Raw genomic sequence first — 246,025 nt, 5'->3', positions numbered from 1 at the left:
TTTAACAAATGCTGTCATTTTGTCAGTAAAAGAAAAAAAAAAAGGGGGAAAAATACAGCTTTTGCATTTATTATTTGAAAGGAGATTGTTACCTGTGCTGATACTTTTTCCTGATTTCACACTATATAAGGGCCAGGTTTGCACTACATTCCATGGAGAATGCTTTGTCAGGACACAGGTTTCTGTATTGTATTGGTTTCATTGTTCTAAAGTGTGTAATGTATGTGGGATAGACCATGAGACTGCATTAATAGCATCTTCTGCTGAAGTGGTTGATGTGTGAGTGGGGCACTCACCCCAAAGCTCACTGGCCATTTTTCACTGGACCTTCTGAAAAATCAGAGCTCTTTAGAGGGTTTTAAGTCCCTCAGAAATCACCTGTGACTTCTGAAAATCTCTAAAACATTAGGGACTTTCTTGACTAATGAGATTTCCTCCAATGTTCACTCCAAGTAGGGCTGGACAGTCTGCACCAGCAGATTTTGTTCCCTGTCACTGCTGTGCCATACCAAGAATATGTCCCCCCCAAGAAAAGTGTGTGTGCTTCTTTCCCTGAACTGGATTTTCCTTTGGCTTTCAGGCAGTGGGTGGGATAGTGGGGTAGGGAGGACACACCAGAGGGGACTTACTCATGCAGGACTGGATGTGAACACCTTCAGCAAGAGCAGCTTCCCAAGCAGCATTTGTGAGGCTGCAGCATCAAGCCCTCTTCTTAAGGTAGAAGCTGTTTCTGAGTACTGCAAACTGCTCAGTCTTTTCCCCTGGTCTCCTGTCAGCCTTGGTTTGAGTCAAGTGGCTGCTGTATCACAGATTTAGGACAACTCAAGCACTACCTGGCTTCAGCAGCTTTCCATGCAAAAAACTCAGTGCAGAGTTCATTCTAGCATGTTTCACTGTGTGCATCTTTATCCTGTCCATGGTCAGAAATTGCCAGCCACTTCTGATGCTCCTAAATTCTCACTGCATTTTGGCAGCTGCTTTGGCCATGCAGCAAGTCCCAAGAATCCATGGTGATGAGATCTCACTGACTTACCTACTCCCATCACACCATCCTTCTTAGGGCTGTTGGCACCTCTCACTGCTACAGAGGCATTTGATCTGTTATGAATTCTTCAAGGGGTACCTCTATCCTCTTGCATATTACTTTTTCCATAATTTATGGCAGCTCTCAAGCAGGTAGCTGTGCTAAGGGGAGTCAGGAGACTGTGCTTTTCAATTATTTAAACACTTTAATTAATAAAGAGCCCTGGGGCTTGAGCCCGCAAATCCTGCTCTCAAAAGTGCTTTACAAAGCTTTCACAAACAATACAAGAGTGATGGAATTGGGTCTGTCCTTTTGAAACGTGGTTAATTTTCAACCTGCTGAACATGTTGTATGTACATTTCCCTGTACAAACCCTGTGTTACAGGTACATCTTTCAGTACCCCAGCCTCTTTTTGCATGGGGTTTCTTTCAGCTTCCCATTAGTTTTAATGTATTTGTTTTCTTGCCGATGATGATCGCATAAAAGGCATGGGCTATAGTGAGAGCTTTGTGAGAGAGGAAAAGCAATTTCCATCTTAACCTGTGCACTTAATATGACCAGCAGCAAATGTTTTAGTCTTCTGCATAAATTATAACCTCACTGTCAGACCTTTAAATGACAGTATTTGTGAATGCCTGGGTAATCTGTCCTGCTGCTGGTTGTGGAGGCATGAGGAATGGGCAGAAGGGTTGGAGGGTGTCTGCAGCTGTCTGTGGAGTTGATGTGCTCCAGGACTGCCAAAAGGCTGGTGGGACTGGGGGAGGATGAAAGACTTCAATTTGCTCTCCCCTTCTGCAAGAAATGTGAGGAGAGTTGGGTGGGGGTGAACGGTGGGATGTTCCTATTTATATCAAGTCAGCAAACGCTTGGCCATGGCACATCTTGCTACCATGCACATGGTGGTTTTTAAGACGTTTCTGTAATTATTCCTCCTAATCTCTGTTTGGACTTACCTTTTAAAAATACACCTGGGCTGATGGAAAGAGTATCCACTTCGACTTCCCATCGAACACTTGTGCCTGCAGGTGTTTTATTTGCCTGGTACAAATAGATGTTGCCGCACACAGGTACTACAGTATCAAGAGTGCCAAGCAGCCTGGAAACCATATAGTCAGATGGAGAGGATGGATGGGTAAACTGATGTAACTGAGGAACCAGTCTGCAGCCCTTTGTCAAATACCCTTGAAAAGTTTTATCAAAGCAGCCGGTTAATTATGTGACTACTACTGTTGTTTCCTGATTACCATGAACCTTCCTCTGATACTGGACTTCAACATCACAACCCATTGAAACCTTCACATTCCTTTCTTCCTTTGCTTTCAGTCACAGTTTGGTTTTTTTTCAATCAAGTCTCTGCTGGGAACCAAAAACCCAGCTCTGCCTCCTACCCTGCCTCAACCTCTTTGCAGCTGTGGATGGGCCACACAAAGCCTAGGGTGACCTATTGCGCCTCTCTATCCCTTTCTGCACAGCAGGAGGAGCAGTGCTTTCCAAATCCTGGCTGCACAGGTGAAATCTTCAAGCCACAAGTAGCACTTTCATCCCATCATTCACAAAAAACAGGAAAACAGAACATTTTATGGGAAAAGCACCCTTTTTCATAAAGGTTTGCCTGTGCTATGGAAGCTGACAGTACTTGAATGCGGTAGTTCTGTGTGGCACTGGGGCCAGGAAGGTGTGGAGGACCCCACTGATGACTTTCACCCTAATTACGGAAAAGCTGCTTGAAGGCAGCCCCAGGGTGGGGTGAGCTCCAGGCTTGAGCTGTATCTTACTCAGGCAGTTGTTGCCTGTTGCTGAGCTATCCTCCAGCTGTCACACAGCAACAGAAGTGTGTGATTTCTTTCCTCTCAGAATGACTCGCTTCCTCCCTGCTGTTCTGCCACCCCGCATGGTTTCTGTTTAAATCACAAAACTGAGCTTCTATTTCAAGCTTTGTTAATAATGGCAGCCTCACCTGAATGGGCCTGGTAGCAGGAGGTGCTGACCTGGATGGGTGTGTGCCCAGCATGTGATGCAGGGCTGGAGTGTGGTACCATGCACGCCTAGAACGGGAGCAACAAGCATCCTCCATCGCTGCAGACTTCCTCCCCCCACCAAGCCTTCAAGGTGCGAGCTGAATAGAAAATTCGTTCTCTCCCATTTATACACACATATACATATAAAAATACATATATAAAAATTAAATCTTGAGACAAAAAGTTCTCAAGTGCAATTGCTGTGAGAAACTAGAAAGCTACATGTGGGAACTGAGCAATATTCCTGGTGTTCTGGCATTCTGCTTTAGTGTCTATTAATAATCCCCCGGAGTGAGTCATATGGAGATGCATTTATTCACTGAGTCGGAGAGAGCTGCTGCCCAAAATAGCAGCTATGTAATTTTTTATGATGCTGTAATGCCAGTGTGGTGAAGATTGACATCATTTAACAGAGATGCTCTCTGCTTGGCAATCAGATAACCCGTGTCAAGCCTGAAGATAAACGTGGACAGCCACGTGCTCAGTTACATAAAAGCCGTGAGAGCCAGCCCGTGTTAGAAATGCTTTTTTGGCCTTTCCTGCACAACTTGTGCCTTTTTTAATTTTTCCTTATACCTGTCTAAGCCGCCTTTGCTAAGGATCTTAAACCGGAGTGTGAGGAGCATTTGGCCAGAGGAGGGAGGGGAAAGCAGCTTTTGCTGTGAAGGGAGGATCACGCACATCCTTAATGATCACATTTACTCTACTACCAACCTGCTGCCCACACGGAGAAGAGGTACGCAGAGAGAGATCCTCAAATGCATCAAATTCAGTACAGCCAGCTCTGCATTGCTCATTCATTTCTTCTCACCCATGTCGCCACTTCATCGGCTCCGCTTTTTCCTGCGCAACCCTCGGATCACCCCCTCAGCCGGGGCTTATGCCCCAAACTCAGGGAGTCCTTCCCAGCACAGTGATCACAGCCTACAACACCATGAGGGTGATGACAGCACCCAGCAAAGGGTGTGAAGACAGAGAAACACTCGGGCAGGTTTTGTGGTGGTTTTTGTTACGGATGAAACCGGGGTTTCTGTATTTGTTCCCATTCTCTGCCCTGCACTGCTGCCATCAGGTCTGTCCTGGTGTCACAGCCAGCAGGGTGCCTGAGCCCTCCCACTGGTGCTCCACAAAAGCCGTGCAGGTACCACCAAGTACTGCACATATTGTTTTTAACAATTTTGTCTTAAATGCCTCTGCCAAGGGAGCGATCCTGGTGCCAGGCCAACCTGCTGCACCCTCCACCAAAGGATTAATAAAGATGAACTCACCCGTGCTGGGGCTTAATATAGCTTTGAGCGAACCTTCCCAGGCAAATAGTGGTTTCTAGGGACCATTTCAGTTGGAAACATATATCAACAATACCTTTTTATGTAGCACTTCCGAAGAAAATGGGATCCATTTGCTGCCACCAGCAGCTTTGCACTGACACAAATGATGGGATGAGCATCTGCTGAGGCTGAATTTTTGTCACAGCTGCTGAAGATCCAGCTTTGGGTGACCTAACTAGAAAGTGGAAATGTGAAATGATGGTCACAGACCATCAATACAACCATTGGTATAAGGTAATTACCAAGGCAGTTTTTATCAGAGATGTGACATACCAATGCCTTACTTACCCTTCAACGCATCTGTGCGAATGTCCCTGAGGAGTGTGAATGTTTGGAATGTGTCCAGACTGGAAAATAAATAATTAAATATTCCTGATTCCTTGTTATAAAAGAAATATAAAGAGAAGTAGGGATGGGGGCACACACCAGCTACTGATTCTGCAAAATACTTTTGCTTTTTCAGAGGCCATCTGCAATGGGATGGTGGCTTCCTGGTTTCATTCAAACAGCATTTGGGCATCAGGGCCAGCAAGGTCATGGAGAACATGAAACAATAAAGCCAGATCCTGCAAGGACTGTGGAAGGGTATTGCTAAGAGAAAACACCAATTCCTTTAAGAGTTTTTATCTTCCCCTATATATTTATATATGTGTGTGTGTGTATGTATATAAAGTAATGCTGTTTACTGAGAGTTTGCTCAAAAATCTCTCCAGTTAGTCCAGCAGAGACAAGAGAGAGACAACGTTGCTGCTCTTCATGGCTCTGCTTCAACCTCCCAAGGCCCTCTTCACCATCCACAAGGATCCAGCAGCCAGAAGGGCAACAGGTTAAACTGGGCTCTGATTTCCTGTGGTGCCTGCCCCAGAGGACCTCATTAAGGTTGCTAATGCAGACAGACAGGGAGTACCGGTATGACTACTAAAGGTCTTGCTAACAACAAAGGCAAACACGGCTGGTTGGGCAATTCAGAAATTAGCATCAGTTTAGCAGAGCCTGACCAGAATATTTACATTTTATTAAATCTTTACAATCAGCAATTATAATCAAGTACACAATTATGTACACAGATTATATACATTTTAGCCCAGACTTTTACATCACAGTACATAGTTGCCCTTAGAAATATTGTATACACTTATCACCAGACAGTGAAACCCAACAATAGTGTTACAGCACCCGTTATTAGACATCTTTCATAAGAAAATATAGGGCTGTAAATTGGGCTGGCTAAAAAAAGAAAAAAAAATCTTATAAAATCTGAACATACAATATTTCATTCACAGAATGGTTTTGTTTTTTTCTATGTTCTGACTGATGCCTTTTGCATAAGATGTCCTGTTTTTAACCCCTCAACATGCACTTAGCCATGCCTATGACTGTGCCTTCAGCTACTCTGGCAGGAGGAGGAGAACCAAAGCTGGGCTCATTTTGAAACTTCATTAAGAAACAATACATGTAAACAATTAAGAAGATTCACTAAGATTAAATTAATTGGCTGATCCGAGTTACATGTCATGGAATAAGTGCTAGTTCCAGCTGTGATTCCTGAATTCTTCAGTGTTCAATACCATACAAATAAATGTACAAAACTATCCAAAGAAAGAGGAGATTACTGATTAATAATGTACAACCAATATTCCACATGAAGGGAGCAGGCTTCTAAAAATCTGGGAAGAACATTTGCTCCCCTCTCTAAAAGGTTTTTATTTTTTGATGAATACATTCTTTTCACTTTTTAAGATGACTGACAGAAAACTGAATTATTTCCCAAATGATATGAAAAGGTTGAACTAAAACCCATTTCATAGTTTATCACAAACTATGAACTTCAAATAACCTGAATAAAACTACCCCCACTCCTCCCCAGTTTACTCCTCTCTCCCCAACAGTCAACCATACCCAATTCACTTCTGTAAACAAAGCTATGGCTCTCATGATGGTTTCAAAAGTAAAGTAGGAAAACTGAAACAGTAAAAAAAAAACAACAACCCAACCCAAAAGGAAGGAGGCAACAGTTATTTGAGGTAGGCCACCACCAAAATGATGCTTCAAATCCAAACAGAGCTCTGGGATTGTTCAAAATCCCATAAAATGAGAGCTGTTGTCTGCTGCTTTAGCAATAGATGTAGAAAAAGCAGTTAAATCAAAATGAGCTGGTGATGGCAAGGAAAGTTAATCTTTTAATAAAAATTTACATCTACACCTAAATTTTCTGCAAGTAAAAAAGAAAGAAAACCTTTATTTGCTATATTGACAGTCTTAACAGAATGACCACAGGGCCTTTATAGCTATAAAAATAATTCTATTTCCACCAAAAGAGCTAACAAGTATGAAGATGTAGTCTATGTTGAAGAGCACGGGAACAAAAATGCTCCTTTTGTGGCACTGCACACTGACAGATCAAAGGAATTACCAGTGAAAACATCTGATCTGCACCTGATGGTTTTGAGCCTGCAGCTGACTGCACTTGGCCACGTCACTTTGAGCCTGGGTGCTACTGGGGAGCACAGCACCACTGGGGCTCGAAGTAACAAAGGACACTTAAAAAGGCTCCCATGATCAAGTGCCTGACGTAAAGAAACACACGTAACAAAAAAACTTATACAAAAAAAATTCTCAACTGAAAAACCACAGCTGCTTCAAGCCCTCAGTCCAAACCTCCATACAGTTATTTGTGCAAAGGAATTATAACTACATTTAAAAGCTAATTTATTTCAAAGGACACTTATTCACTATTCTGCTACTGCTTCATTTCCTCCTCAAAATTACCTCCTATTCTAGTGATTTAATGTTATCGTTCAGCTTATGGATAATATTCCGACTGACTGTCATGCTCTCAAAAGGTGCCTGTGCATTTTGATACTCTTGAAAGCAACTGACGTTAAGTATACATGTATACAACATTTGCCTGGGATCTCTCCATTCACACTGTACAGGAGTATACATAAATACATACAGTATGGCTGTACTAATTAACAGTTGCATATTCAGCACGCATAATTTCACCAGCTAAATGAAAGGTGCAATTCAGAATGGGGATTTTTTTTTATTCCATGTAACAATTAATATAAACCTTTGTTTTTAGCCTGGTGCAGCATATAGGCAGTGTTAATTCATTCTTTAATATAAAACAACTCTTTGAAACACAATTCACTAAAAGCAGTTTATATAAATCAAGTTAATTAGGTTTTGGCAGTTTCTTTGGACACAGTCAAAACATCTCTCAGTTGTTTAAACATCCCCCTTTTTAATTAAATAATGTTTTTCATAACAGGGATAGCAAACTAGGACTCACACTTACCTGTAATAAACCCCCAAAACCCAGAGTAATACACCAGTCTTCCTTGCAGTTCACACCACTATACTTTGAACTATGGACCCAACAGCCAAAACTGTTGCCTTTCATTACTGGTACTGGCCTCATTGCCTGAAGTATCACAAGTATAGAAGTTGCATATAAAAACACTGACAACAAAGTCAAGCTGTAAGAAGTCAAGCTTGTAGAAAAAGGAAGATTATGTTATAGCTGATCTAGTTCTGTTTAGTGTCCTTTCAGAGGATACTGCCAGTTTAAATTCCGTATCTCAGGGTAGATTGAGTTTTTCCAACCTGGGAGGCCAAAGGAAGTGCGTGTAACTCATCATCTGTCTTGTCCACTTTACCTTAACCTCAAACTTTAACAAAGCACTGGGAACACCTTTATCTGGTACACATCAAGGCTGTCTTAAGTTTCCCTGATGAAACCTGCTTACAAAGGATACCCTACCCTACCTTTGGGTTATACAGTTTCTTTAGTTGAAAGCAGAGCAGAAGGGAAAACTCAGATGTTGTGATAGTCGTTCAAAGTAATGGAAGGGGTGATGAGAAACACTACCATGTCCACTACCAGTGGACACTAACTACCAGTATGATATGTCAGGACAAAAATCAAACTGCTTCTAGCTGTGTCCTAAAGATACAACAATTGGAAACAATTTGACTTGTTGCTATCAATGAAGGCTTTCAACTCAGTGGAGATCAGTGAAACTGCACCTTCACTCCAACCAGAACAGTGGCTGAACTACTGCTTTCATGTGCAATCACCAATAACCGTTACATAGTATGTTAATCCCACTGCGTTCAACTTCTGCTTTCCAGAGACCAAGGGAGTGTGACGTCTCGGAGCCTGGAACACAGAAGTCGGGCTAATTCCCTGAATGAGCCTCCTGGGTTACAGCACCATACAGTGGAGCCAGACAAACGTTTCAATTGCACGTTCCCATTTTTAAACAGGAAAAAATTAAAACAAAGAGTGTGTGCTGGATTTCTATAGTATTTTCCAGGTGAAACCTGGTTGTTTGTCACAATACTGAATATGTTTTCTAGTTCTCAGATACCAGGGCCTCACTTCTAGCCAAAGAGTTCTCCATCTGTTTACTAACAAATAAGTTATTATTACAAGTCATAGCTCATCCTTTTCCATCATTTCAAATGCTTCTATATCTTCATTCCAGTCTGCTAATATGGATTCCATAGGCTGAACTTTATTATCCCAGTTAACTTTGGAATTTGACTCTGTTTCCGTCTTCTGTTCCTGAGGCTGGTTATCTCCCTGTGTACATGTTGGCTCTGGAGCACTAGCCTCATCAGGTTCAGGGACATGGGAATCCTGATTTGAAATGGAAACGCTGTCACTGTCTGCATTAGCAGGAGCTAAAGAATCAGGGTCAATAACATCAAATCTTTCTTCTTCTTCAGGCTCCTCACTGACTTCACCAACATCCTGAAATGCTGAAGCACCTTCTTCTGAATTCTGTTTATGTGAATCGTTTTCAGATAATTTCTGGTCCATATTCTCCATTTCCAAGTCTTTGAGATGGGAAGAGAAAAAAAAGAAATGTTGGGGGGCGGAGGGAAGAATAGGAAGGCAGATTTTAGTATGTATTTTAAAAGCAAGGTCATTTCCCTTGGCCTTATTTCCTCAAGGAAGTGCAGACTTACCACTGATACAGAAATTTAACATTATTAAAGAACACATTTTACAGGGGGAGGAGAGGGAAGACATTTAAACACATTTTAAATGAGGGCAAACAATACAGTGAGACCAGTTTTGGTTCCTCAGACTTGAATAGTGACTTCCGGGTAAGTGCTAGTTACCATCATTCAGTCTTAAGTAAATACCCACTACATGCACTGAACACCAATTTTAAACCACCCCCAGATCCAACAGGCTCTCTCACATCTAAGCAAGCAGGAGTTAGACAGTGTTTCATGAGTTTACTGAACTGTGAACTAGAGAGCCCCAAAGCCGAATCCTCCCTCATCACATACCCACTAATACGAAGTAACAAACGTATCTCAAGTACCTATTTAGCTTTACAACAGCCATCCAATTTAACCATGCAGATTTCTCTGGAGTTTGAAGCTTATACCTAGTGTACAGGACACTAACATTTCAAGACTTCTAGGGAGTTTAACAGCATACACCACTTTTAACATGGGATACTTACTGCTATCAATAATGTAGTTTGGAATCATTTTACCTTTAAAGATTGTTGCTGGGATACCAAACGGAAGCACAAGGAGGGAGAGGAAGAAGCAGATATGAATTACAAATTCTCAGATGCAGAGCTATCTTTTGTATTTAGTATTTTGTTAGCACAGCTTAACCATAGTTATCAAGAGGAGGAATTTGTAAGCAGCTATGAAGAAACATCACTAGCTTTCAGCATATCACCTCTTCAAATGTGCAGAAAATAAACACTCCCATTAGTTTACTAGAGATACTTGTTCTTACATGCTGTGCTTGGACAAAGCAGCACTACAAGGAAGGCTTACAGAAGGAAAACCTAGAATTTTCTGCCATATGCAAACATTTTAATTAGGAATATATTAGCTTGTCATTTTCTTGTACAAGAAAAACTGCAGAACATCTGAAGTCAGTAGCCTTATTTCTCACGATAACCACTTCTCCTTAGTTAGACAAAATAGTTTTAACAGTTGCCTCTTTCCTTGTGAGTACCAAGAATGTCACTGGGGAGCTTGATAAGAGAGAGGCATTTACAATGTAGGGCACTAAAACCACTTATGCTATTCCTGATACTACTTCAAAGCAGATTGTGGCAAAAAGGGTTCAAAAGATATCAAAAAGGCTGTATTTGCTCATTAGTCAAACTGACATTTAATTTATGAACAGCATTTCTGGATGTTAACGTTAACTTGATGGGGCAGTGGATAATGACATATCTCAGATAATGGCTTTCTTATGAAAAAACTTATACCAATGTCATCAGAAAACTACAGCTATCAAATAACATGTCTGTACCTTTGAGTAGCAGTAGAAATCACTACTGTACATTTCACACTGTGCCATGATAGAGATGGAAGCTTACCTCTGTCTTTTGCTTTATCAGAAAGGAGCACCTCCACAGCCTCATACTCTCGGATAGCATCCAGAATAATGTTTCCTTCCTTGTTGAAGAGGAAGAGCATGGGAATTGTGATATCATCTGTATTCTTTCCATCACCAGCCATTTGAAAGAGAGGAGCTGTATCACTACTGCTTCCTTCATTGTCATCTAGCCAGATGCCCACAAAAGGAAAAGCAAGCAAACCTCCTGTTAGATGAACAAACTACAACTCTGAACTTCAGCACTTTCAAGCAGCTTTCTACTGGCCAGTCAGTTAAGAGGATCCCAAGCATAAAATAATACATTGGTTGTAAAATGCAAAAAGCCAGCTTGTGTACTTGTTTTCCTTAACATCTTTCATTTGTATCTCAAGACTTCCTCAGCAGTTAGTAGACAGCACTATTTCAACACCCAGTGATCCTTACAGTAATAACTTTTCATCAGCAAAAGCAGTGACAATTACCCTTCCCAATTTGTTTCACTAGGCTTTTTGTGCAAAAACCAGACAAAGCCAAAAACATTTCTTCATCTTCTGAAAGCATGATTTCTGTGCTGGAGTATGGCATCTCAAAGAGTTTAACAGCTCCTTGTCAGCTTTCCAGTAACTTCAAACCTGTAAAATACAGATTACATCTGCACAAATTAAGGACTCAAAGTTTTATTTACCAATAACAATGCCTCCTATTGCTCCAGCTTTCTGAATGTTTCGTGCCTTTTCAGCAAACATACACTGGCCTCTTTGCATCAGAGCAATTTTCTCTTTCACTGCCTCAGGATTAGTGATCTCTGAGCATCCATTATATGGCTTAATGGTTGCAACAAATCCTCTTGTCTGTTTGGAAAAACAAAAGCAAAGAGAGGGTAAGAACACTAGGTTCAGGCTTGCAAAAGATCTCTAAACATTTACTTTTTTTCAATTAATCTTATGCATTTCGTGTTGTCTTCTGTCAGTGCAGGCAACCTTTACCATGAAGGTGGAGTTCTAAGAAGCAAAGAATGACTGAGTGAAAGCCTAACTCTCATACTCAGTGTATTTTGTCTACACCTGTGAACTGCTGCCTCTGGAAAATTTTCTTCTGTGAACTACTAGTCTGGAGCTGCATCATGCCCAGCCAAAGTCACCAGGTTCTCTTACAGTTTCCAGTAGGGACCATTGTCTCTGTAATATTTTCTTCTTCTATCTAGATACAGCCTTTTACAAAAGCTTGCATAAAACCAGCCTAATCTAAAAGGGTTTCTGCAAATTCATGGCTGACATGGTAGGAAAACCTTCCCTTAAATTAACATCTCTTAAAATATGCACTGCAGATTATATATTTTTTTTCAAAGAAATCATACTGTGTATGTGTATTAAATCCTAAATCATGACCAATGACTCAGGAACAGAGCACCAGCCACAGACTGATAAGCCACTCATCTAAGACTGTCGCTGCTGTCATTCTGTCATTCCTGTGCCCTGTCATTTTAACTGCTAATTAATTGGTCACCCTCCAGCTGGCCAGCCTGAAATAGTAACAGTACTGTAAAATTTAGCCTTATGAAATAAGGAAAGTAATATTAAGCTAGAAACAGGCATGCACATTTTACATACCCCTGCTTTGTGCTTGGATAAGTCCATCCCAAATTGTGCTGGTCCTGCAGTCAAGACCACCCGACCAAAGAATGGATGGGAAACAATTTGAACAGCACGAGGAGGTAGCTGTTGCTCTTTCTGCTGCTGACTGGAGAGTTCAATCATTTCCTGCATGAACCGTAAGCCATCTTCAGCATCAAGTGAACTTGCTGCCTGAGTAGTAAAAAAGAGAAAAAAAAACAAAACAAAAAAACCCCAGTTTCTTCTTAAATATTCAAGAAACTTTGAGGGCAAATTGGAATTATGTTTGCTTGGACAAGTGCTAAGAAGATTTTAAAATACAGAGTGAAAGCTCACTGGCCCTTGCTCATTATTTCAAATACAGAAGTTAACCTTTTACTGTGTTCACCACCCAGAAGACTAAAACCATACAAACGTATAGACCTCCTAAACAAATGGAAGCATCCCACACTGAAAGCTAGTGCATTCAGGTAAGATGCTGTTAGGTACATCACTTTGACATGAACAGCCCCCATCTAATGTAATGGAAGATTAGTTAAAAGTGTTGCTGAGGCAAAATATTAACAAGCATCAACCTGTCAAATACAGTTGCATATCCAGCTCATGAGCCTTCTTCCACAGTCTGGATGCCCCTCCTGAACCTATAAGTGCCAGAAATCATTGCTAGTAGGATTTTACAGAAAGTGTTCAAAAACAGTACTGTCGGGCCTTACTTGCACTGCATGCTGTACTAATTGTACTCTTCCATCTTTAAGATGAATCAAACTGACTCCCATCTTCTTCAGTATCTCCAAGTGTTCAGGATTACTGGCCATGAAATCTCGGGCTCTCAATGGTGGTTTTGGTCCACTTCCCAAACTCTCTTCCCTGCCAAAAGATATTAGAGGTCAAATCTTTAAAAAGCAGATTATTCTTGAAACCTAACTTTCACATTATTCCTACCACAAGATTAGAATTCCTTGGAACAACACTGAATAACTATCTTTTTTAAAAGTTGTTGATTCTATCAATAATTTTGTAGTGCAAAAAAGCACATGCAGTGTTGATAAAACTACCAAATTTCTAAATAGCCTGCATTACTAAGACTGAGTAAACCCAGTTTTCATTGTAGAGTTGCTAGTCAGTTTTACTTAAGAAGTATAAATATCAAAGAGCTGGTTAGATAGATAAACCTTCCTCAGCTATAACAGACTGTCCTAAATTCTTTGAAACAGATGAAATTATGAGTGGTAATACAATTTGCTCACTACAAGGAAGAGCTTCAGAACTGTTCAAGAGTCTATAGAGATTAATTTACAAATCAGAAATACATACTTCCTGTAATACGTGTTCTACAACTACCACTTGCAGTATATGGCTCATTAAGCTCCTTTTACTTGAAAGACTTGCTAATTCCTGCTCAAAATTAACTAAATCTTGATGATGCTGCCAGAGAAAACGTAACTGATTTTTGCTACAGCTAGGCTATCCATTCTGAAAGGACTACAAACTTGAGCAGAGCAAGCTCCAGTACAGCTCAATTTTCTCTGTTCATGCTTAACAGACCCTGTTCCACTTACTCCTACGCTACCAAAAATCAGAAAATATTCATCTTACGCTCTGGAAATACCCCTAGGACAGCTCTTATCCACCACATTTTTCAAAGGTTCACGAATACTTTGAGCAAACATAGGGTCATTTGGGAAAAGAATCTGGGTGTTTGGACAGGTCCAGTCAAAGTTGCTGTCATCCAGCTCTGTGTATTCTGTAGTCTGAAATGAAAAATACAGATCACCTATTAAAACTGCTGCTTACATTTTTATACAAATTAAAATCAACAGCCAGACCTACCCTTAAGTAATCTGTCTGCTCAGGACATACAGCAACTGAATGCAATAAATGTTCTACAACCACACAGATTCCAGGAATGAAAAATACATCACTCTATTGTGTCACACATTGCACTAATAAAGGGTAACCAGTGCACTATAATCCCTTTCTAGAGATACAGAAATATAACACCCATTCTAATCTGCAACTTACCAAACTTGTATCCACAATTTCTAGAATTTTCCTGCAGAAACAGCTAATCCTCTACTAGCAAACAGTATTTCCAAAGCCCACTCCTGACATGAAAGGAAGGAAACTATGAAAGGAAGTAGTTATAATTACATTTGAAGCCACCTTTATCAGACTGGATCAGCTTCAGGCCTTAGGTCATTCTTGCTTCGTATTACTAAGAATGTCACATGTTTTCATGTGAACAAAAGATTCTCCTCCTCAGGAGCCATACTGACTTGGTAGTCTGAATGGACAAGGTTGAATCTATATATAATTCAAACAATCTATTTTCAGAAAAGATAACAGAGCTAGCATTTGCACAGATCACTGTTTTGTAACATGTAAAACCATGTGGAACATGTACAGTGACTCGGAGCCATATTTAACCTCTTCTTAGTTTTGCAAATAACTGATTGGATAACTGGCAAGTTAAATTTCTCACCTGTAAAAGTTAACATAGTATTTATCCATTGAAAAAAACGCACCTCACTGTTTGCAACGCATGAGCTAATTAAAAATCAAGTATTTAAAGGCTCCCTTAAACACAAGGCCTAAAAGGCTATTAGTTTACAGGAACAAACACTTTAAAGTACCTATGCTTTTAGTGTGACAAAGGGTAGTCACATCACTTAAGAAAGAAGGTCTTGCAAGCACAACTGTAAACATCAGCATAGTAAGACGTAACATTTCCTGTTTATGAGCACAAATACAAACAGGATGTTGGGTTGATACTACAACTATGTCACAGTTTGGTTTAACAGCACTGTGTTTATATGAAAAATAATTTACACATTTCATTTTTTATCATTTTTCCCCATCAGATAAATTCCATAAAAGATTAACACACTCATCTTCACAGCCTTTAAGTCATTTAATGCATCTTGTTGACACTCTCTTTTCAATGGATCTGACTTATATTCTGAACATTAACAGCTTTGACCTAAAAGAGCTTAAGAAAACTGCATCTGAACAATTTACATGGACCTTTTGGAGCAAGTCCAGAGGAGGCCATGATGATGTTCAGAGAGCTGTGCACCTCTCCTACAAAGACAGGCTGAGAGAGTTGGGGTTGTTCAGCCTGAAGAAGTGAACACTCCAGGGAGACCTTATACCAGCCTTCCAGTACCTAGAGGGGCTGACAAGAAAGCTGGAGAGGGACTACTTACAAAGGCATGTACTGACAGGACAAGGGAAAATGGCTTTAGATTATACTGGAAATGGATTTAGATGAGGTATTAAGAAAAAAATCTTTATTCTGAGGGTGCTGAGACCCTAGAAAACAAGTTGCCCTGAAAAGATGTGGATGCCCCATCCCTGGAAGTGTGTAAGGCCAGGCTGCATGAGGCTTTGAGCAATCTGGTCTAGTGGAAGGTGTCCCCATCTGTGTTAGGAGGGTGGAACTAGCTGATTTTTAAGGCCCCTTCCAACCCAAACCATTCTATGATCCCATGAATTTACTCTACCCTCTTTATTGGCCATCCATTGGCATTTGCATCAGCTGTGGGAATCCTGTCTGCCTGAAAAGTATAAACTTTTCATGTTAGCAACAGAAGTTATATAAAATGCTCCTTCAGACCCTTCAGAGGACTTCTTGCATAGTTCAAAAAAGTCTCCATTTCCAAAACCAAAAGACAAAAGATGATAAATGCTCAAAGAAAGAACATTTCAGTGAGGGTGCAAGATCTCCATCATCAAGGAACATCAAAAAGCCAACCCCATGACCCATTAAATGTATTACCAATGTTGGACACTAAGTGCAAGTAATTAAAAATTGTTCACTGCCTAATGCTAGAGCCTGTAAAACAGATTGCGCCCTGCTTGGTTAAGATTTCTCTGGGACTCATGGCTTGACATACAGCATGAGCATGTCCTCTGATCCAGGTATTACTGCAAGACTCTCAGTAAAGGGTAAAAATAAAAGTACACTAACATAAAGAAATTTATGTCCCTGATACCCTAGGCACCTCTCTCTTTGCTTTCTCATTATTTCTTTTGCTTGCCAGAAGTATTACTGCCTTAAAAATAAATAGTGTCACCTCATTGAACACACAAAAACCCCAAGTATTTACGATGCTTCAGAGGACACCTGTATTACTACAGGTTATTTCGGAAGGTTAAGTAATTTGTAAACTAATAAATACCCTCAGATATACACAATAGATGCCTACTACATGGATTAAACTAATTAAATATTCCAAAGCTGCAGCTGTCTAACTTTGTAGTGGGCTCAAAAAAACTTTCAAAACTTGCCAAAGACTGATGTAGTAAAATAAAGGACAAAAGTTTAGGCACAGTGTTACAAATGTTTTAGAGGAAAAAAAAAAAGCAGATAAAAACATCGTAGTGCATTCTTTTCAAATCCACACAGAGACAGGGAATGATTTTCTTTTTAAATACTGCTAATATTCCACAGCATTTTTTCTCAAGATTCAGTTGTGTGGAGCCCAGTCATAGAAACGTCATTCATATCGATGTGACTGGCACTGTTAATATGATGAAATTGTTCACATTAAATGAAGAGTTACAATTAATGTATTTCTTCAAACTAGGTTTTTTTCTGATTTTTCTTCCATTTCCTCTCATAAAAAAAGGAACTGCTTCAAAGCACTACTAAAACTGATTAACCTATTACTTACTGTATTTTTTTTAGCAATGGTTTGATTTGTAGTAGAAAGCCAAAGTGGTAATAGATGAGCTTCTGTAGTGAAGATATAATCTTCAATGTCGAAAATCATGTCTTCCTTATCAGCAAACAGCAGGTAAAGATATTTAAACATCTCGGCCAGAAAGAAAGAATCCATTCTATGGAAAAAAGTGGATGTCCTTTAGGAAGATGCCCTTTTTTCTACAACATCACCAAAACAAATACTCATATTGCTCCACCTCTGAAGACTTCGTGATTATTATTGTTGAACTTCATTCCATTAGCATTCCTTTCACTTGGAAGAAACCACGTTTGTAGGGAAATGATCCAGCATAATCATTAGAAAGCAGCATTACTGAAAAATAAAAACCTCTATATTTGTAGTATCTTTTCGGAAAGTAATTAATCAATTGCTCCAAGACAAATTAAGCATTATTAAACTAAAAATGTTCTTATGTAACAAACTAAAACTACTGAAATAGTCTACAGACTATGACAAATGCATAATTTAAATGCATAACCGAACTGAAGACAGACAGCTACTCCAAAGTCAATTAATTTTATTATATGAACAGAGTAATAAGATTTTCTTTAATCTTTTTCTATGAAAAAAATTGTGAAAACTTTTACCTATCTTCATGACTTCCTGTACGAACATCCTTCATTGCAGCAAACCCACAAGGTACTCTTGCATACTTGTTCAAGTTTTCAATGAGCGTTTTTCCTACTTCTAGATAGTAAGGGTCCCCAGTAGCCTAGAAAAGAAAAAGCAACAAAAAATCAATCCCAAACATACAGGTGCCCTTAGACTTACTTTACAATCAGCAGCAATCATTTTCCTAATGCTAGTTTATTGTTTCTGTACCTTCTCAGACACCAGTAAAGTTTAATTTATTAATATTAGTCACAAGAGAGACTTCTGAGACATTGAGAGACATTACTTTCTATGGATATGCAGATATGCACATGGAAACACAGAAACACAAAGACATTTAGGCACTGCTCTTCTCTGCAAGGTTCAAATGGCTTTAGCTCTTACTCTCCAGTATCTCTTTAGGAAAGATGTGCAACACTTACATTTCTTTTAAAATATGGGCCTTTGTCACTAAACAGTTTTCTTCTAATTCTAGGCATATCAAACAAAATTCCTAGACCAATTTTTTATAACCAATACTTTAATCTTCTTTATATACAAACTGGCACCAGTAGATAAAATAAGCTGGAGATACACTACTTATTCTATACTGAAATAAAACCTCAACAGAATTCTAGCTGCTAGATAAAGTGACAAAAACTCAGATGAATGAAAATTATCTTACCTTATACAGGAAATAAGTGCTTTCAGCAAATTCAGGCCTTAAAGGATGCTGAGCCCAGTGAACCCTAAAGTCTGTTGTGAACGCCTGAAGAAGAAAAAGAACAAAAATTAAAACAAGAATAAAAACCAAACACAGGTTTATTTTGAATCCTACTTACTACAATAGTTAAAGTACACAACAGTGGAGGACTGAAGGCCCAACATCTGTCTCAGGAGGCTACAAGAACATTTGTCCAGTTAGTACATTTGAGTCCAAAACCTAAACCAGTGCTCTAGTCCACTTAGTATGAGTGAGATTTAAGCTTGTGTTAGTGCAGGACTGTGGACACCACCTAGCTTCTTAATAAGTATCCAGCAAATGGAGTTCTGGCAAGAAGTAACAGATGAGAACTTGTGGTCCAGACACAGAAGGCAGCACGCAGGCTTCAATCACTCCTGTCAGCACAAATACACAACTGCTGCAATTCAACTAAAGTAGTCTGTTTACGGGCCATTACAAAGAGACCACTCAAGCTTTCACAAATACCATTTTTGAAAACATACCTACCACCTGACACTTCCACTGTATTAAACTGTCATTTCAGACTGACAGATGGTGAGCAGCCGCTTCTAACATAAGAAATACCACAGACTAAAAGTCAGGCACCTAAATTTTCCTAGTCTACGTACTAACATGCACTACCAGTTGGTTCATTCTAGGGCTTAAACTAAGTCTTTGCTAAAGGAGATGGCATAACTGATATTTCAAAGTTCCCTTCCTAAGTACAAAGCACTGAAAAACCAACCCAAAAGAGTCCTGAGAAGCCAAATCATACCATTTTAAAAGCTTGGTCTCAATATCAACATTAGGTGAATGTGATGTTAATTAAATGTTCCCTAACAGAAAAAAGCTTACATTAGGGAAAGTCAAAATTAAAACTGGAGTCAGAAGTGCTCTTGTATATTCTGGATCATCACAGAGTAAAGACACACACTTCAGCAGGTAAACAAGCTTTTCTGTGCAGAATTATCTTGCTCAAACACTGCACTTGCAGTACCTACAGGTAAGTTGGTGCACCTACTTACAATATGCAAATTTTCAGAATGTTCTCTCAGAACAATTCAGTCTTTAGTTTCCCTCCTTGGTATGAACATGGCTGTGATCTTTAGCATTAATGCTATTACATTACTAAGCAGCTGCTACTACATTCGCTTGTAGGTTTTGCATACTGAAATGAGTCAAGGTCAATTTTGAAAGGCTTAAGCAATTATTAACAGCAGCAGCTTCCTATGATTCTGTTAATTATAGCATAACTGAAGGAAAAATATTTCATATCCAAAACACAGCTGTCACATGTGCAGAACTGTAGCTCACATGAGAATGCTGTGCAAATGAGGCCTTTGGTTTTAGTAACAGGTATACCTACTATTTTTTTTAATGGCTATCTGAGACTGCTCAAATTGAGGTAAGAATCAGTTTACACAATCAAAAAATTACTACTTTACCTCCGGGAGAAAGTTATGCTTCTTTATAACCTGATACAGCATCTCATGGGTTTCAATAGCAGGTCTAATATCACCCTTCAACACCTAAAATTAAATAATAAAATTAACACTAATTCACCATGCATAGGGGTAATATTCAAAGTTAGGCACACTGAATGTGTTCATGTAAAGCTACAGACCAATTTCTACATTTCCAGCAGATACACTGAAAGGGGGTAATATTTAGAGTATATAAGCCATAGATATTCCTTTAGAGCTTTTTAAGCAACACCAGTGACCTTATTAAGACTACTGCCTATGTAGAAAAAGGATCTCTATCATTTACAGAGATGGAAATGTGACTTTGTCTTAAATGGCACACAAACTAGAAAATCTGTCACTAGACTACTAAAAAGGCAGCTTAAGTTCAATGTTTCTAATGACTGGTGGTGAAGGAAGTAAATCATACAGACATACTTTTCCTGATTCTCAACATGGCCAGAATACAAATTAACTTGCATCATAACACTGAAGTTACAGGAAGAGTCAGTACAGGAATCCTCTTTCAGTATTTCTGAAAGTCAAATTACTAAGCTTGACTTGTCAATTAAATATCCAATCTGTTTAATCATTTACTTGTTATTAATATCATCTGTGCCTGGGTTTTAAACATTACCTGCAATCCAGGGAAGAAAGCTAGCAAAGAATCCATCCAGGTCCTAGCATTTAGCATTGGTTTATGAATATGGACATCAAGAAGAAGAGGTGGTTGGCTAATGTATCTCATTATGGCATTGTAGTGCTGACAAACATCAGAAAAATCATGAATTTGCGTAATCAATACATTTTACAAAACAGATACAGATTACCAGACTATGAAATTTTATTTCAAAGGAAGGACCAACACTACACTGCCGATCACTACTGCATTTGGCAATGCACACTAATTTCTAGTTTTGAAAACTAAAAATGTGTAGTAAATACTGAAAAGCTCCACAGTATTATACATGCAATAGACATTACATTTTCCAGGTAGTACGCATACACAAAAGTATATTCAGTAGCCATACAATAAGCAAGTAACTATCATAGTTAAGGTACATTAGTTCTGGCTTAATTTTTACACACAAGCTAAACAAAGCTGAAATTGCTTTCTTTGGACAACAGAATTCTAAAGCAAATGTATCTCAGAAGGAGGGGAAAAGGAAATATAGAAAACGAAAGCAGCTGGACTTGATGGCTCAGAACTTTAAACCCCACTAGCTTACTTGTCAACTTACTAAATTCCAATCCTACTACACCCCAAGACAACTGTCTTTCCCGTTTTCTGAAGCACAAGAAGGTACAATCATGAACACAGGAGCTGAATCAATAGGAAACAGTTATGAGACACAATGGGAAAAAAAAAAGTGGCTGCAGGTTAGGAATATGAAACTATCACTGCAGTAGGTCTTTAGCTGAATTATTCAAATTTTAACACTGCTTATGATAGAAAATTATTCTAGATAAAATCATATTATACAAAATGTTTTTATTGGATATTACTATTTTCAAAAGAAAGAATGCTTTAATGAAAGAATAATGATGCTGACAAAGTTGCTTAGTAATCTTACAAATCTAGTAATATAGGTGTGCTTTTCAGCTTGTATACTGGGCCTTAGGATCTGCAGTTCAATGCAAGATTCAGGTTTTTATTTTCAGCTTTTTTTCCTTGCTCCAGGACAGAAAGAATTTGCACTGTGGCTTGTAACAAGTGGTCTTTACATTGTTTTACAGAAATACTGCTTCTCCTGTTCTGGAAACATGGAAAAAGACCCAGAAGATTCCAATTTTCATTGGATGGGGTTAAAATAGCAGTTCAGGTGACAATCCACCCAATATTAGCAAGAACTCGTAGTAATAAGAATTGGCAATAGACACATCAGAAGTCATAGAAGTTCTGTTAAAAGATCTCTTTATGAGCTTCTCCAGACTAACAGCTGACTGACAATAGAACTAGTCTTAGATTTTTATTACAGAAGGCACAAACCTGAGCAAGGTGTTAACTTACCGTGTTAAATCTTTCCAGGAAACTGTCATCTCCCAGCAAGACATAGGCTTTTAATAAATATTCATAATATGAATCTATTCCTGCTCCAACTCCACTATCTAGAAACAGCAGAAAATTAAAAGGTGGTTTTGCTTTAAATAGTTATATGGATATTTTCCCTTGGTTTCATTTTTACTTTAAAGGCTCTTTCAGCAAAAAGAAAAGCCTCCTATCACTAGAATTAAGGCACAGATGGATGCAGAGACACAATACTGTGTATCTATGATAAAGGCTTTACAATATCAGTGCACATAATATGAAGAGACATGCACTGAAGCCAGTTGTTTCACTTTCCTCATATGAAAATATTTCTACTGGCTGCCATAGACAACCACAGTCCAATTTATACTTTTCCTATGTATTCATTGTACAATCTCTGAAAATTTATCCCAAGGCATTTCCCTCTCAGTATTAAAATGAATCAGAGAACACTTCCTTTGTGATGAATAAAACTAGTTTTGCTGCCAAAACATCCTCCCAGAGCAAAATCAGGCTCTACTGTAGCAAGTTTCTCCAGTACTTATGTTATTTAAGTCCAGTTCCCTATCCCATTATTTTTAAATAGTCTAGATAAACCTGCCTGGGGCAGGAAGGTGTCAAGATTGTTTTCTTGCCCAAAACCATTTGTGGTCACTGATTCCAAGTCAGAATATCACACACCTTTGCGGACCCAGTCTCCAGTATGAATATTAATTGTAACGCCCACTAAATTGCTGCTGCGCTGCCTCTTTTCCCAAATAAAATCAAGTGCTTTCCGGGCATACTCCTGCAACAGCAAAAAAATGCTAATTAAAGGAAATTAGAGAAACACAGATCCTAAAGACTGTTCTTCTTTTGTCTATTGAAATTAAGATGCTGGGAGTAATAAAATGTTTCATAGCTAACAATTCTGTAACTCAGTATTACACTTAGATACCATAATGTTCAGTCCACATTTTAAACAGTTACTCAGTTGCTGATTAGAAAGAATTGTGTTGACTACTCAACTATTTACCTAAGCCCATACACTGTATCACCAAGTAAAACATCCTTCTGCAGGGGTTAGTACACAAGTTACATGCATTCCTTATATATACAAAATTAACTTCAAGGTGATAACCTATGCAACAAAAATGGCTTTAAATCACAAAGCACATTCATAGGATTTTAGCTGACAAGTTCTACCAAAACACGTAATACAGACCCAGCTATTCTTCCACTGGGTTCCACAATATAAAGTAAAATACCAGGCACATAATGAAGGGGTTTGGTGGCTTTTTTTCTTTTGGTATCGTACCAACAAAACCATACCTGCAAGCATTTTTATTTATCTTTCTGCTGACAATATACCCTTAGGGGGGTTTTGCACAAGTTCACTGGGACTATATAAGTGTGGGGTTTATTTTTATTTTTTTTTTAAGCTGCATATCAAGGACCAAATATCTCACTTTTCTTGTTACTAGTCCTGGTGTCTTTACACAAAAGCTATGCAAGCATTATCCTTTAGTTACTCTTCAGCATATTTATCTTGTTTACTTCTACATTACTGTAACTACTTTCAAACAAAATTATTTCCTGTCGTTTTTTATTCTGTAAAATCAGATTAACACTTCAGGAAAAAATCCCCAACACATGACAAATATGAACACACACAAACCTTTCGGGCAGAACACCTAAGATATGCACCCATTTCATGAACTCAAAACTGTTTGTCCAAAATTAAGGAAATGTAACAGAACACTAATGAACCTAATCCAAAAAAATAAATTAGCATGGAAAGCAAACCTCAAATATAGATGTTCCTGTGAATCGGCTTAAAGCTGCAAACTCAAGGATCAAGGTACCTGCACAAGCTGTACAGGTATCAGTTTCTGTTCCTGTTCGTGCTTCTGGATGTCTTACACCAAATTTTAAGTTAACCTAGAAAAAAGCAGATATCATCATCTTTACTGTTATTAGCTGAAAGAATTTATACTTCTATGATAGGTTTGTAGAGCAACTATGTAACTTTTTCCAAAGGCAAGAAAAAAAAGATCACAAAGCCCCCTTCAGTTTTGCTCTGCTTTACCACATACTATCAACTCAAACATGCACATAAGGTTATCCAAAAGTACCCAAAACACTCAACCCTCCAAAACAAGGACTGACCTAAATACCTGTTGCCTGGTTCACTCACAATTTGAGTAAAAGAATATCACCCTAAAAATCTAATTCTAGCTATTTATTTACCAGCAAACCAGGAACTCAGAACATCACAAGTGCTCAAAATTAAGCTTTGTAAATATCTTGCTAATCCTGGCTCCAGAGAATACCTGCAAGATGGGCCTGCTTTTGTTGAGGGCACAACGTAACTTTTGCATTCTGAAGAGGGCCCTCTCAGCAGAAGACTGGCAAAGCCTGAACATTCTGAATTAGCCATTTTCACTAGAAAGGTGATGATTTACTAAGCCTAAATTTTTAATTTCTGGAAAAGTTTCCATCAAAGCTACATCTCACAAAATCAATGGATGATACACATGGGAAGTAGTTTTCTGTCATTCAGTTTGCACCATGCTCTTGTTTGAATATGAAAGTTTTTACATTGAATATTTGTAGATCACAGCTAACTTTGCCCTCTTAAAAATGTGGATGTAGATTACGAAGATTTATCAGTTTTGTGATAAATTCAGAAGCAAATGCTTGCTAGTTCAACATCTTAGTGAATGGTATGTACCAAACCAAAAATTACTCTCCTCAGCTTCTGGGTGATGCCTACAGTAGTAGGGAGCAGGAAATCAGCAGTGATTAGACAAGGTTTCTGCTGTTACTATTTACACAAAACAATGTATATTAGAATTTTCAGAGGTGGAAATGTAGGTATTCAGAGCCCAAATCTGCATTTTAAAGTACTAGGTAGCATGTATTGCAAAAGAGCACTTTATCAGCTTTTATTTTCTGTATAATGGCTAAATATATACGTGATTTTAGAAACAGGGATAAAAGCAAAACAACAAAAATTTTGCTTACACAAGTAATCCTGAATTGCAGAAACCAAACAACTTACTCTTGGATAAGGGAGACCACTAGTGGTATTAAAAGCAGGTAAAAGCTTGTAGCCTAGTTCCTTTGCCATGTGCAGAAGTTCACCGTTGTACCACTGCATATATTCACCTTTTTCCTTCAGCATAATGGCCACAGAATGTCCACCTAGGAGTCCCCTAAACACAAGAAAAATTATCCACAATCTCAAAAGGCATATTCATCTGAACAGCAATGCAAAACTTCCCACAATTAGATGTCCATGTACATTACTGTGCTATATTCACATAGCCCTAGTTTTCAGAAATGCTGAGCAGATACAACTCCCAATTACAATCAAGGTTAGCTGTCAGTATATCAGAAGCAATTCTGTATCATTTAGGACTCAGTCCTAAACTGCAGAGGAATCACTATTTCCACTGACAGTCAAGAACAACCAGCACCTCTGAAACTACACATAATAGATTAAAACTAACCTGCTCTGATCCTGCATTGAGTTGGAAGTTGGACTAGAGACCTCCAGATGTCACTTCCAACCTGAAATAAGCTATTATACCAAGTATGGAAATGTTCTATCTGTTAAATCAAGTAGTGAACAGCATAATTTGTAAGACTGTTTCCATTAAACAAAAAACAATGCTACCAAAGCACACTATTTATTTAATTATTTATTTAAATTAAAAAAAAAAAAAAAAAAAAAAAAAAAACCCCTACCTGCAGGAGCTAGATGGGGGTCAACTTCACTGCATTAATTCCTGCCTAGCATTTTAAAACCTTTCTTAGGGCAGGTGTCAAGATATGCTAACTGACAAAGGCACAACTGTTTTAAATAAGGGGAAAAAAGAACAGAACCATAGAATCAGAATCATAGAACAGTCTTGGCTGGAAGGGACCTTAAAGATCTTTTAATTCAATGCCCTGCCATAAGCATGGACACCTTTCACTAGCCCAGGCTGCCCACAGTTCATCTAGCCTAGCCTGGAACACTTCAAGGGATTCACAATTTCTCTGGGCAACCTGTGCCAGTCTCTCACCACCCTCACTGTAAATAATTTCTTCTTTATATCTAATCTAAATACATACAGAAAGTTATGCATTAAGGACATGCAGCTGAAAAACACATTTTTAAGAGTTTTGAAAACAGAACTTACTCACCCAAGGACTCTTATGTTGGTTTCAAAGACAGATACTACTATGTCATTATCTAAATTAACATCCTTTATTACTTTTTTTACAGCCTCTTCAAACTCTTTGGTTTTATTTAACACCTGGAATAGAAATACAAGCAGGTGTTTAGGTTCAAACATAGTTAATACAATCAGGTATAGAATAACTAGTGCAATGAATTAAAAAAGAAAGCATTTAACATGGCTTAGACCAATATCCTGGTCCTGCAGGGGCATACTCTGATATAGTGCAACAGACATTGGTAGTATTGTTTTTCTCATGAGATGCATGAAAGAGCATGTACACAAGCTGTACACAAAGAATGAAGTCACTGAGAATGTACCTACCCAGGGATTTATTTGTTTGCTCCTTCCCTACTCTCTCACCATGACTGTAGTGCAACAGGACCCAGTGGCCTGCAGCTACGCTAGCAGAGTGGCCAAAGGCTGGCCTGCTCTGATGCCTCCAGTTTCATAGAAGCCTCCTATCCAAGCAGCCACATGCTAAGTTCAGTGAACTGTCCTAGCAATCCTCCTCGCAACAGTTTTCTCCTTGTGCCTGAAGAACAGATCCGTACTTCCTACATATCTCGTTTCACACCTTTTTATTCAACCAATCTTTAAGAATCTTTGTTATCCAATCTGTTATCATAAATGCCTTTAAATTCTACAACTGTTAATCCTGCTTTAAGACAAGAAAACAATAAATGAACCACAATAATCCATCTGAATATCTGTTCGAGACAGGGAGGTCCAGACTCCACATTTTCAACATTTGTGGTCCTGATTCAAAAGAGCCAGTGGTCACCTCACAGCACATCATACATAGGGAACAGCCATCAGAGAGAGACCACTATATGATTCACATAAATCAAATCACCGCAATAAGGATTTTCAAAGCAGATTTACATGTAGATGTGAATGGCCAGAAATTCCTAATTTCCAAACTCTATCTTATGATGACAAAATATGTCAAAGGGATTGAAGTCTAACAAAAAGTAGTTTATTAATGATTGGAATCTTTTAATAAGAGATGAAACAAGAAGTTTGGCAACATTTCCTAGCCAACATATCCAAGGTTGCCTTTTTTAAATGTATATTTAAGCACGCACAAATTCATCCATGAAATGTATATATACAATCCAAAACCACAAATAATTCAGAAGGTATAAAGAGGTGTTCACCTGTAAATTAGCATGTTGCTTAAGACTATAATGGGAAGCAAACCCACATAATTTAGGTTAAAGCCCAAGAAAAAGAAAGATAAGGAAGCATCAGTGTAATGTGAAGGAACTGGTGTAGTTTTCTTTTTTGCAAGAAACTCCAAACACCACCATCACAGCACTTGGAAGTTCTTACAATCAATAGCCACTTCAAACAGATAGACAGGGATCAAAAGTGAAGAAAAATTTGTATTTTTAATGTATAATTTAACAAAATAGAAATCTAAAGGTAAGTCTGAGCATCAGAAGACAATCTTCTTGTTTTATTAATAGATTAAACTTACCACAAGAGTGTCCAAGGTATCAATTAAGGTCAGTGAAAATCTATGGAACAAAATTTAAAACAGATTTACTATTGACCTGTATGTGTATAAATTAAAACTGTTTTTCACAGTAAACAATACTATGGGAGAAACTGAATTCTTACAGACCACTAGCTACAAAAAATTTAGTTGTACACAACGTATTTAATATCAAAACACCTACTAAGTTTCTCCCTTTGTTAGTGACCAGAATAGGAGCTGACTGAAACAAACTATGATTTATAAAGATACCTTTATTTACTGTAAAGCTTTCAAATTTCTCATAAGCAAATTAATTATTTGTAGTTTCCAGTGGAATCCAAGAAACCCAGTAGAAAGGTCCAAAGTCTTTTTCAAACCTCTTTTTAATGAAAAAAAAAAATAAATGTTGCCTTATTAAGTGTAATGGTAAAAATATTTAGAAAGATTAGAAAGATCAAAAATCTAAGAAATCTAAAAAAAACTAAATCCCTCCAGAAACTGTTCCAGTTAGCTACTTCAGAAAAAGCTGCAGTTTGGTACAATCAAACTCAGTGTTAAACTTAGTGGTGGAAGACTAAAGAAAATGCTGTTCTTTTGTTATAAAACTTCCTCCATGGGAAAGCAAGGGGCAAGCTTAAAATAAGTAACTACTTCTTCCATAAAAAGAGGACATCAAGTCAGATCCATACTATTTGAAACAGTAATATCACAACGAGGCTTGCCCTGTTCACAGATTCTTCTCTAGGGCTCTTGTAGTGCATACAAGCTGAGTGGACCTTTAGCTGAACCTGATAAAATTGCTCCTATGTTAAGGAGCACACATAATGCATAGAATAGAATTTACAGAATAAGATAGTACTAAAATTGAAAACTTTGGAAATAGTTACAACTGCCTACTGAAGAACAAGCACCAAGAATTTAAGAAAGTGCTAATGTTTGAGACCCTGTAGGCAACATCTGTCTATGCACAGAATGTAATTTGTGGTCATAGATTATAATTATTTTTTTTTAATTGTGAAGATATAATGACATTCCATGAGTATTGTTCTGCAACAGAAAGAGATTAACTAGTGGCTGTGTGCAGTAGGGGAGATCATGCATTGCACAGCTAGAGAAAGCTGATATAACTCCCTAGCCCTCCTGGGAAACATAACTGACCTATCTTGCAGTGTCATTTTATGACTGCAAAGGCTTGTAGAGAACAGGACTGATGAGCCAGCTGGATAGAAAAAGGATTATATAAGAAATCTGATAAATAATAATTCAGCTAATTATCAAAACAGGAAAAAAACTATGTATACAGAAAAATAGTACATACTTATACTATTTAATGCATCTAAATGGATAAAACGTACTTTCACTCAAATGACAGCATGTTACTATGTAAAAAAAAAAAAGTCCCTCATCAGCTATATCTTTCAAAACCTCCAAGGCAGCAGGATTGCATGGGTATTTCTAGAATAAGGTACTTTTGTATATAATAAAAAAAAAGAACAAAATTACATGCTCAATGTCATATGGTGAATTTGAAATAGTATTTAAGACAAGGACTTCATCTTTGATTAATGCTATTCAGCTTAGGGACACCATGCAATGATACCAATAAAAAAAAGAGCATTAGCTATTTGTTATTGAAGTACTGCTCTATAAACATAAAACTGCAAACAAAACAGACAACAAAGGAATCAATCACAAACACTTAGACCAAATTAATTTTGTCTTTTGATTGTTCAATTGAACATGGTGAAAACCAGTCCTTAAACCTACATTTTGCTGTCCAAAGAATCAGTACTTCGTACTATAAGCTATCTTAACAGAAAAAAATATTAAGAATTTCCACATCTGAAATAATGTTTTATATTTTGGCAAAGGCCTCAGGCTACCAAACACATAACAATCATTTGATTAATTCTGTTTTCAGAGAGCTTTCTACTAAAAATAAAAGGCATTTTAAATATCACTTATAAGGATAACAGTTTTCTGTTCTGTGTAGCTCATAATTAACCCTTACAACCTCTATTGATGAGTCAAATTTACTAATATCATAAATGTCAGCTCACATATGGAAGGTTTTGCTACAGAAAATAATGTTTTTAATCATTCTCTAAGTATCTTTTGATCTCATTCACTGTCAATTCTCTTTTTCTGACTAAGGTATAATTTCACATCAGTTAATATCATGGGGCAAAACAACAAAAGTAAGTATTTTTTACACATGTAAATTTTTGGGTATGTCAACTGAACAAATAAATCTTACGGGCTGCAAATTGTACTTAGATTTCTAAATGTTTACATGAGACTAACCATTGCAAACACTTACTTTCCCAAAGCATCATCCACATCCCCTCGACTTGGTTCCTGACCCCGTACTCGTCCACGACAAGTTAAAGGCATGAGCTCATCAGCTGGATACGCATGCTCCTGTAGGGAAGCAAAACAGAATAAGTTAAAACTGTTACAGCCATTTCAGCAACTCTTCAGAGCCTGTTAAAAGGAAGCCAAATTATGCCATCCTTCAAAAAAACTCAATGACAATTACAGAACCTTTGAGGTGGGAGGGGCCTCTGATGTTTATCTTGCCCAACCCCTCTACTCAAGCAAGGCCACACAGACCCAGTTGCCCAGTACTATGTCCAGACAACTTTTGATTATCTCTAATGAAAGAAACTCCACAACCTCTTCAGGCATCCTGTGCCAGTATTCTGTCACATTCACAGTAAAAAAAGTGTTTCCTAATGTTCAGTGAAACCTTTCATGTTTCAGTTTGTGCCCATTGCCTCTGGTCCTGTTATTGGGCACCTCTGAGAAAAGCCTGGCTCCAACTTCTTTACACCCTTCCTTCAGGTATGTATCTACATTCATAAGATCCTCCTGAGCTTTCTCTGTGCCAGGCTGAACAGTCCCATCTCTCAGCCTTTCCCCACAGGAAAGATGCTCCATCATCTTTATGGCCCTTCATTGGACTCTGTACAGTACATCTCTCTTGCAGTGGGGAGGCCAGAACTGAACACAAGACTCCAGGTGTGGCATCACCAGTGCCAAGTAGAGGGGAAGGATCAACTCCCTCAACCTGCTGGCATTGTTTTGCCTAATGCAGCCCAGAATACCTTTAGTTGCCTTTGCCACAGAGCGTGTTGCTGGCCCATGGTCAACTTGGAGTCCAGCAGGACCCCCACATCTTTTTCTGCTGAGATGCTTTCCAGATGGGTGGCTGGAAATTATTAAACTGTGAACAGAACAACAGGACCTCTTTCTATCTAACCTCTCAGAGAAGTTGGGAACAACTAATGCACATCCAACAAAAAAAGCCCAACAGAACAATTAACTTATATAGTTAATTGTGTGTTTTCTGCAACAAGGTATGTATAACACTTTCTATTATGTAGTTTAGGCAGAAGTTATCATCTCAGAGATGAATTTAAAACCTAAAACTAATGCAGGCATTATCAAGTGGTTGGTATTTCATGGAGACAACAGTGGGAATTAGACTTTAAAGTGACTTTGGAAATATTTCCAAATTAATGTGACTCAGGGCCACAACCAGTGATGGATAAGAAAACTCACAAATTAAAATAAAAATTTGTCAAATCACTACACAAGGCATAACAAAAGACAACATTCACCCAAAAAAAAAAGCTTATCAAAATTGAGACTTTTACAAATAAACGTTTTTAAAGGGAGAGACATTGCTATTTTTTAAACAATGGTTACTTTCCATATTTCTAGAAAAAGGACTCTGCAAATCATCCTGTATTGTAATATTATTTCTCATCAGTCAGTCAGAAACAGGAGTGGTACCACTGCCCAAGTTTTGCAGGTCTAAGCTACTACCAAAACAGGATAACAAACTAGAAATGGATCTGAAATACATCATTGTGTAATACCAGAGGTTTACTGAAAAATTTATCTTTATTAATATAAGTGGCCTCTGAAAATCTAAAAGATATCTAATTTCAACAAACATCCATGAAATTGCCACACCATTATAAGCCAAAGACAAGCGATTTGGGATGGAGATGGAGCTTCTCTCTTTTGATTACATCAGGAAACCAGCTACTGTAATGTGCCATGCTACTTTACTTTTAGTGGAGAACTAACACGTGGCAAGATAAAAAAGTTCAACTACTGAATGTCTTTACTTACAGTTTCAGTGCAAAGTCTTCCCAAATATATGCTAAAAACAAAATATATGCTAAAAAATAAATCTATATTCAAACATGAAACAGAGAGGAAAAGGAGGAACAATCTATAAACAGCTCTTACAGCAATTTCTTTTGAAAATTAAGCTTTGTTTCCCTGTTTAACACCCTCTCAAGAGTTTTAGCCTTTGCATGACTCTCTTCTCAAGTTTAACTACAAAAGCCAGAATCTAGATAATTTTAATATGGCTCAGATGTTTCTGAGTACCTGTGCAACATATTCAGAAAAACAGATTTAAGCAGTACAAACAAAAGCAATGTCAAAATTAAGACCTGTGGATTAAATTACGGAGAAAAAAGTGATAAAAATTCTGGAAAAAATGCCTTTTAGTCTTACAAAATCATAAGGAACCAGAAACATTTTGAAAAATAGAAGTTCACTTATTCTCTCTCTAGAACAGGAAAGCTACTGCGTCAAGTGATTTCCCAACTTTAAACTTTTCCCCTTTCAAGTAAACTCAAAGGAAGGCAGCAAGACATAGAACATGATATAAATGTTTCAATAAACACACATCTGGAAAATACTATAAAATAGAGCTCAACAAACTCTGGAATTTCTACACATTCTGACCAACAGATGATCCTATTGCCTAATGTTGGGACTGTAAAGTCAGGGTAGAACAGTACTTGATTAATGAAAAAAGATGCATTGCTAATAGTGCTATAAACCAAAAAATACCTTCTGGTCTCAAGTGACTGACATTTTCACATATTATTTCTGACAGTCAAGAAGAATTCTGATTCTTACAGATGTTGCTGAAGGAATGGAAAAAAATAAAAAACAACCCACCACCAAAAAAGTAGCAGCTTTTTACTCAAAGCTCCAGTTAACAACTGAAAATAAGACAAAGGAATTTCCCCCTTGCATGCAAACATGAATTTTCAGACTTCTAAATACACAAGTCTAAAACACATAATAACAGAAACAGAAAATCAAAATTCTTCAGGTGGCTGTTTCAGAAGCAGCTGCAAAAGTACTTCATTTTCCTCCTGTCAGAATCAAGACCGATACACTAATCTTATTTTCAGCTTTAAACAAACAAATAATATTTCTCTGTTTGTTTAGTGCCCCAGCATATGTGGCAAGCAAATATCCTTTTGGCTTCAAAGTTTCCAGCATAGCTGAGGTAATTTTTCTCTTTCATCCAGAATTTTCTTGCTTCAGGTGTAGCAAGACACCTACCAGTTTCAAGTTCAACACACAATGTTCAGTAGAAGCACAGGTCCTTTCTACCAAGATATTTTATCCAATTCTGCCAAATATGTAACAGTTTTTCCTTCAGAATGCCATGGGAAACACAAGTAAAGTCTTTCTCATTGAACCAGGTCCCAAGTAACTAGTTACAAATCAGCACAAAAAAGGTTGACATTTGTTAAACTGCTAAGGTGTCAAAAGCAAGAACTAATATCAAAAAGAATAACTACACTCTCTTCAAAAATACGCTTACATGGCTTTTTATCCATTCTAGAGTACTATAACTCTCCCATACTATATAAGCTTGTAACTCACAAGCTTTTTAAAGTATTAAACCATAATACAGAAACCAGGATTTGTAGCAAGATACTGTCAAGACACAGCAGTTTGTCCTGCAGGGACTGGTGGCACCTAAAAAGAAAGAGGTTTCTGCAACAGCCGCAAAAAAATGTACAAAACATTTGTTAATGGAAATTCAGTAAGAACCCATCTTTTATATTTATCTTATTCACATTCACAGTTTCTCCTCAGAAGTGTGTTACGTATAGTATATTTGAAAGTAATTTCAAATTGACTTGAGGAAAGCCAGTCCACTCTAACTCTTTAAACACATCTAAACCAAGCTAATGTATTTCAAGGTTGATCAGAGTGCAGAATGGCTCATGCATACAGAACACAAAGATACCTGCACAGAAAATCACAACTCAAAAGAAACCATAGTGAGCACAGTTCACTCATATGACAGTCACATACTCAGAAAAGGCTATTTTGTGTAGATATGAAGCCAGATTCCCTCTTGTTCTACAAACAGTATTTATTTGCAACAGAGCTACCAAACTGCATCTACCGTACCTTACCGCAAAAGGGATATTGTACATATTTTTTTAACCTACAAAGTAAGATCAGTTTCTGTTCTCCAGAATCTGACTAGAGACAGCTCTTCCTGAGCTTTCTTTTCCTAGTATTTTTAGGAGCCTGGAATTTCAAAACAAATATTTTACCAAAATTAAAACTGTTCATAGCCTGATGTGAAATACACTGTTTTGAGAAAGATCAGGAACAGATTAACCCTAGCTACCATTCTAAAAGCCTTCATAACCTCCTTGAAACTGTTCTTCCTGAAAGGAAGATTTATTAATTTATTTTAAAAGGTGCTCTTACTAATTTAGCTTTGTTTCTACCCCTACCTCCATGCTATTTCTCTAGAACATCTGGGCTGTATCAAAAGGAGTGTGACTAGCCAGTCAAAGGAGGTGACTCTGCTCCTCTATTCTGCTCTCATGAGACCCCACTTGCAGTATTGTGTGCAGTTCTGGTGTCCTCAACATAAAAAGGACATGGAACTGTTGGAACAAGTCCAGAGGAGGGCCAAGAAGATAACCGGGGGCTGGAGCACCTACCGTATGAAGACAGGCTGAGAAAGTTGGGGCTGTTCAGCCTGGAGAAGAAAAGGCTGCATGGAGACCTCAGAGCAGCCTTCCAGTATCTGAACGGGGGGTTATAAGGGTGCTGATGAGGGATTTTTCATCAGGGACTGTAGCAATAGGATAAGGGGTAATGGGTTTAAACTTAAACAGGGAAAGTTTAGATTGGATATAAGGAAGAAGTTCTTTACTGTGAGGGTGGTGAGGTACTGGAATGGGTTTCCCAGGGAAGTTAATGCTCCATCCCTGGCAGTGTTCAAGACCAGGTTGGACAGAGCCTTGGGTGACATGGTCTAGCATGAGGTGTCCCTGCCCATGGCAGAGGAGTTGGAACTAGATGAACTTAAGGTCCTCTCCAACCCTAACCATTTTATGATTCTATGACCCTGTAGGTTGCTTTCTCTCCCAGGTCAACAATAATAACTCTGAAAAAATTAAACCAACAAGTATTTTACTTACCATATAATTGCTATATGCATGATCAAACATTTCAAGCACTTGGTTTCTAAAAAAAGACACAAGGAAAAGCATTAGTGATCTGCCTCATAATGGCCTTTAACTCACCATCTTAGAACAGCAAGATATATTACAGTTTAATATCTGAGTAACAGGTACTCTACTAATGTACTCTACTCAAGTAATTGAGACATAGAGTAATTTTTCCTAATTTGGCTACTTTTGCTCACTGTAGAAAGAAAAGACTATTTCTTCACCTAACATGAAAGTAAGTACTTGGGGATCTCTTTCATTATTCTGTGCTTCCCCTTAAAATATCTGTAGATGTCACCCACACATTAAAGCTAGATATGGGACACATTTCATCCTCAGCAAAAACCAACAAACAGAATTATGTTCTGCTTATAATCACCAATACTAAAACTTACTGACACAGCATAAATTCCTGTCTGTGATTCAGAAAAGGACCATAAGTTATGAGGTACACCTCTTCCTTGCATTAGAAGTCTTGGCAGGCAAATACCAAAGAAAAACCTTGAAGATACATTTATTTTACATGTTTGAAAAGCTGTCAATGTGAGAAACACTACTATATAAAAAAGCACTGGGTTGTTTTTTTTTTGAGACAGCACTCCTTCCAATTGCTCCTGTTTTACTGAGAAGCCCTGCAAGGCAAAAAAGTATGCTAATTTCTAAGCTGCCAATAGCATAATTCACAATCTCTGCTGACAAGATTGAACATAAAAGAGACAAGAACACTACAATTATATTCTAAATACCTGATTTAGTTCAGTGACTTGGAAATTTAAGTAGTTTTAACTCATCAAATGCTTTATTAAGTCATCAAAAGAGCGAAGTATAAAGCTTTTTTCAGGTACTTCACAGCCTATATCCAGTCTACAGTTCTGGTGTGCATTTCAGCAGACAAAACCCCAGCATCTGGCACACAGGTGCCACATCCAGATGAACTAAGCATACAATGCTCTTCAGTGATGCAGCACACAGAAGGCTTCTTAAAACTTCTATTTCTGTACACACAATTTACACCTATAGGGCATTTTCTGTAATAATTTCTGTGACTGTCATTAAATAAATACACAGATAACCTGCCGTTATTTAGAAACGACTGTGGCAAGACATTACTTGCATATGCCTGGGCATGAGATGATGCAGTGACTGCAAATTATGAACACAAAAATTTTAGAACCAACTGGTGAACGAAACTCAAACATACAAAACATTGTACACACAAAGTACCCTGAGAATCCAAGACGGAAAACCTCAGTAACTGTAAACATTATCAAAGTTAAATATCAGCTTATATCTAGTGATTAAAAACCATGAAAGTATCCAGAGTGCTTCTCCAGCAGACTTTTTGCACCATTATTCCATGCAACTGATCAGTAGATGGGAGGAGGAGGATGATGAAACTGCCCCACTAATATTGTAAAATCGTGATATGCTTGACTACATATTTGTCTAAAAAGCCCTACTCGATGCAGTGCAATGCATTGCCACTTATACTGTAGTCTTCATCTTTCAACTAAAAACTATACTAGAAGAGAATCTGTACAAGCACACGGGACCAAAGTAGTCTATCTTATAGTCAATCTTACATAGCAACTAGGCAAGAACACATGTAAACATTTACCTTTTTTATGACTCCCAAACATTCACTTGCATAGCCATATTTAGACCAACTGACAACGGATTTAGATTTACCTTTGATCACTTTTACCCATCATTACACGCAACCACGGCAGCTCTCAAGCCTGTGGCAGAAGGGTCTGACCCCACACACAGCAGAGGCAATAAGGGGCTGCCTGCCCCAAATAGCCGTGATGACCTGACCCTAAAGACTAGCCCGGCTCTGACATACACACCTCAGACACTGACGGGAGACAGAAACCCCCTGTCTGATAGAGTCCTCAGTGCGGGTAAAGAAGGACCAGAGAAGCATTACCTGGCGAAGGATACAGCCGCACCCATCGAGCGCACCCCCCGGAGACAGAGTAGATCCCCCTACCGCAACACGGCGACAGCTCCTGGCCCCGCCGGCCTTTGCCCCAGCCTATCTGGCAGCCCCGAGAACGATGCGGCGCCGCCGCCGTTCCTCAACCCCTGCTCCCAGCCCAGCCCGCCGCGGCGGCGCTCACCCCAACCGGCGCTTCTCCTCCTTGCTCATGGCCCCGGCGCCCGGGGCGGCCGCCAGAACGGAGGAGGCAGAAAGCAGGCCAAGGGCCAGGAGCTTCCACGGTCTCCTCCAGCGGGGCCCTCGGTCGTCGTCTCCTCCGCCGCCGCCGCCCTGGCAGCCCGCAGCTCCGCTCATGGCCGCGGCCGCCTGCCCGGTGCCGCTAGGCCCAGCTCCGGCCCATCTCGCCCGCTGCCCGCCCCTCGCGGCACGACAGCCACAGCTCCCAGCGCCGACGCGCAGGCGGAAGGGACCGGCCCTCCACTTTCCTGTGGCGTAGCCAAGGAAACCGCCTCACTCTGCCACTTCCTGGTCCCCCGGCACGCACCACCCCGCCCCGCCAATAGGAACGGGAACAGGAACACCGCAGAGCGGGAGGGCGCGCGAGCCACGTGACGGTAGCGACACGCCGGGCGAGAGGGCGACGTGGACAAATGGAGGGGCTGGAAAGGCGGGGGCAATGCTGGACTGCAATTCCCAGTATGCACCGGGGCGGCCTCAGGGGGGACTGCGCGCAGAGCGGGCAGACAAGAGGAGCGCCCGGGCCAGTCCGGCGCCGAGGGCTCAGCCGGGCCACGGGGAGCCGGGCCACGGGGAGCCCGGCCGGGGAGTGCGGTGTAACCGGCCTCCTTCCCTCGGCCCCCGGCAACCGCCCTCTAGAGAAATTATCACACACACAAAAACCAACCTCCCAGCGATGGAAGGGAAGAGCTTCGTTTATTTTCATGATAAGCGTTTTTACACGGTTCTAAGCAAGATACAACGTGTTTCATATCCTGTCATTTAAAACTGGCAATCCCATGAAATAAAACAGCAGTAACACTCCCCCCGGCCATTCCCTTCAAGGCACCCCAGTGTTCCTAACTCTCAACCTTCCAGGCAGTGAAAGGTGATTTTATGTTCCAAGTTTACAAGTGCAGTAGTTCATTATGAGTAAGTGTAGGAAATTCCAAGAACGTGACAAAAATTACTGAATGGGTGGATTATTGTACTTTCGATCAGTGGTCCAACATAACCTTGTGGATTGCTAACCCCTAAATCACTGTCATCTCCACCCGTATTTAAAGACAGGAAAAATGCTATTCTGTCCATTTGCAAGCATCCAAATGTACAGAAATGTCCACAAAGTCAAAGGTTCAGCCCCCCAGCCATGAGGAACTTCAATTTAAATTGCAAAACAAGGTAATGTACAGACTGAATCTTCCCTCTTCCTTCCCACCCTACTTAAGAAAAACAAATAATGCTGAGCACCTGTATTCAGCAACTTAATTCTTCCATATTACAGGAAAATATTACCCAGATCTAAATCTGCCATAGAAACAACTGAAAAATTACTATGATGGGAATGCTTTTACTAAATATTTTCTGTATAGATGTATCTTAATTTGTATTAGCTCTAAACAGCTCTTGGAGACTGCAGCCTTTTTTTGCAGTCAATGTCTTGCTAGTCCTCCTTCATACAACATCATATGAAAAACAGTCATGTCGCCTGATTTATCATGGCTGAGAGAGACTGCTGCTGCTTAACTGTAAAACACGGTATAAATTTGAAGTCTCTTAGCATTCAGTACAAATTAGAAATAGCTAATGATTTGTAAAAACAAAGTGCCTTACAGCGAGATAATTAATGATTTGTTAAAAAAGGGCTGACAGTGGTTTGCGTGTTTACAAATTAGTATTTTTGCATTAAATACAAGGAGGAAATGAGTCAAAGTACTTTTGCAAGGAAAAATTCTGTGACCTTAATGTTTCTATACCTCAGTATGACTTCTAGAACAAACAGCAGTTGCATTTATTTTACAATAGTGACATTGCAGTTGATCCAGTTACTCAATAATGTTCCTTGCTTGTGCAGTAATATTTGCCTGTTCCTCTAGTGTCAATTCAATGTTAGTATTATAGCATGTTTTGATAGCATTAAATAATAGACTTTGCACAGTTTGTTGAAGCTAAATGCCAACAAGTATTATGCTCTCAGGAATTTATTATTTTTTCCCATGTCTTTATGGGTGTAAATCCTGCACTCCATACTGCATTTATCATTAATCATTAATCTTTGGTGTCCTGTACTGTATTATATTTATTCAGAAACAGTCTGAAACACCAGGCAAAAATTTTAAGGTGCTTTAAACTGATCTCTGAAGTGAGGCCTTGAAATCTAAAGCCTATTTTACTAAAATACTGGTTTTCATTTCCAAGCTTTTATGTGCTGTAAATATACAGATAATGCATATAAGCAACTCTGTGCATAGGTCTGATATGGATGATAATATGCCACCTATGAAAGCAATAGGTCTCTTTTCAATAACTGCTTTTGAAATGTGATTCTGCCCTCCGAAGTCTAAGCACATGTGAGTAACCTTTGGCTGCTCTTTGCTTAACATCTGTGTTAGAAATTCTATGCAATTATTATGATATTTTACAATTATTGACATTTATTATATAATTTTTGCACCTCAAAAGACCTACAGAACTGGGTAACTCAGTAAGAATGGGATTGGCAGAATTATTAATATTCTGTATTAGACAGCCATAAATGAATATATTTTATGGTGGTAAGTAAACCAGAAAGATGCTGCCTAATAGTTATAGTTGTAAACATTCTCATTTTCCCTTCCATAAAATTAAACAAAATAAAGTAGCCATAAAGTGCTCTGGAAGGCTAAATAACCCAGAAGTACACAGCGGGACTGAGAAACCTGCTCCCATATTTTCCCCATTTTAAATACAGCAATTAAAAAAAAAAGAACACTTGCTTAATTATTTTAAAGTTTTGGTGGATATTAAAGTAATCAGTTTGCAGAGTTTGTGTAGACTGTGGATTTTGATCAACTTTCTAAATTAATTATTTGGTTCTGTTTAACTACTAAAGGTTTTATTTATTTCCCATATACTGTATGTAAATACTAAAAGCATCCTTGAATAGCAATGTATGTACCAACCACCCAAGAATCATAGCAGTACTTGTCAAATCCATGTACTTAAAAACCATGAGCCACTCCCCTGCTAAAAAACTAAGAACAGTTAAGTTGTTAAAATAACTTTATCATTGGGGGTCAGTTGCTTTTGAACCATTCAGTGGTCATATTTTCAGACTTTTTCTATAACCATAAAAGGTAGCAAACTTTGAATGAAAGATTCCAACAGCAACCTCATTTTAAACAGTGAGGTCTTTAACTGAAAAGAAACCTATCACACAGGAAGGGTTCTATGCTAAAACTGCAAGAGCTGGTAAAACCACAACAAAAGCCCATTTCGTCTAGCTCTGACCCAAAGTAGTCACAATTAAACAGGGATTACTGGAGTAAATAAGTCCTGCAGGGATAGGTTGAAAAACACTTCTTACTCCTCATAGTTTTGCTGTGCATAACTATCTTCTCTGGGCTCTTCTGTGAAAATATCTTTTACTTCTGTGCTTTTTCGTTCCATGTGTGAAGATGATTCATGTCCTGGCTTCCATTCACCTTCACCAGCCTCTGTATCTTCTATGACCTCTATGGCACTAACCTCACCCTGCTCTAGCACCAAAGAAACTGGGGTATCTAGTAGTCCTGTTCTTGCGTTTTCTGTATCCAAAATGGGCACTTGTGTTATGTCTGCATTTACAGCAGGATTATGAAAAAAGCTTTCAGTCTCCACCGCAGTGGCATGGCTATTCCCTACTCCTCCCTCCTCCCCATCTAATCTTTTGTCTTTAGACACATTTTCAGTGTGTTCCTCTGGCTGCAATCTATCACTTTTGCAGCTTCCCAGACCTGTGTACCAAACACTTTGTCTGATCTCTACCTGTGCTTTTGTCCCCTGAGGCATATCTGAGCTTTCCACCAGCCATTCTGCTTGTGCCATATTGCAGGCCCCCTTGGACACATCCTTTAAATTCGTACCATCTGTCCCCAAACTAGATGAAGATGGTCGGTCCTCCTTGAACTCTGCACATTCTGCTGCATCTTTATTCATCATCATCTGGCTCACTTGAATTTCTGCTGCAGCCATTTTGCTCAACTCATTATTCCCTTTATTGTGCTCCTGCAACTTTAAAATCTCACCTTCACAAATCTCCTTTATGTTCTCAGTTGGAGTATCTGCTGGTATCTCAACTGTAACCATAAGCAAACTCCTTATCTCGTTCACATCATCAAGGGATGTAATACTCTTTTCTTCTGACTTGCCTTCTTTTTCAGGATTATCCCAAGGCCCTCCTTTCCCTGCATTTTTATCCTGGGAAATAACCCTTGTCTCAGTGCTAGCTTCTTGGCCATTGCTTTCTTTTTTACTATCCTCCTCAAATCCCATTCCTACTGCATTTTCACTCTGAGTTAGTTTTTCTGTAATTTCTCTTTCTACCTTGATTTGCTCTTCAGCATCCCCTAAAATATTTGCTTCTGCTACATTATCATGTGGGGAAGTCATCTTTATCTCAGAAACTTTTTCACGTGCTTTGCTTTCTTTTTCTGTGGCACCAACAAACACAACATCCATTGCCATTTGACTCTCAGAAGTTACCTTTTCTTCTACTGCTCCTTCATGTACCTTAAGTTCTTTTTTAGGGCTGGCTCCAAGACCTTTTACTTGAGTTTCAGTTCCAGAAGCTACTTTTTCCTCCACAGCTTCTGGTTGTGTCTTAAGCTCTTTCTCAGTGTTTACTACACACTCTGCTTTCAGTGTATCTTCATTCTCCAAAGTGCTTTTTTTCTCTACAACTTCTTGTTTTGTAAGGGTAGCTGAAAGGGACTCCTGGGTTTGGCCAATGTCTATATGGAACACTACTTCACTTTTGCTTGCCTGATCACTAGCTGTTTTAACAGGAGCGACTGCCTCTTTGTCTGATGACTTTCTACCATCATGATCCTTCTCCCAAGAAATCCTTCCTGTCACAATGAGCGTTTCATCACTTTGAGTTTCAGTGTCTGACATCTCAGCTTGGGTAGTGGAAGGCTTCTTCGCGGGAGTGGTTTGTGCTGATCCTGAAGGGGTCTTCAGGTCTGTTAAGCTGGACACGCTTTCGCAGGGCAAATTCAAGTTATCTTCAAAGAGGTTGTGCTTCTTCATAATGGCAGCTTCTTTTATCACTAGATAAAACAGAAAGACCAAACTGTTTTGAAAAGACTGACAGAGGTACATTGAAGAAGGTACGGTGTTTTCCCAAGTTTCTAATTTTGTACATTTTGATACTGCAGAAAAGAGTTTTCATTTTCAACTTGCTTTTAGTTTACATTTCTTTTGGGGTGGGGGAGGGCAGGGATTTTATCTGTTTTGAATAATAGAACTTCAATATTGACCTAAGCATTGCTGTAATAGAAAACTACCAGAGGAACTCGCAGTGCACAAAGATAATGTTTCAATGCATACGTATATTACAAGAATGTATGAATAGAAGTATGTTCTTTACTTTTATTATTACACTCATATTTTTAAACAGGAGTGCCAAAGAGGATCTGTTAAAATTTACTGTGCAATACACATGCTTGTCTTTTATCTAGGGTATAGAAAGACAGGCAGATCCAGAGAGATACAAGTATTTTATGTATCTATACATGCCATCAAAAATAATTTAGTTTTCTGACACAAAAGCAGAGAGATCTGCAGGGAACACTGCACTGGCATCACTGATGTGCTGGAAACTGCATCCTGGAGTACATTTCGTTTGAGGAAATTAATTTTTGCTGCTATTAGATATCACCAAGTCGTTGCAAGTAAGATCATAATTTCACTCCTTGGCCCAGGAAATTAAGATGAAATGAAGTTGGTATAATTATATTTTGTTAGAAATAGGCTTGTGCCAAGCTATCACTTTGAATTTCCCAGGTTTAGTGAAGTTGCCACATAATTCAGATTTTAGGGCTTGCCACACATTTTTAGCAAGCTAAATAAAAACACTGTAGCATCATAACCAAGGATCTTCAGGAAAGTGGGACCTGGGACTGAAACAGCCAGGTTAGGACTCTGCGAAGTTCTGAGGCAAGAGCTCACATGGAGATGTTGTTACTGTCACCTCAATAAAGTTCTCACCTTTCAGGGTTTCTTCAAGCAGTGTCTGATATAAAATCTCTTCATACACATTTTCTACTTGAATCATGCTAGTGTAATCAGCAAAAATGAACTGCTCGTATTTCTGCAGCTCCTATGCAGACAGAGAAGAAAGGAACAGATATATAAAAATATGAGATTCTGAAAGTCCTGCTTCAACACAGCACCTTGGAGATGCCTTTTAGCAGGTCTTGCAATGCTCCTTGATGACTCTTGAGATGATCTATTCAAACTATGACTAAATGAACTATGTATGTTCACAATTTATTATGCATTTATCAAGCAGTATTCTTGCACAATACTTACATTTAAAAGCAGTATAGATCGACACCATCAGCACTATAATAAACAATTCTGAAATAAATAGCTAGTGAGGAAATGCCTCACTGTTTGCCCAAGGAGGCAAACCCACTGTGAGCATGTGAGATACACAGTTTGGCTTTGTTTTTCTAATAGGTGTGTAACATTTTAGCTAACTGATTTATACGCAATAGCCTTTCTAGACAATAACTGAGTCATTATCACTAAACAGCTGTTGGTTGTCTATACGTGACCTCTGCCTGCTTCTAGAAAAAGTGCTTACATGAAAACATCTGGAGGTTTTCAAGTAAGAGGACAAGACCTGACTGGGCATGTCAACTGTTCCACATATTTACTTCTAGAGCTGGCTGCTCATTTCTGCAGAGGCATAAACACAATTGTCAGAAAAGAAACAGAAAGGGCTTGTGGGAAGTTTGCATTGCCACTGCTTCTTTCATCCTGTATGACAGAGACATGATGTGAAACTCCACCCTCTCTACATATATTCAAGGTGATGTAATGCTTGCCCTTGTGTGAAGGCACTGCTGAAACTCTACAAGAGACTATTATTTTTGGGATAGCAAAGAAAGTAGAGTGACATAGAGGAAAGAGTGATTTTAAACACATTTTTGAAAGTTGTAAGTTTTAATAATCCCTACTTACAGTCTCACAAGCATAACTTGGGAAAAAACTTGGTTTTAAAACTCAAACAGCAAGAGCAGCACAGCCTGTGGGAACTGATGAACATCAAGGGAAACAAAAGGGCAGAGAGGCTGGGGTGGCTTAGGGCAGTCATTTTTCAGCAGGTACAGTGGAAATGCAAGAGGATATGCATGGGCTTCAAGAAAGGCACAGACTGTTTGAGTCAAGGTGAACAGCATTCCAGCATGCTTCTGATGCAGCCATACTGTTAACATCTCCACGAAACTCTGGTAGCCACATTTGCTGAGTACTAACCTACCCATATGATTAAGGAGAACAGAGATAATCTCTGTATGTTTGTTTCCCGATTGTTGACACAATTACTTCAATTTAAAATCACTGACAACAAGTGCAAGGCCTGTCTGCTCCTGCTGCCCAAGCAGGCTTTGAAGGAGGTTGAGAGCAGAGGCTCTGTATGGTCACAGGTGTGCCTCTGAGAGCTCTGCTGAAGAGGGAAGTGCCCTCTCCCACAGACTGCATTTTTGCCTGCAGCAGGGCTGCTGAACACAAGGACAAGTTCATAAACCACAATCATAACTGTCAAGAGGAGTCCAGTTTGAGGGGACTGAAAACCTCTAGGGAAGAAATGAAATAGGGATAGGCAAAAGTCTGCAACTATCTCTGAGAAAGCAAGCTGTACATAGAGCTTCCCTGTTTCCTGAAATCTTCCTTACATTCAGTATGTACCCAGTCCACGAACTGGCAAATCTAAGTGCCTGTACCAGCTGGCAGCCAATATGCACAACTGGCCAAAAGAAAACAACCTTATAGAATTGAGGATTTACTGACAAGGTGTTAATCCTTCTCTGCCTTTTATAATTGTTTTTTATATTCACAGAAACCTACTGGTTTGCACATTGAAGCCAGTGTCTTCTGCATTGTGGGCAAAGTAATCTGTACCAGTGCTTCTTGAAATATCTTCTTCCGGATAGTGCTGCTGTCATAATCGTATTGCTGTCAAAACAAATAAAAAGAGAAACAAGCCCAAACATATCTGCAGTTATTAATCACTCATATGAGGAACTGGTTCTTGTTATCCTGTAACGGGTAATGGGTGAATTCCAAAGGACAACATATCATGGGTGCACTTAGGGGTTTGAATTCCTATGCAGGTTATTCCAGCTTTTAAAAAGTACTCTAAAATCTAGTTTTCTTGGATTTCTTTCCCTTCTAGAAACAGCCTTCCAATTCTTCTCTCCAGGTATTTCATCACTGTCTCTTCTGAAAGTAGCAAATTCTAGGGGCAGGCTAATTATAAAGCTACAAAAAATTATTTACCCAGATTCACAGCATCATATCCATCTGATTTAATTGCAATGAAAGGCATCGCATATGTAAATACTTTCACAAGTGTATGTCCAGAACTAGGTTTTACCCCCAAATGCTAAATGCCACCAAATAAGTATTTCCAGCTGGATGGTAAGAGATATTATCTTTCAAATACTGAGATAAATTAATATAAAATACATTCTCAGTTTCTGAAAAGGCATTTACCTTCAGTACTCTCAGCTTGACTTTCTCAATGGTGGTGGCAACTTTTGCTGAGTCTGCCTGGCGACTTGGAGAGAACAGCTGCTCAAAAGTATAAACTGCATTTTCCATCAGCTAAAAACAATAATAAGTAAAAAAACCCAACAACTGTTAAAGACCAGTAACATAAAATTGTACTTTTAAGAAGGCGAAACAGAGAAAGAATAGCAGGCCTAAAATAAAAATTTCTATTACTTTAAATTATTGTGGAAGGGGAAGAAAAAACATACACAGAAATCTTGCAATAAAGAAAATTTAGCCTTGGTATCATTATTAAGCTATCATAGCTTTCCTGTAGATTTAATCTCATGTCACCCTCTAAACTGACAGTCACAAAGACAAAAACTAGAATCAACCATCTATATATATAAAGGCAATTGACAAAACTCATTATCCCTAATGAGATGACTGCCACTGACTCCTATCAGATTCTAATGGTCTTAATCATAAATACTGAAGATTTTTTTTAAAGGTAACTAATCAGTACTTTTCCTTGTGAAACCAATCATTATCATTAAAAATTGCAAAGTGAAGTAATTTCTCACGGAATTATGTTAGGTAGGTCGGCATTTCTCTTATTTTCAGGTTGCTCAGAGATTCGTTAAAAACATTAATCCACTATTCTGTAAAGTTATTTCAGAAAAACAGTTCTGCAAGTGTTAACTATTTCTATTTAATAAGGTTTTGCCTTTTTTTAGCAAAGTGTTTTCATTTAAATTTTAATATATTCTGATTAAAGAAGTACAGGAATAACCACAGGGAGGCTGTCCATACAGCCGGCTATTCCTTTGCATCACATGAGGCCATCCCAGTCAATATACATAGCCATATATAATATAGGACTTCTTGTAGTCTGTAAATTAATATGTACATACTTAGGGATAAGACATGCTTTTAATTCCTCCTTGGCTAGTAAATCTTTGTGAATGAAAACACACAGTGACAAACGTTGAAGACCAGTTTTTATAACTGACTTTTACAGATAATGTAGGATTGGACTATACAGGCTGCATAATGCAGAAGGTGGAGATGTATTCAATTTGTGTGTGCACTGCAAAACCTTGGATGCAAGAAAAAGACAGGATCAGGTTAAGTCTGAGGCTAATTAAAAGATTAACTACTCATTTCTTATCTCAATTTTTATTTGAAGCAAATGATAAATTGGTGTAATTCTGGTGAAGTCACTAAAGCTGCATTATTTATGCCAGTTGAGCACTGTGCTCCGAAATTTCTGAAACCTGGCCACTAGAGGATGCCAAGCTCCCAAGACAAGGAATCCTGCTCCCGCCTCCACCCGAGCCAAAAGCTTCTTTGACTACACGAGCATAGACGTGTCTGACCTTACTCGTTAATAAAATAAATGTCCGTGACTACAAAGTGAAACTACTTGCTATTTTTCTGAGAAAAATACTAGCCTTCTAAAAAGAGAAGCATTAACAGTATTTTTAGATACAAGTTTTTTAAGGAGAGGAGCATTAACAACATTTGTAGAACAACTTGTTCTTTAATTTAATTTATTTATTGTGAATTTTTATTCATGTTCTGCTCAAAAAAAAGCACCACATGGACTGTATGGGATCTATTTTTTGTCTGCTTCTATATCCTGACTCATAACCTTCATTTACTGAAAGACATTCTATTTGGCTGCATTTTGGACTGGTCCCCTTGAAAGGTTCAGACATGAAATCAGAACTTTATTTCTAAATAATTCTTTGGCTGCTGATCATGGCTGTACTTAAAAGATCTGCTTTTAGGAAAACCCTATCCTAGCACTGTGCTAGAGACTTCCTTTCCATATTCACAACTCCCATTATATAGAACTGGACCAGCTCCTTTTCATAAGATTACCAACTAGACTATTTAGTTTCTCAACTGCATATTAAAATCACAAGATTCAACTTAGAGGTAGAAGGCCAAATCTGTCTTGTGATCTGGCCATCGAAGTAAGCCTACTAGCCAGCTCTTACTAGATTTCTGGCCAGGCATCCAGAAGAAACAAATGCAAAGCAAAATTATAGCCTGTACTACAGGCTACACTAGATGGTGAATACACACTAGATGGTGAAAAGAGGAGTTAATTTTCTATCTGAAATTATGTAGACATTTCAACCATTCCAATGAGAAGTGAAGTTTGTTTAAAGCACCAAAAGGTAGCTATATCCTGAGATGTCACCTGTGTCCAAGTAATTGCCAGTTTCTATTATTAATTGCCTGACTTTATATTAATGAGAAAATAGACTACCAGAAAGAGATGTTCCATTTTGTTAAAATACATTTAAGACCCTTCCTGAATCCTTGAGAATGGAAATCAGGTAGATTTTAGCACTCCATTGGATACGAGCACAACTCTTTTGGGGACTGAGAATTCAGACCATAAAAGATCAGGGAAGAGATGATCCATCCAAAACTTTTGTGCCTTGCTGAAAGACACATGCATCCTCACAAATGTAAATGTCAGACATCTTCTAGCTGTGATTTTCTTAGGTTTTGTTATAAGTACTTTGATCAACAGGCATTCTGGAACTCTTGCACAGCTTTTTATCAAGGTTACTTTGAAGCACGTTAGAAGAGCAAACCTAACCTGTTCTCCCAGGAGGAAAAACTGGATGTTACAGTACCTCTTGCATAAAGTTCTGTGTCCTCTGAATCACAAAATCAATGTGATAGACCTTGAAGCGACTCTTGAGGTCTTGAAGGAGCTCCTGGAGGAGATTCACTTTCAGATAGCAGGGCTCCATTTTCACAGAGTTGAACGGCAGGTTCGTAAGCTGATCCATGTTCTGCATTCCAGTGGAGGAAGAACAGGTTTCAAGAGAAAGACACCAGAGGTGAATTTTTAATAGAGAATTTAACAGTGGCCCTAAACCAAATTCTGATATCTGCACTCCAGTTGCACAAACACAAGACTTCCTAAACAAAAAACCCAAGAGCTAACATACTACCACCTGGGACAGCAAACACTGCTGTCAATCAAATTCTAGCTAGAAGGCCCTTGTGCTAATATAAAAGGCTCCAGCTATATTGTTTTGTCTTACCTCCTTTAGCTTTGTGATATCATTTGTCTTCTGGAAGTCCTGGATGATTTCATTAACTTCTTTATCAAAAAGTGAGCGGACTTCAGTGAATCCGGAACTCACCGGACCCATGAGCTCCTCTAATATGGAAGTGAGAAATGGCTGGATATTTTCTGTGCAGCACTTCTGGGCAGGCTCAGAAACAGTGGCTAGAGTGTTGGACAATACGATTGCATTTAGGCTACTAAGAGATATAGTGAAAAAGTAATCTGAACTGATTTACTTTACAATGAATTAAATGACTCCTTGCTTCTCCCCAGAGTCACACCTCCACAAAGATGAAGATGATGAAAGGAGAGTTTATAATTTTATGAGTGACAATAAAACACCTTTCCCATGTCCCGCCTAATCAAATGCTAGCAGCTTAGGGGCACTGTGAGAGCACAGGAAAGGGAAGCTCTAAGCATTGATACATACTGGGAGATTCAGACAGAGCATGGCCACGGAGACTCTATGAGGAAGCATCCAAACTTGGTATTCTATAGTTCACCAAAAGCATCCTAATCTGGTATGTGAGGATATCAACAGAACATCCTGAGTTTTATCAAAACAGCTTCTAAATTATCAGTTATTTATTTGCTAGCTTAAGCAACATCAGCTAATGTTTTGCCTGCTTTTTACACTCATTTTTATATTCATAGCAAAATTATAATTACTTCACATTAGTTTAAAACTATCTAAGAAGCCCTTTGGCTTAAGTACTCTTTCATAGCTTATGAATATGTCACATAACCAGAACCTGGTTTTGTGGCACATTCCAAAACATCAGGTCAAAACCACTACACTTTTAATTATGCTCATATGACCTCTTCTCTTCATTGCATAAGGCTGTCCAAGTAAAAATGAAAGCAGAACAAGCAACTCTAATCATAATACTCAAAACCCATCAGGTCTACCTCCATTTGAGAAGACCCTGTATTTTCAAAGACACAGTGGCCACAGCTATCAGCTCCCATCAAAAGCAGCAGAGGTTCAAAGCATTTGTTTTCTGAAAATTAGTGTCTCCAGTTGGATTTTTCAAAATACATGAGAATTTCAAAGCAATGACATCTGGTAATTTGAGCAACACAATGGGAAACATTAAAAAATTGCTGCAAAACACAGCTGTTCTTCCACTAACCTTTGATTTTTCCAGCTAAGAAGTTCTTGGAGTTCAGAATCTGATCCATGTCTGAACGAATCGTTCCTTCAAGAGTTTTTACAAAATCTCTGCATTCTTCTTTCAAGGTACTTAATCCTTCTGACACTTGCTGCTGAACTAAGCCATAAGTTTCTTCTACGATCTAAACACAAATTAAATTAAGAAGCATAGGTTAGAATCAGCACACACAGACAACAAGGTTTTATGAGAAAAAACTCTGTAAATACCAGTACTTACACCAAACCAGGTCCGCTTCCTATCATTCCTCTTTCCTTTCATTTTAGGCAGGATCATTGTTTGAAGGTTAGGCAGGAGTTCCTCCATCACAAGGTTGCTCAGGATCTATATCATCAGATGATTAAAATTACACATTCACATGCTGTTCTTTATCTGAAAACTGAGCACTCACATCACATTGTGATGTGCAAAGGCAGGCAACCTCAAATAAATACAATTACTATCCCAGGTTGCCATGAACACTGGATTTAAAAATATTAGGTATGTCTGAGAATTTCATCTGAAGCATTTCTCACTTAAAAGACTCTGAGAGACCATGCAACAACTGACAACAGATGAAATAAGATGCCTATTAAAATTTACTGCATGCTATTATGAAATTGCCATGTGCAAATCAGTGGAGATAAAATGATTGATATCAACTGAGCAACTGGATAAGAAAAGTTGGTTTGCTGCTTCCCCACACTGACCTTGTTCTGGGACATTCACACCCTCCCAGAGGAGGTATCATCAAAGATAAATTGTTCTAACAAGTCACAAACCAAAGGATGCTCTGCGAATGGCATCCTAGGGTGCATTAGAAAAGGTGTGGTTAGTAGGGCAAGAGAGGTTCTCCTCCCCCTCTACTCCGCTTTGGTGAGGCCACATCTGGAATATTGCATCCAGTTCTGGGCCCCTCAGTTCAAGAAGGACAGGGAATTGCTTGAAAGAGTCCAGCGCAGAGCCACAAAGATGATGGAGTGGAACACCTCCCTTATGAGGAGAGGCTGAGGGAGCTGGGTCTCTTTAGCTTGGAGAAGAGGAGACTGAGGGGTGACCTCCTCAGTGTTTACAAATATGTAAAGGGTGGGTGTCAGGATGATGGAGCTAGGCTTTTTTCAATGATATCCAGTGATAGGACAAGGGGCAATGGGTGTAAACTGGAGTATAGGAGGTTCCACGTTAACATCAGGAAGAACTTCTTTACTCTAAGAGTGACAGACCACTGGATCAGGTTGCCCAGGGGGGTTGTGGAGTCTCCTATGTTGGAGATATTCAAGGCCCGACTGGACAAGTTCCTGTGTGATGTACTCTAGGTTACCCTGCTCTTGCAGGGGGGTTGGACTAGATGATCTTTCGAAGTCCCTTCCAACCCTTGGGATTCTGGGATAGGAAGATAATTGTGCAAGAAAAGAAAGATATGACTGTCCCAATGTGAACCTCCAGCACTTTTTTAGGTGAGCACCAACTTCACAATTAAAACAAGAAAAGAACAAGATGTTTTAAAGAACAAGATGATTAAAACAAGAAAAGAAAAACAGGATACAGGACAGAAATGGAACCAGAAGTGTGGGTAACCTGTGAATCTAATAATTCTACTCTGATTTTTTAAATCTGCAACATGATCCAAAAGACTCATTAGCTCCTGCCCAATCCTGATATAAAAAGGAGATAGAATAAATAGCTAGCTGTTGGAGTTCAAGAAAAAAATTTCAAGTACTTTCTTTTGTCACTAAAAGATAACTCAACTAGTCTAAAACCAATAAAACTTTCACATTGTAGGATTCATACACATTAAAGTTTCCTCTCAACACCTGCAGATTCTTGAATGAAAACCTAAGATACTCTATGACAAAGGTGCACCACAGCAGAAAGGGAGAGAGAAGTTTCAGAGAGACTTCTACATATGAAGTGTTCATGATGGAATGTAAAGAAACTGAGGAAAAAGTGTCATTGGCCCATTTTTTTGTCATTTCTGTAAGTATATGGTTGGTCTATTTTTCTGTGTTTTTCTAAATTGACACTTATTTTTCTCCTTCTAGAACATTTTCACTTTGAAACAGGGTTCAGTGGTTGTAGAAAAGAAGCATCACCCTTTCTGATCCCAGCATCTAACTGGCAATTCAGTTCCAATTAGAAAGAAAATACATCAGACTGGGAATACAGATGATACCAATTTGGAGGAGTGAGCAATACACTGACAAGTAAGGCTACTATTCAAAGGGACTTAGATGGGCTGAGGAAATGGGTGGACAAAAACCTCATGAAGTTTAGCAAAAGCATAGTCCAACATCTGGGATGGAACAACCCTGAACATCAGTTTAGGCTGGTGACAACTGGCTGGAAAGCAATTTTGCAGAAAATTACTTGGCCATCCTGGTGGAAAAGTCATCATTGATCTGCAGGGTGGCCTTGCAGCAAAGGGCAATAGCAGGTTGAGGGAGAACATTCCCCTCTATTCAGCACTTGTCAGACCACATCTGGAGTGGTGTCCAGTTTGGGGCTCCCCAGTAAAAACCAGAACTTGACACGCTGGAGTGGATGCAGCAGAACCCACCAGGATGATCAGGGGATGGAGCACATGACATGTAAGGAGAGGCAAAGGGAACTGGGCTTGCTCAGCCTTGAGAAGGTAAGAGAGACCTTACTGCTGTGCACAGCTCCAATATGGAGGATGTTAGGCAGGCACAACCACTTTTCTTGGAAATAGCCAGGGAAAGGAAGAAGGTAACAGTTACAAGGAGTAACAAGGGAAATAGTTGTCAGTTATTAAGAAATATCATTCAGCATGAAGGCAATCATGGGAACAAGTTATGCCACCTCCAGCTTTGGATATCTTCAGAACTAAACTGCACAAAGCCCCTAAAGTTGGCTCTCCTTTAAGTGTGGGATTGCTCCAGATAACCTCCAGAGATCCCCTTTTAACTAAACTGTTCTATGGTTCTGCGGTTCTCTTGATAGCATCACCCAACTTTGTACAGAAGAAGGATCATATTCTTTCTTCAATACAGAAAGAATTTAATGGTGTGAGATGGATGCCTGGTTTCATTCACTGGTACCTATTTCAGAAGTTTTCTTCAGAATTACACACTGTGTCAGGCTTTGAACCTTGTCTACGTAGGTTTGAATTACAACTTCTTCCTTGCCCTCTCTTTCTCCTCCACTTTCAGCAGCAAGTTGGCCAATAAGGCAAACTATGCAAGCAGAGGTAAGGAGTTCATCATAGGACCTGCCCTATTGCTATTTCTTTGTGACCTCAGGTCTCTGAACATGTTTCCTATGGAGGCATCTATCAGTGCTGGGGATATATACTGGATTCTTGAATTTCTCTGCTTAAAGCATGTCGATTTTGAACTAAAGACCTCAGTCTCATATTTGGTTCAGTCATTACTCATAATTCAGAGGAGAAAGGGACATGTTTTATTTCTGGACATGTTCGTTTTCTGTTCATAGATCTTGCCCAGGTATATTTGTAGTGGCCCACAGTTACAGATGTACAGCTGCCAATTTATGATGACAGAGGCAATACTATGGCTCATGTGCTATACAGAACAGCACATAGCCCTTTCATCAAGGCTTTTTCTCTGTCCCAGCTGTGCACAGATATGAGGTTGCCCACAGACTCTTAAAAACTTTGAAGTGCAGTGGCTATCCTGCAAATCACAGAGAGACATAGTAACCCTATAAAAGGAGCACAAAATGCATCTTAAATTTCTGTAGATTTCTCATTTACTCTGGTAAAGCATTTAAAAGATTACTACCTTGCTCAATGGTTTCAGGAAAGTGTCACAGACAAAGTACAGCGTCTTTCTTTTTCTCCAGTGAGGCCTGAACAGAGGTTTTGCTAAGTAATGCATATTTGAACCCAGCACTTGTCCTTACTTCAGCAACAGCCCAGCACAGTCCTCATTCAAGGACCACAGCCCTGAGACACCCAGCTACTGGCTAAGCCAATACAAAATCAAAAGCAGGGCTCAACTTTACATTTCATCATGCCAGTACTTCCTGACATTCAACCTCACATATTACAGCTCCTTGAGTGGGTTTTAGGCATGCACCAACAACACAAAAGGGAAATGGCAGGAATTTAGACAGCAAAAGTAAGTAAAAAAGGGCTCTGAATGCATGCCATGCAGTGTAAAATAGAGTACCTCCTGGGTGCAAGATAGCCCCTATAGAAATGTAATACACAATACCTTGCTTATTAACATACATCTAATATACCTATAACACATCATACCCTATTATTGTTGTTTCATGTAACTTAAGTACTTATAGATTATTCCACACTACCACTTTGAATTCAGCTGTGCTGACTCAAATACCTCTCAAGACCAATGGACTATTTCAGGTTCTGAACTAATAGGTCAGTTAAAAATAGCCCAAACTGGAGCACCACAGAACAAATAATAAATGTGACAATGGATCAAACATATTCTGAACAATTTGAGCACGTTTTTAGGAATGCTGGATTGGCTTTATATTTCTGTACTGAAAGGTGCACTGTAGAAATTTGGGGCTTTTTAATCCCTTATTCTGCTATTCTTGATTTACCAGTATGTTACTTCTGCATTCATGTAGTACTGACCAGTGAAGTTATATTAGTACAAAATCAGGGTGTTTTAGTGCTCTAACAAAAAAAGCTCTCTGCTGCTGCTTACAAGAAGAGTTGTCGATAATTTCATGGTTTAACCCAGTTTTTCAGCACTTAACCTACAGAACTACCATCTACTACTAAATTTATCCTTTATTAATAATGACACATTAAAAATTAAAAAGAACAAAAACAAAACCAGGAATAGGATTTTTTATGACAAAAAAAAAATCAGTAGGTCTTCAGCCAAATGACTGGGTACTTGCTAGTATTACATCCATGTTGCAGTACCTAGGTAGAACTGCATGAGCTAATGCTATAGAGACTCTGTCTTTATAAATGAATGTCAGGGAATATATTTATTGGCATTCTGGAGAGATTTTTACAGCAACAAACTGTAGCTTGCTCATTCCAAACCACTCACTTAGCTTGGATATTTGCCTAAAATAATTATTACATTTGTCAAAGCAGGCATGAGAACAAACCATAGATGCAGAATGAATTATTACTAAGAAGATAATAGCATAACTAGTCTGGACGTCTTCTGATTACAATTCTCTTGAGGTATATGGGCTATGAATAAGTAGTTGGCAAGCAATAATAAAAATAAAACATAAAATGAAACTAGCACTATAACAGTTACATAACTTGAGGGAGGAGGGGAGAAGAGGAAAACCCTCACTCCCTCCACTGGAAGGATGGAACTCCTTATACTAAGGAATTATCAGATGTTAGCAGTAAACCTCAATCCGTGACATGATGGCACTGGGAAAGACAGTATTTATAGTTTCTTCCCCAGTTTCCACATTCTTCAGCATTTCAAAGGTAGACTTCTCCTAATAATCTGATTTCTTATAATAAAACCCCAGATTATAAACTCTGCATCAAGCTTTTTCCCATTTTCCCAAAGGGAAGCCAGATTTCACGAAGGAAAACACCCAGCAGCTGGTACTAAAGTAAATATTTGCTGCTGAGTGCTCAGTGCTTAGGAAAATAATTGTAAATCAGGGCCTAAATAATGGCTCAAGTGCACTAAAAGACATCTGGAGTGATGCCAGAGAGATCAGTGGAATTACTTTAGCTACCACCAGTTCTCCAAAGCTACTCACTCAGGTGCCCGAATATGGACCCAGACCTTGAGCTTAGGACCTCATTTCTGAAGAACTGAAGTACACAAATTTCTGGTGTTCAAGTGTGACTGTTACTATGCAAGACTCTGTTTCAGAAGTCTGGCACAATAAGTAGGTATACCAGTTTATCCACTCAGGCCTAAAAGCTTCAGTCCCAAAGTACAGGGAAAAGCAAAATGAAGAGGTTCTTCAAAATTTTTGTTTAGCTGCTATTCTATCCTTCTTGAAACCTGATCTCCTATGATGGCATCTGGAGGCATTACAGGACAAGGAGAAGGAAAGTATTTTGTTAAGTAACAAAGGTAATAGCAACTGAAGAAAAAATAATCTCTTATCTGCAAAATAGCTCTTATGAAAGACAGAAAAACAGAGCACAGCCCGATGCAGCTAACAGAGAGTATCTACTGCATACAGGTTCTGAGGTTTGTGTGTATTGCTTTTGCTGTCACTAATTTACTGAAACTTTAAACAACACCAAATGTGATAGAGAGATATTAGCAAGTGCTTTGTTTTAGACACAGCATTTATTCACCAATTGACCCCATGGCATAAAATTAAAGTAGCTGCATGAGCTTTTTGTGGAAATGTGGTTATCCCTACATTCTAGTACAATGCAAGAATTTTAATTCATAGCACACTTTCTTTCACTTTCTAGCAAAAAAATTCAAAATGGATTTTATTAAAAAAGAATTATCACTTTACATATCAGTGAGAAGTATCTTGAAATCTTGGGCATTTCTACCTACCAGATTTTCTTTTTTAAAATGCCATTTTTTCCCAAGAGGCTTTACAACCTTCATCATCCTCAAAGCTGACATATCCAAAGCCAACAAAACATCAGGAAGATATTCTCTTACCTCTTTTTCATTGCCAGTTATCATTTCCCACATCCCATAGTGGCCTTTCTCCTGCCGGAAGAACTGAATGGCTTCTAAGAACGCCTCAACTTCATATGTTGTCTGGTTGAGAAAATCTAGAGAAAACACAAAGTAACATAAAGGATTTACCCATAAGTAATCTTTACAAAATTACCATCCTTTTTTGATCCATTTTTCTGTTTCATGTACATCTAACTAATATTATTAAATTATTTATTAAACCTGAGTATCTGAAGATCTTGGGCTTTCATTAAGTTTTAGAAGTACAATGTTAACTATCACACTGCAAGTATGAACTACCACCCCATCTAAGTTGATAGGTTAAACCAAAACCAGAAAATGTTAATATGTAAATGTTAATATGGAGCACATGATAATGTAAGAGTTTTACAGCAGGAAGCCTTGTCTTTGGTAGACTTTGATAAGGCGGACATTAAAATGTGAAAGCTCATCCTTTGCCTTTATACCTATGAGCAGTGTAAGATGGTACATGGGAAGACTTCGACAGTCCATATCAGGACCAAGAGTTGGGAGCTTCTGCTTCCCAACTTCCCAATGTAAGATAAGAATTAAGAATTTATGATAATCATAGTCAGCTGATTGTGGCATGTTGCTGAGGGGAGTAGCTTGAGTGAGGACGCCTGTCACATCAGAGCGGAGCCGGGGGAGATCAGCGTCCAGAAGCCTCACCACAGAGCGACAAGAGCCACTGAGGAGGGAGCCTCAAATCCTCGACAGGACTTGCAAAGAGCTCAGCTACCGTGAGGAGGTGACTCACCGGGGGCGGAGACAGGAGGAGCGGCACCAACTGTGAGTGGTTAAAAACCTACCCAGGGAGCGCAGCAAACAGAGCAGGCAAACAGAGCGGGTCGAGGCAGTTTGCGTGGCAGTTCACGCGGGCAGGAGAGCAGGATGGTGAGCACTCACTGTACGACCAGGGTCCGGTCTGGGAGCTCTGCCCTGGCCACCCCGGTGGTGGCCAGCGTAGGCAGCCAGACAGAGCCCGTAAGTGGGGAGGTTGTGGTGCAGAGCTTGGAGTGTAGAGAGTGCCTGCACTGGTCTGGTGAGGGAAAGGTGCAGAATGGGCAGGGCTGTGCTCACTGCTCCTTGATGGAGGTCCTCCTCCTGCAGGTGGCTGAGCTACGGGATGCTGTCAGCAAGCTGCAAGATGTCAGGGAAGCTGAGAGGAAGCAGGACTGCTTGCTCCAGGACCAAACAGCCCTGGGGCCTCAAGCTTCCCCTCTAACTCATGGAGGAAAGAAGGAAGCTGTTGATCAGGGAAGCTGAGAATTAGTAACAAAAAAAAAGAACCAAAGGAGGAAGAGAGCAATTAAAAGCAAGGGGCTTCCTCCTAAATCTGCTGTACCCACCCAGAACCGCTTTGCTGTCCTGCAGGGGGCTGATGAGGAAATGCACTTGCATCAGAAACAGTCGGCTGGTGCACTGGTACAGAAGATTTCTACTGGTGCCGCCAGGAAAAAGCGGCAGGTTGTAGTAGTAGGGGACTCTGCCTTGAAAGGGACAGAAACGCTCATCTGTCGGCCTGACCCGGTCACAAGGGAGGTGTGTTGCCTACCTGGGGCACGGATCAGAGATGGTGCGGAGAGGCTGCCTGCTCTAGTAAGTCCCATGGACTATTACCCGCTTCTAGTGATACATGTGGGTGCTAGGGATATAGATAGTAGTAGCCTGAGGAGTATAAAGAAGGACTACAGAGCTCTGGGAGAGGTGGTCAGGGGTTCTGGAGCTCAGATAGTCTTTTCGACAATTCTCCAAGACACAGGGGAGGACCTTCCAAAGGCAAGGAGGATTGGACAGGTTAATAAATGGTTAAAAGGGTGGTGTCATAGTCAAGGGTTTGGGTGTCTTGGACATGGGGCCCACATTTGTAGGCCAGGCCTACTGGGGTCTGGTGGAACTGTTCTGATAAAGAAAGGGAAGAGTGGCTTTGCTGGGAGGCTTGCCAGACTTGTCAAGGATGCTTTAAACTAGTTGTGTTGGGGGAGGGGAGCATCATTCCATCCCAACACACCCAGTCAGTTGCCAGCACCTAGAATAAATACTCTGAGCAAAGCAGTAATATTCTAGCTGCTCCAGCCACTGAGATGGCTTCATTTGGAGCTCGGATCAGATGCCTCTATACAAATGCCCGTAGCATGGGGAACAAACAAGAGGAATTAGAGATGTGGGCACATCTACGGGGCTATGATATAATAGGCATCACCGAAACATGATGGGATGGCTCCTTTGACTGGAGTGTTGGAATGGAGGGTTATAGGCTTTTTAGAAAAGACAGGCCCGGTAGGAGGGGAGGGGGAGTTGCCCTTTATGTTAGGGATAGGCTGGAGAGTATGGAACTCTGTCTGGGGACAGGTGATCAGTTAACAGAAAGTTTGTGGGTCAGGGTTAAGGGGAAATCGGTGGTGGGACACATTACTGTGGGGATATGTTACAGACCGCCTGATCAAGAGGAACCTGTGAATGAAGAACTCTACAGACAAATAGGAAAAGCCTCACGCTCGCAGGCCCTTGTTCTCATGGGGGTCTTCAACCACCCTGACATCTGTTGGAGAGACGGTACGGCCCAGCACAAGCAATCCAGGAGGTTTCTCGATTGTGTGGAAGACAACTTCCTTCTGCAAGCAATAAAGGAGCCGACGAGGAGAGGTGCCCTGCTTGACCTCGTGCTCACCAACAAGGAAGGGATCGTTGGAAATGTGACTCTCCAGGGAAGTCTTGGATGCAGTGATCACGAGATGGTCGAATTCGAGGTCCTCAAGACAGTGAGAAGAGCGTGCAGTAAGCTCACTGCCCTGGACTTCAAGAGAGCAGACTTTGCGCTCTTCAGGAACCTGCTTAGTAAGGTTCCATGGGATATAGCCCTAGAGTGTAAGGGGGGCCAAGACTCTTGGTTAATACTCAAGGATCACCTGCTACAAGCTCAGGAGTGTTGCATCCCAACTAGAAGGAAGTGCAGTGGGAAGGCCAGGAGACTTCCTTGGATGGATAAGGAGCTGCTGAGAAAAATTCACAAGAAAAAAGAGGCTTATAAAAGGTGGAAGCAAGGACAGGTGGCCTGGGATGAATACAGGGATGTTGTCCGGGTAGTTAGGGACCAAGTTAGGAAAGCTAAGGCCCAATTGGAGCTAAACTTGGCAAGGGATGTAAAAGATAATAGGAAGGGATTTTATAGGTATGTAGCAGCTAAAAAACAGACAAAGGACAATCTAGGCCCCCTCCGGAAGCTTTTGGGAGAACTGGCTACACAGGACTTGGAGAAGGCTGAGGTTCTGAATGGCTTCTTTACCTCGGTCTTCACTGGCAAAGGCTCTGACCACACCACCCAAGTCTTGGAGGGTGGACACAGGGACTGTGAAAACCTAGACCTTGGGCCCACTGTACATGAGGATCTAGTTCGAGACCATCTTAAGAACCTGAATGTACACAAGTCCATGGGACCTGATGAAATCCATCCGCGGGTCCTGAAAGAGCTGGCGAATGAAGTTGCAAAGCCACTGGCCATCATATTTGAAAAATCATGGCAGACAGGTGAAGTTCCTGATGACTGGAAAAAGGGAAATATAACCCCCATTTTCAAGAAGGGGAAAATGGATGACCCAGGGAATTACAGACCAGTCAGTCTCATCTCTGTGCCTGGCAAAATCTGGGAGCAGATTCTCCTGGAAGGCATGCTAGGGCACATGAAAAACAACAAGGTGTTTGGTGACAGCCAGCACAGCTTTACTAGGGGAAAATCCTGCCTGACCAATTTGGTGGCCTTCTATGACAGGGCTACAAAAGTGATGGACAGGGGTAGAGCAGTTGACGTCATCTACCTGGACTTGTGCAAAGCGTTCGACACTGTCCCTCATGACATCCTTGTCTCTAAATTGGAGTGTCATCAATTTGATAGGTGGACCACTCGGTGGATAAAGAACTGGCTGGATGGTCGCACTCAAAGAGTTGTGGTCAATGGTTCAATGTCCAGCTGGAGATCAGTAACGAGTGGTGTCCCTCAGGGATCGGTGTTGGGACCGGTCTTGTTTAATATCTTTGTCGCTGACATGGACAGTGGAATTGAGTGTGCCCTCAGCAAGTTTGCCAATGACACCAAGCTGTGTGGTTCTGTTGATACGCTAGAGGGAAGGAATGCCATTCAGAGGGACCTTGACACACTTGTGAGGTTGGCTGATGCCAACCTCATGAAGTTTAACCATGCCAAGTGCAAGGTCCTACACCTGGGTCGGAGCAATCCCAGGCACAGCTACAGGTTGGGCAAAAAGGAAATTCATGGTAGTCCTGCGGAGAAGGACTTGGGGGTGTTAGTCAATGAGAAAATGAACATGAGCCAGCAGTGTGCACTCACAGCCCAGAAAGCCAACCGTATCCTGGGCTGCATCAAGAGGAGCGTGACCAGCAGGTCAAAGGAGGTGATCCTGCCCCTCTACTCTGCTCTCGTGAGACCTCACTTGGAGTATTGTGTGCAGTTCTGGTGTCCTCAACATAGAAAGGACATGGTAGTGTTAGAACGAGTCCAGAGAAAGGGCCACGAGGATGATCAGGGGACTGGAGCACCTCCCATATGAAGACAGGCTGAGAAAGTTGGGGCTGTTCAGCCTGGAGAAGAGAAGGCTGTGTGGAGACCTCAGAGCAGCCTTCCAGTATCTGAACGGGGCCTACAGGGATGCTGGGGAGGGACTATTCATTAGGGACTGTAGTGATAGGACAAGGGGTAACGGGCTGAAACTTAAACAGCAGGGGTTTAGACTGGATATAAGGAAGAAATTCTTTACTGTTAGGGTGGTGAGGTACTGGAATGGGTTGCCCAGGGCGGTAGTGAATGCTCCATCCCTGGCAGTGTTCAAGACCAGGCTGGATGAAGCCTTGAGTGATATGGTTTAGTGTGAGGTGTCCCTGCCCATGGCAAGGGGGTTGGAACTAGATGATCTTGATGTCCTTTCCAATCCTAACTATTCTATGATTCTATGATTCTATGTTGTAAGCGCTTGGTGAATTTCTAAACCCTGAGTTAACACTCCCCAGTAATCTTTTATTTTCTTTGTTTTCTACAGGAACTGATGATAAAGATGATTTTTCATGAACAGAGTAAGCACTGTGCTCATACCAATTAAGCACAAAAACTTCTGACAAAATCATGTTGCTTTCCCTAATATATTTCAAGAATGTTTAACTGCAGCTCCAGAGTATCTGGTTATTGTCCACAACTGCAGCTGCTAGATGGTAGCTTTTCCCAAGAAGAGCATAGTAGCCTGGGGCCACTCTGTTGTACAAACGAGACCACAGCACAGAAAAACCTGAGAAGTGGCTGAGCTAGTTTGCTCTTACAAACTCCAGTTAACCAGTCGTGCAACAGAAATCACATTGCAGACAATTTGTTCTTTCCAAACTGCTAATGGCTTTCAAGAGAGTTGCAGCCAACACTCTCCTTCACATGAGAGCGCACAAACCCACAGCTAATTAAGACTGCAACAGCAGTTGTACAGCAGAACTAGTTTGTCATGATCTGGGGAGAAAGTCTCTTTGCCTCAAAATGTGGAAAAGCTCCCTAGTGCAATCAGGCTGCTTGACAAACCTGAGTAAGAAAAACCACCACTGAAACACTTCAGGAATTCAAGTGCTGTGTCTCTGCTGTGGAACTGAGCTTCAGGATTATTGTGAGGATTATATGAAGGGAAAAACAAAGCCACAATGATTTACTGTCCACTCTTCAAGGTTATATACTTGCAGCCTTGATCAGCTGGAATCCTGTTGTGTACATGTTAAGAAGAAAGGAGGAAAGAATGTTAATTCTCTGAAAGGTAAGTATGCTACTTTAAAAGATACTGATATGTAAAAACTATTGTTATGTGAAGAGTCAGAGAGTAAATTCTCAAGTCCTGCCTGTCACGCAAGACATTTCTGATTTGTTCATGAAGCTTCTGAAGAGAGGAGCTTTATAGGCTTGCATGCATACCAAGAACAATACAGGCATTATACAAATTATGGGAAACACAAAGGATTAAAACTGCAGTAATGCCTGAAATATCAACTACCACATACTTTACACAAAAATGAAAACTAGTGAAACTTACAATTAATTTCATCAGTGCTTTACCCTGGCTGCTGATTGAAAACAGTACTGAATAGATTTTATCTAAATAGTAGGCAATGAGGTTTCAGATCTGCTAAGAGTCCAAATGTCAGAATTTGCTCTTTCAGAGTTTCCCCTGAGCGTAATTACTTCAGGAAGGTAAGTTATAGATAGTATGGTGCAGTAAACACTCTTTCAGTGCCACTCTCTAGATACCATCCCCAATTTGCAGATATTTGGAGGTCCAGAGAGATCACACAATTTCTTCAAGCTCACACAATGATCAAACAAGAAAAAACAGCCAGGTAAAATCCTAACCATACCTTCATTGCTACCTCCATGTTTTATAGCACTTTTAATAGCAAGTCACAAACTTGCTAAGGATGCTAAAATATCAGTAAAAGAGGTTTAAGTCAGGTTGTTTACTGCCAAGAGATGGCAGCTTTAGTGAAAGAATTGAGTATTTCATCTGAGAAACTGGTGGAGCACTGCATATGAAAGCTTCTGCCCTTACAGAATTAAACTCCAAGTATTTTGACAAGAAGAGGGCTAGGCTTGGCTGGAGAAAGGGAAAACTGCAGCTCTTGCAGCTCTCTGATTATGACTCAGATGTTTTCCTTCTTCACAGCTGTGCTCCTAACCAAAAGGGACAACAGACCATCCAAAGGGCTGGATCTTGGACCTGCTGAGATGATGATGCACCAGTGCTGACAAGAGTCTGCCCTCTAAGATCATCAAACTCATTTAACTTCATGGTCAAGATAATATTTTCTCTCTGTTCTGACTGTCCTAATTTGATATAGAAGTGGGAAGAAGGTGCTAAATATCCAAAAGCAATTTATTTGAATAGTTCATGGGAAAAATATCAAGCTGCAAGTACCATAAAATCCCAATCATGCATTCTTTCCCATGCCAGTAAACATGGAGGAAAAACACAATTATGGCAGTCTTACTATAAAAACAGCCCAAAGTAGAAAGGAAGCTTTATCCTTCAAGGCTTCTACAATTACGTAATTTAGGCAATTTCATTCCCACTTTCCATAAGAGGAAAAGATTGCATCAGTGATAAGGCACTGAAAAACTAGATCCATCCAGCATTGGGCTGTGCAGAAGCTGTTAGTGAGGCACACAAGACAGAGGCACATTCATGGGGTACAGCTCAAGAAGAGAGAATTGTACCCAAGCTGAAAGGAGATGTGGTGCACATACTCTAAGATTTCAGCAGGGTAGAGACAGAGCTTCTGTAAATCAGATCTAGCAGTTTATGAAAAGGCTAGAGGACCACGGCTGGCTTGGCAGCCAACTCTGTTATGCCATACCAAAGCAAGGACAACAATGAATAAGCTGTTGGGATAGCACTGCTTACGTGCAGGAGAGGATGGTGCGTGGGAGATGGAATCAAATGCTGCAGCTGCAAACAGGGCAGGTGGTAAACCCCAGTGGTATCAGGAACGATTGTTCAACAGAAGAAAGGATGACGTATGCTTCACTCTCCATAACACCCTTGCAAGGGTTTCCGCTTCAACAAATCTGGCTGGCACCTACCATGAGTGATGCATCTGTCCCCATTGCTTGTAGAAAATGGAACATGTTAGAGGAGCTTGGTGCAGTGATGGTTGTAGGTGATCTTTAACCAAATCCCATACAAAGCCATAAAATTTACTGAATGCCCCCCAAGCAAAAGGCCAGTGAGGCTTTATAGGTACCCAGACTGATGTTACGTGCTTAACCTAGGCTAGTCTGCACTTGGAAAATTACCAAGCATCTTCTCCAACTGCTAATGAATATAACATCAGCTTATTTGTGAAGAGTAAAACAAAATTCTCTTTAATTTATTTAACTTTAACATAAGAAAACCCACCTAGAGACTCTATCTTTAGACATCCAAGTGTGGAACCTAATTTTAATAACAGATAAGATATTGCTAGCCATAAATTCCTTTTATAAATGTAACATCCACATGAACATAAACTTCCATCTGCTTTAAGAGATGGAAGGACATCTGGAAGCACCATAACTTCACAAATCTACTAAAATTTGCAAGTCTCTCAAATCATAGCTCAGTTTGTTCAGGACTGCGGAAAGCTACAGCACACAGTGGATAAACAGTTTAAATCTCCTTTAAAAAAAAAAAAGAAAAATAAATCTCAAACCTTAACAAAATGATACACAGAAGACAGGCTGTTTGACGCTCACTGAGCGCACTTGCACCTGATGCATAAGTGTTAACTTACAGTTCCTCATTCCTAATTTCACCTGTATCTGATTTTTCGGCTACTGTGGGATTTGCAGTCTCCTAACAGAGTGCTTCAGGCAATGAGCTGAGACTCCTTCTCTGTCACTTGGCAGGTGAATGTTTGGTTGTACAGGCAAGCAATGTGGAAATCTTCAGTCCCAGATTCCTATGTGCTCTCCCACCCACAGCAGGACAGCTGCAACTTTGAAGATGAACGTGTCACTGGCACATTGCTTAAAAGCCCCTTGGGAAAGGCTATCTGAATAATTTTTCTGACTCACTAACATTTCCTCTGTGTGTCTAAATGCAGCAGTGGAAACTAATTGCCCTAGTGAATTTGGTCTTGTCTACAGACATAGATTGACTGGTCTTAGATCAGTCAAAACACTAAGACCTCTGTGCAAAAACTTCTATAAATACACCTCATTACCAGAGAGGATGAGTGCCAGAAATCACTGCATCTAGCTAAAATGGTGGATTTTCAGCAAATCCAAATAATATGAAATCTGTAGTCGAATATTTCAGTTCAGATCCTGTATCTATATACTGCAGACTGCTGAATTGGGTCTCTTGCTGTACTTTGTAACAAAAGGCTCAAAAGCTGATGTTTAACCACTTAGTTGATTATTTTTCTTAATTGCAACACATGCCTCTTTAACATTACATATACTAACCTGCCATGCTAACTGTTAAAAAGTATTTCAATACCCATATTGAATGGATACATCAACATCTGTATCAATATTTAAATTGTGTGCCCCTCTGAACAGTAACTGTCATGAATGAAGCTATTCAAACTCACTACTGCAGCATGAAAGAGGCTAAAATGGTCATCAAACAACAGGAATGCCAATAGGTGTTTGAAGACAGATGCAATAGTGACAGTTAAGTCTTCATATAAGTGTCAGCACAGCTCATTTCTGTACTGCTTGTGCAACTGCATACAAAAAGTCTGTGTTTGGGAAGAGCAGGGAAATGTTTCTCCAGCTCTGGTGGGACTTCAGACAGTGAGAATTTTCCACCTCCCAGAACTGATGGGGTGGTTTGCTCTACTGAGACACCAACGGTTCATAGTTCCCTTCTGTGCCTTGGCTAAGGCTGCGAATTGGGACTCACTAGTTTCTGCACACAGCAACAGTGTTACTGTGTTAAACTGTTTGGAGAGCCAAGGAACTGCAGTCAGTTTGTTTCACGATGTGTAAAAAATGAGTATGTCATTCTTGAAAACAAACTGAGTGCCCCTATTTCAATTCACTAAATGACCTTTTCCCATATGGGCTTTTCTTACAAGAAATTTATTACTTTTATTTTTAATAGTAGTGAAGGGATTGATTGTGGACGAAGCGCTTTTACCAAAGTGAGCTAAAACACTGAGAGTAATCTAAGCTTTTTGGCTGACATTCCACTGCTGAGGCCCAAAGACTTAGAAGAACAAGTGTTAGAATCCAGAAGTCTGAGCTCACAGAGCACGGGTTTTAATTAAAGAAATGCTGATTCTGACATAATGCACATCAGCTGACTACCAAAACTCAGAAGTAATCCACCCTGGGTTCATCTGTTTCCTGCAGCTCTCACATCTATGTACATGTTACTGAGCTGGAGAGCTGCCTACAGTTTTGTTAAAGATTCTGCATTCAGTGAATATTATTTTCCATACAGTCCCTGAATTCTTTCTGCAGGTAACTATAATTGATATTAAAGCAATCTGGCATTCAACTATGACTGTATTTATAAGAGATGATCATGTAAAGGCCCATAGGTAGGAAGGTAGCCTTGCCTGGCTCTTGCCTACCATCTTCAATAATTGCAGCTTTGGTCAAATGTCTCTTCCCAATGTAAGTGGTGAACAACTTGATATACTTTGTAGCTCCCTCCTACAAGACAGCAGGGACCACGAATACTTCCTCAAATCTTCAAAAACCACAGGCTGACTTTGGTTAGAGTGGGGAAGGTAGGAAGACAGCCACTGGAAGGAAATTAGTATGGTAAATTAGTAGAAACTACATTTAATTTTATGTGATCTCACAGTAATACTTCCTTCCTTTTTCATCTATTTGGTGGAAAACTTGCTCAAGTGAAGGCAGCACCAAAACTGTTTTGTAGCTCTTTCTTATTGTTCACCTTATGTAGCATTTTCCTGGGACAAAAATCTCTGTATGGATATCAGTGAAGGGTCTTCCTTCTTGTGATGCTACAAACAGTAGTAAGAGGTGGATAAGGCTAAAAATTATTTTTAAATGTATTATATTTTATTTTAGCAGTCTCAAAAGATGGTGCTTTCACCACTTACTATTTCCACTGGACACTGCTACTCTCAGTGGAATAGATTTCATACTAGGAAATGCAAATTACATTTTATCCGATTTTCTTATCTTTCCAAGTCATCCCCTTCTCCCCTTGACATCTGTTTCCTTCAAACGTACCTAGACTGTTGTTTTTCCTCTGCTTTCCTTTATACATGCTCTTTGATTTAAAAAAAAAAAAAAACAACAACAAAAAACCCCACCAAAATTTAGTTCTTTTTTAAGCAGGTAAAAATGAAAACACACAACCCCAAACCAGAAGGAGGCTGCTGAAAGAAAAGGCTGCCATTCTAAAAATCTGTGGTGTCTTAACCATCTAAATACATAGGTCATTTCCATCTCTTGTACTGGTACTCCAAAGAAAGCTACCGCACACTGCCAGCCACCGAAGGATTTCGGGTGAATGCAGCTGTGAAACATCAGTTAGATGCTCCTGCAGTTAAGGAATCATTCTGCCAGCCTCTCAACACTGCAGTTAGGGGATGTCTATCAAATAAAAATAAAATAAATGAGCATGATGAAGAACAATTTCCCTTTCTAAGAGTAATCTTTGTAGCACAGTTTTCCTGCAATAGCATTTTTTCTAGCATTTCTGGTAATACCTACCTGGGAATTATTTGCTGTGGGTAAGGACTGTGGTGATTACTGTCCATTGCTCACACAGTTTCTGGTTAATGATGAGCAACTTTCTACTATAGGATGTATAAGTAATATCATCACACAGAGAATTATGGACAGGACTCAGAGAATGACTAAGAGAGGGCAAGACCATCTGATCATGTTATCACATGATGAAAAGCTACCACCTGAGTTCCCAGCATATTTTAAGAGCTGCTGTTTGTAAGATATTTCAGGAGGTTGGTAAGAAAAGCCATGGTCATCAGCTCCAAAAAATAAGGTTCAAAAAATTTCTGTCTTCAAAAAATAAGCAAATAGTCCCAACCCAAAGAGGGTGGAAGTTAAGAAAAAGAGAGTCAATCTATCTGCTTGACTCTGAGGAGATAAAGAGAGCTTGGGAACTGGACCTCAGGAAAAGATAGTTTGCCCAGGGCTTGTAGCACGACTACAGCATCTCTGGAAATGATCCCCTGAATAGAAGGACACACAATTTCCTTTTGTAGAATGGAGTCCTGTCATACTATTATCCAAATTGAGAATGAATTAGAGCATAATGCACTGCGTCTGAGAAGCATCAACCTCAAAGCTCAGATGTTTCCCTGAGAGCAATGTACTATCCTGTTATGCATAGATCATGCGGTATGAAGCTTCTAACCACTAACAGAAGCTAGATGAGGTCATTTCCAAACAGGATACAACCCTGCAATAATACACTGTATTTATAGCAAATACAGTTTTGCAGTGCAAGTTCCCTCCAAGACCATCAAACCAACATTCAGCAGGTTTAACTATTTGTTTTGCAGCACATAATGCCTATATTAAAGCTGTTCACAGAATCACAGAATCCCGAAAAAGACAGCACAAGACAACCTCCCTCTTATGCAACCAGCAGCTTTATGTTTCACAATGTAAGACATGAGTGCCCTGTATAAACACAAAGAATCACAGTATCTGTGACAACTTCCAAGTGCTTTCCAAACCAGCTACAATATCACTGCTGCAGGTGGGAATTTTTCTGCTGCTTAACTTTGAAGCTGGAGCCTGAATACAACCTTACACCCATGAAATTAGTATCTATCTTCACAGCTCCTAAGATAGGCTAGGGTGGTGGGCACAACACAGTGGCTCTTCTGCACTGCCCCATGCTTGGTAATATATAAGCAGAATCAGCACAAGGCATGGTGGTGGTAAGAGATACAGAGACTGAAATCACAATTTGGATTTTAGCATGTTAATCATGGTGTTTCTGAATGAATGTAGCTCCTACAGACTGAAAATCCTCACTACGGTATAGGCAAGCACACTCACTGGAAAGGCAAAAGCCACACTGATTGGAAGAACTTGATTGGAAGATTGCTGTAGAGCAAAAACATCCCCAAAAGATGAAAAATAGCTCTATTTTAAGCAAAATATTCTAGATTATACAAAAAATTTCCAAATTGTGTCCTCAAATATTTTGTAGCTCCCCACAAGCCTTGTCAAAGATACAGTAGAATGGTTTCGAATGTTATGACTACATTAATAATGTTCCTATGTAAGTTTACACATCAGCTTTGAGAAGTCCATTTGGATCTCGAATACCTGGTGAATGACCAGACATGGTCCCAGCCACTCATGTGGATCACAGGAGATCTGATCTTTTTAAGCATAAAATGATTTAAGTAGTCAAAGTGCAGCAGCTGCAGTGAGAGGAAGCAATGAACATATCACAAATTCGAGTGAGGCAGTCAAAGGGCTGAATGCTCTGTCTCCATTCTCACTTTTTCCCACCCCAAATCATCATGCAAACCTTCAGAAAGGTCTTGCTTTCATCCCAGTAGAGGAGTGCATTTTCTTTAATGTCAAAAAAAGCAATTTCCTCCTCAGTTCTACTTTACTTGGTTCTTCTGAATGTAATCTGAAAAAGGCAACAAGAAAATCCTTCCCTTCAGCTGCTATCTCCAGAGAAAATAAGCCACCCTGTTTGTAACATGAAGACTAAGAAATCTTTCCAAAGTCCCATTTGGACTTGTGACAGCTGCTTTGCTCTGTATATGGAGATATGTATCCTTCAGCTTAAGTATTTAATGTTATCTTCTCAACCTTTATCAACACTTCAGTAACTATTTTGAACTACAGTCCAAGCACTGGTAAGCCCTACATGTACTATATGAATAGTATATGAATATAGGTAAGCTAGAAATAATAATGAGAAAAACACGTGCCAGCTAAACTTACAGTTGAAAAAGGAAATGTGGATACAGCTAATAGCAACACTAGAAGACAGAGATGAAGAAAAAAGAACCTGAAGCTGTCTTGACACAGCCAAGCTGTGACAAAATGCCCTGCATGACCTTAAAAGTGCACTTTGTATTTCTCTCTTACCTAATGCATTTCTTTATTTTACTTCTTTAATATATTTATTTCTATAATTTTTTGTTATTTATGGTGAAACTGGAGATGACAGGATATGATTTTTAAAGTACGTTAGCTTCCTGTGTCATGAGGTTGATCGTCAAGATAAGGATGTGAAATCTAACCAGATGAAAGAAAACAAAATCATGAAGTGAAACTCCACATCCCTCAGAATTAGCTACTTGTCATTTCCTTCTTGTCACACAGAACCCCTCTATCCAAGCACCAAGTGGTTATGCTTCTTCACTTTTAACAGCAAATACAAAGTGAAATACTAGCTGGTAACCTCATTCAGAAAATGAGAAGACCTCCTAAAATACTGTAAAATTAAATAAGCGTTCAGAAGAACATTTACGCAGATTTTCAGGACATACAAACATAAAGGATTAAAAACAAGGCCAAGTGCAAGGTCCTGCACCTGGGCTGGGGAAACCCCAAGCACAACTATGGACTGGGCAGAGGCTGGACTGAGAGCAGCTCTGAGGAGCAGGACTTGAGGGGGGTTGGTTGCTGAGAAGCTCCACATAAGCCAGCAGCGTGTACTTGCAGCCTGCAGCCAGAAAGCCAACTGTGTGCTGGGCTGCACCAAAGGGAACGTGACCAGCAGGTCAAGGAAGAGGGTTCTCCCCCTCTACTCTGCTCTCCTCAGACCCCACCTGCAGTACTGTGTTCAGCTCTGGGGCCCCCAACACAAAAAGGACGTGGACCTGCTCGAGCAAGTCTAGAGAGGGGCCATGAAGATGATAAGAGGGCTGGAGCACCTCTCCTATGAAGACAGCCTGGAAGAGTTGGGGTTGTTCAGCCTTAAGAAGAGAAGGCTCCAGGAAGACCTCAGAGCAGTAAAGGGGCCAATAAGACATCTGGAGAGGGACTTTTTACAAGGACACATACTGATAGGACAAGGAAGAATGGCTATATGGTGAAAGAGAGTAGATTTAGATTAGATATTAGGAAGAAATTCATCACTTATGGGGGTGTTGAGACATTAGAACAGGTTGCCAAGGGAAGTTGTGGGTGCCCCATCCCTGGAAGTGTTCCAGGCCAGGTTGGACAGGGCTTTGAGCAACCCGGTCTAGTGGAAGGTGCCTCTGCCCCATGGCAGGGGATTGGAACCAGATGACCTTTAAGGTCCCTCACACACAAACTATTCTAGAACTCTATGCTTATCAAGAGCTATCACTAGGTTGTATTATTCTACAGCACCTTATTTTACTATTTACTCCTCTGTATCTGTTGGCCTGTTGTTTTTCTACAAAGAGCATTTTTTGACCCATGTTATATGTCTAGAGACTTCCCCTCAGTGTTACTATTCTATATGTATGTTCCTGTCATTTAACTACTTTAATTCACCCTTTCATTTATCATATTCATTGATTAAAGCCACAAATCTTTGAAATCAGACTACAGGACTGTTATAATATTTTATATCCAATGCTTAGGTAATAAATTCAAGGAGAAATGAATAGTGGCATTTCAAGCTGTATGCAGTGCTCTTCAATGCAGCCCACTGAAGTCCTTCATTACAAAGCTGTTGGTAAAGAATGGGCACTTTGGAGGGAAGGAAGCCTTTTGATGGAGCTTTTGAGATAATGGCCAAGATTAGACAGTAGCACCTCTGTACTGAGTATGAAAATTTACAGTCTTTTTTCTTTTTCCTAAGAGAAAAGTTACACAGCCATTAAATTTCACAGGAGAAGCATCATACAGTGAATTCTGAAAAGCAATTTTGAAATATATTTCACTTCAACTCAGACAGAAAAAGGACTCAAATGCAAGTATGGCTTATGTTAGAGTTGCCAAATCTCATTACACCCTTCTACACCTGTCCCTACTGATAGCAGGTCCAGACCACTGGTGGCCCACCTGGGTGCGTTTCATGAGCTGAGCTCCCTCCTCTGAGTACTGGGGCAGCCAGGTTGGGGTCTCCTCTGCCTCTATCAGTTTGTCTGGGTTCCTCTGATGCTTCCTGGGAACTTGTGTTTTCTTTAATTATCCTTCCCTGAATCACATGACCTCAAAGCTTAAAACCCAAAAAACATTTGATCCCTTCCCCAAATCCTGAGGCATCACAAAAGCCAACTTGTAAAGCTCAAAGTGGGAGTTGCCCAGATGAATCATTGAACTGGGATGATTTCTATATACAGATTAATCCATCAAGCAAATTTGAGAGTGAAGGTAATTTGGAGAATCTCAGCGGATGCATCTGGTTGTGCTTGAGTATTTTTAAAAGCCATGACCAATCAGGTCTTGATTGGCTTAGCTGATTTTAAAGGTTTTAAATATGCTTTATTTGGATTGTATTAAAGAAGGGTGCAAAAAATCTACATGTTCCATTGATAATGAAGGAAATCACTGTCCCTCGAACTGCAAACCTTTACCAAGTAGTATAAAAGATAAATACAACAGGAAAATTGACAGGGGAGGTATGGGGAGAAAGGGAACAGAGGGGGAGAGCAACCTGCAGTCCATACATCTGAATCATATTTAGAAGTGGTGACTCTAAATCCAAATGCTTTTGTAACTATTCTCCTGACTGTGAGTTCTGACCAGAAAACCCAGAAACATAGCCTGGACCAGTTAAAACAGAGTGACTCTAAAGAGAGGAAACAGCTGAATGCCAATTCACTTGTTTTCTGTTCAGCAAGAAACCCTATTTAATTCTGCTTCCTGGGAGAAAACAGACTTTAACCCAAAACTACTTCAAGTTTCTGGCTAAAGCCAGTGTGATACATTCCTTTCTAGAAGTGGTAGATTATAGAAAAGACAGAAAGGCAACTTCTGATCAGACATTACATCTGTATTTCTCCTGCCCTTGCCAAATTTACATTGGCAGAAGTTAACTTAGTGCTTTTTAGAAGATGTGGAGCGAGTGCTGCCTTGGCTGGTGCTCCTTATCCCTGTAAATAATATTCCACTGTCAAACTCCAAGGATTTTTTACATTTTTTCTCTCTTTTCAATTTTATTTTATAAAAGAACACAGCCAAATTTTCTGTCATGAGCCTTATTATCCACTGTGTTTCTGCACATGCCTATAATTTTGTCAGACTGTTTGGGTATCTGTTTTTATAGGCAGAATCGTTTGCAAATAAGGCTTTTAAAAGTATTAATAAAGCAACATCTTGTATGAGAATGAATATAAATCAATAAAAGTTATTGAAAAAAACCTTGAAATTCACTCTAAGGACAGAGCTAAGGTTACTGGGGTGGTTGTCTGTGATCATTTTTCTGCTTGCAGCACCTAGGTTTCTAGAAGATAGTGTAACTCCAAGAAATCCAGAAAATATTGGCTCCTATTTTCCTAGCTGCATTTCCTAGTTCTTAATACAGACTGTGTTTACTTACCAGTCTGTTGAGCAGAAATAATGGGACAGAAAGGGTGAGCCTTGATGAAAGCACTCAGTGTCATTAAGCACTCCAGTGTCTCTATGCATCTTTGGTCAGATAAAAACTTGACCACAGAAAAGGCTGAGAGGGATAAATCCTGGAACAGATGCATAAATGAGCAATAGCTGAGCTATATGAAATATAATAAAACACAGACTCGCAGGCACTGGAGATGGAAAAGACCTATTAAGTCATCTAGTCCCAGCCTCTGCCAATGCAGAATTGGCCCCTAGAGTAATGTGCTGAACTTTAAGAAAAAATAAAGCTGCCAAAAGCTTTGTCAAGCCTATTACACTTGCTCCAGAAGAGAGAAATGAAAACCCCAAACCTAATGAACAGGCTTCAAGTCATGGAGGATTAACAGCGCCAGGAAAACTTGATTGTATCCCCGTCTCCTTACCAAACCTCAGTAAGGAGCAAAGGCATGGCTCCAGAACACTTTAATAGTGTATGACCACCTCGGCTGAAACCAAGTTAATCAGAACTGAAAATCATAGAGGCTGGCATGCTATGGGAATTCAGGTTACTCTGGCAGCTACATAGAGAGTATTTATTGAAACTCAAGATATTTGGAAGTGCCAAGTGAAGGTGTGTTCTGCCTCCAACCCATGCTAATCTAGTCATGAAACAGTCTTTATAGTCCCTGTGACTGGGTGTTTGCCTACTGGGTGTTCTAGCCTTCAGCCTCTCCACACCTACACAGCAATATACCATAATGTATGTTTTCATTATGGGAATGGAGTCCTAAAGGAGACCAGGAATGCCTTTGGCAATGGAGGCAAATGAATAGCAAAGGAAGTTGAGAAGGATCCAGGGAGGACAATGTGAGTCAACTGTCTGAGGGTAATAGGGGGAAGCTGATGTCCAGAAGACAAAAGTGACAGCTAAAAAAATACACTGGGAGCCACTTCTGTAAGTAAAAGGGACTGTTCACACACTGCACTCTCATTTATCTGCAAACATGGGCTTCAGGCCCAAGTGGCTGAGATTGCTGGAGAAGTTCCTGAGCATTCCCATCTCCCACCGAGAGCAGCAGCAGCAGATGGGACTTGAAAGTGACACTAAAGGCATGGAAGAGCCTGGACACCAGCAGAGGAACCAAGTCAGCTTGATGGAAAATGAGAAAAGTAATCTGAAAAACAGGAAAGCATTTATTTGTCTGAAGGATACAACTCATAAATGGTGTTCCAAATTCATGGGAGCAAGGTCATTTTCATAATCCTAGCAGGTCACAACTTGTTGGGAGTTTTTATGTTTTCTAGTCTAATGTACTTAGAAAGTGAGATTTAAAATTCATCCTCATGCGTACAATCAATACCATGTCTTACACACCATTCATGACCTAGTTACAGGGCTTAACCCTGGCTGGGGCTTCAGGTGCTGTCTAAACAGCAACAGAAAATATCAAATGTTCGACCATTTGTGATATAACATTAGACATGTACAGGAGACTACATTCCCTTCACATTTTACAAACCTGGTCTGCTATATCTATGATGTATTTATCAAGCTTGCAAACACAGGTGAGAGTTTGCCATGCTGTATTTAGTAAACATCTCTTATGATCTTGCATCATGGTACTAGATTTAGATGAGCTGTCAGAGAGGGGAATGCCGCTTTCAAAGCAACTCCCATGTTTTCTACCTAAGCTTACTACACTGCAGCTCAAATCCCACCTAACTTTGCTCCCAGCAAAGCAAGAAGGGGTATGCTACTGCATTCCTCAAGGTACTGAAAGTCATGCATCTTTTGTAAGTGACTTGCATTTTTTTCAGCTTTTTAAATCTTCACTGGGGTGAATGACATACAGGAAGAGGCCCTTTCTCCACTCACCGTGATTTGAGTGTCTCACGCAGTCCCCCAGTACGGCACTGAACTGCCTCTGAGCTTCTGGCTCCGAGAAGCAATAGTAGCTGTGCCGGGCGAAGGGCTGCCACAGGTAAACTGGGAACTCCCTTGGCAGCTGAACAAAGGCTTGAGTGACCTCCTTCTCACTTGAACCTACACAGAAAAAAGACATCTCCATGTGAAATCTGCACATTTCTTGGAGGGTTTCCCTCTTTTCCTCTGCTACAACAGAGAGAACAGGGATGCACGAGACATGAAAAATTGTCTCCTTCTTGATCCAAGTGATTTGGCACAGAGGTCAGGGGAACACATCTGGGTCAGGCAAACTCAGCAGGCACCAACGACCTCTCTAGGTTATACCATACAACTTCATGTCCTTTTGTTTTGTATTCAAGGTGGCCATAAACTACACAGTTTTGGTAACACTTCAAAGAATTAGCTTGTAGCTGCTAGGGAAAAGGTTTTCAAGGCAAGTGTGTAAGTCAGTGAGCAGGCATACATATGGAGACCACATAGGAGCACGTGATCTTCCATATAGAAAAGAACTGCATTAAGCCATGTAGGAGAAGCAGCAGTAGTTCCCTGTCTCCAGGACCTCCAAACACAACTGCAAAATGGCCTTATAAGCTGTCACTTCAAGCCCTTGAAGGTAAAGCAAAGAAATCATTAAGTATCTTGTTTCCACCTGCCCTCAGTCACTGTGAGCAGAGGATACTATACAATGCAGCTTATGTATGACCAAACCCAGTCTTGTGTCAATGCCATGTATTGAGAGCCCAGCCACAAGGAGTTCATCTCTGGGGGTCTTCACATCACACAGGAAGGGAGAAGAGCCATAAAGGACCCAGCCACTCTATGTGAAAGGAGAACACGGGAAGCCCACAAACAGCCTTGGGTTGTTCCAGATTGCTCAACCTCAACTACTGCAGAGCTGTGGTACACACAGAGGACCCCTCCAGCCACTGCTGCCTCATGCTACCCTCTGACCACCCTTGGGAAAGCGGTTTAAAGGGTCACCTCCCAAAAGTCATAACTTTAAGTGGTATGAAACAGGTCTTCAAAAATATTTATCTGCATGTTGCCCTTCTCTCTTTCCTTGTGTGGCATCCCATCCAGTTTTCCAGATCTGACTCTGCAACATGAGATCTGCTCCCTTAAAGCCTGAACCTTCTCCATCTTTGTGGAGTGGGGACAGGCAGGATCACAGAAGTTGCAGTCCCAGAAACAACAAATTCAGCAGCAGCCTTCCTGCCCTCTCTGTGGGACTTATTATCAACTGTAAGTCAACACAGGCAGCTGGCATCTAAAAATGGAAACAAATAAACCAGGAATATTAACAAAGCCTGGGAACAATGGTGGTGTGGTTCCTGCCCTGCTTCAGCACAGCTTCCAGCAGCTTCATGCTGGGATGTTGGAAAGAAAAGGGAGCCAGCATTTCTCTGAAGGTTAGTTTATAGCATGTTCTGTGTACATCCACTCTGGAGCTGTGCTTTGACTTAGAAAAAGGGCTGTGCCCATCTCCTGTTGCCCCATTTTAAAGTCTATCCTGAAAGCCCTATGAGAAGAGGTCTGCATACGGAATGGAGCCTGGGATTTGGCAGTTCAGCTTTGAGCAGGGCTTACCAACAGGATCTGGAAAATGTTTATCAGATAGCAAATTGTAATCTTCTTCTGAAGTCAGTACTTTGCCTCCTGCAGGAATAACATGATATTTAGGGCTGGCTCCTTTCTGATAGGCCTGGAAAATCAAGAGAGAGGAAGTCAAATAAAAGATTTAAAGGAAGGGAAGACAAAACCCACAACTCATTGACAAAGCTAATGCATGGGGATATTCCCCAAAGGGAAATTTTTGTCAGACTGAATTTTAGATATATTCCCTAGGCACATCAAATCTAAACCATGGTTAAACATAAAAAACATATTTGAAAATGTCCTCTAGGTGTTTATCAGCTGTGATGAAGAGTCAGGGAGAGAAGGGACAGGAAAGCATGGGATTTGCTTCAAAATTCTATTTGATCGATTTGTTATCCAGGACTAGTTTAACTACAGCTGCTGCCTAGTCAAAAGTTTCACTGCAGTCAACTTGAAGCCATCCAAAAACTGCTACTGAAAATCCAGCTGCAGAAACATGGAAACATATTACCCAGACACATAGATAAGAATTGTTCTGTGATAGGCAAAGGAAGGTTCGAAGCATTAAAATTATTTGCAAACCTATATGGCCAATGGAAGACACCTGGTTGTACCCAGCCATCCCTCTGGACAGCAAGGCTGGAGCCACCTCACTGAGGACAACATTTCATCTAGTATTGCTAACAGAAAGGTAGAGCAAATTCACTTGATATCGGTTTATTTGGAAGCATAAAAGGAAGAAGCATTTACCTCTTTATTCTCAAAGCAATCCACCGTGTAATCATTTTTGATAACAACATATCTGTCCTTCCACTTCTTCAGATCCTCGGCAAAATGCAGCAGTTCTGCTTCATATAAGACCACCCCAGCTTCCATCGGGGGCTACAAAGATGATTTTTGAGTTTCAAAATTACTCTGGATTACTCTAGGTTTCATTTTGAAGCTTTTATTTCTACATTCCCATAATGCTGCTATGAGGGCTTTTGAGTCTTCAAAGGCAATTTAAAGTTATTGAACATCTCTCTGATTCGGACAGATACTACATACACAACCAAATTCCTGTAGCCTGAGGTGAGGAGGCAGCAGAAGAGCTCTGCCTTCCAAAAATAATTCCAGCTTTCTGAGACACAGCATTCTTATTTACCTTTCAGTTGGCATGCTGAATGCAAGATGACTGTAGTTCATCATTTCCCATTTTCCACTATGTACCAAAACTGTTTCCTCAATGCAGAAAAGAGTTTTATTACAAAATAGTAAATTATTTCCCATTTCTTTTGCACCTGTGCTCTTGTAACTGATATGCATCTTTCTGAAAGACAGGGCTCTTCTATTATCCTACTTTTACATCCCTCCTCATTGATTTACCCTATTCATTTCAAGAGCATTGGATTTTCAATAAAGCAAAAAAAAATTAATATTTGTCACTTAAGACTGAATGCTGTTTCTCTGCATTTTCCTCCAATAAAAAAGTTTTGTTTCTCTTTTTGTCCCTCCTCCCCTAATTAAAAACATCTTTCTATAGTTCACAGAGGGGATTATTGACATCTCCCTTATGGAACCCTATAGCCAAGGATAATTAAGTCCTGAATGTATAATCTCTGTCCCAAGATTCTTGCAAAACATTGCAATTAGCAGGAAGCAGCTAGTTTTGTCCAAGTGTCCAACTCTACCTTGATGAAATGCATGCTTTGTACCAAAAACTTGTGTCATGGTTCTTCTCATGCTACATTCAAACAAGACCAAAACAAAGATTAATTCTCAAAAATAATTTTTTAACCTGCACCCAAATGCAACTCTTCCACTTAAAATGTAACTGAACCAAATCCAACATCTGCGCTTGCAAATCTGTTGTGTACACTTGGGTTATATAAAACAAAGTACACTTATAAAATGTCCCAGATGCACATTTATTATATATGCAACTATCCACTATAAGCAGCTGAAAGAACATTTCCTATATTGGAAAAGCTTGTATGCATATAAAATATGTATGTATATGTGTATATTTATATAAAAAGCATTTAAATAACTTGAAAAATACTTTGGATTTGATTTTTAGAAGCTCTGAGTATCTGAACTGCTTATAAACTTTACTTGATAGTATTAAACACTGGGAGAAAGAAAACCAAGCTCAGTCAGTGTTGGATACACTTCCAGCTCAGGTTTTCATACACTGCAACTACTGAATGTGTTACTTAAATAGTTAATGTATTATTAATTTAGCCAGGAGAGCAGAGCTGAATAGCATCTTAAGGATGGGGAATAGCTTATATGCCCTCCTACCTTGCTTCTAAGGAACCGGGACTGGGAATCCCGATGCTGCTCCAGCTCATCCTGCACATGCTTGCAGAAAGCCACCGCATACTGGCGTCTGTAGTGCGGGCTGAAGTTTTTGATGACAGCCTCTGTTTTTCCTGGAGCAAAAATAGAGATTCAATTGTATTTAATGTACACGGGTTCAGAAAGTGCAATGCAGAACCAAGGCAGTTATCACCAGCAACCCAAAATACTGTCAAAGCATAACAACGATCATTTGCTGCTCAGCAGATCAGGAAACCCTCAAAAATACTTTCAGCTGTTTTGATAACCAAGGACACAGGGAATTTGTCCAAGAAACTGTCGGGATTTATTGTTCTTCCTTCTAAGAGGGGTCAAAATATATCCCAAATCCATTTCTCTCAGAAAAGATGCTATCTGCCTCTTCCTGGGACATACTGCCACAGAGCCATAGGTGCTCAAGAGCTGGTAAGGTTTTCAAAGAAACATACAGACAAGTGATACTGGCTAGTATTTAGCTGCATTAACCAATTTATTCATATAGTGAGATTTTAAAGCTGACTCAAAGCTCCTAAAAAGGATATTTTCTAGGCTTGGGCACCAAAGTCTCTTCTTTGTTTTAATGTAAACAGATACTCAGTCATGCTGCAGTAAACACTAATCTTGTATTGTCTTGCTATGATCAAGATCTCATCAGCAGTAATAAGAGCAATAAACACACTGACAGTCTCATTTCTGAGAATCTTGAAGCAATTTACAAGTAATTGACTCATTACTCTATCAAAGAAACGATAATGCTTTACAAACAGGGAAGTGAAGCTGAAAGTTACAGCCATGTGCACATACATGACTCAAGAGAGTCTCTGGCAGTGTGAAAACCAAAACCTGGGCCATGATATACATAGTATCCTGACCATCCTGAATACTGGAGAGATCTCTTTCTTCTTTGTATGAAGGAGAACGATGACAAAGGGTTGTGGTTTTTTTAGCATACAAAAGAGAAATGGAATTTCACAACTCAAGGAATTTTGATGCTTTCAAAATTTTACTTTGTTCTGCGTTGGGAAAATAATATAAAACTTTATCTATAAAACAAAAAAAAAAATGGTAGTGCCCAAATTGAGATTTCTTGAAGCTTTTAAAGCTATGGACTCCTAAACCAGGACTGGCATTCAGCACTCCTGAAGGGCCAAACAGAGGAACCAGCAAGAAGCACCGTGACCTCCAGAGTCCTGAAAAAGCTGAACCACTTGCATCATATAATGATATTGCTGGACTGACAAACTCCTTCCAGCCACCCACCAGTGCTGCCACCAAAAGGGACCCACCAGGAGTTTTCATGATGTTTCTGTACTTTATACAATGGGCTGTGATCCTACAGCAGCTATGATGTAACCAGAGAGAGGTTTAGACAGGTTTGCTATTTCAAATATATAAGCATAGTCCTTCTAAAGTAACTATGCAAAACTTCCTGGGTTTAGTACTGAGTCTGTTGCCATTTCTCACCAAAAATAATCTGGCTTGCATGTCAGTACAGTTCCCAGATCGTTCGTGCTTTTTTCATCTTAAATAATTTTACGTATGGTGAAGTAAAGAGAAAAGCTGTGGATTATTACCAAAATAAGTGTATTGGGATTTTGCAGGAGAAAGTGTGTGGGATGCTCTGGTGTACAAGATGCTATGGTCCAAGATTTACCACATCTGGCTATCTTATTTCCATTCAAAAAATCCAAATATGTGTGGCTGAGACTGCCATGGAAAAATAATTAGTTTGCTAAGGAGTTCACAGAGATGTGCGATCACAAATGGTTTTTAATGTGCTTATTTTAGGTCCAGCCAGAATTTGCTCCTAATGTGGGACATTATTGGGTTGTTAGAGGTAATTTTATCAATTCACATAGCTACAGTATTTAATTACTCTCTAACTTCCTGATCATTACATTTACATCACTGTAGCTATGTGGATGTGCACACTAAGGAAAAATCTACACATCAGCTCCTCAGCTTTTGCAATTTTATTTTCAGTTCGATGCACAGAATTTGACACCACTCAAGTTTAGGGACAACACTGACATGAACTTTCATTCCAGCTACTGCTGTGTAACCAGCTCAGAGATGTGAGCTGGAGCCTTTTCCTGCTTAAGCATCAACAGAATCACTGCCTTCAGCTGAACTGAAGGCCCCTTTTGCCCCACTCCTACACCATTCCAACCACACATCACCACCAGGTTACAAAGCTGCCACAAAACTGGGTACAGAGAGGAGACAGCTCAGCCAACTGCTGTATTTGCAGTCACTACATAAAGCTGGAGGGATGTCAGAAGGCCACATTAAGTTTTCACTTATGCAAGTTTTTCACAGATTTACCTGTGGGACAGCACCAGGTGACAATCTGCACTCCAACTCTTCAGTTTTAAGACACCAGTTGTTTTGAAGCTTACTGATTATAGGACATGCTTGCATATAATAGGAGGATACTGATGCTCCTGAAGCAGAAAATCCCTGCCTGTATGACATCCTTTTAAAAACCAGCCTGCTTGGGCAGAAGCATAAGCTTATTCTCCAAATAAGGATAAAGCTTCCCAAAACATTCTTTATAGCACATTTTTTTCCTTCTTGTCCCAGCCAGCAGTAGGATGTTGTTGGCCCCAGCCGTAGTGGAGTTTCCTGCTCAGGGTTTGCCACTATTTTCCACCACAGCTTTTTCTTTTGCAGTTTGCAGTGGCCTCGTAATCGGTTACAGAGGGCTCTGGGACACTGGACCTCACTTGACTACTGCCTGCATCCTGCAGTAAAAATTTGTAGAGGAAGTGGAACAAAGAACAAAATTGTGGTGTTGGGAAAAAAACCCAACAATCGCAGGAAATACCTGTAATTTTGGTGAGGTCTTTCAATTATGGCTATGTCGGCTCACAAGTGTGATTCTTCAGTGTCAACATTTCTTAGATCAGCTTAAAGTACAATGACCAAAGAGAAAGGAATATGTAATTCATAATACATATAAATGAAAAATATTATATCAGTGTATTTTTTTATATGCAGACTATTTTTACAATCAATCAAAACATGAATCAAGGAGCAAACACTTTAGGCTGTTTATTCTAGTCTTTATACTACTTGTTGCAGAGGATCTCTGCATTAAAAATTCTACCTTCTAAAATTAGAATAAAAGGTTTTATTAAGAGATTGTGAGTGGCAAGACATGAAGACCGGGTCTTGTACTGCTTGGCTCAACAGGAATTGCAACACTACCTGCTGGTGGGAAGCGAAGCGGATGAACCCTTGATCCATTGTTTGTTGATGGATCTTTAAACTCTTGTGGTTTACAAAAGATAAAAATATGCTATCAGAAAATGAACATCATGGAAACAGTCATGAGTAACAGAAACTCTTCCCATGTAATAATAATATGGGGCAACTGGAGATAAAATACTCCAGGGCAGTTGAAAAATTAGTTCCCTTAATTCTTTTCCAAATTTAGTGTGGCTTGCTTAGTCTGAGCTGTTTATATGGAGCAAGGCCAACCTTCCCATTTGGCTAGTCTGGCAACAGTGCAGCTCCAGCCCGTATGAATGTGATCTGAAACCTCCCAGCTAGGATGTTTATCCTAGGAGAATATGTAGCTTGATCATCTCCAGTAGAAGCCTTCATGCAACCGAAATTACCAACAGGAAATGATGACAAAGATGGGGATGGAAGGATTTCTGTCAAATTAATGAGGAAAGGGTCTACTCCACCTTTACTGAGGGGCATGATCCTGCTCCAGAATAAACTTTGCTACTGCTTCAAGATGCATCTCCTGTTTCACAGAAACATTCTTGCACTTGATCACAAAAGTTTGTCACAAGTTACGATACATCTTTTAAAACAAAAAAAGAATGTCATTGCACTGACAAACAAGAAACATTAGCCAGTTGCCCCACTGGAAATTAGGAACCCTCCCCCAAACTTGTTCTTGCTGCTCCCCTGCCTTTGACCTTCTTAACTGTGTGTCACTCGTGCTAGACACTTGTATGTAACTCGAAGTTACATACACCCACAGCATGTCCTCAGATAGCTGACTTTCAATTTTGTGTTTCAGTGCTTTTGTTGAAATAAACTGATAAGGACACTCTTTGTCAAGTTGTCCCATGAATTTCTGCTGGTGTAGCCACTGGCTTTCGGCCTGGTGGCTCAGCTGCATGCAACCCAGCTAGCTCACCCTGCCACACTTCTGTCTCTTAACAATGTGTTGCCAAGAGACTGGTGTAGATGCAGGTCAGGACAATTCAGAAGAAAAGGGTAGAAAACAATAACTTCTTGGCTGGTATACAAGAGAGGGGTTGCTCACACTCACTGGATTTCAGCCATTTGGAAGTTAGAAAGAGGAAGAGGTAAGGACTTCAAATGAAAATTGTTATTCCACTAAATATTGGTGTTCAGTAGTAAGATCTTGCTACCTTTATCTTGCTGCCTTCCAAGGGTAGCAAGATGACCATGACACTTCCTCTCAATAGCACAATTGCTTGAACTCAGCACCTTCTGAACGTAGTTTTCAAAAAACACTATGATCAGTGATATGAATCTCTTTGGAGGTCTGGAGGGTTTATCTTCTTAAACTATTTAAACCTGTTGGAAAATATACTTTGCCCTCAAGAGACATGAACTATAGGAAAAATAGGTGATCTGCTGTATCAAAGCAAATCCTAGACAAAATAAAGCCTAAAAGTAACAATAAGGATTGTGCATACTGAACACCAGTACAACCAGCACTTCAAACAAGTGTGAAGTATTTAAACAGAACAGGAATGAATGACTTTGTCCTTGTATTTCTTCCACAAGGCCACGACCAAAGCCATCAGAAGTAAATATAAAAAGATCAGTCGATCATATCCACATGGTACTTCACCAGCCAGGAGTACAACCCACAACTGGGGACATGCTTTTAAATGACAAACTATAAGCTACACTGCATGCCTTAATGCTATTCAGCAAATTCAGTACCGAGCTTTAGAATTACTATCATCCATCCATCCATCCATTCATACACGTAACCTTATTCTCACAGCTCATCAGGGTAGCAGCAAATGAGTTAACAAAATAATTTCAGTGTTCAGTTCATGGGTCAACTTCATCCCAAGTCCAAAATAAACTCTGTCTTTGATTAGGATAAACATCTAAAATTGTAGATGCTCTTCTTGAGCCCAGTGAACTGGCAAAGCTGGATGTCAATATTAGCAGCTCTGAAACAGATTGGATGCTTGCCATGAAGGGAGAGAAGCAGCCTCTGCTGCTTCTGCTGCAATACTGTGTATAAAAACTGCTCTTCCTAAATTCACTCATTCATTTGAAACATTATTATCAATTATTAAATGCATAAGGTAAATAGAAAACCTGTAAATGCAATTCTCTTTGGCATATACTCTCAAACAATGCCCAGCACCTTCCAGTACTCTGGGACATGTGATAGTGCAGTGGGAAATACCAGCGATTCCATCTTTCCTAAAGTCTTCTTTCTTGTACAGTACTGTTAAAATCCAAGTGCTCCCAGGCTTTCTCCTACACATACAGGGAGGCACTATAAAACATTCTTTGTTGCTGAAAGCACAGCTCAGTTTGATCTTTATTTACAGAAATAGTATTTCGATTATCTATGAGTCATGACTTAATACCTGTTATGAAAAAAAGGATGACAGACACAAATCCCATGTTCTGATTTGGCTGAATCACTTCTCCGCAAGTTTGTTTGCACTCACACAGCCAAACCAAGAAGCTCTCTGGTGGAGCCACCACTCTTCCCCATGTAGACATGCTGAAAAGCATGCTTTGCACCTTATAAAATACTGAAACCAATTATTTACTTTCAGCCTTGTTTGTGTTAATGGATTCTACTCTTGTTAAAAATTTATAATGCTGTAACTACTCTGGAGTGCACACACCCCCAAATTATCCATCTGTAATGCAGACACTGAATTACACTGGTAAAATTCCAGTTAGTCACCGAAAACTCAACACATATGAGAGGATGATACCCGTCACACCTCAGATCATATTCTTCCTTAATCTCAGCGTATAAGCACTCCTTGGATGCTTAGCCCATCTTCTCTATAGGATGACTGAGAAAGTTGATGCTGTCTTGTGAAAGAAAATCAGATTTGTTAGCATGTTTGCCAGCTGAGACCATGGGTGTGAAATCTGCACTCTACCAGAAGTGAATCTTCTCTCTCAGGGCAAGCTAAACAAACACATTTGTAAGTTTGTGTAAACTTTATCCATGGCAAAGGAGGAGCAAAAAACAACAGGCTCCATTCCAACTTTGCAAATCTCCTTTTCTACAATTTTACTCAAGTACTTAGGTCTTCCTCAAGTGCTCTGCTAAATGAGGATAAATTTTATACTGAGCTGTAAATTATCCCATAGATTTCAATAGTTTTATACACCTGTGATGTTCATCTTGGGCAACTTTGTGAGCATCTCATATTTCAGAGGGAGTAGGAAGACCTGAGTAGTAGACACCTCATGCTCTCTTAAAAAAAGGTCTTGTTTTCTTAAGAGCAGTTTGTGATTTAACTATGGATCCTGCTATTTTAAATTAATTCTGAATACTATCTCATTATTAGAAAATGCAGAGCAAAATACAGAGCACTAATCCTGCTTAAACACAGCCCCTCTCCTGGGTCAAAGTCAAAAACTCATTCCTACAGCCAGGTTTCCTCCCCTCTTTTCCCTTTCCTCTCAGACTGAGATCAAGAAAATTCTCAGGAAATGCAGAGACAGGACTATCACACCTTTGATCTATGGCTAACCATCATGATCCTAACAGCATGTCTTCTACACTTTCACAAGCATCTGCTACAACCTTAAAGTCTCTGAAGAGTATCATCTCAATTGCAATTACCTTATTTTCATGCATGTGTCCCTTGCAAGAAGCACACAATTCCCTCCAACTTCACTATGTGTTGCCAGGTATTACATTTGATACCTGCTGCTAAGATGGAAATGCCCAGGGAAACATATTTTATTATTAACCCACAATTGCAAAGCAAAGGCTGGGGTGGCACACATCTCATGACCACTTAAAACAGAAAAGGAGCCTCTAATGGGTACATCTACTTCTTCAACATGTGCACTTCACAGACACCTGCCAGCCCTGGGACACCACTCCCTCCAGTTTCTTCATACTTTCTCCCACATATGTGCAATCTCCCATGCTGGGAGAAAAGAATGGACAACCTCTCCAGCCAGAGATGGATCCTGCACAAGCAGCTCCACCAACACTGCAGAGTGAAGAGGAGGTAAACACCAGGACCCTATTTGCAGTGCTACTGCCCTCCTAAACATGTAGGCCTGAAGCAGAAGATAGGGAAAACAACTGGGAGTATTTGAATCTTAATGTTAAAAGATCTAAACTGCAACCAGCGAAATCAGGCACTCCTCTGTCAAACAGTGGGGGCCACCAGCCATCAGCTCTGCAACATTCCCATTGCTGAAATCATTATTTAGGGGAGAAAAAAGATTTCAGGAGTTGCTTTGCACTTCTGTTAGATTAAAAAACATCCTAATGATCATGAATTACATAAAGGCCAAAGCCTGTCTTTAATCAAACAGAAACAAGCCCAGTGCAAGACAAAGGTTTGATTAACACTGTGTCAGATAAGCTTATCCTTAAAGCTGCTGAAATTTATCCTTTACTGTTAATGGGGTTAGAAGCAGCAACCCTCTGTCTAGAAACTATTATCAAATTCAACAAGAATAAGGTCTGATACTTTATTTATAAGCTTATTTCACAGCACCCAGAAGAACTAGGGATTTAATAAAACAAATTAACACAATCTAGCTCCTTGGGGCCACAAGAAGCTAAACTATGCTCTGTATTAAGTTAATTTGAAGAAAATCAGTGGTTTTCCAGTTTTGGGGTTTTTTTTTCAACTCTCTGAGCCACAGACTGAGCCACTAATGTGTAAACAGACACCAAGCATCTCTTGATCAGCTTTCTCCAATCCAGATCTCAGCATCACATTACATGTCATAATAGGTCATACAAGAACATTTCTTGGGAACAGTTTAACAGGTTTCAAAAAATGTAAGCAAATATCGCATCACCCTTTAAATCAGGATGATGTATGCCCTCTTCCTTTTGGGTGATGTTGCAGTCAGTTACTTCACTGCATGACCATCCACAAGACAAAATGACAAAACCGTCCTCACATCACAAATACAAAAAACAGATATAACCACCTTCATGGTACTAGTTAAAGTGTTTTCCTCATATATGTATTTATATAGGCACACACACCAGCAGAAGATAAATTCTGTGCAATGCTTGGACTGTTCTCATACAGAACGTTCTTCCTTTCTTTTTCTTTTTCCTTAATTATTTTGCCAAAATTATGCCATACTAGACAGCCCTATTACAAAATTACTCAAAGGCATATATGACATTGGACAGAGTTATGAGTACACACACACACATCTTTCTATGTGGGCCCTCATTTTTGCTGAATGAATCTTAGTCTTAAATTTCCCTTTATTTCCTTCACATTGTAACTACTTTCATCACCACTCTAGTGTAAATCAACCCAGATGGATTTCTCGGAGTACCAGGTTCAAAGTACCAGGTTTCCCATGAAGACACTGCTTTTTAAGCACTGCAGCAGAAGGCCACTTTCCCATGGTAATATTTTATTCTATTTCTCAACAAACACACAAACACATGTGCATAACAAATTGAGAATAAGGGCACCATCAGGTCCCTTTTTCTTTACAGTTTTCCTTCCCAAATCGTGAGGTGTGTGATTCTCTTTTAGCTCCCATATACACTGAAAAATAGTAAATGTCACGATTTCCAAGAGACAGCATTTCAGCTAGCCTATGTGCAGTTCACAGCCCAAGGAATTATTTTTACCCCACCTCCCACTTTACATTAAGCTTGGACAAGAAAAATGGGAAAATTATTGTGTTCACACTTTGCAAGAAATACTTCCAAGCATTAAAGGGTGTATATTCATGCAACTAAAAGTCTCCCCTTTTATAAACAAACCCTTCTGTACTTCTCTGTGGATGATAATATCTCCCAGCCAGCAAAACCACACTGTTGACTGAATTTTTAATTCTACAGAAGAGACAGGAGGAAGCGCTGGCACCTCATCCTGCAGGGAAGGAGGTTTCTTCCCACCGTTACAAAAAAACACCAACTAAGGTTAAGAGTTTAGAAAACAAGTGTATAAAACATGAATCTGCTCACCAAACCCTGTGTAAAACATTCATTTTTCTGTGAATATTACAGATAAGGAAGGGAAACTACAGCTCTGTGATACAACAAATGAAGTTTTATAATCTGAGTTAGTTGAGAAACACCAAGAAGTGGCACCAGAGCATTAGCTGCACAGACCTGAGGTTCTTTAAAGCTAAGAAAATGTCTCACCCTTCAAAACGATGCTGGAATTAATGAGTACATGAGGTTTTCTCACTCACACTTACTCAGGTTCTACTATAGCTGCTGCTACTGCCTAAAAGTCCTAGTTTGGGTTAGGAGCAGCCTTTTTCTCTCTTCCAGTTGTGAAATGGGTGCAAAGGAAATAGGACTAGAATGGAGCGAAGGTCTTCCCCTCCCTTCTGAAACCAATGTGACTACACAAAAAGCCCCTGTTTGTCCAGGGGCAATCCAGGTGCAGAAGCAGAGAAATGATGCAAAAGACCATGAAAAGAAAATAAAGGGGAACAAGCAAAGAGAAGGTGGGAGATGGCCCTCTGGCTGCCTGGAGTTTCTCAACATGGGAGACCTGTCATTTGCCTTTTTTTCCCTCTTTTCTCCCATTCAAAGTGGAGCAAGGCCAGAATCAAGATTCCAGTATTCCCAAAGCACTGTGAAAGAAAGAAACAAAGTGATCCAAACGTTTTTTGACTTTTAATTTTTCAAGGCTAAAAGAACCCATTAAACTTAAGTAATCATGTCTTACTTGTCATGCTTTAAATTCTTCTGGATTAAAGTTAGGACCTGACTAATAAAGTATACCTTCTGCTAGCAAAACCATAATTAATTCTGGAAATTTTATCTTACAAAGAGGTCAAGTAAAAATCTTAACAACCCTTAACTTTGTGCAACTACAGCACTATCAAAGGATTGCCTTCACATTTACCAGGTTTGCCTCCTCCTACAACAAGCCAGTGTCAGCAATCCAGATCACCAGAGGTAGAAGAAATAATCCCAAGTCACAAGGTCATAGCTCAGGGTAGTTTAAGGAAAAAAGGTAAAAGAACTATTTTCAGAAAGAATTTGATGTAAATATAACAGAGATCACATACAAAGCAAAATATTTATCTTATAGTCACTCCTGTGCAAATGCTGGGGTTTCAGGTCTAATTACCTTTTGTCCTTTTTACCTCTTTTTACCTTTTAAATTTTTTGAAAAGTATTTTCTTTTTCAGACTTCTATTTTAGCCTAATTCAGAGAAATGCCAGAGCCCCACTGAGTGTTTGTGACTCCCAGACAGGCGTAGTTATGGTGTCACTTGCTGTGATGGGAAGGTGGTGGCAGGGAACTCTGCAGGTGGAGTCTCAAAGTCGTCTTGTTTCCTTCATGGAGCTGACTTCAATAAAGCCCGTTTATATGCGATGGAATAAAGCTCACAGGGGTTACAGTCTAGCTACTTGACAGTCCGCCAAATGTTGTACATTATTCTTCTTCTGCCTGGACAAGTTTCAGCTCCCCAAATGCTCATGAAAGCATCACCAAGAAGACAATAGGGTTAGCACTGGTGTTTGTTTTTTCCATTTCTAAGAAGACTTCCTGGGAAGAAGCTCCATTCAGCTATTGTCTCTCTCACTAAATGTGTGTTTGAGTCTCCTTGGCTGCTCAAGCTCTTCCGTCCCAATGTTTCAATACTCCTTCCTTTTTGAAAAAAAGAAAAAGATAAGTTGCCTCATTTCCTCTCCATTTATCTTTCATGTTCAGAAGGGTTTGTGACAACCCGACATGACTTGAAAGGAATAAAACAAATCAAAACTATCTTCTTCCAGTGCTGTGTTTGTACAGTGGGATCATGTGAGCTTCTGGGCTTGGAAAAACAGCCAGACAGGTTATTATTAAGGAGAGGAAGTGCCTGAGAATTTATTTGGAAATGGTTCCGTGAGAGCTCTCTTGGTGGTTCACAGAAACCCCGTGCCTTTTGAGGCCTACAGCAGGACCTCTGATGCATAGACACTCTAAAAGCACTTGCTGGTAGGTTGCAACTTGTGGCAACATATAACCACAACATGCTCACAGTTTGGTTTTGTATCTATGGTGGCAATACTTCAGTTAGTGCATTTAACAGTTTACCTTCATTGCTCTTGCCTTTGTACAATCAATTATAGAGTTCATTTTGTACGTCTCAGTTCTTCCATATTGGGTCTCCATGAAGTTCCCACATCAATCTCATGTGAGCTCTCATCAGTGTGGATGCTGATACTTCCTCTCTTTTGGAGAAGAATATTGTCCTCTGTTTTGTTTGTCCATAATAAAAACATAATTCTTCACCTTTCTGTGTTTTGTAAAATGTTTTATTTAGGGGACTAAGGAAAAAACGCCCCTAAGAATGCAACATGCAAGAGCTGGTAAGAAAAAAAGAAAATGGTTTTCCTGTCATAAGAGATTTATGTGGCAAATTCATGTGTATCAGACTACATTTTAATTTTCTGACTGCAGAGATAATCATTAGTAATGCTATTTTAAACATATATTAACAACTGCACTTTAAGCATACTGTCAGTTCATTTCACAGGGGAGGTGGGCAGGCAGGAGTCTGATTTACAGACTCACAACTGGGAAGAAGGATGCTAAAGGCACTCCTCTGTGGCAAAAGGAGTCACAAAATGTTTACATTAGTGCAGGTCTTTATAAGGGAGAGAAGATTTTGGATAGTAAGAAATAGCTGTGATTAAGTGGTGTTGCTTTGAAGTTTCAAAATTATACAACATAGTTTTCTTTGTGTCTTTCCCCAGACTTGTCAGTTAAATGACTGCAGAAGATAAAGGAGAGCCTATGATGTGGTTGAGTTTTTGCTCCAGCCCCTGCAAGGCTGATCTGCAAAATTTTGCCATGAGCCCATGTAAGCACCCAATATCCACGAACTACCTCTAATCCAACAGAGTAACTATCATTTCAAATATAATCCAAAGCTGAATTCCTCTATAGGCTGCCTGCATTTATTGACTACAACTAAATTTCAAGCCACGTTTGCATTCTTCAATGTGGCTGTCTGAGAAACAAATGCAAGGAATGCCACATAAATTCATTCTCTGTCTTCAGTTAGGCTGACAGGATTTACCAGCTTGATGGAAGTTCAGGATGAGCACTAAATTTCTACAAAATATTTTCCCATCTAACAGCATCCAACATGGCTTGAAAACATCCCCACAAGTTCTTGAAGCCAGAACAACCTTTCAGAGACTTTTCTATCCCTTACTATTACTCCTGAAGACCTCTACTATACAGTGCAACCATCTCTGCTAATGACGTGCTAGTTAGGCTGCATTCTGCTCATGCAGCAGCAAAACTTCTTTGTACCCTGGGACACTTTGATACTTACTCTTTCAAGCATCACTGAGCAATCATTTCACCAACAGTTTCACCACAGGTTTTGCACAAAACCAGCAGCTTCATACAAACAGGCAGGCTCTTTGTTAGCTAAAAAGCAAATCAGTGAAAAGGATGATAGAGTAAGAACAGGCCAGGAAGTTTGGAAAACTGTATTCACAAAAAACACCTATATGATTCATGGATTCTTTATAATTTCCAATGCAAAACCACAGTCACTAGGAGAGACTGTTGTGACAGTGCATCTTAAGCTCTCCGCTTTACACTGAGCTTCACTAGCAAAGATGCACCAAACCTTTCAAAATAAACCAGTCAGGTTGAACCTTCTGACTTCTAAAATTTTGGTTTAAATGGAGTCATGACTTTTTCTTTACATGTCTCACAAATTCAGAGGTCAGGACATCAAAACACAGGCCTCATTTAACATATTCGTTTCCAATTTTGCTTGCAGATATGTCCCTCTGAGGGACATGTGCCTCAGCTAACAGCCACAAAAACCATAGTGTAAGAGAGGATAGTCTTCTTACAACCTCATTTGAATCAGTAATGAGGTCAGGTCTTTCTGTAGCAATTATTTCACTTTCAGAAGTACCTCTGTCACTAATAGGATGGTTGAAGATTCAAAGGCATTTTTGAAAATTACTTTTGCTACCACTGGTGTGAGGCAGTTTCCGGAACTGCTGGGTATTAACCACCAGCACCAGGTGGGCGGGCGCTCAGCACCTCTGAAGCCAAGCTCAAAGTCTAAATGCCAACTGAAGTTTTCAAAATTACAGGTTTTGTTTGGGATGTATTAAAAATATCTGCGTGGTGTGCTTCAGAAGAACCTTCTGCAAGAAAAAAATGAATGCATCAGATCTTGTCTCATTCAAGAATGAGTGGTACAGAGCAAAGCAAAGAAAGTTGGAGGAGATAATGCAGCCCTGGCTTCAAGATTGAGCAGATATGCTAACATGTTTTTTAAATTAATTTCCTAACATTCCTCTAATTTGTAAAATAGTGTATCTTGAAACTGAAAGAAAACTATTACGGCAATGAAACTTATAAGATACAAAAGTAGAACTGCTTCACTACCCAGCACACTTTTTTTTAAGTTATTTAAATAAAAAGAAAAGTCTTATTAAAAGATAGTAAGTAGAACTACCTTTTTTGACAAACTGCTCTGGAAAATTCATTTTTTAAACATACACTCTTCTTTCCTTGTCTACTGTATACAAATTATGTATCTTCTGGTTAACATGTTATTCAGTCTGAAATAATTACACATCAGAGAGATGCCTATTAAGCTAATCTTAAAATTCTACATGTCTAGAAAAAGATCTCAAGGATTGTTTTATGAATATAGAATGGCATCAGTTGACAAATATATGGCGTATTCCATATTATTGTAGTTGCTGCCAAGAACAATATGAATCAATGTTATGAGCTTGGTTTGGCATTATTCAAGATGACAGGACTCTTGAAGAAAAGCAAAAGCATGCTTTATAATTGTGAGTATCCACTATGAAGACAAAAGAGAATTAGCCACACAACATAATATAAATACATAATATAAAGAAAATACAGAAGATAAGCATTAGTGCATTTTATCAATAATGTGCACTTAACTTGGAAGAATCCATAAGGTTTTAAAAATCCAACAGCTGCTACAAGATGCAACAATGAATAGAAATACCTGCATTTACAACAGAATTGACAAAGAAGTATTTGTTGTTACCATAACCATATTGCTTCAGACTTACATCAGACAAAAGCTATTTCAACAGGAAAACCTGTCTTAGCCAACAGCTGGAAAACTCATAGTCTTACTCTGGAAGGAAAGGAGACTTATTACTTTTTACAGATGTCTTCATTCCCATCATCCAAAAGAAATTAAAAATGAATAGAGAGATGGGTCCCATATGAAATACAGCTTTCACATAATCCCAAGGCTGCACACACTCACATCTCTGGCACCAATTCAGACTATGCTACTATACATAATGGTGACAGAAACTCAACCTGACATTCCATATAGCATCCTAAAATTCACTTTTAAATTTACTTTTTGTTCAGTCTCTCAGAAAATCACATGTCCCTTCCAACAGCAGAACTCCAGACACCTCCGCTATCAGAGAAGCTGGATTTTATTTTTTTGAAATTGCACTTTTGCAGACAGTAACAGCGAAAACCCAGTCAGTGTTCACCTCCACTGTTCAGCCCCAGCACCCTGCGACACCTTGCTGTAAAAGCACGCTTCAAGGCAAGTCTGCTTTCATTTTATATTCATGAAAGCAACACCTGCCAATGTCAACTTTTATGCAAACAGCGCAGCAACTTTTCAGTTGACCACACTTCCTGCTGCCTAAATATTTAAGGCACACTAGAGAAAAATGATGTAGCAAGATTAATAGCTACCAAACCACAAGCTCTTGCTCAGAATTACCATGTAGTATTTTACACTCTTATCAACACTTTGGTTTTATATGTTTGTTTACATTGGTAACTCCCTTGTATCTCGGTGTGGTATCAGCTTTAGACATCCCCATTCTGGTACAAGACGTGCTGAGCAGATTCATGTTTTTTCCATGCATAAGGGAAGTTGGTGATAAATTCAGATGAGGGCTTTCCTTCTTCATTCACTTTGAAGTCAGCTTCTTCCTCCAACAAATCCCAATGCTGCTTCTCACTGGGCTGCTTCAGTTTATGATTTGTCACCGCTACTTGGCCACAGCTCCCAGGGCATTATCGCTAACACACCAAGCCAATCTCCAAAATCTGCAAAAAGTTATTTTGCTGCAGATATCGGGTGTGTTTCACAGCAAATATGGCCTTAATATTATTCTTAGCACTCTTCCTTCCCACTGTTTCCCTTGGGTTTGGTAGGACATTGCTTGCTGCTGGGCCCTCCTGCTCTCAGGTGAAAAGCAGATGAAACTCAAGAACAGGCGGAAGGAATTGCTGTGGTAGAGACTGGTGAAATACATACAACAACATGAGGACCTTTCTTGTACAGCTTCTGAGGAAATCCCGTGATGAGGACAATTGGAATGGCAAAGAAACTGCTGTGCTAATGAAATACCCATGCGCACTGCATCAGCACAGCAATTATGTACCATGAAACCAAGCATGCATGCTGCAGCTATTCCATAAGAAAAGCATCCACCATATAATTAAAATACTTATCTCTGAAGGAATGAGAGAAATGGGAGCCAAATCCTAATACTGGATCACCCTAAAAATACAGTGTGACCAATGTAGCAGACTGGTAAAGTATCACTCATCTATAAGTAAGTTTAAGTCAGAACTCATGTTTTCAAGATGCCTTGATTTTGGCATTCAGAGAGAGGGGCACTGAAATCCTGCATCAGTCCACATGGACACCAACATCTTTCCCCATTCCTTCAGTCTGTTCTTAATTAAGAGGCTGATGGAAGCAGCTATTAACATAGTTTTCTGCTCAGTACATGATTTGCTTCTGCAGTTCAGAAAGATTTTTGAACTTCCTAGAGATCAATTTTTTCTATTAAATACATTGTGATGGCTGAATCAAGAGTTTTGTGTGGGCCGCAAACACCTTTCACATGTAGGCTGGATGCAAATAAAGCTCAAGGAAACTGGGAGTGATGCCCGTCCTGTGGCCATTCACCGGTCTGCTTGAGACCTCCCTTCAAATAGTAATGTTTGATTTGCACCGTAAGGTGAATAAATGGACAAGGAGGCTAACATAGTTTGCCATCCTGCTTTGGATAGAAAATTTCAGGTTTTTGAGGTAAACAGATGATTTACTATGCTTCATATTCAAACAGATACATGTCCTTTCTTCACAGACTGTACACTTGGATTAATCTGTTTGATTTCCCTGGACTAAATCCTCCTGTGCAGCATGTACAGATTCGTTTCACAGGATTTCTGATTTTTTCTCTTTTTTTAAACCAAAAGGTGCTGAAACAGACATTGGATGCAGTCTATCAAGCCTCCCATGCAAGGTATAGGAAGCAACACCAGGTGTGTGCATGCATTTTGGTATATTGTAACACTGAGCAATATCTCCGAGGTCTGATACCTGAAATGCTAGAGTCTGGTTTGGTTTATATAAAACATGATTCCTCATGAACAATCCAGCAGCTGTGTCACTTTTACATATAGTTTTTCCAAGAGTTTACAGCTTCATTTTCCCGCTATACACAACTGATTTCCTAATTGCACTCTGCACAGGAGGTGGACATGCCTTCACCATTTTCCTTTTGGGGTTTTTATGTAATGTTTGGTTTTGGAATATTTTTTTCAATATCCCTTTGTAGGAAATGGCACAGTCTCTGTCTAAAACCTTCCTTCCTCATTAAAAAAATGGCAGCATAAAAGCCCTGTGGTCTTAGAACAATTTCATTACATAATCATTTTGCCTTCTGCAAATAAGGGTCTTAAGTGAGGGTCACAAGAGGGGTAAGAGATACTCCAGCTGATTCTCTGTTTCCTGGCCATAGCTGGAAAGCTAATTGCAAAATACCAGGTCTGGCAGAAACAGTAATAAATAAGTAAATGACCATGATTACATTTTGAAAGCACACAAAAATCAAGAGCTCCTGTCTTCTCTGCATCTTTAGTTCTTTCACATGTGCAGTTGAAACACTTTTAAAGGATGGTGGGACACTGGCACAGGTTGCCCAGAGAAGCTGTGGATGCCCCATCATTGAAAGTGCTCACAGCCAGGTTGGACAGGGCTTTGAGTAATCTGGTCTAGTGGAAGCTGTACCTGCTCATGGCAGGGGGACTGGAACTAGATGATTTTTAAGGGTCCCTTCCAACCCAAACCATTCTATGAACAAATGTATGATCTTTCCTCCTCCAAATCACCACAGAAACCACCAGCTTAGATCAACTGACAATCTGGATGATTTTTAGGCTCCCTCCTGTAGGCACACCAAATGCAACCCTGACATCTGGATATCTCCCTCCAGCCACACTCACAAACCGTCACTAACCTCAAAATACTCGTGTCAGCTGCTACTTCCTAAGCTTAGCACAAAGAGACTGATAGAGCACAAGCAGCAGTGGCTTAGACTGTAAGCTTTACAGTCACATATAGAATTCCAATTTTCTGATCAATTTCATATGGTAACCTGCCCCATTCATTGCAGAGCTCTGAATGTGGCATGGTGAGCTAGAAATAGCAGGTAAATGCAACCCCAAAGAACCAGATCCCGTCTTCTGTGTCTGCTACAAAATGTAAAGCTGGACAAAACATGTCATTTATGGGAGAAGCTCCCAGATGGCTCCTGCTGCCACCTTTTTCTAATTTCCAGAACTGCTGAATGCCAGCAACCACAACTAAGCACAGTCAGAGCCTGGCTGCAAATCTGGGGGAGCATTAAAATGGCCAGGTCGCTGAACAATTAAGCACTAGATGTGCCAAGCCCCAGATAAATAACCATAACTCCTCATCCATGAAATAAAATACCAGCACTTATCACAGTATCTCAGTGGGAAAATACCAGCATTTATCACAGTATCTCAGTGGGAAGCTCATCTGCTGGTTGATGCCTGCATGGCATTATGTAGCTTGACAGGTATACAGGAAATCTCAGAAGGGAAAAAAAAAAAACCCAAACCCAAACAGCAGATCTCGGGCTTCCTACTGAATTAAGCCAATGGCAAGCAAAATGTTGCCTTTGCACCCTGGTCTCCTTCAAGCATCGCTGGTGAGTTCAGGGCTTTAGATCCACGAACCTTTTCAGTTAACACTGTAAGCTTATGTGGTAGAAAGTTGTGTTTGGTTTGTGGCATCACCTTTGTCTACAGCAGTGAACAGCTGCTGGTAGCTGTGGGGTTCCCAGCTACTTGCTATACTGGACAGCAGTCAACTGTGGAAACAATGGGGTTTAGTTCAGCAGGTAAACACTGGCAGTAATTAGAAACCTTTTCCATTCACCTCTGGTTTCCTTTATTCCAGCTTTATAGCCCCAACCCCTTTCCTCCTCCTGCAGGATATGCCTGAGCTGCTCAACAGAACATCCAAGGGAAGAAAAACACATTTTCTGTAGCTTAATTAAAAAAAAAAAGGAAAAAGAAAGGAGAGGAGAGGAAAAGGGAGGGGAAGGGAGGGGAGGAGGAGGGGAAAGGAGAGGAGAGGAGAGAAAAGGTAAGAAAAGAAGAGAGAAAAGAGGGAAGGGAAGGGAAGGGAAAATAAAAGAGAAAAGAAAAGAAAAGAGAAAATAAAAGAGAAAAGAAAAGAAAAGAAAAGAAAAGAAAAGAAAAGAAAAGAAAAGAAAAGAAAAGAAAAGAAAAGAAAAGAAAAGAAAAGAAAAGAAAAGAAAAGAAAAGAAAAGAAAAGAAAAGAAAAGAAAAGAAAAGAAAAGAAAAGAAAAGAAAAGGACATCCATTTTAGCTGCAGTTTTCTGAAAAACGCAACGAGGCAACACTCAGCAGGGAAACTTCAGGCTGAACAGCTGAAGACTGGCAACTCTCATTTGCAACTGAAAACAGTGGAAAGTGTCTGGTAGACTAAATCACAGACAATGCTCTTACTTTACAGAATACTCCTTAGAGAATATTTGCATTCGTTTGGGGTCATTTTTTTCCCTTTGCATAGGCTCTGCCATTAAACCTTTGCCTGCAGAAAATGTAAGCTTGCCTTTCCTATAGTGTGACCACTACACTATGTGGAATGTCAAATGAAAATACACAAGAATCCTCCATATCACTTTCAAAGCAAGTTGGTCTTCAGACAATGTTCACCTAGACATTTAATGTCCCCAATTCTGCTTCAAGAATCAAGTCTTCTGCTATCAACATTGTGGCAAAGCTCTGCAAAGAATCACAGCATAAATAGCAACAGTGGTTTCATGGAGAGGAAGGGAAAATATCACATAAAGCTTTAAAAATTGCTTCTTAAGGAAGCAGGTGAGAGGGACTGAAGAAGAGTGATAGATAAAAGGTCCGGGATGAGTGAGCTGGATGCTGAGTGGCAGGATGGTGGTGGCACCTTAAGTAAATATGAAGCAATGCCCTTATATCTCTGAAAAGGTGAAGGAAAAGCTTCTTGAAAGCAAGTTTCTAGATACAGCAGACAAGGGCAATTTTTTTTTTATCTGGGAGCCCAAGCACAAAGAACTAAAAACCAGTAATAAATCCAGAAAGGCATCACCAGTGAATGAACCATCCCAGGCAATGAGCAGTGGATCTTTAGAAATGGTAAGCATGGACAGAGCCAGCATGCAAGCTCCACAAAACCTGCAACTACCTTAACCTGGGGAACGTAAACCTTCATGGGAAATACCAGATGTTTTTATAATGTAAAGAAGCTGTAGACATTCTTTCGAGGTTGTCTGTGAAAGTAATTATTGATCACGAGTGCTTAAAGGTCCAGCTGGTCCCTAGCACATAACAGCCATTGACACTGCCTTGGCTGGGACACATCAACATGGTCCAACTAAAACTGTGGCAGAAACCTGACCCTGCATTGGAGATTGTTGCAGGCTGCTTCTCCTAGTCCTAGCCAGGAGAACTCCCTGGTCCCATGCCTTTGTTTTTCTGGTCCTTTGCTTTAGCTTTATGTGCTCTGCCTGCTTAAACAGTAAACAACCAGGAACAAGGACTGCTTTACGCTCTCTGTAACATGGACACTCTTTGCAAGGACCTACATATCCCACACACAAAACATAATGTGTTGTTCAGGTGTAGATGACCTTTTCTTAAAGTTTTCGCAATGCATGAGAGCAACAGTCAAAACACACTGACCTTAGAAGCACAATACAGAATGAACGTGGAAAAAATAGCATTCTGGGGGAGCTATGAGCTGATTGTCATAGTCCACTACCAATCATCTCCTTACAAGTCCACTATCATTTGAAAAGGCATTACCACTGCTGGTGTTGTTAGTGAAGAGTCAAAAAAATGGGCTAGGAACTGATGTGGGTGGCTTTTCTCAGCATGCTGGCTGGCCAGAAACCACAAGGAGGCTCCATTAAATTCACTGTTTAAACAATAACATGTAGAAAAAAACAACCTGAACATCAGCTGACATGCTCACTTTGCATAAATCGCAAAAGCAGAATTTATCTGAACGACTGAACATGGCTCACTTCTGGGAAGATACGTAAAGTGGGTACTTAGCCAGAAACCTCTGCTGCTGTTTCCATCCTGAACTGAAGCAACCCATTGCTGCAGCTATCCCAGCTTATTGAGCATCATGGTGCCAGACATTGTTTAAGGCAGTCCTGAAGGAGTGCACGCTGTGTTGACCTAAAGGGCTGCCATAGCATCCTCTGAGATTCCAGAGCATGACCATGCACCTGCCAGCAGCAAATATCTATTAACCACCATGGTCACACTGACAGCTGACAGGGTGCCTCCTCCTATTCACATGGGACCTACAACACATTCAGCAGAAAGCTACCTGAGAGACACTTGATTGGTCTGGTACTGAACAGGGATCGCATGAGAAACAGAACACGCACAATAAAAGCCTCTGTAGCACCTGCACACCCCTTAGCCAGGGCAAGGCAGAAGAATGGGCTTAGAATCAAGATCATGACAAACAACATCAAAGTGTTATTTCTATCATTATTTTTGGATTAGAAAAATAATTTAGAAAATAAATAAATTATTCCTTATTTATTACCTATATTATAAAAAATATCTACATATTTTTGAAAACTATATCACTTTTAACTTTTTAATCATCTAACCAGAAGAAACCAGGAGTCAGCCTTCCTTTTGTTTTCTATTTCCTGATAACTGGTAGCTAAGACGACTACCTAGTATTAGCATAAAATCCACACCAAACTTCTAATAATAATAATAAAAAACAGGATAAAGTTTCTAGAAAAAACAAATGGATGAGCCCTTTCTTCACACAAGTCTGTGTGATTTCCACAAGCTGTAATCTTACTTTTGTGTAAGAATTGGCTTCATTTCATCACTGTCCTTTAAATGTAAAAGGAACTCAAATGCTTGCATGCATGTCCAAAAGCTTGAAACCACTTTTAATTGTCTTTTAAGTGCAAAGAGAACAGCATGTTTATTATATGCAAAGGAAAAAGCTGTAGAAAGAAATGCTGCTGTACTTTAAAAGCATCCATGACCACATTACTCACGAATATCATCCTTCCCAATCTAGAAACTGGCTTTTCAGCTGCTACTGCCCAAAGGCATCAACAATAAAGCTGCTTTAATCATCTCAGAGCTCGCTTTTTCTCCCTTTAGTATCAATAAAATTTCTATCAGATGCAAAGTCTGCCTTATAATTTGTGGCCAAGCTGCACCTCCAATCTTCAAGACTTTGGAAAACAGTAAGTACAACAGTGCAGCAGACTCCACACCGTGTGCCTCTCACACATTTTTGGGGCAAAGGTGAGCATGTTTCTCACTCTTTCTGTTGAGAATAAGCTCTTTCCATTAATACTCATGTCTAGTTCAACTCTCTAAGTAGTTCCATCTACACAGGCAGCAGAAAAGAATGAAAAATATCACATGCCTTCTCCTACCACCTGATGGTTTCCCTTCACCCCTACCATCTGAAAAAGACTGTCTTTCCCAGAAAGAAACAGGGAAAGTTTTCAAACTTTCAGTTTTCAAACTCAGGCTCTGCAGCAAGCATTACATAGCACATCATCTCTGAGGTTAGTTTTTGCGCAAACCAAACTAGTCTTTGGTGTAAGGAAGCTTGAGATGATCCTGCTGAATGGGCAAGGAGCCTGACCCAGCTTTCCAGATGCTTTGGCAGAAGAACAAGCTGTGTCACAAAATGGATAACACATTTCTGGGTTTATGAAAACCTCTAGCCATTTACAGAAGGTAAATTGGATGTGATCACAGACAATCCTTTTATTGACAAACTGAAGAACAAAATCTTACCTCCTGCTTTGATAGGAAAATTCCTGACCATGCCTGTTGCAAGACAACATGACTGCAAAATTCCAGAATTGATGGTGATGCTTTTAAAAGAAGCTAATAAATGGGCCTATATGAGCAATGAAAATTGAATAGAGAAGCTATTTCCTTCCTTAATCTCCCAAAGCTGAAATCTGGAAGTTACCAAGTACAGTAAATTCTGTTCAAACTGGGTGGCAAATACCTTTTCCATCAATCACATCTCTGGACACCCTTTGCATGCATTCAGTTGAGAGCTAAGATAAAGTGCTTGGCCTCCTGAATTAAAGAATGTAAGAAGAAATAAATAAAAGAATGTAGGAAGAAATAAAGAGCCTCTTCTTTCCAAACAGACAGGCACGATTTATTAAGATGATGGGATGAAAATCTGCCACTGGCTCCAATAGCAACAACCTCTCTGAGGACTAAAAATTCCAAGAAAGCAAGTAAAGCCAAAGTGGTATTTTTTCAAATTCTCATTTCTTAAGGTTTTCAAGAGCTTCGAAACTTAGCAAGGTGCATATAATGAACAGAATTTCATCCATATTGTAATCTGAATTTCCCATGCATTTTACTTAATTTTTTCATTCTGTGGGTATTTATGCCTATGTGGATTGGACTAGATGTACTTGCTCGGTGTTAACTCACAATCACGAATTCTGGATTCAGTACATGTTTGTAAAAGAAAGTATTACTCTGCCTTTTCCCTAGATTTTGGTAATGGCAGAAAAATCCTGTTGGCTTTCACCATAAACCTCAGAACATGAAAATGGAAAGCACCTTCTAAGAGCTATGAAGCAGACACTATGAAGTCCAGAGAGACTCCATGCTCCTGCTCTGTATGATGCTACAGCCACACTCACCTGCAGAAAATGAGAGGATTTCCAAAACACAGCAAGCCATAGCCTGTAAAAGGCTAAAAGAAAAGGCAGTAAGTGCAGCCAGATTTTTACAAAACTCTTATACTTGCAGATGTACACCAAATTAAAACCAGAAGGACTATGCGACAGTTTAAAGAAGAAAATTCAATATCCATTCTGAATGCCTGTCCAAAAAAGGCTGACTTTTCCACAACTAATTCCAAGCTATTCTTCAATCCTCCAGCATCCCTGCTCATGGCTATGTCCATGCTGGCTGGCTGGCTGCTGGCAAGAATTTCACTGCAGAGCTGTAGTAGGCACTTCGGTTATCTCCCTTCAAGTCAGTGGGGCTTACCTCCATGCAACCAATGGTATTTTTTTCCATACAGTTTCCTATAAGGCTAGCAACCAATTTCCTTATCTTGTTTTTTAAGTTAAGTGTAAACCAGGCTCCTCTTCAAGTCTCTAAAACTTGACAGAATAGGAAGAGTGTATCTGCTTTTTTGAAGTATGCTGCATTTGTAGGAGCACATCTGAAGTGTTTTATTGTTGTGCAAAAAAAAACCCCATCTTAATTATTACCATACTGAAAATCATAGGCAAAACAAATAACTAAAAAGAAATTTCTTACAGACATTAAAAAATAGCTTTCACTGACAACTGAAAAGAATAACAGCTGGAAGGTCTGCTCAGAAAAGTCCTGAACAATGAGGAAACCCATAGGGTGCATCCCTGGGCACCACAGGGTCACAGCACCATTGCTGTGTCCCACAGTTGGGCTGCCCCATATGCCTGGGTGAGGAAGAAGAAAGAAAAGAAGGGAAAGAAGGAAGAGGGGAAAACTGCATTTAAACAAACAAATCAAAAGCAAATGACTGCAAAGCCTTGTCCTCTGGACAGCTGTATGTTTTACAGAAATGGTCAGATTGGATATGGTCAAGTACGCTGAACATCTTTAATAAAAAGCCAGCCTTCAGAGAAGTTCCATTTTTTTATGCTAAACCCTTTTGAAGATGTACCTGTTGAAATTACTGGCATTGGGTACTCGAAATCTCCCCACCTCTTAAGTTTAAAAATACTTGGTCCCAACAGACCACACTTGACAGAGCAGAACTTGATCCCCTACTACTGCTGCTGAGATTGCAGAAATGGAAAATCATTAACACTATCAGGGTCATTTCCACCTTCGTCTCACTGTGAGATCTGCTTCCTTGATTGTTTCTTGCCTAATATTAGAGACTTAAAGCAAGAATTTTCTATCAGCAATCTTGACACCTCTGGCACAATCTCTCAGGGCATGCTACTAAGTGGTTTTATAAGGCACTTTCATCTTTTTCCCCAATTCCATGATTGCACCCTGAGACCATAACTCTCCACTATTGCCCTATACTGCTCCCTGTTGGGTGTAACACTCATTAAATGTCATTAGAAAAATCATGCAACAAACACGTCCCATCACAAGTTTAGCCCATGCTTCATCAAGCCGAAAGCATGAATTTTTCTAATAAACTCTTTTCACTTGACAAACTCCCAGTCTCTTAATTTACTGGCATTTTTTAAACTCCATCTATTTCACTCACATCCTGAGTAATTCCCATGTAGTCCCACAAAAACCCTACAAAGAAGGATTATTTCTGCCACAAGTCTTTCCTTTTTTTTTTAAAGGCTCAGTCCAAAACCTAGAGGAATTACTATTAAAATTTCTTCTCATTTTAGGAGGCTTTAAATCCTTTTACTGCTTATAATGTGGGTATTTAAAATATCATAAGGATCTTAAATAAATGGAAAAAAATATTTTTTCCACAGCTGTGGTTAGAAAAACAGGTTCATGCTACACAGAAGAGAAGGCACTTTTGGAACTGCTACCGTTTCAAGACTAGCAATGCTGCAGTGTGTGTGGCCTGGCTTTCTGCCCCATTCCTCCTTGCTGGCACTACATGGCTTCCTACTCTCCTTTAGATACCCTCCATCCAGCTCCTCACAGTGGGCGCAAGCTGTCTTCCACACTCACAGCAGTCCCTGCTGACGTGGTTTTCCATTTTTTTACTATGACATTAATTTCTTTCAGGTGCAAGTAAGCAATATTGAGTCTTGACATTTTATTCACAATTTCATCCCACAATAATGACCAATTTTCATTGGCTTCTACTTGAAAAAGACAAAAAGATTTTGTGATGGCTTGCAAAATATAACTTTGTGAGAGAGAATTTCTTAATGTAGAGATTTTTCTGAGTGTAAAAAATGTTTCACAAAACATCACCATCCGCAAATAAGTCTTTTGGCAGTTTACAAAGTGCCTGTCTTCTATTCGAACTTCATGAGGATGATCCCTGCCCTTGCAAACTCAAACACAGCCTCACTTGTATCGTGAAGACCACTTGAAAAATTACACATTGGCGTTCTATGTTTTCCTCTTAGGCATTATTTGCCACAGAAAACGCGTATTACCAGGTCAATAGTTATATTAGCTGATTTTCAGGTATGGCTCAAGATATTGCCCCATATACAAGTATACACAGATCTCAACAATTTGCAGTTCAATTGGTTCAATACTACCACTTCTTACTTAACAGCACAGAAGTTGAAGTAGATTTTGGTGGAAATCACAGCCTTTGCATTCAGTAACCAAGACTCTGCATAGGATGCCTTCATGATTTTCTCTGGGGTTCATTTCTCCAAGTGGTCTGACGAGACTCACACTTATTCACCTGTGGGGAACTGCAGGCAGCAAAGTGTCTCCCATGCTCTGAGGGCCATGTTCTCGCTGGCTATATAGAAACCTACATATATGGTTTTACATATGTTTTTACATAATTTTACATATCACATACTCTTTGCCCTTGTTTTGCTCTACTCTCATCTCTCAAACAATGTAAGCAGACTTTTGCAAATTAGAAAGCCTGTAGATTTGTACATATGTTGGATGAAGAAACTGTACCAGTTTACTGCTGGAAAACTCCATCTACTCCTTTAAGCCCTCAGTCCCTCATTTCCATTTGTTACACTGTGTTTCAGCTCAAATGTTGTCTAACTACTAACTACAAGGCTTTACAACACAGGGATAAAGCTTCAGACAAATTAAATTATCATTACATCAACAAGAAATCAAATTAAACTGTCATGACAACAACCATGTAGCAATCCTACTATACATTCAAACAGTCATATTTAACCCTGCCCCATGCAATACTGGCTAACTCCCCCACCTTGCAGTGAGCAGCCTGACATGCTGCAGAGCTGACATGCCACCCAAATAATTTTATCTGCTGCAGTTGAGGTTAGCATGGCAGGAGCTATCTCAAAGGATGCAGGATGCCAGTGTTCAATCACAACAAGCTTCTGCTACAAAGGCAAAGAGATGGGGGCATGAGGCAAGCTATGCTAAGGGAGATGAAAAAATTGAGTGCTGAAATCAGGATATAAAGATTGCAAGTATAAATTAGTTTACTGAAACACTGGTTGGGAGGAAGCACTAGAGATGATCTAGACCAAACTGTCACTTGAAGTAATACTCAGGATTTCCTGTCCTGAGTCCACTGGTATTTGGGCCAATATGGATGAACACCCCAGAATGCTCAAGGTTTGGAGAATGTCACTGGCTGCAGTCTCAGCATGTGCAATGTATGAGGAAGCACTCTTGAGCTTGTTGTGTCACAATCTCCATGACCAATGCAATCCCATTCAAGCACTATGGATCTACAGTTCTACTGATAAAAAGCATGTATTCCCCTTCCCTCTTTACTGGTGACCCTCCTGCATCATCTTTGGAGGAAAAAAAAAAAACCACAAAGCTCCCTGGCCCCCAGTAAAACCCACCTAATCTTTACAAAGCCAGCTAAAAAATGTGCTGCTTATTCAATCTACAAAATCAGTGATTCAGGATGCTTCCTCTTTGAACAAGCAGAGCTTACCATGGCACTTGCCCTGAAAATACATCAGACTAAAATATGCAAGACAGATAAGCAAGGTCTGAATCTTGCAGACTCCAGCCTCAACATGAGCAGTAGGTTTGGTGAGCTGGCTGGACCACACTCTATTTCAATTTAAGACACTCTTCCCAATTCCTTCCCGTTCTCAGAAGTATTAATTTATGGGCAGCCTTTGTATAAAGTGCCTCATTATTTATTTTTCAAAGCAAGAGTTTAGAGTGGGGCATCCTCACAGCAAGAATGGCAGACTTGAGCCAGGGAATAAGCTTTATGTTTTAATTCCTTTTTTCACAATGATTTTGCGTTAGCATTTGCATCTGCAAAGATGTGATAGGCAAACTAGAGATGTGTCTGAAGAGCTGCACAGCTCTTAGCAAGGGAAAGGCACTCTCCTTTTTTGCTGCAGGGAAATTTCAGATACATATATCCAGTCAAGTTTTACACATGTCTAGATATGGATTTCCCAACCCTCTGGCACGAGTTCCCTGTTCTAATTCTAGATGATGTCCAAGGCAATGACAATTTCCTCTTGCACAGCTGTGAAGAAGCTGGTAAGTTCCCTGTATCTTTTGTTTGTTTGTTTGTTTTTGTTTTTTTCCCTTTTCTCCAATAATTGGACATCAGCCTGTTCAGATGTTCTTAACTGCCCTCACTCAGTCAGGGACCAGAAAACTTGAAATGCTGAATTGTGCAATTTTGGCTGCAGCATAGGGGTGAGTGTAAAGAAAAGAAGAAATACATGGGAATTGGGGACTGTACCTTCATGGCTCTGATGGGACCTGAAACCACCCACAGTGGCACAGGTGAAAATGACAATGCTGAGGGGACACAGTACAAAAATCTCTGCATGTGGGGTTGGATGCTTGGCTGATTGCTTTTTTTGGGTGAAAGCCATATAATATTTGGATGATTCCACGGTGGGAATCTACTGAAAGATCCACTGTGATTTCAAAAGCCTAACAGAAGAGCAGTTTAACACTTGCACTCTCTCTAAGCCACAAAAAAAAAATCCCAAAGCAACAGAATAAAAGGACAAGCTTGGCTGTGGGCACCACCCAGGAGTCACCCTATGCCCTTAGTCATCAGCCCTGAGTCTGATCTTCCAGTTCAGAGAACTCTTACAGGCTCCAGATGCATAATACATAATATGCCAAAACAGGGCTTCCTTTCTACATGCAAACTTTTGCTTCGCTTGTGAATCCCCAGCCTTAACATTTGCTTTGTAAACACTTTACCTTACTGATGACGAGTGTAGGTAGACAGGAGCAAGATGTATTTAATATTTTAACTACTCAAATAACAAAAAACACACCCCAAAGTACAGAATTATGTGCTTTTCTTTCATAGTTTAATATGCATAAATTTAAAGCAGGTTTTGGGTTTGGTTTTTTCCCATTTTCTCTCTCCTAACATTTTAATAATATAAAACATTGTTCACACACAAGTCTGAATCGTTTACCTAAACATCGACGTAGTAGTTTTCCCACTGCCTTCAATGGCTTTGCAAAACATCGAGCCATATAGTCTTGAACCGATTTACCTTGGCAAAACCAAGGTGCTTTAAAGGTTTCAACTGCCCGGGCTGGGGAACTGGGACTGTCACGCAGTTACAGGTCGCATCCCTCCACACTCTTCACAGTCTTTACCGCGCCTACTCTTTGGCATGCTCTAACTCCCTCACGGGGAACTTTTAAAGCACTGCCTTGTAGCAAACCGTCTGCTCGAAACCCCACGGGACACTGTCCCACTCCGAACCAACTCAGCGATGTGCTCAAACCCCGCTGACGCCGCCGGCTCCCGAGCCCGGTTCGGTGCCTGGGGCCCCCGGCTGGCCGCTGCACCGCGCCGGACCCGGTCGCAGCCCCTGCCCCGCTCGGAACCCCGCCTAGCCGCGGGTGCGTTTCTGCGAGCTTTCCCACCACAAAGCGTGCCTGCAGACGCAGCGCTTTCAGAAGAGGTGTCCGGAGGCAGCCGGCCAGCTCGCCTCCCCCTTGCAGAGCCCTACCTCGGATGTAAGTGCACTTGCTCTCGTCCAGCAGGCTGGAGGTAGAGCCGCCCATGCTGCCGGTGGCGCGAGACTGCTGCACGGGCACTGCCGAGGAGCGCTGCCGCCCAGCCCAGCCCAGCCCAACCCTGCCCGGCTCTGCCCGGCCCCACGCTCCCTGCCCGCTTCCTCCCGCAGGCGCCGCCTCTCGCCCGCTGCCGCCGCGAGGAGGTCGGGCCCCGGGGGCGGGAGGGCTTCTGCGGCCCCAACTCCCGCCTCCCTCCGTCCTCCTCCCCTCCTCGCTCTCTCTTTCACCTTCCAGCAGCCCTCTTGCCGTGCGCACGAGGCGACCCCGAGGTTGCCTTTCACCACTCTCGTAAATTGAGGAGCAGAAGGTGGCAGGAGGCCCCAGAAGGAGTTGCAGAGGCAATGGAAACACATCCACCTGCAAGGCAAGCAGGGTGTGACTCTAGATACGCATGTCCCTAGGTTTTTTCTTTGCCTCGTCAAAATGCACAGCGCTCTCCTTTTGCCCACATGTCATTTGCTACCCCATCTCAAAATCTCCATTCCTTTGGAGATGTGCTAAAATGTTCTGAAGTAGCCATGGAGGCTACTTTAAAGATTATACATGTTGTTGGCATCATGGGGTTGAAGTCCAGTAGAAATATTCTCCAACATTTTTCAAAACAAAAGAGCCATCTGAAACATCCTTCAAATAGGATGCCTCCTACAAGGCATGGGATTCATATGGCTTAGTATTCAGGGCCATATCTTCCTGCTCATCTTATTAGGAATCCTGGTGGCCTATATAGAATGCTATTTAATATACAATTCAAAAATCATAAACCTACAATTCCAGGATGATAAACCTACACAAGCAAGCAATAAGTGTATGCCCCTACTGTAAACATTATCCAATGATCAAACCAACTTCCTAAAACATGAAAGAGCACCAGTTTGCTGATTCTCAGCGCTGTGGTGTAAGATGGTATGGAACAGTTACCCAAATCTCCTTGCCTCTGAATAATTGTCTCAGCAAGACTTCATACCCTCTACAACTTTCTAAGGTATTTTCTTCTGGTTTGCTGGTTTTATAATGATAATTCAGCTGACTGGGAATGGCCAGCTTGCCATATGTTATTGTGCCTCATGTTTAGTATGGAGTTGATGAGATGCAATGAATATGGATTGTGCTGTCACAGTGTCTGGAAGTTATGCATTTTAGACTTAAATACTTTTCATTCAGCTTGTACACATCTGTCACTTGCTGTGAAATTGCTCTAACACGGTTAAGTTTTGCTTGTAAGGATTGTGCAGTAGGTAAATTTAGTACTTTGCCACTCAGCTGGTCAGGGAAGGTTAAAAATTTTTGAGTTGAATTGTAAAACGTTTTAAACCAACGCTAAACTTGATCAGATTTGAAATATTGCAGCTGATGTGTAACATCAAGTTCAGTATTCTGCTAAACAGCCTCTTCCTTCAAGAAAGCTGATTGAAGGCAACTTCAATATAAATTCGTGCTCCCTGGCCACATGCTGGTTGTGCCAAAATGTAACAGAGCAATTGTTTAACTGCCTTGAGGAGACCATGTTCATCCAAAGCATTACTAAAACAGCATTTCACAAGTCTATAGATAGCTGAAAAATTAATACTAAATCAAGAGCACTTCTAGAGGTCAAAAGTGGATCAGACTCTATTATCAATATATTTGGTTATTAAGCACTGCTTGAGAACATTACACTTGCTCGCAGAAAGGTGGATGTTGTAGTTTGCTCACAGCACATCTTTGAGTTGTGTGAGTAGGCCATGATGAGGAAATACTGTTTATTGTTGTGCATCTTAAAGACCTTAACTTAGAGAAGAATTTGGGGTCCACTCAGTGTAGTATATCTTTTATCAAATGTCTTTGAGAAGCGTTTCATAATGTACAGTCATATGTAATATAAAGTCAGCTCAAGGAGTCTGGAGAGATAAACTGGAAAATTCATGAGCTGTAAACTGGATTGCTATTCTGTCTCATCATTTAGCAGATGAAAATATGCCAAATCCCAGAAGCTGCATACCCAGAAACAGATGTCAGTGTGTGTACTGAATGGGAAACCTCCCTGTCTAATTACAGCTAGGGTAAAAACAAACTCAGAACTGAATAGTGGTTTTAATTATAACATTTTATACTATGGCAATGCCTGATCCCCAAGATCCCCAAGCATTTCACAAATGCTAGCTAATTAAACACCATAATTTTCCTTTTAAGATAGGGAAATCTGGTGTTTTAATGGCAAAGTTTTTTATCTTAAGTGTCTTAAAAAGATACCATGAGAAATGTGAGCAAAGTCAGGAACGCATATAAATGATCTGTAACATATCCAGATTGCAGCTATCAATCATAAAGTAATAACATCAAAACAAAAATACCATCAGAGATAAAAAAAATATTTTCCAACTTTTTCTCCAATGAAATCCTGGTCTTTTAGGTGTTTTTACCTTTACACTCCCCAGAGTTCCTTCTCTAAACACCTGTTTTGTATTATATCCTATAGGATAACATGATGGAACACTTCCATCTCACAGGGAAAGTGAATTCAGGGGTGAACAGGACCAGGACATGCACCTCCTCTCCAATGAAGGAATGAAGATCTGTCTCCACTGCCTCTGCAACTTCACTTGTAACAGCTTGACATCAGGAAAGAGGTGGTTTCTTACATCACCAGAGTCCAAACTTTACTTAAAGTCTTTACCCAGGATGCAGCCAGTGAAACTACTGAGAGGTCTCATACCCAAAGAGTGCAGTCAGTACACAGTCACTACACTGCCTTATTTGTATCAGACTCCAACTCTGGTTTTGGGAGGGAGGGAGGGTGAAGGAGGTTTTCTCCACAACTGCTTTATCATCTCCATGTGGAGGGAACTGCAGTGTAGCCCTGACATGCCACAGACATAGACATGATGAGATCCATTCTCAATGCAAATGTGCATACCGGCATAATAAATAATATATATAAATAAATTTCCAGTGGTTGTTAGTCAAACACACAGTCCTTAACGTGACCACAGGGCTGACAAATTGCAGATGTCTCATCAGAAGGAGTGATAAAATCTTTGCCATATTGTTGGCTACTTCTCCTGTGTACCAACACTTGTCTAATTGTAAATAAGACATGCCAAGGAATGAGTTACTTTGACATATTGCATAATAGCACTTAACTGTGCCCTTTGCTTTAGAGGGTTTGTCCTGTGTGTACTCTCCCACAGCTTTCTTGGTTGCCTCAGAAGCACATTTTATCAACCAGAAGCATTGGAGTGAAGTGTGTATGAAATCCACTGGGAGCCAAAAGTAATTATCCAGAACTACTTTATAAGACATCTCCAAAGGCAGGTAGTCATTTTAAGACTGCTGACTTCCATAAGCAGGATAACAAGGCACTCTTGACAGACAGCTGCAAATATAATAAAATCATCACAGGTAAGTAATAATTATCTATTGTTAGAGGAAATGGTTAATCATTCTTCTCTGAAAGCCAAAACCAGGTTGCAGAAAGTAGTACCAAGAATATGTGTCAGAAGATAAAAGCAGCCCTTTTCTCAGGATAGGTTGTTGGTTGAAATATATTCTGAATCTCTTATATCTAATACAGGAAGATGTTATCCTTTTGAGGTATTTTCAAAAAGTTGGAAGGAGATTTTAAAATCTAGCTGCAGAGGATAACCTAAGAGAATCACAACTGTTTTGGCTGGAGAGCCCAAAATAGTATTTTGATAAACCAGCCTTAAAGAAAGATAGAGTCCGTTGTACTTTACCTACTATCCTAATTCTGAGAGACCAGGAAGAAGCACTGAAAACCCCAAAAGGCAAGAGTGGATTTTAATAGATTCTTCATTAACAGACCCATGGAACAGCCCAGGTTGAAAGTGTTCACAAGCAATCATCTAGTCTTTCATGGGAAAGGGAGCCTAGATGAGATTATCTAGAATGCTGTGCAATTGCATCTTGAGAACCTCCATCGATGAAGACTACCATAACCCTGGAGATGTTGTTCCAGTGAATGATTGTTCTTTCTATAAGAAATTTCTTTCTTTTATCAAGATGAAGAGAAAAAGTATATGAAGTATATGAAGAGTATATTCCCATGCTCTAGGGAAGAGATAAAATCTGAAAATTTCTGAAAATAGTAGCCTCACAAGAAAGGACTAAGAGATTTTGCATTATCTTAATTCTGAGTTTATCTTCAAGCCCTGTGGTGAAAAGTGCCCCTGGTCTTTTCTTCCCTCTCTGGTTTTACTGCAGGAGTGATGTTGGCCTATCATCTACCACGTCAAGAACCTGAAAAGAACACTGGTTTAAGCTTGTTCTTTTGATGTCAGCTTTCTGACTCTTTGAAGCTGGAGTCTGCTTTTGGAAAGTTGAATGGGCAAAGCTGGATCTAGACGAACAGGAAAGTAAAGAAGTGCAGCAAACCCAAAACAAATGGGAATCACTAGGGAGGAAACTGTTAGGACATGACACAGGACTAAGGGCATTTGGGAAAGGAATGAAGACTCTCAGTAGGAATGTGAAATTCAGAATCTTTAATGTGATTCTTGATTTTGTTTTGGATATATTAAGGAAACCTAGAGCTGAGAATTGCCTCCAGCTGTTGCATAATTCATTTGCCTGTCCCAGTGGCCAAGTAATTACAGGGTTTTATGTGTATGTAAATTCAAATAAGTTATATGTGTTGAACTTTTCTTGTTTACTAAATACACAAATCCTATTTTGTAAATTCAAACACCATTTCCTTCTCTGCTTAGTGACTAGGCTGTTAAATAACACAGCTAGAGGTGATCATTCCTGCTCAGTTGCCATCAAAGGCTGTATTTTAATTAGTTAGGACATTCACATCAAAGCAGCTATAAGATACAGGCCTTTGTAAATTAACTGTTGAAGCAAGCTTCCTCATTGTCAAACAAGATGCATTGATTCGTCTTGTCACCTTGAAGTAGAGGTGGCATATAGAAACCAGTAAATAAAACCCCAGTTGACTGCACTTTTCACTGTCTATTGCTCACACAGCTACAGAAGAGTGAACAAAAAGGCACAGCTCAATATGATGATCTCAGCAGAAAATCCAGGATAAAAACATGTCTGTCAGAGATCCAATGGATTCTTTACTGCCTCAATTGTGCAGCCACACCTGCTTGGGAAGACAAAAAAGAAAAACCTTTGCAAGTGGTGGAACTGAGTTTATAGGGTAGGATTTTCAGAAGGCAGCTTTAAAGGCTTTCAGCTCAAGTATCAGAGGAAGTCTTAAGGCATCACACTGTCTTTGAACAGACTTTAGTGAGGCAAGACATCAAAAGCTAGATATTAGACCTGTCATTTTTTCTTCTTGATTAAGTAAATTGTAGTATGACTCCACTTAGGGGAGTAAAAAGTTATTTTTCCATTTGATTAACAAAGATGTGACTGAAACTTTGCTCCCAAGTGGGTCAATGTTCATATATTATTAACTACCCTTCAAAAGTACAGCAGGCACATGCTGCAGAAGCTGAATGATCCTGCAGACAGGATTAACGAAGGAGAGGAATAAATTCCCACAACATCTGGATTTGCTTCTTTTGGGCACAGATGGTTTTGGTTGCTTTTCATTCCAAGTATATTCATTAAGACTAAGCATGGGGTTTAAACACAGTTTTCCTGTTCCAAGTCTCTATTTTCCATGGAGAAGCTCCTCATCAGGAGCCTATCCAAGAAGGCATATGTAGTGATTGAAATGGGATTTGCAAAACTGTTTTGCACACTGAATGGGCTGCAAGAGTTCAAAAGGAGATACAGGTAGGAAAGCTAAATAGATTGGATTTTTTATATTCCCCACCCTCTTCCCCACCTTCTCCCCAGAAGTAATTGTCTCATCTGCTTAATTTTCTTTCTAGAGAATTTTATAGAAACCTTAGCACTCCTAGGTTTTTAACTTACAATAAATGGATCTTAGAATGTTTACATTTTTTTCTGTTCATTAAGTTTACCTGCTCAGAGCATAAGTGCATCCATCCAAGCCTAGCTTCTGACATGGGAAAGCCACAAGTGATAAGCTTTCATAATAAAGGACACGATGTACTAATCATGTTAGTGGGTTAGGTACCCACTGATCCCTATAATCCTGTCAGACTCATGCTCCTCTCCAGCCCATCTGCATCACACAAGAGAAGGATTTCACCTACTCAATGACACCAGCACATTCTGGGGGGCAGTTCCCCCAGTCCAGTACATGCTGTGTCAGGATATATTTGTTAATAATGCAGGATCTGCCATAGTAATGCTGACTAGTACATAAACTGCAACAAGCATCTTATGGTGAAGCAGGAAGCAAGAATCTTAGCAATTAATAATTACCAAGACTTACCTGGGTAGCAATATCTGGACATAGAGTTTTTCACTGTCCTTTAGGAGAGCAAATGTAATTAATTGGTATATTTCTTACCTTTGCACTGATTTTCTTATGCCTACTTTGTTGTTCTTCTGGTTGTTAACATGGGTAACAAGTAATCTGCTTTTTTAGCTTGTTACCTGGCTTGGGTTCTCTCTAGCTAGCACCTTTATAGCAGTTGCTGTATCTTGTGATACTTATATAGAATTATTGAATCAACCAGGTTGGAAAAGACCTTTAAGATCATCGAATCCAACTGTTACCCCAGGACTGCCAAGTCCACCACTAAACCATGTCACTAAGGGTCTCATCTACACAGTTTTTAAACACTTCCAGGGACAGTGATTCCACCACTTCCCTGGGAAGAGTGTTCTAATGCTGGATCACTCTCTCAGTGAAGATAATTTTCCTAATATCCAATCTAAACCTCCCCTTGCGCAGCTTGAGGCCATATTCTCTTGTCCTATCACTTACTCCTTGGGAAACGGGACCAGCCACCTCCTGGCTCTATCCTCCTTTCAGGTAGTTGTAGAGAGCAATAAGGTCCCCCTGAGGCTTCTCCAGAATAAACAACCCCAATTCCCTCATCTGTTCCTCATAAGACCTGTTCTTCAGACACTTCACCAGGTTTGTTGCCCCTCTGGACGCATCCAGCAACTTAATATCTGTCTCATAGTGAGGGGCTCAAAACTGAACACAGTATTCAAGGGGTGGCCTCACTAGTGCTGAGTACAGGGGGACTATTATTTCCTTAGCCTGCTGGCCCCACTATTTCCAGTATATGTTTGTTTATAACAAAATGGATTGCATTAGCTTTGCTTTATTATGCATTCTTTGTTAACTAATGCTAAAAAAAAAGAAAAATAAAAAAAAGAGGAAAGTAACTCCTGCATTATTGTCATGCAACTCATAGTCACACGTCAAGTGCATGGCCAAGCTAGCAGTGTCTGTTAGATCTCTTAAAATGGTTAACAGTAATTTGTACAATGCCAAACACCCTGATTTGTGGTAGAAGCAGTGAAAAATAGTCTTAAACTCTAGAAATTAGAAGGCAGCCAATTTTTGCTTTTGCTCTAAATTGAGTGTTTTTATATAATAGTGATCTACTTACAATTGATAAATTCTTTCAAATCTCGCATAAGTCTGTGTTTTTTCAAAGCAATTTAAATGTCAATGTTTGTTTGGCTTTTATAAGAAAGCATAATATTAAAAAATTGCTTGCTTTCATATACACATCCATCATTGCAAGTCCAGCTGTTTGCTGTACTCTATTGAACATATTGGCATATTTATGACATTAAAAGCACCCTCTATAGAAGAAGGAAAAAAATTACTTCTTTTGATGATTTTTAGCAGAAACCTGTTTTCTCCTGATTGTCTATGTGAATTAGCTTTACCAGATTGGTTTTGACTACAGTTGGTTGCAATAATATTTGTAAATGAAATGCAACTATTGCTTTTCCTTCCTTTTCTATTTCATAATAAAGTTAGTCTTTCCTTAGGCACTGGAATCCTCATTTGCCTGACATGAGAGAAAATAACAACATTCTTCTGTTACCCCAACTTTGAAACATGATGATTAGAAGTATTGAACAAGTCCAGAGGAGGGCCATGAGGATGATCAGGGGACTGGAGCACCTCCCATATGAAGACAGGCTGAGAAAGTTGGGGCTGTTCAGCCTGGAGAAGAGATGGTTGCGTGGAGACCTCAGAGCAGCCTTCCAGTATCTGAACGGGGCCTACAGGGATGCTGGGGAGGGAGTATTCACTAGGGACTGTAGTGATAGGACAAGGAGTAACAGGTTGAAACTTAAACAGCAGAGGTTTAGACTGGTTATAAGGAAGAAATTCTTTACTGTGAGGGTGGTGAGGTACTGGAATGGGTTGCCCAGGGAGGTAATGAATGCTCCATCCCTGGCGGTGTTCAAGACCAGATTGGATGAAGCCTTGGGTGACATGGTTTAGTGTGAGGTGTCCCTGCCCATGGCAGAGGGGTTGGAACTAGATGATCTTGAGGTCCTTTCCAATCCTAACTATTCTATGATTCTATGATTGTCATATATCACAGAAAAATCTAGGTCATAAGAAACTGCTGGAGACCATCTGGTCCAAACTTCTGCTGGAGGTTAGGTTGTCCAGGGCTCTGTCAAGCCAAGTCTTTAATATTTCCAGTGAAGCAAATTCTATCACTTCCCTGGCAACCTATCCCAATGTTTAACTGTTCTCACAGTGATTTTTTTTTATTTTACCTACATCCTGACAGAATTTCTCCTTAAAGTAACTTGTTTATACTAGCCTTGATGTGTTTTCCTGTAATATGTTCAGATATGCAAATTAGTGCTTGCCTGTTTAAATAACCAACAGAAGAAACAGCAGTGGCCTTATTTTATTGCTGATGTCATGCTAGATATTTAGTAATTGAACTACGTGAACACTAGCTTTTGCCCAAGTCTTTCATTCCCCTTTCCCTAGGCTCCACAAATACCAGACAGAAAAGAGTGATCTTTCTTCATCAAGTACCAGAGAACCAAAGAACACAGAAGGCCAGAGGTTGAAACTGAGGGTATTAATGTCCTACAACAGCTACCCCCCCCCCCCCGGCCCCCCCACTTAAAGCAAAGTTTCTCAAGAATTTTGTATATATGGTATAATTGAGCTATAAAAGTCCTAGACACTGTCTGAAGGCATGTATTCGACCCTCATTTTGTGCACATACATCACTGCCGTAGACGGAAAGCTGCATGCAAAACTAACCTTGTAGTCCTGCCAACAATTACCTGTTACTTGGCCCACTGCCCAGAATAAAATGCAAAATTTTAAACTCTGGTCTCTATTTCTCTGGTATATTTCTATAGCTATTTAAGCAACTTGGGGGGGGGAAGAGGGTGGGAGGAAATAAGGAAAAAAGAGAGTATAAAAATGTTTAGATTATGGAATAAGCATACATAATGGTTTGGCTACAGTTCCCTTCTTTTTCCCTAAATACTTGAAAGAATAACAGAAGGAAATACTAAAATGAACCAGCAATCTAAACAAAGATTGTGAGGTCAAACTCTCACTTGCTCCTCCGTCCTTCTCTTTATCGCCAGTAGCCACTTGTCTGCTGGCTCTCAGCTGAAATGACTGGTTGCATTGTTAGTCCATGGGCAAAAAGAGTAAACGACAAAAAAGATTTTGTGGGTGCCCAGTGATATCTTGAGCTGCTCCAGAGGTTTGCTGTGTGCAAAATGAAAATCCTCTGAAAAAAAGGAAAAATAATCTGAAGTTCATGTACATGAAGTACATGAAGTACCAGCCTTAACTCTGATCACCACAGATGACAGTTATTACTAGAATCAATTGCACAAATAACAGCTAGATCTGCTGTGTTTAGATGTATCTGCAAAGGATAATAAGGAAAAGAACCACATCAGCTTGTGAAGACTGCAATTGCAGCTATTAGGCAGGCATTGGTGGAGGAAAGACATGAAGATGAATTACAAAGATTTTCACTAGATCTTCACTAGGCACTGAGGTCTTTGGCAATAGCAGTGAAAAATAGGACTGAAGTTTGAATATGTGAATTTGAAGATAGAGCAGTGAAAGTTTTGCATCAAGTGGCAACCTGTGCAAATAAGTGAAGCCTATGAAAGTCCACCAAACATGAAGAAGCTTCTGCATCTGAGGATAGGATGGATATAAGCAGCTGACAGTGCATTTCACGTAAATGGATTCACCACTGCAGAAGGAGTCATTAAACCCTGTCTGATACTGCTCCAGTGTCCTGTTTCCTGAATGTTTCTGCTGTCTGCAAAGAGCAGGCACCTTGTACTGCTACAGCCCTGAAACTAGAGCCAAAGTTGTAACTTAGTTGTATGTTGCCTAATTCCATAGCCTGGGAGCACAGCCAGCCAACGCTAACTGTATCAGTTGAGAGTCCTTGTAAGTGAATTTTCTAGTTTATCAAGGAAGTAGATGATTAAGGAAGTGGAACACCTCCCTTATGAGGAGAGGCTGAGGGAGCTGGGTCTCTTCAGCTTGGAGGAGACTGAGTGGTGACCTCATCAGTGTTTACAAATATGTAAAGGGTGGGTGTCAGGATGATGGAGCTAGGCTTTTTTCAGTGATATCCAGTGACAGGACAAGGGGCAATGGGTGTAAACTGGAGCATAGGAGGTTCCACGTTAACATCAGGAAGAACTTCTTTACTGTGAGAGTGACAGAGCACTGGAACAGGTTGCCCAGGGGGGTTGTGGAGTCTCCTACATTGGAGATATTCAAGGCCCGACTGGACAAGTTCCTGTGTGATGTACTCTAGGTTACCCTGCTCTTGCAGGGGGGTTGGACTGGATGATCTTTCGAGGTCCCTTCCAACCCTTGGGATTCTGTGAAGTAGTTCAATGTAGAGACTGGTATCACGTGGCTGTAATTGAAGTCCTGGTATGACACAGTAAAAGTAAAGGAATCTGTGCAGTCCCTACTAAGCTTGTTTTCACACATCTAACTGTAGAGGAGTGATAAAGATTATTCTTCTAACTGATCAAAGGGTAGAGTTGCTGACATGAATGTCAGAAATCAGGTTTTCCTGTTGATATTCATATACCACTGACTGATACAATGCATATTGAATTCACTAGCTACCAAAATCAAGGATGCTCAGTTGTCTGCTTTAACTCTCTGAGGCTATGCAAAATACAACCTCAACCAAAACTTTAAACCAGTGGTTCTCTTCCTATTTCGTTCAGATGTTAGCGCTGCAAAAGTAACTCCTTGCTATCTGGCGCCCTCTCCCGCACATTTACTTGTGTATGGTGTTCTGTTTACAGAGAGAATCTCCTACAGCATCGTCCTCCTCTGGTAAGGTCTTTCCGTACAGAATTCCTTCCTAACCCACCAACCCTTACCTCTCTGTTTTTCAGATACCCCGGTTGTGGCCACTCATTACATTCTGAAAGGTTCCCAGGCAACCATAGCTTTGTTAATGAAGAGTTATCACGCAATTTGTTTTCTTTACAAAATTGTTCCCAGCATCCTCAGTTCACCATGGTCCACCTCCCCACTGGTTGTCTCCAACTTATTGACAACAGTTACCCTTGCCACAAAATGCACTGAGAAGGTATTAGTGTCTTTACCTCCTCAAGGTAATATCTCTACGTCTTCTACCTTTCCCTTCATAGACTTCAGCTGAAGTTGAAGTAAATTGCTTTGCATCTCATTGTCTCCTCACTACCATCATATCACCTTCAGCCTTCTTGCTACCCTGTAGTAAGATAGGAATAATTGTGTATCAGTGATTGTCCCTGCACTCAGTAGAGGCAGGAAAAAACAGACAGACTTTGTGTCTCTCAAATATAAGATCTAAGTGGGTTTGCCCAGAAGACCAATTGAATCGGCAGCAGAGAAAGTTTAGGGAGGTGTGACCTGATCTCTGCCTCCTGATGGCAGGTTCTCAATTCATCCAACTGAGAGTATAACAACCTGAAACAACAGCTCTGTAATACTAAATTTGTTCCATGTATGGGTCCTCTATCGTTGGTGTGAGAAAGAACGAACTCACCTCTTTATCTGGAGCTGAAAATCTATGGTCCCAACTTCCACAAAAGGCAACAAATAGGGCACAAACCCTGAGGAGTTTAAGAATTCATACAAGAGGAAACAATATGGGGCTAGCACTTAATAACCACATTTCTACATCCTCTCCTCATAGGATGATTGCCAAACCACTTTCTCTTCTGTTTCCTTCCTCCCTGTTGTCTTTTTCACTCTGTTAAGTTGGTCACACTGCTTCCTCAGCCCCATGCAGTATTCCAAGACCTCTTTTTTACCATATTTTCCTAGTTTGTCATCAAAAAGCTGCAAGGAACTGAGAAATTTTGTCTAAGAGAACATAGATAATGCTTTGACTTTTGGCTAATGCTTTTCATCAATGTTTATTGCATTTTATTAATATGTTTTAGATGGCCTTTTATTTGTATTTTTGGGGATGAGAAATAAATGTCTGTTTTCAGTAAAAATTCATAGATACTGGCCATTCATTTTCTGTAGATGCCTTTGAAAATCTTTCTGCAGGGTGGCCTGTTTGATTATTCTGTGATCAGTGGCTACACAATACTACTGTAAATTATTTCACAAGAAGGTACATTAAAAACTTGTTTCCAGCTCCTCTGTGGAAATGTAAATTCAGTTGCTTTGTGAAAACAGGCATGTACTCTATAGTTTAATTTTCCAAGAACTCTGTATCACTGACTGCTTCAGACAACAGATTACCTTTTTTTCCATATAGTCTTCCTGGTCCAGTAGTGAGTGACAGGATGAATCCTCCTAAAAATGCATTTGTAACTTTTGTTTTTATGATTAACCCATTATGCAATATTATGTTATATCTCCTAAGTGAGTAAGACTGTTGCTCCACTGTTCCTACTGTAGGTAAGTGTTTAGGACCAAGACTTGCTAAGATAAATTTGTGAAAGGCATTTCTATAGTTCTGCTGTGGATTTAGGTTGTCTCCAACTCCCTCCTCCTGATGCACACCAAGCCACTGTACTTCCTCAAAATAAACCACTGAAAGTAGTAGGAAAAGGAACCCACAAAGTTTCTTGAATTGAAACCATCTACTAGATGATTTACTTCAGCATACTGGTTCCTGAAACACAGTAGGCACTTCTGTAAAGCATACAAAAGAGCAGAACAAAGCTTTCAACAATGCCTACTCATTTATGGCAGTAAAAGTTTTTGTATCCTTTGACAGTTCCCCCCCCACTTCCACTTAGCTTATTATTAGTGATGCCTGGAACTCCTTTCAAACAGTACTCTAAATTGTTTCCATGGTTTGAAATAGGCTTGTTTTAACTTTTCTTCAGGAAGTGTTCTCTATGGTTGTTAAACTATTAAAAAAAAAAAAAAACAACCAGGTTTTGTGGATCGTGACAAGAAATAAATACATCTACTTCCTTCCACCTGCTTTCATTGTCTTCAAGGTGTTTCAAAATTTTTTAGCTTTGACCTTTGAGAAAATATAGTTTTCAAAGCAGCTCATGTTGTTTATGAAAGTGGGTATGATTTATACATCTTAATCACTTAGATACTATGGAATCACTACCTGAAGAGAATCATTATGTTCTATTTCCTTCATTCCAGCCTTCACTCCTTTCCCCTCATGTTTTTAATTCCAAAGCTATAACTGAAACAGTTTCAAACAAACAAACAAAAAACCCAAAACAACACAGATACGTATACACACACAGAGAAAAGCAAACCAACCCCAAAACAAACCCCGAAACACAAAACTAATTAAGGCCTTTTTTTTTAAGAACTTATAATGAGGTTCTTTCTGTTTAAACCTGTCAAATCATACCTTCTGCAATTTCTCTTCCTTAGCTTTGTAAGCTCAACTTCAAATTGTAGCTTACTTTTACAAGTTTGGATCTGGGTGGAAATATTGAACTTCAGCATTAACTCACTCTACACATCTAACTTAGGTATGATTCAGAGGACAGAAGCTATCTTACTAGCTTAGTCAATTCAGAGGCATGTAAGCATAGAGAAGGAAATCTAGAATACCTAAAGTAGATGATTAGAGCACACTGTGTGGAAAAAAAAAGCCCAACTTAGTAAGTAAAAAAAACAAAAGCAAACAAAAAACACACAAAAAAAACCCCAAACAAACAAAAGAAAGGCTTCTTTAAACTATTAAATGGGGGTTGGAACTAGATGATCTTCAGATCCTTTCCAGCACTAACCTTTCTAAGATTCTATTAGTCACCCTTCAGCATTCTCCTGTTCTTCATTCATTGCAATGTCTCTTTTCCAGTCAGGGACATTGGCTACATAACAGAATTCTGAGTTCTTTGGTACTTCTAATTGCTTTTGTCATTGTGTTCCCACTGTTACGTTAATTAGATTAAAACAGACTCCCACTGAGACTGTAACAATGACAAACATTGTAGTAATCTGTCAGCTCTCTCTGAAACCACTTTCAATGGTTTTGTAAATGTGCTGCCCCAACAGACCACACTGCTGTGTAATGTAAATAATCTGTTTTGATCACACTTGCTCACATACCTTGCAATAATCAATATAGAAAAATAAATTCATAATGACTGTGAACCTGAGGCACATTATCAATATTTCCAATCAACTAAAAAATGAAAAAGATAATGGAAACAGAATAACTTTAAATATGTATTAATACTGACTTTTTTTAAACTATACAATGCAAATACTGTGGGCAATTGTGTCCTGTCAGAAGTTTAAAATTCTTGTACATTAATACTCATCACTGTCTTTGTCTGGAAAGACTGGCTTGTTCAATTTTTCCCTCCTTGCTTTAAAAAGGTTGTAGCCTTTCCACTGCTTGTTCTAAAGATAATAATAAATTCTGACAACTTTAACATAGACCCCCAGTTCTATGGGATTTCACTTCCATGCAGCTAACTTCTAAATCCATATTCTGACTGTTTTCAAGGGCTGGTTCAAGACACTGATGAGCTGTCTGTCTTGTGGCAAATCATTAAAGGCACTCTTGGTGTCCAGAGATTTATTATGTGCAGATCTGCCTAGGTCTCCTCTAGGCAACGCAAGAGTAACCGTTGAACTGCCTTTCTCATCTTACTGTAAGAAGACATCCAGCAACAAGGCAGTCCTCACTATCAGACCACACTGAGAAGCAGGGTGGATTTCATAAGTGCAGGTTGTTTACAAGTGACATGGAATCCATTACAATAAATAGTGATGTACTTCTCACTAGCTTTATGCCTCATTTAACTGAATCCAGAAGATTTAAGTCTTCTCTACATGTGTGCATGTATGGACATATCTGCTGTGTTCATAAACCTGTATTATATATCTCAATTCTTCTCTTGCTGTAATTCTGAAGCAATGTGAGAATAAGTGTAGGCTATTTTCCTCTGATCTGTGTTCTTGTTGATTATTTGGAAGGCAAAAATTTTCCAAAGAGCAGAACTACAGACAAAAAAAAAAAAATAATGACACATAGCCAAGATTTCACTTCTCCATCCCTTATCCTGAAAAATAATGAGAGTGAAGGTGGAACCCAGACAGAGAAATTATTTCTTCTTTAGACCTCTACCCTAATGTAATTCCTGCCCCAGTACCTGGCACAGTCCACTGCAGATCCTTCATTCATAAGGTTATTTAGAAGATCTTCTGATAGTTGTTATCTTTGCCTTCAGGTGCTGGAGCTGATTTGCAAGCCTTAAGTGACTTGCTTAGGTTCACACGGGCAGTCTGTAGTACAAGGAGGCTGGGCCTCCTTGGGGAAAAAAAAAAAAAACTCTTTTAACTGCAAAATCCTACTTAATATGTTGGGCTGAAATGTGAGTGTGTGCAATATGCACTACCATCCCAGATAAATTGGAGCTCAAATCTATGTGCCCCAAATTCAAAGGGCTCTCAAGGCTATAGCAGCAGAACTATCTTTGAGTTAATAATTTGTGAGAAAAGAGCTGTGTAACAGTGAAGTGGGAAGAATTGCTTTGGTGAGTCACTTGCGGAGTTGGAACAAGAACACAACTGGCATACACCTATTTTTCACAATTTCTTGATATCAATGCTTAAGTTCAAATGTCAAAAAGCCCCAGATGAATTAAAAGAAAACCTATTTGAATTATATTTGAAACACATAGCTCAAGGATAGTCTTGCAAATTTTAACCAGCCCCTGAAAAGCATTGCACCATCATCTGTTGAGCTTCTCCACTAATAGAGACTAGCCCCCCCTCAATGGTGACGTCATATGGGGAATTACATGCTTTGACCAGGTACAAAACAAGGTAAATCTATGCTATGAGAAATCCTTAAAATAAGACACATAAAGGGGGAAGGAGTAGTCATTCATTTGCTATAACTAGGGGTTATAGCAAATTTGCTTAAACCAGGGGTGACTACAGTTGTATCCCGGGCTTGTTTTGGTTCGGGGATATTTTACGATTTTCCCCCCTCCTCCTCTTTTTTGCCTGCTTCTGTTTTTATCCTTGATTGTCTATCTAAAAATGCAATTGTTCATCACTTTATAAATGGCCTTGTAGAAATAAATACAAGAGGCCAAGATATCCTCATACTTATTTACTTCTTTTGTGCTTTTCAGTGCAATCATAAAACTTCAACAATTTAATCAAAAGTGATCTTGGCTGGACCATTTACTGGCAGAAAAATAGTCTATGTTTGCAAAAGTAATAATTGCATTTAAAAAATCTGTATTCGATTACATCTGTTTCATATACCTACAATTACAAATGTAACTAAACTTGCGCACTTTAAAAGAGATCTTTGTGGATGTTATGGAAACAAAGTAAAATACTACTATAGTTTGATGTGAAAAACTCCACAAGAGGGCACCAGATAGTTATGTTAAATAACACACAGGGGGCCGGATGTGAAAAAGTTCTGAGCGATCAATAGCTGTATTAACCAATCACAAGTCAGGCTTTCAGTATAGACACATTCAGTGGCAAGTTCAATGTTTCCATCTACACTCAGCCTGAAGATTTCTGCTTCTATTTCGGATCCCAAGGAGAGCTTGCATGCCGTTACTGCTTCTACCTACAAACATTGCCCCATTTCTAATCTTACTTCCAATGCTTGTCTTGTGTCACATACCTAAAATATTGCACATACCTAGAGTACTACCTAGAGCTCTAGGATAAGAACAGAAGTTGTTAGATTTGTTTTCCAGGGAAAAGTGTATTTTTCACCACAAATTAGAAGTTCATTGGTGCAAGACACTGTTTTACAATGGGTTAGTATCAGTATGTAGAACTATTCCCCAAATATTACCACCTTCCATGCCTTTGACCTTGTCTTTGCAATGTATATACATAGTTATTTAAAAAAACCCAAACCAAATCAGACAAAACAACAAACAACAAAAACAAACAAACAAAAAAACCCAAACAATAAATAACCCAACCCAACAACAAAACCCAACAAACAACCAAACCTATTTCAAAACATTGTGTACACAATTTCTCCCAGTGGGAAATCGCATTTGATATGTGTTAAACACACTTGTTCCCTTACTGTAGAGGATAGGTTGTTACAAACGTGTTTGCTGAATCACAAATTAAAAAGTTGTAAAAATCATTTTATCAAGTCCCAAGTTCTGTTCAAAGTACCTCTACTCAAAGTACGAGTATTCTGAAAACATTGTTTTTGAGCACAAGCCCTAAGGGTATAGATTTTGTAAATACTTTTTTTTCAATTTGAGTTTGGAGTTTGTCTTTTGAAACACTTAAAAATCTGAATTTCATATACTTTTTTATTTGTGTGGCTATTTCTTTAATTTGGGGGATGTAATATTTTCATTTGTCTTTCATTTTTTAAATGGGCAAACCCCTTTGATCACTGCCTGAAATTTCATCTTATGAAGCAGATAAAATTATCTTGTAGCTACTCCTGAAGTTCTTGGCTAGTTTTGACCTCTTTTTATTTTGCTGATATGATTACTTTCAGGACCATGCAGTTCAATGGTTTTATGAAAAAACTGCCTGGAAAATACTAAATAATTCTGAATTACTACCAGTTACTGATACCACTGTACTACTGTTGCTCACCAGTTGTGGCTGTTGGCTTTCACCTACGCTCAACTCTTTCATGCCCATACAACTACCAAAGCTATCAGACTATATTGCCAGTTAAGAGTTGAGATACTTTTTTTCCTACACTGTCTCTCATATTTGCTGGCTTGTAAGCAATCTGCATTAGAGAATGTGACCTAATACTGTTCCCATCAAAGCTGGTGAAAGATATTATGCCCCTGCTTTCTTAAAATCTGTTGCCATTCTGCACATGGCTTAGGAAGCACATTGTAGTCCTAAGTTTATTAAGGCTATATTAGATCAGATACATTAACATTTTTAGGATACTCTGAAGGGAAAAAGAAGTCTTCAACACTTCCTAAACAAGATCCACTATGTTATTCTCTGCTCCCATCTCTGCCAGTCCTAGCTCATTCAGGACTTACAAACTGCTGGTTTTAGCAATATCTTTCCCTCTTGGGTCAACACTGATTGTCCAAATACTGGCCTTCAGTGATCCTTTTGAAAGCAAGAACTTAATAATGGTGGGGACTGAATACTGAAGATCCTGTAGTGTCTCATGCACAACTTTTTTCCAAAGGAAATAAAACTAATAGAATCCCACATCTGTGTGCTTTGATCCTTGAGTAACATAGATTCTGCAACAATTCTCATTTATTCATGTTATTTCTGTGAGTAGTAAATATGCCATGGCTTTCTCCTTCCCACTTATTTTTGCCTACAAGTCTCAAAATAAGCCACAGTCTTTTCAAAATTCTGAAAATATATTACTGGGGTATTACCTTACCTATCAGTCCAGGAAATTAATACAGATTATAGTGGAGTTGATGTTTCTGACACAGACTGGATTATTTTCATTGCATATACAAACAAGTATCCAGAATGTGTGATTCACTATTGAAATAGGTGATAAGTCTGAGCTGAGCATAATCTACTACACAGTTAGCAAGTACATCCAAAGTAACTCCTTAACCTTAACTTCAAGATGCCCGTTTGAAGGTTGCATGATGTAACCTAAGGTCTGCCTTGGTACGAAAGGTACCCTCTATCACTGATTACTTTGTGTCTAGTAAATCCAGCTACAGCCAGAGAACCCTACTTCAAACACAATGCCTTCATGAAAGTGAACTGTCGCTTGATGAAAAGGTAATTCCTGCCTTTACCCTTTTGCAGCTCTCTTATCATATAGAGAAAGGTTTTTCCTCTGGATTGCCACTGAACATATTCACCAGATTTTTATAGCTCTAGAAAGAGGAAGAGGCATATTGCAGTTACAGCCCCATTGCAGCCATGTCACATCAGTCCATCTACCTATGCCAGTGGTGCCTCTGAATTCAAGATGAAACTGTCAAGAAAACATTTCTTGTTAAGGAAGTTTAGTTTTGAAGCTGGAATAAACACAAACATCACAAGCAAGTATACAAAGGGTTTTCTTGTGTTCTGAACTTCCTCTAGAATGTGATCTGCCACAACACAACTTTTGCTGAGAAATCTTGTTTAATTTCCCTCCTTTTCCATTCATAATATTAAACAATTTTCACTAAGATCACACAGTTTGTTTGCCTCTGCTTTATTTTTAAAGAATCTAAATCTTAAATTGTAGCAAACCCATCAATTCTGAGCCAGAGTTGGTTCAGAAGAACAACCTCAGTGCCCTTTTTTTCCTGCCTTGCTTGTATCTGATTTGATCCTAAGGAGGACTGCTTTGTGTAAGCTTTGTGACCTGCACAAAGGGTAAGTGCCTCAAAAATCTTGCTCTGTTTGACAAGGACAGCTAACATGGGGAAAAGGACTGAATATTTTACTAACACTGGGTCAGACAAGTCTCTCAGCCTATCTGGAACATCACCATCTTACCTCATCTTTCCAATTCACTGCCTATTTATTTTTCCTTTGCTATCATTTATTTATGCACTCATTTTTCTTTACTGTAATGTACCACAGTGGAGTAACACACCAACAGGGACATTTCCCTCTGCCTTTCCACCTTTTGTGTATTATTTACAGCTCCCTCCCTCCAGACTTACAAAGTTAAGTACTTTTCTGTTGTTGGGGGTTTTTTTGGTTGGGTTTTTTTGGTTTGGTTTTTTTTTTTGGTGGTTCTCCCCCCCCACCCCACCCCCTTTTTCTTTTCTCTAAATAGTGGTTTCTAAAGGCAGTGAATGGGTGACCTTCAATAACTTTAACAGGTAATAAATATTTTACCTAGAAGGAGAACATGGAAACAGCATGTCTCACTCGACGAGTAATTTTCTTTAGGATTATTTTGTTGCTGCAAAAAGCAGAAGAAATGTTTCCATTACACCAGTAACAGTTAAAACCCTGAGCTGATGAAAGCTTTTTCAGCTATCATGTTGCATGCTTTTTTTTCTACCTGCTGCAGGGAAAGCTGCAAAGAACAGAAGTGCTCAGAAATAAAAGGTTTGAAATACAGTATTATCCGTATCCTTTCTTGTCTGCACTGTGAGCGCAGAATCACATACTGATGGGATAACCTGATCTGGAGGTGATCACATGAGGTCCCTGTCCATCCTCCCACTCAAAGCAGGTCAGTTCTGGGGTCAGACCTGGTTCCTCAGAGCTTGAACCAATTGGGTCTTGAAAACCTCCAAGAATTATGATGCACAATCTTGCTGGGCAAACTGCGCTGCTGCCTGAGTGTTCTTTTGGTGAATGGGTTTTCCTGGCATTCAGTCAAACCCTTTCTGTTTGTTGTCACCTCTCACCTTACTCCCTTGCAACACTGAAAAAAGCCTGGCTTCGTATTCTCAATAACCTCATAGGATGGAGTTGGATGGTGTAAGGTCCCTGAAGTCTTCCCTACCCCAAGCTAACAAAGCCCCACTCCCACAGCCAGCCTCTCCTGTCAGGTCGAATGCTTCATCCCCAGCTACCCAGACATGGTATTTGGATGTGACCTAACAAGTGCTAAGCAAAACGGGCTAATCTCCCTCTTGACCTCCTGGGCATTCCCCTGTTTGTGCCACCCAGGATGCTGGTCCCAGGGCCTTCACAACAGAGGCAGTAGGGTCTTAACTTGTGCACCAAGCGAGGTACCTGGTGTGGAAAAGAAATGTGCATCTGTACCACATTTTTCCCCTGAACAGGAAACTTTCTTCATATTGATATCTTGGCAGACTGACAGCTTCCACCTGAGAAGTATTTGGTGGCCTTTTTTACACCCTTAAAAGCAGCATGAACACCACATTGCAGAGAAGATCTATGGTGCTGCTATTAAATGGTGAATATAGGAAATATAACCAAAATAAAATAAATGTTCTTATAAATATGATGGTTGGACACCACTAGCACAGGTTAACTATGTTGAATTTCCTTGTCTCCCTTTCAACAAATGTTCTTAAAATGTTTATAGTTTGTTAATTTACATGATTCTGTATAGTTTTGCATTTTACCAGATGCTTCCAACTCACCTTGCACTCCATCTGCCTTTGGAGATCTGACTTCCTTAAAACTGCATGCTTTCATTTTACAAATCTTATTTTTGCAACATACAATGACCTAATCTCAAGAAAACTTTTACTAAGAGTGGTATATTAACACAGGACTTCTTCATTCACCACAGTCCTGCAAACAATTAACAAGTGAAGTAATTTTCACCAAAGGACACTTTCTGGTAGAGCAATAGCTTGACAGGTGATGTCTTCCTTTTCTCAGCACTGATGAAGAGCTGAAACACCAGGAAAATTTCAGTCATTAATTCTAACTAGTGTCCTTCTAAAGAAAGGAATTTATCATAATCTCTTTTTCTGTTCTGTACCATCATTAAACTTTAACATTTATAGAGGTCAACATAACCCACTTCAGAAAAATAATTCTTAAAAAAAGCCTAATGAAGAACAAAAAGGAACTGTTAAATCCTGTCCCCAGTTGACCCCCTCTGAGATTTAGCAGATACATTTGATCACATTTCAAAAAGAGAGATGTTATTGCCGACTACCTTATCAAGCTCTTGTGAGTACTTAACTATGTAGGTTGCTGCTGTGTAGGTCACAATGAGCGTGGAGAAGTGAAAGCAACTACATAAAAAGTTACTTAGAACTACCAGGAATAACCTGTCATAGGCTAGCATTTTCTTAAAAATATCTGAAATTTTTCAAAGAGGTTAATAGTCCAAACCAGAACTTTGTTAATATTCCAATTATGAAAACATTCATTGTAAAACTAGAAAAATGTAAAATATTCCATACTGAATTGCTTTAACTACTCCATATTGAATAATATTAGGTGATGCTGCAGCATCATTAAAGACTGAAGTATTAATTCAAATTCACATCTAACTAGGTGATCTCTGTTCACCAGATTTAATTACACTAAGCACACTGCTTTGATTTTGCTGTAAAACAGTTAATGACAAGACCAGTAACAGCACCACTGAAGACCCAAAGCTCATAAAAGCTCTTTATTTAACAAATATTAAAACTCAGACACGAGTAGACAAATAATTATTTCACATTACAACCATAGAGCACACTTGAGACACTTGAAAATGTCTAATGTGCATTTTTGTATCTTAAATACAAGTACATAGTCTTATTTCAGTTTCTGACCCTTGTTTGAGAAGTGTGAAGATGGCCCTATGCCTTTAGGTTGCATGACAATGTCACACTGCCCTAACTTCACGGTTCAGTCCTGCCTAGGGGTCCAGATTCATCTCATGGCCTACAAACGGCAAGCATGTCCCTCTCTTTGGAAGGGTGTCTGAGAACAAGACCAGTCAAGAACTGTGGAGCCTAGAGGGCACCTTCAGGGAGAAAAGCACAGCAAAGGCCAGACAGAGGCCATGCATTCGGTCCAATGTGTCCTGAGGCTGGTGGACCTGCTCTTGCCCAGAAACGATTGAACAACCTCACTCCATCCCTTCACCTGGCAATATGATGCAAGCGGCTGCTCTGGGTCAGCCCAGACTTCACTCAGAACATCGCCGCCTCCATCCCGCCTGCCTTTCTCGTCACAGAGCAGCCCGCACCACCTCACGCTAACCCGCTAGCTCCGGGGCAGGCACCGGGGCTGCGGAAGGCTCAGCCCGGAGGCGCTGAGTGCAAAATACAAGATCGCACCGATCGGCCTCAAGGAACGCGGCTCCCTGACTCCCTCTCGCAAATCGACACCGCCGGCGGCTGGCGCCGCTCCAGGACCGTGGCGCCGGCTCGGAGCAGGGGGCCGCTGCTGGCTCGAGAGCTTAGCCCTGCTGTAGGCTGTTAATGGAGACAGGCCATGGCTCGAGAGAGCGACGGCCGCGGGCTGAGGAAAGGGAGGGCGGCCGTGGGGAGCCCCGCTGCGCTCGGTGCCGCATCGCCCAGCGCTAGAGACCAGAAGTACGATGAAGGGGGCAGGAGCGCGGCACTGGCGCTGACAGGCGGCGGGGAACTGGGGCCCAGGCAGCCGCAGCAGAGGTGCGAGAGAGGCGGGGAAAGAAAACAGTAGCCCCCGCTCCAGCGCCGCACCCCGATAGAGAGAGAAGGAAGGAGGGAGGGAGGGAAAGAAGGAAGATGGGAGGAAGGGAGGGAGCTGGGCGGCCCGGTCACGGCAGCTACATCCGCGCTCCCCCTGCCCAGCCCCGGCCATGAATATGTAACTCCCCTCTATTTCCCGAGCTCCATTGCGGAGACTGCCTCTCGCCATATTGTGCTGCTGGAGCTGCGGCTCACCGCTGGCGAGAGAGGGCGGTGGGAGCTAGCAGTGTAGTGAGACGTCGGCGGCCTGAGGCTGAAGCCCGGCGGGCGGTGAGCTCAGGGTGACGGGCGAGGGCTGGGCCGGACTGGGTTGGGCTGGGCTGGGCTGGGCCGGGCCGGCTGCGATCGCCACCGCCGGGTCTCTCCCCCTAGTGGGGCAGGGAAGGGTGCCGAGCCGCCCGCTGTAGTATGGTGCTTCGGCCGGGTGCCTGGTACGGAGAGTGGACCCCGACCTGGCGCGGGCGAGGCGGAGGAGGGGCTGTTATGGCGGGGTGGGGATATTCCGCAGTGGGCTCTTCTCCAGGTTGCGGGGCTGTCTCAGGGGAAGCTGTGGTCAAGCTCCCCCGACCCCAGCGGGGCACTCGCTGCGCAGGTGGATGCGCTGCCCGCCGCGGCGTCAGGCGGCCCTGCTCGCTCGGAGTCCTTGTCAGGCTGCTCCCCCTCCCCTCCTTTGCGGGGCTGCCGGGGCCGGCGGTGGGGCCGCGGGAAAGACACGGACCTCTTCTACCTCCCTTCAGCCTGGTGCCTTTGGCGTTGCTGCAGAGCTGCGGGGAGCTTCTGAAGCCCTGAGCTATCCCTGGGGACCGGCGTGCGGCGGGAATATAGATAAATGTATGTGCACAAATACTCTGGAAGCTTCAGGGAGAGGTACCGTACAAAGCTCCGTATCACACCCGCATACCGTAACACTAGCCCAAAGGGGGAAGCATTGCCAAATGCCTTACTTGGGAAGGGAGAGCTGATTAACAGAGCCACAAACCATTGTTTTTATGAATTGCCCCTGCTTAAAATACGTTATGTTGAAATATGTCATATATGATTTATTGCTCTGTATTCCTAGTCTTTTGTTTCTCTTAAAGCCCATGCACATAACCATGCTGAACAGTATTTGCAAGGCGTGATGCTGATAAGTGTACTAAGAACAACCCGACTGCTCTTGTGAAAATGGCATCATTTCCAGCAGGGTATCAGGTGGAGAAAGGCACTGTGTCAAGAACTGTAGCTGTGTCTTCTCCCTTTACACTTGCTGTCACTGCTTCCGATATGAATTTAACACCTGTTTCTTGCCAACTTTCATAGTCTGTGGTAGCTGGCTCATCAGAATCATGTATTTGCCTTTCTTGGACTCATCCCATGGTGTAGCATATATATGAAATGCGTAGTCTGAGCAGTATTCTTCTTGGGGTTCTGTTAAGCTATTTATTTTTCAGACCCTCTTCTATGTAGAATAATTTGATCAAGTGTCTCATTCCCTAAAAATCTATAGGACAGCCAATGGAGAAAGATGATTTTCAGTATGATAAATCTTAATCCAGTCTTGTTTGGAAGTGTAGCTCCTTATAGCTCTATGTAATAGCTATGCATTGCACGCAGGCTTTTAAGGATTAAAGGAAATAGCTTGCATTTGAGAAAATGTAACTGGAGTGCAGGTAAAATTATTTTTGCTTGGGGAAAATTCTTTAATCAAATGTGTCATTCATTTGGTGACAAAGACTCGATTTGTCATTGGAGTTCCCTGCAGAGGTACTCTCATTTGTACTCATCTGTGTTTTCATTAAAAACTTTCATAATAAGATAACTTGACTTTTTAATACATCATGTCAAGCTCAGACCTGGCATTTAGCTTGTCAGCTAAGACAGAGGCACTTACTTTGAAAGTAGTGGATATCAATAAGCAGTACATTTTGCATTAAGAGATACTTGCTTGAAGGGTTAGGTTTGTCAATTGCTTTGAGATGGGAGGACTTTTCACTGGATAGGTGTTGGTGTGAGCCTCGGGGTTGGGTGGCAAGCTTTGCAGCTGGATCTGACTCTGTTACCTTACCCTTCAGTGATGGCATGTAAGTAAGTTTAGAGTATCTTTAGACCTTACTGACCCTGTGAATCGTCATTCACAATGTTCAATAAATATTTTCTGCATTCAGCTTCATAATAATAGTGGGACACAGATTTTTCGTTGAAGGAGTTTTTTAACTTCTTCAGTGGTTAAAATCTTGAGCTTTGGCTTCAGAGCTTTGAAACACCAGCCCTGCTACAGCTGCCAAGAAAAACACTGCCTGCAGTATCTTAGGTTGAAATAATATGCATATGCTAGTGGAATAAATTGCTCGGGTCTCTCTTTATCAATGATACTTAGTGTTTTAAAAGTTAATGCGTGGTAACGTGTTGAGTATAAAGACTTGGTTGGGTCTTGGAGAAGTTTTCTGGCATTTTCAGGGCTGCGTTATCATGAAATAGAAATACAGTTGGCACCTATAGGAAAACCATCAGTTTTATATGTGTAGTAAATGGTGGGATGCGTGAATTTATTCAGCTTCTTTACAATGCTTCTCTTTCCCTTGCCTAACAAAACAAATGCAAGGTGGGGAAGGAAGCAAGGGGAAAAAGGGACTTCAAGAAATGAGATGTAAATCTGCAAGTTGTATTTTTGTTAAAGGAGCACTGGGTCTAGTCTTAATGAAGCACCAGTTCAAAGAACATGCATGAAAGAAGTATCAGAGTAGAGGGATTACTTCCACTTTTTTTTTTCCTCCTTTTTTTCCCCTTCACCTACTTTCTCCTGAATAGATTAGCAATTTAATAGTGTTGAAAACAGGAAGGAAAAATATTGGAAGGGGGGATGTTGTTGACCCTCAGCTTGGGTCTGCTTACTGATGAAAATAACTGGCCTTTAAAGTTGACCTTAAATTCTTAATTTTCTGAGGAATGAGCAGTGTTTGGTATGATGGAGAGGTTTAGACTTGTTACAGTGGAGAAATATTTTAGGAATTATCACAGTCTGCCTACCCCCCACTTCTGGATCATAGAGCTCTCTTGTGAACAGCTGGGAGCAGTAGTATTCTGCTAACTAATTAAAAACCTAATCCATTCTTTACTTTTTACCTCTCAGGGATAACATTAAACTATTTGGGATGATTACTGGGTTTAAGCTATGAAAGTATTGCTCCTGTAGTGCTGTTTACAAAATGTACAGTTTTATTTGAGAGAGCGTCCTTAAAACACAGATCGTATTTAGCTGTCACCCAACTTCTGATGAAAGCTGTCTGGTTGCCAAATTAACAGTTTTGTTTCTATATACTTATTGTAGCTATTAAATCATTCATCATGAGATGACTCAAGTCTTTCTTCTTATTTCTCAAGGGTTGGAGTGAATTTATTTTCTGTTGACTAATAACCATGCCATCTTTTGTTCTCATTAAAAAAATTATATCACTATTGGTTGTGGCTAGCTTCTCTATGATAACTGGTAAGTGGGTGAGAAATTTTTGTGGCTAACATAGGTCTGGAAAAACTGAAAACCAAGCATATTTCTTAAATTCAGAATTTCTCCCACAACATAAATTCATTAGAATACTCCTATTTATATTAATAAATGTGAGGGATAGTCAGTATGTTGTATGCTGAAGACAAGGATAAGAAAGTGGCAGTACATGCAAGTTACAGTATATCTGGGACTACACATACCTCTGGCAGGAGGTTTGTTTTTTATCTGAGTGAGCAGTATTATCTGAGTTGTATTAAAACTGCAAAGTCCTCAAGGTGAAATAGAATCAGCACATTTCATTATCACCACTGACAGTGGGTTGGGCTGTGGGTAGAAAAACAGCTGTGTGACTTATTTTTGTTTCCTTTGGTTGATTTTTCTTGATTATCTGTTTTGTTTTGTTTTCCTGCTGTAACTGTAGCTATAGAAGTAATTCCTACCAGTAGTCATCAGTCAAGGACTGCATTTCTCCTAATTTCCAACGTAAAAACTGGAAGTAGACTAGTTTTCTGGAGACCTAACCTTTGCTACTGAGCTAATAACAGCATTAGTGGAGGTGGGAAAGATCACTTGAATAGTAGTACAAGTATGTTCATAAAATTTCTAAAAAAATGTATGGCAAACTAAAAAGTAAACAACGGGGGTATTGAAAAGGTCAAACTTAACCTTATTGATTGCAGTGGTCAGTTCTTGCTTTTGGCCACTCTTATTTCAGGGAGACATTGATTAGCCTTAGAAAATGTGCCAGCAGTGCTGTGAGGGTAAGAAAGTACTGTAAAAACAAAAGGACTAGTTCTGAAGGATAATTCTGTGGCATGGGAATACACTGCACAATAGCAGGGCACAGAGTATTTTGATATGGTCACATCCAGGTGAATGTGGTCTTTTATTGCAGACTGTGAGTTCCAGTGCACTATAAACATGCTACTAGAGAATGAATTTTAAAAGAGGGGGGGGAAAAGTAAGTCTTATTAAAAATATCCTAAGATAAAATGTATCATTCCTGGCCTGTTTGTATGTATTTAGTTACTGGGTTTTTTTGCTTTTGTTTGCTCCTAAAAGTGTGTTATCCTTCCTACTGTAGTCTGCTACAGTATTGAAATGACTTCTAGGCAGGATTTTAGAAAAGCAATTTTGCTTTTCTCCTTCACAGTTGGTTATTAATTGTGAAGTCTGGAGTTGATTTAATTCTAAAGAGCTTAGGAACTTAATTCTTGAAGCTCACCTGGGTTAGTCTGGCATGCACTATATGGTAGCATGCTTCATAATATGAAAAACTTTGCATAAAATTTACCAACTAACAGAGAAAATTGCAATTCTGCTCACTCCCCCAGAGTGCTGCTTGCTGCTTATTTTGTTACTTCCCAGGGCTGAATTATGACTTGGTAATGAGGGCTGGATTATAGCTTGGAAATGGCTGTTTTACTTTTTACATGAATTGTTGACGAAGGCCTGGCTCATTTGAAGTCAAGTGCTTGCCTGATCTATTGACCCACATCAAGAGTGGAAAACTACTGTTCTTGTAAGTTTTGTTTTCACTCTTGGCAGAAGGCATTAATGTTTCAGCATATTTTAATACTTGCTTTGGACAAGATACAGGGAGTGTGTCAGGGTAAGTGTCAGCATTTTTTAGCTTTAATGATTAAAATAATTTGCAACCTGTTGCATTAGAACAGTGGGCAATGTTTTTTGTTTGGGTTTTTGGTTTTTAGTTAGAGAGGGTGTTTTTTGTTTTGTTTTGTTTTCTTGTACCAAAACCTGAAAATTTTTTACTTAATCCTTCTGAGGAATCTAAGCGTTTAAATTTAGGAATAGGCTGGTTTTGAAATGTGACGAATTTGAGCATTTGCAGGTATGACAGCGAGAGGGAAAAGGGTGAATTCTGAGTTATCTTAAAGTAACTAACATGATACAGAGAGAGTTCCCTGGAAATGATGGTAAATTTGTGTATTCAGTTTTTGTAGCTGAGGAGATGCCTGGGAGGGTATGATACAGAACTGTAGATAAGAAGTTGAGCACTAAGGACTGAGATTATCAACCCTAATGGAGTGATCCAGGAGGTAGCATGAAAAGGCCCCTGATGCCTTTAGCAGGGAATGTAGATGTCGTTCAAATAAATTTAAATTTGAGCATCAGGTACATAGGAGCAATGTACATGGACATGTAGTGCTTCTACACTAATATACTTCACTGCTATAAATATACAGAGAAGCACCAACTTAAAATAATGTACTTCTGTAATGCCAAAGGTATCTGAATGTTCTTAACACTGGGATGAAACTACCTTGAGTATAATGAAAAGTTTAATTTGATGCTTTTTTTTTTCTTAATGCTCTTGCCATCCAAAATGGAAAGAATATCTGTCTCTCTTTGGTCACTTCTGTTGGCACTAGATTAATTGAGTTCTTCCATAGGTGTACATATGTTTAGCAGATGGTTTGTATGAGGTCATAGCACAAATGTTTCTAAAGGCCAGGGTGAGCAGCTTGATGTCCAGATTGGAAATGCTGCCCTACTCCATGGGTCAATTCATTTCAGGTCCAGTAAATTGTGAATGGCAATTAATGGCAGGATCCCACATCTTAAGGCACTAGGCAAAATCCTTTCTTCCTTAGGAGTATAAATACAGTGAAGAAATTGTAAAAGACCATGTGCTAGCAAGATAGTGTGTTTCAGCAATAACTGTGTTACTTTTTTTTTTCCTGTCTGTCAGATGTCATCTGTCCAGTAGCTTGATGGATGTTCCATAATGACAGCATCAGGTTTTGTTACTTGGTTTTCAAGGAAGGATTTTTTTTTTTTTATTTTGAAGAAAAATACCTATTAAGTTTATGGGGCAGACCATGGAAAAATGTGAGTCTGGGGCTAGTTGTGAGGAAAACTAAAAACTAGTAGTGTGTTTGAGAGGGACAATCATGTTGGAAAACCATCTGTAGTGCTGCTGACTGTTGAGGCTGTTAAACTGCACTGGTGCCTCAGATTTCTCTGCATTCCTCAGTTTTATTGGCTGCTTTGGGACATTTTTGAGTTTGTGGTCTTGAATTAATACTTTTTTTCCCTTGTTTTCACACCCTCCTGGCTGCTGGTGCTCTAGGGCAGAAATGAAGTTTTCTGTCTTTGCTAACTGCTCTTTACAGGCTGACAAAATTGTATTCCTCAGTTTGGCCATCTGAAAATGCAGAGCTTTGTAATACTTGCTTTGGGAATAAATGTAGCTTCCCTTATTTTTATGTACTTCAGTGCTGAGTTACCATAAAGTACCTTTTCATGTAATCAGGTCTCTTCTAGATGAAAAGCTTTGTTATTGAAAGTAATGGGATAAAAGGAAAAAGTATGACTCTTTCTAGGATGTGTATAATGAATTTGAATGAACTGCACATGTTGATAAATACAGGCTCAATTTTAAGTGGCAAATGAGAATCTGGCAAACTGTTTTAAAGATTCTTTACTTTTCAAGCAGCCTGTAGAGATACTTGCAACTTCTGCTAGTGTGCATTCTGGTGACACAATATTATGAAGAAAAGGAGAACATGTTATTTTTTCATACAGAAGAGGCTGGATTTGTATTTTAAATGTAGAACTTGGCACAACTTTTAGTGTGGGGGACATCTGGCACTCGTGTGTGTACAAATAGCTTTATTGCATTTGTAACTTCTTCACTGTGCCAGTCGATCAGTTATCTAACATTCCGTGGGAGTTGGACATACCCATCTGAAAGTGCTTAATTTTAATGTTAGTTTTCTGTTTTTGTTATAGCAAAACTGTTTTCTCAGCCATAGTGAGGCTTTCTTGATGTAATTGATCAAAACATTTGACTGTTAATCTCTTAATTTAATTCTGTAAATAAAGTAGGAAAATAGTATGACAAGGAACCAATGCAAACATTGTTAAAACGGGATTGTCAGGATGTTTATCACATTTTACCTATTTCTCAGTGTGCATTACCCATATCCTTCAAGAGTAATTGAAACTGGAATGGCTTAAGGTAGTGAAAGGGTAGACCTGATTTAAATTGCTTCATCACATTTAAAAATTCACCATGGTGTGCACTGCAGTCAGATTATTTGCATTAATATATATTATTATTTACAGTCATATATAGCCTCAGGATGGTACCAGCTGTTCTTTATTTTCATGCATTTTTATTCAGACTTGGTTTCTGTTTATTTTGTTTAGCTCACAACTGGGTTTCCAAGTTTCCTCTTTAAGAATGAAATACACAACCCCTTAAAATGGACCTGAGAAAAAAGGAGAGAGGATACTTAACTGCATGTCTCATGGCTAATAGCTTTCCTAAGGTACAGATTATAATGTTAGCCTTCAAGCAACCATAAATGTGGGTTTTGTACCATCATTCAGTTGTCCAGCGAAGTGTGTAAGGGCAGCAGCTGAATCTGCAGTGAAGGTAGATGGGAATTTTTCTGTAGGCTGACATTTTCTTAACTCTTGCAGTAGGTTTGGAGAGAGGTGGAAGAGCAGAGGCTTCCTGCAATGTGCTGGAAACTGGGTCGTTGCAGGAGAGCATAAGGATAATACTGTCTTTCCTTGTGGCATTTGGGAAGGACTGTGCTGACACTTGTAAGGATTTTTTGGGGGGAGTGAATGTGCTAAGTAGGGTTGTAACGATGCAGATGATTTTAAACACACACTGGCAAAGCCCAGCTGAGGATGACGCCCTGACAAAAATCTGACTCTTTCCTTATTTCCCAGCAACACTGTTGCCCTGGTGTTGCTGGTGTGCTCCTTTCATCTCTTTCATGGAGCATGTAAAAACAAGCTGTAGCTCTGTCTCTTCTCCCTCCCCTTTTATTGGTTTCTGGTTTTGGCTTTTTGGTTTGGGTTTTTTGGTTTTTGGGTTTTTTTTATGTTGGGGTTTGTGTGGTTTTGGGTGTTTGGTTTTGTTTTTTTATTGTTTTTTTTTTTCCTAATTCAGTGTTTCTATGCCACAGATACAGTCCAAGGATCTGTCTGTTGCATTAAAAGGACAGAAAGCATGGTCTAAATACTTGTTGTTTGTTATCAGATTTGACTTCTGAAGCATGTAATTGCTACTTGAAGTTTCAGCTTTATTGTTTACATTAATTTGGCATTTTTAATAGTCTTTTAATTGGCTTTGATTGTGCTTCTAGTTAATGTGTACAGAAGTATTTTAAACACTGGCTTTGTGTAAGCATTGCTAACCAGTCATTTTTAAACATAGTAGATTGTTTCCAAAGGAGCTCACATTACTATGGAGTATTAACTGATAAAGTGTTTGGTAATTATTTTGAAATTAGCCCATGAATGTACTTCTAGGTGTTCTGTGATGGGAGCTGAAACTATTCTCTTGGTAACATTCATCTTGTAATCTGTATCAGATCTTCATGAATTTGCAGACTGACTACCAATCTGTTACCACTCACAGCTCTATTCTAACAGCTGTGAGTATTACAGTTGGGCAGATACCTTCAGCTCTCAAGAGGCCTGCCTTTCAGTAGCTGCTCAAGACCCAAGGCAGTTTTGCTTGCTGTTGGTCAGTTTAAATGTACATACAGGAGAAACTGTATTCTCAGAAAACATTTGTATGTTGTTTTGGGGCTGATTTATTAGTTTTCCAATTTAAACAAAAATACCTAGTTGGGGCTTTCACTGCTGATTCCACAAGTTCTCAGAAGATACTTAGACAGTGTTCTTTCTCTTAAATGGCTTTATGGGTTGGAACTAGATGTTCTTAAGGTCCTTTCCAACCCTAACTATTCTATGATCCTATGATTATATCATGTATTTATGGAGGAAACTCCCACATTAAGTAGGCTTATAATATTCCATATAATATTCAGCCACATAGATTGTAAAAAGTGTGTGGAGTATGAGAGGGTCCTGTTCAAGTTTCTTCAGCTTTCTGTTATGGCAGTGCTTTATTGGCTGATTAATGTTAGTTGCTATTGTTTTTTCTTGTCTGTGTCACTTTCTATATGGCAAAACTAAGTATAAATGTCCCTGATAGTGAGATAACCCCATAGTTAGAATAATTAGGGTTGGAAGAGATCCTCAGAGATCATCTAATACAATTTCCTGATAAAAGCAGGGTCAATTGTATCAGGTTGTTCATGACCACATCTAGTTGAGTGTGACTGTCTCCAAGAGTGGACATAGAATCATAGAATAGTTAGGGTTGGAAAGGACCTTAACATCATCCAGGCCTAACCCCCCTGCCATGGGCAGGGACACCTCAACGCTAAACCATGCCACCCAAGGCCTTGTCCCGCAGCTTCTCTGAAGTGACCTCTTATTAGTGATCTGTTTGCCGTGGCTTTATACTGTCAGTATAAAATTAGTTTTCCCTATGAATTTTGCTGCCCAACACTTAGGATTTTATTCTGTCTGTCCATATGTCTTTAGTCATGGCACATACTTTCTCATTTTGTTCTTAGCAGCTTATGTTATGTTGCTTTATGTGTGGCTCATGCTATGAGTCCACAGCACAATCTCCTAAAGATTTTAAATGGGGCTTTAATGACTGCAAGAGATTATGATGGATACCAAATCACATCTTATCTCTTGATGCTCTAAGACTGACAACTTGAACCTTGAATATTGGAGGTGAGCTGCACTTCAGAAGCTCTGTTTATGAATTAATGAGCTTGACTTTGTTACAGCATTGCTGTTAACTGATTGTATCAAGAGAAGATGACTTTACACATGGCTAGTAGAACAGTGAATTCAATTTACAAATGCAAAGAAGTTAAAACCTTCCCAGTAAGGGATGTTGTGACATTGAACTTGATATTGGGAAGACAAGGACTGATAGCTGAATGAACTAAAAACACTTTAGTAAGACATCCCTCTCTCAAGTTTATCCCCTTTTGAGATCAGTATATAATTACCATGAATGCCATATAAACTTGCTGAGAGGCAATTTGAGGAGAGGTGGCAATATGAGTGAACAAGCAGAAGAGGATGGGGAGGCACAGACAAATGCAATGACATACTTGTTCAGGATCATCGAGCAGTTAATTTCAGAGCTGGGAACAAAATGAGCTCCAGGCCAGAATCTGATTCAGCTGTCTCCCAGGGATTTTAAGATCCAGAGATGAAAAAAGCTTCAGAAAAGAGCAAATAGTAAAAGCACTAGATCGCTTTACATCCAGTTGTAATCTAGAACTAGTGCTAGAATACAGTCTGAGATGCCAGTGAACTGCAGTGAAGATAAATTCTTTCAAATAATGTCTATCCAGAAATGTTTGAGTTATTTTCAAATCAAGCACTTAGTAAAAAAGCAGAAAGATGTTATATTTTAGAATGCTTTAATTGAATAAATTGAAATGAATGATTGAATACTTTGTCAAAACATGCAATTTGTTCTTAATACTAGTTAAAGTATCAGAGAGTAAACTGTAAAAACTCTAATCCCGTTATATTTCCAAGTAACTTCACTATGATACCTATTTTTAAAAGAACTAATCCCTTGGTGGGGGGGAAGGAATGGTTGAAGGTGCTGTTGAACTTGGCATAGCAAATAGAGGTCAAACTCGTACTGTTTTAAGTTTAAATATTAATCTTGTAAAACTTGGAACAAAGATAATTTGATTTCTAAGGATTTAATACTGTATAATTTTTTTTTTAAGAACCTAGTGCAATTTTTATCCTTAAGTGTTTTTTTTTGTATGTGTGTGTGTGTGTCTGGTTGTGGGGTTCTTTTGGTTTTGTGTTTGTTGTTTTTTTTTGTTTGTTTGTTTGGGTTTTTTTTATTTTGTAGGTTTTTGTTAGGTTTTTTTTTTTGGGGGGGAGTTGGTTGGGTTTTTTTTGGTTTTTGTTTTCATGAAAGTATCAGAGATCAGTACTGTTTTGAGCTCAATAGGAATGTCCTGTTTGTGGCTGGGATAGAGTTAGTTTTCTTCCCAGTAGCTGGTGCAGTGCTGTGTTTTGGATTTAGTCTGATAGCAATGCTGATAACACACTGATGTTTTAGTTGTTGCTAAGTAATGCTTACCCCAATCAAGGACTTTTCAGTCTCTCATGTTCTGCCAGGGAGGAAGTACATGGGAAGCTGGGAGGAAGCTGAGACAAGACACCTGACCCAAACTAGCCAAAGGGGTATTCCATGCCCCAGCACGTCATGCCCAGTATATAAACTGGGAGGACTTACCCAGAATGGGCTGATTGCTTCTTGGGAATGAGCTAAGCCCCAGTTAGAAGGTGGTGAGCAATGATGTTGGCTATCATATTATTTGTTGTCCTGTTTTTTTTTATTTCTCTCTTTATTATTTCCCTTTTAATTATTATCATTATTAGTATTATTAGTATGCTATTACACCTTTCTTTTTAAATTGTTCTTAACTCAACCTACAGGTTTTAGCTTTTTTCCAGTTCTGTATCCCACTGTGGGGGGTGAGCTTGTAGCTGTGTGGTATAGTTATAATTATCTCTTCCAGCTGCTTGGTGCCATTCCACCATTTCTCTGATCTCAACGTGTGCAAACACAAACACACATGCAGTCTTTGCCTGGGCTAAAATAGGCACTGCAAAGTGTTTTGGAGGATAATTCAGGTTGTGAGTGGTCTTTAATGGCATCTGGTAGAAAGTCCTGGCTCCCTGGTTAAAGCAGGACCACCGTCAAGGTTAGTTCTAAGCTAGGGCTCAGGAAATCTCAAAATTTCATAAATGGCAAATAAGTCAGAGTGATTATACATTGATGAATTTCAGGGTGGTTTAAACCTCTGAAATGGTAAAGTAGGGAAGAGCAGGCAGGAGCAGTGACATGCTGCTGCTGAACTCCTACTTTGGATGCCTTGTAGCCAGAGCAGCCAGCCTGTCTGCAGCTCTGAGTGGTCTGAAGGGTACTTCTTGCAGCTGGAATTTATATTTACTGGCCATTTTCAGGAATGGGATACCCAAATGCCTAGCCTGCTGTGACTCATGGCTATCTTTGAGCAATTAATCAAGTGTATTCCAGTGTAAGAGCTTGTAAAGTGGATGTGGTGTGACAAGTGCAGATGTTGCTCTGCTGGAGGGTTTTTTAAAGTGCGTTGGAAGGACTTGCTGGCATAAATTCCCCAGTTGGTAAGTAGGCAGATCAGAGCGGCTTTTCTGGTGGGGTCTTTCATACTGTTACTTTCTTCTGTAGCTGTCTCTGTTTTCCAGTGCTTCAGGAACAAGGTCTGTTTTGTTAAATTTTTAAACCTCAGCTACTTGTCTTCAAATTTGTTTTACAAAATAGTCTGCAGACGGATGAGCACAAGGAACAAGATTGCATAAGCCTGTTTTCCAAGGAAATCCAAATTAAATAGCAAGATTTTCAGATGAAGTTATGTGGTGCCTTTCATTGAAGCTGGTGGGCTCATTTCCCAGCTCTAGTTAGGGGGCTATTCCACTTGTGGATAAAGTTTGGTTATATAAAGTTGATCAAAAGTTTCTGAAGCTCCTTAAAAGCCGTACAGGTGAGTTCTGTTTTTCTTTGGTTTTGATATTCTGGCAATGTGGAGAACTTGGAAACATTCTGGATACAAAAAAATCACAATTTGCATGTTCTGATAATCTTTAGCAATCTCCCTGTCTCATCTTCCAGTTTTCTTCTATAAAAAACCACTAAACAACTAGGCAGGTTTTATGACTAAATACTGAATGTTAGCTTGCTTCCCTTTTTTCAGATGCTGTTTGGAGCTGGGGAGTGACAAGGAATCAAATCTGAAGAGATTTATAGTGTTTCTGGCTCTCAGATCTGTAATATATTCTTTTGATTATATCAGTCAGCTCTTGCTTTGATAGTGACAGATGTGTGTACTCTGTAATTATTAAGTTTATCCTTAAGAGTTTTACTGTGCCTTGAAGACTGAGTCAGTCTGAAGGATTGCAGGTTTCCTTAGAATGCTGTTCTCTGGCTATATCATAAATCACAACAACTAGGACTCGTTAATGACTCTGAGAGGAAGATGTTTGATCTGCCTACAGGAATGTGGCTTCTCCCACTTACATCACCCTGTTGTGTGGCTGCTTGCTCTCCTCTTATATCCAGAGGGTATGTACAAGCCATAAAGGTAAAAATTGATAAGAATTCAAAAGTTGTTGTGTGCGTTAGAAGATTTTTCAAAAACCTAATGATGAGAAAAGGCTCACAGGGGGTACATGAACTCACATTGTTCCTAATGCTAGCACGTGTGACCTGTGAAGAAGAGATCTGGTCATCTTTGTTTAGGAAATGGAAAATATCTGATCAACATATTTGAATTGACCATGTTTCCACTGGTGCTCAAATTTTGACTTTGGACGTACCAGGGGCAGAGGAAGTGTTTACTAGTGATGAAGGGGATTGTGTGAATCTGTCCAGCTTTAAGGCCAGGGTTTTCCTTCTTAAAAAATTTAAAGTGCTATTACTGTAGACCTTAGGGTGAGAATGAAGGACTTGGCATCTCAGATTAGAAGCCTGTAGAATAAAGTTGATCAATTATTTATCATGACACTTGTACCATGTCTTCTGCAGTGTAGCCTCAAGCTTGTAGGCAAGGTTGCAGTATAAATGGTAGTGTTAATACACTTGTTCTCCAGATTGATAGGTTTGCTGACAGTCTGGCACTTGGAGAGTTGCTTTTTTCTCTGTTAGTAAGTGTATGTCTGCAAGTTTAGGCAAGAAGTTACTTGTGCATGTGATGATCTCTTTACTATGGGGCCACTTAGGTGAGCTCTTTACTGTGATAGAGTTGCATAATGTTTGGAGCAGGCTTTTGTGTTAAGGCAGGTTGGATTTAGTGGGACTTAGTTGTCTTTGCTGCAGTCTTGACTGTAAGTTTCAGCAGATTTTGGGAAAGGTGTGAATGATCAGTAGCTTCACAAATTTCTTTTAGTAGTTAGAATGATAATTAATTAAATGTGTCAGCTTTTAAAACACTATCTAGTATCTAGTGTGGACACAGAAGAATAATGTTGGGCCTCTGTTACAGCAATTGACTGTCAACAACACATAATAAAAATCCTTATCCTGGAGGATTTCACTTCCTGTATGCCAGAAATTACCTTAAATAATAGTGGAAATTAGAACACAGAAATACTGTTTTCTTTATTTGCCATTAGTATGCTTTTCAGTGCTGTTTTCTTTACTGAGATTTGTCACTTAATACCATAATTAAATTCATACCTCTGAATAATTTAAATAAAATGCCCTGAATCCCGACAGGACAGCCCAATGCTTGGCCAGACTGGGAGCTGACAGTCCTCAGCTGGGTTGTGATGGCTTGTCACTTTTAATGGTGAGGTGAGATCTTACTTTTCTGATCAAAACAGAGGAATATGTTTCTTGTGGCAAGTAAGCTGCATTTTTAGGGCACAACATTTATATAGTAAAAATTGGAGTTGACAGTCTGTCATCTCCTAATTATTTCTTTTGATGTGTCTTCAGACCCTGATTGCTTATTAGACACAATAGTGGATTTGGCTACTTTGTCAGGCTGTTCTTTTTTTTTTACCCTCTCCTTTTTTCATAAGGTGAGAAAACCATAGTTTCTGTGCCTGGGTAAAAGTAGATATAATAATCTTTGCTGCACTGTTTCTATTGCTTTTCCATCAACAATTAATTAAAGCTTATAAAGCAGCCTTGCTCTCCAGAGAGTTTGACCCTTTTCCTATAGAACTTGATGAATTGGAAAGGGGATTATAATGTACCTGGCAGTGCCAGTAGATTCAGCATTTGGCTGCTGATTTGGATGGTCTGGAAATACAAACTTAGGTTAATAAAAAAAGAAAAACATTACAAAAAGGGAGAAAGCACTCTGATTTTTCCACCTAGTAGAAACGTCTGCAGCTACAGTCTTGCTTCTTACATGGTTACATTTATTCTTTAAACATACCACACAGTGTGGGGTAAGTTTTCCTGCCTCAGGGGAAAGATGGAGATGACTGTCCCCTCTCCTCTCCTTGTGAGCAAATTCTGCAGCAGTGATTGTGGAGTGTATCAGTTGTCTTGTTGAGTGCAGTTATTTCTAGCCCTATTTCCAGAACTATCTACCACTACTGATACAAAAATGATACAAAAAAAACCCCTGATAGTGTGTGTATGATTTGGGTTTCTGAAACTTAAAAACTTCTTACCACCCCCACCTCCCCAGGTCATTGAGAATCAGGTGCACATCAACTAAAGCCCAGCAGGACTGTGCAGTAAAACTGGAGCTCTTGATTGAAATTACCCATCAACTAGGTTTTACTTGACCTTTAGAATTCTCTAAAATTCTGATTAGAAACCCCTGATGATGTCTTTTCAGGAGGAAAAAGAAAAGCATTATAGCATGCTTCCAGTGAACATGTTTAGCTAGTTTGCTGTGTATAATCATGACCTTCCACTTGGTTGGAAAGTAGACCCTGTTTGACCCACATGCACGTTTGTAAGTGGATGCTTTATGAATGTTTTCCACATCAGGTGGCATTTGCAGCTTTCACATCACACAGCCAAATTTTACTGCCCTTCAGTTCTCTGTCACTTTTGTTTAACAGCCTTCATTGATTTTTTTGCAAAGCATTCATGGCTGACAGACTCCCTCTAATTTTTCTGGAGTGGTACAGAGCACAGGGTTAGCCATCTGTAACAAAGTGGAGCCTGGTATTTGGATGAACAAGGGTTCCTCCTGTGTTTCTGCTTTGTTGGCACAGACTCCTATGACTCTGCACTTGCCAGGGAAGGCTGCTCAAGAGAGCTGGCTCCTGTAGCCAAGTGTATGGGAATGTGCAACTTGTTTCTCTTTTTCTTCCCAGCCATGTCTCAAGCCGTTCAGACAAATGGGACGCAACCTTTAAGCAAAACGTGGGAGCTCAGTTTGTATGAATTGCAAAGAACGCCTCAGGTAATATGTGCTAAAGAGCTGGCCTTTATGGCAGGGCTTTTTAAGATACTTTTTAGAACTTGAAGCTTGATGTGTAAGATTGTCTTTTAGGAGTGTTAACTGCCTATTCTAAACTATACCATATTTAAAACCTCCTTCCAAACCAAAACCTCTCTTGTGATATTAAAAACAACCAATCAACCAAAAAAAGTTGTTGGGTTTTTTTTTCCTTTCTTTAGCAGCACGCGCGCATGTGTGTGTGTGTGATGTGGTTGTGCTTGTCTTGGTTTTTTTGTCTTTTTACTGTGTTTCTCTTTAAAGAAATCGGAAAACACGCAATCTTTCTGAAAAAGCTACTGAATTCCATTAAAGAACTTGTACTTTATTTTATGTTAGGAAGCAATCACTGATGGCTTGGAAATAGTTGTGTCACCCAGGAGCCTGCACAGTGAACTGATGTGTCCCATCTGCTTGGATATGTTAAAAAACACCATGACAACAAAAGAATGTTTGCATCGCTTCTGTGCTGACTGTATCATTACAGCCCTCAGGAGTGGGTATGTAAATACCATTACAAGAAAAGGGATTTCACTTTATATGAAAACGCAATCAATGAAATCCGTCAAGTCCTGGGTGTTGATGTGGAACAGTTAAGTGCCTGTGCCCTGCAAGTTTCTGAATGTGTAGCACACCTTCCATATTTCATTCTTGTGTGTTCAGCTATCTGTGGCAGACCAGATCTGTTTGTTTCCTCATGTGAAAAATCATCCTATAACTTTCTTGCAAGGAGGTAAAAAACCTCTTTTATATTTTTTTTTAAGATCCAGTAACAGCAAAACAAAAAAATACACATTACTTTCAAAAATGAGTCTCATTTCCTTTCTTCTTCCTTTTCCTAATAATAAATTGCAAATCGTGCGTCCTTTCAACTGTGTCCCTGCTTCCAAACTTCAGTACTGAAACAACTTATGATAAAGTAAAAATAATTTTTCTTGTATTCTTCAGTTACAAGTTCACATTTCCCCAAAAATCTATCCTTGATAATGGCAATTACTTGTGTTCTCACTTAATTAGCTGTGCCTCTGTAAATTTTGATGAGTAATGAGCAAAATTACATTAGAGAGAAACAAGGAATTAAGGATGCCAGTGTTTCAATTATTTAGGCCTCTCCCTTTAACAGGAAAAACATTGTGTGAACCTGGTATTTTAGTTAAATGGGAGCAAAATGTTAGGAAGCAGAAGACTCTTAGTTTTTGCAGTAGTTAGTGCTTGAACTATAGAATAGGTTCCTTAATCTTTCTTTTGTCCTGTAAATGTCATGTAAGACTATGTCTTAGTATGATTTCCACTAGACATGCATTTTTTTCTAGGTGAAAATCCAGTCACAGGGTTAAGGGAAGAAGTGGTTTACAGAGTGGAGCTTTTGAACTCTCAATAGCATACTTTAAAACCAAACCAAACAAACCCCCCCAGGAAGCAGGAGATATGTTTGGGTTTTTTGTTTAAATGTCTATCTGTAACTACCTGATCTGTCAAAAGATAGAAGCCCTATTCCAGATTGACTATAAATATTCAGTGTTAGTGAGCACTTTTGACTATGAATTGCAATGTCAGGACAGACTTGTTCTTGCTGGAGAGTTAGTATTGTTTTGTTCCTTCTTGTTCATGTCCAGCAACAAAGAATGTCCCACGTGTCGTAAAAAGCTAGTTTCAAAAAGGTCATTGAGACCAGATCCCAATTTTGATGCTCTCATCAGTAAAATTTATCCAAGCCGAGATGAATATGAAGCTCATCAGGAGAGAGTGCTAGCAAGAATCAGCAAGCACAATAACCAGCAAGCTTTAAGTCACAGCATTGAGGAAGGATTAAAGATTCAAGCTATGAACAGGTATGTAATCCATGTGATTTGTCCATGTGTAGCCTTGTTTACCTTAACACTAAAAATACAGTCTGTCCTCACTCCTGTATAGCTTGAGATTTCTCTCCTCTGAAGTCTGCCAAAATAGTTTGTAACCTTTTATCTACTGATAGAAACCTTTGTATCACTCCCTGCAACTTCTGTGACAGCCTGATGTAGACAGATTTCATTTTAGCTTCATCAAATTACGGCTATTGTGTTTTAGATAATAAACTGTAATACAATTAATCCTGTTCCAACATATTACCATTACATACAAATAAGTGCACATAACACCAGAACTTGTGAATTAAGACAGATCTAAAACATAAGGCTGGAATATGTGTTTTTCACACAGTAGTGAAATTCTGGGTGTGTATTTAAATCTAAGAGAGCCAGCTGTGAAGGAGGCCCCAGATGTTATGTTGTGGGGAAGCATGGTGTCATTTGTATTTTTAATCACATATGGATTCATATTTAGATGAAGATAAGGGTCTGAAATTGCCTGAAAAATAAAAACAACCATATGAAGTTAAAAATTATCTTAAAAGATGTCTAAACCCATGTCTATAACATGTCTAAAAGATGTCTGAGGGATAGGAAAAAATCTATAATCTTGTCTATGAGTTTGGGTTTGTTTGTGGGTTTTTTTTTGAGTAAGAATGGATGGGTTTTTTTTAAAAAAGTTTGTATATCTCTGAAGCTTGTGCATACACTGCATTGGCTTAGTGTTTATTTCTACCTATTTCTGATTAGGTTGCAGAGAGGCAAGAAACAACAGATTGAGAATGGTAGTGGTGCAGAAGATAACGGTGACAGTTCACACTGTAGCAATGCCTCAACACACAGCAATCAGGAAGCGGGTCCTAGTAATAAGAGAACCAAAACATCAGATGACTCTGGGCTAGAACTGGACAATAACAACACAACTGTGGCAATAGACCCTGTAATGGATGGTGCCAGTGAAATTGAATTAGTTTTCAGGCCTCATCCGACCCTCATGGAGAATGATGACAGTGCACAGACGAGGTAAATGTTTTCTATTCCTCTTCATGAATGCTGCTGTTATTTTCTGGTGATTTTGTGTTCTATCACTTCTCGGGGCTTTTAAAAATCAATTTACTTTTGGTCATACCACATGCTGTTTAACTATGTGCACTCTTTCTGTTTCAAGTCAGGTAGATGGTACTGTGCAACAATTATAAAAATACAGTAACAATCTGGTTTAAGCCTTTGTTTGCAAATAAAGATGTTTTTAAGTTTCTAGTGTTGCAGTTCACAGTAGGTACTAGGATGATGGCATCAGCCCCTTTCTACTTATTCTAAAACTCTTTGGGAATAAACAAACTGTCCATGTCAGCAGTTTTCAGGGCAACTTTGTGTCAGCAGGATTTGTGGTTTTGTAGGCTGGAAGCTTTTCCTGGCATTTTTTTTCATGATCCCCTCCAAGCACAGACTGCAAATTTTGGATCACAGCAATGTACAGTCTCATATTTTCCTCAGGTCCCTTCCTGGCTTCCTGTCACGATGAAACATATCTCTGTAGTGTCTTTAAATATATTATAAGCCTCAGCCAGCTTTTCTTTTTGGTTTGAAATTGCAAAGGAATTCTTGGGGTTGTGCTGAAAGGCAAAAAGAAAGCCAAGCTTCTGGGAGAGGCCTCTACAGCATTTGTGTCAGCCTTTAATTCTTGAATAAAGACTTGAAGTGAGAGCAGATTGTGAGACAATAAGTAACTTTAACAAAGAGCAGAGATGAAGAAAGTGTCTCATGTATAGCTCTGGCACCTTCATGGCTTTCTGTCCAGACACTTCAGACTATATCTATGATCATATTTCAGCGGTTGTGAGTAGTTCTCAAAACCCCTTGAGAACCTGTTGTAAGGTTTTTCATTTTGAGCAGACGACAGGGCAGTGTTGTCTTCTCTCTACAAAAGAGCAGGAGGACCTGTGGGAGAAGTGTCAAGAAGATGCAAGGGCACTTAGGAGCAATTTAATTTGGTAAGCTGCTTCCAAGTCAGAGGTGAAAGCAATTATAATTCTTGTTTGTGAACTGTCTTTAAAGGCCTTTCACACTTGATGCTTAGTATCTGGGGGGTGTTCCAGCTGTCTTGTTCCCATACCTGCAACTCAAATGTCTGACTATCTTTGTGGTTGTTGTGACAGATACATCAAGACCTCAGGCAATGCCACTGTTGATCACTTGTCCAAGTACCTAGCAGTAAGATTGGCTTTGGAGGAGCTTCGTAGCAAAGGAGAATCAAACCAGATGAACCTTGACACAGCCAGTGAGAAGCAATATACCATTTACATTGCTACTGCCAATGGGCAGTTTACTGTGAGTAGAATTTGTATCTAAGAGTAACACTGAGCATCAGTACATGTTTGATATAGATCTCATTAAAATCCACTCAGCTGGACTTTTCTGCAGTCAAGTTAGGTGTAAAATTCATAGCAGCAGATTGTTTATCAGAGACACAGATAAATTGCTTTTTAAGAAAAAGTGTACAGCAGAAGCTTTGGTAGTAGAAAAGGAGGTATAAAATTACTTTTGGAAAATGCAGTTATGACAGCAACTACAAGCTGATTTATGCTATTATTTTACAGTTAAACTTTAAGAGAAAAAATATTCATCTGAGAATCTTGTTTCAAGAGCAGATAGCTCTAGCACTAGGAAGCATCTATTTTAAGGTGGCATTTCTCCAATTCCATGTAGGCTTCCACAGTTCCTGAGTATGCTTAGGGAAGAACCACTTGTGTCAGTTGCTGACTTCAGAATGTAGATACAAGGCAATATCTCAATTAGATTGATCTCTGAGCCTGGGCATTTATCTGAATAAAGTAAGTCATATGATTAATCATAAAATTGTACCATAGAATGGTTTGGGTTGGAAAGGGCCTTAAAGATCATCTAATTCCAACTCCCCTGGTTGTTCAAGGCCCCATCCAACCTAGTGCTGAACATTTCCAGAGATGGAGCAGCCACAGTTTCTCTGGGCAACCTGTTCCAGGGCTTCACCACCCTCACTAAAAAGAACTTCTTCCTAATACCTGATCTAAATCTACTTTCAGTTTTAAGCTATTACCCCTTGTCTTTAACTAGTTTTTCTTATAAAAAGTCCTTCTTCAGACTTGTAGACCCCCTATAGGTACTTGGAAGGCTGCTATAAGGTCTCCCTGGAGACTTCTCCAGGCTGAACAGTCAATCAGTCTGTCTTCATAGGAAAGGTGATCCAGTCCTCTGAGCATCTCTGTGGCCCTCCTCTGGGCTCACTCAAGCAGGTCCACATCCTTTTTATGTTGGGGGCCCCAGAGCTGAATACATTACTGCAGGTGGGGTCTCACAAGAGTGGAGTAGAAGGGGAGCATCCCTTCCCATGACCTACTGGTCACACTCCTTTTGATGCAGCCAAGCACAGGGTTTGCTTTCTGGATGATATCCTTCCAGCATGTTGACTGCACCAGAGTCTGGTGTCATCAGCAAACTTGCTGAGGGTGCAGTCAGCCCCACTGTCCATGTCACCACAAAGGTGTTGAACAGTGCTGGTCCCAATACCAACCCCTGAGGAATGCCACTTGTCACTTGTCTCCACCCACATACTGAGCAACCTTTGAGTGCAACTGCAACTCTTGAGTGTGACCATCCATCCAATTCCTTATCCACTGAGTGGTCCATCCATCAAATCCAGTTTAGAGACAAGGATGTTGCATGGGACAGTGTCAAGACGCTTTGCACAAGTCCAAGCAGATGATGTCAGTTCCTCTTCCACCAATGCTGTCACCCTGTCAAAAAAGGACACAAAATTTGTCAGACATGATTTGCCCTTGATAAAGCCATGTTGGCTGTCACCAATTACCTCATTTTCCATGTGCCTTAGCATAACTTCCAGGAGGAACTACTCCATGATTTTGCCAGGCACTGAGATGAGAATGACTGCTTTGTAGCTCCCTGGTGCCACGGAATGGACTCAGTCAGAGATCAGTATGATCAGACCAAAAGCCATTTATTGCAAAGCATTAACTCCTTATATACTATTGCTTACACACACCTACAGCAATTTGGCATGTCATGATTGCATACTTGTCTTAAAGACCCTTAGTGACTAACATATAATTGGTTAAGCACAGGTGTGAGAACTTGACCTCGAACGCTTGCCAACAGTCCACAGTTCTCATAACTCAGTGAATTCCAGCTCCTTCCTATCTTGCTTGCTTAGGCTTCCTCGGGCCTCTCATGGTCTTGCTGTATCTTTCAAAGTTATTCAGAGTTCATGTACCAAATATCCATTCTCCTGTGAGAACACTGTCTCTACACCCTGGATCTTACTTTTCTCCTGTTTTTAAAATGAGGGTTATGTTTTCCCTTTTCCAGTCAGTGGGATCTTCACCAAACTGTCACGACTTCTCAAATATAAGGGAAAAATGACTTGGCAACTTCATCCACCAGTTCCCTCAGGACTCGCACATGCATTTCATTAGATCCCATGGACTCGTGTACCTCTAGGTTCCTTAGACAATCTCAGACCCAATCTTCTCCTACAGCAGGCAGTTCTTCATTCTCCCAGTCTCTGCCTTTTGTGACTTGGGCAGTGTGGCTGGAGCTCTTGCTGGTGACGACCAAAGCAAAAAAGTGATTAAATATGTCAGCTTTCTCCATGTCCCTGGTAACCAGTCAGAGATAAGCAGATGCTTTGCATTAAGAGTCTATTTCAAACATGACTAGGTGTCCCTTAGACAAAGGCAGAGATGCTTCTGGTATAAATACTATCTACTGTTTGCAGAGAGGAAAAACTGAAGTTTACTTACAACTATATTCACTTTGCAGAAATGTTCTTGGGTGCTGTTTTAAGTGAGATCAGCAAGAGTTAACAACAGCTTGCATTGCTGGTTTTTGACACCTAGTGTTTAGCTAGTAACTTGTGCCACATTATTGGTGACTCCTTTAAGCTGGCACAATCCTCTAATTTAAATAGTCTGGTTTCCACAGCGCTAGCTTTGCAAACCATCAGACATTTCATTTCTGTTTTGGTGTTCTCTTCTAGGTATTAAATGGGTCCTTTTCCTTGGAACTGGTCAGTGAGAAGTACTGGAAAGTGAACAAACCCATGGAACTGTACTATGCACCAACAAAGGAACATAAATAAGCTGAGCTGGAAAACTGAGATGGGACTAACTCTTTTTATAGCTATGACTTCTTTAATATTAAAAGAAGGCACCACCATTACATTCATGGACAATACATGTGGTGCCTTCAGGCTCTCAGTATACTTGTTAATATGATTACAGTATTCTGGGTTGTATTTAATTTAGTCTTTGTTTTGGGCTTTTGGTTTTTTCCCTAGGAGACTAAATGACCTTATCCAATGCATTCCAGTGTTTGACATGCTTTTTTGTTCCTAATGCATGATAACTGAATGAGTGTTCCAGTTTGGAATTTCTTATTTTGTCCAGGTAAATCTGGATTGCTAATATATTTGACACAGTTATAGTAGCCTCTGTGAAGTATTGAGCATTGGATGGCTAAGTAAGTCTATTCAATAGTAACATATACAAAGGAATGTGTTAAGTGTTGTACTTTGCTAATGGTTATCCATATAAAATATTGGTAAACAATTTCTGATAGTCTTGCAGCTAGAAGTAATCCAATCAGTCATTTTCTTGTGAACTGAGATGTAGTGAGAAAACTGACACTTTAAAACCTTGCTGTTTACTGGGCCTCACACTTCAGTGCAAGGTGATTCATGAGATTGAAATACTCATTACAAAGCAAGCCAGTCAAAAAAAAAAACAACCAACCAACCAAACCCCAAACAAGCCAAATTCTTAACTTTCCCATGTAGAATATGCCAATCTGGATGCACACTGCAGCTTCCCATGTGGTCTATATTGTAGTGTAAACACAAGCCTAATTGAAGAAAATCTGGAAGTTTTAGTTTTACAGCCCTACTATGTTCCCTATAACAGATTTTTATTGTGAATGTATTAGAATATTCTGTAAAGAACTGTTCTGGAAAGTCTGTTTTTTTAAAAAAGCAAATTCCCCAAATTCCAGCACATGAGCATAATGCAACATCAAAATGCTTTGCTTTATGGAATTTGTGCTACCCCACCACCCCAGCTGTGAGCTTCAGTTTGAGCAGGGAGGACATAAGCTGCTTGAGGTTTTTCTTTTACTTTTTGCCTTTTTTTTTTTTTAACCATAGCTTAACAAATGTGGTTTAGCACTTTGGAAGACAATTTTAGTACTTGATAAAGTTTACCATTTAGTGTCTTAAATTTAAGTACAAGTTTTAAAACTTGGCAGTAGGCTGTTGTGTGAAGTCCAGTAGCTACTGTTCATTTGCATGTTAAATTCCTCTTACCTCCCTCTGGACCTTGCTACCACTTAATGGGGGTCGCTTTATCCGTTAGCATTCTGTTTTAAGGGAAAATATGTTACTGTGAATTTCCTTTGCTCTGAGACTTGCTGATGAATCTTGCACCCGTTTGCACCTGAAGCTAGAAGCAAGCAAAGTTGCTATGATAGGTGAGAAGTAATGTATTTTAAACCTTACGGTATTGCTCCTTCTTCTTCTTGCCTGTAATCAAGACTGGTTTTGGCATGTGGTACATAAAGAAGGAAGTACCCTTCCATGGCTTGTGTCTTTCAAGCCTAGCACTTGTAAATATGCATCCATTCTGACTGCTGCTTCGTACCAGCTGTATCCCAATGTGAAAACTGCACATACTCCTTTGAATACCTTTTTTCTCCTACTGGAAAGACTTTTTTTGTTGACAGAAAATGGAAGTTGTCAGGCCCCAGAACATAGAGGGGGCAGTTTGTAAGGAACTACATTGTTCATGAATTTCTGGTGAAATGTTGCATTGTGTAGACTAGTAGTGCATGTCCACTAAATATAATCGGGGGGGGTGGAAGGGAGCAGTGATTATAAATGCTTTAAAATATATGAGGAATCTTCTAGATTAGTTGCAGCATACCTTCCCATTGTGATAGCTAAGGTAATATTCAGTCCCTTAAGCAAGAGAGATGTTTGTGAAACTGAGCAGTCTGTCTAGGAGGTGTCTGTCACTTTGTCCCCAGTTCTTTAAAAGTGTGGGAGAATGTGAAGCTTTTATTTTCATGTTGTAGTGAATTTATTGAATATTTATGTTCTTTACATATTATATATATAACTTAGTTGTTTGATTAAACCATTGATTGCACTGTGGCTCTTTACTCCTATAAACCTTTGTTTTCAAGACAACTTTACCCTTCCACTTTTTAAAGCCATGTTAAGAACATAATGTATGCTAGGTACATGTAAGCCTAATAGCTCTAGTATTCAAGTAGTCACACTGGAACTGTCAAACTGACAATAAAAGAAAAAATGTTGTCAGTAACCTGTTGGGAATTCCAGTGCTGCTTCCTCCTACAATTCATGAAAGAAACCCTTTGGACAACTCTTGCTTGTTTGTTAGTGCTGCTGTGTTTGTGATTTTCCAAAAGAAAGGGACCAGCTGACTTCTACTGGTGTTGATCTCAGTCTGGCCCCCAGCACAGTTAGTCCATTGAAACTAGCTGAGTTTCTGTGCATGTTGCATGTCATGAATGAGAAATGCAAATCCATATAAAAGATAGCCGCTTTACCACTTACCAGTCATAGGTGCTGCTGTTCTAATCATATTCTGGCCATCTGACAGAGGAAAAAAGCCTGAATTGCAGGGAAAAGCCTGAACTTCAATTTCTGTGCCCCTCCTTGTACATCTCTGCAAACATCAAGGACTAGTTGCTTTGACTTGGAAAAGGTGCAGAATACTATTATTGGGAGGAACTGTGAAAGTAATAAGAAGTATTTCCCACAACAGGCTTCACTTAAACTTTTTTTAGTCTACTTTACTGTAATTGGAGCATTCTTTTTTCCTCCAATTAACTGACTTTATGACTGATTCTATCCCATTTAAATATTAACACTCAAGTAAGCAGGGTGTTGTCTGCAAACAGTTTTCCAACAGTGTCTCCACTTAATCTGAACTAGGGAACACCAACTTTTTTTTTCTTCTTGCATTTATCTTTTCAATTTGATCCCAAGGTATCTTTGGAAAAGAACTATAAGCACTCAGTTTTTGAAGGAAACTTTGTTGCTGTATTACTGCTGAAGTGGAGTCTATGATTCCCTTTAGCAATCTCCTCTTTTATTTTTTTAATATATATTAGGACAGAATGAGAATAACTCACTACCATCCCAGTCCTAAGAGGCAGCAACTTCATTCTGGCCTAGTAGGAGCTTAGGAAGTTTTGCATGATCAGAGGTGTATCAGTCATGTTACTCTTTATTGGCATTCAATGCGTGAGAAAAAATACTTACTGTGAAGCTTCAAAGATGGGTAAGTAATAACTTCTCACATTCTGTTCTTAGATAAACCTAATGCCAAACCTGTGAAAAACTGGAATGACTGGTTCAAGTATGACAGTTGTTCCAAACTGAATATATGAAGGTATCTGAACAAAGCTTGGGGAAAAGAAAGGACAAAAATCAAGCTTATTTGGCTGGAATGTTGCCATGTATTTAAGGAAACCAGAACAGACTACCAACACACAGCATCTTTGCTCATTCACAGAAGAGATCTTTTTAACCACTAAGACTGTATTATTGACAAATTTGTAGTAGAACTTCCAACCTGTGGTGCCTTGTCACTGTACCTTTATTGTAATACTCAACCAAATGTAATCTCTAACCAAACAACTACCTGGAGTGACTAACACAATTCACTAAAGTTTGGTTATAAATGGAAGTTTCAGTAACAGTCATGTAACCATTCTATTCCATTCTCACCTGTGCTAGGTCCTTGCTTGTAGGCAGAACAACGAAAACAGAACTGAATGCCAAATTACATGTGCAATCTGGAGTTAGAAGTCCTGAGCCAGAACTTTCTAACTTGCTTAAACCCAGGTAATATTTTATCCTGTCTTATTTCATCGTCTTAAAGTGAGCCCCCTCTGAGTTATAACCAGTGAGGTTTTAGGAATGATTAAATTTAGGAATATTCCATTTCACATTAACTTCATACCCAGAAATGTTTAAAGACTTTTGGCCCCATCCACTCTTCTGCATTCTGTGCTATCCATAAGGCTTCAACAAACACTCGGTAGCAGCCACAATGCCTCAGTTTGAATGTGGATGTGAGCATAAATCCAAGTAAATGCCTCTGAGGCCTTTTCACAGTAACAGTACCTTGACCACACACATGCTGTGATCAGGGGTAAATTCTGCTACATAATTCTAACATATCTGCCAAAAGAGTGGATAACTCAAATTTTCAAAATCCAGTTTGGTAAGAAGTGGTGGCTTACTTCAACAGGATGTGACTGCAAGTCTGCAATATCTTCATCTATGAATAAAATTACTTGCATTAATCAGCTGCACAGTGAGTAGGGTAGTCATTTGTGAACATGGCAGCAGTGACTCCAGATTTATTGTCTTCCAGAAACTCAACATCCTCTGTCTTGACAGCTACAGCAGCTTGAACCTGTTCTGCCAGGACACCTTCAGTTAGATGGACAGGGCCTTCTGCCTGTCCTGCCGTGTATGTAGGAGTGCTGTACTTCGTAAGGATAGTCTTAAATTGTGCCAAGGGTGCATTCGTGCGAACTCCCATAGGATCGAAGTGGGTTCTACTTACTCGGAATCCAGCTTCAGAGAGATAGTTTAAGAACTTATTTAACCTGAAAGAAAGAAACAAACAAAAAGTAATAAAGAAATTAAACTAGCAATTTAAAAAGGAGTTGATGCTTGTAAGGGTAACTAAATAAAAGTTACGTATCACTTGTTACAGTAATACGAGACCAGAAGTTAAGCAAAACCCTTACTTTGGCATGTTCATTCCTTTAATACTGTGTCTGTGAATATTGTAGTAAAATGCAGGGTGCTCAGCACTGTTCTCAGATTTTTGTCTCTTGGCTGCACTTCGAATCACTTCATCACTTCTTCTTTTTCCTGGACCACAAAAAATAACAGCGAAACCAGTGAACATTCAGTGAGACCACAAAAAAGTGCCAGTAAAGCCAAAGACAGTATATAGAAAAACCAGCCACATAGTAACTACACCTCTGTCAAGTAAGACAGCATTCTGCAGAGTTGAATGAAATCTAGCCTGAATTTAATTAACATGCCATTTTCAGTAATAACAAGTGAGTCAAGTGTGCTTCATGTGAATTATTTAGCATTTAATATTTAGCATCCTGCATTTATCGTTAAGTATGATTCTGGATGAAGATAAAGTAAAATCAGTATTTGGTGGGGAAAAAAAACCCATACTCCTGTATAGCAGTACTGTTAAATATAAAAATAAGTGAACACTAGGTTGGCTTAGCCATAACTTAAACTATGTTTTGATTTGAAACTGCTACAGCTAAACCAGAATGATCTACTTACCTTGTAGCAAGTAGGATTCTGCAGCAGTATTCAGTGTTTTAATATATACTCCACACTCTTCTAGAATACGATTAAAAGTCAAAATTAATTCCACTATAAGACACTAAAATGGCAAAATGCCTTGGTTAAACATAAAGAAAATGTATCACATTCCAGCATAAAGAAGGAATTGTAATAAGAAGCACATAGGCAACTTTTACACACTTAACTCTCAGTAACTTGAATTCAGAGGGAATATTCAAAATGCGATTTCCTTTTATGAGATGAACAGCATTCCAATACAGAAAGCCATTTCTTTTGGCACACTGATTTGCAAACCCTACAGAGTATGCACAGCATGCCAGCTGGAATCTTCTCATCCCAACAGCACATGCCCTCAGGTCAGGATCAGGATACACTAAAGAACTAGCAGACACAGTATTTCCTTCAGGAAATGCACTGGATCTCATGGCAGTCAACCTGCCTGTATGGTATTTGGTTTAGGACCTGTCACACTGATTACAGGTGTCCAAATCCAGTGCTCTGCCAAAAAGAGCTGACAAGGCCCACACTGCATTCAATTTTATGGATACAATGCTGTTAGTAGTAAGTTATCAAAGAGCAACATCTTCTAAACCATCGCAAAGCCAGTTCTTTCTGTGAACAGTCTTGTCATTTTTCTTACCTTGTTTGTTCTCATCATAAGGACTATGGGTAGAAAAATGTTTTGAAGTTGTGCACTCTGCTTCACAAACTAATGTCTTCAAAAGTGGCTGAACTTCATCCAAACCATACTGGACAGCTTCAAACAGCATCCTTCTGAGGAATCCAGTGTTAAATAGGGGTCCTGACCTATGAAATGCAAGACAGATGAAAAGTTGAGACTTCTAAATGAAAGCAGGAAACTTGCTTCAAAAACCTCTTGCCCAAATTGATCAGCAGTTATGTTATCAGACTGACTGTGTTCTTAATAATACTGAAGTGCTTTGTTTGTAATGACAGTAACATTGGTCTCATTTAAAAAAAAACAACAGAGATCTCAGGAATGGCAATTTTATTTCTGCCCTACTATGTTGAGAAAGTAACTCTACCCTGAGAAGAAAAGTACTGTCAATTGTAAGCCATTGTTAATACCACTTTGAAATGGTACAAAAACCTTAAAATAGATTTATTTTTGATTCTCACAAGAGAAAAGTTAAATATTAGTTACCAAGCAGTGTATTATTTACTACTGTCAGCATATGTAAGGATTTACTAAATAAATTCTCCGCAAGTACAGAGTAAAAAAAAAGAGTTGCTTAATATCTGGTAACTAGAGGAACACATAGGCAGGTTCTCCTGTGCAGGAGGTATTAATCAGTTTTACTGAATCTGAAATTTAAAGCAATGCTGTTATTGTTTATTAACTGGTTTGAAACCTATTAACAAAAGCAAGAACTGAATACCATACTAAATTCAGATCAATTAAATGTTTCCTGAATTCCTCCCAGTTGCTGTACCTCCTTACCCAGCAGACTTGCATTTTTATTCTATGACTGAACAGCTGACATCTAGAGGTCCTTCCAACCTGAATTATTCTCCAATTCCGTACTGAGTTCTGAACTTACCAGAGAGGACCAAGAGCTACTGCTGTCTTCCCGGGCATGCTGCCATGACAATCACAAGGCAGCTGCTGGTAAGGGTTTTCTACCACAGAAAAAAGGAAAATAGTCAGCAATGCCTGCATTACTGGAGAAAGATGATACAGATATGAAGTAGGAGCTTACTTCAGTGAAGGTATTTGGAAGGGAAATACAGCAAAAGTGTGACACATTCTCATTTCTGCCAAGCAGTGCTTATGAGAGTTTAGTGATTGATGATTTGATATGTAATCATTGTTAAAACATTGAGAAAGAAAAAAGTCATATAACTTCCTCTGTTTCTTGGCAGACTTTGACTAACAAGAAAATAATGAGCCTTCCTACACCTAACAGAAGCAGCTCTCCAAATTAATAGTAAATATTGACAGAAACCAGCCAATTACATCTACAAAACAGAGCCCACCTACAAATTTTCTAAGCCAAAGTCAGCCAGCTTCCAATTAAATCTTTAAGTAAACAAATCACTTGCTAATTAAGATCTCTATAATAACACTGTACTTATTGGTTATTCGTTCATGTCCTTAGTATCTAATTGTTTTAATAACAATTAGTAGTAACAAGCTCATTGCATGCTCATGTGTGGGGCAGTCAGACACCATAGTTAGCAGTTAAGATATCCAAGAAACCAAAACTTTGAAACAGGGTTTTTTTGTTTTTTCTTCATTCAAACTACCACCCAGCTAGTAGCTACATCCTAGCTTACTTTTCATCTCCTACCTCTGCTAACTTGTATATACAGCCCATGAACAGTCAACTTTTAACCTGGAGGCTGCCTTCATCTACCACTGTTACATGAATTCCAGGAACAGTGTACACCTTTCCTAGCACACCTGCCAGGATACTTCCATCAGGCATGTACAGATACAGGGGGGAGCAATACTGTTTAGTCCACTACATATTACTGTAACTGAAATGAACAACAGAAAAGCAATCTGACACTGAAATTTATCAAGCTGCCACTGTATGTAGGAACCAAACACCAGCAAAGACTGTGCCACTTTTTATGCCCTTTCATGAGAAGATGGATCCATGGATATATCAGGCATCCTGGCAGCTTCAGCTACAGGAGTTATGTCCTGTCTAGAAACAAATCCAGTACATATACAGCAAAATCCACAAAGACAAATAATCTAATCCACTACCATAAAGCGTGATGCCTTCTCCACATCATACAGTGAGGCAGACATACTTTCTTGGCCTCATACAATACACTCACTGTTACAGTAAAGGAAATAGTTACTTTACTGAAAAGGATGTAAATATAAACAAGGCCTAAAGCATGAAACAGATACACAGGAATCAGGCCTTTTAGAAAGTGCAAAAGAAAAACATTTACCTTCTACCATGTTACCCTCTTTCTGAAAAATTCTCTCTTCACACCACTGGCAATGGATGAGGTATCTTATTTTCTTGGCTGAATCATCTGCAGGGGATGGTCCCCTCAAAACTCTGACCACTACTAGAACAAAATGTTCTAGAGCTACTGCAAGTAAAACTTCAATGCCTTTGTTACAGCGAGCTGCAGCTCTATAAAGAAAACACAAACAGAAAATCAAATTGCATTGAATTTAGCAGACTAACATTGTCATGGACACCTGAACCTGCTGCAAGATTCTTGAGGTCATCCGCTTTCTAGAAGGAGATACTAAAAAGCTGACAAAGTGATCAGAAGAAAGTGCGTTTCTTAAGTGCCTAGTTTTGTCTCATTGCTGGAAAGCTAAGCACATCTTCTTTACATCTTTTTATCATGTTTAGAAATACTGGTCTGCCACCTGCATCATCTTTCTTTCCAAATACCTATTGCCAGAAGATTGTAACAAAAACATATATAAACTAAATAAAAATCCAAAAACGTACAAATGTAGGGGGGCACACATGATGGTAAATCATTGTATATTAATTGAATAAACTGTGGGAAGGAAAGCCAACAGTTCCTGAGTAGGCAACCACTGAGAAGAAAAAATCTTTAGGGAGCTTGAGCACGTAACCCAGAACACAATTAAAACCTTGCTTGAGCAGCATGTCTGTATCTAAGAGTGCCCTGCAAGGAACAACCTTACATATACAAATCTAAACATATTTAGGATAGTACTTGCACTCTGACATTCTGAAGACCTCTGTATGCTTAATTTCCTCCCCATCTTTCCTGAGCAGGTGTCACACCCTCTTGTCTATATCTTTTTTTTCCCCAATTAGGAACCAGGTTTTATGTCTTCATTTATTTAACAGACTGAATTTACTGAGAATATCCCTATGCAAATGACTGATTTCACAAATTATTAATTACATCTATCTTTTTAACCTCAAGCACGAGGATATGAAGTGAACATCAGTTTTCTCTGAAGCAAGTCTAGCTCTAATGCTTAGCTAGAAGCCATTCAAGCAGCTTAATTAATATTTACAAAGACCTATGCAGCACTAAAATGACAACATTGACAGAGGAATACAAGACTTCACAGAAAGGCAAATCTGAGTATTAGTTTTTTATTACCACCATCAAAAAACCTCACCATCCCAGCCCCCTGCCCTATTTATGCATTTTCACCTTTCCAGGTCCTTTAGTTTAAAATTTAGATTATCTCATACCAGCATATGAAGAATATGAAATAACTAATTTCAGAACAAGACGTCTGGCTTTCAAAATTAGGGAATTCTGGAAACTAACATGCACAATCTACAGCAGCAGTCTTAGGTCTTTTATGGCTAATAATTTTCTAATAACTTTTTATTACCATAATTTGAACTGATTTAGCAGTACCTTGTCACAGCAGCAATTACTATTCTGGCTGCCAGCTCCTTGTAGTACTCTGTTCTGACAATATTACAGCCATAATGACGTAGGGCAACATGTTGAGCCTTTGCATATAGAGAACTGATGTCTGTGGATGTCAATGACACAATTCCAAGATTTCTCACATTTCTAAAGGCAGAATCCAGATAATTCACAGAAGTTCCAAAGGGGTCCAAATGGCTGAAAAGAAAGTGCCACTGAGTACCTACAAACACTCAAGAGTTTATCTTTAAACTGAGGAAAACATTGTTATTATAAACTTTGCCAGTCATATTTAAAACAAAATATAGGAAACTTGGACTAACATTTTCAGCACACCTCTCATGAATTACTGTGAAATACTCTAGTGTCAAATTGCAAGACCCATGGAAACACTGCTGAAAAATCCACATCACCACAAAGCCAGTAAGTACTTCTTGTTGCATCCTGACCAACTGACTAATTCAAGTCACAAGAATATTGCCCCCAGGCTTACCTTCATCCTTAAAGGGAAGCTTCTAAAACCAGAAATCTCTTCAAAGTTTATGTGCTAAATAGTTAGGCTATTTTTCATCCTGAACACCTGCAGCTTAGATCTGAATGTTAATCAATACACCCCCCCCCCCAATTACTCATTTTGATGTCTGTATAGGTTTTAAATGTATGCATCTATAAAACCAACTTGGAAGAGTTAGCCTACTGTAACTGAAAATGAATATGCAGCAAAATGGATGAAAACAAGAGATGCAACAAAGTCCTACAGAACAGCACACAAACATGAATTTTAAACTAATTTAAAGTTTTAAGACAAAAAAAGACTAATTTGACACTTTATCAAACAGATAATTAAATTCTATATATATAAAAAAAGTTTGGCTTAAAATTTTTATGTACATTTACAGTCCTCTCTGGATGTCAGAAGGGCTTGGTATTTTTTCCAGTGATTTCAAATCAAGATTAAAGTCCTACTCCTACAGTATTTCTGGGACAACAGAATTACATTTAAAATACCAAGTGACTGTTGGTTATTTCCTTCATTCCAACTTTTCCAAATTATCTGGGAGATGGGGTAGGGTGTGTCATTATCAGGCCAGATAATTATTAACAGAAACACTCAACACTTACATAAAATCAAATGATCTCAAATGCATTATAACATTGGCATCCATTTTTGTCACCTCAATGGTGTCAGGATTTCCTTCTTCATCTCCCACAGTTTCATCATGGTCTTCTTCCTTACTGTTCAATTTCACTTTCATTTTGTTTAAATGGCAGTTTTCCTGAATCATTGTCACGGAATTTTCATTACAATCATTAATAGTAACTTTCACAGCACTTCCAAGGTGCTTTGCCCATTGCAATCCCATTATACCTAAGGGAAGACAGAATTGTAACTTTGTGACAGAATAAAGATTTCTGGATTGCCGAACTTACTAAGAAAAAAAATCATCCTTTTAAATACTCATAATAAAGAAGTTTGTGTGATGTGAATGTCATCATATTCCTGCAAAAAAAAGTATTGATGACCTTCTGCCTCAACATAGTGAAATGGGGTATGTAAAAGGACAATTTGTCTGTCACATTCTTGTACGGTAACTGGTAGACCAAAAGACCTGTGATTTTTGTGGCAAGGGGGACCCACAATCTGTGGGAAAGCCCCTTGTCTTGTTTAACACTCCAGTGTAGCAGACAAGACTTCTGAGACAGACCACCATAAAACACTGACATGAGAATAAGTGCCAGGAAGATTTTCAGGCTGCTTCCAAGTGTTTACTGCTGACTTTTGTAGTAAAGCCTGTGATTATACTGTATAAGTACAGGACAAGAAGTACTGTGAGGTCTGGCCTAGTTCAGAATGGTGATGAATTCATTATCAAGAATTTTTGTACAAAATGCTAAGCAGTTACTGCTGTTCTCAACTATGACCTTAAGTTTACAGTAGCTGGTTAGTATTAAGGCAGCACTCTAGATCTCTTCAGATTTTAGTTCCAGATGATTAAATGACACTGATGTAACTACTTTACATTTATAGTTCATGTTCAGAATTTCTGTCATCAATTAAGAGATTATTCTGATACAGAAGCTTGGATTCATCACCATTTTTAAACCACAAGCTGATTTTACAGCCAAATTCCACAGTCATGGAGTCAGAAGATAGGTGTGACCTTGAATGCAAGTTTAGGAAGATGTCCTTTCATGGCCCTTAAGGTGATTGACTTTAAGGAGACCAATAAACTTTGATTTAATATTATGTACAGTCTTCTAAAGAGGCCTATTACCAGGCTCTTGACAGCTGTTTTTTTGGTATGGAAGCTGATGACTGCCTAAGAAGAAAAGTATTCTTTACCCCACAGTATTTTTAAATACTTTTAAACCTCAGTTACTCCTGATTTCTGCAGCTTCATACTATTGGATAATATTAGCCAAAAGATTAAAGAAAGATTAAAGAAACTGACTTACCAGTGGCACCAAAAGCATCCAAACACTCTATAGGATTACGCTCCTCAGCCAGAACAGCCAGTGCACAGAATATCAGTTGCCTTGAAAAGAAAAAAGATTGGTCATAGTAAGTTGAGAAATATTTTTCCTTATTTATTTCCCCTGAATATAAAACTAGAACATCTAACCTAAATTCTACCTTTTACGTGGAAGAATTGTAAATTGAAAATCACAACTACCCTGAACAAATTCAATTCTACAGTGGACATTTACGTCAATTTACTAATCACTAATTACTAATCAATTTACTAATTACTCGTAACACTGGAAAAAGTGGCCAGCATTCAAAAGTAAATACTGTTTTTCCTACTTTCCTAGCATAACCTTATACTACCCTACTAAAGCTCTGTGTTTAAAAATATATCCTGAAGAGCAATGAAATTTCACTGTGCTGAGGAACAGGCCTGGTTCTTTTAGACATGGCCATACTGTGATTTGCAATGGCCTTCACGAGAGGCATGCCTTAGCTTTCAGACATATCTGAGCTAAATCTGGAAGTTCAAATATAAGCAGCACTGAGAACACGAGGGGTTGGCATGGGTTTAAGTGCAGTCCCACGCGTTGGTGTCAATTCTCACAGTCTTCCTTTGTGGTACAGACACCACTTACCACTCTCCTCAAAGAAAGTGTTTCCTTCTTCATCTTTTTTAATGCAAATAATGAGAAGACACTTGAGAGAATCTGAGTCCCAAGAGAAAAAGGTCTAGAATATGAAAAGTGTAAATCATAGGTATGCTGTTCTTCAGTTAGAGAAAAGAGAGCAGTGACTGTCCATAGTATCTTGTGGAGATGAACAGAAAAACATTGCTAAGTGTACACAATGAAGTTAGTTTTCAAGTATGCTCCTTTCAAATCCTGTTACTCTCCATAAACTACTCACTGCAGAAAAATACTTCAATTGCTTCAGAAATTATAATATTTTCCATATAGTGTTCTTGGGTATTATTTGTCATGAGGAGTTTTCTGATGGAAATCTTTCTCCTGCCCTCTGAACAAAAGTTTTGCAGGGTTTGCTTTTCAAAATGCATAAGTATTTTTCACTACAAACTCAGCACCCCTCTGGTATATCCTCCCACCCTCTGATCTCTTACCTGTTGAGTTTCATTTTAGGATTAAAATAAGAATCTGTTTTATGAGGTGTGGAATAGTTGGGAAGAACCTGCACATCTGTGGCCGACTCTTTCAGCACTTCTAGAGAAGACTTGGGAGCACGAACTGGAAGAAAGTAATCATGAGGAAAGGAAAGAAGTAGTGAGTATTGACATTAACGTTAACACATTTGAATTAAATTAGGAATTTGCTTCCATATTGCAAGAAATCTTTATGCTGTAATCCAGCAAGCACATAGATCAGTTAACAAGTATGTTGGGGAGAAAAAGCAAGCAACAATTTAGCCGCTAGTCCTAAGAGCAGCAGATATGGATCAAACTCTACCACAAGTTTCTTTCCATAAAACATCAGATTTGTTTCTCAGTTGGGCTCCTCTGTATCCACTCAAATTTAAGAAAGCAATCCCCTGAAACTGAGGCTTAGCACATTTGTTTTGCATGCTCAAACATGAAACATTGCCAATTAATTAAAACCCTATTAACACAATTCTGAATACAGATCAGTAAATTGCAAAAAAATACCCTCAAAATACCTTGGTCTCTGTAAGTTATCAAACAGCTTCATGAAATGTGTATAGACAGCACAAGTATAGGGCAAATTTCAGCACTTAAGCTTTCTTTAAAATAGCTTGTGGCAAAACTGATTTGATAGCTGTAAACACATGCTGTCATTCCTCTGAGCAATTTGTCCCCAGTCTAATGGTAAGCAAAATTTACCCAGGAATGACCAGGAAAAACTTGTTGGCTACCAACTAGATACCTTCCAGTGCTCAGCCTACCTATCTCAGTGCTTTCAAACACACAGATTGCCTATCTATGAACTGCTCTACCACATGTTCCACATCCATAGTCTGCAGGCATTGCTGAAGCGAGTACAAAGAATGAAATATCTGACCTCTAAGTTTCTCCTCTCCCTGCGAGGAAAAGTAGCTACATGCATTTTGTCAGGAAATAACAAATGGGTCACTCTTTACAAAGAGCTCTGAAGCAAACCATATAGAGAGCAATATTTCACAACATAAAATCTAAACAGGTTTTAGTTAAAGGTATGGAATGGCACTACTATTGCTTCTCAGACATTCAAACTGATGTCCAGACACTAAACTGCTATTCCTAAATGCATACTGGTAACAGAAAGACGTGTGAACCTCATGGCTCCCTGAATCATCTTTACTATAGTGTATCAAGAGAAAATCATTACACCTACACAGAGATAAAAAGGAAACCAGACTAATTCTCAACACATGCTACATATAAAAGTATTGAATATTTTACGTAAGAATCTACCTGTAATAAACCGTGATTCAGTTTCTCCTTTATTCACGTGACGATTGATATGACCTATCATGTCACTTCTTCGTGTGATAGTTGCTGAACAGATGATACAATGGTAATGGGCTCCCATCTTTGAAAATGTCTGTAAAATACATGTAGTTTCAGAATACATGGTTAAAGTTGAGCTATCCCTGAACACAGGCCTATGAAGTCATCTCTTACCTCCAGCGCATACAAAATATTTTGAATCTACAACTACAGAGACTGTAAATAATCATACCCACAGGGCCAGCACAACACAGCACAGCTATCCTGGCACAGCACCGCATCCAACTGAACTCTGCCAATACTCCATACACTCAGCACAGAGGGAAGGAACTGAGAAGCATCCATTGCTTGGCCTAATGAACCTTTAATCTCTTCCACACAAAGCTGCTGTTTACTCCAATATAATCTAGGCAGCTACACACCAAAATAAGAGATCCAACTACATTCCACTACTCAAGGATTATATCAAATAGGTGTACTCTGGACTGAGAAAGTTTTGGTATCCCACATCAGACAGCAAGATGTATTTTGCAACTAAGTAGATTGCAGAAGTTCCCCTACACATTTTCCCCACTCTGTAGGGTAACAAGTACATCTGTGATTCAGCGTTTTTTACCTGGTCTCCAATAAGGTTTGGTTTCACTGGATGACAAGGTAAGTGACAGATGCACATTCGGTACCCTGGAAAATAAGTTCTTGTCACATCACAGTACAGTAAGTAAACACAATGCAGTTTGTCCCATACTGAATGGTCTCATTTAAGGTTCCCAAATACTGCCATGAGACAGCAGTAAGAGAATATTGTCAATTATTTGGGTACATTCACCCTTTGCACAAGAAAATTTATCAGTTAATTATACATTTCAAAATTTAAAATGCTCAAAAATTACATATGAGCTATTAATTGTAGTATGTATGTCAGCAGCCTACAAAGCTACATTGAGTCTTCAGGTTATACAGTATATAACTTTCAAAACTACTTAGGAGCATTTTACAAAAATATTGTAAACTAGCTAAAAGATTTGTGTGAAGACTCCTATAAAACATATGTTCCACAACTAAAGAGTCACACCAAAGAACATCCAGCACAACAAAGACCTGCGTGCAAAACCAGAACTCCAGTCCGATCTTTTTTAGTTTAATCTTGTCCATCTTCCAATTAGTCATTTTTATTGCCTGCAAACCCATACACCTAGTTCTTTAAAAAACACATACTGCTCACTTTCTTTTCCTTCTTAAAGTTCTTGTAGGGATTTTAATGCAACTTACAAGGAGACCTGTTAAAAATAGACAGGGCTGCTAAACACTAATACCAAATAAACACTTCTATTAAGTACTTACCTGAAACTATGGAATCTTTATAACAAGCCCAAAATGATCACATGTGCATGTGTCTGATTATTAACAATATAACCAAAACTTTTATTAATGTCATTCTCATTACATATGTATTTTAAATGTTATAGTAATTTTTATGGCACGCCAAGCAATTGTTTCATTTGCATGTCAAATACAGAGCTTGTTTACATTTACATTTTACATCCCAGGTCAAAATTCATTGTGTCGAAATATGATTCTGATTCCAAGCTGGTTAACAAGATGGAAGTCAAGAGGAATTTAAAAAGATGAAACAGAACAATGTCCTGCATGTTTGTAATTTCTTCTAGTATTTACTGTTTAAATAGGATTCAGAGCAGCCCTGTGGAGAAGGACTTGGGGGTGTTGGTCAATGAGAAAATGAACATGAGCCAGCTGTGTGTGCTCGCAGCCCAGAAAGCCAACTGTATCCTGGGCTGCATCAAAAGGAGTGTGACCAGCAGGTCGAAGGAGGTGATCCTGCCCCTTTTCTCTGCTCTCATGAGACCTCACTTGGAGTATTGTGTGCACTTCTGGTGTCCTCAACATAAAAAGGACATGGAATTGTTGGAACAAGTTCAGAGGAGGGCCACAAGGATAATCAGGGGACTGGAGCACCTCGCATATGAAGACAGGCTGAGAAAGTTGGGGTTGCTCAGCCTGGAGAACAGAAGGCTGTGGGGAGACTTCATAGCAGCCTTCCAGTATCTGAAGGGGGCCAATAGGGATGCTGGAGAGGGACTATTCATTAGGGGCTGTAGTGACAGGACAAGGGGTAATGGGTTCAAACTTAAACAGGGGAAGTTTAGATTGGATATAAGGAAGAAGTTCTTTACTGTGAGGGTGGTGAGGCAGTGGAATGGGTTGCCCAAGAAGTTGTGAATGCTCCATCCCCGGTGGTGTTCAAGGCCAGTTTGGACAGAGCCTTGGGTGACAAGGTTTAGTGTGAGGTGTCCCTACCCATGGCAGGGGGGCTGGAACTAAATTATCTTAAGGTCCTTTCCAACCCTAACTATGCTGTGATTCTACGACTGACATTACCTTCAAATTCAACAGAAACTTTCCAGTGTAAATTCTGAAGGTGACGATGAAGCTTGTGATTATAGCAAGCTCTGAATTTCTCCTCAGGACACAATGGACAAGGCTTCTTTTCATCTGAAAATACAAATAAACAAGAAGTATGAGAAACATATGAAATGTTGTTACCACTCATGTTAATAGAAATGCATGCTAAGAGGAAAAAAAGAATGATGGTACTATCAATGGAAGTTAAGGACTTATTCCCAGGGGTATATTCCATTTAGGTACATACAAACTTCAAATTTATGCATTGCCTCTTTCTACTCAATTGAATAAAGACTAGAACCACTATTACTCTGAAGATCATCAATGCCTACAATCTTTAGTTTTTGTTTTCTAATATTTTTTACTCCAGCAAGGTAAAATTACTGCAGAGGAGCACAATTTCATAGATGAAGTCTAGACACTTACAGTGTCTCAAAAAAACATCCAACTCAAATGAAGAGGTTAAAGCAAGACTGTCTTTCATTCTCCCAAATCTTTTAGATAAAAAAGCAGTTCTTATCTTTCTAAGCTGCAAAAAAGACAATGTACTCCATGTTAAAGTAATTTCAGTTCCTAGTAATCCTGTGTAAGGGACAAAAGAGCAAAGGCACGATTATCTGAAATCAAAGGTGTTAAAAGTACTAACCCAAATAAAAACTAGTTATTGGGAGACCAGTGCTGTAGAGCTGTACGCAGGGATTATGTACCAGAACATGCATACACCTGCTGCTGGGGCTTAAGACTGCTAAATGTCAACCAACCTCTTGCTGATCTTAGCAGAAAAGATTCTATGTGTTAGAGCAGTACTGAAACACACCATACAAAATGGGCATCTATAACGACAATTACTTGCCTTAGACTTGCAAAACAGTACAATTCCTTTATGACTTTTTCAATGAGTGGATTACTACGCTCATGCACAGTTCTATGCCATTGGTGCCAACAAAGGCAGCCTGAAGCTCACCAAATAAATCACCATGTTCTCTAACATTACTTAGCCTCTTTTATCGAGTTATGATTTACTAAGATTCAAATAGACAAGGCAATGGTAATACATGCAAATCAATCCATTAACACACATGGCAAAAGAATGCTATGTCCATGGCAGAAGAAAAAACCCAACACGCTGTTGAGAATAGACAAGGGTGTAACACATTTCTTTCCACTACGGTGGAACTCCCCCCAGTTTATATAGTGGCCATGATGTGCTGTGGTATGGAATACCCCTTTGGCTAGTTTGGGTCAGGTGCCCTGTCTCTGCTTCCTCCCAGCTTCCCCTCCTCCCTGGCAGAGCATGAGACTGAGAAAGCCCTTCATTAGAGTCAACATTACTTAGCAACAATTAAAACATCAGTGTTATCAGAACTGTCCCCAGGCTGAAACTCAAAACCACAGCATTGCACCAGCTACTAAGAAGGAGAAAAAATGACTGCTACAGCTGAACCCAATTCACCAATTCACCTTGTTATTCTGGCACTGGAAGTAAAATAAGAATTAGACTAAGCTGCTGATGAATGGGTAGAATTAACACCGTACTGATCAATGCACACTGTCAACACTAGGAATGTTACAATGCAGAGGAAAAAGATAGAAAGGAATCACTAAAGCATTAAATTTACTGAAAGAATACAAAATTTGATAAGGAAAGAACCAAATCATAAAGCTATTTTGTATGAAACCCCTAGTCATCAAGCATTAGAAATATAGGTAATGTGTTAAAAATAAAAACTAAGAAAAAAATGTAAATACCTGTTAACATGAAGTTCTGGGATACTGACATGGTAAACTCACCTTCTTTCACATCAGCTAGTTTCTCTAGATCAGCAAGATGTCTTTGAATTGAAATGTGTTTCTCTAAAAAGCAGAGATATTTAGAAGTTAAACATAATTAGTTAAGAGTTCAGTTTAATGCTATTTTTCTATGCATCATTTAAAATCTAACACTATTAGAGAATGACTACAGTATCAAGTGGAATATTTGCATCCTTTAAATTCCATGGTAGAAAAAATGACTGCAAAATTAATTCCTAGAATGGTTCTTTAGCAAGATTCATGTATTTCTACACTCTTCTTAATGCTGACACACATCGAATTTCTCTAATTGGAAAGACCTTCATTTTGCTTGCTGCAAAGAAAAAGCAAGCTGAAAAAATGAAGTCACATTCCATTTATTTCAGATTTTAATGCTCGGCATTGTTAGGTGAATGCAAAGCATGCACAAAGCACTATAAAAACATCTTCTAGACTGAAATTTGAAATATTTAAAAATGGAAATAACAAATTTCAAAATTGAAATAACAGATAGAAGTAGACCAATTGTAAATAACAATTATTCACTGTATAGCCAGGATACATTGAATTCTATAACTTTTTTTTTCCCCATAGGAGTGTTTAACTTTTAAATTTACCTCCTGATTTTTTAACTTATTAGTCAAGGGAAACAGTGGAGAATTTGCTAAAACTGAGAGAATTGGCTTATCCAATAAATCAGCTGTATCAGCTTTAGCATACAGAATATCACAGTTTACAGTAATACTGATTCTATAGCAATTTTAAAGCTTTTACAATGTGTTTACACGGTTTTGTTTTCACGGTGAAGTGAAGACAGCAATTGTTTAATGTGCTTAAGATACAGAAATGAATTTTAAAGCAGGGTTAAAAGAAATTCCTAGCTTTACGTTTTTGCATTTAGGTACCAATGATCTTTCTCTGATGTCTATGGTGCCCTTAGCATCAGAGCCTAATGTAAATCATACCTCATCCAACCCTGACTTCGCTTGTCACTATGTATGTGCCAATTTCAGCAGTGATTTCTAGAAATGTTATTAAGGGGAAAATGGCACCTCATTTCAAAGAAATTGTCAGCACCTTTAGAAAATAATTTATTTAGATGCATGGGAAAAAGTATCATGCCTACTGGATGTATGGAAAATGAGATTTCACATTCCCTTTACCTTTCTCCTCACTAATTCTACCTTTCCCCTCATTTTCTCAAGAACACAACACATATATTAAGAGTTTATCTGCAAACCTCTTGGATAATCAGATGATACATCCAAAATGTTGCTGTCAGATTCCGTTGTAGATTCTTCCTCCATTCCTTTTTCATCAGTTTTCAGTTCTGACTTGGCAACTTTCACATCCACATTGTTACTTTTTGCATTTCCAAAGACAACCAGGCCATCTTAACAAAATCAGACAAAAAAACAGTAAGACTGTTGTTAACAGAACTGAATTATACTAATATATTTGTTTCCAGTAATTTGGTGCTTCCAACAGGCAAAAGCTATTAGAAGTGTGAAGGAAAACAGGAATACACAAACAGTATGTTGGAGAATAATATAAGATTAATTATCGCTCATTCTGAGAAATAATGCCATCCTGGACAGGCAAAACTATTCACCCGTCTGTATCATCAGATATTTGAAGCTACCAAAGTAGTATTTACATGCTATTTTCTAGCAAAATGCAGTGCTAGTGGGACAAAGCAGGCAAGCAGGAGGCCTAAATACTCATACTAATGACTAAGAAAATTTGAAAAGAGAAGTTTAGAACTGTTTATGACTAGCTAAACAATCTGAAAGGAGAGGAGTAAAGAAGGAATTTGCCACCATCAAGGGCCATGGTGATGGTTAAGTGCTGGTGCCATTAGCATCTGCAAATGAATTACTTCTCTGGGGTACTCATGTGCCTACATGTGACTCAAGAATTTAAAAGAGACTCAAGAGGCTGAGCAATTGGGCAATAAACTGAGAAAAAAGGTCATGTGGTGGACTTGGAGATAAAGCCTAATATTGATTTTCCTGGCCAATGCATGGACTCTGAACTGAGCATCACCAGTCAGGACAACCACTTTGGGATTTTAAAACATGGTTTTGATGAAAGAGATATAAATCCTCAAAATGCAGTGGGTTCCTCTCCTCACAGACAGGTATTGGGAAGTAGAATCATAGAATAGCTAGGGTTGGAAAGGACCTTAAGATCATCAAGTTCTAACCCCCCTGCCATGGACAGGGACACCTCAGTAAATCATGTCACCCAAGGCTCTATCCAACCTGGCCTTGAATACCACCAGGGATGGAGCATTCACAACTTCCTTGGGCAACCGATTCCAGTGTCTCACCACCCTTACAGTAAAGAACTTCTTCCTTATATCCAATCTAAACTTCCCCTGTTTAAGTTTTAACCCGTTACTCCTTGTCCTATCACTACAGTCCCTAATGAATAGTCCCTCCCCAGCATTCTTTTTTGCGGAATATCTCAAGACAAGGGATGCTGTTGATACAGGTGTAACCAATGGGGGGGGGGGTAATGCAAAGAAAAATGTACAAGGGGGTTAAAAGGATTCCTTTGCTTAGATGGGGGTGTTGTCTTTTGTGAAGTACCTGACATACCGGGGCATTGACTACTGATAAGCCAGGGAGAAGCAGACTGGGCACTGACCAAACCCTAAGACCATGACAAAAGCGCAGGTGTTTGATCCTACTGATAAGCTGGGGAGAAGCAGACTGGGCGCTGACCAAACCCTAAGGCCATGTCTGAAGGTTAAAAGGTGTAAAGTTTAAGAAGAGGAAGACTCATTTACTTAATCTTGAAGACCCCTACCCACAAGAGGAAGACTCATTTACTTCATCCTGAGACCCCTGCCCATGACCAGAAGGGGCACTGCGCAGGTGTAAAGGACCTTCTGGCTCATTATAATACGAAGCAGGGATAGATAATAAATATGTATAGGTGGATTGAGCAACCACATGTCTATGTATACCTTAAGAGAATAAATGTAAAGGGAGAACAACCCTGAGGTGTGCATGCTTTGGAGGAGCTATCCCCATGCACCTCAGCACTGAATAAAAGCATACCTACTTTACAACTTTAACGAGTTGTGGAGTCTATCCGCGCATCACTGTGAAGAAGTACTAGGAAAGGATGCTGAAATCCACATTCAACCAGCACTGTGAATGATACTGCCCTGACCCCCAGGCTTCAAAGAGACAGGTAAAACAAGGAAAGTTTCCAAAAAGGGTAACAAGAAATAACAAAGCTATGGCATCACTTCTTAGCCATTGAGAAGCAACAGAACAGATTATGACCTTTCAACCTGGATAAGACAGATGCCTACAAGATCATGAGATGCTGAGAAAGCTGAGAAGCCAACCACTGTCTATTCCAACACAACCGGGATGTACCCCGTGGAGGTGTCAGCTGGAAATCCATAGAAGAAAAATGTTCTCTATGTGACCTAGTGTTAATGCTGTGGACCTCCCTGCCACAAGCTGCTGTGGATGCTGCAAGCTTACCTGTGCCAAAGTGATACTTTTGTGGATAAGAAATCCACTGTGAGACTTCAAGAAAATATGAGCTTCGGTTCAAGAAAATTGGGAATAACTGTTTTGTGTTTGAAGATATTTCTGGAGGATGCATTAATGTTTACTTACTCTGTTTTGCTGGACTTCCCTAGCCATCTACTCCTGCCCACTAGTGAAGACATAATAAGGGGTGGACTGATCCTACAGCAGTTCTTATAATTCCCCTGGGGTTTTTCAATTGCTTGCTTTTAAGCATTGCAGTTGGATACAAATCTTTGCCATTACGTATAAAAAACCACAAACACAACAACAAAACTCAGAGGAAACTGAGGGAATACCTCAGGACAAGGGAGGCTGTCAAGAAACTGTTTAGAAAGACAAAAGCACAGAGTAAAATTATTTTATGTACCTTAAAACTTATCAAGACCAGCATTTCTATTCAGAAAGCATTCCTGTACTTATCACAGATCTATTTTGAAGCTGACAGCTCATCTGAGACTTTTAGTTCCTGCCTACTTCTCAATTAAAAAGTTGCAAGATGCCTGATTATAGTTTCTACAGTTTATTAATACAAAGACAGAAAGAAAGCAAAAAGATTTTGGCAATAAATCTGTAAGAAGTACAATGTTTGATTCTGACTAAGTGTACTCTGAGAAAAAGTTAAACACAGTTAACACATAGCAAGAGCATTAACAGTGACCTAAGTCCACAACAGTTTGGCAGTCTGCATCTTCAGAGCAAGTGCCTAGCTGAAAGTGGTTGAAAGAGTATGCATGTATATAATGTATAGTTTATATATACACCCACATAAAAAGAGATAACCTGTCACATTAAATGAATAAGAAAATCAGGCTGCTACTGATGCAAGATTGCAGGATTTTTAAAATGCCTATCAGGAACCACTGACTGCGCACAAACAAAAAAAAAGTATAATTGAGGGGTTTTTAAGCATTTTTCTAAGTAGAAGAGTCTGGTCACTTCAACTCTGACGACTGCAGGAGCAACTGCCTGGCGTCGATGCCACATTTAATGCGGCTGGAAAACCGACAGCACCAATTTAAACGCATTTGGCTGAAAATACTGAGGAGAAAAGGCAGGGGGCACGCAAGGAGCCGGCGCGGCACACATAGCATCCCCATCCCGCCTCCGGCAGGCCAGGATTGTAAAACGACCTCGTGGACTGCGGCTGGAAATAATAAAAGATTATGATTAACAAAATTTCACCCAATTGACAAAAGAGCGACAGAAGCCCTGGTTTGCTATTTCAAAGCTATCCGAGCACCGACAACACTGCGGGGCTCAGCCCCGGGCCGGGCCGCCGCAAGGACCACGTGCGACCCCGCCGCCTGCGCCGCACCGGCCCCATTCTACACAAAGCCGGCAAAACGGGGGAAACCGCGCTCCGTTCACCCCGCAGCGGTTTCACGGTGCAGGTGGAAGGAGAACGGAGACGGCACGAAGGCGGCTGCAGGCGCCCGGCTATAAATTCAAACCCCCACGCATGGTGCCTGCCCGCCCCCCTCAGAGCCTCCTGCCACGCGCGCCCGGGAAGAGGGCAGCAGCTGCTCCCCGCAGAGCTGCGGGCGGAAGGACCGGCTCCCACCTCGCCACCTTGGCCGCCCACCCGCCCGCTCTCGGCTGCCCCTCGGCCCTCACTGAGCGATGCGGTCTCGCCGTCGCCTTCAGGGTTTTCCTCATTCTCGTCGTCGTCGTTCTCGAGCCCTGACTGCCTCCGCTCAGGAGACAGCCCAGCCAGCGAGGCCTCCGCAGCCTCCTCCGCTGCCATCTTCTCCGGAGACAGCCCGGTGGCGAATGAAGGGAGACAAATCGAGGCAAAGGAACACGCCGCCGTACCCACACACCTCTTGCCCAGGAGGCGGGCGGCCGAGCACGTACAGCAAGCGAAGAGGCGGGCCCACACCGCCTACATTTCCCAGAGCGCCTTGAGACTCTAGCTCGTGCGGAACCCGGGCCTGGCCCAGCGCGCACTGCGGTGGGGAGGGGCTAAATTAGGCCAGGCCAGGCCGCGCTGGGCCGGCCCCCGGACGCTTCCGGATGGGAGCACTGTGGTGAGCTATTCCAGTTAAGGAAATTCCCAGTTCCGGGAGCGGAACTGCTTTCGGGGTACCCCTGAGACCCCTTGGCTAGGACCCCCCTCCTGAGGCCGGCTAGTCCGGCGGGGTGGGGGTGCAGACCAGCTGCCTGCGTCGGTTTCCACTCCCACGGGAGGGTGCGTCCGAGCTGGCTCCTTGTGAGGCGGGGCCGTTCCTGTGCCCTACTGCTGTGGGAGCGAAAGAGGGAAGGACCAGGGTGTGCCTGCAGCTGCCGGGGGTGGGCAAGCTGGCGTTCTGGATTGTGCCAGAAGGAGTCCCCCTGTAGTTGCCTCTTTCTTCACTCGTGGGGTTAGGGGGCAAGAGGCTGCAGCTTCTTGGGTCGTGGCGGAGCAGTGACTCTTCCGTCAGTCATTTCAACCCGCCCATGTTGACGACTGCCTTAAAGAGCTCTATTTAGTGAGTCTTCCTTGTTTTATGGCTGAGCTCTTTCTGTGGCTTGTCTGTTTGAATAGTTGACTTATACTATGAAAATTCATCTCTAAAACTTGGGAGCTTCTGGTGGAGCTTTCTTACAGCCCTCAAACCTCTCTTGGTTCGCGGCAGGCTCGCAGGGCTAGTTTTTGTAAGGTGTGGCGTAGCTGTTGTGAGATGTCACGATATTATACCTAACCCAGAGGAAAGGTGGGGGATGGCCGAAAGCAAGAGTTGTATAGTTGGTACTGCTTTTAAACTTGATATTTGTATGACTAACTGTTAAAGGATGTTTGGTCTGGTATGTTTGCCAGTACAAAATGTGTGTCTCTAGAGCAGTAATTGTCGTTCTATTTATTGATTTATTTTTTTCCTATGAAGTTCTCTCAATAGTTAGACGTAATTACTGTTAAAATCTTCTGGAACCTGCTGTGGCTCTGTAATGAGAAAATAAATGTATTCGAGTATTCTTTTTTCTATATGCAGTTAAAATTTAATTTTTATACCAGCTGGAAATAACTTGAACTAATAATGGCAACAATTTTTCGTAGCATTTGAAGATGTCTAAAAAGAAACTGAAAAAATTAACTGGAAAGGAAGACAATTTGGATGGCCGGGATGACAAAGTAGGAACAGCTATATTATTACTATGATGATTATTTTAATTCAAAACCCCACATTCAAGAGAAGAGCATGAATTTTGTTTAGCAGGCTTGTGATAGAAGGCTGAATCGAATTTAAAGGTGGGGTTGTAAATAGCAGAAGGATTGAATTTCTCAGTTAACTACAAGTTTTAGACAGATCTTCAGAGGTTATATGTAGTGTGGGTATCAGAAAACAAAAGATTTTTTATTTTTAGTATATTCTTGTTGATCTAAGTCAAGTTTAAAACAGCTACTAAAACCACTGCTGTTTTTCTGGATTGTTCTTTATCTTGAATCATATGTCTTAATTTTATGATTAATTACAAATTGTACTTCACAACATTTTAGCAAGTAACTCAAATATTTAATTTTAACCACTGAGACAGAAATCAATTACCAAAATTCTTAGAATATGCTGGTACATATTTCTGTCTAGTGAGTAAGCTTTCAGTGAATGACATGTAAAATGTAGGTGCTACAGGGGGGATAATCTTTCTGGTCATGTTTGTATGTAGCTTCCTATTCTTTTTCATAATTTGTATTGCCTTCTGGGAAGTTATTTCCTGCTAGTAGTGTAATATATATCAAATAAATCCACACTTAATATTTGCTAGACTTATTTTCCCTTGTATTTTGCAAGGTATGTGTGAAAGAAGAGAGCTTTTATCTGTCTTACTGTAAATGTCTCAAAAAAACATTTGGAAATGTGTATAAATGAGTGTGATATTATAGCTGTATAAACTGAGTTATACATGCTAGAAGCCTTTTGCTCTCTTAGAAAATGTTGTTCAAAGCCAACTATTTATAACCTTTTTTTTCTCCTTAATTCCTTATTATTCAATTTATCTTTTAACATTTAACTTATCCTAAGATGTGTGGTTTGTGTTGGGTTTTATCTGGGATTTTTGTGTTTGGGTGTTTTATTGTTTGGTTGTTGTGTTTGTTTGGTTGGTTTTTTTTTGCCTTGGGTTTGGGTTTTTGTTAATGTTTTTTGGTTTGTTTGTTTGTTTTTTACTTATGTAATACAGAGGTTAAAAACTTGGCTTAAAATGTCATACTCTAGCTGTATTGCTATTGCTAATGCCTATACCAGTTTGAAGCATCCAGAGTTTTAACTGTTGCATGACACTTTGGTCTGAGAGTTCCTTAAATACTGCTATATACAGATATTGACCAGCATAAGCAACAATGAGAACCCAAACTAATAATATTAAAAAGAAGGAAACCTCTGAATAGTATCAAGTGTTTCTTCAGTGTGATCGTATTATGGATAAGAGGCATCTTGAGCTCTTACAGGTGAAAGTAACTATTTAAGTGGATTGTGTGTTTGTTTTGGTTTGTACATATGTGTGGTATAAGCATGACAATGGATTACAGAAAACTTCAGGCCTGTTTGATTTTAGCTGGTGGAGTGAAAGTACAGGGTGGGCATCATGTAGGGTTCCACACCTTGGGTGTGTGTATGTGACCTTATGGGGGGCCTTTCTCAACAGCGACTGCATTAGCAGATTGTAGGAAGTGGTTTGGCTGTGCATACAACCGGAGCATCCATGTCTTCAACAGCATGAATGTGTGTGCTGAAGTACACACAAACGTGCCGAGTCATCTGATCTTGTAACCCTTGTAATTGTCTGTTACATTTTTTTCTGGTGTATTGCTGATGTTGGTCATGAGTGTATAGTTCACTGATTGCTAGTTAGCTGAGTTGTTGATAAACCAGTAAACCCCTTAGATGCCTTTTGATGATAATCAAGTTGGACAGATCTTCCTGCAGCAAGTTGCATGGGTATGATTCTCAGTGGCAGTAGCCTTTAACAGCCTTCTTTGGTTTTGCTGCTGTCACAACTCCAGGACCAACAACAGGCAGAAAGTCTCAAAATTTAATTAATTCATCAGGATTCCAGTGATTTCTGCAACTCTTTTATTTTCATGAAGTGCTTTCTAATGTGGAAGTAAAATAGCTAAGGTCTCATAGGTCTTTTATGGACTTCCCTAGACAGGAAAATCTCTGTAGCAGTGACCTAATGGCCTTACTGAGTCAGCATGACCCAATTGAAGAAGTAATTGCTAAAGGATGTGCTGTCTGGAGCTTCCTTATCTGAAGTAGTCCAGTACTGTCCTTTGTTGTAATCTCCTGCACCCGGCTGTAGTTTTGGGAAAACAAAGTCATATAACCCTGTCTCAGCCTGGTCGGAAGACATATGTGACAGACCTTGTCAGAGTCAATATATTTGGTTGGAATTATGGCACAAATGAGGCCAGATGCTGAAACTCTTCAACGGACTAGAGAGAGAGAGAGCGAGCCCTGCCCTTTTATGTTCATGTTCTTTGGGGAGTTATTCCGCAAGGGCCCATGGGTGGTTGTTGTCCCTTATATTGTGGTGTCCCCTCTTTGACCCTGTCCTTTAGGTCAGCATTTTTTACAGCCCTGTGGAGGCTCATCAGTTTCAAACAAGTGGGTCAGAACTATTCTGCTGATGCAGTAGTGAAAGCTAACATCCTTGTTTGCTTAATTTATGATAATTCTTGCAAGGCGTCCCATGGTTGAATGCGAATGATATCTGAGGCAAACTCAATTTAAGCAGTGTTTGAGAGAAACTCGCTTAAGCAGTGTTTGAGACAAGCTCAGTTTCCAGGCTTTTGCAAACCCAAAGGTGTGTTTAAAAAAAAAACAACCAAAACTGCCCTGTTTGGCAGAATTCATATCAGCAGGGTCTGTCATTTTGCTGCTTTCTGTTCTCTTCCATAGCTGCAGTAATAAACTGATTTCTGTTCTGAGCTGATCAAAGTTGCCTTCTAGTTATTCCACAACATGCATGTGATAGCTTGCAATATAGATATGCCAAGCAGTGATATGACTGCTTTCTAAATAAGGGTTGTTCAAATTCTTTGTTTGGGGACTATCTTCACTCTTAACCAGGTCTGTGTAACTGCAGTTTCACATTGTTCCACCTTATTAATAGATCTGATGAAAATTAGTAATCCGTATCTTCTGCACAAAAGCCTCCTATAGAAATATCATCTTTGGCCTTACCTAGTAGGTAGCTGGAAGCAGTCTTCGGGTCACTTTCTTTGTCACTAAGAATTTTTGTAAATATACAAAAATGTATATTTACATATTAATATACTTATATATGAAACACATGAATCCTAAATGTGTTTTACTTGAGCTTTCTCTGTTTATACCCCAGGACTGTGTGACACATTCAATTTTCCCCCTTGTGTTGTTCTTAAATAGAACAAAATCTAAATACTAAATTATAGCAAGGTATGTGGTTGCCTTTCTCAAGGTTAACTTGTTCAAAATCAAACTGAATCTAGTATGAAGTAATAGCTTGTTGAATCTTACGAAGCTTTTTTTAACTGTAGTTTCTTCTATAAGCCCTTGAATTTTTCCTTCTTTCAGAATATTGAAGACATAAGATGTTATAACCATACTATGAAAGGAGAGACAGAATTTCAGAGGTAATTTATTGTTGTCATTAAGTAGAACTGCTTAAAGAAGTCTGTTATTGTTTTATTTTTTTAAGACTGAATTTAAGAATTTTGTTTTGCTTGTTCACCAAATAAAATATGGTATTTTAACTGATAAAATTGTGTTGGTGTTGCATTAATGAGGGGATCCTGTCTAAGCTGGGCAGTTTGGGAAGGTTTAGAATTACAGTTTTTTAACTCTTGAAAAAAAATTACTTTTAACTTGTAGGTGTAGTATGCTGCTACACTTCAGATGAGGTAGAAATTTTATCCTTCCAATACTGCTGTCATATCTTTTTTTCCTTTGTCTTGAGTACTGCCTTGTTGGTCTATTGCATATTACATATTTTGTTACCAAAGGAGGCTCCAGTGAAGTCCAGTGGGTAGTTCTGCAGTTAACTTCATACCTTTACTAGATTCTGGTATTTCTGGAATCAGTGATTTCTCCTGGTGCTTTGACTAATTGATTCCGAGGCAAAGAAAGTAATGTTTCACCTTGAGTATAGTATATATAAACAGTGTTTGAAAACTACTTTGTATAAAGCGAGAATGTTCTCATGAATCCTCAGATGGCAAATAGCGTATTATCCAGTCAAGATGCTGCCTGGCTTATAGCTAGATAATCCGAATGGTTAATGTTGGACCTTAAGATCCTGTAGTTCCAACCCCCCTGCCATGAGCCAGGGATGCTTCACTCTTGACTAGATCACCCAGGGCTCTATCCAGTCTGTCCTTGAACACTGGTTATGGTTGTTTCTTAATCAGGGTAAAATCCTGTTGCAGCTTCTCTGTTTAACTGGAGTTGTAAATGGCAGGATATTTAGCTGCATGTACACATGCTGTTAAACATGTTTGTTAGTACAGTATAATGTAACCATAATACAGTAGTTATGTTCATGCCAGAACTCTGTCCAGTACTCTGTCCTAATAGTGGCCAGTAGGGCTTGTATAGGGAAGAATATGTGAAACAAGACAAGTAAAAAAATTTTTTTTCCTGTTTTATACTCTTCCAGCTTCTAAGAACCAGGTAGGGATCTCCTAAATCTGAAATTGTGATGGCAATCTGTGCCTTTAAGTTACCTGTCCTACATGAGTTTGTCAAATGGCCTTTACCTCCCCAACAGTTTTGACAGCACTGCTATAGAGCAGGGCAGAAACTTTCTTTGGATTATTTTAAACCTAGTGTATAGATTTATTAATATTTTTTTCTGCTCTTATAAGAAAGTTTACAATTCAGTTTTTATATTCACTACTTCTGTAAAATTGTCCCCATCAATTATTCCTTTTCCTCATTCTCTAGTCTGTCTATTCTGCACTGTTTGAAAGCTATGCGGTGTTTGGTGCTGGCAACCAAGCTGAACTGCTACACACTTGACTTTTAGGGTGACGCACCTTGTATCATTAAACTACTGTTAAAAATTATCTGTGATTAAATTAGTCTTTGAAGAGCATCTTAAACTTAATAGATAGTGAATGCAGAAAAAGCTTTTTCTCAGTTTGATAAGCTGAAATAGCTGTCCAGCTAGGAAAACAATGTAAATACTAAAAATGGTGTGTCAGCACAGGTATCGCCGCAAGTTCATATTTAAGAACGTACCGAACCCGTACTCATAAATACTTAGCTGTGACTGCCTAAATCAAATGCAAACTTTTTTTCCCCCCCTTTGTTTGTTTAATCTTACATTAACTGAGAGCTAGTTTACATTTCTTTTCTCATAATGTTTCTATAGATTCAAAACAGAGAAAGATGGGCAAGAGGAGAAGCAAGACCGAAGTTCTAATAGTTCTTATGGCACTGATGGAAAATCCAGAGGAAAATCTTCAAATAGAAACAAAGCCACAGACAATTCTTTAGTCCAAACTGAAAAGCAAAAGAAAGTAGTTATTGAATTTAAAGCCAGAGAAATTAAACATGGAAGAAGTACATGCACTCCTGATGTAGTGACTACTAGCAAGGAAAGTTACAACAAAAGTCATCTTGATGGGACAGAAGGAAAAAGACTCTACAGCTTTGCAGTTCAGAGGAGCAAGGCACTGAAGAAAAAGACAGAGAAGGCCGAACTTTGTAAACTAAAGTTAAAAGGGAAACAAACTATGTTGGAAAAAATTAGGTCATCTGTCCATGATTCACATGTACCACATAAAAAGGCAGATGGAAAAAAATTGAGTGAAGATGTCAGAAATTCAAAAAGGCACTCTGGCACCTCTACACAGACTGTGTATGATAATAGGTCTTTCACTAAGAGGTCAAAGATATTATCTAATACATGGGAAGAAGAGTATGAAGATAAATGTAAAGAGTTTTCTAAGAAAAAACAGCATTTGAGTAAACATACACCCTCATGCTATTCGACTGAAAGACTACAAAGATGGGACTCTTGTAAACAGAAGAAACAGGATGCCAATTCTGATAAAGCTGCTGGTAATACAAAGAAAGAAAAAAGGGACTTCGAAGCCACATCATTATGTTTTAAACAGGTAATGAGAACCCAATTCATGTTTCAGGCTAGTTTCTGAAGGACAGGCAGTTTTTATCTAAGCAGACTGTCTTATAGATTTTGAAAATGATTTCATAGCTAACCAGATGGATCTTTCTGATCCCAATTTAAACCATGTTAAAATGTTTCTCTGCTAAATGGTTAAACGAACTAGAATAAAGATCTTGCATATTAGGATTGTATCTGCACGTGCGCTTTCGTAGTGTTGCTGCTAAGGGATGTGGAATATTTCCATTTCAGTTTAACTGAATTTGGGGGAGGGCTGACATGGTTGTATCATTTTTTGAGTGAATAAACAGAACCAATGAAAACCTGCCTGCTAAACAGGTGCTCATTGCTGACAAAGTGATGCTAGGAGAATTTGTTGTAGGTCTAGGACTAAATTTGTGTGTTTCCTGCAGAACTTCATGTTTGGCTGTGATTGATTTATTTCTGTGTTCTAGCTTGTGTTTGACTCTGGACCTTAAATTTATCTTGAGCATGGTTACTTTTTCTTGTTCTTGATTTCAGTTCACGTTAAGGTATTGTGATCATTTTGTCTGTACACAAAGATGGTAATGACATACAGAATAATGGAATCATTGAGGTTGGAAGGCTCCTCTGGAGATCATCTACTTCAGCCCCCTTGCTGAAGCAGGGTCTTCTAGAGCAAGTTGCCAGGACTGTCCCATGAGGTTTTGAATATCTCTAAGGATGGAGACTCCACAACCTTGCTGGGAAACTTGCTTAAGCAGTTTTACTGAAATAAATGGAGGTTTTAATGTTCAGATGGAATTTGCTGTGTTTCAGTTTGTGCTCATTGCCTCTTCTGGCACTGGGCACTGCTAAGAGTCTACATCCTTACATCAGATGTTTATAAACATTGGTAAGCCTCTCCCTTCTCTAGGCAAAACAGTACCAGCCCTTTCAGAATCTTGTATGACATGCCTCCGTCCTTTAATCATTTTAGTGACCCTTTGCTTAAATCACTGTTTTAAATCTGTGTCTGTCTTGTCTTGCCCAGAGCAAGAATTGTCTTGCCTAGAGCCAGAATATCATAGTCACAAACCCACAAGAGATTGGAAAAAAAAGGCTTACAGTGTAATCCACTATATTTGAAAATAAAAGCCATTTTGAAAAATACTGTAGATTCTAAGCCCTTTTGAAAGGATGCTGTAGATGCTTCATCATGGATATTGAAAATATGTTTTATGTTACCTCTTCAATTCACTTGGGAATATTCATTGTTCTCTAGAGGACTGATAAATGTTCTACTTCCATTCCTACTTGTTTCTCGAATTTTGAAGTCCCATGCACATCTGACACCTACCAAGAAGGTGAGGACACAAAGCCTGTCCAAAAGGTTAGTGCTGTACTTAACTCTCAAGAGCTGTATTTCAAAACTCTTTGACATAGACACTATGTGTTCTTCAGTCTTCCTTGATATTTTGTGGTGTTGGTATTTTATTTTTTTTTCAATTCCTACAGAGCGCTGAAGTCTTTCCACCTCTTCAAGACAGTCAGATCCCTGAAACAGACCAAGAGGTTAGCAATACTTTAACACTTCTTTGTTGCATTAAAAACTCAAGGCACTGAGGTTGTATAGCTGGAAAATTCCCTGAACTTTGCTAGTATTTTGCATTGTTGTGTTATGATCTGTACCTCAAAAAATGTGGACCATTTTTTTCAAATACTAAATGAACTTGCTGAAGTATTGCTCATCAGGAACTTTCAGAGATGGAAGATTGGCTTTCTATTACTCTCTGCAATGTAGGGCAGCAACATAGTTACTTGCATCTATGTCATTTTCCATCTTCTCTTTTCCAACTTGAAGGTTATATTTTCTAAGAAATGCCAGTCAGGAAACTCTATGAGGAAAAAATGAAAAGAAGTTTTGAGGTACTAGGTACAAATGTCATAAATAAATCTTCCTTTGAGGCTGTATTTTGGATATCTTTTCTAGGCTGCTTATAGCAGAGAATATGCAGTAAGTTCTCATGGCTTTACATTTGCTGTACCAATTTCAAATTATTCATGCTTCATTTTTAGTCAGTGTTAACAGCATTCATTTGAAAGTATCTTTTTGGGGATTACTTAAAATTGATGCAGATTGTTTTCATTGTAGATGCAGATAGTTGAAGATTTGCATGTTGCCCGTGTTCAGAAGAGGATGATGCTGCCTGTAGTAGAGACTTGTGGAGAACTTACGAGTATGGAAATAGATCATCCAGAGCAGGATTTAAATATTTCTGCTGGTATGTCATAGGTTGATGTTCTTTGGTATCTATTTGCAAGTAGCTGATGTTCTGAATAGAGAGTGCACAAGTGATTTTTCTTTTTTCCTCAACTTTTTTTTTCTTTTTTCCCCCAGAGACTTCTACTTATGGTCTGAACATACTAGTGGTAATTGACACAAATATAATGATTAGTCACCTTGAGTTTGTCAGATCCCTGAAATGTGAGAATATACCAGGTATGTGAGTATACGGTGATCAATATGTCATTTTAAGAAAATAGAGATGTTGTAAGAACTTCGGGCTATGCGAAGAAAAACTAACTTGGGCTCCTTAAAAAGGCAGCAGGTTTCATACAGAGACAGAAAGCTCACACTTAAGAGGCAGATTCTGTGAACCCAGATAAGCTGCTTCTCAAGTTCAGCTATGAAAATAGAACCTACTATCCTTATATCTACATACCTATAGAGAATCATGGTCAGTGTTCCCATGAACATGTGTGAATTCTTAGAGGTAAGTAAGTCTTGCCTATTGTAAAAACATGCTTTTAAGCATTTAGTCCACTGGTGGTAATCATATTTCCTACTTTTTTTTTTTTTTTAATTTCCTACAAATCTGTGAACATTTAAAATCTGATAAGCAGTCAGCTTTTTTTTTTTTTTTTTATTTTTTTGCCTTGGTGAAGATCACAGAATTCACAAAATGTGTGAGCAATTTCTCAGGAGTTCAAATTGCAGACCCTGGCTGTAATGTTGGCTTTACTAGGTTGTGAAGCTTTTAGTAATTTAATGTTAGCAGGATTAGGATCCTGCATGGCAGTTGTTGGTAGACATTATTTGGCATCTATCCGAGTATGTAAGGTTCTTTGATAATTTCAGTTAATGAGTACACTTATTCTGGCCACCTGGAAAATAACGTTAATAAGAGCCTGAGTAATTTTCAAGACTGTATCATACTGTATTTCTCTTTCCCATATTAGGAAGAGCATTGCATTGTGTACACTGGAACGTGTTTTTTAGACTATTGCAGCTCCCAGTTTCTGGTCCTGCACAAGACCCATTATATTCAAGAGGTTGCTGATTCCTGACCTTTCTATTACAAAGCAGATGGATACTAGCATATTTTTTCAAGATGATATTCTTATTGTGAATGAGAAGGAAAGCAGTTTTTTTCCTAAATGGACCAATAGAACAGTCATTAAATCAGTCATTAAATTTCTGATACACAGTGTATTTTATATATAATGGTTTTAAAATTCAGACCACACTTACATACAAATGCAGCCATGGTCCAATATTCATACTGCCTGTTCCTGTTTTAGGAATGCTGGTTGGCAAACTAGAAAAAACTGTTGCTCCTTTTATCTGATGATTGTTTTGATACATTGACTCTCATGGTCATTCAGGTATTTTGAACCTGTTACTTCAGCTGCTGTCAGCTTGTTTTACCATTTTACAGCTAATTTGTGACAAGGTGATAATTGTTGCAAATATGCTGTATAATATTGCTACATACTGTTATTAAAGCAGTCTGTTGATTAAAATCATGTCTTCCTTTTGTTACAATTTTTTATATGTAACCAATGTAGTGCCAGTTTGAGGTTAAATTGGAAAGAGGGAACCTGGTGTTTCTCAGTTGTTTTTTTTTTAATGCTAAATACTCCCAAGCATGGAATATGAAAACTACTGGCCAAAAAAGTGTGAACTTACGGAAATACAGTGTTTGAACTAAAAATTATCTGCTTATCTGTAGTAATTTGAGTGACTCTTGGTTGTATTCTTGTTATTTTTTTATTTTTTTTTACTTCCAGGTGTTGGCAGACTTGCATTAATAATTCCCTGGGTTGTTCTACAAGAGCTGGACAACTTGAAGAAGGGGAAAATGCTGCAGCATGTTCGGGACAAAGCTATCCCTGCAGTCCAGTTCATCTATATGTGTCTCAAAAACCAAGATTCAAAATTGTGGGGACAATCCATGCAGCTTGCTTCTCAAAAAATATGTAATATATGTGCAATTGATTTGTTTTGGTACTTATCATTGTAGTTTGCTTGGTGTGAACCTTAGCACTAAATTTTGAGTTTAATACAATCTTCACTCTGCAGTTTGCTAACTAAAATTAGGGAATAGCTTACAGAAGCCTTCAGAGCATATTCAGGGCTATAGCGTGCAAATACCTTATTTACAATAGTGCTTTGTTCATTATTGGTTTATTAGCTGTTTTTCACTTCTAGCCATACTTGTTGGTTACTAAGAGATTACTTAATGAAAATTCATCTAATTACTGTTAATTTATGAGCTAAGGATATGTTGTGTGCTTTTTCTTGACTCAGTCATCACAAAATCTAACATGCTTAAATTACATGTGGCTCACGTGACCTTTTCTGGCAAAATGTAGCATTTTTGAGTGGAGTAGTACCTAATATTTCAAAGCTTAGATTTATGTTTAGATTACACTTCTCTGTCCTTTTTGGGGGCTATTAAATTTATAAACAGTACTGTGACTACACTGAAGAATTTCTTATGTTGAGTTACTCCTGAACATTCAGCTCATTTTTGACTAAATTTGCAGATGGCCTGAGTGATGAGAACAATGACGATCGTGTTTTACAATGTTGTCTTCAGTATCAGAACCTCTTTCCTCAAGCTGTTGTCATACTCTGCACGTGAGTTCCTGTGTGGTTTTAGGTCTGTCATGAGGTGGAAGCTAGTCTCATGCCAAATACACTATTTTCAAATCATATCTTAAAATGAAGAGCTGTTTCTAAAGTAAGGTTTTTGAAGAGCAATCACCCTCTTTAAAGCTGGAGTAGAAGGATATAATAAAAAGAAAGATTGTAGACTTAATCAGCTACACATGCTTGAGGCCTGAAATTGAATTAAGTTTATTCAGTATTCAATTTTAGATCTTTATAAAGCATAGCTTTCTCAGATTTTATTCCAATTTCTTATAGGAATACTACTGGAGTTACAAAATGAGAAAAAAGTATTTCTGCTCATGATTGAAATGCAGTTAGATACTTTGTTCCTGCTTACCGGTTTAGAAACAATGATAACCATTGTCAAGCGTTAATCTTAGAAAGAGGGAAGATGGCCTCTGTTCTTGTTTTGTGAGAGTAACAGCTGACTTCTGAGTATTGATTATCAATTTTATACAAGTCACATGAAGCTAGTTTTTAAAGGGCTAATATTCTCTTGACTGGTACTGTAAAGAGTTTACTTTATTCTTTGCTAGAACCATTTCCTGCATAGTTTCAGTAAATAGGGTTAAGACATTGCATCAATTTAAGTTGACATGTGGATCAGGTTGCTGGTGAAAATGCTATCTCATTCACAGTTTTGGCAGGGCTGTTGATAATGGTTTAGGTTTCTCTGAGTAAAGACCAAAAGGTGACCTCAGATGTACTTTTCATCTGAAAATACGTTTTGTGAATGTAAGCAGTAGGAATTTTTGAGAAAGTACTAGGATCCAACTTTATACTTCATCTTTGTAGTAGTACTGCTGGAGCAGCGTATACTTCAGAGTGGCGTCTGGAACAATGATTCAACTAGTAGAACAGTAAAAAAATAGTGTTGAAAACGAGACTTTAATGTAGCAATCGTGTAAGATATTACTGTCTTAGAATTATTGCCTTGTTTGCATTCAGAGATCATAGCAACTCGGCATCATTGCTGTAGTATTTATAGCTGGTTTTTTTATTAAAGCAGTATAAAGCCGGAAACATTTTTCAGTATTCTACTTTTTTTTTCTCAGAACAGATGCTTCAGTTAATTTTCTGGTTGAATTTTTTTAACTGCTTCTAGTTGCTTAAGAAAGAAAGCTTTGTATATAATACTCACAAAATAAGCTTACCAGAGACAATCTTTTCAGTGTGCTTCTTTTAATGTAACGTCATAGTTATGTCAACAATTAATTCTCTTCTCCTAGGGAGGATAAAAATTTATGTAGTAAAGCCATTGTGAGTGATGTCAAAGCCTTCTGCAAAGCTGATTTGGTTACTGTTCTACAGAATCTGAACGTAAACATGCAGCAGAACTGTTTTCAGTTGCAACAGCCAAAATGTGGTAAGTTTGTTTAATGTGAATGTATGCATATACTGGTTTTTGAGACACATAATAATCAGTGCAGATGAGGGAGAACAGTCTCTACTGTAACCAGTTTTTATATACTTTGAATCTTAGTAATACTTTTTCTTTGGGGCAGATTTTGGTTTTCAAAGATAAATTATTTTCTGAAAGTTGGAGACCTTTATTAACACATCTGTTTCTTGTGTTCTGGGAAATTCAGATAGAATGTACTTTTGGTTCACAGAAAAAACAGCATGAATTTCCTGTATTCATAGTAATTTAAAAGGTATCCTGAACTTTTTAGATCTGAAGAGAGGTTTTTGCAGCTGAACAAATTTGGGTCCTATTCCTAGTGGTCATAAAATTCAATATGCTAAGATCACTCCATGTGTGTTGTAATAATATCTTTACCTCCAACAGCAGAGCTTGATTCCTTGGATTGCCTGTTCATTTTTCCAAAGACAGAAATCCAGATACAGTATTAAGAAGTGATCTTATACTCACTGATAACTTTGACTACATACAGCCAGTGGGGTTATTTAAGGAAAAAAATGCAGAGTAATCTCACAAATGAATAAAGCTATTGGGAAATTAATCTTCTTGGTTAGTAGCTCATAATTAAAAATGCCCACAGTACAGGTGGGTATAACTGGAAATACTTGAAACTTAATTAGATGTAGACCATCTGCTTTATAAAATGAAGTGTAGTCTGCCTTTATGGGTATAAGTTATTTATGTACTATCAACATAAATTAGATATAGAAACAGTTGCAATAAGTACCTTCTATTATCATTGATTTGACAGATACAGAAATCAAGAAAACAGGAAGAGGTGATGCTAGTCTTACTACAGAATGCCCAGATATACTTCCAGACCTTGAAAAAAACTTAGGAGAAGCTTTATCTTGTATTCTGGAGACTGAAATGAAAATCGCATTTGGAAACCTATGGATGGAGGTGGTTTCTTACATCATCTTACTATATTAAGTATTAAGAGGTTTGAGTGTCATTGGCATTTTAACTATATTAATACCCTTACCAAGCCAAACAGTTAAATTGTCTAGCTCACTAACATACCAGTTTAGTGATAGCGAACAGCTCTGTGCTCAGTTTTACTATTTCATTCTGTAACAAGATTATTCTATTTGACCAGTAATGACTGCAGAGTATAATAGTCTTTTAATAATATTATAATGGAGATGGTGGCTGTTCAGTGTGAATTTTCAGAAGTGTTTTTATTAGTTGCATTAGATTTCTTTTTCGGCTTTTTTAGTATGGTAAATCACTGCATTGTAAATATGTCCTTCAAGAAATTCCATCATATTTTATATAATATTGAGGCACTGTTGTTTCAGGCACTTCTTCCTTGAAATGTGTATATTTAGATACCCCGTAGATAAAATTGTTCACAGCAAAACTGGTTACAATGCAGATAATGGGTTGGATTGCTCTGCATCAGAGCAATACCAGGCACAGCTACAGGTTGGGCAGAGAAGAGATTCAGAGCAGCCCTGTGGAGAAGGACTTGGGAGTGTTGGTCAATGAGAAAATGAATATGAGCTGGCTGCAATGTGTGCTCGCAGCTCAGAAAGCCAACCGTATCCTGGTCTGCATGAAAAGGACCCTGACCAGCAGGTTAAAGGAGGTGATCATGTCCCTCTTTGCTCTTGTGAGACCTCACTTGGAGTATTGTGTGCAGTTCTGGTGTCCTCAACATAAAAAGGACATGGTACTGTTGGAACAAGTCCAGAGGAGGGCCACGAGGATGATCCGGGGACTGGAGCACCTCCTGGATGAAGATAAGCTGAGAAAGTTGGGGCTGTTCAGCCTGAAGAACAGGCTGCGTGGAGACCTCAGAGCAGCCTTCCAGTATCTGAAGGAATATTTGGAGCTTTTGAGGAAAGGGGAACCAAAAATCATGAAAATGGTTGTACACTAAATACTTCTACATGAGCATTACTGTTTAATCCATGCTGCTGCTGAATCAAATCTTTTCTAATAATAAACTTGTTAAATTTGAATATAGCATATTTCTGAGGAATCACTGAAATTCTACTACAGCAAGCATAAATCATAATATTATTGAAGAACAGAGCAGCTGTGCAATGTATAGGATTATGTCTATATCAAAATCAGCCTTTGAATTTATAACGTATTATCTTTCAGATACTGTATCTGAAGCCGCCATGGACATTAGAAAACCTGCTGAAGTGTTACAGAAAACACTGGATGGCTGTTTTTGGTCATATTGTGCCAAGGAGTTTGCTTTCAACCGTTGAATGTCTCTATAGACACCTTTGTACAGGTAAGAATCTCTGAGAATGTTAATTGGGAATTTATAGAAAAGTCACACTGTTCTGGTTTTAGTAAGTACAGAAGTATGTGTCTTTTCAAAGTATCTACTTCTGGATGTTAAAATAGTAATTTTTTTTTTTTCCAATTTAAGACTGTCCAAATGGAGCCATGCCTTGGGCAGTCCCATCTGCTTTTCTGTTGATCCACAATTTATTCCCTGGATGGGTGACAAAATCCCACCATTGTTTTTGTAGCCTTAAAGCCAGGATTAAATTGAAATTGATGAGCTATGAATTGTGTTAAAACAGAAAAAGAGAGAGAGCTTATGCCAAATTCAGGTGTATCTAGGCTCTGGTCCCAGATGGTCCAAATATGACCTGTTTGTGGGTTTCTTGTTGACTTTGGCCTGTATGGACATTATTGGGCATGTGAGAATTTATTTCAACCATCTGTTATGTACCTGCAAAAATTGGGGGATAAATATTTAGTGAATATTAATGGTAACCAATGTCTCTAAACTATTTTTAAACAGCAAATAATCTTTCTCCTTTGCCACAATGTTATATGTGGCAAAATGATCTGCATTTGCCAAGTAAATTATGGAGAAATAACGACTGCTTAAATATGGTATATGAGGGTACGGAGGCTTGTTTTCAAAAATAGCCAACAAAAAAACCCTGAAACAAACCCTTTCATTTATTTAAAGATATCTTTAAGAATTTACTTTGTACAGACATAACTTTTTTGGGACACTACTGTTGGGATATGTTCTGCAGAATTATTTCAGGTATGGCAGTTGATCCTGTTGCCAGATCTGGGGATAAATGGTGAAGACTTGATTAAGAAGTGATATGTTTCACATATTTCTCTTGAGAATGTTTTATGTAATACTTAAGCTATTTTCAAGACTTTTTATATGCTTCAGTTCAGCTATTTGATTATTAAATATGCCTTTTTTTTTTTACTCCCCATAATAATGTCTAAATACCAGGTAAACCAGTTGACCCTTCAACAGTGTGTATCTTGCTCCAGGAATCCAAAAAATTACTCCATGCTTTCAGTTCAAGGTCAGACTATAATGGTGTACTTCCTCAAGCTTATGCTGAAGTGAATAAGCTATACCAAACACTTACAGAGGTAAGGTGAGCTGTAGTATTTGTTCAGCTAACATCTTCAAGTTGCTCTATGTTTGTATTATAAACCTGGCTTAGATTTCTAAATTATTTCCATAATTTCAACAAATCATTGCAGGAAATACTGTTTTTAGAGTGTTTTCACTGTAGACCCCAAATTTAACTTTTTAATATAGAAAATACCTGCCTTTATGTATATGTTTGGTAGACTTTCTGGTTTGGCTTTTTCCCCCCTAATATAAATGTGTTAATATTGGGAGTGTGACTGAAAAACATAATTTACCTGTTTTCAGGAAAAATGTTAGTTTTCTATTGCATTTGTAGCTGATGGAAAAGGATGTTTAAGATTAAAATTGTTGTTTCTAGTTCTGATATTGGTCCAATACTCTTATTCCTAGTATATGTTCCTAGTCTGCTATTTCAGCTTTTGTTGTCTTGGTAGCTCTGGTGCTACACATGAAGAAAAGACTTGTTCGATGATGTACTTTGTGATAGTCAGTGTGGGGGTGTCCTGACACCTTGTGTTCTGAGAAGTATATTTTCCAGCTGATCTCTAAGTTGATGTGGAACAAATTTTGGTGTCTTGGTTTGTGGTTACTTGGTTTTGTTAGTTCCATATGTAATGTCATGAAAATGGGATAATGAGCACGGTTGACTTGAAATATTCCTGTATATGGGAAAGAATACAGCTCAGAATATCATAAGAAGTTCTTTTAAGTTTTGGAGAAAGCTGCAAGGGAAAGGAAGAAGGTGATCAAAGAGATGAAGGATGATCTGGGGTGTCGTGCTTGCCTACTGTACTGTAACTTCAGTGTGCATTGCAGTCAGTCACTTAATCCGCAGTTCTGTGAACTGTGCTGCTATATGAAGCATGCTTTCTGTCTGAAAACTGGTTTCATCCTGTCCTTGTCCTGGCAACTGTTTGACTTCACAGAGAACTGCTCTTATACAGACTAGGTTTTGCCAGATTTGTTTAAGCTGGACAAATTTTCTGAACCAGTTTACCAAATGATAACATATTGTAAATACTTTGTGCTGTTGCAGAGGAAAATGTGTGATACAGAGCAGAGTAAGAAGCAGTTCTTCTTTATGTCTGCTTCTCATGCCTGGGAACCTTTGGCATAGGGTTTCCCTTTGTTTCAGTTACCTATCTATATAATTACCAATATGTACGTATAGAAGAAGGGCTTAGTGAAAGACCGAAAGACGCTTTAGATACAGAGACCATATATTCTTGGCATAGCTAAAAGATGGTTATGCCGAGAAGAGTTCAGTCTTGCTTTTTTGAGCACTGCTTTAAAAAAGATGTAGAAGTGTTCAAGTTCTCTTAAACTGGGAGCCAAATGCATTCATTATTTATTTGCTAAACTGTTTTATAAGGTGAGGTCAAACAGGGAGCAGAATTTATCAGAAGACATGGTTCTTTCAGAAAATGCTGTATGTGAAAAAATGGAAGCAATGGCACCAAATCTGCAAAGCTCTGAAGAAAAAAAGTTAAATCCAAGCTTTCATGTGTCTCAGGAAAGCAGGCACCAGGAAATCTGGTCAGTCCTTGAAGGTGTATGGAACACAATAAACTTGTACAGGTACGTTATGCTAGAGAAGTTAAAACTTCTATATAATTTTAGATAATTTTCAAAAAAGCACACTTTGGAAATTGCCTTTTTTTTTTCCCCCTGTTTCAGAAAAATTGCTGTTAGTAATGTAAGTAACCAAAATTGTAAAAAATAAATAAATCAATCACACATCTTGTCACACAAAGGAGTTAGGAGTATGCAAATTGTTATGTGGATACAGCCAGTGATTTGTCTAGTCTACTGCTCTTTTTCTGGACAGTGGCTGAAGTAAGTTGCCTGAGAGAATGGCGTTGAAAACTGTAAGAGCCCCAGATGGGATACATCTGTGGAAATCTCATCTTTATTGATAAAGAGGCATTCAAGCTCTAAGTTTTTCTTGTGGTTATTTTCTGTCCAAGTTCTGTCTAGGTAGAGTAGCTTATGCAAAATAGTTTACTTTTAAAAAAAAACCTAATCGATTTGAAATACAGTATATTTTTTTGTTAAGCAAAATCTTTCACTCTATAAAATCCCCATGCAGAATCTAGTGATGAATTTCCTTTCTCATATAAACTTGAAATTGCAGGAAATTAAACTCTAGATGATTTGCTATTATTTTTATTTTGGTTATTTTTGAAAAATCTGCTTGAAAGTCACTGAGATGCCATACTTTTGGATACTCTCACAAAATCTGAACAGATACTGTTTTGTTTTTGTAGTCTTAATCTGAAATATTTTTGAAGGAGGGTCTGGGTTCACAGAGGAGCTCCGTATTTAGTGGTCTGTTACAGACTTGCCTAATAAACAGTGATAATAACTCTACCAATGCCATCTCTACACTGGCATTTGAATGTACTGTACAGTTGCACCAGCATCTTGGTTTACACCAGTGCAGATAAATCTGAATTGATGTCAGCTTGATGTGGTGTTTGGGTCAGCTGTGTGGCAGAGAGCTGTCTTAATGTGGTCTACTACTGGAATACTGTGAACTTCATACAGGCATTGAGGAACAGCTGTTTCAAGTGTACCACTTTCTAATGGAAAGGCAACTGAACTGTTGGCTCTTTCTACCTGTTAAGGACCATACTGTGCAAAGAGGATAAAATTTTAGAATCAGAGGTCACTTCACACTCTTCCTGCTCATGTCAAGAAAGTACTACTTACCTTGCACCTGTGGGGATAATTCTTCATGAGTGCACTGGAGCTCATTTTCCCAGTGCAGCCATTGCAGGGAAGGTGTCAAGACCATTCCAGTAGATCTGGAAAATGAAGCTGCTTGAAAAACTGATGGAAACATTACTGCTTTAACCTAACACTTCTCTTCTAAGAGAGGCAAAGTGAGTTGTGTGCAGGTTGTGCCTGAAGACTTTCATTCTGAAGTGAGGTTTAGTGATAAGTCAAAGATAAAATATTGTTGCAGAATATAGTTGCCAAGGAAAATTTTAAACAGAGAAGTACAATTGTAGGGTGTGATCTTTCTACCATTTATTATACGACTATTTTATTTTAGATAATGTGGTTTTATTATAGATTTACATTTGACCTTGGGCTGTTTTTTTTTTTAATAGTCAAAATACGGTGCATGCAGTAGATACTGGATTTCTCTGTATTTTATAGTTTTTATTAACAGCTTTTTAATGTCTCTTCTTTGTTTCTTTTAATATTAGTATTGAAATTTTCCAAAAATTGGGCCCTGGCATGGTAACTGTGACTGCAAAGTCTTCATTTGAAGAAGCTCTTTTAGGTCTGCAGAAACTAATGTCAGCTGTGAATGATATCCGTGAAGGAATTAGTAGGTAAGCATTTAAGCTCCTCATAGCACCTAGTGATAGTAAGAGTCACTTAAAGTCATAAAAGTCACGAAAATCTTTTGATGCCGAACTATAATTTACTCTGTGTGGTTACATGACTTTCAGTAATAAAAAAAAGCAAAAAAGACCATCCCTGCATCAGTAGCATTATAGCCTGTGTTCTAGGTCTGATTATTTTCTGCACAGTGCACTAATAGTGGGATAAATCCTTTCAAGGAGAAATGGTGGCAATACCAGAAGACATTTTGTATTTCTTTTTGGTGAAAGCTGCTTACCTCCTGTATTTCCCCTTAAGCAAGAGTTCTGCAAAAGTAAAAATATCAGAGAAATTTATTGTACAAAAGATATACATTATTGATAAAGAGCCATTAGAATATCTGGATCAAAGCTAAATGGGATTCTGTCAAGTGACATTATTTGTAGTGGAGAGGCCGTTTTCTGTTCCATGTGATTCCCATGACACTCAGTAACATTGATGAAATAGCTTTAAAGTTTCCTTTAATACTCAAGAGATTTTCTTTTGTACCCGTAAACTGAAATGCATTATTTAGGCCTCAAGGAGGATTCTCAGAGTGGAATAATTTTCCTGCACGGTTGCATTTGGAAATGCCTGCCTCGAGTTTGTTCCGGAGATTTGCAGTAGGTGGCATCGTGGAGCAAGGAATTCTGAGAGACACTAACATGTACCCTTCTGGTTTAGTCTTGAGTGTAGATATTTAGCTGAGAGACTTCTGGGTAGGTTTTCCGACGAAAAAATTTATGAATCATTGTAGGTTTGTGTATATTACAGAGTATTTAAACAAGTCTGACATTCCCAAAAGGAAGGGTGAGGCTCATTTTGCCTAAGTTACTCAGCATTTCTAAAACTGAACTTACAGTATATTTATTTTTCTTGAGTTTTGAAAAAATACCTTCCAGAGGCTTATAGTCAGTCTAATGATATGATTGGAGAAAAGGAGGTATCTGCAGGAAAAGTAGTGAAGAAGTTATGGCTGGAGTATTTGGAGGTAATACAGCTTTTGGTGATAAAATAAACTGGGTTTTGTTCTACCTTCTATTCCTTGCTGCCCAGAACAAAGGAGAGAGAAACTGATTTGTGAAAGTTTGGAAGTTTTACAATTAAGTTACATTGAAAGTGCAACTGTATTAAAAATTCAGATTTCCAGATTGTTAAAAACAGAAAAGCACAATCACACTTTTTGAGATAAATGTTTCTAATAACACTTTTCCTCATTAAAAAAAACAAACCAACAAACCTACATTAGTGGTACTGCCAGTAAAACTACTACAGCAATTTTTCATGGCCAGAGACATGTTTATGACAAATCTGGTCATTGAGCCTCTGTCAGAGACTGTTTATGACAAACATCGATAGTAAAAAAATAAAATAATAATTTTAAAAAGCTATTTTGTGGAAGAAGTCATATTAATGGCTTTTTGCATCTTACCCTATTTTTATATTTTTTTATACGATTATCTTTGCTTCTTCCTTTAACACTATTGGTAGCAGAATGGTATTTATACTGCAGAATACTGCATGCCATATATGTTTTACATTATTTACATTATTAATAAAATGAAGACAATAACAAGTGTGGTTATGAGCTGTGTATAACCAGCCTCCTTCTTCCCTTGGGTAAATATAACTTCTGATTGAAAGGTTTGGGTGCACCCCTAGGGAATTTTATGTGTCATCATGTTTCCTGGCCAAGTTACTTTTAGATAAGAAATCCTTGTTAGCAGAAAAGAAAAAGAAAGTTTATTCTTTGGTGAATTGATAGCTATTTATAGTTTGGTTTTTTCATCTGCTGACAGAAATGATTTTGTTCACACGCCAACTTTAAAATCACAATTTACAGCATGTATTCTTAGATACAATATTTATAAATATTTGTACCAGTACAGCTGGTGCTGTATTAAAACTATGCTTTAAGATCTCAGTAGTGCAGGAAAGCATTACTGTACCAGAACTGATCACTAAATCAAGTATTTTGGGATTAAATAATTTAAAATCAGTTTTACAGTTTTGCTAATTTAAAAACAGAATTCTGCAGATGCAGAGAAGCTGTTTCCTCTTTGTTTATTCAGGTGATCAATAAAGGAACTAGGATTTTATTTTCATAGTGTCTAGTTAGAGAATTGTCTTCTTTCTCTCAGACTGCCATGGCATTCAGTAATTTCTATCATTAAATCTAGATTAAGATCTCTACTTCCACATGCAGTCTCCTTCTGGAAATAAAATGGAGTTTAACTCCTAGTTCAAAAAGTATTAGACTTTCCTATCAGTATTTGCTTGATTTTTATTTTTTTATTTACTTAGGTGAAACCTGAAATGTTCTTGAGCTGCTAAAGGAGAACAGTTAAATTACTTCACGTGTAAATTTCAACCTCAAAGCACTGGGCTTTGTGCAGTGTCCCGTAGTAAACAATTTGTTGTGAATGGGAAATTGACTGTTGGAACTACTGCATTGACTACAACATGGAGCATGGTTCCCTCTTCCTTTTCTTCGGGGTAGATACGGCTAACAGTGCTACCTACTCATCAGCTATCTTCTGATCCCTGAACAAGATGTTTAACATAATTTTTGTAACTCCTGAATTGTGAGCGAGAGGAGGTTTTACAGCATCCCTGGAGCTTTTTAACCACACAGACTGGCACCCCTGAGGGCAGGTTTATGGTTAGATGAGCTGTAAAACATCTTGTGGAGAAGTGTTGTGTGTAGAAATGTCCCTCCCCAGGTGTCAGCACTGATAAAGAAACATCCTCTTAGTTACTAAGAAATCAACTAATTTACATCAGTAATAGAAGTTTCAGAGCTCATCTTTCAGTAGTATTGTATTCTTTAGTTTAATTATCATGTCTGACAAAAGGTTTTCTCCTAGTTCTATCATTTCCTTTCCTACATGGATTCTTTGCCATCTCCTTTTATATTTGATCTTGCCTGCAGCCTTCTCTGCTGCCAAGGCCAAACTTTGTCTTTCACACTTCCTCCTATTTTAATGAAAGCTGTAAGAAGTATAAAAGTTTCAAGTACTCTGCCTCTATCAAATACAGCTGAAATTGGCCAGCACTTAGCAAGGTGCAGGGCAGAGATGATGCTGTGGCAGTTGCTTAAGCCTTGTTGCCTTTAAACCATACCAGAAAGCAGAAAAATTTGAATAAATGAGTTAGTGTTATAAAAGCTACGGTCCTTTCTGACCTTGTAAAGCTAGAGAACAGGCATCTAGACAAAGCAGCACTAGGATCTGACATCTAAAGTACTTCCACAGTAGAAGAAAGCATGAGCTTGACTTCATTTTGGAAAAAAATCCCTTATTCCCCAATAGGCTGATGTTGGGAAAAAAAACTCTGACATGTATTGATCATTGTAACACCAGTTTGAGTCCCTTACTGCAGTGCAGTGTAATGAGAATTTGTTAGTAAGCTACATAGAAGTTTGGTTTTCCATTTCTCATCTTTTTTGCTTCCTGATATTCTGACAGTGAGGTTAAATGGGGTTTTTAACAGGTTAAGTTGACTTTTATGCAGTTAGGCCATATGCCTTTTTGATTATCTACGTGGATTTGTTGAATTGGTTAATGCTTTATGACAGTCTTACCAGTCTTACGCCACAGGCAATTACATAGAACTGTTAAAGAGGAATGGCTCAGTGACAGATGCTGAGGTACAGGGGTTTGCCCAGATTTGTGATTACCACATAGTCTCATAGGACTTTTATCCGTATGCTTTACTTGTCATTGCCCAGGATTTTAGTGTTTGTGAGCAGCTGGCAGGCTAACCTGCTTTCACTGCCAGATTGTCTTGCAAGTTGAGGGGTTTTTTTTCTCTTCTATTTTAGAAGTAATTTTTTTTGATCCTTTCTGAATAAGCCTTGTTTGTTTCCCAGATCTTCTCAATGCATAAGTGAGGAATCATGGTATGAGCTATTTCCTATTAATTTCCATTTTTCATCATATATTACGCTCCATACATGCATTTGGTATCCAATTAGTAACAGGACAGTAGATAAAGAACCATTCTGAGTGGTTTGGAAAGTTCTACTGCTTATGAGGTAGAAGTGATTAAGCCTGACTCTGTCCATTGTCCCTTCTGTCTCAAGAACAATACCTAAGCTGTGTTGTGTAGCTATTGATACCCATAGTAACTTTTTGTGTCTTTCTGTGACATGCTCTTCAATACACTTTGCTAAAGACTTTAAGAAAACTGCTTGGAACCATGCTATAGGTTTTAGCTTGAGCAACAGATTGCATTTTAGCGGCAATCCAGATTTCATGTCATCCAGCACCCTTGCCAACACACCTGCTCAGTGCATGGTGTTTGAATTAAATCAGAGTTGAAGTACATAATACAGTGCCATTTTGTAGGGCTTTTTTTTGCATGGATGTGCTGATAGGATAGGCAAAGTGATTCAGTGGATTTCCACTCTCTGCTTTTGAAATCCTTTTGATGTCATGTTTTGAGAGAAGAAAAATCAGTGGCTAATATTGCCGTGGTCACAATACTGAGATTTACATTACTCATTAGAAATATATACTAAGAGCCCATTTGCTTCACGTATTATTAGAGGGTGTTCTTTAGTCATAGTTCTATAGCTGAGGCAGACTTAATTTCACTCAGAAACTTTGGTGAAAATGAGATCAACTTGATTTAACGTGGTGAATGCAGAGTTGATGTGCATGCAAGCGTGTCCGGATTTCCCAATGTACATAATCTCTTAAAATTTCTATTTTCCATAACACAGAATGGTGGCTACAGGAGAAGAAAGGAACACAAAATGATTAAAACCGGTAGACAGCAGTAGTGGTGTGAAATCATTTCTTTGCAGACAGAAATGTATTGCAGATTTCTACAGAAAAAAATATTTGAAGAGTGGAGTTTGTCTTCCACTTCCTATGTAGTAGAAAACGGCAATAAGCATGTTTTATGAATGCTGACCTGTTAAGAATTTGTGGGGGAAGTTATGATGCAAGCTTTTAGTTCAACCAGCTTCTTTTCAGTACTCCATGTGTAGTAATGGTTCTGCCTTGAAAACAGCATGTCTTTTATTTGAAGATATTGGAACACTTTGAGTCAAATGTCCAACTTCTCATTTTATGTTACAAGCGCAGAAGCAATTGTTCTCATAATCCCGGCAAACACCATGAAATAAGTTACAGGTTGTAACATTGTTACTTGTATGCTTATTTTACTTCACTTTTTGTTTGTTCGTTTACCAAAGAACCAGAAGCACAGCTGGTTTGTACATCCCTGAGGTCTGCTAACTTACAGTGAGCTAAACCAATAATGTTAGCTGCTTGCTAATATGCTTTGATCATCAGTACAAAAATAAGTATGATTTTTCAATTTGATGGCCTGACGAAAAATGAACAAGAAGAGTGGTGAAGGATACCTTATTGAGTATCTAAGGTGAATTGTTTAGGAAAATTCAATGGAATAATTTTTAAGTCTGCCACATCCTAACTGGTGTCAAGATTCCGGTTCTCTAGTAATTGTTGAAAAGTGCTCCCTTCAGAGAAAAAAGATCAAATAGAGCATGTGCGGTGCTGGTGTTTTCATGGTGTTAAGGGAAAGAACATGTAGATAGCATGTTGGCTGCTTTGATACAGTACATATAAAGATGTGTGCAAAACCAGGGGTCTAAATATGACCTTTGATTTATAGTCTAATATTGCTTTGAAAATTGCTTTCAAATTAGTTTTCTTTAAATGTAGCCTTGCTAAGAACTATGGAGTGAAACTTGAAGTTTCTAGCCACTTCTCTCTACTGGAAGGTTAGAAGTCAGGTGAACAGAGAAGTAGTCATGTGGAGATGCCCTATAGTCAAAGAGAAAGGTAGCACCATTTAATCCTGCCTTTGCGCTCAGTCTCTTCCCTCACCTTTTTGTAGCTTGCATGTATGTTTTTCGTCAACAAAATCCAGAAGCCCATAGTTAATACAGGTCCTTCTCTCACCAGCTGCCCATTCCCCACTCTCCATCCTTCCTATAAAAAACTTAACCTGGCTCGGTTTCCCAGCAGCAGCTCAACTGTGGCAGCACCCTTACATATCCAGCAAACTTGCGTATGTGCACATCAGGAAAAATACAGTGATGAACATATTTTGTCCTTGCATATTGTGTAGCAATATGTAATGAGGGTCAGTAAAGTAATATCTTACCTTTAATGTTCTGTATAGTTCTGCATTCAGTTTTATTAAAACAAGCATGCAAGTTTTCCTCGTTTTTCATAAAATGTAGGGCATGAGATAGTGGCACAAAAATCATCAGCAATAGCAATCCTGCTTTCCCAGGCTTAGGTATACTCATTTATGTTGCAGATGAATGGTCTGATAGCTAAAGCTGATGTATTGTCGCATACAGACACGGTTGCTGGCTAATGGCTACATGGAGCTGGTCAGTGGGAATCTTAGCTGTGAGGCAGTTCAAGCTGCCAAGATTCCCAGTGTTTCAAAGGATATTTGCCAGATTGTCTCTGCTGGGGTTTTAAGCTGTCAAAGTTGATGGCTTTCTCACTGAGGCAGCTGTTGAAGGCTTTGAGGTATTTGTAGGAAAAGTGGCCAGTTGGTTCTCTTGCTGATTTTTAGTTGGCAGGTTAAGTGTTTTAGTTTAAGAAAAAAAGTTCTAAGTACATATTCTTACGAAGGGGAAAGAATGTGGGACTGATTTTTGTAACAGTGACTCCTATGTAAAATCATGATGAAAATAAGCAGTCAACTTACTACTTAAGATAAATCCTGTTGTGTGTCACAGTCTTCCAGCCTTTTAAAAGACTGTGCCTTTTTCTTTTTTAACTGTGATTTTTAACTTCTTCTGTAGTTTTGTGGGGGGTTATGTTGGGTTTTTATTGTGTGGGTTTGTTTGCATTTTGTTTTGTTTTCCAATTCGTAATTGATTCATTTATGAAGGCTTATAGTTTGTAAAGGGGAGGGTAGGGAGAGTGTAGGCACTTTCCCATGGGAAAGTAAATAGAGCTTCCCAAAAAGATTATTAGATTATTCCCCTCACACACACACCCCCCCAATCCAAATCCAGTAATTTTCTTAATCTTTAATTACTTACTTAAAACTTAAGGCAAAATTTTATCAGTATTTTTAATATATGTAAAGTGTTACATATTTTTAATATAGATTCTAATGTACATTTTGCAATGTTTACAAGGGTTCTTTTTTTCCTAGTGAATGCAAATGAAGTTATGCTGAGGTATAAGTGAATCACATCTGCTTAAATAGATTGAGATAATTAATTCTTGAGAGAATAATTTCCTTATTGGGTCACTTTTGGAGCCTTGCAGAAAAGGGTGTACATGTCTCAGAACTTCACAACACCTTACAGAGACACCAGAGCTGATGCTTTTTTCTTTGGGTGGTGTCTCAGCTTTAACATGGTGAACAAGGACCGAGTTCTGGGGAAGGCTGAGATGTCACTGACTGCTGTGTGCATTTGTGGCTAAGTGAAATAGCAGTATTTCACATGATACTGGCTTCTTCATAAAGACACCTCTTTCAACTGTCAAGTCCCATTTTCACCTCTCAGTGGGCAGGAATTGGTTATTATTAGAAGTAGCAAAACTGGTATATAAATTGTAGCATTTGAGCTGCACATCAGAATACTGGAGGGAATGAGTTAAAGCTTTAGCTAGTGTGGGAAAGTTTTGTATTCCATGCCACTTTTCTGTTGTTCCACATCAATACAGCAGGCTTTGCTTATGTGAAACAAAGGGCTTTTAATTATTGCTGGTTTTCTTCCTGTCTGTATAGAGAAATTGCTCATAAAAACGTCTGTTGAATTTTTAATTAGAAAGAACCCTCATAGAAAGTCCTCACAGATACAATAAGCTCATTTAATTCTTTTAGAGGAATGGAAAGGGATAGGTGGAAGGGAAAATTCTTCAATGATCATAATTTACTTTTTCTTTAAATAAAGTAATACGGGTTCTTTTTTTTTCCCATGAAGCATTTCTGACTGTTTTTACCTCTGCCATAGAACTCTTTTATACTTATACTATATCCCAAACCTTTTATTTTTCAGAATTCTGACCCCAACCAGTAGTTTCCAAGATATTTGGGCCCTGTATGACTTCCTTATAAGCAATGAGGTATGAAGTTTTCTTAAAGTTTTGTCAGATACACTTAAGTTACAGTTTTTTATTTAAAGTAGTTATGAGCTTGTGTGTCTCATCCTTGTGTTTCCACTAAGCCAGAATTTTGAAGATTTGCTGTAATTTATTAGGCATTGGACATAAAAACACATTTTTTGGTTGGCACCAAAAGGTATTCAAATCTCTACTGGTACTTGAGTTGCTTGTGTGATTATCTGAGCACTTGTTTCTTCTGATTGACTCACTGTTGAGAATAAAAAACCTTGAAGCTGAAGTCACCAAAACATCCCTAATCTAGTCATTTCAAGGAGAGAGAGAGCACATTGCATTAAGTAGTTCTGTGGAGAATATTGGCTGCAGTTCAGAGGAAAAAAGATAAATTGAAATTACGAATTATTCATGAAGTTTTAACTAATCTGTGCTTAAAGATTTTAAGAGAAATTGAAATGAATGTTTGCAGTAGAATAGAGGTATTTTTCTATTCAGTATATTTTGTATTCATATTTGTGGTCCTCTCCTGTACAGGAAAATATATCTGGGGTTTGGGCCTCTACTTATATTTATGGAATTAATACAACTCAGAATTTACTTAATGTGCTACAGGGTAAATTAGGAAGGGAACAAGAATTATTTAATTAAGGTCTTTTAGATTCCTGCAGAAATAGTTATAAAATGGAGCTGGAGTAATATCTATCACATCCATTATATGTAATTATGTTTGTAATATCAGATTTTATAATACATAACAGGACTTTTTAATGTAGTGTCTCAACTTGAGAGCCTGTTAGGTAATAAGTTAACCATACCTGTTAACACCAGTTGTATAATTTTAATTTATATGTGATACTTGGTAAATTACTATGTTAATTCTTCGTTCTTTGTTTTAGGTAAACAATAGTATGAAATTCACTGCTGAGGAGCTTTTTGAGTGTGTTTCACAAGAGATGTATCGGTAAGCCAGTTACTGAGCACATGCGATGGGGTTTGAGACAACATTTTAGGATGTACTGGATTAACCAAAGTACCAGAAGATAAATCATTTGGATAAATAAAAAGCTGTCATTTGTAGGAGGGACGTAGGGAAGATGAGTGGGGATGTTTTTTGCTGTTCCCCTACTTTTCTTTTTACAGAACATCTTGTTATGAGAACTTTGCTTAAATCAGAACAGGTAAAGACCCAAATGATTCTCAATTCAAACTAAGCATATCTGCTCTACAGTTGCTGTGTTACGCTGTGGCCATCGTTATAAAAGTTGTAAATTAAGCCATTGTGTGTTACTAAGCCATTTGTAAGTACAGTTAGAAAAAAAAGGAGAAATAAACATAAGATTCCAAGTCCTTGTTTCCATTTTATGAGGCTTTTTCGCAGCTCAGCCACAGGGAAATAAATGTTCTGTTGTAGAGCTGAGTTAAAGTCTTTGAAAGCAATCTAAAAATTAGTGGTATGCAAGCATTACAGTTCTTCAAGGTTCTGGCTCATACAAGGTCTTTTTTCTGAATTTCTGTAATTGAGAGCTTGTAAATCGAGGTCCTGTGAGGTTTTTAGAATGCCGTAAGATTTTTAATACATTTTAAATGGATAATAAAAGGCAGGTAAGTATTTTCTTTGATGTTGCTGTTATGGATATGAGGAAGTTGTAATTTGCAAGGATTTGAAATGTGTTTCTGTGTGAAAGGCTTGCAGATTATTTTAATCTGAGTAGGCAAATTATTCTAAAAAGCTTTCCTTTCCCTGGATTGATAAACAAGAGGACCTGGTTCAAGACCATCTAAAAAACCTGAACGTACACAAGTCCGTGGGACCTGGTGAAATCCATCCGTGGGTCCTGAAGGAGCTGGTAAATGAAGTTGCAAAGCCACTGTCCATTATATTTGAAAAATCATGGCAGTCAGGTGAGGTTCCCGATGACTGGAAAAAGGGAAATATAACCCTCATTTTCAAGAAGGGGAAAATGGATGACCCGGGGAATTACAGACCAGTCAGTCTCACCTCTGCGCCTGGCAAAATCTTGGAGCGGATTCTCCTGGAAGGCATGTTGGGGCACATGAAAAACAACAAGGTGCTTGGTGACAGCCAACATGGCTTCACTAAGGGGAAATCCTGCCTGACCAATTTGGTGGCCTTCTATGATGGGGCTCAAAAAGTGATGGACAGGAGCAGAGCAGTTGACGTTATCTACCTGGACTTGCGCAGAGCGTTCGACACTGTCCCACATGACATCCTTGTCTCTAAATTGGAGTGTCATCAATTTGATAGGTGGACCACTCGGTGGATAAAGAACTGGCTGGATGGTTGCATGTGAAGAGTTGTGGTCAATGGTTCAATGTCCAGCTGGAGACCAGTAATGAGTGGTGTCCTTCAGGGATCGGTGTTGGGACCGGTCTTGTTTAATATCTTTGTCGCTGACATGGACAGTGGAATTGAGTGTGCCCTCAGCAAGTTTGCCGATGACACCAAGCTGTGTGGTTCTGTTGATACGCTAGAGGGAAGAAATGCCATCCAGAGGGACCTTGACATGCTTGTGAGGTGGGCTGATGCCAACCTCATGAAGTTTAACCATGCCAAGTGCAAGGTCCTACACCTGGGTGGGAGCAATCCCAGGCACAGCTACAGGTTGGGCACAAAGAAAATTCATGGTAGTCCTGCGGAGAAGGACTTGGGGGTGTTAGTCAATGAGAAAATGAACATGAGCCAGCTGCAGTGTGCACTCACAGCCCAGAAAGCCAACCGTATCCTGGGCTGCATCAAGAGGAACGTGACCAGCAGGTCAAAGGAGGTGATCCTGCCCCTCTACTCTGCTCTCATGAGACCTCACTTGGAGTATTGTGTGCAGTTCTGGTGTCCTCAACATAAAAAGGACGTGGAACTGTTATAAGAAGTCCAGAGGAGGGCCACGAGGATGATCAGGGGCCTGGAGCACCTCCCATATGAAGACAGGTTGAGAAAGTTGGGGTTGTTCAGCCTGGAGAAGGCTGCGTGGAGACCTCAGAGCAGCCTTTCAGGGTCTGAAGGGGGCCTACAGGGATGCTGGGAAGGGGCTATTCATTAGGGACTGTAGTGACAGGACAAGGGGTAATGGGTTAAAACTTAAACGGGAGGTTTAGATTGGATATAAGGAAGAAATTCTTTACTGTTAGGGTGGTGAGGCAGTGGAATGGGTTGCCCAGGGAGGTTGTGAATGCTCCATCCCTGGCAGTGTTCAAGGCCAGGTTGGATGAAGCCTTGGGTGACATGGTTTAGTGTGAGGTGTCCCTACCCATGGCAGGGGGGTTGGAACCACGTGATCTTAATGTCCTTTCCAACCCTAACCTGTGATTCTATGATTCTATTCCTAAATCTTCTGTGAATTTGAAAGTGCAAATTGCAAGGTCAGGAGAGAAAAGTTATGCAGGGAGGGAGTGATTCGGCTATGTATCAGTGGAGAAAAAAATTTCAGAAGCTTAATTGTGTTGAGTTGATGACCAGCACTTCTGTAGTTCTCATATTTTCAAACATTTGTTGACAGCTCCGTCATGTCTGTATTAAATCTACAGCATACAATACAGCCTTTGGTATTGTGCTAAGGGTAGCCAGGGAGATACAGTTTCTTGATGCTTGAAAAGAAAGATGTCCCTAGGTCTGTATTTTATCAGAAAACCTGAGTACTTGGACCACTGTTGTGAATTCTGTGTGCCACAGTAGGTTTCATGGCCAAAACAAACATTCTCACCAGAGCTTTGATTTTCTGGAAGAGTGGTACAGAGTGACAATGACATTTTTGTTACATGAAAGTAGTGTCCTTTGAAAACATATAAAGGAAATTAAGCAGAGATTAAGATCTGTCGCTGTAAATTCAGTCCACAGATTTTCAAAGTACTACTTACGTCTAATTGTTGTTTTTGGTTCTTAGAACAATGAACCTATTTGGTATTACAGAAGTGAAATAAAATATTACTCCACCCAATAAAACAGAGATGCTAAATGAAATCTTAAAAGTACTCAATTAAAAAGAGGTGTGCCAAGAGCTAAAGCACAGGAAAGGAGACTGCTTTAAGGCAGGCTGAATTACTTGTGCTTTGTCAGAAGCATGCTGAACAAAGTGTTTCCCCTTGCTTCAATTACCAGTGAACGTTTTTACTTTAGCCTGGCCTCTTAATTCTCTGGGAGATAAATTCCTGTCTAGAATATTTGTGCTCTCACTGTTCCTTTTTCAGGATATGCCAAAGTGCTCTCATCTTGAGAATTTGATCCAAAGGGTTCCTTCTTCTTGTCTGGAGAAGGAAAAGGATTATTTGGAGCTAAATAGCCAAAGCTACATGCAGAGTTCTCACTGCTTTTGTATCCCTAAGGGTTACTATGGGCTTTGGTATCACAGCAGCATTTAGAGGATGCCAGCCAAAGACCAGAGTCCAGATCATTAGGATATACACGGAACAAAGATGCCCCAGGGAGCCAATGTAACAATTCTTTGCATCTTCAGCAAATTCACGAAATAAGTTTTTCCATCAGAAACTCTTAATTGACTTTAATTTTTTTCTGAGCTTGCCTGGTAGATTCCAGTCTTCTTCCATAGATCTGGGTAGTGTTGACCCACCTCTCCTTTCCTGGTGAGGTGTTGTGTCCTGTCTCTCTTTCCTTTCCCCTCCCTATTCCCTTGCTTTCACATGTCCCCTGTGAGGACATTGGTAGAGACTGAGATTTGATGAGATTCTCTAACAAGAGAAAAATCACCCACTTCACTGAGTTAGATTTGTCACAGTTAACATCACTGTTATGGGACAAGGCAGTAGCCTGTGAGGAAAGAGAGAGGGTTAAAGGTGGCAGAGGGCAGGCCTGGCTACTGATTTCTTCCTCAGTTCAGATTCTTCAGGCCTGATAAATCACAGAATCGTAGAACAGTTAGGGTTGGAAAGGACCTTAATATCATTTAGTTCCAACCCCCCTGACATGGGCAGGGACACCTCACACTAAACCATGAAAATCCTAGCCTGGTGAATCTTAATTGGATTGATTTTTTGCCTTCTGAATAGGGGGAACACACTACAGTCCTGAGCTGCTTCAGCAGGAGACTTAGGTAGATTAAGGGAGGTTTAGTTAAAGCCCTTGTTTCTTCCTCCCTCCCTTACTCCCCATTCAAGTGGGCACTGTGAGCAGTAGGGTTGCTGGGTTGCAAGAGAAGTTTCAGAGAGATTGCTGTAGCTTGCATAGCAAGCAGCTAATGTGAAGACTTAGTTGCCCAGGATACACTGTTGAACAGTGAATAGTTTGTATCATTTAATAAATGACAGTTTGATGTAAAGGGAAAGTGGTAGAAAGAAATATTTTTTGCAAGCCTATGATCTTGTCAAAACTAAGAAAATCTATTTTATGGAGGCCTGGGTGTCCAAGTAGATCGCTTAAAAGTAATGCGTGACTCTTGCACTGCTCTTCTTGCTATTCTACCTGATGCATCTGTTTTACAGTAAACTAGCAAAGGAGGTGGAGGTGACTGTGTTAGCTGGCTGTTGGGAAGATGCTGATGCCTCAGGTCTGAAATGGGCAGTGACACAGGGGTGCCAGCATGCTTGATCCCTATGGCCAGGCATTCCCTGCTAGCTAGGGAGAGCACCCTGCACTTCTTCTTGTCCTACCAACCATGGGGCCAGATTCTGAGTGTTGTGTGGTCAGAGCAAGGGTTTGATGTGTTGTCCTGATACACAGGCTGTAGCAGTGAAGCACAGGACTGCTCTCTGAGAGTACTAGGTGCATCAGTTGCAAATGTCGTCCCTTTTCGTCATTCTTGGGAGTCTTTTTCAGTGCCTGTGTATGCCCTTTTCTTCCAGCCTGGCACAACTGGGTGTCCCACAGTGGTATCACATGTTTCAATGTAAGTTATCCACAATCTAGCATGCACCAGTGTGTTACTGAGGATACAGGAACAGCCTCTCTTGGCCTGATCAGCTTTCTTTCTAGTTAATGCAGTAGCTACGTTTGATTCACCTCTTGTACTGTTCTTGGGTATAAAAGTCTGCATGTAGTATCATATTGTTTATCATTTTAACTGTTACTCAGTGGCCACTAGAATGATGTAGGGAAAAATTTAATTGAGGTAAGGGTAATGAAACTGATGAGATGCTTTTCTGTGCTAGTTTTAGAAGCTCTTAGTGAAAGCTTTTCAAGGCGCTCACTGCTGCAGAGGGTTTATAACTTGTATTGCTGAAGCATCTCTATGTTCTCTCTCATTCTGTATTCAGACTTGACTGATAGCCCAGTACACTGTGTGCTTACTACTGGCTGCCCAGTAGTACTTAACTCCTGTGTCAAAACTGAGTCAAGGTACAGTTTTTAGCTGATGAATGACACTCGTTCATTAGGAGGATGGATGTTCTTTTGTCAGTGTAGCTGTGCCAGTGTTGTAGACTATTGCCAGAGAAATGATACATGTTTAGACTGCTGCTTGTGATACAGAATTAATCTGCTCTGTTGGGCTGATCTGCCAAGCTTCCATTACCTGTGAGAGCCAAAACATACTGGGAAGATAAAGTGCATTTCCTTTTTAAAAGTATCCTTTAATTTGAATTGTATTAAATATATATGTATATGTATAGTATTGGGGTTGTGTGGCAAGCTTTGATTTATTTTCCTTTTCTCCTCACCAATTGCAATAGCAAATATGTTTGTAGAATACTTAAGCTTAAATATAGAAATGAGGATTTGGGATTTTTTTTTTTCTTGCTGTTTGCCATTAACCAATTTTAGTTTACTATCTTATTCCAAGTTCAAATAGAAAAACAAGAGCAGGTATTTTGGCCATTTCACAGCTGGGAAATGGGCAAAACTGCGCAGGGAAGACTGGTCAGTCTGTGTGAGTAAATAGAAATGCACCAGGGCCTGCAGCAGTTCAGTGTCTGCCCACTGATTTTTATGAAATTGGACACAGGGAAACAACATCCTGGATCTGATCATTTTGCCAACAACTATTGAAGCACTCTGAGGGATAGAAGCTTTGCTTTGCTTTCTTTCAGAAGAACTTTGGAGTAAGAGAGGTTTCTCATGTGTTCAACTTGACTGGCTGCTATTTAAACATTTGGCACCGTTTGCCAGCCTGACATATGGTCCAAGGCAGGAATCATTGTGGTTACTGTAAATGCATGCTTAAGGGGAGGTTTCAGTTTCCAAAAAAATGTTACTTTTTTCTCAGTGTCCCACGTTGAATATTTTACCATAAGTCCCTTTATGACCAGTTAATTTAAACAATATTTAACTTGTGCAAGCATAAGCTTGTAAAATGTCGGTGACACTCCACAGATTATCTGGAAAGTGACAGATGTCGAGCAAGTGCGAGAGCAACAGGACTAGCTGCGCCCAGTGAATACTGAAATCACACTATTCCCGAAGCCTAAAATCAGTCTCTGACAATGTTGTAACTGTGGAGAGAATTTGTTTCTATCTGCAACACACAAACCTGTAGGAAATGTGTAACTGACTTTCAGTTTAAACACAGTGGATAAAAACCAGTAACTTTTTATAATTAAAGGCTCAGGTTTGGGTTGAGAAGACCAAACTGATGACTGCATTGTGGCTCTTCAATTGCTCCTTTCTAAAGATTTCATTGCAGGATACAGCTGGGAGCACGTAATGATCAGCCAGCTCTGTAATAAATGTGGTCATTTGTTATAAAGATAAAAATATGTCTGGATTTCCAGAGGCACCAAGTATTCTCTGTTTCTGACAGAATTAAAGCATGGTATTAGAATCCCTTTGAACTTTGTTTTAAAGGAATACAGGGCCATATTCCTGTCTATACATAGGGTCTTGATAACCTTTTTATCTTCTCTTCCCTAGGAAAAAGTTAGAAATTGGATGTTGCCAGCTGGTCCAGCTGGAACATACCATTAAGCAGTGCCATGCATCAGTTCAGACAGAAGCCAAGAACAGGGGCTGGCTGTGACACCTGGATGAAGGTTTGGAGCTCTGCTGCTCACCCCTTGCACTTCCCTTGTCCAGGCAAAGTCTAACTTCTCTGGGGTATGTGGGGGAAATATTTGAGGACCCAAAAAAATCTGCCTTCTGTTTTTTTGATGGTGCTGTTTTGTATTTGATTTGAAGGGAAAAAAAAGCAACTAGTTACAAGTATACATGAAATGTCAAGATTTCTGCTAAGAATCACCAGCTAATGGAATTGGTTTGGTGCACAGCAGATGTGCTGGAATGGTGTTCTAAATTCCAGATGTTTGGAGCCATTAATGGTTACATAGGAAAATCCATGTAGGGCATTTATTTGCTGAAGTGACAAGTGAGAAAAAAAGATATATTGTGACACCTGGGGCTCTGAAAGAACAGAAAGGAAAGCAGCTGAATCCCAAGCCAGATACCCATAATGCTTGCTAACCCTGCAGACATGAAGGGCTAACATGCAGATGCCAGTATGTAGCCTGTGTAGTGAACTACAGGATACATAAGAGGACAGCAGATGGGGAAAGAAATGGATTTATGCTAATACATATATATACATATCTTTTTTCTTTTTTAACCCAAAACAAACCCCCACTGTCATGCAGGTATGTTTGTCCTGGTCCTCTTTTAGAGGAAATGGATGTTTTTCCTTTGTTAAAATGTCTGCTTAATCTTCATACAGCAGAAATCTGCTCTCCAGGTGCCACCTTTTTTGAACCGATTTTGTTGCTTTTCAAAATTGCTTTAAGCCCATGGAAACTTTCTAAAAGCCATTTTCAGTGCTTCTGTGGCCTTTGAAGCTACCTCTTCTATGTATGTATTTGTATAGAGATGAGAAGACCGCAGAGTTCTAGAAGTGTTTATTTTGATATTAACTTTTTGATGTATTTGTAAAATCTTCATTGTAAAAATATGATTTATTGTTACAATAAATTGCTGTTAATTCTACATTCTTTGAGTAGCTATTTTCACTTTGCCTAATTACTGTGGATGCAGTTCTTGGCCCCAGACGCTTCCAAGTCTAGAGAAGCAGCTTAGTGGAGTTAGTGCTGGAGCAAAAAGCATTTTAAGAGCTATTTCCATCTAAGTTCTTATCCCAGCACTGAAGTAAGTTAGTTATGCACAAATAAGCTTGCATTAGTAATTTGTATCCCAAATCTGAGAAACTGGATCAGCTTAACCATGTGATGGATGTCTGTCACATCTACTTATGATACAGTGTATGGGAGGACAGCTGACAGATGAAGTCAAGTACTTTATTACTTACTCCCATACTGACTGTTCCTGTTCAAATGCATCCAGCTTTACACCTTGGAATAATCAGCGCATTTCTTTGGTCTGATGGTTTCCTGCATCCAGTAGAGATGGTGTGGTCTGCTCATGCTCCCCTTCAGCAGGACTGCCTGCTGTTACATGAAATAACTAGAGTTGGGTTCAAAAAGCTGAACTAAGAATGGGATGGTTGCTGAAATTAGTGCTGTCACTGGTGTAGCTGAATTTACTAAAGCTACTTAATTAGTGCTGAGGACCACAGAATCGAGCTCCTCACAGGAGTATGGGGTGATTCTTTTCATCATACTCTAATGCACTTTCCTTTGGCCCCTTTCTCATCTCACCTGTGGAGCACCACACTCTCATCTGCACAGAGCTTTTGGGAAACTGAGCCTTAGAGCAGCCTGTGAGGGGGCAAATCTCCCTCAGGCAACAGCAGGTTGTTCTATAGGAGCCACTGCTGCCGCTGAGCCCTCTGCCTTCCAGAAGTACGTGTAATGGTCAAGTTGCTGGCAGGAGGTGTACATCATACTTTAACCCTCTTCTACTTTGAGGAAGAGGATTCAGTTAAACATCTATTATTTGTGCTGCAGCTACATCCATTTGAAAGGTCTGTTATAGCATTGCAAACTTCTAATTGAAAATTACACCTTGTTAAAGAAGAGGACACAGACACACCACCGCAGCCCTGGGGTGCAAGGATTTCCCAAAAGGTACCTTTAATGTGTTTGCATCAGCAGCAAGCAGTCAGTGCTGGTTTTGGCACTAGAAGTTAGATGTGCAGCACTACACATTAGACACCAAGTCATCCTAACCAACATTTTATCCATAGGAATAGAGAAAGTGAACTAAAACATAGTACTTTGAGCACATACAGAGTCAAGTTGTGTTCTGTCACCCTTTCAGCTTATAATATTAGAAAAATAAGACAGTTACTAACCAGATTAATGCATTTTCATTGCCAACTGGGCAGAATTTAATAACCATGAGAAAACCCGCACACCAATGTTTTTGTTTTACAAAGGTTAGCTCACCCAGAGTAACAAAACTGCTGTACAGAAAGCACCCTCTGCCGTTTTTGCCAAAATATTTGGAGCCAAAATAATTTCCCCACCCTAGAAAGTCACAGCTATGTTATGTTCAGAAACTCTATTCAGCTCTAACAAAGGTGTTGCGTACTAAGTTACAATACTGTAGCAGAGGCAAAAGCTCAGAAGCTCATGTACAGTGGTAAATCAGTTGTCCCACTCAGTCTCTATGAACCCCAAGGTTGTCTTTTTGCTTCAGTAACCATTTATCTGCCATTTTCATTTCAACAGATAAAATACTCTGCTGAGTATATAAAAACTGTTATAAAAAGGCAATCATAAAAGATAAGGTATTGGCAGGTATGTCAGCTTTTTTTAATAAAAAAAATAGCCATTATATTTATTTAAATAAGGCTTCTTGTTACAGATTGTTCCAGTTACTGAAGGAAAACAAGGCCTGATGGAAAAAAAACTATCCCCCATAAACCTTACTTACACTTCCTGCCCCAAGAACACATCCTACAGGAAAAGCCATCTAATGTGCAAAGTGACAAAACAAACACTGGGGGAAGCTCCTGCAATAATATGCCCAGTCCAGTTTTTCCTGTGTTATCTTCAAAATCTTAAAAAACTCAACCCTAAACCAAAACTGAAAAATACACAAACCCCCTTCATCTTGATATTCTCTCCAAAACAAATATGTACAGCACATTAATATGCAATATGCAAAAGCTCTGTGTTGCTGTTGGCAACATCTATGCCCTCCCCAACCCTATTCACATGTGTACCTCGACTAAAACACAATTACATCACTAAGCCTGTTAGTTTGAAGAGAGAATTTAATTTCCTTAAAACTTGTAAATTTTTGTGTAGGGGCTCCACTCATTTGACTCTGGATTGTAGACTTCAAGCGTGTTCAAGAATTCATTGCCATCAAATCCCCCAACTGCATAAATAGTGTTTGCCACTGTTGTAATCCCAGCGTTGCTCCTCGGTGTAGTCATACTTCCCATCATCTTCCACTCATTCTTAGCAGGGTCATACATCTCCACACAGCTCACCGCATGAGAGCCATCAAAGCCTCCACCAACAAAGAGTTTTCCTAGGAAAAGGAAGCAAAGTGAGTATTTCACTGCTAAGCACTGCCTGTCACCAAACATAGCCCCTCCTTTCAGGGCAGACAAACCAAGCCAAAATGAAGGAACTTCAGGTTTTCCATTAGAAACCTTTGCCTTACTTAAGGTTTGAAGTTACAGTATTGATCTGCTTTGGATCATTCAAGCTGACTGGAAGTTATTTCAGAGTAAGTGCAATGTCCAAAGTCAGGCAGATGCACCTCTAGAAACTGCACGGTGATGTTTTAAAAAATAAACAGGTAGGGGTGAATGCCCCAGAACAAAAACTAGAGGTTTTATGTTTTTCTGGTTACAATTTTTAATTAAAATTGGAGGCAGACATAGCCAGGTTCTTACTATATTGTTTCCTTGCTGGGAAAGAAGGAAGCTTTGTATTTTACTTGCATTATAGCTAAACATGAAAGATTCATTAAGCATCAAGCAAGAGGTTGTTTAAGCACATGGAAACATACCATCACGGACAGCCACTCCAGCTCCTCGTCGAGCCACATTCATGGGTGCGATCAGTGTCCAGGTGTTGTTCTCTGGATTGTAACGCTCTACGCTGTTCAAGCAGTTCCAGGATTCTGCTCCTCCAATTATGTACAGATATCCACCCAGCTCACACACTGCAGACTGATGTCTCCCTGCGATCAAATGCCAGGAGTTAGTGCTCAGCACAGAAGTCATGCACTAACACCATGCCACAGCAGCTGATATTTAAACAGTTTTTTGTGTTGGTTGGTTTTAAACCTGCAGGTCTGCAATCACTCCTCCCCTACCCACTACACAGCCAACTTACGGATATTGAGGGGAGCACAGCTTGTCCAAGATTTTGTTACGGGATCAAACACATCACAGTTCTTAAGTCCTTTTTGGCCATAAGGATCTGAACCACCAACAATGTACAGTTTTCCATTCAGGGCACATACTCCTATTCATATAGGAAAAGATAATTAGGTAAGCTAATAAATTGATATATTTTTAAAAACCCATTCAATCAACTGTAGATGTGTTACCTGCATTGCAGCGATTGGTTCTCAGTTCTGGAACAGGAGTCCAGTCATCTATTTCTGGCTCATACATTTCTCCACAGCTCAAGTCATCAGAGTGACCATTTGACCCACCCACAACATACAGCTGCCCCTAAATGGAAAAAAATAAGGTGCTTCACATCTAAGTACACAGCAAAAATCATTAGCACTTTAGTAACTATGTAACTACAATGAAGCAACATCTGTTACCATTTTGTGAAGTTCGCCCTGTTTGTCCCACCTACATTTACATAAAGTTACATTTCATGTGATCTCCACCCAATACACACCATTAAAACTGCCATCTGGAACCGAGCTCTGGGTGTTCTCATAGGTGCAATGAAAGTCCAAGTATCCTTCTGCGGATCATAGCATTCCACTGTGCGCAAACACTCTTCTCTGTTATATCCACCTAAAAGCAAAAGGTTATATGATACCACATTGCCGAAGACCAATTGCTTCAACACTGAAGAACACTGACTCCAATATAGCATACACAGTTAGGAAGTAACTGCCCTCAACTCCCAACCCAGCAGGCTGTTTAAAGAATTGTTATACTATTACCTGCAGCAATCAGTTTGCCATTAAGTTCAGCTGTGCCCAGTCCAGAGCGAGCATACTGCATTGGAGACATAGGCTTCTCAATGACATCGTTTGGATGAAGCTCAAAACTCAGACTCTTCAGCAGTCGTGGTGTGCTTGTTGGAGAGCTCTGCGGGCTGTTACGGCCATGCAGGAATATCACGCACAGCACACCATCCAGAACAGCTAGACACAGGTAGGTGTTACCTGTTGTCAGGAGAAAAGGAGAGACCATGAATATAATAAAATTTTAGGTGAATTTAAGTGGATACTAACTACAGTCATCAGATTATGCTTCTCCCCTTGTAAGTGTGAAAACTTTATTTCTTTTCATTACTGGTTCCAAGTATTTGCATAGCTACTGAAAAATATGTGGTTTAGCTTACTAATGCAGTGTTCAAAAACATAAGACAGCAATCTAAAGATGTGGTAAAAGAAAGGTGCCTTGCACACATACACCAAATAGCTCTGTAAATTAGAGGCTGCCTAGCTCCTTATGACTTCCTGGGTAAATTACACACACCATGAGATTTGGGACAGCCTGCACATAAATAATCAAGATGTAAGTGATCCTAGTTAGACCCCAGTTATGTTAGAAACATCCCACAGACTACTAGGCAAATTTGACTTGCATCATCAGGAAAAGGTACTTCTGCATTCCTTACAGTTGTTGAAGAAAATGTCCAGGGAGTGGGAAGTGGTAGGTATACAATACCAGACGCATCTTTTAGACAAACCCTGCCCCAGTTACTCACTTGAAGTTTTCTCTGAAGCAATGATTTTCCACTCATGTTTAAGACTCTGAAGAGTAGCATTTGGAGAAAGACTTCCAGAGGAGCTGCTACTAATCTGCTTGTGATCATTCTCACGTGGTGGCTTCTTCTGCAAAATCAAAAGGCAGCTACAGAGACCTAGCCAAAGACTACACCTCCTTCCTCCTTTGCTTCTCTAACACATAACTATTCAAAAGAACACTTAGGCTACCACCTCCGCAGAGCATCAATTATAGCACACCTACATTTTCAACAGAACATCTTGCCTACTCAGCAACAGTGGCCAAAAACCACCCTACATCTTATCCTGGTAATCCTTTCATCCTGTGACAGCTTTATACTGCTGGTGTCTGACGAGAAATAATTTCAAATTCTTAGAAGAGAGTATGAGTTACTAGCAAGGTTTTCAAGTGGAAGGAAAAACCTACATCCATTTGGAGAGAACTGAGATACTAACTAGAAGCCTCACTCACAAGCTCTGCTTCTGGAACTTGGGTTAACTACAATGCTATTTGGAAGTGAATTAACTATTCTCTTCATTCCCTGAAATTTATTTCGCCTCAGTTGCCCTCTGTGCTCAGATTAGCTGTTTCTTGGTTTATACTCCCTTGATACCTAACAGATTTCTGCTTTCTTTTCTTCTTCAATTACATTTATACTATAGCTTACATTATTTTGCTCAACTATGACATCCCACCCTCTTGCATCCCTCCCCGCCGCCCCCATTTCACATTTCAGAGCACACTGCACAATTGGTTGGGTTGTTCATTTTTTTCTGAATCGTAAGAACCAAACACAAGTTTTAATGTTCTGTCTGCTTGGTTTAGCAGCAAAGTTTATGACCACAATATCAAGTCCACAAAGCTTGCAGTTCCCTGGAGTCTGATCTGTATGGAAACTGTCATATGACTTTTGAAATACATCATCTAACTCATAGATAAGCATAAGAGTTTGATTGCTATACTCAGCTCACCATGAAAATCAGTTCCTTTGTGGATGACATTTTTGTTATTTCCAAATCTTCATCCAATTAACAGCTTATTCTTATCCCTAAATTGCCTCGACAGTTACAGAAATTACAAAGTTTAGTAATTAAAAGATTTAAGAGTTAAAATTTTTCCAGGGCTGTCATCTATGGGTTTTCTGGTGTTAGTTTTCTCAACTGTTTAGAATGGCTGAAGTTGGCAATTCTTACTATCATTAAGGATTGCATAAAAGTTGAGAACTCTTGGCCTTATTTCTGAAAATGAACTTTTTGCATGTTCACCTCTCAGCATCTATTGCAAGTAGTAGCCAAAGGTGGTGAAGGCTTACTAAAAACAACCAAGAAACTGGAAAATTAACTGCCTTTTCATTTTCCTCTCTTTTCACTTCTAAAACCCATGTTCTGGGATAGTGTTTTACATAAACATTAGCTAAAAATTTCAGAAATTACTTTTGCATCAGCATATTCCACTGTTATGCATTAAAATATTCCAACATATTTGCTTCTAACTCCGTGAATTTAAACAACCTTAATTTGTATAAAGCAACTGACAATTTGCATCTATTAGCCCATTATTATTCTTTGTTTCTTAAACAGCCTCTGTAGTGCTAAGCTGTCTGATTTTCAAGAGTAGAGAATTATTATATCTGGCTAGGGAAAAAAAAAGTATCAAAACAGACCAAAAAAAACCCTCAGCACAATTCTGATTTGTACACAGAGTACTGCCTATCTCCAGATGAGACGTTACTTAACTGCTGCTTTTAAAATCTCTCTTGCGCATTAAAGTGCAGCTGAACAAAAGAAATGGATGTTGACAGCTGAAGGATTAGAACTCACGTCTGGGATCTTTTTCTGTGCCAAAATTTAACAGATGCATTCTCCACTGCAAGCCAAGCAGTCCGTGATTCTTTACAGTCTCTTGAATATGTCTACAAAGCCACAGCTGACTTGCTACAGCTGGCTGCTTTTCTACCTCTTCTTTCTTCTAACAGCCTAAGATTTATTTTGAAGTCAAACCTCAAGCACTCTGTTTTGCAAAGACTTGCAGTCAGTCTGCTGAAAAACTGGAAACACAGACTAAATCATTGCCTCCAGCAGTTTTGAGAACGATATTTTCTCATCACCTATTTCTTCATTAAAGCTACTGCTGCTTTCTCTGCTAACAGTACACGAGACTTCAGCTGTGTTGTAAACTGCTCCAGTCTATCTGGGGTTACCTGAGACTGTCTGCAATTTGTACCTGCACAAACTGAATGTGGTCATCATCACTGCCATACACCTCAGCCTGTCCATCTAGCAGATTTCCATCAAGCAGCTTGTGATCAGCTGAGTAGTACAGCGTTTGAACCTGCAAAAACAACAACAGAATACCCATATGGCTACTGTCTCCACTGCTATTAGCTACAGGCAGATTACAAAAGGCAGTCGCCAGCATACTTCTTGTCATCTCAATCTAGCAGAATGACAAAACTAAAAGGAAGCAGATGTCATGGTGGCAATCTTCAAACATGGGATGAGGTTCCTTACTTTCTCAGCTTGAGAGAAATCTTCGTTTTCCAAGGACATCTACTGTTTTTCCAGCACAGAAACATTAGACAAGCAAAAAGTACATTAATGTGCAGAATTACACAATTTCACAATCTCATGCAAGCATTTTCACTATCCCCGCAAACAAGTTTTCTGCTTCGAAAAATACACATATTTATCTCAATCAAAAGATGTTAAGAGAAGCCAAGAGTGGACTCTAAAAGAAAGGTATGGGAATGAGGGAAGACAACATAAATTTAAGTTCTTGAGGAAACTGTTGCCACAAATAAACATCAGATGCAACTGTTTCAATGAAACGCATCTGAGCATGATCGAAGCTTTTAAAATGAGTTTTTCCAAGGGGGAATATACACTTGATAATATACGACAGTATCAACATGTACTTTTGCCTACACAAGTGTTTCCGAAGATCATTTGTGCCTCTAGTAACAGACTTGGAAAATGTTGATGTTTCAGGGGATTTTGTAAGGTCCATTGTCTCTAGCCAATTAAAAGTTTAGATTCCCCACTAAGTTTTCCATTATACACTGCCCAAGCTATATCTAGTATAAGTATTTATGAGCAAAGCCATTTAATAAACACACAACTTTAAAAATAATGTATCCTGTAAAGGAGTAAGTAAACACCATTAAAGCATCATCATCGTTCTCTGCCCACAGCGGATTTTCTTAGGAGAACTGGGGCAGGACTGCTGCTTCTGTACGTGTCAATACACTTGAGGTTTCTTCTTGGTTCTTCAGCCTTGGTATCCTAGTTTTGTTAATAAACCTATGGGGAGATAAATCAACGGGGAGGAACAACCATTAGAAGCTTTTACCTACTTTGCATTTACAAGCAAAACCTGCAAAGGAAAACATCAAGAATCTACAGCAACTTTCAGTACCACCTCCCCAGTTCTAAAGCAAGATACACGCCACTTTGAGGTTACTATACAGCACATAGTGAGCAAAAAAAAAGGAAAGATGAAGACCAGACTGAACAGTTCATTCAGCTCACCTGAACACCCCCCCAGTTTCTCAGCTTAGGGGTACCTACAGTAAAATTTAAATTCTTTAGGGTCATAGTTAAAAAAGTGAAAGAAAAAAAAAAAGGGATCATGGGATCATCCTTCATATTTATTTTTTTTTTATGTTTAATCCCATTTTCTTAAAGACTAACCTCTTCCATTAGATCTTCCAGACTGTCTCCATTTTCCCAGATGCTGCGCTGTACCCAGTTGATTACCTTTGTGTACAGTTTGCCATTGCTAGGTAGGCCAACATTGTCTTCCAGCATTACTTCAAGCTTTAATTAGAAGAGAGAAAGATGATTTAGTCTATAGATATTATCACTGTATTTGTAGCATACTGTACTTTATGTAGTGAACATTACTCTTGCTTTACCAGAGAGCTAGAAAACACCAGCTACAAGGAGATTTCAGCCCACGCCACTGAAACTAGGAAGCACATTTAAGTACATCTGCAGTTACATTTTATGCTCAGAAAGGATGACAGCATGTATTCTCTACTGTTCAGGTTAACAGATACAGAATATCCGCATTGTTGGTAGAAGTCAGTGCACCTATTGACTTTTACTGTTCCTACTCCCCAAAAGGAAGCTGTAATAGTTGCTCCTCGGGTTGCTTTCTTGGAAATCGCATACCAGAAGGACATCTACAAACTTAAGCTAACCTTTAACCGTGGAAGTTTGAGAAATTCCTCCTGTTCTGAAATCTGTAAAAGATGTTCCTGAATGTAGCCATCAATCTTGTTCAACAAACGTGAGTCTCCCATACAACTTGCAAAGTTGCGGTAAGAGATGCAGCTCTGAACATCCATCTTGGAGAGCAAATAGTCACCACAAACCTTTTACAAAAAAAAGGCCGCATCTTAGTTTACACATAGATAAGATTGTTATACATTTAAATTATCCTTCCCAACATATAACAATGGCTTTTTTTCTAACTGCAGAATAGTGACTGACTTGTTGGCATCCTCTCCCTGAGCTAGAGCTATAAACAAAATGTTGCCTTCCATACGGATATACACATTTAAAAGTTCTCACACATACATTGACCCCCATGCCTTTCTATTGAACACCTATTCAAAACTGCTTATCTGTAGTCAAGTGAAGATAAGAACCCCTATTTCCTTGTCAAAGGTATCCCCATTTGCAGCAAGAGAAAGTATTCTTAAAGTCAGGCGCTACCAAGCGTATCTTCAGGAGTGTGTGAATTATTCTTTTTCTATATACTGCCACAGATTTACAGGATTAATTATGCCCCCAATGCAACCAAGCACAGCACTGCTTCCACAACCCTGAAAGTAAGTAACCAGCTAGGACTATACAGGTGCACAAATATACAACTTCAGAGAATCCTTCAGCACAAAGATTACACAAGTGGAAATAATACACATTGATGTCACTCTAAACAATGTAATTCTAATGAACATCTAAAGAAGCTTATCCACTGAGCACATTTTAAACAGAAACATAATTCTTTGTCTCATTAACACCAAAAAGCATAATGCAGTCAGCTTGAGAAAGAGGAATATATTTCTGGAAGAAGTGGGAGCTGTACCTGCTTAACTCTCTCCATCTTCAACTTCTTTGCTGCAGAGTATACATCTTTCACCAGTTCTTTATCAGCTTTTAACCTATTGAAAATTAATATTTATTATTTTGATTTTTTTTAAATGAAAGTCTGCTCTCTTTACTTCCTATGCAAATTACTTACTGAGCAGTATAGGCATAATTCAACAGAACTTCAACAGCTTCTGGATTGAGATCATCAAATTTAACATGGGAAATTCCATGACAATCACTATCGCTATTGAAGATTTCAAACAAGTAGGGACTGCAGCAAGCTAGTACGGCTCGGTGCGCCAACATCTCATGTCCACATACCTTTATTTAAAACACAAATAAGAAACCCACATGCTGGTAAGAATTTTCTTAAACTATGTTTGTATTATAATAGTATAAAGGCCTAGCCAAGTGAATGTCAAAGTTAAAATAAATGTTTCAAATTCATACTGTCTCCAATTTACAACACCTGAAAAAATATTAGCATTGCTTCTCTCAAAGTGTATCTGGGATATTAAAGTATACATTTTTCATAAAAATCAGACTCTAAAATCTCATGCCTCACAGTCAATGAGGCACATAGCATTACACAATGTAACAAAAAACCCAACACATTCAATCACCATATTCTGAAAGAAAAAAAAAGTACCTGGAGACGGACATCACAGAACTGACCACTTTTGCGCAGAGCATTTAGTTTGGCAACAGATGACTCAATGAAGTTTTCATCTTCAAACATCAAATATCCATTGGGAATCATTTTTGTGTTGGTATGGCTGAAAACACAATGTATAAAGCTTACAAATACAACATTTGCTTTAGAATCAAAGTACTATTAACACACAAACATTCATGAGGAACTAAAAAAAAAAATAATCTCAAAAAAGCCTAGAGAGGTCCTACTGCTGATCAGCACATGTTGATCACCTTTGGATTGGCTGGATTAATGGTTTTCAGCACTTGAAACCACAACTTTTAACATATTCACTTCAGTAGGTACCGACTTCAAAACTACATGCTGAATCTGTGCTAACTCCATAGGAGCAAGCTGAAAAGCACTGGATTATACAAGAAGCTTCATTCCCCTCTACAAAGATCAGATTTGGTAATTTCCTTTTTTGCTAATATACGCAAAAGTATACTTTCATCAACATTTTAAAAGTACAGTACATGTAGGATGCTAATAATGTTACCAGCAATGATTTCCACCTCAAGCTTAAGAAAACTCTTAAGATGAAACTAAACAAAAAAACCCCAAAATAGAAAAAAAGGAGAGCAAAAATCAGTAGCAAAATTGGCAACACCCTCCCCCATCCCAGTTCTAGTGTCAGTCCATTTATTTTAAATTCACTTATTACTGAAAGCACTTGACCCTAAACTGGCAACAATAATATTACTTACAAAGATCATTATCCACTTGTATACACTTTCTTCTGTGGTGTTTTAGTTTAGAAAGGTTTTAAAGTCCAGAACTTTAGAAAAGGTATTAACTATTGTATACACAACTAACAGTATCAACTTACCTAGCAAATGTACGACAGTAAAATTTTAACTGGGAGATCTTAATATAATGGTATTACTTCGTTAAAACAGAGCGCTTAATTTCAGTATCTTTTAACAGGGAAGATGTTTGTTGAAATGCAAAAGCAGATGTGTCTTTGCAGATGGGTCTCTGAAGATGCAATATGGATTCCAAAACTATCAGGCTTGAAGATGATGTAATAAAGTCCTTAAAAGCTATAGACATGAATTTCTTCTGTGATAATCATGCATCATAATCTGCAATAAAGGAGAAGGCATAAAGTAAAAGGACAGTAGAGAGTACTACCATATATTTCAGGCGAAACTTTAATATTGTCTTAAATAGAAGTTCCTGGACCAAACAAACATGGTTTTCACACACACACAAAAGGGAAAAAAGCCTGAACCTATTGACACCAATACATTCTCGTGCATAATGAGAAGTCAACCACATCAATTTTACATCCACAGACAAAAAAGTGGCTAAATTTGTGCTTGGATAAAATGTTCTAACAGTTGAATCCCATTTTTAGATAATTCCTTACCAACTATAATCTTCAGCACTTCCTATATCCAGATCATTATTGCTGCTTGCAATAGTAGTTAACTCTTAAGTAACACAACAAAAAGTACTACATTTTAAAAAAGAAACCAATCCCCATGCCTCCTACCTTTTGCTTTTCCTGTACTCATCTACTTATATCCTTCTTCTACTGAATGCTTAAAATGGACTGGAGATGGATTAAGGGTATGTCTGAAATGACTAGGCATATCTCCAGTCTCCAGTACTCCAAAAAAAAAAAAAAAACTAAAAAAAACCCCAAACAACCCCCCCCCCACAACCTTATAAAGTCAGAAATCACTATTTCAATGACAACTTTCTTCGATAAAAAAGTCTCTTTGCTACCCTGCAAACAGAAACTGTTATGTTCTGGTCAAGTTCTGCAACTGGAGTAGCTTTGCTGGGATTCTGCAGGTGGGTGGGCTGTTTATGCTGGGTTTTTCTGGGGGGGAGGAGAGAAGAGGAGGAGCAGCAGGGAGGGAATAGGTAACAAACACCCACTCTGGAACTTTCCATGACCCTGATGCCACCTCAGGAAAACATCAGTCACTTCATCCACTTGAGTTTCTCACTGCAGTTTCAAACCTATATTTGTACCTACAGAACGAATGCCGCACTGGGAATCAGGTTTCCTATGAAGAGGTGCAGCTCTTTTCTCCTCGTCAAAAATTAAGTCACCCATGCTGTAGCAAGAGAGCCTCGTGACCCTACTGCCTGGCCAGCGCTTACACATGGCGATCATTTTGGCAGGAATTGCACTGCCCTTGGTCTGGAAGTAGATCAGCAGCTCCAGCAGGAGAGGCTGATTATCAATTGCTGCAGGAGGCATTATCCCACTATATACCAGCTCTATCAGAAAACTGCTTCCATCTTTAACAGCTTCTTGCAATGATAAAGGTAGATAACCTCCTACAAGGAATCAGTTTAGCTACTAAGACACAACACGTATGCAGAAGGAAACAACTGCTCCAGAGCAACAGTGGTGTCTGTTTGGATTGTAGTACCCCCTGAAATGCAGGAAGGACTGTAGGAACAGTACCCTAGGGACTACAACTTTCTACAACATACTTTAATGTCAGAATACTTTGCTAGGAAAAAAATCTCATGGATTAAATATATATTCTTCTTATAATCCTACAGGCAAGTTATGAAACTAAAACCAAGCTCTGTTTCCCAAATACTTAACTAAGCATTTGGAAGTCACTCTTTTTCTTGTTGGTACAACTGGTATAACCATTCCAGTTTCTAAAGCAGTCAAAGTTTCACTTCTCAAAACCAGAAACAGTCTCATGTTCAGACTTTCCCCAAAGATTCACCTGAACTGAAACAGAGTCACATGACAATTATTCCAACATTTTCAACTAAATTCCAGAATCATCCTCACAGTTTACAACTCTGGACATGTTTTGTTACATTCTACTGTAACAGAAGAACAACTGCAATGTTTTGACTTTGCCTGATGTACTTTCTTACAACCTTTAAGACCTAAAAAAGACATCCAAAATAATCCTGGATTGAAATGGAAGATTTGTCTTTTAAAGCCCTCCTTTGTGCATGAGGTCAATCCCACACATTTTGCATTCATGCACCTAATCATATTGTCCAATGCAAATATCTAAGAATTTGAGGGTCTTAGCGATTGCCACAAAGTTTCAATACTGCTGCATGTGACCCACAGCTAATATTACTACTCAAAATAGCATTAAATAGCACAAGCATATTCATTACTTTCGCATTCCTTTTAGTTTGGTATATACTGCAAAAACAAGAGCCAGATAATAAGCCAAAATTCAATCAAAAGCTAAGAATGCTGCATTTTTTTCTGCATTGAAGGTTATAAACAAATATGGCAAACAGACTCCTTTCTTAAAATTACTTCAAAACTCTAACTCATTTTGCCATTACCTCCCCCCCACCCCTTGCTGATAATCCCTTTTAGCTCACCACATCAAGAACTGTCAGCTGCTTTTTTAATAATTTTCCTGGATTTTGCATTTTTAAACCAAGTACGATGTTTACAGATCACTGCCAGACAGGCAAAGTATGAAGTTTGATGCCTCCGAAATTATCAGTTTTCAAGCTCAATAAAAACACACTTATTTAAACATGCTAAAGCTAGAGAATTAGCATTACAGAATGGAAACAATGCATTCAATTTCAGAAAATTCTGGAGAGCAGGTCTATTTCCTGTATTTTTTTTTTTTAATAAAGCAAAAAATTAGTGTGATATATAAACTTTAGATTTTCATTCTAGTTTTAATATTTAAGATTGATATTCCTGTTGAGCCACCTTCAATCAAGAGTTGATCATAGAATCACAGAATAGTTTAGGTTGGAAGGGACCTTAAAAAGGTCATCTAGTCCAACTCCCTTGCCATAAGCAGGGACATCTTCAACTAGATCAGGTTGCCCAGAACTACATCCTACCTGGCCTTGAATGTTTCCAAGGATGGCACATCCATCACCATTCTGGGCAACTTGTACCAGTATTTTACCACCCTCACTGTAAAGAAAGCTAGGTGCAAAGTCATGTTAGGCATTAACAATGCAGAGGATTGAGACAGGCCAGAAGCCATGAAGCATTCATGTGGTACATTGCACTGATACAGCTGTACTCAATGAAAGGAATGCAGTACTCAAATGTCTGGCCAGTTGCGTGATTTAAACATAACTGTGTTTCCTAAACACTTACTGTTATGCACAGACTGATATTTTCACTTGCTGTATGTATGTACCTCCGGACCATGAAAGAGTCATGGCTCATAATACACTCAGAGATAAATTCACAACACATAACCAACTTCCAGAAGAGGATTTTTCTCCCTTTAAGCTCATCTTTCCATTTCACTGTATATACATCTAGAGATGCATTTAAGACTCACCTAAATAACAATGATACTAAATCTTCTCATTGTTAACTATGCTATCCTCTTATACATATCTTGCAAATATTATTGAAATATGAACAGCTGTTATAAGAGCAAGTAAATGTCATAATTAATACACTTTAAATTGTTATTTTTCATGTTTAAACATTATTAATTAATGTGCTTAAAATTTAGGATGTCTTCATTACAAATTTTCTTTAACAGCAGTGCACTGCAGAAAATATTTCAACATTTAAGAAACCTGACACGAGATGATTACTGTTGAATTTTTCCAAGATCTAAAACCTGCCCTAGGACTCTCCACTGCAGAGCTGCTTTCAGGGGACACATGAGCTGTGGTCTCAGGTGAGGTGCTAAGACAACAGGTCCCAGAGCAACATACTAAGGCAAAAGTCACCTTGGCCGTGACCTAACATCACAGGTAGGTAGTAGTTGTTTTTCCTCCCATCTGACAACTCTCGTCTTTAGTATAGTCCACTCGTACTTTCCATGTGCAGTTTTTCGTTATAAAAGTAAACAAAAGCCTTGCTTTGTGCCAATTCTGCCCAAACATTTTTATCAGGTAAAGGCTGGTTATCTCTTCAACTCACAAGTAATAGATCAACTAGGGGAGATACTTTAAACACACTTTGTGCTTTTCAGTTGCTGTGGGCTTTCTGGCTTTTCATGGCCCAGTTCAGAAGAAATGTAGGTCACAATTACAACTTCTCATAATCCATTACTTCTATCAGAAGATAAAACTGGGCATCCTCAAATTTTCTCTTTCATAAATTAGCATTTATTTATGGTAAAAACACACAATCTTTTCATGTCCAAGTCTGCATTCCAGATAAACACCACAGACCAAGACATATATCAACCTACTTTACACCACTACATAGGCTCTCCCTTTCTTTACACCAGTGACTGAAAGAGTCACAGAATTTATATAGCTTTTGTTTTGCATATTCACTTTTCAATTGTTGTCCACTAAAGATTTAGTCTCATTGATAACTGTGACTTGTAAACAAAACTGTTATATTTTGCTTCAAGGCTTAGCTGTTTTCCCTCCTCAACCACGAGGGGAGAGGGAAGGAGTATTTGCTATCACTGAAGGGAAGGAAAAAGAACTATGAACATTTTTCTAAATCTTTTAGATGCAGTCCAAGAAGGTGTAATACTTGGACTGTCCTCTATAGAAAGCAAGTCTAGAAAGATCTGTCAAACACACATTTGTGTATGTAGACTTAAAAAATTGAGAAGCAGGTTTCATGTTTGAATGTTACTTTTCCAGCTACAAGTCTGAACTGTAGCACACCAGCTGCCCATTTTGTACAGCTTCCAATGCTATCCCTTCCCCCCCTCCCAACCCTCTTCTTTTGAAACACTGTTTTTGTTTCACCAAGTCTTACCACTGCTCATGACGCCACTTTTCCATACTGGTTCTGTTTCCTCTTCTCCTTTTCCACATAAGTACTTTTTTGTTGTTGTCGTCATAGTCTTTATCTACACCTCTTTTTCTGCCTTCTGCTTCATAAGCACTCTTAAAATCTGAGCTCTTTCCCTCCCCCCACTTTTTTTCCTGTTTGTTTTTCTACTTACACACCTCCACACAGTTCTTCAAACCTCTGTCACACAACCAGCAAACTGATGGATTTTTGTTTGTGTCAAGTGTTGCCTCACACCCCCCATTCTGGGCAGGTTTTGCCTGTCTTACTATGTCCTGCTCCTTAAGAACTTAAGCTGAAGAAAATAAAGTTAGACAAACAAAATTATTTACAGTAGCTAAAGTACCATTTCCTAACTGCAAAGTATTCCCTGACTTGCATCCTCTGCTACAAGAGTTAGTCTTGTGGCTACAAAATCTGCTTTCTAAAATTAAACCCATCTCACCATCAAAGCACCACATCCTGCCTGGTTTCTTACTTTATAGATCCTTGACAGAAGAGAATAAATGCGGTGTCTGCACACCCATCACTGGAAAATAATAAAAAGAAAAATCCTCCCCTTCACAAACCACAACAAACAAGGAAAGCGACATGATACTGAATTTCTGCTAATCTACCACCACTCAGTCTTGCTATCCTTCTCCTTTGTAAATAACTCAGATGCCTCATCTCTCATCTCATCAACGTTTTTCCACCCTGCATAAAATTGTAACCAATTCAGTTTTTAGGTCTATGGGAACCTCAGGTGAAGGAGCAGTGAAGGTGCCAATTAAAAGGTATTTACCTTGAAACACCTCTGAAAAATTCTAAAAACGTGTGCAAACTCTGTGTATGCGGGCAAAAAATACTGGACCTCTACCTTCCCTCCCTTCCCCTTCGCCCCCCCCCGCCAAACCCCCTTCTGGTCATTCATACTCATCACCTTTCCTTAGGACTGAGGTGGACTAACACAATGTTTTCACTGTGTTATCGCCTACTTCCTAGAACTGGTATAGATGGCAAGGAGGGCCGTGACATTGGCAACCAGCTGCCAGCACATGTTCTTCAGCCCAAAACAACAATTTTTTTCGAAGTCCAAGATTTCTGCGATTTTCTCCCGTCACCCCCTCCTACCCTTACTATAAAGGGTTTACGGAAGGTTTCACTACGTGACTTGCAGCTCGGTGCTTGGTAAGGCGCGCAGACTACGCCTGACCTTGGAACAGTAATCACCCGTATGAGGCACACCTGAATTTCTGGCCTGGGAGCTACACGGCATTCCCACCAGCTGCTGGTGCCCATGCGGGGAAAAGGCAGCAAGGCCGACTTCCCCTCGCGGCACCCCCCCGTGGGACGAAGGTCGGCAGCTGTGAAGAGATCCATCTCACACCATTCAGGCCATTCACACAACTTCGCCTGAAGAGCATGGCAACTTGGCGATGTGGCCAGCCCTTGAGAAACGGGCCCAAATAAGCAACAAAAAGCCGCGGAGCCAGCCGGACTCCCGTTTCCCCCGCCGAGGGCGCGGGGAGGGCACGGAGCGCTGGGCCAGGCCCGCCACCGTGGGGCCCGCCCCAGCCGCCGGCAGCCTCGGGCCGCCAAAACCCCTGCGCCAGCGCCGAACAAAGAGCAGCGGGGCCGTGGCGGCGCAGCCCCCGACTGTCCCCAGCCCCACAGTGTCCGTTGTCCCCCCATACCGCCACCCGTCCCCTACAGCCGGTGCGGGCCGCGCCTGGGACAGCCACCCGGGGCGTCCCGCCGTCACAGCCCCACCGTACCTGGTGCCTCACAGCACAGACGATGCTGTACATATTGGGAGCCTCCAGGCTAAGGGGGAAGCCGACTTGAAGACGCAGCCCCAGCCCGCCGGGAAGCGGTAGCGGAGAGCTCAGATACAGCAGAATGAGGCGCGGGACGGCGGCAGCGAACCGCAGCGGAGGTAGCAAGCACGGACACAACACCCACGATCCCGCCGCGACAGCTGAAAAAGCCACACCGCCTGTGCTGACGCTTCACAGCGCCCCGTAACCCTCCGCCACCGGCGGGGCGACCGCAGGCTCAGGAGGGCTGCATCGCTCCGCCGAGAAACAAGTCCGGCCGCGCCCCTCCCTCCGCTGCCGAAGTGGGTCGGTGGACGGTGGCGGGGCGAGAGGGGGCGCTGTGCTCGCGGCCCTTCTTCCTGAGGGAGCCGTCGTTGGCAGCCCCGTTAGTGGCGGCCGCAGGTCGGGAGAACGCGACCGGCCTGAAGGGCTCGGCGCGGCTGAGAGGAGGAATGTGCCGGCTCGGGAGACGCTGGGACTGAGCCGCCCGTGGGGCGCGGGGATACATTGCTGCAAGTAACCACCGCCGCGTTTGTTACTGCTGGTTCAGTCTGGTTCGATGAACTAGTGTTGCCTTTTCTCCCCAGCGACGGCTTCCTCATTGTTCGGAACTGTGGTTCAAGGCGTCGTATCTGCCTAATCAAAAATTACCACATTTAATGCGCAGCCTATCCTGTGTGCACGGGCAGCTAGACGGTTCTCCATCCTGCCTCTGGCTCCGGCGCCCCCGAATCCTCCTGGAGAAGGCATTTCTGGATGAAAATTGCCTCTCCCCCTTTTTCACAATAAATCCTATCTTGCCAGGCAAAGTTGTTTTAAAGCATCATTGCTGATAAATAAGGGGTGTTTGAAGTCCATTAGTTATACACTTGCATGCTAGACAGTGTAATGGGTTTCTGATTCCTGGCTGGGGCCCTGAGTGCTGCTGCAATATTGTAATAAATAAAACAAGCTAGAGCTGGATGAAGTCCGAGGTTTCTTACTGCTTCCTAATTTAAAATGCCAAGGTCACCTGGAAGGCAGTGGTACATTTCCCTATGTGCTTTCTCTTTATTCAGAGTCTGTCTTGGTCAGAAACAGAGGCCTGCAGGAGATTATGTTAGATACAGCTTTAGCGTCTCAGCTATCAAATGGTAAACATTATCATATGTCATACACCATTTCTCAACATTCTTCAAGAATCTCACTGAGGAAGCATATTTCAAAACACTGAAGTTGGATGATACTGAGGTTTCAAGCAGAAAGTGCTTCAAAATCTCTAAAATTAGTGGTCTTGTCTCACCAGAATTGAGCAGAGGCATTAAGCTTTAGGTATATTCCTCACGTAAATGAATCCCTTCTTTTCTGGAGACATATATGTCAGCACAGTGCCCGTGCTGCAGCTGGGCCCCTGCCTTCAGCTTCTCTTTTTGCCAGCAGTAAACAGGACTGTCTCAGCATCCCACCTCTTGCTGATACATTTCCACTCCTCCTTTTGGTTTTTAAATCACTAGCCACACCTCAGTGTCTACCTTTCCACTCCACTTTCTTTTTTAATTAACCTTCTTATTAGGGCCTTACTAATGCAAAGCATTAAATGAAAGGCATGGTGGTAAACCTGAGAGGGAGGTGAAGGCAAGAGACAGGAACTATGATCAAATAAAACAGTGCTCAGGACGTTCCTTAATCAAGTAAATCTCAGGATTACGCAAGCTGCTGTTTCAGTATTCTTAGGAAAGGAGATATCTGTATGAATCACCACCAATTTTCCTTATCAGCCACTGCAAGTGATATCAGAGAGCAAGCGTACATCTGTAGCATCTTCTTGACAGCACAGAGTTAACAGATGGGTGTTTCCTGTTCTTCTCACATAGATCACTATGACCAGGAACACATTTTTGATTTTGTGAGCTATGGCAAGGCTGGGAGCTCAGGCAGAGTCTCATTTGAGCTGGTTGCATTCCAATTACACAAACATTTCCCACTGAAAAAAGAAGGGTTTTCTTTCTCTGCTTCTTGCTTTGTAATCAACATGAAACTGGTTTACGTCATTAAAACACCATTGTTGCAGCTGAGATGTTACTGTATTTCCTGTGATGATGGAAAAGACTTCTGTAACATGCAAATACCTGAATTTCAATTTGCTAGATATTTTGCAATACTTCCCAGTGAAACTTATTCTAAACCTGAATTTATTTCTGGAGAACACTTTATTGAAAGGTGGGGCTGGGTTGATACTACACAATTAAATCACTGGGAGCTGAATCAGAAAAACTAATTGGAACATCTGCAGCCACCAGAGCAGTGATGCTCATTAGGGTTTTAGATCTCCCGGGTTGACAACTGTCCTTCCTTATAACAGTGTTTGTAAAATGTCAAGAACACTTCCTTAACAAAACCACTCCTCTAACAACACTGTATTTAAAAATACTAAATAAATAATAAAGTTACACTTGTGGAGGCTCTGGATGTTCTGCATACCCTTTGTCTCCCACCACAGAAAATACAGTCTTCCTAATTACTGAATGGAAAGCCCTCTCCTGGAAAGCCCTCTTGCTTGTCTTCCAAACAGTATGTTACTCCTAAGTCAGGCATTTTATAGGTGATCCTGACTCTGATGTGGCTTTTCTGCTGGGCCCTGTTTCATTATAATGGAATCCCCCTGTCTCATCTAAATATCTAATATCTAAAGAAAAGACTGAATTTGTTAACTCTGGATATTGCAAGGGCTTAATGTCATAACATCAAACTGCCTCCACCAAAGCTTAGTCATGAAGACTACTTGGGAGGGGAAAATACTGTATTTGGTGAGAGCAAAATATGTGGCTTGGATTGCTGCACTAAAAGTGGAGAAAATGTAAAAGAAATATGTTGGCGCTAGAAGTAAGAACAAGACCTTTTTTCACTTAAGCCACTCCACAATTTCTATAAATCTTCATGTAGATTCATGTAGCATTTCTCTGTATTAGTATAGCTCAGTGAAGTACGCTACCAGACAAGGATATGGTCCATGGTTTTCTTCTAAAAAGAAAATTATTTTTTCTGAATGAGCAAAATGTTTTGTGAAACCAAATACAATTTAGAGAAATATCATTTATTATATACATTATATATATATATATATTGCATATATAGATATTTATAGACATGTTGCAGTTGAAGGTTACTTGTTTTCTCCATAGTTATCACATATACTGATCTGCTCTTTCCATAAGTTTTCCTCACTGCATTTTGGAATGGTTTTCAATAGATCATTAAAGTTAAAAAAAATCTTTCTGTAGAACATGTTTTGTTGGTGCCTTGGTTCTCAGAGTCCTTAGCAGTGACATTTTAATGGTGTTTGGGATGTAGTGACAGTGTTGGAATTAATGATTTTCATTGGACTCTTTCCTGTAAATTCCGGCACATCGCTTGCCATCTGGCTGTCTGCTAAGAGCTACTCTGAGGAGGGTAGTTCATCTCCTTTCCTTCCCCTATTCTTAGGCAAAGCAATGATAATTTTGGATGAATGCTTTACTTAGGAACAAAGATTGTAGGAAATTTACATGTAGTATGAAAGAGTATTTAAAGACCCAGTTTTAATAGCTGTGGGCTTAAATTTTAAAGGCAGGTTCTCTCTCATGTGTCTGCTCATCTTTCTTAAACAATGTAAACAACTTTTTTTCTTCATTTCAAGAGACACCATTCTTCCACTACAGTGACTTTTCTTGATTTCAGATAGTTTGTGTTGAACAGAAAGTCAGAGGCTGTCTTCCACACCAAGGTTATAAATTATGTCTTGTCTCATTTCCATTAAGCAAACAGAAGTCTTTTTAATTAATTCAATTGGATTAAGTCCATAGGAAATGTACAGAGGATTCTGACAGAGCTGCTAGTTAACGTCTTAAAAAAAAAAAAAAAACAAAAAAACACACCTTTTCCTTACTACCTGTCTTGGAAGGATCAATCCTGCAATCTCAAAGACACAGTTTTTAGGATGAAGCTTCATGGGAGCTCCCAGCTGCAAACACATCTTGCATAGAGATAATAGCTACAATTTTTGAAAATCTGTAGCTTTTATAATGCTTTCAAGATAATTCTCACCAGGCAACTCTTAGCAGATATATTTTGTGTATGGATATACTATCTTTATTTATGTTACAAGTTATTTTTACTTTGGCTGGGACAGTTGCAACAGTATGTAACCCACATGTAACCCCAATTTGAAAGCATGGATGTGTGTCTGTAAAATGCATAATCATGTTCACAAAGCAGTATCTGTCCTATCATTCTCTGAGCAAACAAATCAAAAAAGAAGACACTGTAAGGAGACTTCCTTAAAGTCTGATCCTTTGGACTACGTGTGCTCAAGGGCTTCTGATCAGGAATCAATCTTTTAAAAAGTCTCAAGTTCATGGCTTTCCTGTAGAAATGAAAATTTTGGTTTTGATTCTTTAGGACTGAAGTCTAGTTTAAATTAAATTAATACTCCCATGCTTTCCAGCTGTATTAATTTATGGTTGCTGGCTGGTGATATTTGCAAATATATCCTACTTGTTCTTTGTAAAAACACTGGCTTGTTTGGTACACGTGTATGTCTTTCTTGCTTTCATAAGGACAATAGTTTCTTTGGCAGAAACATCCTGTTCAGAGTGTTACAATAAAAGGCTGTAAAACAGTTTGCTCTTCAATTGTTTGCCTTCATGACCCTTAAGCTTTCTGCCAGCTTCTGACTGTACTATTTGTCTTTGGTGTTGCATTCACAAAATATGTTTCTTGCCTGCTCTGCAGTCCAATAGCTCTCAATTTGCTTTTTCTACTCCCCCCCCCCCCGAAACTATATCATTACTTTCACTCTGGTCCTAACAAAAAATTAGAATTAAAAAAAAAATAGAAATTTTCAATTATAAATTTTTTTCAAATATTAAGATTAATATTGCTAGAAAATCTCTGGTAAACAAACAAACACCAAATTGCCTCTAACAAAAAAAAAAGTCTGTGTTAGTGTGGGGTCATGCAGGTGAATGAAAGGAAGATATGTAAATCCCTTTTGCCAAAGAGTCAGTGACTCCTGTTATGCCACTGCAACTGGGAAAGGCTGGTTCTTGCCAGTGGTTTGTCACTTATGGTTCTGCAGAATTTTGTATCCCTAATCTGGTCATTAAGTGATGACTATAATTAGAAACACTAGAATACAACATTGGTAACAGGCACAGCACCATCCTAACGGATTGGGTGATCATGTGTGCTCTCCAGGACAGACTACTTTCATTCCTGTGGCTGTGAGGAATACACTATCTGTCATCTCCATCTCAAAGACAGTTTATTTTAAAAGTAACATGAAGTCTGTGAGTGCAGAAATGACCAGGTAGTGAATTATCTGCTTTTCTGGGGAAAATGAAAGAGAATTAAGTGCCCCTTTTAATGATCCAGGCAATGGCAAAAGATTTATACTAGTAGTTCCAAAGCTCCTGTTTCAGTGTTGGTTTTGTTGTTTTTTTTTCCAAGCAATGCTCTTTTTTTCAGTATTGCAGAAAAACCCAGTGGCCTTCAATTTCATTTTATTTTTTTAATTAATGCTAACATCTTAAACTAATGAGAAATCTGATTTAAGAATTGGACTATCCATTTGTAATCTCTGCAAAGCAGAAGAGCAGCATCATTTCTAAAGGTACTTTAGCTCTGCTTGTATGTTTTAGGCACAATAATGTAACTGCTATCTTAATTTAAAAAAAAAGAAAAACGTAGAAAACCTTTATGTCCTGTGAAAGGACAGCCATTCCCATTGTATATCCCTGCTAGCAGGAAGGCAGAAGGTTAATGAGAAAGCCTCTTGTAGGATTGTGTTTCAGATGTGCATAGGAACAAGACAAAGATGAACTCTATTGGTTCTTAATCAAGAGCAATAAATTAATCTTAAAAACTAATCACCTATTTAAAAAAAAACACAGAAATTTATAAATGCCCTCACCCTGTATTATGCTGCAGCTTGATAGTGTCTGAAAAAATAACCCTCTTATATGTAGATCCTCTTGATTTGCAATGAGTTCATTTGACATGGGGCTTTTTTGTTTAACATCTCTGATACGCCTCTTTTATTGTAAGGGTTTCTTTCTGAAAACATTGATAAGTCCTACAGTGGCTTTCCATAGACTGCAGGTTTAGATAGGACTGAGGAATACTTCAACAGAAGTGAAATCTCTTTGAATCAAAGGTAGAGTTTAGCTGTCAGACTGTCTTGAAATTATTACTTTCATGTGACTCCTGATACTTAGCAATTCTGTAGCACTTTCTGTTTGAAGATCTTCAAATTGTATGTAAATTAATTCAGCAGCATAGAAATGTATAGAAGGAGATAACTATACTTTGCTTTTTGTAGTTGTTTGTTTCTGCAGATGAGTGGACTACTTGAAGAGAACTGTCTGATTTGTCTGAGATCACAAAATGCGAAAACTAGCAACACTGACAGAAACTTAGTTTCTCCACTCTTGAATCTAGAGACTACGTTAAAATAAAAATCAGGGCAATCTGCACTCATCAGAATTTTTGTTGGTGTTCAGCATGTGTGTATGGTGTGTGTCCAATGCATGGCACACTACACACTATGCTAGGGATGAAATACCTGAGAGGAAATAGAGAGGGAGCTGCAGCAGAAAGCAAATGATAGAAATGACATTTAAGAGCAGGTTGGAGACCTGCCTGTGACTTTTAACAGCTGGCTGTGCTGAGCCATACTGAACTGCTTCTAGTGCAGCCCTGACTGTAACTTTGGCAATTCTAGTGTATCAACCCAAACGCTCCCTCATGAGATCTGCATGGGGGCTGAATCTTTGCTGCCTAGAGCTCCTCCATTCTGCAGGGGTGGTAACTACCTTTGTCTTGAGTGTCTCCTCTCCTTGGAGCCTTGAGGTGGCTAGGGCTCACTGGAAAGGATATACTGGATAAGGGCTATGTAAAGAATGTTACAATACCTTGGGGCTATAAGGACTATATTATACTCCTTATTTCAGTGGGATTCACTGTAACGGTTGGGCCAAAATTATGACTAAGGCAGCTGAGGCCCTTCTGTTTGCATGCTTTCTTTGAAGACTGAGCAGATCATTGTTTCCACCTTTTTTTTCTTTTCTTTTTTAATTTTTAGCTGGTAGCTTCTGTTTGCAATGCTAATAGAAGCAAATCTCTGACAGTTTAAATGGGAGATGTTCACATTTAGTATCTGTAGTGTGACCTGTTTATACTTAGGGAACTGTCACCATTAAAATAAAAGGACACAGGTAACTGCAAGTTTTTTCTTAATGAGAATATTCAACTTAAATGCAAGTAAATGGGAACAAAATGGTCTTATTTTAGAGCTAGTCAGCCCACATATTGATTCAATCAGGAGCCAGTTCATGCACAGAAGCAACCTTAGGTTGCCAACACCTTGTAATGCAGTAACAGAAAATCTACATAGTCGAAATAACCATGCACTTTGAAGACATGCACACAAGTGTAAATAGCACTGAAAGGTTTGTGGAAGATAGAGCAGCATACGGGGAAATCGTAAAGGAGCATGTTTAAAGCAAGAAATACTTTTCCTGCAACACCAGTATCCCTTCAACAATCTGGAGAGGAGACAAAAATACTGCAGAGATTTAAAATTCCAGCATAATGGGTGCTGATGGGAATGAACTAAATGCAACAAGAGTATGTAATGTACACTCAGTGTCAAATATATCTGCTCTCCCGAGGACTGCAAATTCCATTATAAGGTCATACATCTCACTTTTTGGCTCCATTCATCTTTATCATTCCAGAGAATGATAACTGTTACAGCCTGCCTTGTGTTACACTCGAGTATTAATAGTGTTGCTATCTGGCCAAACACTGCAGTAAAATAAACAGCTTATTTTTTTAAGCGTACATATGTATATGTGCATTTCATAATGTCATCCTTATGTGTTGTATATTAACATGCTAGGACACTCAGGAGAGGAAGTTATTGCAATAAACTCAATTTTTATTAAGATGAAATACTGTATTTTGGCCCTCACAATAAGATCTCAGTTACTTTGTTATCATACATAAGATGAAAAATTTGTAACATGCTGATATATAAACGTTTATGGTGCCAAGATAACTACTGATGTGTGATAGCCACGCATATTTTGTTCCCCTTCAAAGATCTTCAGTCATCCCTACAAGTCAACATCAAGTTCCTACTCCTATTATAGTTAAAAGCATGTTTATCTTTGAACTCTGTGGGAACAAGAATGGGCCCTTTGGGTAGCTGTATGAAATAATATGCTTTAGTAACATTTATTTCAGTTATCTGATCAGCCTTGTGAGTTAATTTGAACCAAATTACTCAGGTAATTGTAGCATAGTTTACTTACAGTTTTACATTTTTAATTATCATGCAAGTCTTTAATATTAAAAATTATATGTATTTAGGAAAAACAGAAAAATATATTAGTGGTTTTCTACAAGCAATATTCAGGTAAGACACACAGACCAAAAAAAAAACATACAGCCACTCCAAAATATATAGTGTGTATTTGACTTCTGTGAATTGTAGTTGTTACTGGAGCAAAGAAAGCAAATGTACATTTTATATCAGTCCAAAGAAACATTTTCACACTGCATTGCTGAGGCCTGAAGTTCTGATAAGAAATTGAAAAAGCTGTCTTGCTTTTTCCCCAAAGAAGTTGACTGATAATCCGTTTTCACCTCTGAAGTTTTGCCTTTTGTTCATCTCTCATGTTTTCTTGTGTTCATTTATGGTGTTCTGTATGTCCTTTCTTCAGTAATAATTATTGTCTACTTTTATGTCACTTGGCAAAACCCAAGGTGATAAATTGCAGATTCTTCATTAGAGAGAACAATCACCAGTGGCTTTACTTGTGTGGTAATTTTATGGGATGCCTTCTCTTTTCCTTTCACTTATAAAGAAATGAGATCTGAAATATGTTTGTGGAAAAGAGGAAGCGGCATAACCATTTATAAAACTTGCAGCCACAATGTTGAAAAGAAAAACAAGCTTAAAACCTCTAAGAGAAGCCAGATCCATTTTGGTTTTGTAGTCATTCCCTTTTCATGAGTGAATCAGGGTTGTGTCCTCTTGTTATTTGGAATTCTACTATAGCTATTTTCCTTGACGTTTTCCCCTCTGTAATATCTGATCCTACCAACAAAACTGATAATGATTCATAGATCTCATTTTACAGCTTAAGAAACTGAGGCTCAAAAAGGCTAAGTTGTTGGTTCAAGTTACAAAGGAAGAATGCAGCAAAACTGTGAGTTAGACTTGGACCACCCAAGTTCTATATCAACAGTTTCACCCTAAAACTGTTCTGTTGTGATGCAACACATACATGTATACTCCTTTTTTATATAGCCATTTAGAAGGGACCACCTTATTAATAACCCAGCATGGTTTCAAGCAGAAAATATTCAGAGAGATGTATTATCATTTGGAGAAGATTAAAAACTTGAGAATTTTAAAGTCAACAGTGAAAGCTGATGGCCAAACAACTGGCTAGTTGCAGGTACTGTTGTAGTATCTTATACTTAGTAGGTACCTCTTTGAAAAATACAGTGTCAGAACTGGGAAACTATATTTGTTGAAATAATGGATCATGGCACGATCATAATGAAAAGTCTGGTGGAGGATATAAAAGAAGGGAACAGTCTCAAGCTTCCTAGGATTTCTAAATTTCAGAATTAAAAAACTAAGCCAAACCAAACCAGCAGAATGAAGGAGATATTATGTGACACTGTGACATCTTCCCTTTCAGCTATAGTTCTCCCATGATTTTCCTTTACCCTTCTCCACCTATAGACTCAATTCACCTTCATCTGCAAACTGTTGTGACAAATTTGACTTTGCCAGTCCTGACTCCTCCCTAATTTAGGACTTGCTTAGTTCACTGTTTTGCCAGGCATTTTTTTCCAGTCTCCATACATATGCTCAGGCACACCTCTAGTTACACTGCCTGAAAGCCCTTCATTTATTACCAGCCCTCTCAACACTAATCACTTCTGAACTGTCTGCATGCTCCCAAGCTCCTTGCTGACTCCTCCCTCCCTTACTCAGAGTTTAGGTCAGAGAAGCAGCTGCTAAAGTTGGATGTTATTCCTCCACAAACTCAGTGACAGATGCAGAAACACTTGCTCTCCTATCTCAGACCATCTGCACTGTGGATACAGCTGCTGCCATATCTAGAGGCAGAAAAATTACTCCTAGATATGGACAACAGGTGTCCTGAATCTGTGTCATTGAAGAAAGTCAGCTCTGAGGAATAATCCTGCATCTTTCACCTTCTGCCTTCTCTTCATGCTGTAATACTGGGAGTATTGGATGAGAATCAGATACACTGCAGGTTTCAGGGAGTAGCATGTTATTGCCATATGATTTTGGATAGGTGGTGTGCTTTGTTCTCTGGGTATTATAATTTCAGTAGTGGATGCATGATTCAAAATTGGTGAAATACAGAGAATGAGCTCAAGAGGAAGAGATACAAGCTGCAGCTGTACTAACTTTCCCTTCAGGAGAACAGGAAAGGACGACAATATCAGCTGTCACAAGAAGGGATTCCTTTCTTGCTGCTGTGCAGGACTCTACTGCACTACAACAGAGATAATCTACAATAGTTCCTTACACAGCCTGTTGGATCACTTGGAATATCTTTTATTTTTTCAGGAGCAAAACTGCAGAAACTTTGAGAGTTTGATAAGACAAGGACTTCAGCACATACCTCTGTTAGGCACGGAGTTATGGGGTTCTGCAAATTAGGGTTGAAAAAAGGAGTGAAGGGGACATATTCTACAATATCTGTACTTCCATTCATAAGGAAGAACGGAGAAAGCTTTTTCATGACTATCTGGATAGCAAAACAGAAATATGGCAAGCATGTTTCCCTTCATTATATATAACTACTGTTACTGTAGTTCTGTAAATCCAGCTGAAGAAACAAGTGGTTGAGAAGGGCATCCTCTATGGCCTCATCATTGTTTTTCATCCCTCCTCCCATCACACCAATGCAATTTCTTGCTGGGACATGATGTAATGCAGGAGAATAAAATTACCTAAGATAAAAACAATTATTCTTTTTTCCTTTTTTTTTTTTTTTTCCTGAGGACTTTTTTGAACCTGAATGTTTCAACAGATTGAGTTTGCTTGGGAATGGGCAACTAACTGGTTGACAAGACTTACACCTACTTTTGCTGCTACAACCACTGTACAATGGGCTGCAGTCTATATATTTAAGGAGACCAGAAGGCACAAGCAGTGCCATATGAAGTGTCTACTTGCAGTTTTTTCCTTATCAGTAAGGCAAAAA

General features: G+C 39.4%; 6 protein-coding genes across 14 annotated transcripts; 2 read left to right on the top strand and 4 right to left on the bottom strand.

Annotated features, from left to right (window-relative positions):
• Positions 1 to 5,352: 5,352 nt before the first annotated feature.
• Positions 5,353 to 37,317, bottom strand: EDEM3 (ER degradation enhancing alpha-mannosidase like protein 3). The gene is made up of 20 exons (XM_005146512.4): positions 37,010 to 37,317; positions 34,857 to 34,902; positions 29,900 to 30,000; positions 27,580 to 27,619; positions 26,062 to 26,174; positions 24,932 to 25,085; positions 23,674 to 23,808; positions 22,570 to 22,675; positions 21,871 to 21,968; positions 20,497 to 20,622; positions 19,842 to 19,925; positions 18,358 to 18,441; positions 17,669 to 17,793; positions 17,031 to 17,196; positions 13,951 to 14,105; positions 13,068 to 13,221; positions 12,352 to 12,546; positions 11,427 to 11,592; positions 10,743 to 10,928; positions 5,353 to 9,219 (listed from the first exon to the last, which is right to left on the bottom strand). Exons 1-20 carry the CDS (start codon positions 37,180 to 37,182, stop codon positions 8,813 to 8,815), a joined length of 2,814 nt encoding a protein of 937 aa, XP_005146569.1. The 5' UTR covers positions 37,183 to 37,317; the 3' UTR covers positions 5,353 to 8,812.
• A 416-nt stretch (positions 37,318 to 37,733) lies between these two features.
• On the bottom strand, positions 37,734 to 108,520 carry NIBAN1 (niban apoptosis regulator 1). Its single transcript, XM_031046736.2, has 14 exons — positions 108,405 to 108,520; positions 79,208 to 79,338; positions 77,675 to 77,806; positions 76,916 to 77,030; positions 75,278 to 75,445; positions 56,397 to 56,512; positions 50,056 to 50,160; positions 49,798 to 49,960; positions 48,639 to 48,826; positions 48,222 to 48,383; positions 45,568 to 45,678; positions 44,920 to 45,027; positions 43,054 to 43,165; positions 37,734 to 42,113 (listed from the first exon to the last, which is right to left on the bottom strand). Exons 1-14 carry the CDS (start codon positions 108,457 to 108,459, stop codon positions 40,387 to 40,389), a joined length of 3,393 nt encoding a protein of 1,130 aa, XP_030902596.2. The 5' UTR covers positions 108,460 to 108,520; the 3' UTR covers positions 37,734 to 40,386.
• A 23,412-nt stretch (positions 108,521 to 131,932) lies between these two features.
• RNF2 (ring finger protein 2) lies at positions 131,933 to 157,338 on the top strand. Of its 4 annotated transcripts, none has more exons than XM_031046734.2 (8): positions 131,933 to 132,066; positions 132,534 to 132,627; positions 147,998 to 148,086; positions 148,462 to 148,622; positions 149,739 to 149,954; positions 150,720 to 150,992; positions 152,129 to 152,300; positions 155,005 to 157,338. In XM_031046734.2, the coding sequence occupies exons 3-8, from the start codon at positions 148,000 to 148,002 to the stop codon at positions 155,104 to 155,106; spliced, it is 1,011 nt and encodes a 336-aa protein (XP_030902594.1). In that variant the 5' UTR covers positions 131,933 to 132,066; positions 132,534 to 132,627; positions 147,998 to 147,999; the 3' UTR covers positions 155,107 to 157,338. The 4 variants fall into 4 exon arrangements, with proteins under 4 accessions (XP_030902594.1, XP_030902592.1, XP_005146570.1 ...); XM_031046732.2 differs by having other exon boundaries at positions 132,534 to 132,663; XM_005146513.3 differs by lacking the exon at positions 132,534 to 132,627 and having other exon boundaries at positions 131,934 to 132,066.
• A 1,143-nt stretch (positions 157,339 to 158,481) lies between these two features.
• TRMT1L (tRNA methyltransferase 1 like) lies at positions 158,482 to 179,365 on the bottom strand. 3 transcript variants are annotated; one of them, XM_005146545.3, is made up of 16 exons: positions 179,078 to 179,365; positions 175,147 to 175,299; positions 173,865 to 173,969; positions 172,092 to 172,205; positions 170,311 to 170,375; positions 169,659 to 169,788; positions 168,354 to 168,477; positions 167,224 to 167,303; positions 165,889 to 166,135; positions 164,752 to 164,964; positions 163,330 to 163,520; positions 161,961 to 162,039; positions 161,039 to 161,205; positions 160,375 to 160,434; positions 159,810 to 159,936; positions 158,482 to 159,665 (listed from the first exon to the last, which is right to left on the bottom strand). In XM_005146545.3, the coding sequence occupies exons 1-16, from the start codon at positions 179,205 to 179,207 to the stop codon at positions 159,353 to 159,355; spliced, it is 2,298 nt and encodes a 765-aa protein (XP_005146602.1). In that variant the 5' UTR covers positions 179,208 to 179,365; the 3' UTR covers positions 158,482 to 159,352. The 3 variants fall into 3 exon arrangements, with proteins under 3 accessions (XP_005146602.1, XP_012983861.1, XP_030902567.1); XM_013128407.3 differs by having other exon boundaries at positions 173,907 to 173,969; positions 179,078 to 179,363; XM_031046707.2 differs by having other exon boundaries at positions 179,284 to 179,343.
• Positions 179,366 to 179,423: 58 nt separating this feature from the next.
• SWT1 (SWT1 RNA endoribonuclease homolog) lies at positions 179,424 to 216,595 on the top strand. Of its 4 annotated transcripts, none has more exons than XM_031046706.2 (19): positions 179,424 to 179,490; positions 180,498 to 180,572; positions 183,997 to 184,055; positions 185,795 to 186,542; positions 187,797 to 187,904; positions 188,030 to 188,086; positions 188,667 to 188,796; positions 188,913 to 189,014; positions 190,586 to 190,774; positions 191,345 to 191,438; positions 192,701 to 192,837; positions 193,646 to 193,797; positions 195,007 to 195,145; positions 196,127 to 196,272; positions 197,649 to 197,854; positions 199,492 to 199,620; positions 207,663 to 207,729; positions 208,620 to 208,684; positions 215,537 to 216,595. In XM_031046706.2, the coding sequence occupies exons 2-19, from the start codon at positions 180,507 to 180,509 to the stop codon at positions 215,640 to 215,642; spliced, it is 2,700 nt and encodes an 899-aa protein (XP_030902566.2). In that variant the 5' UTR covers positions 179,424 to 179,490; positions 180,498 to 180,506; the 3' UTR covers positions 215,643 to 216,595. The 4 variants fall into 4 exon arrangements, 3 of the variants coding, with proteins under 3 accessions (XP_030902566.2, XP_033919491.1, XP_033919492.1); XM_034063600.1 differs by lacking the exon at positions 179,424 to 179,490 and adding an exon at positions 179,698 to 179,931; XM_034063601.1 differs by lacking the exons at positions 179,424 to 179,490; positions 180,498 to 180,572 and adding an exon at positions 181,658 to 181,886.
• A 1,011-nt stretch (positions 216,596 to 217,606) lies between these two features.
• IVNS1ABP (influenza virus NS1A binding protein) lies at positions 217,607 to 234,958 on the bottom strand. The gene is made up of 15 exons (XM_034063603.1): positions 234,705 to 234,958; positions 228,073 to 228,328; positions 227,199 to 227,325; positions 226,701 to 226,870; positions 226,545 to 226,620; positions 225,655 to 225,828; positions 225,143 to 225,268; positions 223,677 to 223,784; positions 221,434 to 221,560; positions 220,661 to 220,885; positions 220,387 to 220,508; positions 220,082 to 220,208; positions 219,865 to 219,996; positions 219,536 to 219,709; positions 217,607 to 219,049 (listed from the first exon to the last, which is right to left on the bottom strand). The coding sequence occupies exons 3-15, from the start codon at positions 227,307 to 227,309 to the stop codon at positions 218,796 to 218,798; spliced, it is 1,926 nt and encodes a 641-aa protein (XP_033919494.1). The 5' UTR covers positions 227,310 to 227,325; positions 228,073 to 228,328; positions 234,705 to 234,958; the 3' UTR covers positions 217,607 to 218,795.
• Between the last annotated feature and the right edge of the window lie 11,067 nt (positions 234,959 to 246,025).

Source organism: Melopsittacus undulatus, chromosome 6 (genome assembly GCF_012275295.1).
Source record: "Melopsittacus undulatus isolate bMelUnd1 chromosome 6, bMelUnd1.mat.Z, whole genome shotgun sequence".
In the NCBI taxonomy this organism is placed as follows: Eukaryota; Metazoa; Chordata; class Aves; order Psittaciformes; family Psittaculidae; genus Melopsittacus; species Melopsittacus undulatus.
Note: the sequence above shows the minus strand (reverse complement) of the source record. Positions and strands in the feature narration are given on the sequence as shown.

Excerpts from the sequence above, each read along its gene's own strand:
- EDEM3 (XM_005146512.4), bottom strand. The coding sequence starts at position 37,182 with ATGAGCGGAGCTGCGGGCTGCCAGGGCGGCGGCGGCGGAGGAGACGAC. Across the intron at positions 17,794-18,357 it reads GCACTTATTTCCTGTATAAG|GCTACTGGGGACCCTTACTA; the intron begins GTAAGATAATTT and ends TTTCTTTTCTAG. Across the intron at positions 12,547-13,067 it reads TAGTACAGCATGCAGTGCAA|GCAGCAAGTTCACTTGATGC; the intron begins GTAAGGCCCGAC and ends TTTACTACTCAG.
- NIBAN1 (XM_031046736.2), bottom strand. The coding sequence starts at position 108,459 with ATGGGCGGCTCTACCTCCAGCCTGCTGGACGAGAGCAAGTGCACTTAC. Across the intron at positions 49,961-50,055 it reads GGAAGCGGACCTGGTTTGGT|ATCGTAGAAGAAACTTATGG; the intron begins GTAAGTACTGGT and ends ATTTGTGTTTAG. Across the intron at positions 48,827-49,797 it reads CTTAGCTGGAAAAATCAAAG|CCACTGTTTCTGAGCCTGCC; the intron begins GTTAGTGGAAGA and ends CCAACACTCTAG.
- RNF2 (XM_031046732.2), top strand. The coding sequence starts at position 132,630 with ATGTGCACAAATACTCTGGAAGCTTCAGGGAGAG. Across the intron at positions 148,623-149,738 it reads ATTACAGCCCTCAGGAGTGG|CAACAAAGAATGTCCCACGT; the intron begins GTATGTAAATAC and ends GTTCATGTCCAG. Across the intron at positions 149,955-150,719 it reads AAGATTCAAGCTATGAACAG|GTTGCAGAGAGGCAAGAAAC; the intron begins GTATGTAATCCA and ends ATTTCTGATTAG.
- TRMT1L (XM_005146545.3), bottom strand. The coding sequence starts at position 179,207 with ATGGCAGCGGAGGAGGCTGCGGAGGCCTCGCTGGCTGGGCTGTCTCCT. Across the intron at positions 172,206-173,864 it reads CCAGAACTTCATGTTAACAG|ATGAAAAGAAGCCTTGTCCA; the intron begins GTATTTACATTT and ends TTGTATTTTCAG. Across the intron at positions 168,478-169,658 it reads TGAATCACGGTTTATTACAG|TTCGTGCTCCCAAGTCTTCT; the intron begins GTAGATTCTTAC and ends ACTTTCTTCCAG.
- SWT1 (XM_031046706.2), top strand. The coding sequence starts at position 180,507 with ATGTCTAAAAAGAAACTGAAAAAATTAACTGGAAAGGAAGACAATTTG. Across the intron at positions 180,573-183,996 it reads TGGATGGCCGGGATGACAAA|AATATTGAAGACATAAGATG; the intron begins GTAGGAACAGCT and ends TCCTTCTTTCAG. Across the intron at positions 188,797-188,912 it reads GGATTTAAATATTTCTGCTG|AGACTTCTACTTATGGTCTG; the intron begins GTATGTCATAGG and ends TTTTTCCCCCAG.
- IVNS1ABP (XM_034063603.1), bottom strand. The coding sequence starts at position 227,309 with ATGATTCCCAATGGATATTTGATGTTTGAAGATGAAAACTTCATTGAG. Across the intron at positions 226,621-226,700 it reads AATTATGCCTATACTGCTCA|GTTAAAAGCTGATAAAGAAC; the intron begins GTAAGTAATTTG and ends AATTTTCAATAG. Across the intron at positions 220,886-221,433 it reads TGCTTCAGAGAAAACTTCAA|GTAACACCTACCTGTGTCTA; the intron begins GTGAGTAACTGG and ends TCCTGACAACAG.